This window comes from Gorilla gorilla, chromosome 7, assembly GCF_029281585.2.
Source record: "Gorilla gorilla gorilla isolate KB3781 chromosome 7, NHGRI_mGorGor1-v2.1_pri, whole genome shotgun sequence".
NCBI classification, from domain to species: Eukaryota; Metazoa; Chordata; class Mammalia; order Primates; family Hominidae; genus Gorilla; species Gorilla gorilla.
In genome coordinates this window covers 49,601,438-49,889,795 of record NC_073231.2, presented here as the reverse complement: position 1 = coordinate 49,889,795, position 288,358 = coordinate 49,601,438, and the positions used below count along the sequence as shown (strand labels likewise).

Sequence of the window (288,358 nt, the reverse complement as noted above, 5' to 3'; positions counted from 1 at the left end):
TGATGGAGTGGGAAGTTGATCCTCCCCTGAAGTTTGGCCATCCCACAGCCGATCTCCTCTCTGACCATCCCCAGACAAACTCCCCTCGACGTTCAGATGCTCCTCTTCTCTCCTTCTCTGCTGCTCTTCTGCTTATGGAGCCTGGGGTTTGGGATTTATATGGGTACAGGATAGGTGGGGGCATAGTGGGCCAAAAGGCAACATTGGGCATAAAACAAGAATGCCTGTTCCCATTTAAAGCCATGGGTTTCTAGGCTTGAGGATGGGGCCTTTGCCAGGGAACTGCCCTCTTCTATGCAGTATTTCCCTGCCTCCTGTCCATATCACTGGATATGAGACATGGAGCCAAAGGAGATCATCTTGGAACTTTAAGGTTTTGTAACTGCCCTATTGGATTTTGGACTTGCATGGGGCCTGTAGCCCCTGTGTTTTGGCCAGTTTTTCCCATTTTGAATATTTATCCAATGCCTGTACCCCTATTGTATCCAGGAACTAAATAACTTGCTTTCGATTTTACAGGCTCATAGGCAGAAGGGACTTGCCTTGTCTCAGATAAGACTTTGGACTTGGACTTTTGGGTTAATGCTGGAATGAGCTAAGACTTTGGGGGACTGTTGGAAAGGCTTGACTGGTTTTGAAATGTGAGGATATGAGATTTGGGAGGGGCCAGGGTGGAATGATATGGTTTGGCTCTGTGTCATTGAATCTCATCTTGAATTGTAATAATCCCCATATGTCAAGTGCAAGACCAGGGGGAGATAATTAAATCATGACTTGGGGGAGGTCCCCTATGCTGTTCTCATGATAGTGAGTTCTCATGACATGTGACGGTTTTATAAGGGGCTTCCCGCTTTGCTGGGCACTCATTCTCTCTCCTGCTGCCCTGTGAAGAGGTGCCTTCTGCCATGATGGTAAGTTTCCTGAGGCCTCCCCATCCATGTGGAACTGTGAGTCAATTAAACCAGTTTTCTTTATAAGTTACCCAGTCTTGGGTAGTTTTTTTCACAGTGGTGTGAGAATAAACTAATACAGTATATAACCTGAATTTCTTAGCATGTTTATACCACATTTAATATATATCAATATATTAACTTTTTGCACAAGTTTTGGTCTCTGAGAAGACAATGAAATGCCTACTCTTTTGATTGCACTGATTTTAGGATGTTGGATGAGTCCAGTTTGAAAAATACTTACTCATAATACCATCCTGGTGTTCAAAATTTCAAAATGTTATGTTAAAGTGAGTTGTAGGTCTCCTTTTTTTTCCCTCTTTTGAGTCAGGGTCTCACTCTGTTGCCCAGGCTGGAGCACAGTGGCATGATCTTGGCTTACTCCAACCTCTGTGGGATCAAGTGATCCTTCTGCCTGAGCCTCCTAAGTAGCTGCCCACAGGCACACACCACCATGCCCAGCTAATTTTTATGTTTTTCATAGAGACGGGGTTTCACCATGTTGCCCAGGCTGGTCTCAAACTCCTGAGTTCAAGCGATCCTCCCACCTTGGCCTTCCAAAGTGCTGAGATTACACTGTGCCCTCATTGATGAGTGCTTAATGGACAATAATATTCTTTATGTCAGTTGGATGACACAAAGGGGAAAATGAGACTTAGCTAATTTCTATTTGGCCTAAAATGTGGTGGTTTTAGTTCTTATATCTTAGAGACGTTTGAAGTCATAGATTAGTTCCTGATAAGGTGAGTGTCCACTTTAAAGAACGTGAGCTTCAACTAGTCGTCTCCTAGTTACCATAAGCCTCTGGATAAGGAAGGGCTGGGAGGGGAGAAAGGTGCCTAATTGTATCACAGATCCTAGTGTCAATGAAAAACAACTCTAAACTTTTGCCTCAGATCACTAGCAATCTTTGAAAGTCAAGAATCTTTTATTTCTCTCTTGAGAAATTCCAACCCCTGCCTAAAAGAGTTTTGCTTCTAGCTATCTATGCTTATAAGGAGGAACCAAGTTGTTTATTTACCAGATCTGAAGTTGTCCCAAGGCAATTCACTCATATGATTTTCAGAAACCTTGGATACAGAAATTTTTAAAACGTAAAGTGGAAATGTACAGACCAATTCTTTTTCGAGTATGTGCTGTCTAAGGTACAGAAATGAGCTTGTTCAGAATTCGCTAAGGATCCAGGAAGCTCTAACATGAGAGAATGTAAAAATCAAGATTCCAGGTTAACTTGCAATTCATGATTGCTCTTCTGCTTTTGCCTTGATTATTGAAAGGAATAAAGTTTTTGAATATTGTCCTAAGGACTTTGGTTTAGAAGAGTATTAATCAGCTTTTCCTTTCCACCATTTGTGTTAAGCTTCAACAGTAGAGTATATTTGGATGCTACCCTGAACTTTTCAACTTTTCTTTCTTTCTCTTCCCTTCTTCTTTCTTTTTCTTTTTCCCTCCCTCCCTTCCTTCCTTCCTCCCTCTTTATTTTTCTTTCTTTTTTCCTTCCCTCCTTCCTTCTTTCTTTTCTTTTCTTTCTTTTCTTCTCTTTTCTTTTCTTCATTTTAGAGACAGGGTCTCACTCTGTCACCCAGGCTCAAGTGCAGTGGTGTAGTCCTGGGCTCATGCCACCCTCCCATGTCATCCTCCTGAGTTGCAAGGACTACAGGTGCACACCACCGTGCTCAGATAATTTTTAATTATTTATTTTATTTTTCCTTTTATGTTTTGAGACAGAGTCTCACTCTGTTGCCCAGGCTAGAGTGTAGTTACGTGATCTTGGCTCACTGCAACCTCCACCTCCCAGGTTCAAGCGATTCTCCTGCCTCAGCCTCCCGAGTAGCTTGGATTACAAGCATGTACCACCATGCCTGGCTAATTTTTGTATTTTTAGTAGAGATGGGTTTTGCCATGTTGGCCAGGCTGGTTTTGAACTCCTGACCTCAAGTGATCGCCCTCCCAAAGTGCTGGGATTACAGGTATGAGCCACCACACTTGGCTCAACTTTTCGTTTTTTCTTTTATTTTTTTCCTTTTTATTTTTTACTGTTGATTTATTGCAAGTCCCCAGGGCTTTATCTTTATTTTTTTTCAATATCCTGTTCTTCAGCTTCCTTGGTTCTTTTTACCCATATGCAGAAGAGCTGGGCATTTGTGCAGGCCACGTGGAGACTAGCAAAGGCCTTGGAGTTCTTCCCTTCCTCAGTGATGCCTCGGGCTTCCTCCTTCTTATAGACATTCTGGACAGGCATAAGTAGTCCTGTCAGCTACTGGGGCAATTTCAGTTCTTCAGCAGAACTGTCTTCCTTCTTGGGGGCCAAGGGCTTCCTGGGGAAGAGGATGAGTTTGGAGCGGCACTCCATCAGCACTGCACATTGGCTTGCAGGGACTTGGTGGACTTGTTTTGCCTTCTCGGATCCACGGAGATGTCAGTGTTCTGTGCCACCTTCTTGTGAATACCAACCACCCTTAACTCCTCCATGCTGAAGCCCTGGCCAGCGTGTACTTTGGTGTGATACCTCACCATGCAGCACCTTACTATGGGCCGGATGGGTCCAGACGTGGTTGAACCATGTAGCCACACACCACTGCCAGTGCTTGTTGAAGTGGGACTTGAAGATCATGCCTTTCCTGCTGGGCTCCATGGCTGACTATGGCCCTCCTGTGCAAGAAAACAGCTGAGTGGAAAGGGCTCAACTTTTCTTAAATGACAAAGAAGAAAGAGAATTTAACTGCAGTTTGCTGTTTTTAGTAGCCTGGTATCCTGGCAATTTACACCAGCTATTTGAGGTTGAACCTTACTACTTACCAGTCAGAATTGTTGATTAAGAGGAAAGAAAATAAAGTAACACATAGAAAGTTCAATAAATACATGAGACTTAGGAACATTAGAAATTTGAAGATAGGCACTAACTGGGAATAAATTTGAAAAGGGATAATTACTTATAATACTCAGAGCAAGAAAGAGTAGAAATGACAATACGTTTTCCCAGTAATATCAACAATCAACACTATTTTTTATCATAGTAGTAAAAAAAAAGTTTAGTTTTTTTTTTAGACAGAGTCCTGCTCTGTTGCCCAGGCTGGAGTGCAGTGGCACAATCTTGGCTCACTGCAACCTCCACCTCCTGGGTTCAAATGATTCTCTTGCCTCAGCCTCCTGAGTAGCTGGGATTACAGGCACGTGCCACCACACCTGGCTAATTTTTGCATCTTTGGTAGAGACGGGGTTTCACCATGTTGGCCAGGCTGGTCTTGAACTCCTGACCTCAAGTGATCCATGCTCCTTGGCCTCCCAAAGTGCTGAGATTACAGGCATGAGCCACCATGCCCAGCTGAAAGTTCTGATCTTATGCTGTTAATTTTTTTTTATTATACTTTAAGTTTTAGGGTACATGTGCACAACGTGCAGGCTAGTTACATATGTATACATGTGTCATGTTGGTGTGCTGCACCCATTAACTTGTCATTTAACATTAGGTATATCTCCTAATGCTATCCCTCCCCCCTCCCCCCACCCCACAACAGGTCCCGGTGTGTGATGTTCCCCTTCCTGTGTCCATGTGTTCTCATTGTTCAATTCCCACCTATGAGGGAGAACATGTGGTGTTTGGTTTTTTGTTCTTGCGATAGTTTGCTGAGAATGATGGTTTCCAGCTTCATCCATGTCCCTACAGAGGACATGAACTCATCATTTTTTATGGCTGCATAGTATTCCATGGCATATATGTGCCACATTTTCTTAATCCAGTCTATCATTGTTGGACATTTGGGTTGGTTCCAAGTCTTTGCTATTGTGAATAGTGCCACAATAAACATACGTGTGCATGTGTCTTTATAGCAGCATGATTTATAATCCTTTGGGTATGTACCCAGCAATGGGATGGCTGGGTCAAATGGTATTTCTAGTTCTAGATCCCTGAGGAATCGCCACACTGACTTCCACAATGGCTGAACTAGTTTACAGTCCCACCAACAGTGTAAAAGTGTTCCTATTTCTCCACATCCTCTCCAGCACCTGTTGTTTCCTGACTTTTTAATGATTGCCATTCTAACTGGTGTGAGATGGTATCTCATTGTGCTTTTGATTTGCATTTCTCTGATGGCCAGTGATGATGAGCATTTTTTCATGTGTCTTTTGGCTGCATAAATGTCTTCTTTATTTTTTAAAAACATTCAAACCCACAGTAGCTTTTTATCTACCCCAGTGCTGACAATGAGCCCAGAAATGATCAACATCTCAGGAAGGTCCTGCAAGAATTGCTTGAAGAACAATTGATTCTATTCATATTCTTTTCTTTATTCCTGTTCATAAACTTACATGGACCTATGTAGCTACAAGTGAATTTTTGTTTTTTGAGACAGGGTCTCACTGTCACCTAGGCTGGAGTGCAGTGGCATGATCATGGCTCACTGCAGCCTTGACTTCCCGGGCTCCAGCAATCCTCTCACATTAGCCTCCTGAATAGCTGGGACCACAGGTGTGCACCACCACACCTGGCTAATTTTTGTATTTTTTGTGGAGATAAGGTTTCACCGTGTTGCCCAGACTGGTCTCAAACTTCTAAGCTCCCATGATTCACCTGCCTCAGCCTCCCACAGTGTTGGGATTATAAGCATGAGCCACGGTAGCCAGGCCCTATCTGTGAAATATTGATGGGCATTTGAGTTGTTTTGAGTTTTGAGCTATCATGAATAGTCCTATTATAAACACTTGTACATGACTTTTGGTGTACATATAAGCATCTCTTGGCTATACATAAAAAATAGAGGGTTTGGGTAAGTTCAACTTCAGTAGATATTATCAAACACTTTTCCAACATTGTTACAAATGTGCACTTCCCACAACAGTGTCTGAGAGTCCAAATTGCTTTGCATTCTTGCCTAAATTTGATATTGTGGTCTTATTATTAATGTTAGCTATTCTGGTGGGGTACAGTGATTCAAATTTGCATTTTGGTTTTAATTGGCATTGTCCTGGTGATTAATAAAGTCGAGCAGCCTGTCATATGATTGATGATTTTTTTTTTGAGTGTCCTCTTTTATGAAATGCCAATTTAAGTCTTTTGCCCATTTTTCTATTGGGTTGTCTGCTTCTTTTCTATTAATTTGTAGAAATGTTTCATATATGATAGTTATGATTCATTTGTTATATATAGGTATTACAAATATCTTTTTCTACTTGGTAGCTTTCTTTTTCACTTTTTTTTGGCATTGTAGCCTTTTCACTCTTGTTTTGTTTCTTAGTCTTGGAACTATTAATGCCTTTTGATGAACACTGGTTTTTATTTCAATGTAGTTCAATTTATCAATCTTTACCTTTATGGTTAGTGCTTCTTATGTCCTGTTTAAGAAATCACTGCCTGCCTCAAACTCACAAGAATATTTTTTATGTCTTCTTTCTAGATGTGTTATTGTTTTATATTTAGGGTTAAAATTCATCTAGTGTTAATTTTGTGTGTGGTGAGAGATAAGTTTCAAATTTTATTTTCATACAATATGGATATTGGTGAACCCAGCTTCATTTGAAAAGACCATTCTTTCCCTCATGGCACTATAGTGGTTCTATTTCTGAACTATATATTCTGTTCCATTGGTCTATTTGTCCATCTCTGTATTAATGACATGTCTCAATTATATTAGTTTTATAATAAGTCCTTCAACTTTGCTCTTCTTCACCATTGTCTTGACTATTCTTGGTCCGACTGAACTTCCAAATAAATTTTAGAATCAGCTAATCAGTTTCCCTCCCCTCCCCTCCCCTCCCCCCTCCCTCCCTCCCTCCCTCCTTCCATCCCTCCCTCCCTCCTTCCATCCCTCCCTCCCTCCTTCCCTCCCTCCCTCCCTTCCTTCCTTCCTTTTTTTGAAACAGGATCTTGCTCTGTCACCTAGGCTGGAGTGCAGTAGTGCAATCATGACTTACTACACCCTTAACCTCTGAGGTTCAAGTGATCCTTCCACCTCAGCCTCCCAAGTAGCTGGGACTATTGGTGCCCACCAACAGACCTGGCTAATTTTTTTTTGTATTTTTTGTAGATACAGGGTTTCACCATGTTGCCCAGGCTAGTCTGAAACTCCTGGGCTCAAGCAATCCTCCTGCCTGGCCTCTCAAAGTGCTGGGATTACAGGTGTGAATATCTGTGCCCTGCTAATCAGTTTTTTATTTTTTAAAAGAGCTTGCTGAGGTGTGTATTGGATTTACAGTAAATCTCTAGACTAATTTGGGAAGATTGACATTTTTACAATATCACATCATCTAATCTACAAACATTGCATTTTAGCTGTATTGAGGTTTTCTTTCAATACAGTTTTGTAGTTTTCTTTTTCTTTTTCTTTTTTTAGATAGTCTCACTCTGTCACCTAGGCTGGAGTACAGCGGTGAGATCATGGCTCACTGTAGCCTCGACTTCCCAGGCACAAACGATTCTCTCACCTCAGCCTACCAAGTAGCTGGCACTACAGGTTTATGCCACCATGCCTGACTAACTTTATTTGGTTTGGGAACCTCTGCCTAGATATCAGAACTCAGCACTTTGGGAGGTCGAGGTGGGAGGATCCCTTGATCCCAGGAGACCCAAGATCCCTTGATCCCAGGACTTATTATAAAGACCAGCCTGGGTAACATGGTGAAACCTCATCTCTCTCTCTTTTTTTTAATTTTAAAAATTAACAACAACAACGAAAACCCCATATTCTTCTATTCCTAGCTTGCTAAGCTTTTTTATCATGGGTTGGTATAGAGGGAAACTTTTATTCTATGTCCACCTTTCTTAGTCTGGGCTATGCCTAACTACTCTGCAGTTGAGATTAAATATTATTTTTAAGATCAAAAAACCCTTAAATTTTTATTTATTTATTTATTTTTTATTATTATACTTTAAGTTTTCGGGTACATGTGCACAACATGCAGATTTGTTACATATGTATACATGTGCCATGTTGGTGTGCTGCCCCCATTAACTTGTCATTTAACATTAGGTATATCTCCTAATGCTATCCCTCCCCCCTCCCCCCACCCCACAACAGGCCCCGGTGTGTGACGTTCCCCTTCCGGTGTCTATGTGTTCTCCTTGTTCAATTCCTACCTATGAGTGAGAACATGCGGTGTTTGGAAAAACCCTTAAATTTTTATAATGCATTCTCATGAGAGGTTTGAAGTATTCTATTATCTCCATTCAGTTTACTTATCTGTAAAATGATGATTATTGTATCCACCACAGTGCTGTTGGGAGATGAAATAACTTATTGACACGGTTTGGCTGTGTTGCCATTGAAATCTCAACTTGAATTATATCTCCCAGAATTCCCATGCGTTGTGGGAGGAACCTAGACGGAGGTAATTAAACCATGGGGGCTGGTCTTTCCCATGCCATTCTCGTGATAGTAAGTAAGTCTCACCAGATCTGATGGGTTTATCAGGGGTTTCCGCTTTTGCTTCTTCCTCATTTTCTCTTGCTGCCACCATGTAAGAACTGCCTTTCGCCTTCCGCCATGATTCTGAGGTCTCCTCAGCCATGTGGAACTGTAAGTCCGATTAAACCTCTTTTTGTTCCCAGTTTCAGGTATTCGTAATCAGCAGTGTGAAAACCAACTAATACAGTAAATTGGTACCAATAGAGTGGGGCATTGCTGAAAAGATACCCAAAAGTGTGGAAGCGACTTTGGAACTGGGTAACAGGCAGAAGTTAGAAGAGTCTGGAGGGCTCAGAAGAAGACAGGAAAATGTGGGAAAGTTTGGAACTTCCTAGATATTTGTTGATTGGCTTTGACCAAAATGCTGATAGTGACATGGACAATAAGGTCCAGACAGAGGTGGTCTCAGAGGGAGATGAGGAACTTATTGGGAACTGGAGCAAAGTGACTCTTGTTATGTTTTAGCAAAGAGACTGGAGGCATTTTGCCCTTGCCCTAGAAATTTGTAGAAATTTGAACTTGAGACAGATGATTTAGGGTATCTGGCAGAAGAAATTTCTAAGCAGCAAAGTATTCAAGAGGTGACTTGGGTTATTTTAAAGGCCTTCAGTTTTATAAGGGAAGCAGAGCATAAACGTTTGGAAAATTTGCAGCCTGACTATGCAATAGAAAAGAAAATCCCATTTTCTGGGGAGAAATTCAAGCCGGTTACAGAAATGTGCATAAGTAGCAAGGAGCCTAACGTTAATCCCCAAGACCATGGGGAAAATGTCTCCAGGCCATGTCAGAGACCTTCATGGCAGCCCCTCCCATCACAGGCCTGGAGGCCCAGGAGGAAAAAAAGTGGTATCGTGGGCTGGGCTCAGGGTCCCCATGCTATGTGCAGCCTAGGGACTTGGTGCCCTGTGTCCCAGCCACTCCAGCCATGGCTGAAAGGGGCCAATGTACAGTTCAGGCTGTGGCTTCAGAGGGTAGAAGCCCCAAGCCTGGGCAGCTTCCATGTAGTGTTGAGCCTGCATGTGCACAGAAGTCAAGAATTGAGGTTTGGGAACCTCTGCCTAGATTTCAGAAGATGTATGGAAATGCCCAGATGCCCAGGCAAAAGTTTTCTGCAGGGGTGGGGCCCTCATGGAGAACCTCTGCTAGGGCAGTGCAGAAGGGAAATGTGGGGTCAGAGCCTCCACACAGAGTCCCTACTGAGGCACTGCCTAGTGGAACTGTGAGACAAGGGCCACCGTCCTCCAGACCCCAGAATGGTAGATCTGCTGACAGCTTGCACCATGTGCCTGGAAAAGCTGCAGACACTCAATGCCAGCCCACAAAAGCAGCCAGGAGGGAGGCTGTACCCTGCAAAGCCACAGGGGCGGAGCTGCCCAAGACCATGGGAACCCACCTCTTGCATCAGCGTGACCTGGATATGAGACCTAGAGTCAAAGGAGATTATTTTGGAGTTTTAAGTTTGACTGCCCTGCCGGATTTTGGACTTCCATGGCACCTGTAACCCCTTTGCTTTGGCAAATTTCTCCCATTTGGAATGGCTGTATTTACCCAATACCTGTACTCCCATTGTATCTAGGAAGTAACGAGCTTGTTTTTGATTTTACAGGCTCATAGGTGGAAGGGACTGGCCTTGTCTCAGGTGAGACTTTGGACTGTGGACTTTTGGGTTAATACTGAAATTAGTTAAGGATTTGGGGGACTGTTGGGAAGGCATGATTGGTTTTGAAATGTTAGGACATGAGATTTGGAGGGGCCAGGGGTAGGATGATATGGTTTGGCTATGTCCCCATTTAAATTTCAACTTGAATTGTATCTCCCAGAATTCCCACGTGCTGTGGGAGGGACCCAGGGGGAGATAATTGAATCATGGGGGCCAGTCTTTCCCATGCTAGTCTCACGATAGTGAATAAGTCTCACGAGATCTGATAGGTTTATCAGGGGTTTCTGCTTTTGCTTCTTCCTCATTTTCTCTTGCTGCTGCCATGTAAGAAGTGCCTTTTGCCCTCCGCCATGATTCTGAGGCTTCCCCAGCCATGTGGAACTGTAAGTCCAATTAAACCTCTCTTTGTTCCCAGTTTCCAGTATATCTTTATCAGCAGCATGAAAACGAACTAATACACTTATATAAAATGTGTAAACAGTGTCTGACCACTAGTAAGCATTTTATTTTTTTTGTTTTTGTAGAGATGGGGTCTCCCTATGTTGCTTGCCCAGGCTGGTCTTGAAATGTACTCAAGCAATCCTCATGCCTCGGCCTCTCAGTGTGCTGAGATTACAGGCATCAGCCACCATGCCTGGACATAAGCATTTTATAAACATCAGTTATTATTAATATTTTTTTCAGGTGAAGAAAACAAAGTAGGAGAAGAGTGAGTGACAACTGCTGGTGGACTTCTTCCTGGAAACCCAGTCCCTTGACTCTCACTCTGCCTCTTTCCCTTTCATCATTTTGCCTAAAGAGAGGATTTAGTAGCCTCTTAACCATTCCATGTCAGTAAGTCTCTTCATCATAGTAAAAGTTTTTAAAAGATTAGAAAATAATGCTTACAAACTGTACTGACTGGAAAGGCCCTTCTGTAGATAATTCTGTGCAGTCAGTGTATTTAGTGTACGTGCTTCCTAAGCATGTCTCAGAATAACAAAATTATTTGAGAAAGAGTGTTTTTTTTCTTTTTTTGGTCAAGTTCTTTCTTATATGGATTCTTCTTACAAGTTAAGACAACCTCTTCTCTCATGGTTGCCATGCAAAGAATCTTGTCTTCAATCGCTCATTAAGGTAACTTTGTAAAGATAGTGTTTTTTAGAAGGGCACTTTGCCAGCTCCCTCAAACATAACTTTGCAAATGGACAGCAAGAAAAACATGGTAAATCACTTCCATATGGCTCAAGGCAATGAGAAACTTTTTTGATTAACAACATATTCACTACAATAAAATAACTTCCAAATTGGCTAGAGAGACACTAACTTATCTGCTACATCTATTCTCTTCTTTGATTTTTTCATTGTTTTGACTCTCCAAAAACCCTCTTAAACTCCCAACTGGTTCATTTGTAAACAATGGGCTCTTCCAAGACCATCACCTGTTCCTATTTGTCAGTTCTATTAAGCAAATAGCTACTCTTAAACTTATTTTAGAACCAGCTGCTTTACAATATATGCTTCAAACATTCAAGAGATGTTTTTTACAGACTCATCAGTTGATACAATCATTGACATGTCATCTGCATATGCAAGTACTAGTTTAAACATCTAAACTATTTTATTTCCTTTCACAGCTGTCTAAATAGTAAACCAAGCAGTTTAGTTCACACCATAAATTCCCATCAAAGGGCTTTTAATTAATATATAAACGACAAAATGGGCACCTAGGACTTAATGTTTTCATTATCTGGATCTCTTCATTCTTCCCAGGCAGAAACTAATCATTTCATTTTCGCACTCTTGACAAATTGGAAAAAATATGACACAGTCTATACAACTTTAAACAACTATCCTCACCCGTCAAGAGTCTCTCCCTCCCCTCTTTTCAAAGGAAATAGAATAAAAAGATGATTGCCTTTTAGTCTGTGTGTTTTACAGTTTCTCTTGGTATAAGGAAACCATCTGCCACCCCTGTCCCTTAACGCCTGGAATGAATCAAATCATCTTCCTTGCAAACATTGTTAATCTCACAGTAATCCCTACTAATCACTTTGTAATCAGCACTCAAAGGGGCTAAAGGTCCTTGATTCTTAATCACGATATTTTAATCATCATTCTTGTGAGATGGCATTTAGTAATCCCTGAATCTCGTTTATTTCTTTTCAACTTCCTAATTATTTTTTAGGACAGAGAACAGGAGCTCTCTAAATAGGAGAAACCAGATCTCTCTGGCCAAAACTGGTCTGGGAGAATAAGACTGTGCCTGGGTAGTTTCTGATGTCTAACTCTTACTTTCCATTTTAGATACTGAAGATAGCTTATTTCTGTTTTGTTTTACTTCCTTATTCTTTTCCTTAATCTCTTTTTCCTCTACTGTACTTTTTATTTAGCAAATTTTTGGATGAGTAGCAATTTCTTTTCCCCTCTGCATCCTTAAAAGGTTTGGTTTCTGGTTTGTTAATTTCCTTTTTCATTTTTTACCAAGTTGAGGAAATTCCCCTCTATTCTTAGTTTGCTGAGAGTCTTTAATCATAAATGGATGTTAGGTTTGGTCAAATGCTTTTTCTGCATCTATTAATATAATCATATGATTTTTCTTCTTTAGCCTGCTAATGTGATGAATTGCCTTTATTGATTTTTCATCCTTTTGTATTCTTTAGGTACAATATCCTCACTCTTCTTTATAAATTTATAACCTTTTTCTTCGTCAATTTTTTTTCCTGAAGGGAATGAAAGAGACTTCTTACACATTTTAGTGGCTTGCTGTCTTGTTGAATTATGAGTTTTCCTTTCTCCTCATTCTTTCCTTCTTCTCCTTCACCAGTTTAAGATTATGTGTTGTTTTTTCATCTCACAGTGCCTTTCTTGGTCATATTTATATAACGCATTATAAAGTTTATGTTTACTCTTAAAATTCATTCATTTAATTTATTTTGAAAAACACTGAGGACCTACTATGTGCCAGGCACAAAACAAAAACTCATTCACCATTTAGTCTGAGGCTCTACCTGAGCTTAACATGTCTTGCTCAGAACCTAAATTTAAATTTGTGACTTTTATGTAAACAATTGACAAGTATCTTTTGCCCTTGGTTACTTAAATAATAAAATGATCACTATAGAGTTAAGAGCTCCCTTTTATGACCCCCCTTTTTCCTAGCCCCATCCCATAGCTTATTTACCAATTTATCAAGCATGGATTTCATAACTGTGTTTTAATTATATTTAAAGGGAATGGGTGTGGAGATTGAAGGAAAAAAAGACCTGGTGATGAGATGCTTTCTCTCTAAGAGTCAAGATTAAAAACCTCCTAATTGGTCTTCATGCCTTCTGTTTCTTTGCATGCCAGTCAAAGAGATTCCCCTAAAGCATAGTATTGATTTTTTTTTAACAATTCAATTGTTTTTAGTATGTTCACAGAGTTGTGCAATCATCACCACAATCAATTTTAGAACATTTTCATCATGCGTACTCTTTAACCATGACCTCCCAATCTCCCCATTTCTCCACCCAGCCCTAGGCAACCACACATCTGCTTTTTGTCTCTCTAGATTTCCCTTTTCTGAACATTTCAGATAAATGGAATTATGTGCTATGTGGTCTTTTGTGACTGGCTTCTTTCCATTACCAAATGTTTTCAAGGGTCATCCAAGATATAGCATGTGTCTGTACTTCATTGTTTTTATGGCTAAATAAAATTTCATTCTATGATCACACCACATTTTGTGTACCCATTAATCAGTTGATGAACATTTGGCTTTTTCTACCTTTTGGCTATTATGAATACTGCTGCTATGATCATTCATTTGCTAGTTTTTGTGTGGACATATCTTTTCACGTGTTTATCGGGTATCTACTTTGTTCTCCTGAGTGTATACCTAGGAGTGGAATTGCCAGGTCATGTGGTAACTCTAACGTTTAACTTTTTGAGGAACTGTCAGACTGTTTTCCAAAATGGCTGCACCATTTTATATTCCTACCAGCGGTGCAGAAGGGTTCCAATTTTTCACATTCTTGGCAACACTTGTTATTGTCTGTCCTTTCTATTACAGCTGAACTAGTGGATGTAAAGTGGTATCTCTTTTGGTTTTGATTTACATTTCCCTGGTGACTATTGGTGTTGAGCATATTTTCATGTGCTATTGGTCATCTGTTTATCTTCTTTGGAGATATATCTATTTAGATTCCATGCCCATTTTTAAATCGGGTAATTTGTATTTTGCTATTGACTAGAATATTATGTATTCTAGATAAAAAGTCCCTTATTAGATATATGATTTGCAAATATTTTTTCTCATTCTGTTGTTTGTCCTTTCACTTTCTTGCTGGTGTCCTTTGAAGCATAGAAGTTTTTAATTCTGAGGAAATCCAATTTATCTATTTTTTTCTTTGATTGCTTGTGCTTTGTTGTTATAGCTAAGAAATCACTGCCAAATAAAGATTAGGAAGACTTACGCCTACATTTTCTTCTAAGAGTTTATAGTTTTAGCTCTTCCACTGAAATCTTTGCTCCATTAAGTTAGTTTTTGTGTATGGTATAAGATAGTGGTCGAACTTCATACTTTTGCATGTGGATATCCAGTTGTCTCAGCACCATTTGTTGAAAATATTGTTCTTTCCTCTATTGAATTGTTTTGGCAATGCTGTCAAAAAGCAATTTACTCTAAATGTGAGGGTTTATTTCTGGATTCTTAATTTTATTTCATTGATCTGTAGGTCTATCCTTATGCCAATACCATACTGTCTTGATTACTTGTAGCTTTATAGTAGGTCTTGAAATTGGGAAATATGAACCCTCCAACTTTGATCTTCTTTTTTTTTTTTTTTAGAGACAGGTCTCACTCTGTCACCCAGAACGGAGTGCAGTGTCATGATCATGGCTCACCGAAGCCTCAAACTCCTGGGCTCAAGTGACCCTCCTACCTCACCCTCCCTAGCAGCTAGAACTATAGGTGCATGCCACTTCACCTGGATAATTTTTTAAACATTTTTTAGAGATGGGGGTCTTACTATATTGCTGAGGCTAGTCTCCAACTCCTGTCCCCAATTAATCCTCCTACCTCAGCCTCCCCAAGTGCAAGGGTTACAGTGTTCTTCTTTTGGAAAATTGTTTTGGCTATTCTGGGTCCTTCGAATTTCCATGTGAATTTTAGAATCAGCTTGTCAATTTCTACAAAGAAGCCAGCTGGGATTTTGATAGGGATTGCATGGAATTCACAGGTCAATTTAGTGAGTATTGCCATTATAACAAAATTAAATCTTCTGATCCATGAACATGGAATGTGTTCCCATTTATTTAGATCTTTTTAACTTCTTTCAATGATATTTGTAGTTTCTAGGTAAAAGTTTTGCACTTCTTTTGTTAAATTTATTCCTGAAAATTTTATTCTTTTTGATGCTATCGTAAGTAGGATCACATTCTTAATTTCATATTTGGATTGTTCAGTGAAAGTGTATAGAAATACAATTGATTTTGCATATTAATCTTGTATTCAGCAACCTTGCTGAACTCATTTATTCATTCTAATGGTTTTTTTTGTATATGACATCATGTCATCTCCAAATAGTGATAGCTTTCCTTCTTCCTTTCCAATTGAGATTTCTTTTATTTCTTTCTTTTGCCTAATTGCTCTGGCTAGAACCCCCATACAATGTTGAATAGAGCTAGTTAGAATGGACATCCTTCTCTTTGTTTTTTAAGGACTAGAGTCTTTTTCTGTTGCCCAGGCTGGAGTGCAGGAGTGTGATCATAGCTCACTACATCCTCAAACTCCGGGATTCAATTGATCCTCTTGCCAGAGTCTCCCGAATAGCTAGGACTACAGGTGTGTGTGACCATACCCAGCTACTTTTAATTTTTTAATTTTTTATAGAAAGGAGTCTCACTGTGTTGCCCAGGTGGGTCTGAAACCCCTGGCTTTGAGCAATCCTTCCACCTCAGCCTCCCAAGGTTCTGGGATTACAGGTGTAATCCACTGTGCCCAGTCCTCCCTTTGTTGTTGATCTTGGGTGAAATCACTCAGTCTTTCACTATTAAGTGTGATAGTAGCTATGGGTTTTTCTAGATGGTTTTTATCAGGTTCAGGAAGTCCACTGTTCATAATTTTTTGAATTTTTTTTTTAATCATAAGAGAGAGTTGGGTTTTTTTTTGGTTTTTTGTTTTGTTTTGTTTGTCGTTGTTGTTTTTTGAGATAGAGTCTCACTCTGTCGCCCAGGCTGGAGTGCAGTGGAACAATCTTGGCTCATTGCAACCTCCACCTCCCAGGTACAAGCGATTCTCCTGCCTCAGCCTTCTGAGTAGCTGGGACTACTCAGCTAAAAAATTTAGCCACCATGCCTGGCTAATTTTTTTGTATTTTCAGTAGAGATGGGGTTTCACCATTTTAGCCAGGATGGTTTTGATCTCCTGACCTCATGATCTGCCTGCCTCGGCCTCCCAAAGTGCTGTGATTATAGGTGTGAGCCACCATGCCTGGCCAAGCGTTGGTTTTTTCAAATGCTCTTTCTGCATCTATTGAGATGATTATGTGGTTATTTTTTATTCTATTGATATGATAACATTATTTCATTTTTGAATGTTAAACCAACTTTGCATTCCTGGAATTAAATCCTAGTTGGTCATGGAGTATAATCCTTTTATAGGTTGCTGGATATGGTTTGCTAATTCTCTGTTGATGATTTTCATCTCTATATTCATAAGAAATACTGGTTTATAATTTCTTTTGAAGAATTCATGAGTAATTGGTGTTAATTCTTCTGTAAGTGTTTGGTAAAATTCACCCAGTGAAGCCAGCAATGACTTTTTCATCCTCCTCTTTGAAACCCTTCAATGGTTACCAATCACCTAATGAATTCGATATAACATCCTATGGTATGCATTCCCAGTAGTATGTCCTACTATTCCCAACTAATCTCCCACCTGCCACTTGTCCACAGCCTCTATCTCAACTCTTGCCTTGACCTATACTTCTCATACCCTTGTGTGTTTCACTAGGCAGACTGCTACTCCTCTCTTAAAAACATCTCAAGTCTACTTACACCTTAAAACCATTTCTTGACTTTCTTGTTGAATTAGTTTAGATTTTCTTGCAATATTCTAACCAGCTTCCCCTAATAACCATTTTTAAATCTCTCTATTGATCTTCACAGCATAGGATTTATAGAAAAGCCTTTATCATAGGCTTTGGGAACAAATGAATTGTAAAAAGCACCTTAATGGGAAAAGGCCCATTCTAGTTAAATTGGGACCTGTCAGTTATTTTGCTAATGACACATAACTATTAAATGCTATATGGAATCCACTGTGAAGAGTATTTCTCTGTGAGTTCTTTTTCCAATGTCAGAATAATTAAAAAGAATTTTTGCTTGAGGAACTCATTATGAATGACTTCTCTGTGTTTCACCATATTTCTGAGGAAAAATTGTCTTAAAAATTGGATTCAGGACTTGGGAGGTTCCGCATGCCTTTTTGCTGACTTTCCAAGTCTCAATGATCTTCACAGTAGAGAACATCAAAGATGCTAATGGCAGGGTCACAATAGTAGTTGTTCTCTACAAACGATTCCTTCTTCCAATATTTAAAATAAAATTTTTAAATATTTTAAGGCTGACGTTTAATTTTCTGTGAAGAAACTGTATTACCTTAGTAAACATAGCATTTAAAATATATAACATTGCTTTTCAAATATATATGAAGATTACATTTTCTTCAGAGAGTTTTGAAATGTTTATGAAGAAATGAGAATTATATAGAACATGCTCAAAACTCTTTTATGCATTAGAATTTGTAACAAAGTGACCGCTATACTAACATATCTAAGGGACATCTGTTTCCTAAATTTCATTAAGGTAAAATTTTTATTTTAGTGAGGGATGAATCAAGAATTCTTTAAGACAAAATTATCAAGAAACACATTTCATAGATCTATGCTATTATGCAAATGTTGTGACTGGAGCCCATTACTTCAGCTGACTTTAACAATATTGCCAGTTTTATCTCAACATTAGCTAGGGAGGTATGTTGGTATTGCTTTTATTATTATTATCAATAAAAAATAGTAATAACTGCATTCATTTATTGTCACTGTGCATTACGAATGATGCCAGGCACTTATCATCTAGCTTACAACAAGCCAGCAAAGAAATTTGCTAGCATACTTACTATATGTTAGCAAGGATTAGGTTCAATTGCAAGTAATAGAAACCTAAAATAATAATGTCTTTAAAAAGAATGAATTGTATTATCTTACATAAAAGTCCAGAGGTAGGCATTCTAGGCCTGGCTTTATAGTTCTGCTCCACAAAGTACTTAGGGACTGAAGCTCTTTCTCTATTATAAATGCTCACTGGCTGCAGTGCCAACAGCAAAGAAAGGGATAAGAGAAAGAGGGCAAAGGAAACACACTGCTTTGCTTAGTAAGGTTTCTACTACATGATATTTCATTTAGAGTCCATTGGCCAGAAGGCAGTCATATAAACATGTGTAGGTGGGTGGCCATGTGCCAACTACAACTTTGAGGATCTAAAACGGAGGAAAGAATGATTAACTCATTTACGTTACTTGCCCAAAGTCACCTGCTTGATAAAAGACAGAGGATTCAAAACTACATCTGTCTAGGTCTATCTTTGAGGGCAGAGCAAAGGGGATGGGAATAGTAATAATTTATTTTATAAACTTAGCACGTTGTCTTAAATATTGTTCCAGTTATTGCCATGTAACAAACCAAGCCCAATTTAAACAATAAACATTTATTTAGCTCAGCAAATCATTCCTGTGAATCTGGGCCAATCTTGGCAGATTTCTGCTTGGAGATTGGCAAGGGGTTGACTGGCCTAGGGCTTTGGCTGGGACAACTTGTCATTCCTCCACATGGTCTCTTGTCCTTCATTAGGCCAGCCTGGGTTTGTTTTTATCACATCATCCATTTGAGAGAGGTCCACGAGAGGGAACAGGAGCATGAAAGACTTCTTGAGGCATAGATTCATAAGTGGCTCAATGTCATTTCCACTGCACTACATTAGTCAAAATAAAAAACAAGACCAACCCAGATTCAAGGGCTGGGGAAATATACTCCATCGCTTGACAAATTACAATGTCATATTGCAAAGATCATGGGTAAGGAGAGACCACCAATTGGGGCTATGAATGTAATCAATTTACCATAATATTAATAAAAGTTGTTGATTGGAATTGAAAATAGTAAGGATCATCTTCAACAAAAAAACCTGAATGTATTGTCTTTATTTAGTTGTGTTTTTCTTTTACATTTTTTATTTTTCAAGACTGGGCCTTGCTCTGTTGCTCAGGCTGGAGTGCAGCTGCATGATCAAGGCTCACTGCAGGCTCAACTTCTGGGGCTCAGGCAATCTTCTTGTCTCAGCCTCCCAAGAAGCTGAGACCACAGGCACTTGCCACCATACCCAGCTAATTTTTTAAAAAATGTATTTATAGACATGGGGTCTCCCCATGTTGCTCAGGCAGGACTCTAACTCCTGGATTCTAGGAATCCTCCTCTCTTGGCCTCCCAAAGTGCCAGGATTACAGGCATGAGCCACCACACGCAGCCAAGTTTTTCTTCTTAGAGGAACTCAAGTTCTACAATAGTTCTTCTCAGTCATCATGGACACATTCAGGAAATGAAACATAAACAAAGGTCCTTGGGTCTTGGAAGATTTTTTCTGCTAAATTGAATCTGGATTAAGACTAGGAAGGGATGGATATAGGGCCAGAGGAGTCTGTGGGTGAAGATTTTTATTGTCCTGAGAAATTGTAATTTGTCTGAGATTGCATTTTTCTTCCTGTTAAAGCTTGATTTAAAATGTGTGGGGGCTGGGCGCAGTGGCTCATGCCTGTAATCCCAGCATTTTGGGAGGCTGAGGCAAGTAAATCACCTGAAGGCAGGAGTTTAAGACAATCCTGGCCAACATGGTGAAACCCTGTCTCTACTAAGACTACAAAAATTAGCCTGGCATGGTGGTATGTTCCTGTGGTCTCAACGACTCAAGAGGCTGAGGCATGAGAATCACTTGAACCTGGGAAGTGGAGGGTACAGTGAGCCAAGATTGTGCCACTGCACTCCAGCCTGGGTGAAAGAGTGAGACCCTGTCTGAAAAAAAAAAAAGTATGTGGGTATTCTCAGGTTCTTGAGAAAAGTAATGAAAAGAGAGTAAGTTTTATTTTCTTCATTGTTTGGGCTAGTTTGTTCATTCACTAAACAAAAATGCATTGAGTCCCTGTCATGTGCTAAGTACCATGCTGGGCACTGAGATATAATAATAAGCAAAAATAGACATAGTTCCTATCCTTAAGGAGTTTACCACTGTGGGTTGGAGAAATAAGACATTAATTAAATAATCCCACAAATAAATGCTCCATGATGGCAAAATGCAAAAAGTGATGTAAAGGTATATGGTGACATGAGACTCAGACTCTCCAAAACAAAGAGGTGGTCTGGTCTGTGGCATCAAAGAAGGCTTTCTTAAAGAAAAAATCTTCAAGCTAAACTCTGAAGGATAAGTCAGAATTAATGGGGTAGTGGTAGAGAATAGGGTTCTAGGCAAAGAAACAGTATCTGTAAAGGCACTTATGAAAGACTGCAAGGAAGCCATTTAGGACTGAAACACAGAGAGTGAGAGGAAGTGGTTTAGAGATGAGACCAGAGAGCTGATGACTGTCAGATTATATGGGGGTGCTAGGCCATAGAAGAAACTTTTGTCATTATCCTCAAAAAAGAACAGCCATAGCAAGTGACAGGAGCAGGTCTGTGAATTTAAAAGATCCCTTTGGGGTTAGGCCCGAGTTTGAATAACTAGAGACCAGTTAGGTGTCTACTGCAGTGTCCAGATAAAACCTGATAGCTTAGATGAGGGCGGTGATGAGGGAGAGGATGAAAAGCAGAACTATTCAGGAGATTTTTATGGTAAAATCAATAGACCTCTGTAACATGTCAGTTACAGGAAGTAAAGAAAAGGAAGATGTAGTATATTGAATCTCTTCACCCCTCCCTGCCTTCATATCACTGTCAAGGCCTTACTGTGGGTAGACTTTGGGCTTGACAATGTTGCCTGCTTCAGCCAATGACATAAATAGAAATGTCAGTATGCCATTCCAAGCTTAGGATTTAAGAGACCTTATGTGTTTGCACTTGTGCTCTTGAACCTCAGAAGCCATCATGAAAGAAACATTCCCAGACTGGCCTGCTAGTTCAAGAAGGATAAGTGACATGGGGCATAGAGTCACCCCTGAGATCTTCAGTGAGCAACAGAGCCACTCTGGCTGCTGCAGTCTACAATAGAGTTCCCAACTGAGCCCAGACTAGATCTGCCAAATTCTAACTAACTTCTGCATACATGAGTGATTGTAAATGAATGTGGTTTTGTTGTTGTTGTTGTTGTTGTTTAGGAACAGTGTCTCACTCAGTTGCCCAGGCTGGAGGGCAGTGGCATAATCACAGCTCACTGCAGCCTCAACCTCTCGGGCTCAAGACATCCTCCCACCTCAGCCTTGTGAGTAACTAGGACTACAGTTGCATGCCACCATGCCTGACTAATTTTTGTATTTTTTGTAGAGACAGGGTTTTGCTGTGTTGCCCAGGCTGGTCTTGAACTCCTGGGCTCAAGTGAGTCATCTGCCTTTGCCTTTCAAAGTGTCAGGATTACAGGCATGAGCCACCGTGCCTGGCCGAATATAGTTTTAAATATCAGAATTTGGAGTTGTTTGTTACTCAGCAATAACTGACACCCAGATGTGTGACCACTCAACAGGTTCATCCTGCCCACTGCCCAGATAGAGCTGATTCATCAAGACAGGGAAATTGCAATAGAGAAACAGTTTAATATACATAGAACCAGCTAAATGGCCAGACTAATAATAACAGATGGGTTGATTTTATTACTCAAATCAGATTCCCTGAAAATTTGGAGGCTGGAGTTTTTTCAAGATAGTTGGGTGGGCTGGGGGCTAGGGAATGGGTGCTGCTGATTGGTCAGGGATGCAATCATAGAGATGTAGAAAATGGTTCTTATGTGCTGAGTCCACTTCTGGGTGGGGGCTACAGGACCAGGTGAGTCTTAAGTCTTGGGTCTCAGTGGAGTCATCCAACCATCAGAAGTGCAGAAGTCTGAAAAGACATCTCAAAAGTCCAATCTTAGGCTCTACAATAGTGACATTATTCACAGGAGTCATAGGGGAAGTTACAAATCTTGTGATCTCCAGTACAATGGCTGGTAATTGTTTAACTAAACCTACTTCTTAGCAGAATTCAGGCCCTTCTCTTAATCCTAAATTTGTGGCCTTTTATTAGTTTTATAATAATTATTATAAAAGGGCTATTATTATTTAAACTATAAACTAAATTTCTCCCATAGTTAGTTTGGCCCATGCCTTTCCCTGTAGTCATTTTCTCACTGTGGTGATTTATTTGTTTTTTTTTAGAGGCAGTCTTCCTCTGTTGCCCAGGCAGAATTGCAGTGGCATGACCTCAGCTCATTGCAGCCTCAACCTTCCAGGCTTAAGCAATCCTCCCATGTCAACCTCCCAAGTAGCTGGGCCTACAGGCACATGCCACCATGCCTGGCTAATTTTTTAAAAAAAATTTTGAAGTGCCCAGGCTAGTCTCAAACTCCTTAGCTCAAGCCACCCTCCCATTTTGGTCTCCCAAAGTGCTGGGATTACAGGCATGAGCCACTGTGCCTGGCTTCACTGTTATAATTTTTTGCAAAAGTGGGCACAGGGGCTCATGCCTGTAATCCTAGCACTTTGAGAGACCAAGATGGGAGGATCACATAAGCCTAGTCGTTTGAGACCAGTCTGAGCAATAGAGTGAGACCCTTTCTCTACAAAAAATATAAAAGACTAGCCAGGCACAGTGGTGCGAGCCTGTAGTCCCAGCTACTTGGGAGGCTGAGGTGGGAGGATCACCTGAGCCCAGGAGGTTGAGGCTGCAGTGAGCTGTGATCAAGCCACTGTACTCCAGCCTGTGTGACAGAGTGAGACCCCATCTCAAAAAAAATTTTATATCAGTAACTATTGGAAAGTTTAAGTGTCAAGCCAAAAGAGCCATGATGAAGTTCTGATTTATTAAATTCCATTTGTGAAGTGTGTAAGTGTGTGTGTGTGTGTGTGTGTGTGTGTCTGTGTATGAGAGGGAAACAGAGGGAGATTGAGACACACAGGAGAGATGCAGAGAGCTGGTTGTGGTGGCTCATTCTTATAGCCCAACTGCTGGCTAGTTTGGTTTTCATTTAAAAGTTCTTCGACTGACATTTGACTATTGCCCCTTTAGAATACAGTCTTTTATAATTTTCTCCATTTCCCCTACATGACTTCTGTCCATCTTTGGAGAAGCAAAATTATTCCTAATGGGTTTCTGATTTGTTCTTTGGAGCCCCACTTTTTAGTAAGCACACAAAAAAACTATTCATCCACATTGCTACCTTATACTAAACGTTCTTTGTTAACTTAAATTCTACAGGCTGGGCAGCATAAACATTCAAGAAAAAAAAATTCATTGTGCCACCAGCTCTAAGCATCTGGCACCAAATATTTCTTTAATGTTTGTTTAAACAAGAAATGTTTTAAAAGAGAGACATTTTTCACAGTGATGATGGCCTTGACTACCGAGGGCACATATCTGAGCCCTGGCCTTTGCAGGGAGCATGAAGGAGCCTGTCGGTGAAGCTTTCCTCCAGGGAAAAGCCAACGGAAAGGTTTCTTCACTTTGGAAGTTCTGCGTCTTGGAATTTTTCTAAGGATAGTTTCAGCTTTTTCAAACTTAGTGCATGTCAGTACTTGAGAAGAAGCTCAGAGAAAAGCAGCAGAAAGTGAAAATAATTTGCTTTAAGAACGCAGGCAGTGCTTCTGTGAAATCATGCTATTCAGAGACTTTCAATCAAGTGGATCCTAATTTTCTAGTTGCTTGACTTGTACTTTGAGATTCCCTAAAACAACTTCAGTATTGAGAATTGCTCTGGGCAGAGTTGGGGCCTGAACATTATTTTCTCTGTGCACCCCCTGATTTTGACCAGTCTTTTTTTTTTTTTTTTTTTTTTTAAAGAAACAGGGGTCTCACTATGTTGTCCAGGCTGGTCTTGAACTCCTGGCCTCAAGCAATCCCCCCACCTCAGCCTCCCAAGTGCCGAGATTACATGTGCATGCTACCATGTCCTGCTAATTTTTTTTTTATTTTTTGTAGAGACAGGGTCTCACTATGTTGCCAGGGCTGGTCTTGAACTCCTGGGCTCAAGTAATCCTTCTGCCTCAGTCTCCCAGAGTTCTAGGATTACAGGCACCAGCCACTGCGCCTGACCCATTTTCCCCATCTTGATTCCCCATTCTCTGCTTCTTCCCCTCCTGCTCAGACCTCTATTTCATTCATACCTTGCTGCCAATCATTGCTCAGGTATTAATTTAATCTTGGAATTTAATATTATACTTCATATTTTGTACTGAAGCACAGATAGACTTTTTTTTTTTTGAGACAGAGTCTCACTGTGCTGCCCAGGCTGGAGTGCAGTGGTGTGATCTCAGCTTACTGCATCCTCTGCCTCTCAGGTTCAAGTGATTCTCCTGCCTCAGCCTACCAGTAGCTGGGATTACAGGCACCTGTCACCACACCCAGCTAATTTTTATATTTTTAGTAGTGACCGGTTTTCGCCATGTTGGCCAGGCTGGTCCCGAACTCCGGAGCTCAGGTGATCTGCTTGCCTCTGCCTCCCAAAGTGCTGGGATTATAGGCATGAGCCCCTGTGCTGGCCATGAAGCAAGATAAACTTATAGGATGTTTAGAGCTGACAGGGTCATTCATTCATTCATGTATTCTTCACATACTCATGCTTTGAGCCAAGCATTTCCCCAGGCTCCCAAGTAGCTTCCATTCCAGCAGAGAAGCCATGATAACCCAATCAAATAAATTCTGTGATGGAAGTGTAAGCACAGTCTAGCAGCAGCACAGGCAGGGAGTGTGTCCATCTGTATAGGCAGAGATGGTGAAGGCTTCCCAAAGCTGGCAGTGGGACATCCATATTCAGAAATGAAGCCTAGGAATAACGTTTCCATCAGAGCAAGCAACGTCTGCAAAGACAGGGAGAAGCTGGGGCACGACTAATGGCCGAGTATTGCTGTAGGGTGCATTGTGAGCAGGGAAGCTCCTGCCCATGGCCCTGTCATGCTGGGACAAGGACCTTGAATACCATGCAAGGGAATTTCGATTTTAAACTGGAGTCAACAGAAAGAACATTGAAGATTTTTAAGCAGATCTTTTATGTTAGAAAGGTCACTCTGGTGGGTGGGGCATGGTGGCTCACACCTGTAATCCCAGCACTTTGGGAGGCCGAGGCAGGTGGTTCACCCAAGGTCAGGAGTTCAAGACCAGCCTGGCCAACATGGTGAAACTCCATCTCTACTAAAAAATACAAAATTAGCCAGGCGTGGTGGTGCATGCCTGTAATCCCAGCTACTCAGGAGGCTGAGGCAGGAGAATTGCTTGAACCTGGAGGCAGAGGTTGCCGTGAGCTAAGATTCTGCCAATGCACTCCAGCCTGGGCAACAGAGCGATACTCCATCTTAAAAGAAAAATAAAAATAAAAAATAAAAGAAAAAAAAAGATCTTTGGGGAAATAAGGGGTATGGATGGAATGGGAGGAGGAATCAATGAGATTCAAGTCAGGGACATCTAGAGAGAGGCTGATACAATCAATAGTCCAGGCCACTGATGATGAAGGCCTGAGCTGGGGCAGTGGCTCTGGGCATAAACAGGAGGAATGTTTAGGGCTGAAAGACTAACTGGAGCCGGGCGCGGTGGCTCACGCCTGTAATCCCAGCACTTTGGGAGGCCAAAGTGAGCAGATCACTTGAGCTCAGGAGTTCGAGGCCAGCCTGGGCAACATGGTGAAACCCAGTCTCTACAAAAAATACAAAAATTAGCTGGTCGTGGTGAAACACATCTGTAGTTCCAGCTACTTGGGAGGCTGAGATTGGAGAATCACTTGAGCACAGGAGATGGAGGTCACAGTGAGTTAAGATACCACAGCTGCACTCCAGCCTGGGCAATAGAGCTAGAACTTGTCTTTTAAAGAAAAAAAAAAGACTAAATGGGTGGAAAGAGGAAAGACTAAAAGATGAATCCAGGTTTCTCGGGCTTCGCTGATGGGATTCATGGTTGCAGCAATCACCTGTAGGATGTCTGGATATTAACAGAGCCATTAACGGCTGAGTTCACTTTTGTGCTCCTTGTGTCTGGACTGAAGACAGAGCAGTCCAAGAGAAGGTCAAGGACAGAGTCATGGGGTGCCCCACATCATAAGGGCATCATAAGAGGTTATTTTCTAGAATAGATTCCAGGTCCCACCTGAGATGATTTAGAAGGCCTGGGTGAAGCCTAAGAATCCATGGTTATTGTTATTGTTTTTGTTATTTATATATTTATTTATTTGAGACAGAGTCTCACTCTGTCACCCAGGCTGAATGCAGTAGGGCGATCTCGACTCATTGCAACCTTTGACTCCTGGGCTCAGGTGATCCTCCCATCTCAGCCTCCCAAGTAGCTGGGACCACAGGTGCAGGCCACTACACTCAGCTAATTTTTCTATTTTCAGGAGAGACGGTGTTTTACCATGTTGCCCAGGCTGTTGACGAACTCCCGGGCTCAAGCGGTCCGTCCACTTCTGCCTCCCAAAGTGCTGGGATTACAGGCATGAGCCACCGTGCCTGGCTAGGAATCCATGTTTTAAAAAAATCTCCTCAGGGACTCTGAGCAGCAACCCGAGCTGGGAGTCACAGGTCAGTCCCACCCTCTTCCATGACAGAGCTAGACCTGATTTCCTGCAGGGTGGAGAGACTTTCCAAAGGTCACAGAGCTCCCTAGAAGCTGAGTGAAGCTCAGACTCCTAGGCCACTGTTGTTTCTTCTCTGTGGGGCTCATTTCTCCACCAGATTCCTTGGTCTTGTTTCGATTTTAAAGCCACTGATGAGGGTCTGCACTTCCCTCTTGTGTTTGTAACATGTGATCAGTTCTAACCCAAATTTGGCTGAGCAGTGGATTTGGTAGACTGAAAGAGATGTCCCTCACAAGCTCATGACACTGGTTTCTAAACAATTCCATATTGTACAGTGCTCTTAGTAAAGAGGAAATTTGTTCTCAGTGGCTCAGTCCTCATCATTCTGCCCAGCAGCTTTTGGCAGAATCTGGTCTTTGAACTAACATCTTCATATATAATCTGGACCATGGAATAGAAAAATGCCCCTACTTTTGTAAGAGATGCTGGGTGGGAGAAAAATTGGCTGAGAATCTATAAGTCTTCTTTGAGAATTTATGGTTGAATTTATGATGATGCAGAAATAAAAGACAAGATCACTGTGTTTAGGAAAATGGAATCTCATTGGTTCTGGGAGACAACTAGTGAATGCCAAGATTTCTCTCCAGTTCTTTCCTTGGGAGCACACATCCCCTCGGAATTAGTCACATCCATGTGACTTGCTTTAGCTAACAAAATGTTGGCATAACAATGGGTGTCACTTTAAAAAAATTTTTTTAGCTTTTTTTGTTGTTAACTTTAGCAACCCTATTAACTGAACAATGGGTATCACTTCTACTTGTATTAAATATGTATAAAACTTCTCCATTTTCCATGAACCCTGAAGCCTTCTGTTGATTTCACACAGTGGTAGAACTTTTGTCAACCTGGGCCACCTGGACTCTGATGATCAGAACCCCTCTGCCAATTAGTGTGGGAAATGTAGTGTGAATATGAAAAATAATGTGGCTGGGCATGGTGGGTCACATCTGTAATCCCAGCACTTTGGGAGGCCAAGTGGGGAGGATTGCTTCAGTCCAGGATTTCGAGGCCAGCCTTGGAAACATAGCAAGCCCCATCTCCAAAATACATATATAATTAAAAAATTAGCTGGATGTGGTGGTGCACGTATGTAGTCCCAGCTACTTGGGAGGCTGAGGTGGGAGGATGGCTTGAACCCAGGAGGTGGAGGCTGCAATGAGCTGAGATTGCACCGCTGCACTGCAGCCTGGGCAACAGAGTGAGACCCCTTCTCGAAAACAAAACAAAACAAAAAACTACCCCAGACTATTGTTCTAAGCCGCTGAGATTTGCTGATTTGTTTACTGCAGCATATTTTAGCTTAATCTGACTAATGCACTGGTCAATAAGAAATATGCATGGGAAACATAACGCAAACCCTGAAATATCATAAAACCGGAAGATCTCAGGGGGCTAGAGTCATCAGAGAAGGCAATCCTGGTCAACTGGAATAATGGGACATAAACTGGATGGGGTTCAGTAAACAAAAATTCAGGGTTATGCACTTGGAGTTGAAAAGTGAACATGTTCAAAGGCAAGGTGCCAACTACTCAAAGGCAGTTGGCTGGTAAATTGAAAGTATAGCTTTAGTGGACAGCCAGTTGACCGGGAAGAATTGTCACAATCCTGCAGCTCTGTTGATTGAAAAAAATGCAAGCAGAGAACTGTAGCAAATGAAAAGCATGTCTGTATCATGAGGTAATTGTTACATTGCTCTCTGTACTGTCCAGAGCTGTAACAGAGAGCTGGGGCTGGCTCCCGGCTCCATAGTTCAATGGGAATTGAGAGAATGTGGAGAGTTCAGAGCTAAAGCAGAATAGTCATCCTGTGACCAGCAAACAAGGGCTAAAGGACCTAGGATTATTTAGCCTAGAGAGGAGATGCATCAGAGGTGAATTAAGAAGTGCCAGCATTGGACTTAAACTTCAGAAGAGCCATTGCGTGGAGGATGATGACTGTTTTTTCCCTCTGTTGCCAAGGACACAAAAAGAATGGGCTCATTAAAGTTAAACAAAAGGAAGAATTTCCTGATGCCTAGGGTTGTTTGACACCAGATAGGGTTGGAGATTTTTCTTTGGAGGACTTTGCAGAATCAATGTTCTTTTAAATGCAGTAGATTGGCTCTTTCCCGAAGTAAAGGGAGGGAAGGCTGGCAGTCTCCTTTCTACCGTGACCAGGATGGCAGTGGATAATGTTCACTGTGGGACACACTCGATGTGCATGCTAAACTAACGTTTTGCACAACTCCCAGCATCCTACGGGCAGCTGTGTTCCTTTCCTTCTTCTCAAGAAAACATATTAGGAAACAAGAGCTACTTGTTGGTGATCAGGATAACCTCAACTCCTCTTTTTTAAAAAGGTAAATGTTTTGTAAATGTCAGTCTTTTAACTATTGCTTGTAAAAATAACGAAATAACTTGTGATATAATCAGTCAACATTTTTTTTTTGAGATGGAGTCTCACTCTGTTGCCCAGGCTGGAGTGCAGTGGCACAATCTCGGCTCACTGCAACCTCTGCCTCCCGGGTTCAAGCAGTTCTCCTGCCTCAACCTCCTGAGTAGCCAGGATTACAGACGTGCACCACCATGCCCGGCTAATTTTTGCATTTTTAGTAGAGACAGGGTTTCACCATGTTGCCCAGGCTGGTGTCGAACTCCTGAACTCAGGTGATCCTCCTACCTCAGCCTCCCAAAGTGCTGGGATTATAGGTGTGAGCCACCACACCCCACCCCCTTCAACATTTCTTTAACAGATAATTCTTGAGTGAGGGGTGTGTGTGTTTGTGTTGGGAGATGTGTAAGGCTGAACCAATTCCTAGTGATGAATGCTGTTATACGGGAAATGTGGCATGCCCTGAGACCCAAGAGAAGGGCTGATAAGCCTGTACCTAGAAGGCATGTGCAAGCTGAGACGCATAGGGTGAGTGGGAGAAAGTTGGCCAACAGGAGACACAGCAGGAAGGCAGGTGGAGCTATGTGTGTGAGGCTTGGAGGCTGGAGGCATATGGAGAAATCAAGAAGTGGAAAGATCTCTGAATATAGATGCTATCATCAGGGCAGAGTGGGAGTGGGTGACAGTAGGAGCCAGGGCTGCTATGTGGGAGGCAGAACACCTGGGGTCACATCGGTCATGTTAGGCTTGGATTTCATCCCAGGAGCATAGTGAGGCCATGGAAGTGTTGATGCAGGGGAAGGACCCTCTCAGGTTTATGTTTCAGAAAGATCATTCTGGCTGCATGTGGAAAATTGATTAGAGAGGCTTTGAAATTAATCTGGCCTAGGTTTAAATCTATGGTCCATGTTATTAATTTTAAGATTTTCAAAAAATTACTTAATCTCACACAATCTCAGTTTCCTCATCTGTAAAACAGGGATAATTATTAGTATGCCTTATCTGGCAGGGTAGTTGTGAGAATAAGTATAAATATTGCATGTAAAGGGCCTGCAGAGTGTCTAAGCCCCTGGTGTGGGTGCCCAACAAACACTGGCTCCCTTCTCTGCCAATTTATAGTAAATTTACAAGTGAGAAATGCACTTGCCACAGTACAGAATCGAATACTTTGTTTTTTCTTTTTCTTTTTTGAGATGGAGTCTCACTCTGTTGCTAGGCTGGAGTGCAGTGGCACGATCTCAGCTCACTGCAACCTCCGCCTCCCAGGTTCAAGCGATTCTTGTGCCTCAGCCTCCCGAGTAGCTGGGACTACAGGCGTGCATACTTTGTTTTTTCAATCGAGAGTGATGATTACATGGGTAGTTTCTACAGTCCTCTTAAAACTGTAGAGACCAGACTAGATTTTCCTTAAGTCCTTTAATCATCTTTGTGGTTTTTTGCAGAACCTTCTCCAATTTTTCAAAATTCCACTTCAATTGTGGAGACCACAGCTAGATTAGTCACCGTAGAGAACCCATTATAATTAGCTCAACACTGTGCAGTTGCTTGGGCGGCTGACTCGGCCATGAAAACCCAGTCGGCCAGTCCCCATCGACACATAGGTTGTGTTCCAGGAGTTCATTAGTAAGTCGGTTGTTTGGAACACAGAAAGCCTTTCCCCATAGAAACAGAATTATAGATGGTGGCTTGTTTCCCAGGTCAGTGCACAAAAATCTATTTAATGCACATGCAGCTGAACCAGGGCCAGTCCCTTAAGTCTTGGACTTGCCTGATCCCCAGTGGAGCCCCCAGTCTCATGGAGCCCTGAGAACCTCTGAGCCTCAAGCATCCAACCACAAGCCCTCTGAGAGAGGTGAGAATTGGGCTGACAATTTTAGAGTGAGAATCATTTGCAGCATGATTATGAAAAACACTTCTTTGGAGGACTTAACCTGCAATCGTGCTTACTGTTACATAAGAAAGCAATCAAGTTACCCAATGATAAATACACCGACTATTTGCTGGATATTGTACCTAAATCTACCTAAATTACCTTTAATTTTCACAGTACTCCTGTAAGAAAATGACTCTCTTTCTCAATATTCCCATTTTGCCTGTGTCTTAAGGAGACTGTGGCCCAAGGTCAGGCAGATAGAAGGTGGCAGAACTCATGTTGGAGATCTGACTTTCTGTCTCGTAAAGCTGAGGCCTTTTCACTGCACAACACTGCCTCCCGGTGGACTGTGCTTAACACTGAACCTCGCACGGCTGAACCAACCACGTATACTCTGCGGGTGCACTTAACAAGTTCTTCATTCATACATCCAACAAAGAATCTTTGAGTGCTTCCAATGAGCGAGGCCTCGGGAACACAAAATCAAATTAGACGTGGTGTTCTCATAGAGTGGTTGGGAAAGGGAATAAGTAAATCAACGATTGAAATCTATGAGATGAGAATGTAATTAAATTTTAAAAGAGAAAAGAAAAAGATAACATAGAAACCCAGCAGAGAGATGTATTGGTCAGACAGACGAGGATGGTGGTGGACCAGAAAGTCCCTGCGCTCCCCCAGCTTTCACCTCCTGTTCTCAGACTATACCATCCACTGTCTACCACACCTACTGATACCGTCGTCAGTTGAGCTGAGCCCCTCACGTCTCCATCATTTTAGCTTTTAGCTTGCTGTAAGTCTCTCCGAAACCACGTCAGCCTTTGTTCCTGGTGATTTTAATATCCACGCTGATGACTGCTTCAGTACCCAGGCCTCTCAGCACCTTTAACTCCCCTTGTCATCTCCCCACCTCAGTCACTTACCTCAGTGGTCATTCTCTAGACCTGGTCACTGCCAAGAACTGCAACTCCTCTACAATCTCAGTTTATCATCCCGTCCATGGCACACGAAAATGAGAGCGGCTGGAGGCTGCTAAATGCCCAGGAGGATGGGGCAGGTCCTCGGTGAAACCCCACCTTCCAGCCAAAAACACTGAACTGCTGGTCCCAGATGAAACCCGCGACCAAGGCTGAGTACTTCTGTTCCTTTTTGCCCCCGCTCTTTCCTGATTAATTATTTCTAAATTATGCGTTTTAACCGATCAAGCGTTGCCTTTTCCAATAATACCTATGACCGGCCCCTCCCCTATTCTAAGCCCATAAAAAGCTCGTGACCCAGCCACGAGGGGAGGAAAAAACCATCCGACTAAGGGGGTGGGCGACCACCCCCCAGAGTCCCTTCTCTGCTAATTGCTGTTCCCTTGCTCAATAAAATTCTTCTCCGCCCTCTTCACCCTTCAATGTCCAACGTATCCTCATTCTTCTCAGGCGTGGTACAATAGCTTGGGAACTGCCGAACACGGGTACAAGAGCTTGGGAACCACCCAACGCGGGTACAAGAGCTTGGGAACCGCCGAACGCGGATAGAAGCTATAGCACAGGCGAGCTGGGGCATGCCAGTGTGGCTGAGCAGGGCGCGGGTGGGGCATCGCTGGCCGGAGGTCCCGGTTTGCAAAGTGACCGAGAAGAAAAATCCTGCGTCAAAAGTTACAGTTGCTGCCGGGAGCTGTGGCTCATGCCTGTAATCCCAGCACTTTGGGAGTCTGAGGCGGGCAGATTATGAGGTCAGCAGTTCGAGACCAGACTGGCCAACATGATGAAACCCCATCTCTACTAAAAATACAAAAATTAGCTGGGCGTGGTGGCGAGTGCCTGTAATCTCAGCTACTTGGGAGGCTGAGGCAGGGGAATTGCTTGAACCTGAGAGGTGGAGGTTGCAGTGAGCTGAGATAGCACCACTGCACTCTAGTCTGGGTAACAGAGCAAGACTCCATCTGGGGAAAAAAAAAAGTTCCAGTTGCTAGCATCTTCTGCATTTGTGTTGCCAATCCTTTTAATTCTAGCCATTCTGGTGAGATTGTAATTGTAATAACATTGAAATGGTACGCATTTCTCTGATAAGGAAATCAAGTACTTATATATACATTTATTGGACATTGGAATATCATTTTCGTGATGTGTCTTGTTCATTTGCTATGGGGTTGTCTGTCTTTATTGATTAATACAAGTTCTTTATATGATAAATATATTGCAAATAATTTCCTTTATTCTGTCACTTGCCCTCTTATTCTTGTCATTTTGATGAAAAGAAGTTCGCAATTTTGATGAAATCCAATTTATCGATCTTTTCCTCTGTGGTTAACATTGTTGTTAAAATCTCACATTTATTTAAGAAATATATTTTAAAATATATTTTAAGAAAATATATTTAAATATAAATTTGTATGTTACAATATATGTTTTATATTTTATATAAATATATTACATTTTAAAGTATATTTCTATATATATTTAAGAAATCTTTTCGTACTTAGAGGTTATGAGGATATTCAAAATTATCTTCTAGGTTTATTTTGTGGACTTTCACATTTATACCTATAAATATTTTGGAATCTATTTTTCTTTTTGGTGTGACATACTAATCAAGTTTGTTAATTTTTTTTTGTATTTGGAAATTGCCCCAGCTCTATTTATTGAAGAGATCATCCTTTTCCCATTTCTCTGTGTGTCACCTTTGTCATAAATCAAGAGTTCTTTATTGTCTTTCTGTGCTTGATTTTATAAAATTTATTGTTATAAGAATTTGTCCATTTCATCCAAATTTTCAAATGCATTGGCATAAAATAGTCCATAATATCCTTCTCCTGTCTTTTCAATGTCTGAATGATCTGTAGTGATGTTCTCTTTCTCATTCTTAACACTGGTAATCTGTGCCTCCTCTCTCTTTCAAAAATTATTCTCACTAGGGAGATACAAGTATTTTCAGAGAACCAGTTTTTGGCTTTTTCCATCTTTTTACTTTATGTTTTTGTATTTTTATGTTGTAAACACAGAAAGTTGAGCATGTGCTTGTGTGCGTGTATCTATCTTTATCTAATAATGTAGCATCAAATTATACAGAGAAAAAAATATGCTTGTGTATCCAGTCTGACAATCTTTGCCTTTAAATATAGCATTTTGCCCATTTACATTTCATTAATTAGTGATATTTGGGGGTATAAATATACCTTCTTATTAAACACACTCTCTTTTTTCTGCCTGCTCCATGTTATATTCCTTTCTTGCCCTTTTTCAGATTGATAAGATTTTTTACTATTCCATTTCCCTCTGTCCATTAGCTTGGAAATTGTATGCCTTTTAATTATTCTTTTGGTAGTACCCTAGGTCTCTAGGTAATTACCCTAATGAGTATAGCCTACCTTTTTGACGTTACAAAGTCTAATAAGAATTGGTGTCTTTGCCTCTTTCCAGGGAGTGCAAGCACCTTAGAATATTTCTATTAATCTTCACCTAACCTTTATGCCATTGTTGTCAGGTATTTTCTCCCTGTATTTTAAATACCAACGTTACTATTGTTGTTTGCACAAATGCAGAAGATGCTAGCAACTGGAACTTTTTTTTTTTTTTCCCCATATGGAGTCTTGCTCTGTTACCCAGACTGGAGTGCAGTGGTGCTATCTCAGCTCACCGCAACCTCCACCTCCCAGGTTCAAGCAATTTTAAAAATGTCTTTGTTTCACCTTTATTCTTGAAGGATATTTTTGCTGGATATGAAATTCTAGGTTGAAATGGTTAGTTTGTTGATTGGTGTTTTTAGAATCTTAAAGATGTTATTCCAGTATATTTTGACTTCCATGACTTCTGCTAGAAATCAACTGTCAGTTTAATGTAGCTTCTTTGAATTTAAATTGTCTTTCTGGGGGGTTTATTTTAAGACAATCTCTCTTTTCTTCTAAGTTTTATTTATCTTGTTTTTCACTGTGATGTGCCTAAACATAGATCTCATTCTGTCTTTCTTCTTCCCTCCCTCCCTCCCTCCTTTCCTTCCTTCCTTCCTTCTTTTTCTTTTTTTCTATTCTGTTTGGAACTTTTAGAGGCCCTTAAATGTGTAATTCATGTGTATTAAATGATTTCTAACTAAATTATCTATAGAAATATTGTTTGTCTCCCTTCTCCCTATTCTCTCCTTTTGGGACTCTACACTTAAGCTAGTCCTTACTGAATTCTCTGTGTCTCTTACCTTCTCATCTGTGTTTTCCATCCTCTTGTCTCTTTGTACCTCATTCTAGAAATTTCTTGTAGTCTGTCTTCCAGGACACTAATTTCTCTTCAGTTGTTTTAATCTGCTGTTAAACTCAATCCATTGACTCCTTAATTTCAGTTATTGAGTTTTTCAGTTCTAAATTCCATTTTTTAAAATCTCTGCCAAAATTCTCAATCTTTTATCTCTCTGAAGAGAGTACACATGGTTATTTTAAAGTCTGTGTCTAGAAACTCTAATATTTAAAGACCTCATGTGTCTGTCTATATTTTTCTTTTTCTTTTTTTTTTTTTTGAGACAGAGTCTCACTCTGTCACTCAGGTTGGAGTGCAGTGGCACGATCTCACTGCAACCTCCACCTCCCAGGTTCAAGCAATTCTTGTGCCTCAGCCTTCTGAGTAGCTGGAATTATAGGTGTGTGCCACCACGCCTGGCTAATTTCTGGTTTGTTAGTAGAGATGGGGTTTCACCATGTTGGCCAGGCTGTTCTTGAACTCCTGACCTCAAGCCATCCACCCACCGTGGTCTCCGAAAGTGCTGGGATTACAGGCATGAGCTGCTGCACCTGGAGATGTTTGTATTTTCCTTTGTCTGTGCTGTGTTGTATTCCTATTGTCTTACCTCCTCATGTACATGGCTATTTTCTATTATGTGCCATACATACTTGCAAAATTGTTTTAGAAATAATTGAGAGAACTTGGGTAATAATTTCTTCCTTCTGAGAGGATTTACATTTGTAGTGCCTGGGGTCACATGCACCAAACTGAGGAGCTAAGATGATTAGAAATTAAACTGTAGTTCCCACCTATGCCCCATGTATTTCAGTTTATTAATTCTCCTTGAGTTCAGACACAATGGCTCACACTTGTAATCCTAGCACTAAAGGAGCCTGAGGTGGGAGGATCACTTGAGGACAGGAGTTCAAGTCTGCAGTGAGCTGCAGTGAGCTATGGTTGTGCCACTGAACTCCAGCCTAAACAACAGAGCAAGACCCTGTCTCTCTCTAAAAAAAATAAAAAAAAATAAAAATCCTTAGAAGCAGCTCTTTAGAATCTCAACCCAAAGTGAGAGGCTTTACTGGAGTTCCCTTCAGTGCACCTTAAATTCCTTTCCCTGTTTTCTCTGCCCCAAGAGACTGTGAAAGCACAGATCAGCCTCCTAGTCTCTCAGCAGCCCCTTTGGAATGACCAACACTATCCTGGTTTACTTCCCTGGGCCACTGTACTTCCCTGGTTCGTAGCCCAAGAATTCTTCACTTTCTTGTTAGCTGTCCTCTACCTTAGAGCAGAAGATCATTATATTTTGTTTAGTTTGTCTAGTTGCCTTCAGGAGAGTGTTTATCTGAAACACTTAGTCTGCATTATCCTCTCTTACCAGAAGTAGAAGTCTCTGATATGTTTAGTTGCTGGTTGTCTCTTTCCTCATTACTCCTAGTTTTCTAATTTTTAAAAAATAGTCTTCATTGTTTATACTTTAAGATCAATGTTTAGTTACTTTATCAATTTAAAAATTTTAATTAGCAATGTGACTAGACTTACATGAAATCCAGAAATTAACTTGAGACAAACTGATCATTTTACAGCTTTTACATTTAAAAGCATGATGCATCTCTCAGTGTATTCACATTTTTTAAACAATCCTATTAACTGAATATTCACATTTTTAATGTCCTCATATAATTTTATAATTCCTTTGTATTGTTCCTGCACATTTTTAAAGTATATATGGTTCTATTTTTATTGTTTTACTATTATAAATGGGATGTTTTCTCCATTTTACTTTTAACAGTTTAATAGTGATTTAAAGGAAAGTTATTGTTTACATCTTACTTATTTAAGTAGTGATTTTATTAGTTTATCTTCTCTTCTTGATCATAAAAGCATTTAAGGCCAGAAGTTCACCTCTAAGTATAGCTTTATGGAATTTTGTTTTTAGGATAAGAAAGGATTACTTTTTTTTCCAAATGTGAATTTTTATTAGTGTTTAATACAGTTTGGATTTGTGTCCCCGCCCAAGTGTCATGTCAAATTGTAACCACTAATGTTGGAGGATTGGATCATGGGGGCAGACTTCTCCCTTGCCGTTCTCATGATAGTGAGTGAGTTGTCATGAGGTCTGGTTATTTAAAAGTGTGTAGCACTTCCCCCTTCATTCTAGTCCTCCTTCTCTGACCACGTAAGATGTGCCTGCTTCCCCTTAGCCTTCTGCCATGATTGTAAGTTTCCTGAGGCCTCCCCAGCCATGCTTCCTGTACAGCTTATGGAACTGTGAGTCAGTTAAACCTCTTTGCTTTATAAATTACCCAGTCTTAGGTAGTTCTTTATAGCAATGTGAGAGATGACAGAAACAGAAAATTGGTATCGGGAAGTGGGGCATTGCTATAAAGATACCTGAAAATATGGAAGCAGCTTTGGAACTGGGTAATGGACAGAGGTTGAAAGGGTTTGGAGAGCTCAGAAGAATACAGGAAAATAAGGGAAAGTTTGGAACTTCTTAGAGACTTGTTACATTGTTGTGACCAAAATGCTGATAGTGATATAGACAGTGAAGTCCAGCCTGAGGAGGACTCAGATGGATTTGAGAAACTTATTGAGAACTGGAACCAAGCTCACTTTTGTTATGTGTGAACAAAGAGATCATCTGAAACTGAAACTTATATTTAAAAAGGAAGCACAGCATAACAGTTTGGAAAATTTGCAACCTGACCATGTGGTAGCAAAACAAAAATCCATTTTATGGGGAGGAATTCAAGCTGCCTGCAGAAATTTGCATAAGTAAAGAAGAGTGGAATGTTAGTAGCCAAGACATTGGGGAAAATGCCTTGAAGACACTTTAGAAACCTTCATGGCATCTCCTTTCCTCACAGGCCTGGAAGCCTAGGAGGGAAGAATGGTTTTGTAGGTCAGGCCCAGGGCCCTGCTGCCCTGCGCAACCTGAAGACACTGCTCCCTGTGTCCCAGCTGCTCCTGCTCCAGCTGTGGCTAACAGGGCTCCAGCTATGTCTCAGGAAGCTGCTCCAGAGGGTACAAGCCATAAGCCTTGGTGGCTTCCATGTGATGTTAAGCCTGAGCATGCACAGAGTGCAAGAGTTGAGGCTTGGGAGCCTCCGCCTAGATTTCAGAGGATGTATGGAGATAACCTGGATATCCAGGCAGAAATCTGCTGCAGGAGTGGAGCCCTCATGGAGACCCTCTACTAGGGCAGTTCAGAGGGGAAATGTGGGATTGGAGCCCCCACACAGAGTCCCCACTGAGGCACTGCCTAGTGGAGCTGTGAGAAGGGGGCAACCATCCTCCAGACCCCAGAATGGTAGATCCACCGACAGCTTGCACCGTGTGCTAGGAAAAGCTGCAGGCACTCAGTGCCAGCCTATGAAAGCAGGCAAGGGGGCTGTACGTTGCAGAGACACAGGGGTGGAGAAGCACAAGGTCTTGGGAGTCCACCCCTTGCATCAGTGTTGCCTCGATATGAGACATGGAGTCAAAGGAGATTATTTTGGAGCTTTAAGATTTAATGACTGCCCTGCTGGGTTTTGGACTTGCATGGGGCCTGTAGTCTCTTTGTTTTGGCTGATTTCTCCATTTTGGAATGGTCATATTTAGCCAGTGCCTGTATCCCCACTATATCTTGGAAGTAACTAACTGGTTTTGATTTTACGGGCTCATGGGTGGAAGAGGCATACCTTATCTCAGATGATACATTTCAGTTAATGCTGAGATGAGTTAAGACTTTGGGGGACTGTTGGGAAGGGATGATTGTATTTTGAAATGTGAGAAGGACATGAAATTTGGGAGGTCCCAGGGGTGAAATAATATGTTTTGGATATGTGTCCTCAGCCAAATCTCTTGTCAAATTGTAACCCCCAGTGTTGGAGAAGGGGCCTGGTGGGAGGTGATTGGATCATGGCGGCAGACTTTTCCCTTGCTGTTCGTGTGATAGTGAATGAGTTCTCATGAAGTCTGGTTGTTTAAAATGTGTAGCACTTCCCCCTTCACTCTAGTCCCCCTTCTCTGGCCATGTAAGATGTGCCTGCTTTTCCTTGGCCTTCTGCCACGATTGTAAGTTTCCTGAGGCCTCCCCAGCCATGCTTCCTGTACAGCCTATGGAACTGTGAGTCAAATAAACTTTTTTTTTTTAAATAAATTACCCACTCTCCAGTAGTGCTATATAGCAATGTGAGAATGAAAACAGGCTAAAACAGTTGTTGTAAATTAAATGTGTTTTATGAATTTTTAATTTTATTCTCTTTAATCAGATAATGTGACCTTTTCAATTATTGCTGTTTTGATTTATTTCTTTTAGATTTTCTTTGCTCTAATAACTGATTATTTTTCAAAAAGATGTTCTTTGGACACATGTAAAGAAAGTATATGGTTTAAATTTCCTTACCTTCCTTATTTTTGTCTAGTTGATTTTGTACAGAGCTTGTGAAGGGGCTGTTATTATGTTACATGTCAATTGCATTTCTACAAATCCTTATTTTTATCTCCAAAGTTATTGCTTTATGTATCTTTGTTACTGTATCATTTGATGAATAAATGCTTAATACTATTATGAATTCTCTATTGATTATATCTATTAGAAATATGAATAATTTGTACCTTATTGTATAAAGCAAATTATTGGAAAAGTAAACAAAATAATATAAGAAAAACACTTGGGGCTGGGTGTGGTGGCTCATGCCTATAATGCCAGCACTTTGGGAGGCTGAGGTGGGCAGAATGCTCGAGTCCAGGAGTTCGAGACCAGTCTGCACAGTGTGGTGAAGCCCCATCTCTAAAAAAAATACAAAAATTATCCAGGCATGGTCATGCACACCTGTTGTCTCAGCTGCTTGGGAAGCTGAGGTAGGAGGATCACCTGAACCCAGGAGGTCAAGGCTGCAGTGAGCCATGATTTTGCCACTGCACTCCAGCCTGAGTGAGACTCTGTCTCAAAAAATAAAAAAGCCAATCTATTTTCTAATTCTTTTACTTTTAGTTTTTTTTTCATTTTGTGCAAGTTGTGTTCTCTTGTACACAGAAAGTCACTGAATGTTGTTTTTAAAATGTATTTTTATTAAAATAATATACATCCAGGAAAGTACAGACCTAAGTGTACAGTTGAATGATTTTTCACAAAGTGAACAAAGCTGTGAGCCAGCATTTGAATCAAGAATATCCCGGAAACTCTTCTCTTACTTCCTTCTAGTCATTAGCCTTTACAAGGGTAGCCACTTGTAAGAGCACAGATTAATTTTAAATGATTTTTAATTTTAGATGAATGGATTCATTCTTGTACCTTAGTGTCTATGTTCTTTCATGCAACATTACTGTTGGGAGATTCATCCACATAGGTGGATGTAGCTGTAGTTTGCTCATTCTTATTGCTGAATAATATTCTACTTATTATTGATGCTCTTTTGGGTATTGTCTAATTTAGGGCTATCTCAAATGGGGCTGCCATGAACACTCATTGTGTGCATTTTGGCTAGCTTATATATGCATTTTTGTTCAGAACATACCTTGGGATGGAATTGTTAGGTCACAGAATATGCATATTTTTATAAAACAGTGTTAAACAACTTTACAAAGTGATTGTACCAATTTGCATTCCCATAAATCTTGCCTTTTAATAAGAGTTTTAAATTGTCATAATTGTTTTGACCACTGTCATGTGATTTTGTGGTTTTGTTTTGGTTCCTTTGCTGTTTTTAAAATTCAGTTCTCTTTTCAGTATAAACAGAACTTTGTTTTCACTTGCCTTTTGCAATAATTTGGAGGGTAGAAAATCTGGTTTTAGTTTTACTAATGGTTACTGTAAAGTAATCTGCAACCATTTTCATAAGTCTGTTTAATTATCAAAATCACAGTAAAAACAATTACTTTAACTCACTTTTCATGAAAGGCAAAGATTGTAGTACTTTTACTTTTGCGCCCTTCCCTGATTCCTGTCTTCATAAAATTAATGTTGTGTTATAAATCCATCACTCAAAATTTAGCCTATCAGAGAGGGGGTAACATGTAGGTGTTGATACTGACTCATATTAAATTGATTAAATGGAATGATGCCATTGACTTTAAATGTTATTGTAAGAAAAGCTAAATGAAATATTGGTTGTGATTACTATGAGGATCTTGTTCATTGCATTACCAAGTCCTCCCAATAAGACGTTGTTCTCAGATCTCAGAATTAGAAATCATGCTTTTCGTGAGCATGTGGTTTGTTTTTATCTCATGAGGATGGATCATTTCCCATTTTATCACATTAACTCCTAGGAAATTTACAATATATTTTTTTCTATGTTGTTAATATCTTTGAAAACAGTTTTAGGCCGGGCACAGTGGCTGACGCCTGTAATCCCAGCACTTTGGGAGGCCAAAGCGGGCAGATCACGAGGTCAGGAGATCAAGACCATCCTGGCTAACACAGAGATACCCGTCTCTACTAAAAATACAAAAAATTAGCCGGGCATGGTGGCGGGCACCTGTAGTCCCAGCTACTCAAGAGGCTGAGGCAGGAGAATGGCGTGAACCTGGGAGGCAGAGCTTGCAATGAGCCAAGATGGTGCCACTGCTCTCCTGCCTGGGTGGCAGAGCGAGATTCCATCTCAAAAAAAAAAAAAAAAGAAAGAAAAGGAAAAAAAACAGTCTTAAACCCTTTTGGAAAATAAGATAAAGTATGAATCCATGTGATAAGGCAAAAATGTCTTCCATACCAGTGGATGTTATCTCCTGGGAAAAAAGCGAAATAGACTAGGAGGAGTAAACAGTGAAAATAATTTTTACTGTTTACTCATCTGTGTTATTTGAATCATTTTAGTATAAACCTGTGCATTATTTTTATAATTTTAAAAACATATTGTGTATTTAAAAGAAAGAAAATAAAGAAGAGCATATTTAGGAGGCAAGATAGATCTTCCTAAGACACACATAAGACCTGGGAACTATAAGGAAATGATTTACAGATCTGACTCATAAATTTAAAACCTTTTCCTCAACAAAAGAAAAATGTACAAAACATATTTTGTACAAAGTACAAAAACCAGCAACAGACTGGGAGACATTATTTATTACAAATATTATAGACAAAAATGAATAACTCTGAAATATAACTAGCTCTAACAAATTAATAAGAAAAATACAATAAAAATGAGCAAGGGATATAAATGAACAATTCATTAAGAAGAAATTCAAGGAATTTGTCTTAGTTCAGTTTGCTATAACAAATTACCGTAGACTGGGAGGCTTAAACAACATTTATTTCTCACAGTTCTAGAGACTGGGAAGTCCAAGATTGAGGACCCAGCAAATCTGGTGTCTGGTGCAGGTCTACTGCTTGGTTTGCAGATGGCACCTTCTCATTACATCCTTACATGGCGGAGAGCAGAAAAAGAAATAGCAAGCTCGTTTGTGTCTTTTTATAAGGCCACTAATCCCATTCGTGAGGGCTCCACCCTCATTACCTAATTATCTTCCAAAGACCCCACCTCCAAATACCATCACATTGGGGTTTAGGATTTCAGTATATGAATTGGTGGTGGAGGTGGGAGGTGGGAGGAATACAAAATTCAGTTTGTAACAGATCTATAAACATATATTACTTAAGCTAGTAATTTAATAAATGCAAATGAAAAAGAGGTAAATTTTTCATCTGTTGGCATACATTCAAAAGATACATAATGTCTGACTGATGCAGGTGAGGGAGAAAAGGGTAAGTATTGGTTATTAAAATAATACAGCAATTTGGAAAGATAAATGCATACTATATGAACCAGCAGTCCCATTTCTTGGGCTCTCTTCAAATATGTAAAAATGTATGAATATATACATATATAGACACACATACGTATTGCAGCATTATTTGTAAGAATACAAATAATGGAAATGATTTAAATGATGATTTTGGTGGAATATCCATTAATGGAAAACCAAGCATCTAATAAGAAAAAATGGTAGCTCTCTCTATACTGACCTGAAAAAGTGTCCACAATTTATTATTAAGTGAAAAAAGCAAGTTGTAGATATGATCCAAGTTTTGGTAACAACCCCAACCCCCTGCGCACACCCCCACACTCCCCAGCAAAAAAAAATCTGCATATAGTATGGATGTGTCTCTACAAGCAGAGAATAGCTTTGGGAAGGAAGCAGAATGGGGAACAGTGGTTTTCCATGTGAGGGGGTTTTCCATGTGAGGGGTTTTCCATGTGAGTGGTTTTCCATGTGAGGGGCAGAGTGGGAATGTTCTCTTTTCATTCCTTTATCATTCCATATCATTTCTTTGTCAAATGTGAGCATCTGGTCAGCTGTCACTTTCTTTGATGTGTTTTTCAGTAACCCTCAACCCTCACTGGCCTCACAATCATTAAAGTAGACAGAGGATTACTTTTTAGTGTTAGCAACCTCTTCCATTCTGGATCTGCTTCCAAATCTCCAACTGTGAGTGAGGTGGAGCACAAGTCCTTGGCCAGGAAGATGTTAGAGAGCTGTGGCCTTTTCCTAGAAAGAAGACAGATGTTTGCTCCTGAAATTAAGGGCAAGGTTTAATGCTAGTGTGCAATCTAGATCAATCGTGGTCTATGTTATTGGGCACCCTTCATTCTCCACTTCTTGCTGCAAATGGTCAGATAGCTAAGAGGGTGGGGTTGTTCTGGGAGGTAAATTAAGAAAGTTTCTGAAAGACTTGGGAAAGCATCATGTATCTCACCTAGACATTCACTGCACCCTCACATACACCTATTAATGAGAAGCATGACATTGTGCAAGCAACTGGGCCCCACCTTAGCAGAAATTAGAGTTGGGTGTTCATTTTTTTCTAGCTCTCTTTCTCTTGGTCTTTCTATCACTTTCCGTTTCTTGATTTTAAAAAAAATCATAATCCTTTCTCTGATTACTAAGAGAAAATCCTATATAACCTATGTCATTCCACAGCAGGTAATTAAGTTCTGATTTCAAGACGAATTGTTGAATCAAATTCTGAGCACTAATGAAGGAAGTATTCTACAAGCTTCTGCTGATAGCAAATATACTATAATTGTACTACAAAACACATTTCTCAGAAAACCAAACAAAGGCAATAGGAAGGAATAGGCAAAGTTCATTTCTTCTTCGTTTTTTTTTTTTTTTTTTTCCCTATTGCCCAGTTCTCAGTTTTCGTAAGGCCATTTGAGAAAGGGCACAGTTCTGGAGATTTGTGCTCTGCTTATTTGGACTCTCTTTTATGGCTCCCTTCCCTCACTTTACCTTTTCTATTATGGCTTGTGCTGACTCATGATACGAACAGTAATGTTGCCAACCGGCATTGCGAGAGCATCACCGAATGTGTAAGTTATCCTTTCTGGAACAAGTTATAACAAGATTCTAAAACACAACTGTAATTCTCAAAGGATTTAGTCAGTGCAGGTATAATCTTACCAGGTGAGATGCTTTGGATATTTGTCCCTCCAAATCTCATGTGGAAATTTGATCCCCAGTGTTGAGGAGGGGCCTGGAGGGAGGTGTTTGGGTCATAGGGGAAAAATCCCTCATGAAAGCCTTGGTGCCTTTCTCGTGGGACTGAGTGAGTTCTCACTCTTAGTTTCCAAAAGGGCTGGTTGTTAAAAAGAACGTGGCACCTCCTCGTTTTTCTCTCTTGCACCCTCTCATGCCATGTGACACACCGGCTCCCCTTGCCTTCTGACAGGAGTAAAAGCTTCCGGAGGCCCTCACCAGAGGCTGAGCAGGTACTAGCACCATGCTTCCTGTACAGCCTGCAGAAGCGTGAGCCAAATATACCTCTTTTCTTTAAAAATTACCCCATCTCAGGTGTTTTTTTATGGCAACACAAAACACACTAATACACCTGGGAAGACTGAGGTGCTGCATTTGAAGAGTTCTGGGTCTTTCTCCAAGAACCTGTTGGACTCCACTTGCTAAGTTTGTAGGGATACTAACAGCGGCAATGGGGTAACACTGCTAAAAATGGGACCCTAAATTCAGAACCTAACCTAACAAACCCTCAATAGAACAATTTTCCTTCTTTTCTCTATGAGAAGGGAAGTGAGTTTGGCTGAGCAAAGATCGGGGTGGGATGGGTGGAGGCAGCAGAGAAGGAGACAAAGGGATGATGAGTGAATGGAATGAAATTTCTATGCCCTCAGAACTGCCAGGTCTCCACGAAATGGAGCTGTGTCTGCAGTGGTGGCTGCAGTTTGCTCCCACAGTTTGAGCTTTTCTCTCTTCCACTGTCTCTCCCTTGGCCTGGTCATGCCCCTCTTTTTCTCTCCAGATTCATAGCTGGGGAGAAGGGCTTGCCCATGAAATATTGTGGCTGAGTTTTGCTGCTACAAGAAAGAACACATTTAGTTTCCAACTGAGCCTTTCTGGATATTTTTCAAGAAATTCAAGAAAAAAAGGAAAGAAAGAAAAAAGAATGTAAAAGAACAAGTGCTTCAGGTCTTAGTTTCTTAATTCCCCATAAAGAAATCTAGTCAGCTGAGGCTTCCTCAAGTGGGTGAATAGTTTGGATTTTGCCTGAGCTAATTAGGTATTGACATGTATGTGCCAAGATCTATGGGTGGGCATAATACCAGAACACAGGAGATTCAAATTAACTATATTTTGTATTATTTTTCTGTGCTCTTTAATATCTAAAAGTTTAAATCAAATTCATGGATCCTTGAACAAAAGAGTAAATCAGCAAGTAAAATAAATGTACTTCTAAAGTGCAAAATAAAAAGGAACATGCTGTTTGCTTTACATCATTTTATTAATTTGAGTTAGTTAACATTTACTGAAAACCCACCAGGTACAGGATGTAATAGACGTGTAGAAAAGTAAGAAAAGATACAGGAAGTATTTTTTTCTGACTGCAAAAATCCAACTAATTTAGTCTAAGGAAGACACCAACTAAAGACATGAGAACAGCTGAGAATACAAATAATGGAAACATGACAATGTCCACTAAGGACGCTAAGGACACGTTAGTTTCTATTTATTTATTTATTTTGAGGTAGAGTCTTGCTCTATCGCCCAGGCTAGAGTGCGGTGGCGCTATCTCTGCTCACTGCAAACTCCGCCTCCTGGGTTCACGCCATTCTCCTGTCTCAGCCTCCCGAGTAGCTAGGACTACAGGCGACTGCCACTACGCCTGGCTAATTTTTTGTATTTTTAGTAGAGACGGAGTTTCACCGTGTTAGCTAGGATGGTCTCTATCTTCTGACCTCGGGACACGTTAGTTTCAATCACCTGTGAGTGTGGAAGGGAGGGCTCACTGAGTGTGCCCTTGGACCTTGGGAAGCCTTTGTGTTGCAATGAAGCATTCTACCTGGGGATGCTGTGGCATCTCTGGAAAAATCAGGCCAACAGCAGACCTCCCATCTCTTAGTCACTGTATGAGTATCCAAGCAGGTAAATGTGGTGACTTTGGAGGGTTGGTTCCTTACCAAAAAATACCTGCTTTTATTTTATTTTATTTTTGAAACAGGGTCTCACTCTGTTGCCAGGCTGGAGTGCAGTGGCATAATCACAGCTCATGGCAGCCTTGACCTCCCAGGCCCAAGTGATCCTCCTGCCTCAGCCTCTCGAGTAGCTGGGACTACAGGGGTGTCCCACTACGCCTGGCTAATTTTTAAATTTTTTTGTAGGATGAGGTCTCGCTGTATGCCCAGGCTTGTCTTAAACTCCTGGGCTCAAGCAGTCCTCCTGCCCTGGCCTCCCAAAATGCTGGGATTACAGGTGTGAGCCACTGCACCCACCCCTGATTTTATTTAATCAGAGATGGCCATTTGGGGATTTATGCCACATGATTTGTGTCTATGTAAGTTCAGGATTCTTTATCTCCCTTAAAGTTAGAAGAAGCAGGCATGGCACATGGCTATGAAGACATCATAGGTAGCACTCAGGCCATCTGTTTGGCCAGCTTACCACTTTGTGGATTTCATGTGAAAGCAAGTCTCCACTCTGGAACAAGGGTTTGTTGCCTGACTTTCCAGGGGAGTGTACTCTACTTTCCACAGCCTCCTTTTCTGTGCTTCCTGCTCACAGAAATTGAGAGCACTGCTCAAGAATCTGCTCAAGAACTCTGTGTCTCTGGCCAGGCGCAGTGGCTCACGCCTGTAATCCCAGCACTTTGGGAGACTGAGGCGGGCAGATCACTTGAGCTCACGAGTTCAAGACCATCCTGGGCAACATGGCAAAACCCCGTCTCTACCGGAAAAAAAAAAAAAATTAGCCAGGTGGGGTGGCATGTTCCTGTAGTCCCAGCTACTTGGGAGGCTGAGGTGGGAGGTTGGCTTGAGCCCAGGAGGCAAGGTTGCAGTGCCACTGCACTTCAGCCTGGGCGACAGAGACAGAGAACTCTGTGTTTTGCATGAGCAACACTGCTGGGTGGCACCAAGCTCCCTTTTGCCTTGTTGCGAGTATTCCTAGGCTCCTCAGGAAACTGTCGGGTTTACCCACTGTGCTTGTGAGTGATGTGCCTTCAAAGCCCACTTACGGCTCAGAACAGTGCGTCCCAGACCACCTGTGGGGAGGGACTATTTTGTCTTCAATACATCATGGGTCAATATTTTTTAAAATAGAATAAAATAAACTACTAAAAAATGAAATAAAAAATAATGGCATATAAATCACAAGCTCAATTCTTTTTACTAGATTCAAGAGACAAAAACTTACTCTGTCCAATTGCCATCAAAGTTGTAATTGCTTATTTTGTTCTGTACTTATCTCATGCAGAATTTCTACAGTTCGTAGAATCGAGCAGGAACTGGTCCCCTGACTATAGTTTAAGCACTGGCCTAAAAGATGATGGGCTTTGCGTTAGTTTCAAAGTGGAAGCCCATCACCCAGATTGTTGGAGGGTCGAGGAGCAGATCCCCTTTCGTTGATTCCATGTCGTCATTTGTTCTGACTCAAGTCAGAGCTAGAAAATTTGCAATCAGTATTTGTCCCTGGAAGCCAGTTGCCATTCCTCTTTGCCTCCCAGCTGAGATACAAGCTCCTCCTGCCCACTCCTATAGAACAATTTATGTATCCTCTTATCTCTTTTGCCAAGCTTCAAGGTCTCACTCAATACTGCTCAATACACGTGGGGAGGAGGAATGAAGGAACACTAGTTACATGTGCTGAAAAATAAGCAGACAATTTACCCACTAGACTTACAAGCATTGCTGGGAATGTCCGAAGGAATTTTGGTTTCACCATTGTCTTCCCAGGAGAAAGACCTGCTGAGAAAATAAGAGAGAGGAAAAGATAAATATACTTGTATTAGTTCGTTTTCACACTACTGATAAAGACATACCTGAGACTGGGTAATTTGTAAAGAAAAAGAGGTTTAATGGACTCACAGTTCCACGTGGCTGGGGAGGCCTCACTATCGTGGCAGAAGGCAAGGAGGAGAAATGGCACATCTTACATGGCAGCAGGTAAGAGGTGTGTGCAGGGAAACTGCCCTTTATAAAACCATCAGATCTCGTGAGACTTATTTACCACCATGAGAACAGTATGGGGGAAACTTCCCCCATGATTCAATTTTCTCCCACTTGGTCCCTCCCACAACATGTGGGAATTATGGGAGCTACAATTCAAGATGAGATTTGGGTGGGGACTCAGCCAAACCATATCAATACTTTTTCACTAGATCCAGCACAGTAAAGGCCTGTAGGGCATGCTCACGATGGAAAGAAACTGTGAGATGAGGAGGATATGGAGATGCCCTGCCATCAGGGAAAGGGCGCCAACTGGAGTCCCAGGCCTGGCTCTGAGCTTTGTCCTGGAGATCCGGTCTGCCTGCCTACCCTGCCTAAACACACTCTTATCATGGGTGGATGCCTCCCTTCTTCACCTGTCCAAGTTATGCTTACCCAGGCCTTCTCTGTTTACATGCCACTTTCCCAGAGTGGCCTGCCATCCTGTTCATCCTGCTCTCTCATAAGAGCTCTGCCTTTTCCTGCGATGGCACTTACAAGTTGTCATAATATTTTTATACATGATCACTTTTCTTTTATGCCATACTTTAAGCTCGTGAGAGCAGGGATTGTGCCTGTCTTATTCATTCCTATATATTCCATGCCTTGGCACAATGTCTGGAATAAAGGCATTACATAGCTGTATTGGTGACAGTACTTGCCGTCGTCTTTTGTTTTGCTTTTTTCTTCTAATTCTTGCTTGTAACCTTTGTATTGAGTGAATTGGGTTTGACAGGGTTGGATCAAAGCCACTTTAGTTTCATTGTCCCTCCCAACCTACTCTATGGGCTACATCTTTTCCTTCCTGAGGATATAATCTCAGGCAGGTCCTATAGCTTGCAAGGACAGTTGTAGGCCATAAAAAGTCACTTTCAATGGCAAGAACTGACTTATATTAGTAACTAAGGCATGACCAGTGAAATGATCAAAACTCCTGGGTCGGGGGCACAGGCTGTGGCAGTCTCCAGATGCAGCAGCTGCTGCACTCGGCATGGGTCCGCCCTGCCAGGCAGTAGGAGGAAAGGGCACCCTGTCTGGGGTCCTCTTTTCTCAGGTGCCCTGTTGTGGGCATTCCCAAGCTGTAGGCCTGTATGAGCACATCCAGCCATTGGGGATTCATCACCCCCTCTCCTGTGTGGCAGATTTGTGTGAAACTCTGTCCTCAAAACTCATGCCTGCAGCGATGCCTGAAAGGTCCTGGCTCAGCTCCCAGTGAGGAGGAAGCAGTCCCTTCCCATCCCAGTGAGGGAAGTGCTGGGCATGTCCCAGTACCCCAGCAACCCTCCCCACACTTTTCCCATCCAGGTCTTCTACAGGCCAGAGTTGGTGTTTGTCAGTGCCAGGAAAACACTCACAGTCTCTTCCCATGTGCTCGGAGGAGTCCAGCATCTGCTGCCCACGGGGGACCAGACCAGACAAAGATCCACCCCAACCCCCAATCCTCTTGACCTTAGGTGCATGAGAAAAATGCGTGAAAGTGAGGCAGAGGGAACCCCTTGGTGACACCTGTTGCTCTTTTTCACTGAGGGCACCCATGGCTTTCTAGGAAACAGATTTGATGAACTTTTTTTAGGCTTTGTATTTTTTCTTCTTTGCAACTTTTGGCACTGCCAACCATTCATTCCCTGAAGTCCTCTTGCTTAGTTTCTGTGACTTCTATTTTTTTTTTTTAATGATTTGAGACAGAGTCTCACTCTTGTTGCCCAGGCTGGAGTGCAGTGGTGTGGTCCCAGCTCACTAAAACCTCCACCTCCTGGGTTCAAGCATTTCTCCTGCCTCAGCCTCCTAAGTAGCTGAGATTACAGGCGCCTGCCACCACACCCGGCTAATTTTTGTAGTTTTAGTGGAGACAGGGTTTTGCCATGTTGGCCAGGCTGGTCTCAAACTCCTCATCTCAGGTTATCCATGTTGGGATTACAGGCGTGAGCCACCATGTTCGGCCTCTTTGTGCATCTTCTTTTTTTTTTTTTTGAGATGGAGTCTCGCTTTGTCACCTAGGCTGGAGTGCAGTGGCAAAATCTCAGCTCACTGCAAGTTCCACCGCCCAGGATCAAGTGATTCTCCTGTCTCAGCCTCCTGAGTAGCTGGGATTACAGGCACCCAATACCATGCCTGGCTAATTTTTGCATTTTTAGTAGAGACAGGGTTTCACCATGTTGGCCAGGCTGGTCTTGAACTCCTGACCTCAGGTGATCCACCCACTTTGGCCTCCTAAAATGCTGGGGTTATAGGCGTGAGCCGCCAGGCCTGGCTTTTTTTTTTTTTTTTTTTTTTGAGACAGAGTCTTCCTCTGTTGCCCAGGCTGGAGTGCAGTGGCACAATCTTGGCTCACTGCAACTTCTGCCTCCCGGGTTCAAGCAATTCTCCTGTGTCAGCCTCCTGAGTAGCTGGGATTCCAGGCACCCACTGCCACGCCTGGCTAATTTTTGTATTTTTAGTAGAGACAGGGTTTCACCATGTTGGCCAGGCTGGTCTTGAACTCGGAACTTAGTGATCCGCCTGCCTTGGCCTCCCAAAGTGCTGGGATTACAGGTGTGAGCCACCACGCCTGGCCTTTGTACATCTTCTAAGCAGCCTTGTCCTTGTTTTGCCAGACTGTGTGGTAGGACACAGTGAAGAACAGAGGCTCCACCACAGACATGTGCAAAACCTGGCTTTGCCACTTACTAAGTCACTTGACCCCTCTGAGATTCAATTTCTATAAAACAGTGTTAATAGAATGATCCCCAACTATTCAAGGTATCCTTGTGGAGTTTATAAATGATGGGGGTAAAGCACATAAAATACCAACTGGGACTTATCCATCGATAAATATTAGCAATTTATACTGAATTTCATGCAATCTAAGAATTCGTCAGTGTCTTAGTCTACTTTGTGAAGATATAACAGAATACCACAGGCTGGATAATTTATAATAGACAGAAATGTATTGGCTTATGGTTCTGGAGGCTGAAAAGTCCAAAATTGAAGGTCCAGCATCTGGCAGGGGCATTCTTGCTGTATAACTCCATGGCATAAAGGCATAGAGAGGGAGAGAGAGAGAGAGACAAAGAGAGAGAGGGAGAGAAAAATAGAGGTGTTTAACTTGTCTTTTTATTTATTTATTTGTTTGTTTATTTATTTATTTTGAGACAGGGTCTCACTCTGTCACCCAGGCTGGAGTGCAGTGGCACAACCATGGCTCACCGAAGCCTCAACTTCCTGGGCTCAAGTCATCCTCCTGCCTCAGTCTCCTGAGTAGCTGGGACCACAAGCATGTGCCACCATGCCCTACTAATGTTTTTAATCTGTTGTAGAGATGGGGTTTCACCATGTTGCCCAGGCTAGTCTTGAACTCTGGGGCTCAAGCAGTCCTCCCACCTTGGCCTCCCAAAGTGCTGGGATTACAGGCATGAGCCACCATGCCTGACCTAACTTGTCCTTTCATCAGAAACCCACTCCTATATTAACATTAATCTATTTATATGGGCAGAGTCTTCATGGCCTAATCACCTCTTAAAGATCCCACCTCTAAATACTATTACAAAGGAAATTAAATTCCAACATGAGTTTAGGAAGAGACAAACATTTAAACCCTAACAATCAGGTTAAAAAAAAAAAGTCTTTATGCTGTAGGCCACTAAGAGAAATTTGCTACTGAAAGACTCATTTTTATTTCAGAAATGCTAAAGTATGAAGAGAGCACATTTAGAAAAAAGAAAATACAGTATCCTTGTAGCAATGGTCTGAATGTTTATATCACCATGCCCCCCAAATATATATGTTGAAATCCTACCCCCACGAGGTGATGATGGTGTTAGGAGTGGGACCTTTGAGAGGTGATTAGGTCATGAAGGCTCTGATCTCATGATTGGGATTAGTGTTTTTATAAAAGAGGTCCAGAGAGCTGCCTTGTCCTTTCTGCCATGTCCTTGCTGTCACAGCAAGAATGCACCATTTATAGCCAGGCGTAGTGATGTGTGCCTGTAGGTCCAGCTCCTCAGGAGGCTGAGGTGGGAGGATTGCTTGAACCTGGGAGGTGGAGGTTGCAGTAAGCCTTGATCACACCACTGCACCCCTGCCTGGGGGACAGAGTGAAATCCTGCCTCAAAATAAATAAGATTGTGGAAGATAAAGACTGGGCTGTGGGAGGTTATTGTGGGGACTCTGAGGTAGGAGAGGTCCTGTGCTATATATAATACTAGGATGTATGAAAGGCAAGCATCCTTTCCCCATTTCGTTCATTTCAGAAGCAAGGTGCTGAACCCTGCTGCATGCAGGGGAAGATGAAGAGACACTGTAATTAATGTGAACCATCCTCTCAGGAACAGACATTTGCAGAGCTAAAGGGGAGTCAGAGCATTTCCGGGTAGGAACTCATTAAAACTAAGCTTCTCTGAAATGAGAATCACTAAGTACAAAACATCCCATGCAACTGATAACTTCAGTTTTTTTAGGCAATTAAAAATATCAAGAAGAAATTAATTTCTAATACTTTTCTTAATCCAATACTTTTAAGACCAAACTTGCATATAAATGAGCAAAGTTCTGGACCCACTTTTAACTTGTTCCCCCACTTTGGCCATTCTGTCAGAGCAAACCATAGCAGTGTGCGGGTCTCCTCTTTGGAACTGGAAATTGTGGTATGTAAGAACACAATTTTAGATGGAAGGGCAAATACTGCATAAGGATCAGCTGACATAAAGATCAGCTGAAGTAACCAACTGAAAAAAAAAAATCACAGGGCAAAAGTGTTTCTTTTAGTAGAGAACTGGGGACATTAGAAAAAAAAAAGGAACAAATAAGAGCAGCTGGGTTGGTGAGTATAGCGAATACAGCTGCTCTTACCTTTGGAGACTAAAGTGCTGACATGAATGGAGCGTGAGTGGAAAATTAGGCTGGTGATTGCAGTAGCCCCTACTGAGTATTTACTCCACAGCAATATATAATGGGGTATGATTGGCATTGCCTATTAAGAGATGCCGGACTGTAATCAGAATGTTGATACTCATCAAAATACAGTAAAACAAGGAGAGCAGTGATTACTTAAATCTGAAGTTACAAGATGGCATTGCTTTTTAAAGTTCTTTATTCTGGCCTGGCGCAGGGGCTCAAATCTGTAATCCCAGCACTTTGGGAGGCAGAGGCAGGAGGATCACTTGAGTCCAGAAGTTCGAGACTAGCCTGGGCAACATAGGGACATCTGCAAATTATTTGTAACTCTACAAATAGTTAAAAAATCAGCCAGGTGTGGTGGTGTGCACCTGTGGTCACAGCTACTTGGAAGGCTGAGGCAAGAGGATCACCTAAGCCCAGGAGGTTGAGACTGCAGTGAGCTGTGATCACACCACTGCACTCCAGCCTGGGAAACAGAGCGAGACCTGGTCTCGAAACAAACAAACAAACAAAAATTCCTTATTCTGTTTGATCCTTCATAAAAACAAATAAAAAAAACCCCACCACCACAGGTCATGCAAAATTAAGTTGCTATATAATAGCAGAATAAGCCTGAGCTTACTGTATAAAGGCCAATATTTAGAGATGTTTTGTAAATTTCCATGAAAATCACTGCAGAGTATTATCTCTTCAGAAAGAGATTTCTTTTTGCTAACACTTATCTGCCCTTCTCCATCTCATTCCTTCGAACCAGTATTTCTGCACTGAGACAGAGTTGACTCACCATATCAACAAAGAAATGACTTCTAGGTTTCAACTAGGGCTTTCTGTTCCTAGAGAATGATTGATGATTCTGCAGTTATAGAATTTCTCTTTGAAGATGAAGTTGAACCCAGCCTCACATCTCTTTTGAATTTTTCAAAGCTTCCTACATGTATTAGGGTGTAGGTAAGCCACTGATATAGTTTCGGTATTTGTCCCCTCCAAATCTTATGTTGAAATGTGATCTCCAATGTTGAAGGTGGGGCCTACTGGGAGGTGTTTGAGTCATGGGGGTGGATCCCTTGTGAATGACTTTGTGCCCTCCCCAAAGTAATGAGTTTGTGTGAGATGTGGTTGTTATAGAGACTGGAAATTTCCTCCTCTTTCTCTTGTTCCCCTTCTAACCATGTGACACATCTGCTTCCCCTTCACCTTCCACCAGGAGTAAAAGCTTCCTGAGGCCTTATGAGAAGCTGAGCAGATGATGATGCTATGTTTCTTGTACAGCCTGCAGAACCATTAGCCAATAAACCTGTTATCTTTATAAATCACCTAGCCCCAGGGGTTCCTTTATAGCAATGCAAAACAAATGGATACAACCACCAATCATTGTAACATATTCCTGGTAGTCTTCAAGGCCTTAATTCTACAGAATCGAATTTACTTTTTAAAAACCATACTTAATTTTTCATTTACTTAGTATATACAGTATAGATATTTTCCCTTCAGACCTAAGAGACAAATAACCGGTGTCACATTGTTTGTAAGTTGCCACTCCTTTGAAATGGAAAAGGACCACTATAGGTGATCCTGAGGTCACTAGTGACTTAGATGAGGTTGATTAAATTGCATTGATAATTAAATTATAGGCCAAGTGCTGTGACTCACACCTGTAATTCCAGCACTTTGGGAGGCTGAGGCAGGTGGATTGCTTGAGCGCAGGAGTTTGAGACCAGCCTGGGCAACGTGGTGAAACCCCCATCTTTATAAAAAATGCAAAAATTAGCCGGGCATAGTGGTGTGCACCTGTAGTCCCAGCTACTCTGGAGGCCGATGTGAAAGGGTTGCTTAAGCCCAGGAGGTGGTGGTTGCAGTGTGCTGAGATGGTGCCACTGCACTCCAGCCTGAGCGACAGAGCTAGGTAAATTACAATTGTTCTCATAAGTAACTTTACTGTGTTTTCTTTTTTTTGTTGTTGAGACGGAGTTTCGCTCTTGTTGCCCAGGCTGGAGTGCAATGGCACAATCTCGGCTCACCACAACATCTGCCTCCCGGATTCAAGCGATTCTCCTGCCTCAGTCTCCTGAGTAGCTGGGATTATAGGCATGCGCCACCACGCCCGGCTAATTTTGTATTTTTGGTAGATACGGGGTTTCTCCATGTTGGTCAGGCTGGTCTCAAACTCCCGACGCCTGGTGATCCACCTGCCTCGGCCTCCCAAAGTGCTGGGATTACAGGCATGAGCCACCGTGCCCGGCCGTATTTTCTTATATTTGATATAAGAAGAAAAACGGATTAGTTCAGAAGGCAATCAGCAAGGACACAACAGAGTATGGACCTTAGTCTTCAGATTTCACTGTGTTTCACACATGACCCACACTTACATGTAGATGCCCCATGTACTGTGACATCCAGCCCTTCCAGCCCACTTGGAGAAATGTGAATTCTAGGACATTTTATGATATCAGTTCAAACTTCATGATAAACATTGTGTTGTAATGTTCTCATTTACCTAATGAAGTTTGATTCTTTACACTGGAAGGTTAGGCCACTCCAAGCAGCCAAAAATTCTCTAGAAGTTATATACATCAGCTAAATGGAAATATGGCCCCATAAACCATAGATATCTGACTTTAAAAAGTCATTTCTTAGAAACCATACCTACAACTCGCTTTTATAATTATTATATCACAGTTATAAATGATTCAGCACAGACTTGGATGTTTGATTTATGAATGTTTGTGTTGGTGAAGCATGCCTGCACAGTCATCCAATGATTCAGTGTAACTTTGCTGTCTGTAATGTTGGCTTGAACATTTCTTGCAACTTTATTGGCCCATCTGCTCCAGAGTAGAGTCGTGGAACACTGTGCTTGCATTGCATGGCACGAATGCTGAACAGTGTTGTGAAACTTCAACATAAAACAGAAAAGTGGTAACAGCAGTGACAATTACTGCTGTGTTTGTCACAACCTTATGAGCTAGCAACTAGCATTTAATAAACATCAGGCATAGGGCTATGCACAGTTCATGTTCATATCTTGTGGAGTAGGTGTTATTACCACAGAAAACTGTGGTACAGTCATTTAATCACACAGAGCCGATCAGTGGAGGAGTCACGATTTGAACTCTGGTTAGCTAGTCTTACCACTGTGTAACTATTCGTAATAACTGAAATCAATAAGGCTATTTATCACTTGAGTTGATTGAAGTTTGGATCTTCAAAATATGACTGTTTTCTTCAGTAAACTTAAATTAGGTCAAAGTTAAGTTACTAATAGTCACAAAAGAGAGTATAACATGGACCTAAGCTTCTTAAATTTTTTATTTGCTTGTTTTCAGGATACCCAAAATGTTTGATTTCAGCCTTGAACAACTACATTAATAATCTTTTCACTAAAGATAATCTAGATTAATTGAATAAATCAGCTTGAATTAAAACTCATCAATGTGCAACATTTAGATACCTAGTACGATTTTTTTATAAAGCAAATCATGCTTAGATAAACACAGACCTGATTTGTCTTTGTAAATACTGGGTTCTCTGCTGTTGGCACAATATGAAACTGAGGCGTGGAGGTGTGTTGCCTGCTGTAAATGGCTAATAGTTTTTAAAAGTGTTCAGTAACCAGATTAACAAAGCACTGTTATTATGAGTTTGTCCTTTTGCCTCTCATTTTATTCTAGGGGATTGGGCTGTGCAACCAGGGCTTTTCTAAAGCACCTAGAAGTTACAACCACATTCATTCTCCCCAGACCCTGGGTTTCTAATCTTAATTATTCCTCCCAACACTTGCTGATACCTATGTTGAAATTTTCAAACCTGTCTTGTGTTGCGGTTTTATAATAAATAATTCTTAACTGAATCACCCTCAACATCTAGGATGATCTTTTGGGGAAAACATCTGTTTCGGCATGATCCCCTAAGATTTTCTCCAGGGTTACTTTTAGAGCCACTTGTTTAAAGATTCAAACATGTGATCAGTATCACTATTCATATTTGTTAAAAAGAACTTTTATTATTGTTCATATGTAGACAAATAGCAGAACCAATTTTCAATAAAAACATTTGTCAACACCATGGAGACACAGGATGTCACTGAACGATTTTGCTAAACATATCTATGCAAAAAATTTCTCTTTCCTATTTCCTCACCAACACAAGCTTGGCTTCAGGATTAGTTTCGAACTCAAGGACTTGGCAAGATTGCTTAAGCATAGAAGATTGTCATTAATACCTTTGCTTCAGAATAGTCCACCTAGAACCACTCACAATCATATTCTAAAATGCAAGCACCTTGGTAATGATAAAGCAAAAATCATTAGTAGAAATACAAAATGAAAATAGAAAAGGATTCAAAGCGTATGACTACAGAAAATGATCAAACCATGAAGGAAGACAGGATGAGAGGAAGAAAGAAATGAAGTATTTCCAAAACAACTAACAAAATGGCATGAGCAAGTATTTACCTATCAGTAAGTACCATGAATGTAAATTTAAATTCTCCAGTAAAAAGACACAGTGACTGAATGGATAAAACAAAATAGAAAAACAAAAACAAAACAAGACCCAACTATATCCTGCCTACAAGACACTAAATTTTAAGGAAACAAATAGACTGAAAGTGATGGAATGGGAAGAGATATTTCATGCAAAGGAAACCCAATGAGAGTAGGGATACTTGTTTCAGATAAAATAGACCTTAACTCAAAAACTATAAAAATAGACAAGGACATTATCCAATGATAAAAGGTCAATTCATCAAGAGGATATAACAATTGTAGATATATAAGCACCCAACATTAGAGCACCTAAACATATAATACAAATACTAAGGGACCTGAAAGGAGAGTAGATCACAGTATAATAATAATAGGGGACTTCCATACCTCATTTCACAATGGATAGAGCATCCAGATGGAAAGTTAATAAGGAAATACTGGACTTGAACAACACTTTAGACCAAATAGATCTAACAGACATAGGCAGAACATTCCATGTAACAGCAACAGATATACATTCTTCTTAAGTACAAGAAACATTCTTCAAGATAAATTGTATTAGGGCACAAATCAAACCTTAGCAAATTTTGAAAGACTGAAATTATATCAAGTATTTTTTCTATCCATAATGGTATGAAACTAGAAATCAATGCCAGGAGTAATTTCAGAAAATTCACAAATGCGTGGAAATTAAATAATGTGCTCCAAAATAATCATTAAGTCAATGAAGAAATTAAAAGGGAAATTAAAAAAAAATCTTGATCTTGAGACAATCAAAAATGGGAACAACGTACAGAAACTTCTGTGATACAGCAAAAGCAGGTCTAAGAGTAAAGTTTACAGCAATAAATGCCTACATCAAAAAAGAAGATGGCTGCACACAGTCACTCATGCCTATAATCCTAGCACTTTGAGATGTTGAGGAGGGAGGATCACTTGGGCCCGGGAGTTTGAGATCAGCATGGGCAACACAGGGAGACCCCATCTCTATAAAAATTTTTAAAAAGTTAGCTGAGTATGATGGCACACACCTGTGGTCCCGGCTACTCGGGAGGTTGAGGTGGGAGATTCACTTGAGCCCAGGAGGTAGAGGCTGCAGTGAGCCATGATTGCACCACTGTACTTCAGCCTGGGTGACAGAGCAAGACCCTGTCTCCTAACAACAATAACGAACGCAAACAACCTAACATTACACCTGAAGGAACTACCTAGAACAAGAAAAAACTGAACCCAAAGTTAGCAGAAGGAATGAAATAATAAAGAGCAGAAATAAATAAAATAGATACTAAAAAAATACAAAAGATCAATGAAACAGAGGTGGTTTATTGAAAGGATAAAATTCACAAACCTTTAGGTAGACTAAGAGAAAAGAGAGAATACCCAAATAAAGTCAGAAATGAAAGAGGAGACATTACAACTGATACCACAGAAATAAAAGATCATAGGAGACTATTATGAACAATTAGATACCAATAAGTTAGGTAACTTAAAAGAAATGGATAAATTACTAGACATGTACATCCTAAAAAGACTAAATCATTTAGAAATAGAAAATGTGGACAGACCAACAATCAGTATGGAGATTGAATCAGTAACAAAAAGTCTCCTACAAAGAAAAGGCCAGGACCTGATGCCTTCACTGCTAAATTCTACAAAACATTTGAAGAACTAATACTAACGCTTCTCAAAGTTTTCCAAAAAAAACAAAGAGAAGAAATTAAAAAAAAAATTTTTTTTGGACAGGGTCTCACTGTTGCCTAGGTTGGACTGCAGTGGCAGATCATGACTCACTGCAGCCTGAAACTTTTGGGTTCAAGCAATCCTGCCACCTCAGCCTCAATCAGCCTCCCAAGTAGCTGGGACTTCAGGTGCATGCCAACATGCCTGGCTAAGTTTTCACTGTTTTAGAGACTGGGGTCTTGCTTTGTTTCCCAGGCTGGTCTCCATTCCTTGGCCTCAAGTGATCCTTCAGCCTTGGCCTCCCAAAGTGCTGGGATTACAGGCATAAGCCACTGCATGCAGCTGAGGAAGGCTATTTCAAAACTATTTTTATGAGGCCAGAATTAACCTGATACCAAAGCCAGACAAGCACATTACAAGAGGGAATATTTCAAAACTATTTTTATGAGGCCAGAATTACTTTGGTACCAAAGCCAGACAAAGCACATTACAAAAAAAAAAAAAAAAAGAAAAGAAAAGAAAAGAAAATTGCAGGCCAATATCCTTGATGAACACAGAGTCAATAGCCCTAAACAAAATACTAGCAAAGCAAATTCAACAACACATTAAAAAGATCATCATCATGATCATGTGGAATTTATCTCTGGCATGAAAGCACGGTTCAAGGTATGCTAATCAATAAATGCGATACATCATATTAACAGAATGAAGAGCAAAAACCATACCATCACCTCATTACACACAGAAAAAGCATTTGCCAAAACTCAACATCTTTTCATAATAAAAACTGTCACCAAATTAGGTATAGAAGGAATGTGCCTCAACACAATAAAGGCCATATATGAGAAGCCTACAGCTAACATTATACTCAATGGTGAAAAAAATCAAAAGTCTCTCCTCTAAGATCTGGAACAAGACAAGAATGCCCATTCTCACCACTTCTATTCAATGTAGTATTGGAAGTCCTTGCCAGAACAATTAGGCAAGAGAAAGAAAGAAAAGGCAACCAAACAGGAAAGAAAGAAGTAGAATTGTCATTGTTTGTTGGCAACATGATCTTCAACAAACTATCCAAAAAGGAAATCAATAGAATAATCTTCTGATAGTTACAAAAAATAAAACATTTAGGACTAAATTTAATCAAGAAAGTGAAAAACCTGTACACTAAATGTTGTAAAACACTAATGGAAAAATATTGAAGAAGACAAATAAATGGAAAGATTTCCCATATTCTTGGATTAGAATATCGTTTTGTGTGTGTGTGTGTGTGTGTGTGTTTTTGAGATGGAGTCTCACTCTTGTCGCCCAGGCTAGAGTGCAGTGGAGCGATCTCGCCTCACTGCAAGCTCTGCCTCCCGGGTTCATGCCATTCTCCTACCTCAGCCTCCCGAGTAGCTGGGACTACAGGCGCCCGCCACCATGCCTGGCTAATTTTTTGTATTTTTAGTAGAGATGGGGTTTCACCGTGTTAGCCAGGATGGTCTTGATCTCCTGACCTCGTGATCTGCCTGCCTTGGCCTCCCAAAGTGCTGGAATTACAGGTGTCAGCCACCACGCCTGGCCAGATTAGAATATTGTTAAAATGTCCATACTGCTTGAAGTAATCTGCAGATTCAATGCAATCCCTATCAAACTTCCAATGTTGTTTTTCTTAGAAACATAAAAGACAATCCTCAAATACAAGTGGAAACACAAAACACCCTGAATAACCAGGGCAATTATGAGCAGAAAGAACAAAGCTGGAGGCATCACACTACCTGATTTCAAACTAGTATTTCGAACTATACTAAAAAGTGATGTAGAGTCTGAGGAACATGGCAGATAGGAGACAGAGCTAATGTGCAGCTACCACTTAAATGAACAGAATAGCGTGTGGTGACTCACGCCGTGAACTTTTGCTCCAAGAACCACGCCTGAAATGTACCAGGAAAACCAAAAGAAATCGTAGATCCTTTGAAAGAAGTGGCACACCACTGCAAATTCCACGAGAGAGGCAAAAAACTGTGAGTTCCCAAAGCATGAGAGGGAGAAAACCTGCCTCTGGACACACATCCCCCACTGGGGAATCTGAAAATCCAGATCATGGGAGAAGAATTTCACCTTATCTAGAGCTGATTTAGGGAGCCACGTGAAATGTAAAAGTAGAAGCAGCAGCGTGAAGAGTCTTGTAGGCACTCCCAGTCTCCAGCCGGAGCCCAGGGAAGCCATTCCTGACTATATCTCACAGGGACCCTCAGGGAAGGCAGCCAGCGGAATTACAGAGGGGTCACAGGGTGAAAGAAGCTTCCAACTGAAATTTGTAATAATTTTGACTGGACATGAATTTTCTTGAGCAGAATCCAAGGAGTGAACGGGAACTGCTACAGATACTAGTGAAGGAGCTGCCTCTGACATTGGGGCAGATGGGGAGGGGCAAGACCTGAAAGCTGCGCTTCCTTTCTCAGCAGGGAAGTTTACAGCATGGGACAAGGTCTGACAGGGGAAATGTGGGAGCGAGACTGGCCTAGCCAACTGCCTGGGAGTTAGGTGGGGCCTTTTGCTACCTGCTATCCCCCACTTTCCTGGTGAGCTATATGGCACAGCAGAGGCAGCCATAATCCCCTCTGGAACGTAACCCCATTGGCCTGAGAACCACTATCCATCCCCAACAGTGGCCATGGGAAGCCCCTCCCAAGGACAGTCTGAGCTCAGACTCACCTATCCTTGCCCCCATCTGATGGTATTTCTCTACCTGCCCTGGTAGCCAAACACAAAAGATATAAAGTCTTGGGAGCTTTTTATGGCCCCGCACATCACCTGAGAAACCAGAATACTTACCCAAGCCAACTTAAGGCAAGATTATATGTCCCTACTACTACTGAAGCTGGTGCTCTCTAGAAAGTGCCATGTACTGGCTGGAGCCAACCAACTCAGGCCATTACAGCAACTCATGACAGAATAACCCTGCTCCCAGGGAGAAGGGAGAAAACAACAGCTAATTGTACTGCCTGCAACATCCTGGCTAACCAGGTGTCCTGAGTCTGTCCATGTGACAACTTCACTGCTAGCATAACCAGCATTTGAGAAAGCCAGTATACTAAACATATCTATAACCAAAGACTCTCAGAGCCTACTTCACTCCCCTGCCACCTCTATCAGAGCAAGCGCTGGTATTCACAGCTGAAAGACCCAAAGATGGATCATATCACAGGATCTTTGCAGACATTCCCCAGCACCAGCCTGGAGCCTGGTAGCTCTGCTGGGTGGCTAGACCCAGAAAAGCAATAACAATTACTGCAGTCAGGCTCTCAGGAAGCCCCACTCCTAGGGGATGGGGGAGAGCATCACATCAAGGGGATAACCCTATTGGACAAAATAATCTGAAGTAGGCCTTGAGTTCCAGAGCTTTCCACTAAAATAGTCTACCCAAGTGAGAAGGAACCAGAAAAGTAATTCTGGTAATATGACAAAACAGGGTTCTATAACATCCCCAGAAGATCACACTAGCTCATCAGCAATGGATCCAAACCAGGAATAAATCTCAGAATTGCCAGATAAAGAATTCAGAAGATTGATTATTAAGCTACTCAAGGTGATACCAGAGAAAAGTGAAAACTAAAAGAAATATAAAAAACAATACAGAATATGGATGAAAAAGTCTCCAGAGAAATAGATTTCATAAAGAAAGTACAATCACAGCTTCAGGAAATGAAAGCCACATTTCATTATATGAGAAATATAAAATGCACTGGAAAGTTTCAACAATAGACTAGAACAAGTAGAAGAAAGAATTTCAGAGCTTGAAGACAAGGCTTTCAAATTAACTCAATCAGACAAAGAAAAAGAAAAAAAAAATTTAAAAAAATGAATCAAGTCTCCAAGATATTTCGGATTATGTTAAATGGCCAAACCTAAGAATAATTGGTGTTCCTGAGGAAGAAGAGAAATCTAAAAGTTTGGAAAGCTTATTTGAGGCAATAATTGTGGAAAACTTTCCTGACCTTGCTAGAGATCTAGACATCCAAATGCAAGAAGTTCAAAGAACACCTGAGAAGTTCATCAAAAAGTTCATCACCTAGGCACATAGTCATCAGGTTATCTAAAGCCAAGACGAAGGCAAAAATCTTAAAAGCTGTGAGACAAACATATCAGGTAATCTATAAAGTTAAAGGAAAACTTTAACAGCAGGTTTCTCAGCAGAAACCTTACAAGCTAGAAGGGATTGGGGTTCTATCTTTAGCCTCCTGAAACAGAATAATTGTCAGTCAAAAACTTTGTATCCAGCAAAACTAAGCTTCCTAAGTCAAGAAAAGAAAGTCTTTTTCAGACAAACAAATGCTGAGAGGACTCACTGCTACCAAGCCAGCGCTACAGGAAATGCTAAAAGGAGTTCTAAATCTTGAAACAAAACCTCGAAATACACCAAAATAGAACCTCATTAAAGCATAAATGCCAGAGGGCCTATAAAACAATAACACAATGAAAGAAAACCAAGATATTTAGGCAACAGAGTAGTACCTCACACCTCAATATTAACATTGAATGTAAATGGCCAAAATGCTCTAGTTAAAAGATACAGAATGGTGGAATGGATAAAAATTCACCAACCAAGTATCTGCTGTCTCCGAAAGACTCACCTAACACATAAGGACTCACATAAACTTAAGTAAAGGGGTGGAAAAAGATATTCCAGGCAAATGGAAACCAAAGGCAATCAGGAGTAGCTATTCTTAGACAAAAGACTTTAAAAGAACAACAGTTTAAAAGGACAAACAGGGACATTATATAATGATAAAAGGGTGAATCCAACAGAAAAATATCACAATCCTTAATATATATGTACCTAATACTGGAGCTCCCAAATTTATAAAACAATTACTACTAGACCTAAGAAATGAGATAGACAGCAACACAATAATAATGGGGGACTTCAGTACTCCACTGACAGCACTAGACAGGTCATCAAGATAGAAGTCAACAAAGAAACAATGAACTTAAAGTATACCTCAGAATGGACTTAACTGATATTTATAGAACATTCTATCCAATAATGCAGACTATACATACATTCATCAGCACGTTTTTTTATCAGCACATGGAACATTCTCCAAGATAGACCATATGATAGGCCACAAAACAAGTCCCAGTAAATTTAAGAAAATCAAAATTATACCAAGTATCTTTTCAGACTACAGTGGAATAAAACTCAAAATTAACTCCAAAAAGAGCACTCAAAACTAAACAAATACATGGAAATTAAATAATCTGCTCTTGAATGATCTTTGGGCCAACAATGAAATCAAGATGGAAATTTAAAAATTATTCGAACTGAAAAATATTAGTGCCACAACTTTATCAAAACCTCTAGGATACAGCAAAAACAATGCTATGAGGAAAGTTCATAGCCCTAAATGCCAACATCAAAAAGTCTGAATGAGCACAAATAGACAATTTAAGTCACACCTCAGGGAACTAGAGAAACAAGAACAAACCAAACCCAAGCCTAGCAGAAGAAAAGAAACACCAAAAATTGGAGCAGAAGTAAATAAAATTGAAACAACAACAAAAACAAACATAAATGCAACAAAAGCTATTTTTTTTGAAAAGATAAACATCGATAGACCATTAGTGAGATTAACCAACAAAATAAGATCCAAATAGGCTCAATTAGAAATGAAATAGGAGACATTACAACCGATATCACAGAAATACAAAAGATCATTCAAGGCTACTATTAACATCTTTATGCACACAAACTAGAACATCTAGAGGAGATGGATAAATTCCTGGAAATATACGACCCTCCTAGATTAAATCAGGAAGAAATAGAAACTCTGAACAGACCAATAACAAGTAGTGAGATTGGAACAGTAGTAAAATAAATTGCCAACAAAAAAAGTCCAGGAACAGACGGATTCACAGCTGAATTCTATCAGACATTCCAAGAAGAATTGGTACCAATCTTACTGAAACTATTATAAAAGATAGTGAAAGAGGGAATCCTCTCTAAATCACTCTATGAAGCCAGTATCACCCTAATACCAAAACTAGTAAAGGATGTAACAAAAAAAGAAAACTACAGATCAATATCTTTGATGAACACAGATGGAAAAATCCTCAACAAAATACTAGCTAACTGAATCCAACAGCATATCAAAAAGATAACACACCATGATCAAGTGGGTTTCATACCACGGATGCAGGGATGGTTTAACATACACAAATCAACAATTGTGATATATCACATAAACAATTAAAAACAAAAATCATATGATCATCTCAATAGATGCAGAAAAGCGTTTGACAAAATCCAGTATCCTTTTATGATTAAAACCCTCAGCAAGATTGACACAGAAGGGACATACCTCAAGGTAATAATGACAATCTATGACAGACCCACAGCCAACATTATACTGAATGGGGAAAAGTTGAAAGTATTTCCCCTGAGAACTAGAACAAGGTAAGAATGCCCACTTTCATCACTACTATTCAATACAGTACTGGAAGTCTAGCCAGAGCAATCTGACAAGAGAAAGAAATAAAGGGCATCCAACGCAGTAAAGAGGAATTCAAACTGTTGCTGTTTAACGATGATATGATCATGTACCTAGAAAACCCTAAAGACTCATCCAAAAAGCTCCTAGATCTGATAATGAATTCAGTAAAATCTCAGGATACAAAATCAATTGCACAAACCAGTAGTTCTGCTGTACACCAACAATGACCAAGCTGAGAATCAAATCAAGAACTGAATCCCTTTTATGACAGCTGCAAAACAAACAAACCCCCAAAACTTAGGAATATACCTAACCAAGGAGGTAAAAGATCTCTATGAGGAAAACTACAAAACATTGCTGAAAGAAATCATGGATGACACAAACAAATGGAAACACATTTCATGCTCACGGATGGGTAGAATCAATATTGGGAAAATGACCATACTGCCAAAAGCAATCTACAGATTCAATGCAATTCCCATCAAAATACCACCATCATTCTTCACAGAACTAGTAAAAACAATCCTAAAATTCATACGGATCCATAAAAAGAGCTCACATAGCCAATGCAACACTAAGGAAAAAGAACAAATCTGGAGGAATCACATTACCCAACTTCAAACTAGGCTATAGTTACCAAAACAGCAAGATCGTGGTAGAAAAATAGGCACACAGACCAGTGGAACAGAATAGAGAAACCCAGAAATAAAGCCAGATACTTACAGCCAACTGTTCTTAAACAAAGCAAACAAAAACATAAAGTAGGGAAAGGACACCCTATTCAACAAATGGTGCTGGGATGATTGGCAAGTCACACGTAGAAGAATGAGACTGGATCCCCATCTCTCACTTCATACAAAAATCAACTCAAGATGGATCAAAGACTTAAATCTAGGACCTGACACCATTAAAATTCTAGAAGATAACATCAGAAAAACTCTTCTAGACATCGGCTTAGGCAAAGAGTTCATGACCAAGAACCCAAAAGCGAATGTAACGAAGAAAAAATAAATAGATGGGACCTAATTAAACTAAAAACTTCTGCACAGCAAAAGAAATAATCAGAGTAAACAGACAACCCACAGAGTAGGAGAAAATATTCACAAACTATGTATCCAACAAAGGACTAATAACCAGATTTACAACAAATTCAAACAAATTAACAAGAAAAAAACAATTCCATCAAAAAGTGGGCAAAGGACATGAATAGAAAATTCTCAAAAGAAGATACACGAATAGCCAATAAACATGAAAAAATCCCCAACATCACTGATTGTCAGGGAAATACAAATTAAAACCACAATGAGATACCACCTCACTCCTGCAAGAATGGCCATAATTAAAAAAAAAATAGATGTTGATGTGGATGTTGTGAAAGGGAACTTTTACACTGCTGGTGTGAATGTAAACTAGTACAACTACTATGGAAAACAGTATGGAGATTCCTTAATAAACTAAAACTACCATTTGATCCAGCAGTCCTACTACCGGGTATCTGCCCAGAGGAAAAGAAGTCATTATATGAAAAAGACACTTGCACACGCATGTTTATAGCAACACAATTTGCAATTACAAAAATATGGAACCAGCCTAAATGCCCATCAACCAACATGTTGATAAGGAAAATGTGATATATTTATACCATGGAATACTACTCAGCCATAAAAAGGAATAAAATAATGGCATTTGCAACAAACTGGGTGCAGCTTGAGATCATTTTTGTAAGTGAAGTAACTCAGGAATGGAAAACCAAGTATCGTATGTCTTCACTTACAAGTGGGAACTAAGCTATAAGGATGCAAAGGCATAAGAATGACATAATGGATTTTGGGGACTCAGGGAAGGATAGGAGGGGAGTGAGGTATAAAAAACTACACATTGGGTACACTGTATACTGCTCACGTGGGAAGTGCACCAAAATTTCAGAAATCACCACCACATAACTTATCCATGTGACCCAAACCATCTGTTCCCTAAAAACTATTGAAAAAAAAGGTGTTAGTAATCACACTTGTAATCGCAGCACTTTGGGATACTGAGGCAGGAGCATCGCTCAAGGTGAGGAGTTTGACACCAGCTTGGGCAATATAGTAAGACCCCTGGCTCCCTGTGTATATATTTAAAAAAACAAAAGTAAGCATGGTACGTGCAAAACAAACAAACGAAAACACCAAGTACATATGAAACAGAACAGAGAGCCCATAAATGAACCCAGGTATACACATGGTCAATTGCTTTTCCACAAAGGTGCCAAGAATATACAATGGGAAAATAGTCTCTTCAATAAATGGTGCTAGGAAAACTAGATACCCACATGCAGAATGAAATTGGACCTTCATCTTACCTATATGCAAAAATCAACTAAAAATAGATTAAGGACTTAAATGTAAGACCAGAAACTGTAACACTACTAAAGTAAACATAATGGAGAAACTGCCAATTGAAACTACAATATGATGTCATCTTACACCTGTCACAATGGCTATCATAACAAAAACAAAAGATAACAAATGTTGGCAAGGATGTGGAGAAAAGGGAATCAGTATACACTGTTAAGAATGTAAATTAGTACAGCCATTAAGGAAAACCGAAGTTCTTCAAAAAACTAAAAATAGAATTACCATATGATCCAGCAATCCCACTTCTGGGAATTCAACCCAAAGATTTGAAATCAGTGTGTCAAAGAGATTTGAAATCAGTGTGTCGAAGAGATGTTTGCAGCCCTCTGTTCACTGTAGCACTAAATTTACAATAACCAAGTTATGGAATCAACCTAATGTCTATCAGCAGATGAATGGCTAAAGAAAATGTGGAAAATGGGGTATATATACACAATGGAATACTATTCAGCCTTTAAAAAAAGACATTCTGTCATTTGTGACAACATGGATGAAACTGAAGAACATTATGCTAAGTGAAGTAAATCAGATACACAAAGACAAATATGGCACATATATATGGAATCTAAAACAAACTCACAGAATCAGAGTGTAGAATGATGGTTACAAAGGCTCGGGGCTGAGAGGAATGGAGAGATGATGGTCAAAGGGTGTAAAATATGGCACAAAGAACTTTTTAGTTCTACTGCACAGCATGGTAAACATAGTTAATAACAGCATTACACGTTTCAAAACTAAATTTCCATGTTCTCATCACAAAAAATGTTAAGTGTTTGAGGTGATGGATGTTAACTAGCTTAATTATTCCATATTATACTCATAAATCATAACACCATTTTGTACCCCCACATACAATTATAAATTGTCAATTTACAGTTAAAAAAAATGCAGGAGGCATTTTGTGGAGGGAAAGACTAAACCCCAGAGTAGCAAAGCAACTAATTCATGGTCCCCCCCGGGTTTAAGACAGAGCCATGAGCCTTGTCCAGGTGTGGGTACCTACAGGATTCCCATCATGCTTTGAAGCTCGACTTGAGTCCAGGTGATAATGGCAGGCTCTGCAGGATCTGGAAGCCAGTACAGACTTTCCTCAGCACATTTGAGAGCAGGATGTAGGGCTCATAATTTATAATCATACTTGTGTGTATACGTGCTTCTGTGTATATATAAGACCTTGGTAACTACATGTCAAGGGCTTTTTTTTTTTCTTTGCCTAAACACAGTGTATGCTGTAGAAAACAAAGTGCTATAGTAATTTGATGAACAAAAAATTCTACAGGCAAATAAGGTGGGAAACACTGCATATTATATCCAACATTCTTGGTGCACCAGGAAACACGTTTGCATATTAAGGACCGAACGGTCCCATAATAAGGAGACACCTTTAGGTTAGTTTAATCCAGTGATTCCCAGATTTATTTGGTTATGACCATCTATCCCCCCAGTAGTCCTCACCAATATTCTGTGGAACAAATCTGTTTATTTGCAGAACACAATTCTGAAAAGGGTTATTCTGAATGTCTATGAAGTGTTTTAAATATGGTACATTTTAATGAGGTTATATACCAAAATAGCCTAAACACCAACAATGACAGAAACATCCAGGATACAACTTGTGAAAGTAAAAATTTTTATTTTGATTGATTTCTCAATGTATAGTTCAGTATAATGCCAGTTTTTAATGGCAAAAATTTGGTTCCACTGAAACTCCATAATGCTACAGAGAGCTACTACTTTTTCCAGGAAGTAGGTAAACAGCTGGAAAGAAAAAGGACAATTTCCTAGCAGCATGGCAACTTAAACTGCAGATCTAATAGGTCTGCAACTTTTACACTAAAAATGGCACAAACAGCTGGTGACACAAGTGAGAAATGGGGAACAAGATGTGAACACTGAAAAGAACAATATATATACTGTAAATATGATGAATAAACCAAATGTAGCTATAAGAATCTTAAAGGATGATTATAGAAAAGGGAACCAAATATTTTCCTCAAATGCTTTTTAGAGCCTTTCTGTAGAGATACAAATATATATATATATATATTTATCCAAAAATATGTTTTATACAGATAAATGTTTCTCAGTTAAAGATGGGACCAAAGCTATAGGTATAACATAAAGCACATTGTCTTTTGTAAGACTATTTATCCACCTGAATTTTCAATTTCTTTAAAGTTAGTGCATTAAATGTTTTCCAAATATAATTACCTGACAGTCTTTTTATAGATATAAATCAAGTAGGCATTATGTTTTAAAAGGGTTTGCAGGTTAAACTTTTCTAAGATGCTGTGCATATTAAACTTATTATGAGCCCCATTAAGAATCATTATTAATAAACATATCAAAAAGGGCTATATAAGTCAGATTTTCCTGTTCATAGTAAATATTTTCTGATTTCCAGTTTACAAGTATTGAAAATGCACAAGAAAGATTTTACTTCACAAGTACTTTTAAGAATATACTTTGATTTAATATGTATGTCAGTAAAACTCCACGTGTTGTAACCATTATTATGTTTTTGTTTTTAAAATGGGGATGTAATACTAATAACCACTACCTATAAATTAAAGCACACAATTGTTCCGGTGATTTTACAAATCTTTTTTTCCAGGTGTAAAGGCTACAAAAATTCCAAAAAATTAGAGAACACTGAAAACATATTAAAGTTTGACATCCAACTTTATAGTATTTCCATTTTACCCTGAAAGATAACTTAAAAAATATGGCCTTCTTAGAACAGGCCACTCTGCTATTATAAAAAATTGGTGACAGCAAGAAATTGTATCACTGATATGTGGAATTTTTGTAAATAGTTTTCTCTCCAAATCATTAGAAAAATGTTCAAAAATAAAAACAAAATAAAATATGGTGGTGGTCCCTAAACTATTTTGAAGGCAGGTAGCTTAGTCTAAGCTAAAATATTTTTTTCATTCATAGCAATAATCCTCCCCTCAAATGCCCTTTAAAAAAATGCATGAAACCATACAATAGCAAAAATCAAAGAGCACAGACTGTATTTTCAAGAACAGAAAAATCTCTAATGCTGAAAGATATAGTAGAAAGCAGATTTCTTTGGGGACATTAATCAATTAGTTTATAATTCATTATGAAGATTTCTCTTTTTTATTCCGGGGAGAGTCTGCTACATTTGAAGTTAATGTTCCATTCACACCATTTTCTGCAAAAAGAAAAGAATCCATGTTACTCTCTTTTATAAATAAATGCAAGTTATAATCTTTATATGTAAAGATACCTTCAGAAAAGAAAATGTAAAATCCAATTCACTCAGGTGAAATTTACTTACCAGTATTTAACCAATCACAAAACCTGGTAACATTTTTAACACAATGAACTGAAAGTAGCAAATTAAAAGAAAACTACTATTAAAAGCAGAAAAAAGTGACAGCACAGAAAACTATTTATAAAGTTACAAAAATTTAAAAATAGTATTCAAGAGAAATACCTTCTGTAGAAATAAAGAAACTTTTCACATTTGACAGTGAAGTCCTTGGGGATATTTGTTTACAATATAGTAAAGTTGGTGTTTAGGATAATTTCTATGTGGAGGCGTGTATTATGGCCTTCTTTTTATTTATTTATGTTACTGTTGTTTTTTGAGACAGGGTCTCACTCTGTCACCAAGGCTGTGTAGTGGCACGATCATGGCTCAATGCAGTCTTGAACTCCCGGGGACCAGTGATGCTCCCGGGGACCTCAGCCTCCCAAACAGCTGGGACTACAGGCATGTGCCACCACACCTGGCTAATGTAATGGCCTTCTTCAAGCTATGATGGAGTAACATATGTGTGACTGACTCTCTCTCCAAAAATATAAAAGTTGCATACAGAAATGGATGTTTGAGGCGGGGGCAATGGCTTGCACCTATAATCACAGCACAAGTGGAATCCCAGCACAGATATCATTGAACTGAATAATAATGAAAAAGACATATTGAAACCTGTGAAATACAGACTAAGCATGGTGGCTCACGCCTGTAATCCCAGCACTTTGGGAGGCTGAGGTGGGTGGATCACCTGAGGTCAGGAGTTCAAGACCAGCCTGGCCAACGTGGTGAAATGCCATGTCTACTAAAAATACAAAAATTAGCTGGTTGTGGTGGTGGGTGCCTGTAATCCTGGCTACCTGGGAGGCAGGAGAATCACTTGAGCCCGGGAGGCAAAGGTTGCAGTGAGCCGAGATTGCGCCACTGCACTCCAGCGTGGGCAACAGAGCTAGACTCCATCTTAAAAAAAAAAAACAAAAAAAAACCACACAAAAAAACCCCAAAACAAAACAAAAAATCCTTGTGAAATACAGTTAAAGCAGTGTTGAAAGGAAAAGTTTACCATTAACTGAATGCAATTCACAAGAGATACAAATCAATGCTCCAAAGATCCATCTCAAGAAGGTAAATCACAAACAAAACCGCAAATTAAACCCAATGAAAAGGAAAGAATAGAAATCAATGATCCAGAAGACAACTAGGAAAATCAACACAAAAAGACAAATGTTGGTTTTGACTGATGGAAGGAAAGATAAAAGGCTTACGTTACTAACACACGAAATGAAAAACAGGAATCACTCCTCATTTAGAGGCGTTAACAGGATAACGAAAGTCATATGAATAATTTTATGCCGATGTATTTGCAAATATATATGAACTAGACAAATTCCTTGAAAAACACTATTTACCAAAAGAGAAACAACTAAGAAACAGAAAATGTGAACAATAGTATTATCTTGTTTTTCTTCTGAGACAGGTTCTCACTCTGTTATCCCGGCTGGAGTCCAGCGACATGATCTCCACTCACTGCAGCCTCCACTTCTCAGTGATGGCAGTGGCAGCCCCTATGGAGTGGCTACTGCCATGACGTTGGCTGTAGTGTGAGAGGTGCAGCCAGGGCTGCGTGCTCCACATAGCTAGCAGGAGCCCCATCCCTTTCAAAGTTGGAGTGGTGGGAGCCCTGCACTCCTGGGCACAGCGGCAGCCACCCAGCTGTAGTTCTTGGGGGTCTGGGAAGCCCCACTACCTCTGCAGGCTTGGAAGTGCCTGCTCCCGCTGCCTGGCCACTCTGCTGCTCCTGGCATCTGCTAGTTTTGGAGTGAAGGTGAGACTGACCCTGGGATTAGAGCAGCACTGATATGCCTGCTCAGGGAGCCCCTAGATCTGGGGGCTTTTCTCTCTTTCTTGTCATCCACAACGTGGCGAGCAGGGGGGCATATTTCAGCCTTGTTTGTGCTATAGCCCTTTTAGTCCCGCCATTCGGCAGGTCCAAAGTTCCCAAGGCAGCTCCCTGCTCCCTTGGCCCTGTCAGGACTTTGGGTGCTGATGAGCACGAGAAGGAGGCCGAGGGGGGCTGAGGGCAGCTTGGTGTGGGCCTGTAGGCACCCCTTGGCATGACCAGCCTAGGCACCACGGATGGCAGGTTGATGGCAGCAGGAGGCAGACAGGTTCCTGGGCAGAAAGGGGTGGGCCCTGGTGAAGCCCCCCTCTTCAAGCCAGGGACAGCCTGAAACCTGGGGGCCAGGCCACCAGTTCCATGGACTGGAGTGAGAACTTATAGTGTTTTCTGGGCCCACCCATGGACCAATCAGCATGCACTTCCTCCCCCCTGAAGCTCATAAAAATCCTGGACTCAGCCAGACTTGGGCAGATGATGAGACTGTGGATAGGAGCTAACCACTTCAGGTCTCCTGAGAACTGTTCTGCCTCTCAATGAACCTCCTCTCTGCCTTGCTCACCCTCCAGTTGTCTGCATACCTCATTCCTCCTGGATGCAGGACAAGAACTTGGGACCTGCTGAATGGTGGGACTGAAAGGGCTATAGCACAAACAAGGCTGAAACATGCCCCTCTGCTCACCACGTTGTGGATGACAAGAAAGAGAGAAGAGCTGTGCTCCTCTGGGAAGCCCAGATCTAGGGGCTCCCTGAGCCAGGGCTGTGACACCCTCTTTGGGGTTTGGTGGTTCCCGCCATCTCCAAGCTCTGGAGATGCCACCACACTCCCCTTGTCCAGTCATGGGTCCCTGCAGCGGAAGCCGCATGCAGTACATCTGGTCTAGCTGCAGCCTCACACAGAGCCAGCACCTGCTGGTGCCTAGAGCTGCCTGCCCCATGGCAACAGCCTGTGTGTCTGGCTGTGCGCAGTGGCTAGACCTTGCATGTGCTCGCCCACACACCCCTGCTGCTCCACATCTGGCTCATGCTTGACAGGTGTAGGATCTGGGCCGGTAGCTTAAGCCAAGCACAGCCTGTCAGGCCAAGTGGGTGGAATGAGCCCAGCGGATGCAAGCAATACTCAGGCAGAAGGTGCCACCAGCCAAAAAGGTTTCCAGCTGGTGAAGTGACACTCCAAGGGTGACATCAGGATCAACGGATCCTCCCACCTCAGCCTCCCAAGTACTGGGACTACAGGCATGCACCACCATGCCTGGCTCATTTTTGTATTTTTTGTAAAGACAGAGTTTCGTCATGTTGCCCAGGCTGGTCTTGAACTCCTGGGCTCAAGTGATCCACCCATCTCAGCCTCCCGAAGTGCTGGGTGCCCAGCCAATTGGTTGAGACTGGTGGGCAGATCACTCGGGTAGAGGAGTTCAAGACTATCCTGGGTAACATGGTGAAATCCCATCTCTACAAAAAACACAAAAAGTAGTGGCATGGTGACATGTGCTTGTAGCCCCAGCTACTCAGGAGGCTGAGGTGGGAGGACTGCTTGAGCCCCCAAGGTTGAGGCTGCAGTGAGCCAAGATCGTGCCACTGCACTCCAGCCTGGGCGACAGAGCAAGACCCTGTTTTGAAAAAAAAGAAGACTCTAGGTCAGAGGGCTTAGTTGGTGAACACTTCCAAACACTTAAATAATAAATAATGCTGATATTACACAAAGGACAAATCTGCCCAACACTTTCTTTACAGCCAGCACAACCTTGAGGTCAAAATCTGACATATTACAAAAAAGGGCTAATACAGGCTGATCTATTATTACATGAACAAAGATGCAAAAATCCTAATGAAATACTGAAAAAGGGAATTCAGCGAAAGTGATGTACAATGGTCTCCCCTTATTTGCAGTGTTGCTTTCCACGGTTTCAGTTATCCACAGTCAACCGTGGTCTGAAAATAGATGAGTACTGTATAATATTTTGAGAGAGAAAAATACCACATTCAATTAACTTTTGCTACAATATGCTGTTTTATGTGACTAATTAATAAATAAAACTTTATCATAGCTAATTAGGAGAAAACATAGTATATACAGTCATGCATCACTTAACAGGCTGTGTTTTAAGAAATGTGTTAGGCGATTTCATCATTGTATGAACATCATAGAATGTACTTCCACAAATCTAGATGGTAGAGCCTACCACACACCCAGGCTATATGGTATAGCCTATTGCTCCTAGGCTAAAAATCTGCATGGCATGTTACTGTATGGAATACTGTAGGCAAATGTAATACAGTGGTAACTATTTATGTATCTAAACATATCTAAACATAGAAATGGTATTGGAGAAATACAGCATTATCTTATAGGACCAGTGTCATAAATGAGTCATGTATACACATATGTTGTACAGCTGTTGACTGAAATGTCATTATTTAGCACGTAACTATATAGTTTGAAACTACCCCTGGTTTCAGGCATCCATTGGGGGTTTTGGAATGTATTCCCCCAGGGAGACTACTGTATTATCACCAACTTGGATGCATGTCAGAAATGCAGAATTATTTTAACATTGATAGTCAATGTAGTCAATGCAATCCACAACATTAATAGAGTAAAGAAAAACTCTATGACTAACTAAATGTTGCAGAAAAAGCATTTCTTAACATTCCATAAGTCATGGACAAAAACTCTTAGTAAATGATGTACAGAAGAGAACTGAATAAAGGGCATCTACAAACCATTCTTAATAATGAAATACCGAAAGGTCTCCCTCTTATATGAGGAACAAGAGTATTCATTTCTTATATTCAATATTATGGTTTAGTCCTAGCTAGTGTAATACAGGAAGAAAATGAAAAGGTATAATATTTATAGATGGTGTAACTGTATATTTTAGTGTAAACTTTAGAATAAGTGAATTAGGAAGATTTTTTTCAGTACATGGATAGTATCTTAAAGAAAACAAATGGCATTACTACGTAACAAATAGTTAAAACTGTTTTTTAAAAAGAGCATGTACATGAGCTTAAAAAAGAAAATATCTGAGAATAAATTTAATGAAAAATGTATGAGATCCCTATACAGAAACCTATAAAATATCTCCTTCGACAACTCTTCCATTGCTTCTTGGCATTTTGGCTAAGATCAAGTGAAGAACTCTTCCAAAAAACAGAAAAGGAAAAAACACTCCCCAGTTCATTCTATGAAGCCAGTATTATCTTGATACTAAAACCAGACAACGATGTTGCAAGAAAAATATACTCCAATTATCCTTTATGAATACAGACACAAAAAAACCTCAACAAAATACTTGCATACCAAATCCATCAAGAGATAAAAAGGATCATACACCATAACCAAGTGAAATTTATCCCAGGAATGCAACGTTGGTTTAACATCTGAAAATCAATCTAATCTATAATACCAACAGAAAAAAATGACAAAACCCCACAAGGTTATCTCAATAGATGCAGGAAAAAAAGCAATTGACAAAATCTAACAGCCTTCCATGATAAAAACAAACTAGGAATCAGAGGGGAACTTCCTCAACCTGATAAAGGTCATTTGTGAAAAACCCATAGCTAACATCATACTTAATGGTAAAAGACTGGATGGATGCCTATCCCTAAGATCAAAAACAAGACAAGGATGTCTGCTCTCACCATTTCTATTCAACACCTGTTGTGGAGGTTCTGGGCAGGGCAATTTGGCAAGAAAATGCAATAGAAAGCATCCAGATTGCCCACCAAAAAAAAAAAACCTATTTGAATAAATAAATTCAGCAAGGTTGCAGGATACAAGATCAATATACAAAAGTGAGTTGTATTTCATGTACACTGGCAATGAAGAATCTGAAAATGGAATTAAGAAGATGGTTCTATTTTACAACAGCATCAAAAAGAATAAAATAGGATTAAATTTAACGAACTGCAAGATGTATACACTGATAAATATAATTGAAAGAGATTAAAGATTTAAACAAACAGACATTTATGTTCATACTCTGCAAAGCAACCTACAAATTGAAGATAATCCATACCAAAACCCCAGCTGGCTTTTTTGCAGAAACTGACAAACTCATTATAGAATTCATATTAAAATGGCTGGGCAAGGCAGCATGTGCCTGTAGTCCCAGCTACCTGGGAGGCTGAGATGGGAGAATCCCTTGAGCCTACAAGTTCAAGTCTAGCCTGGGCAACATAGCAAGATCCCGTCACTTAAATAAAAACTCATATGGAAATGTAAGAAACCCAGAATAACCAAAACATAAAATAGAACAACAATGGGGACTCACATTACCTGCTTTCAAAACTTACTACAAAGCTACAGTAATCAAGATCGTGTGGTTCTGGCATAAGAATCGACATACCAATAAATGCAATAGAATTCATGATCCAGAAATAAACTTTTCTTAAAAATGATTTTTGACAAGGGTATCAAGACAGTTCAAGTGAAGGAGTCTTTTTAACAAATGGCACAGGGACAACTGAGTATCAAGATGCTAAACTGAGTGTAAAATAGTATAACCACTTCAAAGAACAGTTTGGCGGTTCCCTCAAAATGTTAAACATAGTTACCGCATGACTCGGAAATCCCACTCCTATGTATGTACCCTAGAGAATGAAAACACATGTTTGAACAAAAACTTGCACCTAAATGTTCACAGCATCACGATTCATAATAGCCAAAAAGTAAAAGGCACTCAATATCCATCAAATGATGAATGGATAAACAAAATATGGTATATATCCATCCAAAAGGTTCCATACAATGGAATATTAATTGGCTGTAAAAATAAATGAAGTCTTTCTATATGCTATGACATGGATGAACCTCAAAGCATTATCCATTTGCAAAACCACATATCACATGGTTCTGTTTACATGAAATGTCCAGAAAAGGCCAATCCTTAGAGACAGAAAATAGATTAGAGGGTGCCGGAACAGAATGAAGGGGGAAAAGTGAAGTGATGCTAATGGGCATGGGGTTTCTTTTTGCAGTGATAGAAATATTCTGGAATTAGATAGTGGTTTGCACGATTTTGTGAACATACATTAAAAATGACTGAAATGTATACTTTAAAGGGTAAACTTTATGTGAATTACATCCCATTAAAGCTATTAAAAATATTACTTGGAGAAATTAAAGACAACCTAAATAAACAGAGGTATATATCATGTTAATGGGTTGAAACAGTCAATTATCCCTAAATCGATCTACAGATTTGATGTTATTTCAACTTAATATCCCAGCAATTTTTGTGGAAATTGACCAGGTTGTACAATTTTTTTTTTTTTTTCTAAAGAGGCATATGTCGCCCAGGTTGGAGTGTAGTAGGGCTTCACAGGCATGATCACTGTGCACTGCAACCTTGAACTCCTGGGTTCAAGTGATCCTCCTGCCTCAGCCTCCTGAATAGCTGGACTACAGGCAACCCCCACTGCACCCAGATCAAGTTGTACTCAAATGTATTAAGAAAATGCAAAGGGCCAAGCCTTGCTGGGACAAACTTGAAAAAAAAAAAAAAAAAAAAAAGCAGGGCTGGAGGATGTAAATTATCAGGTATTAATACTTACAAAGGAGTAAACCGGAGTGGACATATTCTAAAAACTTCCTGTGTTACAGTTCTAAGCCTAATACCACATACACACTGAAAAAATTAACTGTAATATCGATGCATTTTCAATTTTTGCAAAAACCATAAGGAAAAAAGAGGTTAAATGAAGGCTTTAAAGACAAAAAATCAAGCAATCAGAAGTTATAAAAAAAAGCTATTCCACTTGGGACAAATGGGCAGATGGGAAGAGGTTGTGAAGAGCTTTTTAAAATGTGAATAAGACGCTTGAAAACAAACTACCATCCTCTAGTTTAGTTATTCACTAAACCTGCCCATAAAGTTTGGTCTAAAGTAGCTCGAGGTAACCAAGCATGGAAAACTTGTTAAAGAGAAATTTGGTGGACAGCTTTTGAGGGGAGTAACTGAGTTTCCTCACCCAAGGGATCACCCAATTGTGGAATGCAGTAAGATTACTTTGCCTCTAATTTTGTTGAAAAGCAGAATAGTATTTTCTTTATAAGACCTTAAAACTAATAAATAAGATCCCACAACAAATTTTTTAAAAGTTTTCTACTTCCATGAGTTTTTCATTGCTTACTGAATACAAACCTGTTCCTTTTTTAGAAGATCTGCCTTTAGTTACTGTTGGTTTCTTCTTCACAGCTGGTGCCTGAAAAGCAGAATGTTCCCTCCACCTTCGAAGCTGAAAATTAATGAACTTCCACATCATGAATGCTTGAGTAACGCAAATGGATGCCAGAACAGCGATTCTAAGAAATATTAATAAATAAAAAGTTAGTGTATAAAAAACAATGCCACTGAAAACATTCTATCATCTTTCATAGTATTTAGTAATAATTCCCACTCAGTTGAGAAAATTGTATTAATAATCATTGCATTAATAATTTATCCTAAAAGTTAAATGCTTTAGTACTTCACTTTAGACATGTAAAATAGCAACGGGTATGAAATAAAATCAAATGAGTATTTTCCCCAACCTCATATTCATCCTTTTTTAGATGATTCAACGTAGAGAAACTGATAATATATATTATCTAGCTGTATAAAGTGAAAAAAATGTTAAATTGATCGTACCTAACAGCTAACACATTGAAGTTTCCAGTACTGAAATCCAGCTTCTGATTCTCTGCTCTTGCAAGGCCAAAACCAACAGTCAGTACTGAAAGAATTAAAGTCAGAAGTCGTCCCAAAACAAAAAGAACTGCCCACAGAGAAAATCTGCAAGAAAAAGGCCATAAGTCAAATTCCTGAAATCTCAAAAACAAGATTCTATTAGAAATTAGATTCCTAAGTTGGGCGTGGTGGCAGATGCCTATAATCCCAGCTACTTGGGAAGCTGAGGCAGGAGAATTGCTTGAAACCAGAAGATGGAGGTCACAGTGAGCAGAGATCGCGCCACTGCACTCCAGCATGGGCAACAAGAGCGAAACTCCATCTCAAAAAAAAAAAAAAATAAATAAATGAAGAAACTAGATTCCTATTAAGTAAAGGCATATTAAAATAGCATTTCCTATTCTGCAAAAAAGAATTTTGTGTCAAATATCTGGGAAAGGCTATATATCACACTCAGAGAGATATAACACATATTAGCTTATTTAAATTTCTAAAAAAATCCAGGAAATAAATGTTTAATTTTCTGTTTAGCTTATCTCTTTTCTTGTATAAGAACTATTAATATTCCTCAGAACTACTAGTATTCAGAATAATTTTGGAAAATGCTGGACAAAACAAACCAAAAAAGCTGTGTTATAAAGAACAGGATGCCCAATTCTCATTTAAGAGTCCCAGTTTTTGGCACAAGACAGGGATGCCCTCTCTCACCACTCCTATTCAACATAGCGTTGGAAGTTCTGGCCAGGGCAATTAGGCAGGAGAAGGAAATAGAAGGTATTCAATTAGGAAAAGAGGAAGTCAAATTGTCCCTGTTTGTCGATGACAAGATTGTATAACTAGAAAACCCCACTGTCTCAGCCCAAAATCTCCTTAAGCTGATAAGCAACTTCAGCAAAGTCTCAGGATACAAAATTGATGTACAAAAATCACAAGCATTCTTATACACCAATAACAGACAAACAGAGAGCCAAATCATGAGTGAACTCCCATTCATAATTGCTTCAAAGAGAATAAAATACCTAGGAATCCAACTTACAGGGATGTGAAGGACCTCTTCAAGGAGAACTACAAACCACTGCTCAATGAAATAAAAGAGGACACAAACAAATGGAAGAACATTCCATGCTCATGGGTAGGAAGAATCAATATTGTGAAAATGGTCATACTGCCCAAGGTAATTTACAGATTCAATGCCATCCCCATCAAGCTACCAATGACTTTCTTCACAGAATTGGAAAAAACTACTTTCAAGTTCATATGGAACCAAAAAAGAGCTCGCATCACCAAGTCAATCCTAAGCCAAAAGAACAAAGCTAGAGGCATCATGCTACCTGACTTCAAACTATACTACAAGGCTACAGTAACCAAAACAGCATGGTACTGGTACCAAAACAGAGATATAGATCAATGGAACAGAACAGAGCCCTCAGAAATAATGCTGCATATCTACAACCATCTGATCTTTGACAAACCTGACAAAAGCAATGGGGAAAGGATTCCCTATTTAATAAATGGTGCTGGGAAAACTGGCTAGCCATATGTAGAAAGCTGAAACTGGATCCCTTCCTTATACCTCATACAAAAATTAATTCAAGATGGATTAAAGACTTACATGTTAGACCTAAAAACATAAAAACCCTAGAAGAAAACCTAGGCAATACCATTCAGGACATAGGCATGGGCAAGGACTTCATGTCTAAAACACCAAAAGCAATGGCAACAAAAGCCAAAATTGACAAATGGGATCTAATTAAACTAAAGAGCTCTGCACAGCAAAAGAAACTCCCATCAGAGTGAACACGCAACCTACAAAATGGGAGAAAATTTTCGCAACCTACTCATCTGACAAAGGGCTAATATCCAGAATCTACAATGAACTCAAACAAATTTACAAGAAAAAAACAACCCCATCAAAAAGTGGGCAAAGGATATGAACAGACACTTCTCAAAAGAAGATATTTATGCAGCCAAAAAACACAAGAAAAAATGCTCATCATCACTGGCCATCAGAGAAATGCAAATCAAAACCACAATGAGATACCATCTCACACCAGTTAGAATGGTGATCATTAAAATGTCAGGAAACAACAGGTGCTGGAGAGGATGTGGAGAAATAGGAACACTTTTACACTGTTGCTGGGACTGTAAACTAGTTCAACCATTGTGGAAGTCAGTGTGGCAATTCCTCAGGGATCTAGAACTAGAAATACCATTTGACCCAGCAATCCCATTACTGGGTATATACCCAAAGGACTATAAATCATGCTGCTATAAAGACACATGCACACGTATGTTTATTGCAGCACTATTCACAATAGCAAAGACTTGGAACCAACCCAAATGTCCAACAACAATAGACTGGATTAAGAAAATGTGGCACATATACACCATGGAATACTATGCAGCCACAAAAAATGAAGAGTTCATGTCTTTTGTAGGGACATGGATGAAACTGGAAACCATCATTCTCAGCAAACTATCGCAAAGACAAAAAACCAAACACCGCATGTTCTCACTCATAGGTGGGAATTGAACAATGAGAACACATGGACACAGGAAGGGGAACATCACACTCCGGGGACTGTTGTGGGGTGGGGGGAGGGGGGAGGGATAGCATTAGGAGATATACCTAATGCTAAATGATGAGTTAATGGGTGCAGCACACCAACATGGCACTTGTATACATATGTAACAAACCTGCACATTGTGCACATGTACCCTAAAACTTAAAGTATAATAATAATAAAACTAAAAAAAAAAAAGAGTCCCAGTTTTACTTTTTTCAGACAACTTTGCACTCTTTACAAGTTACACCTCTCCAATTCTGTTTTCAGTTCAATTTCACCATCAATATATTTTAGTTATCTATAAGGCTAATTATCTATTGTTTCACTTTCTTCTGAGAGTTCACTTCTCTATCACTCCTCCAAAAGAAAAACCATGCAACAAACAAAGTAAAAGTTATAACAGAAAATTAAACCCAAGAAGCCTTCAAAATTGCAAGATACAATACAGTATCTCTCTAGCTGAGAAAGCCTCCATTTTAGAGAGTAAAATACAGTCTGAATTGCTAAATAATTTCGTTTTATTTAAAGCGGCTACTGATCGCTTAAAAAGTTCATATAATGGCCTAAAGCATGGATCTTGGCAATGTTAGGCACTGACTTCAAATACCTAGTACACGAGAAATAGAATGGCTAAACAACTTACCCTTTCTGATACTTTTCATTGCTAAAATAAAACAGGCGGGAAATGTGGAAAAGAAATTCAACAAAATAATGTAGCACCAGAAGAACAAGTCCTAGATGATTCAAGCTGTTGAAAGAGCAAATTAAAAATGGGAATATTAATTATCAATTAAGACAGATCAGCATACTATCTGCCCAGCCTACTTACACACCCATGAAATATCCCAACTCACTTCAAAAGGTAAGCTCCAGCAATGTGGAAGAGGTAAAGACCAATATAGACAAGCTGACGAGGAATATCTTCCTGTAAAAAAATACATTATAGATTAAAACATGCTAAAACATTTCCTTTCCTTTTTTTAAGAGGTGTGGTCTTGCTATGTTGCTTAGGTTGGTCTCAAACCCTTGGACTCAAGAGATCCCCCAACCTTGGCCTTCCAAAGGGTTAGGATTTCAGGCGTGACCCACTGTGCTTGGCTCATTTCTGTTCTTTAAGTGAAAAATGTAGAAGTAGGAGATCTGAAAGCTATTCTGCTCCCACCCCACCCCAATCTCTCATCAATTAGGTATATAGCATTAGCAAGTCACTTAACCTCTGCTGGCTTCAGTTATTTCATCCATAAAATGTGAATACTTAGATTTGCTTCAATCAGATAAACTCAAAATCCCTTTTAGAGCTAAGATCTATGGCTCTTTTTTCTAATGAATGTGTATTAAATGACACAATATTAATCATAGTTACATGCTGACAATTTGATGTTCCTCTAATATTAAAATTGTTATGTTTATAGTAGTAGAGACACTTCTGTTTAACTAAAATAGGATTCACATTTTCAGCTCATGCTTTAGTCCCTTGTCAGTCATTACAACAAGTTTAACATTTTGTATTCTCATTTATACTATTCCTTAATTGTATATTCTTTTTCCTCAATTACTTTGCAAGCCCAAGTACCTAGATTTTATTTTTACTTCTTTTTTTCTCCCACAGTTATCTAGTTGAGCTGGTTATCTCAGAAACAGTATTTTTAGAAAACACAAGTCAAGACCCACTAGTGGGGCCAGGTGTGATGGTTCATGCCTGTAATCCCAGCACTCTGGGAGGCCGAGATGGGAGGATCATTTGAGGCCAGGAGTTTGAGATCAACCTGGCCAACACAGCAAGACCCCGTCTCTACAAAAACTACAATTAGCTAGGCGTGGTGGTATGCAACTGTAGTCTCAGCTACTCAGGAGGCAGACACGGGAGGAGCATCACTTGAACACAAGAGTTCGAGGTTACAGTAAGCTATGATCATGACACCGTACTCCAGCTTGTGTGACAGAGCAAGACTCTGTCTTTTAAAAAAAAGACCTACTAGTGGATCATGAAATCAATTTAGGGGTCACACCAGCATCTTTTAAGACATGAAATAAAATAGAAAATGTGGCCAGGCACCATGACTCACACTTGTCATCCCAGCACTTTGGGAGGCTGAGACAGGAGGATTGCTTGAAGCCAGGCGTTTGAGTCTAGCCTGGGCAACAGAGAGAGTCCCCATCTCTACAAAAAAATGTTTTAAAAATTAGCCAGGCATGGTGGCATGTGCCTGTAGTCCTAGCTATTTGGGAAGCTGAGGCAGAAAGATTGCTTGAGCCCAGGAGTTCAAGGATGCAGTGAGCTAGGATTGTGACTGCACTCCAGTCTGGGCGGCAGAGCGAGACTGTCTCAAAAAGAAAAAAAATAGAAAAAATGCTAGAGTATATAGCACATTGTATTATGAAAATTGTATTCCACATTTTACACACACACAAACACACAATGAATTATGATGTAAAAAGTTTTTCATCTTTGGTTGCAGTAAAAATGTTTACAAAACACTGACAGTGATAAGCTCAACAGGCCAGCCTACTGACTGATGAAACACCTATACCTCATTTCTAATTTCCTTTGTTGTAGCAGTTTTCTTCGTATGTATATTTACAAGGATTATATTAGTCTAGTTAGTACTATTCATGTTCTACAGCTACTAATTAGAACGATGGAAATGGTGGGTTGCTGCTGGCAGGCTGAACTGTGTTCCTCTGCAGCCTCACTAAACTTATCTCTTGCATTTAGCACAGTTGAGTGCAGGTCTACTGGTCCTCCATTTCTCTGTGTTTCAGTACTGAGAGCTACTTCACCAAATCTTTTGAGTAGAGATTTTTTGAAGTCTAGTTTTGAAATGGAAAACTCTTCTCTAGTAAGCATGGCACAAAGATCAAGTTTTAGGTAGAACATAAGACAGTCTGAATATTACTATTTATAGTACTGTATTTTGGGACTCTTAGGAAAATTGATACCAAATTTACAGTCATTCTTCCAACGGAAGAGAGAAGTATCTCTGAAAATAGACAGTCTTAAGATCCTCTCTACATAATTTGTAAATTTCCAATGAAATATTTCAGCTTACAAAAGGAAGGAGAAAGGGTGTTGAGATAACATGCAACCACAAGGGAACCTCTCTTCTCCCGTTATAATAATCTCAGAAAAGCTCACTTAGTATTATCAATGCAATTTGATGTACAATGCATGTAGAAGTGCCACTATATATATATGCCAGTGTTTCCCAGTGTGGTGTGTACATTGGTACTGAACAAAATGATTGCAGACAGTACACAATGAAATACTTTTATTTAACTGTAACTAAAATTTTAAATAAAGTGGTGGATCACGCCTGTAATAATAGCCCTTTGGGAGGCTGATGCAGGTGGATTGCTTGAGCCCAGGAGTTCGAAACCAGCCTTGGCAACATGGCGAAACCCCATCTCTAAAAAAATACAAAAAATTAGCCAAGCATAGTGGTGCATGCCTGTACTTCCAGCCACTTGGGAGGCTGAAGTAGTAGGATTGCTTAAGCCTGGCAGGTTAAGGCTGCAGCTGCAGTGAGCCGTGATTGTGGCCACTGCACTCCAGCATGGGTGATAAAGCAAGACCTTGTCTCAAAACAAAACAAAACAAAACAAAAACCCAAAATATTTTGTTATTTAATATACCTTAATAATTAAAATGTCAAAAGTATGAATTAGTAGTATGTGAATATGGTAAAGCAGGAAGGTGGCACATAAATGACTAGGTATAAAAAATATTGCCATATTCTTTCATATGTGTTACTCAATGCTCCAAATTTCAGAGGAGAAAACAGACCAAGAAAACCCTTAAAACTTATGAGGGAAGCGTTTTAGTTTTTAACTGCTGATTGAACTCATTTCATTGCATAAAAACTTGGGTAAGGCAATGTAAAAAAAAAAAACTAATTTGCTGGAAAAACTATAATGTAATGTAACTACTTAGGAGGATTTTTTTTTTTAATTTAAAAGAAATACAAGTAAGTTTTTAAATTCACACTGGTCAATTAGCAGAGAACCTAAGCTGCCTACTCTTTTCTTCTCTGACAAGACTAAAAACACTCTTATAAATTACAAACAAACTACAATTCAAAAAGCCATTCCATTTCTGATCTTTTGTCTTTAAATTTCAACCCAATTAGGTGGAGCGCAGTTATGCTTGACATTAGCTAAGGAAAAATCCATAGAGTTTCTTTCCTAAGTTCAGATTCAACTTTGTATCTTAGCCCCATACCTCCTTTTTAAAAAATAGAAACATGGTCTCACTATGTTACTCAGGCTGGAGTGCAGTGGCTATTCACAGGTGCAATTATGGTGCACTGTAGCCTCCAACTCCAGGGCTCAAGTGATCCTGCTATCTCAGCCTCCTGAGTAACTGGGACTACAGGCATGCACCACTGTGCCCAGTAGCCTTTCCTTTTGGATAGTCAACCGAGTCAATAATAATAGAGGGTAAAATGACATCACTAGGTTCTATCTTCACAACCATCAAATGCCTATGCAAAAGTTTTAAAAATAGTTATCTATTGCTTTCAAAAAGGATTATCAAGAAACCTTTTTCTAAGTAATGGTCCATTCAGCTTTGCACAAATTGACTAGTGTATCTAAAGCAGTGTTTGTACACTCAAAGCTTACCACAGAAAAAGTAAATTAGTAAGAGAATGGGTAAATACTTGTGTCACTTACTAGCTTAGGGACCTTAGGCAAGCTAATTAATCTCTCTGTATAATGGGGATAACAACAACAATAATACAAAAAAAAAAAAAAGACAGCGATGAGTAGAATACCACAAGGGGTAGTAGGAATTGTGGCTAACTTAACAAACACCCTACATAAAGGTATTCCGAAATGATTACAAAAAATACATGGAAGTAGGGGTAGTGTACCATGAGTTTTATTTTATTTTTTAGAGATGAGTCTCATTACATTGCCCAGGCTGGTCTCAAACTCCTGGAATCAAGCCATCCCCTTGCCTCAGCCTCCCGAGTAGCCAGGACTACAGGTGTGTGCCACCATGCCTGGCTTACTATGATTTTTAAAATGATAAATTGTATCTAGAAAATGGCTACTTTTTAGTATTCCTGTGGTAGGCCAGCCTCCCTCAATGTTCTCCATTTCCTCTGGGGTTACAGCCCCGATGGCACGGTGTTCACATGTCTGAGGCCAACAACAAAGCCTTGCCTAGCACCAGCACAATGGTCTCTGGATGTACACATTTACATGGGTTGTGGGGGAAGGGAGAGAACAGAGAAGGCTGGGTGAAATCATAACAAATTCTAAAATCGTAAATAACTTCAAGTGCCATTTTCAGTTGTTGTTCCAACATCTGTTTATTAAAAAATATAACATACTTTAAAAAATTTATTTTTATAAAAAACACATTTCTTGACTACTCTATACAGAAAAATAATCAAAGCTAAATATCAAATATATGCCCCAAATATAAGGCAAAGATCTACCCCCAAACCCCAGATGGTACATCTTATAATTAAATCTTTACAAAGCTCTGCATTATAGAGCTCTGTATTAATTATCTTGAACAAATAAATGTTTGCGTAAGACACATACACCCGAAAACTTCAATCAATGTCATTTTTAAAGGTTTATAAGGTCTAATGAAGGAACCAGTGAGACAGAAGTAAAGATGACGTCATGATGTGGAAAAAATGTCATCAGATTTAAAAAAAGTGGTTCTAGTGATGATGAATGACAGATACTAACATCAAAGTTGCATATGAAAAGTGTAATGAAACTTTCATGAAGTAGGAAGGGGGAAAATACTATTTCTAATACTTTATATGATATGCAATTATAGGTATGTATAATTATATGTATGTATAATTAAACTAAAATTGAATATTAGAAATAAAACATCTGGCTATTTCATGACTTCCCTAAAAGCTCATATATTCAAGCTGTCTAAGAAATATTTTGAATCTTCTCATGGGCAAAATGGAGAACTGTTTATATACACAGTATATGTAATTTAAGTTTTCTCTTTGAAAGAAACTAAGTTATTTGTGACTAACACACCTCTTGAACTGCTACTAACAGCGTTCCTTTCTTTCCTATTTGTCTGTATGATTGGTTCAAAACAATCACTGTACTAGTTTCTTCCAGTAAAGAGTTCCAAAAATAATTTTCATAGAGTAAATTTTAAGAAACTGTTTAACACATATGCAGCTGCTACTTTCAAATTATGTTAATTACTTGAAACAGTTACTTTCAACTGTCATATGCAGGTGTTAAAAATAGTTTCAGTTAAGTTCTGAGTTATGCAAATTATTCCATAAAAATTAGATTGCATTTCTGGAGAAGTGCCATCTGGCAGGAACTGGTAAGAAAAGAGCTTCAGGAACTAAAATGAACAATTACTTTGAAATGTCCCTTCTTACTTACCATAGTCAATGAAGAAGATATACACATGGATTAATAATGAAATCCAGAGGTATTTGTTAATGAGTATACAAATACCTTAAGAAGGCTTTAAATATCTGAGCCATGCTACTAAGACATCAAGAAACTATGATACTCTCAGTAGCGCTGTCCAGTAGAACTTTCTGCAGTCATGGAAATGTTCCATATCTCCTCTGTTCAAAATGGTACATACTAGCCACAGTAGCTAATAAGCACTTGAAATGTGGCTACTGGGGCTAAAAAAGTCAATTTTGTTTTTGTTTTTGTTTTTTAAGTTCATGTAGATGTGACTAGTAGTTAGCATTTTGGACAGTACAGCTCCACAATATCTATGATTCACATTAGGAGCTTACTAAACATGGAAGGGCTACTGGAATCTGGGCCTAACAATTTTATCTGAAGACAGTTCTAAATCAAGGGTTTAAAAATAAAAGGTCTTCATCCTATTCCTTACAATCAATATAGCTGGAGAAACAATCTACTTTATAAAAGAAATCAGCATAAAAAGAACTTAAGTACCATAGCATATGGGCTTTAATTTGGTGCTGTTTTCTAATCCTAGCAGACAACACGAGTAACGACAGATACACAGAACACAGACACGAAACAGTAGGAAATCAAGTGCCTAGTCCATGAATTAACTATTTGTAGCACACATAAAAATAGTGTTTTATGGCTTTTGAGTAGGCAAAGATAAACTAGTCACCAGACTGGCTGTCACACTTTTACTCCAGGTTTCTCAAAGGGGATTTAAAAAAAAAAAAAGAAATTTTAAATGCGGAAAAATGTAAACATATACACAACAGACAGAAAAGATTCTGACATACCTGTAACTCAATCATTATTAATAAACGATCAAACTTGTTTCATCTATATCCCTCTTCACTTTCCTTCACCTGGTATTATTTTGAAGTAAAATCCCACATAGGATTTCATATATGAGAATTAAAAAAAAAAAATCTCCCAGAAAAAAGGGAAATGAAAGTACTTGATTAATTTATCCGAGGGAAGAGGTGTTCCAGGAAAAAGAAGTGATGTGCTGGGATTACAAAACTAGAGACTATCAGTGTGCATGAAGCATAAGGAGTAAGCAGAGAAAGAGGTCCCTGAGAAAAGATGGTGGCGATGGGAGAAACTCTCAGGGCACAGTTGAGCAGCATTACTCTAGTTTAAAGTAACAGGGAGCCAATACAGGTTTCAGAGGAGAAAGGGTAAAGAAAATGACTTTTGTGATAGCATGGAAGCCTGACTTCAGAAGCACTGAGGGTAAAACTAGGAAGGAGGATTTTGCAGTGCTCCAGCAGTTTACTTATTTGTTCAAATAAAACAAACAAATATCCTTTCCACATGCTAAAAAGGGAATGCTCTACCCATTTCAAGAGAGGCTTTGCTGGTGAATATTTAAATATATTTTACTTTTTTTTCCAATACTGAATTTTGCTTTAGGACTTACACACAGAACTGTTAGTTGTAATGTGACTAATCCTTTTTGGCTCACTTGTGAAATAATTTGCTAAGAATATCAGTAAGATAAAACAAATATTACATTTAAAAATTTGTTTAAATTTTAATTTACATTACCACTAACATAATTTTAAGACAAGCCATTAACATATCAAATGTAAAAAATCTAAGCTAAAATACTGACTGAAGGTTTTTTTTTTTTTTTTTCAAGAAATGCTTAAGGATTTTAGGCTTTGTGGAAAGGGGGTTGGTGGGAGAATGATGGGGTAAGAGTTGAGGTAAGAAGAATGGAGGAAGGGCAAACATGTAAGAAAATACTTAACTTTAGAAAAATTTTTCAAAAAAAAAACCGACAAGACATTTTTTAACACTACAAAATCCCAGCTTACTTTTTTGGTTTTCTGGAAGTAGAGTTCAGGAAAAGCATGAAGCCAGTAAGCCAGCTGTGATACGTAGAAAAACTTCATTTGAAATCTGTACAACACAAGAAAATGAAGAGTACCTTTTAAAGCATAATTTTTTAAAAAAACAGTAAACAAATACTGGAAATCAAGATATACTAAGTAACTACCTTTGTGTCATCATTCCATACAATATCTGTGCACCTTTAAACAACTCTTCAACAACCGCTTTCCCCATCTCCCTGTGACAGTCCCACCATTGGACAAGACCCCTGGATTAAACAGCAGGCAAAGATACTATCTGCAGAAAGCTATTGACATGTAAGCCAGTTGGGAGGAGTCAGAGACCCTATTAGTTCATTAATACTGACTAGTATGTCATGTTAGCTACTGAAAACATAACCCACATGTCTATACAGTTTCATCAAGAAGGGGAAAAAGACTGACACAAAAGCAAAGGCTCACAGATTAATAATCACCTGAAACTGGAATAATCCCAATTTCAAATATCCTCTTTTTTTTTTTTTTTTTCTTAGGCAAATATGGTAACTGTACCTGGTTGGAACATGGAGAAAGCCCCAAATAAATGGAGGCAGAGCTAGGATTAAAGACAGTCAGAATAAGGCACACGAGGGCTCTTCAGGAGCTATATCATAATCAGTCTAGAACCAATACTCTCCTCTTGACATTATATCCCTCTAGCCCTTCTGCTTCCTCTTTATTCTCCCTTCTCCTTCTCCTCCAGAAGTCTAAAATACAAAACACAAAGCCAACCTAATTTCTTGGTGGGGGGGGTGGAGGGAATACAGTCCCACATAAATATAATATTTACAAAGTTCGTTGAACTAATAAAACTTTAGAAATCAGAGTATGATTCAGTAGAGTGGGTATTACTGCTAGACTTAAAATACCCACAGTCAGGTTATTCCCTTCTTTCCTTCGTATCTTCTCCCTTCTCCAATTCTCACATCACAATGTATTTACTAAATACTGTGTAGGTGACAAGCACCTGCAATGTACCTGGCACAATGAAGGATATAAAATAGTTTTTACTGCTACCAAGGCACATATAGTCTTAGTGGGTATGGGCACAATACAAGACTTACAAAAATGAGACAATTATAGAACAATCAAAACAATATATAGACACCACATCAAATATCTACCAAAATGACAAATTTGGGGATACAAAAGACCAATACAGGCTAAAATAGCAAGGAAAATTAATATAGAATAGTTGTACTGAGCTGGGCTCGAATAATGAATTATTCAGACGTCTTTGTAACCACTGAGCACTTTAACCCGGCAGCACTGTACAGACTAGAGAAATAAAAAAGAAACAATTCCTAACCTCAAGAAGCTTATAATAAGAGAAAGAAAGGAAGATGTGAAAAGAGACAGGGGGTGGGGACAAAGAAAAGGAGCAAAAATATAGAGAAGATGGAGTCATAAAAAGGAGAAAGGATGAGTGAAAAGAAGGGAAAAGAAGCGAGTACCAAATTAAGTTATGTTAAAATCAGTTGTCTCAAGCTTACAAAGATGTTGAAAAGATTAGAATAGAAACATTAAAAAAAGGTACACAGCTTTTTTTTTTCTTACGGCAGTGGGACTGTCAAAGACATATTTTCATCTATTTTATGCATTTGCCTAAGGTCCTAAAGAGAATAACAAGAATGAATTCTGATTAATAGTGACATGACCATGGTCCTTAACAAAGAAAGGGCTGCTAAAAATGACTTACGTCATCAGGTTATGGGGATAAGCCCTCCATAAGATAGTTGGGTCTGAGATGTAGTTTTCCTAAGAAAGAAGATAGAAAAATTAACCTGTGAGCATAATGCAAACTTCTTGGAAAATAAGACATTACTTTCATTTCTCAAACATTTACAGGTCCCCATACCAGGTTGCAAAGAACCCACTAATGTCAAAATCCTTAGTTGTTTTAGTTATTTTCAAGCCAATTTGAGTTGGTTACTTGAGCAAAATGAAAATCAATGATAGAAATGAGATATGGAATCAAGTAAGACATAATTCCTGGCCCTAAAAAATCTTTCAATCCTATAGAATAAAAATACACGTACACAAACAAACATAAAACCACCAATAAGAGGCACAACAGTGACCAGGAGAGAAGAATTTTGTCTTAGGTATTCAGAAGATTTCAGGAAAAGTTTGTAGCATCTGACAGGAGACAAAGGATCAGGGTGCTACCGAGTTTTATGGAATTACGTCAATAAAATACTGCCCCAATTTTTTTCTTAGATAATCAGATCTACTCAGTGAGAATTACTGCATATGTAAAAAAAAAAAAAAAAAAAGATTAAAAAATAAATAAAATCTAAAGTGATTTTTGTAAGAGTATTTTCCCACAGAAGTATAACTTTTATGTTTTTTAAAAAAAAATTTATAATAGTTTTTAAACTAAAATTTACATATTACCTATAAAGTATTATTAAAGCAGCACAGTAAAACGGAATGAGCAATGGAAAAAAAGGCTGAGTTTTAGTCTACTTCCAACATGAAGTGCTTTACCCTGGAAAACTCACTGTTATTCATCTCTAATATAGTGATTAGAAAGAATTATGTGTCTGACAAACTCAAAAGTATGTAAACTATGGAACACCATATAAATTTAAGGGATTGTTATCACTAATATTAAAGCAAATACTGCCTTTCTTTTTCTCATTAGTTAGAGTGATACAACTAAAGGTTTTGATTGCCATAACTGAAAAGTTATACAACATTTAAGTAGCTTGGAAAACACTGGGGCTGTTTTTAAAGGAGGAAATGACTGTGAACATTACAACTCATGTAACCTACGCTTTTTGCTGATACAGAGGTATCTGTAAACCACTATAAGATATAAAAGTAAGGCCGGGCTTGGTGGCTGAAGCCTGTAATCCCAGCACTTTGAGAGGCCGAGGCGGGTGGATCACGAGGTCAGGAGTTTGAGACCATCCCGGCCAACATGGTGAAACCTTGTTTCTACTAAAAATACAAAAATTAGCTGGGCGTGGTGGCGTGCGTCTGTAGTCCCAGCTACTTGGGAAGCTGAGGCAGGAGAATCGCTTGAACCCGGGAAGCGGAGGTTGCAGTGAGCCGAGATCATGCCACTGCACTCCAGCCTGGAGACAGAGCGAGACTCTGTCTCAAAAAAAAAAAAAAAAAAAGATATAAAAGTAACATTCAGAGTGACTAAAAATGAATAAGCCTTTCTGAAACAGTAAACATAGTTTAGAATTTTTGCTGTATAAAAAAATACCTAAAACAGATTTATCACTGAAACTCTTAACTTAATACTATTTCATTAGCAGAGTTCCTAATCTTAGATAAGGAAGGAGAACAACAACCTAAGAGGACATACTTACAGAGATGAGAATGAATGTGCCCCAAACACAGGCAAAAAGGTAGAACGCACTAAGCTGACCAGATTCATTAAACTTGCTGTGTTTCGTTTTGGAGAAGTGCATTCGCCTGTTAATTTTCTAAAAATAAAAACAGCCATTAGTAATTAAGAACAAATTATAAATTATATTTAATATATGACTATCAGATTATGGAGAGCTAGTACTTTATAAAGTATAGATTTCTAAGACTGCATACTTACATCCAATATATACTCTTGAATTACGGCATGAATAATTATCGCCACTAGCATGTAGAAGAAAACAGTAGCCAAATCTTTGATGCCATAGTAATAAAGGGACGCTGATTCAGTAGCTTGTTCTTCTGAAGACCAAAAAGGACACAAATACACAAAAATATACACAAGGTTATAAAAACAGCATTAAGTACAACATAGTTATGGAAACAAAGAAGAATAACCTAATAAAAAAGTTCTATATTAACATCATAAATAACGTGGTCTTGGACATCTTGAGTCTTAGAGGGGCAATGAAAATCAAGACTATCTAGAAATCTAAAGCTTTAGAAATTACTTACAAAGACTTGACACATGTTAGTCACAGCCACCAAAGACCAAAAAACAGGGAAGAGGAGGCCACACTCAATAAACTGATATTATCCCAGGGGTATAAATTAGGTTGATAAAGTTATACTTAGCCTATTGACCTATTTTTTTCAAAGGGCTTTTGAAACTTTCTACTTCTACTTTCTAACTACACACTAAATTATGATTCTGATGAAAAAGCTGATTTGACCTGTATTTGATTTAGTTTTGACCTATAAGCAGCAGAGATAAAGGCAACTACTAAAGTTGTTTTTAATCCTTGAAATTGCTATAATTTTTCAAAACAAATCTTTATCATCAAATACTTGTGAACTGCTGACACTTATTCTCAAACTTTATGTTTATGGGGAACATATACATAAAAGAGCTTTATTCTTCTCTGGCATATTCAAATTTCAAAACAGTATTGTAGTTTTGAGTAACCTGATAACTAAATCACTAAATTAAATATTTACAAAACTATACATAACTGAACAAAAACCCAACTCAGGGGCTAGGTGCAGTGGCTCACCCCTGTAATCCCAACACTTAGGGAGGCAAGGATTGCTTGAGGCCCAAATTCAAGACTGACCTAGGTAGTATAGTGAGACTCCATCTCTACAGTAAATTGAAAAATTAGCTGGGCGTGGTGGTGTGCCCTTGTAGTCCCACCTACTTGGGAGGCTGACCTGGGAGGATCATTTGAGCCCAGAAGCTGGAGGCTGCAGTGAGCTATGATCACGCCACAGCACTCCTGCCTAGGTAACACATTTGGCAAGACCCTGTCATCTCTTAAAAACACACATATAAATAACAGCAACAACAACAAAAAACCCCAACTAAATGTGGTATACTACATTATCTTACATTCTAAATAAAAAACTGTGCAGGTTTACTGCCTCAACCAAAAAATACCCCATCCCTCACCCATGCTAGTTAATTTTATCACTGTATTAAATTACAATCAACTTCCAAGAAACACCTAATTTTTACATAGATTAAGAAATAAGATTTTTGAAATAAAACCTAATACTTTGGATGCTATTACCAGATAATTCCTAGAGCTTACTAACACATTTTCTGGAATCAAAATAATTGTTAAAAGTAGAGCACAGGAAAAAGTGAAAATAATCTTAGAAGGATTGATTGCTATTACAGGTCCAAAATGTAACTTACAGAAAAACTAAATCTGCCATTGTGCTTTTAGAAGTCTTGAATGAACAATGACATTTAAACAATTTTAAAAAGATCTTTTCTTATAATTTTCTTAGGAAAAAATCAGAAGGCAGAGAAAGCAAAACAAAATTATTTTATGGAATTTCAAGTCCATTCACAAAAATATATAGTAAACAGAAAACATATATAGGGTAAAGTCAATCAAAAACATCAGATCTTGTATTATAAAATCATCAAAATAACATTCAGTCACATCATGGATGAGATCTCCGACGATTAATTAACGCAGGACCTAGCATTCATGAAAATTTCCAAGTTTGTTCAACTGAACTTCTATTTACGTAGAAAATTCTTAGCGTAAATTACCTACCTGTTGCTGGGAGGGTGACATTGTACTGAAGAGTAACAAAAATGATAGAAGCTTTTGCCGTTATCTACAAAGAAGGAAAAACAAAGATCAAGTCAATTTGTGACCCTCTCCCAAATAACAGATCGGGGCAAAAACATTATAAAATCTGTCCCTAAATCGAAGCACCAAGGGCCTCCTTGTTCCTGTGGAATCCTGACAGACACAATGGAAATTACTGATTGCCAAGGAGCTAATGTAATTCACTAGAGCACTCTTCTGAGGTTTAGGTAAGATTGTGTAATTCATCCTTAATTTTAAGATTTCAAAAGACATTTTCTGCAGTTCCAGAAAACAGTTATTTGACAAATAATGATTCTCTACTCTAGCCCTATACAATGAATAAAAAGTTCCTGTTAAGACAAATTTCAAGTGTAAATTAATAAAATAAAGAGAAGCACAGTTAGCATGAGAAAAGCAGATCAAATATAGGGTCTGTGGTGTGGGTGTGTTAGTATCCCACACACCCAGCAGAGTTAAGTGGTCAATAACTGTTTAACTGACCTGACTACTGGTAAAAGTAAACTGGTCAGAGCAGAAAAATGGAATGCTTACCCAATCTTTACAGGCACCAGGCAAAGTGCTAGACAAAAAAGGACGAGATGAAGATGGATAAAATAATCCCTAATGACAAGGAGCTCCGTGGTGTGAAGAGTACAGGTAAATAAACTGTTATAATACTGTAGAATAAGTGCCAATAGCTTGCACTGTGGGTACTTGGGATAAACAATGAGCTTTGTTGGTTTTTTTCCTGGGGTAGAATGAAATGAAGGAGCTGTGTTTTGCTGGAAAATAGGTATTCCCTAGGTTCACAAAGGGGGATGAAGAGGACAGTACAGATAGAAGAAACAGAGCATGGCAAGATCAAGTAGCAGTGAACACAAGGCCAGGCACACAGGACGCACATCAGGAAGTGTTAGAAAAGACTAGAAACATTATTGAGTGCTAGAAAGGACCCTGTTTTTTGAGCTAAGTAGTTTAGATTTCACTTTCGCACAAGTGGAGAATTTTGAGGACGTGAAAGTTCATTTATGCCTTTTAGAAGGATTGCTCTCTGTGATCTGCTAAGTGGTATCCCAGGCCCCTTCAGATCCATTCTCCACATTGCAACTAGAATGATTTTCTCATCATGTTACCACATCCCCCTCCCTACCTGCTAAAAATCCTTCACTAGATTCCCATCTTTCTAGGAGAATGTGACCATAGGACTCTATGGTCTGACTCCTCTCTCTGCCTCTGCAGCACCTTCTACCACAGGGTCTCTGCACATGCTGTTCTATCTAAAATACGGTCGGAAAATATTTCCCATCAGATCTCAGTTGCATTACACCTTTTCAAGGAAGTCTCCCTGTCTTCCTAGGGTAGGTCATTTCCTTTGTTAGATTATCTCAGAGAACTGTGTTCCTTTCCTTCAAAGGCATACTCTGGTTGATTATATTAATAATTTCTGTCTCGCCCATTAGAAAGTAAGCTCCATTAGAACTGGGATTATGCCTGTTTCCACTCATCACTATATTTCAGAGCCCAGCATGGGGCCTGGTACATATTAGGTAATTAATCAATATCGCTGAATAAATATCAGTTAAAGTACAAACCGGAGTGAGCATGCAGCCAAGAATGAAACTTCTGCAAGAGACCACATGAAAGATAATGAGACCTGAACTAAGACAGTGACTGTGGGATAGAGGAGGCACTCATAAGGCAAAATAAGGTTTGGTAAGCTAGAAGAAAGAGTACAAGGTTATTTATTGATGCCTACAGCTGAGATTTCTGGGAGATGTGCAGTAAGGCAGCTAAAACCTAAGTCTAGAACTCAGTAGGGAGAACCTAGCTTAAATAAAGATTTGGGAGTCTCTTTCTACAGATAATAGCTGAAGCTGTGAAAATACATTAATCATATATGGAGAGTGCACAGTATTTGTAGAGAAGTAGGACAACATCAGACCCATGGAGAGAACAGGGAAAAAAGCAAAACTTCAAGTCACTGAAACTAAGAAAAAATGGTTAGAGAGACAGAGAAAGAAATAAAAAGAGCTTGTAGTCCCAAAAGCCAAAGGGGAAACATTTCTAAAAGGTGTGGTTAATAAAGTCAAAAGTTTCAAAAGAGATGTGGGAGGAAAGAGAACAATAGACTGGACAATTTAAGAAGTCATCAGTGGTCACAGCTTGAGTGATTCCAACTAAGTAGTGAGAGCAGGAGCTGCATCACAGTGGATTGAACAACACAGAGGCACAAAGTGGTATCCAGTAGATGCCAGGTCAAATTTTATGTTGTTTTTAGGATAGGAGAGATTGAGCTTGTGTGGGGGCAACAGTGAAGGCAACAGGGAAAAGGGAGAAGTTAAACACACAGGATAGAAAGAGAATAACGGATGGAGGCATATGATAGGGAACAAAATTGTAAGGACTGAGTATTGTACTCTTGAACAACTTTTCCTCTTAGATGGGAAGAAGGCAGTAATGGATGGGACACATAACTTCAAAAGACAGGAAAATGAGGAAATCCGTGCTTGATAAACTTTTATTTTCCCTGTGTGAGAAAAAAGCAATATCACGTATTAAGCATAATGGGGACATGAATGATGACTATTTATATAGTTCCCATAGGGAAAGGAGATGGCCAGGGAAAGTAAAAAGATACTGGATGCAAATGTCTGAGGTTAGAAACCTTTGATTTGCAATATTATCTACTAGCATGAGCATGACTTTCTCTGGGAATTGAGAGGCACCGAAAAGGCCAACAGTGGAGTAAAGATTGCAGGAAGAAAGGCAAAACAATGAGGGGGCTAATATACTGGAGAAAGGGAAAGGGGGCCATGGTACCACAAAAGCTTGGACTAGGTAGAGCACTGACTTATGAGTACTAGAAGGAGGGAGGTGAACAAAATGTAGGTTGTAGCTGAACTCTGTTATCCTAGAATTCAGGAAGTGGAAGAAGTCAGGCTTGCATGACAAACTGCAGGATACGGCCAGTAAAGTGAGTTGCCGAACTGGGTTAGATATGAAGGTCTCTTGAGTAGAAAAGGCTACTAAGGCTACTCTATTAAAATTTGGGTCATTAACAAGGACTCATTAGAGCAGAACGATGACGAGTCTCCAGGGCAACACTACTTTCATGTGATTATTTTTAGTAAAGTTGAGTGGTCACTACATTTCATTTAGTTTTGCTATCTTTGTTTAGATTTTTTATATATATATAGTCTAAACAATATATATCTATATATACACACTATATATATGTTTTATATATATATACACACACACACACACACACACACACACACTGTTTTACACACAAACACTCCACATCCCTGTTTCCAGTTTGTAATATGAAGTCACCACTGTCACACCTAAGAACACTTTGTTAAAGAGTCCTTTACAGGCCAGGTGTGATGGCTCACGCCTGTAATCCCAGCACTTTGGGAGGCCGAGGTGGCTGGCTCACTGGAGGTCAGGAGTTCAAGACCAGCCTGGCCAACATGGTGAAACCTCATCTCTATTAAAAATACAAAAATTAGCTGGGCATCGTGGCGGGAGCCTGTAATCCCAGCTACTCAGGATGCTGAGGCAGAAGAATCACTTGAACCCCGGAGGCGGAGGGTGCAGCGAGCTGAGATCGCGCCATTGCACTCTAGCCTGGGTGACAGAGTAAGGCTACATCTTAAAAAGAGTCCTTTACAAACAACAAATGAGATTCTTCAAAGATAAATTTAGCATCAAATTCTAAAAGCAGCAAAAATTAGATTATCCTTTTAGCCAGGCTTCCAAATAAAATTAAAATTTGACCTCCAGCTGGTTTAGCATGTGAGTTTAAGTAGAAGAAGAAGAGGAAAAATGTAAACTACACACTCCAAAAAGTTTCGAGTTTAAGCTCGCAGTCTTGCTCCTAGCCATTTCCAGGCCTCCTAAGCCTCACACCCTGCTAGCATTGCTGCAGTTAAACTCACACCACAATTAATTAGTAGTAAGATAAGTTAGTTTAGAATATAAATAGGCTACAGAAATATATAATGCACTCAAAAGTAAAAATACCTGAGTTTATGACAGTTTGAACATTTACAGCGCTGCTCTCCATTTACAAAAATGGAAAAATGAAAAAAAAAGAGACTTATTCAGATGCATCTTAAATAGGTTACCAGAAACTGTAATGAATTACCTAATTCTATGCTGTATGCAATGTCATAAATACAATAACATTTCTTTAATTAAGTGTCACTGGTTGGGGCTTGGTATCTTTCTTGTTATATAGAGATGTTAACTACTTTGCACTTGTTTTAGAGGAAGATGTGACCAGTCACTACATGGACTGGATCCTTGAAAAGTAAAGACAATTCTGAATATCAAATTCCACTTCCAGTGGGGCTCAGTGGCACGTGCCTGTAGTCCCAGTCACTCAGGTGGCGAGAGGGGAGGATCACTTGAGCCCAGGAGGTCAAGTTCCAGCCAAGGCAACATAGCGAGACCCTGTCTCAAAAAAAAAGAGAGACCCTTTTGTAGTTCACAAGTGTGATGACTGGGGTTTCACGCTTATATGTGAGATGTGTCTCTCCCTTAAACTTTGTTATGACCTGAGCACCTTACCTGTCATAAAAAGAAAGAAAAAAAGGAAAGAAAAAAAACCCCCAAACCTTGAAAACTGTTTCAAGATTGTTGAAATTGTAAATGTCCCCCAAATCTGTATGGCATAAAGAACTTGCAGATTTTGAATATCTTTCCTTTTGAATATCTTTCCTTTATACACTCCTTAAAAGAAATACTTCTCTTGTGAACCCCTAATTCTTCACCCCTCCTCCACATCCTCACTTTCAGAAAGCTTCCCAAGCATCCCTAACGTTTTTTGACCAATTTTTCCTAACTCAAATATGAAGCCATTCATTGTATACTATGATTTGAATTATGTGGACAGATATTTACTGTAATAAAACTATGATTCCAAAATTTACAAGCAATTTTTGATTAATGTGAAGTTCCCTGGAAATTAAACTGTTACATTACTGCCAAACAGACTACTTTGTTAGCCTTTTCAGTACGTATAATCTCTTTAGATGCTAACTAAAGAGATTCCAGGCCCTTCTCTCACATAAAAATGCTCTCTGTTTCCCAATTTTGGTGAGTTTTTAAAGAATAATAATAGCTACCACTTATTGCACACCTCTTGGAAGTCAAGTATTGAACTAGGTGTAATACATATTGGTTAATTTGTCAGAGTAACCCAATAAGCCCCATTTTACAGATGAGGAAACTTCAGTTCTGAGCTGCCCTAGGTCACCCAGTTAGCAAGCTGCAGAGCCCTAATTTGAACATGAATCCCTTCAGCTCCAGAATCCATGCTTTTACAGTGTATCTCCATTGCTTCTTCATTTTGGCTAGTAATACAGTATTTCTTTCTTTCTGAATTTCTTTGTCGATGTCACCATAAATCCTCTGACATTTCCTCAATGTATGTGCACAACAGGCTTACCAGTTCTGCAAAAAAAATCAATTTCTCTATTATTCTAGCACAAGTACTGTAATTCTATAATTATGTTAACTTTGAGATTCAGCAGCAATTGTTTTAAAAGTCGAATAGCAAAACTAACCTAGTCTACAAAGTCCTATATATAGATAACATGCTTTGAAATCCTAACACCTTAACATATGGTAAGAAAAAGGAAGAACTCGCACAAACTTCACTTTTGTGTTATCACTTTAACACTCACTTTTGAATTGACTTTAAAAACCTCTATTTAGTATTTTTGTCTATTTAGATTTTCAAATTTTATAAATTTATATAAAGGTGAAAATCCACTGTTTAAAAAAATCACTAACATGTGAGGCAAGGTATAGGTGGTGGACTTCCCTAGAAATATAGTAAGAGAATGTAAAATAGTTTATATAAAATCAAAGTTATACTATGTGTCAGAATTTCTGATTTATATTTCATTTCATTCAAAGCACTGCAAATATACCTTGCAGGTCACAGTACCCCTAAAATATGTTTTTAAAGTCAGGAATTCTTACCATGTGGAGATGGTTTATGACAAGTTACAGAAAATTGAATATACTACATATATTAAAGTACGACTTTAAGATCAAAGCAGAAAGTACATGCAAGTATCAAATTCAGAAAGTGAATACAAATGTTTAACATTGGGTTTTTTTTTTGAGACAGGGTCTTCTTGCTCTGTCCTTCAGGCTGGAGTGCAGTGGTGAAACCTTGGCTCACCGCAGCCTCCACCTCCTGGGCTCAAGTAATTATCCCACCTCAGCCTCCCAGCTCAGACCACAGGTGCGTGCTATCTATCACTCCTGGCTAATTTTTTTAAAAATCATTTGTAGAGACAGGGTCTCCCTATGTTGCCTAGGCTGGTCTCGAACTCCTGGGCTCCAGTGATTCTCCTGCCTTGGCCTCCCAAAGTGTTGGGATGTTTACAGGCGTAAGCCAGCGCACCAGGCCTAGCACTGTATTTACCTTCACACCATATTATCTGATACTTGCAAAAAATGGCTGTGAGGAGAATAGTACAGGTGATATTATTTCCTGATAAAGAGCAGAAAAATTGAGGCTCAGACTTGGGTCACCCAGTAGGTAGGTGGCACAGCCCAGACTTAACTTGAGAATGTTAGTTTCCTTCTACCTACCCTTTAACTATACCTGCTACCTCCTTAGCAGTGGTTTCAAACATGCATGACACAATCAGGAGTAAATAATATCTGTATCTAGATCCAGAAAAGCCCATTTGATGAGAGGCGAAAATAAGGTTAAAATATTATTTAATTTTAAAATTAAAAAAAAACAAATATGCTCCATTAAAAAGAAAATGTATTCACCTTTTGATCACTGGTAATATCATTCCATTAGGTTTTCTCAAGGATTCTTAACGTCGTTCATATTTTTTTAAGCACTCCTATGTCCCAGGCATTATCCTAGACTCTGGAAATACAGACTCGTAAAAATACTCCAAAATCTCTGCTCTCACTTGTTACATGCAGGAGAGAGGAGACAAAACAAGGCAGGAGCAAAATAATTTGTATATTTACTGAGACATAAAGGCTCCAGAGAAAAATTAAAAAGGGAAAAAAGCAAAGGAATGAGCGTGTGTATTGGGGAGCGAGGGGAAAAACGTAGGATGTTACTCGTTCACCTTGCAAAGTTTATCATCCACATTCAACAGCTGTTAAATAAGTCATCAAAATACTAGATACGTGGGAAGAGAATTTACACACTCCTGACATTCCCATCCTCTCCTACTTCAAGAAACAAAATTACTCGATTCCTTGGCACCGCTGTTCAGAACCTCGATTTATCCATCAGACCTTGTTTCTTTAAAGCGTCAGGGCAAAAAGTTCGTTAACTGGTAATAATATCAGTTTAAAAGACAAAAATTAAAACAATCTGGCGCGCCTCCACTGCGCCGGTGCCCGGCGGCCACCGCCCTTCAAGTCGAAAGCAGATGCCTGACTCCGGTTTCTCGCTCACCCCAATCTAGGAGCTACCGGGGGCCCCCCTGTCACTCGGGGCCTGTGGTCTCCAGGCCGGCACTCCTCAGACCCGGGGGCCGGGCTTCGGCCTTCCCCGGCCCTCGCGGGGCTGACGCTCACCGCGGCCGAGGCTGGCAGTCCCCCCAAGTCCGCCCACCCGCCCCGAGCCAGCTCGGCAGCGCAGGGGCCGCCCCCGCCCGCCGGCCCCTTGCCGGCTGCCACGTAACCCTTCGCGGGAACCAGGAACTGCGCCGCGCAGCCGGCGGGAGGGGGCGGCGGCGGGTCAGGAAGGGGGCGACGCGGCGGTCCCCACTCCCTGCGGGCCGCTATGAGGCCCACCGGGACTTTGCATCCCCGGGCCGGCCGCCGGGGAGCTGCCGCCGGCGTGGGGCAGGGCACGGCAGGCCTGCACCTCAGAGACTGGGGGTCTGCACCCACCCCGGGCCCGAGCCCCCGCGTCCTGGGCGGAGAAGCCGGGGCTGGCATCTGGAGCCCGGGCCCGGGCTGGGGGTGGCGGGGCAGGCGGTTGGGACTCGGGGCGGGCTCACCTCAAACATGAGCCCCAGCAGGAAGACCATCGCCACACAGGAGACGATGTCCGCGTGATTCTGCAGGACGAATTCGTGGCTCAGCACCGGGGGGCTCTTGGTGCTTTTCTTGCGAATCGCCATGGTGGGGCCGCCGCCCGCGCCTGCAGGTGCTCCGCCCCGGTTCTGCTCTTACCAGCTGCTCACCGACTCGCCGCCGCCTCCCGCTGGCTGCTCCTCACCGCCCCGCTACAGCCGCTCGCTGGGGCTTCACTTCCCATCCCACAGCCAGTACGCAGCCGCCGGGCCGCCCGGGGGAAAAAAAAAAAAAAACAAACAGCCAGCCCGCAGCGGGGGCGAGCATGCGCACCAGGGAGACGACGCTCTCTGGTGCCGCGGCCGCCTCCGCGAGCCCACAGCGCCACCTGGGGACCGGAGGCCGCTGGCCCGCGGCCGGGCGAGCGTGCAGGAATGTGAGTGGCGCTTCCCTGCTTAGCGCCGGGCCCGGGTTTGGGAGTCGTTTGAGGCGCGAGCTTCCTGCGCCTGCTCAGCAGCCTGAGGCCGCGGCCGGGTGCCCTCCTGCCCTCCTGCCCTCCTGCCCTCCTGGACATCCAGGGATTGGGTGTCAGTGGCCTGTTGCACACTGTCACTTCTGCAAGTGACTAACACCGTCAGGATAATCTAAAACTACGAATACTACCTGACTCCACAAGGGTACGGTGTATTCTCCAGTTTTAGCATCTGCCTTAAAAATTACCTCAGAGTTAAGCACTGCTAGGGACTTATTTCTACTCTTGGTAAGTTTGGACTAACTTAAAAAAAAAAAAGAGCTGACCCTATTCTGGTCTGCCTCTCCGTCCCCACCCCCATCCCCGTCCCCATCCCCACCCCTATCCCCCACTGGCCTCAGACTGAAGACGAAGGGATCAGTTTGGGTTTACTGGCTTCACATATATTTAAATTAACAACATGTTTTAGTAATCTAAGGGAAATAGTAAAAGAGTTAAAAAGGATCGTGGATTAAGACACGTCCTCCTCTTATCGTTTTGCCCAAACCTGGAGTCCTTTGTATTCTTTTTCCTGAAGAATTGCTCTCCTGTTTACCGATGAGCCAAATGTAGAAACCAAAGTCATGCTAGATTGAGCCCTTTCAGCGCCCTTCCACATCCAGTCATCACCAATTCGAGGCAGACCTATCACCCCGCTTCCCCACTACCGCAGTCCGAGGGTACTTGCCTCTTGCCTACAATATTACAACTCTGGTGTAACCACTTAGTGGTTTAAGAATGTGGGTTGTTAAATCACAATTCTGCCACTTATTACTTGTACGATCAAGGACAAGTTACTTAATCTCTATGGGACCCGATTTCCTCATTTTAAAAAATGTATTCATTTATGTACTTACTGAGGGTTGACTATGTCCTGGGCACTGGGGATACAGAACTGAAATACAAATTAAATTATTCCTAGGGACTTATCATTCTAGTGTGGGAGAGAATCTTTAAACAAGATTTCAAAAGCGAAACAGATGTTAAATTGAGTTGAGCAACCAGGAGAAAAATAAAGCAAGGGGAATAGGAAAGTGCGAGGCACTTATACTTGCCTGAAGACCTGCAGGAGGTGAGGGAGCAAGCCCTGTGGATATCATCTATAAAGTGGGGATAACTATTGCTCATTTTAGTAATTAAATGAGATGATTGAAGGAAACTGCTTAGCGGGGAGTAAGAGCTTTATAAATTTAGTCAGTGATTATTCTTTTCCTCCTTCTGGGCAATCACTAGTTTCATTTCCCTTTAGATCACCTTTCAACGTTTATACTAGAATGGTGCTTCTACTGGCAGAAAGTTTTTCAGCGGGTTCCCTTTCCCTTTATGGAAAGCTAGCATGATGAAATAGCCCTTTCTGATTTGGTCCTTGCCTACCCCAACAGACTGGAGCCCTGCATCTGCAGGCCATAATCTCTGTACCAGCATTATTGACTACACACACTATACAGTTGCCTCTCCATATTTGTGGGTGCCGCATACACTGTGGATTCAACCAACCTGGAGTAAAAAATATTCAAGAAAAAAACTGCATTTGTACTGAACATCTACAGACTACCCCCCCATGATTATTCCCTAAATAATATAGTATAGCCAACTATTTATTTAGCAGTTATGTTGTGTTAGTTATTATAAGTAATCTAGAAATGATTGGAGGTCTGTGGGAGGATTTAGGATATTCTTTACCAGAATATTGCATCATCTTATATAAGGCATCTGAGCGTGGGTGGATTTTGGTATCCGCGGGGGTCCTGGAACCAGTCCCCTGTGAAGACTGAGGGACGACTGTACATGCCATGGCATGCTCTCTTCCCATGCTCTCCCCTGCCTTTGTGTGTGCTGCTGTCTCTGTCTGGAATGTTTTCTCCTGTCCTCTCATAGACACAGCAGGCTCCTGCTGTTCCTTCATGTCTCATTTACACATGACCTCTTCGAAAGCTTCACTGAATTCTGTGACCTAAGCAATTTATCTTTTATGATTCAATTGCATTTTTGAAATAGTTTTATTGCAGTATAATTTATGTCATATAGTTCAGCTATTTGAGATATTCAATTCTGCGGTTTTTAGTATGTTTGCAAAGTTGTGCAACAATCACCATAATATAACTTTAGAACATTCTTGTAATCTCTAAAAGAAACCTTATACACATTACCAGTAACTCTCCATTTCCCCTCATAGTCTTGGCAGCCCTTGGCAACAACTGACCTATTTTCTACCTCTCTATATTTGCTTATTGTGGACATTTCTTTTTGTTCTTTCTTTGTTTCTTTTCTTTCTTTTTTTGAGATGGGGTCTTGCTCTGTTGCGTAGGCTGGTGTACAGTGGCATGATCATAGCTCACTGCAACCTTGGACTCCTGGCCTCAAGAAATTCTCCCACCTCCCAAAGTGCTGGGATTACAGGTGTGAACCACCATGGCCAGCTTGGGCATTACATGTAAATAGAATCATGATCTTTTGTGACTGACTTCTTTCACTGAAGATAATGTTTCCAAGGTTCATCCATGTTGTAACATGTATCAGTACTTCATTCCTTTTTATGGCCAAATAATATTCCATTGTATGGCTATAGCACATCTTATTCATCAGTGGATGAACATTTGTGTACAAGTTTTTGTTTGAACTCAATTCCTTTGGGTATATACCTAGCAGTGGAATTGCTGATCATAAGGCAACTTTATGTTTGACGTTTTGAGGAACTCTCACACTAATTTCCAAAGTGAATGCACTGTTTCCCATCCTATTAGCAATGTGTAGAGGTTCCAATTTCTTCCCATCCTTGCCAATACTTTTATTTTCTGTCTTTTAATCTTATCTATCCTAGTGGGTGTGAAGTAATATCTCATTGTGATTTTGCTTTGCATTTCCCTGAGCACTAATGATATTGACTACTAGCCTTATCAGGTGCTCAGAAGCCATCTGTATATCTTTTTTTGTAGAAATGTCTATTCAAATCCTTTATCATTTCTAAGTTGGATTAATTTTTTAAAGTTTATTGAGTTGTAAGGGTTTAAAAATATCTATTCTATATGTCCATGTTGTTCTGTAATTTATTTTAAAAAATAAAAGATAGATTCTAGATCTTAGCAGATATATGATTTGAAAATATTTTCTTTCAGTCTGTCTTTTTACTTTCTTGATGGTTTTCTTTGAAGCACAAAAGTTTTTAATTCAGCAAAGTCCAACTTACCTGTTTTCTCTTTAATCACTTGCTATTGTTGTCCTATATAAGAAATCAGTACCTAACCCAGGATTCCAAAGATTTACTCCTGTGTTTTCTTCTAAGAGTTTTATGGTTTTAACTCTTACACTTGGGTCTATGAGGACTCACTTGTATTTTGTACATAATTTCATTTTAGCAATAATCATACTATCTTCTATTGTTTGCAAGTCTGTCTTCCCACTAGACTGGTACTCCTCAGGAACTGGGAGTTGTTTCATTTTTCCAGCTCCTACTACCTGGTGCTATACTGTCAAATATTTAGTGGTCAATATTTATTGAGGGAATGAAAAGAAAAAATACCTCACATAAATGAGAATAAAACCTTAAGATAGTTTAACCAAGAAACAAACATAAAAATGATATATGGCTCTACAAAGTTACTCATTTTAAATATATTTAAAGAAGACTTGCAATGCACCAAGCAAGTCCTGAGTTGTAGGATATAATTATTAACAAGACAGATTTAGTCTTTGTTCTTGAAACTCATACCTGGAATAGAAAACAGACAGTAAACAATGACCAATGTAACGGATATTTACAAAGAGACAGTGCAAGGTGCAGTAGAAGTGTTCTAGGTCATTTGGAAATGAATTGGTCTACTAATGTCAGTTTTTAAACTGAAATTGGTCCTTTCAAACCTTAGAATCTGGTGATTTTTCACTCCTTTGTGAGAAGACCACATTGGTCTTCTTTCAGCTGCTTAAACATATCATACTCTGGCCAGCCATAGGACTTGAGATGACCATTGGGTTTTTGTTGTTGTTGTTGTTTGTTTGTTTGTTTTTGAGATGGAATCTCGCTCTGTTGCCCAGGCTGGAGTGCAGTGGCACGATCTCAGCTCACTGCAACCTCTGCCTCCCAGGTTCAAGTGATTCTCCTGCCTCAACCTCCTGAGTAGCTGGGATTACAGGCACGTGCCACCAGGCCTGGCTAATTTTTGTATTTTAGTAGAGACGGGGTTTCACCATGTTGGTCAGGCTGGTCTCGAACTCCTGACCTTGTGATCCACTCGCCTCAGCCTCCCAAAGTGCTGGGATTACAGGTGTGAGCCATTGCGCCTAGTGACCACTGGGTTTGGTAAGATGGAGGTTGTGTGGTTATGTTAGTTTGGGTTGTCCAGGAAATAGATGCCAAGAAGGAGTTAGAAGCATAAGAGACTTATTGGCAATAACATTCGTGAAAATTAAAGGGGAGGGGAGTTAACAGCGAAAACCTTCAGGCTGTAATGTAGATCTGATCCCTGTGAAAGGAAGGAAGAAGGATCAGGCAGGAAGAGCCTCAGACTGAGGTGCAGCTGAGAAAGTTTTGGCCAGCCTTGTGTGTAGAGCTCCAGCACAGAGACTTCCCATTGAGGATTTCCACATTGGATGGAGATTATGAGTCCTTGGACCGCGACAGTGCCCTGTCATGCACTGTGGGCTCCTACCCTGCACTCTTGCTATCTTCCGCAGAAGGTCCTGGCTTCTGTCAGGAGACCCTCTCTCCACAAATCTCTCTTGGGCTTTGGTAATTATCCTTCTTGCTCCTTCAGGGACCCTATTGTTTATAGCCTTGGGGTACTGCAGTATCATTTGTCGTTTCCTTACCCGAACCCACACGCTTGAAGAGAGTGCCTTTATACAAATTTCCCCAAATCATCCAATTTAAACATGCCATTTGCTTCTGCTAGGACCCTGACTCTTATGGAGTCACTAGTGACCTTTAAGAGAGTATTTTCTTTGGAGATGGTAGAAACAAATGGCTGACTGGAGTGGGTTCAAGAGAGAATGGGAAATGGCAAGATGGAGGCATGAGTATAAGCAGCTCATTTGAGGGGATTTCCCTGCAAGGGAAGGCGGAGTAATGGGCACGTGGTGAAGAGAGGTGTAGGGAAGGGTTTTGCTTTTCTTTTTGGATGAGCTATATTATGATGTATTTGCATGCAGATGAGAATGATCTATAAGAAAGATTTATTCTACAGGAGTTGCTTGCAGAAGCAAAGTCCTTGAGCAGCTCAGAGTTGATGGCATGTAGTGCACAGCTGACCACAGTGACAAGATAGGGTGCCCACAGCAACCAGATAGAGGGCAGAATTTAGGGGTAGGCTGATAATGGCAAGATGAAGTTGTCTGCTTCTGATTGTTTCTACTTTCTCAGTAAAATAGGAAACAAAATCATCAGGAGTGGAGATAGTGTGATGACATTTGAGAAAAGAATGGAGGAAAACTGTGGAGGGTGAGTAGATTAAAGGGATGTAATCAGACAGCAGGGCCCACTTGAGATTTGGGGCCATACATTTAAAGCGAGACTAGTAAGCAGAGCCACATAATTTTCTCCAGGCATATCTCCCTGTTTGGATACAGGTATGGAGAAGGCAGAATTGGGCTTTGCCAGGCCAGTTATGATGAAGGATGTGGAGGATGTGCAAGGGTGAGGGCAGGGGTGATGAAGTGAAGGCCATGAGGTGGTGGTCATGCTTGTTATACTGTCACCCTCTGCCCTGAGAGTCCACCCTTTTCTGCTGTGAAAGGCAAATGTCTGCAGACTGCAGTAGTGGGGCTCCCTCGCCCTTGACTTCCCATTGGAATGGGACTGGAAGTCTGTGGAAGACACTAGCCAAAAAACAGAGGGTTTGAGGATTTCTTTATACTCCCATCATCCCTCCTTGCCTTACTATGGTTCCAACAGTGACTATGTTTGTTCTCCTGTGGACACTGCCTGTGTCAGGTGGCTTTTCTGTTACTGTTTCAGCTCTAAGTGGGCTCCAGGGACATCATTCTCTCACCCGCCGCTTCAGGCTGTTGGTTGTAATAGCTTCTCATGCTCTTACTCCCCGCATACTTCACCATCCCTTGTTGGTTCATTCAACCTGCTACTCCTCTGTGAATAAGCCCTTCATTAAGTGCTCTCCAGCTAAATTCTTTTGAATGGGCCATCTATTCCTTGCCAGTTCTCTGACAGAGACAGAGGACAGAGAAATAGTGCTAGGGCCTCTGAATTGGAGGCACCTATGGGGCTGAAGAATTGTTGTGGAGGGTAGCTGGCTGAGGAGGAAGTGGTGAGAGAGTGGGATGCTGGAAATGATTTCAGAGGTTGTGCAGTCACTGGCAATGAGATGCACAGGGTAGAAAGGTGGGAGTGGGTAGCTGAGGTGAATGGAGGAGAAGAGTTTTGAGAGTGAGAAGTCAAGGCAGTAGGAGGCTAAGGTGCTCAGCACATGGATGCTAAATCACCAAGAATGACTGAAGGAGAAGAATGGAAAGGGAGCCAGTGAGGGAGCTGGGCACTAACATCTGCTGCAAATGAGGAAGAGCCTGAGAGGATGGCAGATGATTGCCACAGGAGGGTAGTGGGTGGTGTAGTTTCAGGGCATGGACTTCCAGAAAAGCTGGGGTTTTTGAGCAAGGGAGGAGAATTGTCTGTTAGCAGCAATGAGGACCATGAAAGACACCCACTCCACCCCTAGGCTCTGTGGTATGTGGTGCGTGGGAGGGAAGAAACAGCCACCTCTTGAGAAGGCTCCAGGGAAGCAGGTTTCAGTTTTCAGTTAGAGCTGCCTCCAGGTTTCTGAGCGAGAAGGTGAAGAAAACATTCAGAAAGAGGCAGAGGGTGTTGGGGATTTGGTAGATGGCACACCTGGAGCTTTGGGGGATACACTGCAAGAGTTTGGGGACTGCGAAGGGGCTTTTGGCTTAAGCAAAATAAAAGGATGAATAGAGCTTTGTGGGGAGGAGATTGTGGTGATGATGGATAACAATGGAGGTTTGACTCAGGAGGTGTCTAAGGTGGAAAGAGTTTTGAAGCATTACAGAATGATCCTGAGGTCTTTTAGGGGAATGTGGAGGTTTAATAATAATTTTAGCTTCTTTTTTAGGATTGGCCTCTTAAGTTTATAGTGAAAGGTGGCTGCCATTAAATTCTCCAAGGGTAGGTCATGGTGGTGGGGAAAGTGGTCCTACCAAGACACATGGGCTCTGGAGGCCTCCCTCAGCAGATTTTTTGTTTTGTTTTGTTTTAGAGATGGGGACCAGACTGGTCTCAAAATCCTGGCCTCAGGCAATCCTCTTGCCTTGGCATCCCAAAGTGCTGGGATTACAGGGGTGAGCTACCCCACCAGGGACCCCTCAGGCAGATTGATTTCTTATGTGTGTTCAGCTCTGGAGGCCACATTCCAAGTAAGTAAGACTTTGGCAAACATAGCCTGGATCCTAAAATTCTCAGGATTCTTTTAATGACTGTAGGACAGAAGGCAGCTTATTTGGGATTAGATCTATCCAGGAAAATTTGTGGTACAAGGTTGCTGTAATTATGAGAAATATAAAAGAACAGAAATATGATCTTTGCCCTCAATGAGGTTGTGTTTATTTGGCCTTACAAGACATGTATAAGAATGAAAAACCTGTTCTGAGATGATGTGAAAGTAGGTACAAGAAATTATCTAATAGAAATAAGTTAGAACTAAAATGGGACTGTTTGATTTCAACCTCTCCTTGGGGACAAATTGGTGAAAAGTAAGAAACGAATGTTTGTTACACGCTTATTAAATTCCAGGCATTTTGCTTTTACATATATCATTTGGTCTTCACATAAATCTTATAAAATAGGTGTTGTTGTCTTTATTTAAAGACAGAGAAGCTGAGGCTCAGAGATGTTAAGTAATTTGCCCAAGGTCATAGGTCCAGGTATCTGTGTGCCTGCCAAACCCATTCTTTTTGATGTTTTTTGAGACAGGGCCTCGCTATGTTGTCTAGGCTGGCCTTAAACTCTTGGGTTCAAGAGAACCTCCCAAGTAGCTGGAACTACAAGTGTGCATCGCTGTGCAGCAAAGAAACCCATTCTTGTCTCATGTAAACAGTCCTGCAGGGTCTGTACTTGCCAGGAAGACTCTGACTCTTCAGAGAGCAGTGATTCTCAATCTTATCTCATTGCTGATCTATTCAAGAGACCGGTTGCTGCCTATGTAGAAACACAAAGCCCATGAAAAAGACCCCAACAGATCATTTTTCTCTTTACATGCTATTGTTATATCATTTACAGTGAGTTTAAAAATATAAAATCGTACTCATCTGGTGAGAAGGAAATTGTATTTTCATGAGGAAGCAAAACCACTTCATTAATATTTGGAAATTATATGATTTCGTTGAGTATACACTTCGCTGCTATGGAAACGAGAAAACAAATTTATAATACAGTGTTGCTACTAGTATGTAAGACTGGCAGGAGATGGCATGTCACATTTAGAGGTAGATCTGGCAGTTCGGAGAGAGCTGGTTGGTAATGGCTATGAAGATTCTGTGACCCATCTGACCACTACTTAGGTGTCTCTCTAGGGGTAGAATGTAATCCTGTGACCTATAGAAGCTTAAGGAGCCCAAGCACAAGGTGGACTTTCTCACCCTATTTAACCAAGCCATCAGGGCCTGAGTACTACTTCTCTGATGAAAGAGAGCCCAGTTTCAGTAAGTGGTGAATGCAAAGTGAAAAATGGAAACAGGAAGTAGAATATTTTCAAGAAGTTTAACTTTGAAGGGGAGAAGAGAGCAGGGTGTGTAAATAAAGAGGAATAACGGAGTCAAGGTAGGTTTTGTTTTTGTTTTTTGAGTGATGTCACAGTTGAGCATGTTTATTAATAGATGGTAAGGAGGGGAGAGATGAACAGGCTGAAGACAGGGGGAAGAGGTGGGCAAAATGATGGACAGAGGTTTCTAAACTTTGGAATCCACTAGAACTTTACATAGGAAGGGACACTTCTTTTTACACTGAAAGGATGGAGGGAGGAGGAAAGGCTAGTAGAGACAGGGCAGTCACAGAATGACAGTGGATGTTCTTCCACGTGGATGGTGAACTCAGGAAGGGCACTGCAAGGAGAACTGTGAGCCAAGTTTCTGTTTTGAATTGTTAAAAATAAAAACTACAGGCAAAATACATTTAACAGAGTTTACTTGAACATTAAAGGTTTCAAGAAGTAGGCAGCACTCCAAACCAGAAGAGGTTCACAGAATTGTGTTTCAGCCATGTGAGCAGCAGGCTTTTATAGGCTGAACAAATAAAGAAATTACTTGGCTAGGCACAGTGGCTCACACCTGTAATCTCAGCACTCTGGGAGGCTGAGGTGGGCGGATCACCTGAGGTCAGGAGTTCGAGACCAGCCTGGCCAACATGGTGAAACCCCATCTCTATTAAAAATACAAAAATTAGCTGGGCGTGGTGGAGCACATCTGTAATCCCAGCTACTCAGGAGGCTGAGGCAGGAGAATCGCCTGAACCCAGGAGGCAGAGGTTGCAGTGAGCCAAGATTGTGTCACAGCACTCCAGCCTGGGTGACAGAGTAAGACTGTCTAAAAAAAAAAAAAAAAAAAAAGAATTACTTGATTGGGTCCAGCTAAACATTTCCCTTATTTGGGTACAATCTGTTGGAAGTCCTTAGAGGTAAGTTGGTGGTTTGTGATTGGTTAAGCTTAAGTGTCTGTCTACTGTTTCTATTGAATTGGGTTTTAGTTTGTTTGTGTAGGAGCCTAAGGTGTTCATTGGCCTTATGGCTGCCCAATTACTTATTTTTTTTTTAAATTTTATTTATTTATTTTTGAGACAGAGTCTTGCTCTGTTGCCCAGGCTGGAGAGCAATGGTATGATCTCGGCTTACTGCAACCTCCGCCTCCCAGGTTCAAGCAATTCTGCTGCCTCAGTCACCCGAGTGGTTGGGATTACAGGTTCCCATCACCATGCCCAGCTAATTTTTATATTTTTAGTAGAGACAGGTTTTGCCATGTTGGTCAGACTGGTCTCGAACTCCTGACCTCAGGTGATCCACCCACCTCGGTCTCCCAAAGTGCTGGGATCACAGGTGTGAGCCAGCGCACCCAGCCAATTACTTATTTTAACAGAATGAATGAGTGGAGAGTATCAGTAATAAGGGCCCAAGGAAATATGTCAGCAGGAACAGGGTTTTTTCAGGCATAGGGGGCAGTGAATGGTTTGGAGAGGGAGAAGGCTATTAGCCCCACCTCAAGACATACAAAGTTTGACAGAGGAAAGATGTTCATTTAAGAGGGCTGAAAGGGATTGGTGTTTTGAGGGGAGAGCCTGGTATATAGTTAAAGCAACTGGTGAGAGGGAATGTTTGGTGCAGTGGCAGAAGTTGTAGGAAGTTTATTTATAATGGAATGAATTATATTAGTTATAACTCTTTTAGTTGCAAGTGACTGAAATGGGAATATAGTGAACCAAAAGTTAAGAGAGTCAAAAGAAAAGCTTCAGGAGCCAGGGTGCATTGTGGATCTTAGGAAATAGAACGAGGCACTTGACTTCATTAGATTCTCTCTCTGCCTTTCTCTCTCTCTTTATTTTTCTTTTGTCTTCTGTTTCAGCTTGGCTTCACTTTTTCCTATTGTAAATGGACTTTATTTACATGGCAGAGAACATGGTCACTTGCTGGTTCTATCAGAACAATTCCAAGGAAAGACCTAAAGTAGGCTGGTTTAGGTTGCATGATCATTTCTGGGTCAATTATTGTGGCCCATCTTGGCCACATGCTTTTCCTTGTGGGTAGGGTTAGTTTAGTACCAGAAGGTGTGGAGGAACAAGTACTAGACAAGTAGGACCACCGTTGATGTCCTAGAGAACATGGTGTAAAGGATCTGGAGGTACAGGAACAGTGCGAGGTGGTTGGATCAGGGAACAAAAATCCAACAGTAATGTGAATGTTAGTGAATGAGAAGAATGGATGGAGTGACTTGTATTTGAGGCAATGGCCAAGGACTGTGGGCATATCTAGTAGGGTGATTTCTAAAATAATTTCAGCAATCACAGATAGAGGAAGGACTTCAGTTTGAATTTGTTGTACTTTCAAGAGGGTTCTAGTTCTTAGGAACAGACAGGAAAATGGTGACAGGTAATTGGTTCCTGGGAGGCTGGCACATTCTGGAGACAGCAGCAGTTTCTGGGGATGCTTCATAAGGTTATTATGCACTGACATCTGCCACGGACCACCAAGTAGAACATTTTCACGTGATGAGAATTAAACATTGACAACATCATTTTGTGCAAAATGCCTTCCCCAAATTAGAAGGACTTATGCCTCAGGGAATTTGTGACTGATGGAACTGAATAGATATCTTGTAGCCATCAAAAACTGGCATGTGGCTCAGTGCCTAGTAGAACCCAGGTCTTGGGGTGATGGCCAAGGATTCTTTGGAGCTCCTTCCTTGCTTGCATCAGTCCATGTGTTCCAAGACAAAGCTTATGGCACAAATTAAAACTACAACATATACAATTCTTTGCAGTTCCCAAAGCGCTTTTGATACATATTACTAATTTTAACTTTATATAAACCTAGAACATAATGTTATCCCTGTTTCAAATGAGGAGATAGAGGCTCAGAAAAATAACTTAAGGTTTTACAACTAAGTTTTAACTCCCAGGATGAAGAATGTGAATTTTAGCTTATAAAATTATGGTCAGATTATACTAAAGACTAAATATGGTACTTTGTGGCAATTAATTGGTATAAGTCAAAGTGAAATAATCATAAGGGAATATGTGAATGTACTGTTAACAACATCAAAATAAAATTAATATTTATTGGATGCCAAGCACTATGCCTAACACTACAAACTACTTATTTAATAGTGACAACAACTCATTGAGTCAGATCCTATTACCATTCCTTTTCTACAGATGAAGACTGATTAGACAAATATTACTAAACTGTTAATACCACCACCATGATAAATGGAAACAGGAATAGGCTGCATACAGGGAAATCAACTAATAGTAGTCGATTTTAATTAGGAAATGAGCACTAGGCTAGGGAAAGAAGAGAAAGGAATAAATCCTTGAGTCTGTCTAAGACAAATGATAGGTTTTCTCCCTGTGAAGCAAACCACTTTTATTTCTTAGGCCATTTATCCCTCCTTCTGAATATCACTTATACCAATCAGCATTTTCTTTGGTTTTCGATCTGCCTTCAAACTACATCCTCAAATTGTAGCATAAATATTTCCCAGTTAAGTGGAGTGGGGCTAAAAAGAAACAAAGGTGACAAAGGACTAATTCAGCTTGGGACATGGGAGAATGGTAATGCCATTTACCCACATGGTGTGTAGGGAAAGGGAGGTAATCAGGAAATTGTTCAGTAAGCTGAAAAGTTTGGTTTTAGATGCACTGAGTTTCTTCACATCCCTGTCTGGTCTTTGGGAGACAGCCAAATAAAGGATCCCTACAGACAGCAAAAGATTCAGGCCTGGGGCTTTGGTGAGTGATTCAAGCTAATCACACATTTGGAAATTATTCAGCATGGTGGTAATGTTAACACCACCAAAATGGATTAGCTCGTTGACATGGTGAATAAAAAGAAAGAACAATGCATTTAGTCTTGGGGGTGTCCATATGAAAGAGGCTTAAGGGGGATCAGGAATTTAATTACGTATCTGTCATTTTAATAGCAAATTTCAGAGTCCTTTTCAAATGGTAAGTTTCCCATAGTCTCCATAAAACTGAATGAGGAACTTTTTAAAAGTCCATAATATTCTTTTACTCTATAATCCTAGTAACTTATTTATTTTAGGCTTAAATGCTACTGCAAGGAATGTGCTGGTCTAAAAGACAGTACTATTAGGTTATTTCCTCCCATTTTGAAATGTATTAAAAACATACTAAATGAGCCAAGTAATATAATAGGGAAAGAAATGGAGAATAATTACATTAAATAACTGAATTCCAAGAATAATTGCTATAAGACTAGCTTCCAGGAAGCCAAGGCAAAAAGTGATCATGGAGAATTAACTAGATATTATCCCATGTAGAGTTTTGGAAACATGGCTAATTATCAGTATCACAAGGGCTGTCCCTCACCAGGAGAGTCCAGTGAATGGTCTTACAGCTGAGAAGCTGTGTTGTTTTAATTTAAAAGTTCCCCAGGAAATTCTGAGAATTAATCAAATTTGACAAGCACTACTCTAATAAAGGAAACATAGAAGTTCACAGGAGAGGCAAACTTTTTTTCTAGCTCTGAACTCAGAAAGAGATTTTGTTCCATTGACACTGAAGAACATTCGATAATAAAATAGACAATGTCCTCAATGGAATTTAAAAAAAACAGGTAAGATTTTATCTGTCTATTTTTTTTTATTTTTAATAGAGACAAGGTCTTGGTGTCACCTGGGCTGGAGTTCAGTGATGCTAGTTGTGGCTCACTGTAGCAAACTCCTGGGCTGAAGTGATCCTCCTGCCTCAGCCTCCCAAGTAGTTAGGACTACAGGTGTGCACCACCATGCCCAGCTAATTGTGCCTGGCTGATTTTTAACTTTTTTGTAGAGACCAGTATCGCAATGTTGTCCAAGCTAGTCTTGAATTCCTGGCCTCAAGCCAACCTCCTGCCTTTTGCCTCCTAAAGGTCTGGGATTGCAGGTGTGTACCATCACACTCGGACTTATATGTCTGTGTCTTTATACTGACTTTTGACAAAATAAAGGCCACCAACATAATATTAAATTACAATTCTGTTGCTGTAGTAAAAGAATCATCTGGGCCAGTTGTAAAAAACTGTACTCCTTTGGGGCCCAGAAATTTGCATTTGTAATAAGCCACCAATTGATAGTGATACAAATGGTCCAGGAACACATTTTTACACTGAGAGAATGGATGGTTAACAACAGTCCTTAGCATTTTAGGTTTAGATATCAAATGTTAAGGTATACCATTTGTAATAGACATTTTCACCATTTTTGAAAACTGAAGCAGGGTTAATCTACTTCTATAAGCTGGGAAGACTTCTGTGGTATAAAACCAGAACACTTCTGGTAAAACTTTTCTTCAACACTCAGGAAAATATTAAAAGCATGGGTTGCTTTATATGCCACTAGAGTAGATATTAGTCTCACTCTGAAAAGAAGAAATTCATACTCAATGGATTAAAACCTTTTAAAATCATGGGATAAAACATGGGAAAACGAATTTACTAGTCTTTTAGTAGAGATGCACTTTACTCAAAACATTAAAGAGCCAAAGACATCACTGTGTTAATACAACCATATATAATATAAGGTCATATATATATGGTCCTGAATTGCTGCAACCCAACATATTTGGAAACATCTGATTTGTAGCAACACGATTTTCAAGATTGGTCTTTATTTTCAAATACATCAGGAAAAAATATTCTTAAGGGGAGTGCTTCTTTGTGGTCATAGTCATCTCATACTTCTTAAAAACACTAGTAAAAATAAGTAGGGGAGTCTGCCATATAAATGTTGCATTCCTACAGATTTAGTAGTAACTTGACCACACACAGAGAAAATGTGGTGTTGGCTGAAGACTGAGGGATAGAGGCAGGGTCCTTTTTCTCTTTACTAGTTATCGAATCTAGTTACTAGTTACTGAATCCTAATTCAAGTCAACTCTCAGTGAGAGAAACTTGAACTATCATAGATTTTTTAATACTCTAATATATTGTGACTAAAAAACAAAGGTGGGATCTACCATAGACATACAAATAGCACCCTGCTGGATTCAGGTAACTTTGGATCTAGTTCTCTTTAGATGGTTTTCACACTGCAGTAAAGGTCATAGAAGTCTGACTCCAGTTCACCTTAATTCTCTAGGTCCTTTAGTCTAGATACTAAGTGCAGGATTTCTTTTTAGGGAAAACTTTGTACTTCAGAATAGTATCCATGAAATAATATGAATTTGAAAATTCCTATTTTTAAACCTAAGTGAGTAATAAATAAGCATGTACCTTTCGTTGTTTCCAATTCCTGATAGCTTTTGCAGGATAAAAATTCTAGGGCAAAAATGCTTATTCCACTGAACTAAAAAGTTGGAACCCATCCATTGCATACTATCAGTATTTTGACATTAAAAATTTAAATTTTTACCAAACTAATAAATAGACCTAATTTAAATATTAAATAGTAACAGCAGGAAAAACATTTCTCCATTCTCTCTCCTCCCAGTCCCACACTTCCCAAAGGCAATGACTAAACTCTTTTAGACATTTTTTTCTAGTATTAACCAATAAAACACTTCTACTACTTCTTGATTTGCCAATTTTAGGCTTTATTGACTTTCTATTATTATAGGTGATGATTTAGTATTCTTAACTTCCCACTTCCTATCTCCCGTTATCCTGTATCACCATTTTTTGGTCAGTGTTTACACTATTTCCTAAGAAAAAATGCAGAGGCAGAAAGTATTTCATGGTTATTTCCTTCCTTGCACTACTTTAGTTTTCTGGAATAAACAATTGTCTCATATTTTCTACCTGCGTAGTTTTCTATGAACTCATTATTTCAATTGTTCATCTAGAGCTGTTGTATGACCACCAGCAGTTTTTTTTTTACCCCCAGTGCTCAACTATATCAGATAATATATTGGTTCCATTTTTCCCCTGGAGATCTCTCTCTCTGAAGCTCCCCCTTCCTCCCGCTCCAATCTGGAGAAGGCTCTGGGCACACCTTTGTCTTGTAACTTCCTCTTGGCATTTTTCTGTGGTGGATTTACTATTTCAATTTTGTGCTTTCCTTTTTCCCCATTTTTCTAGAGTATTATCATCCTGCAGTTCTCTAAAGAGAGTTGCATGGCAGATACACTTTTTGAGTCCTTACATTCACACATAATTAATTGGTCGGTTATACATTTCTAGGATGCAAATAATTTCTCCCTCAGATTTTTAAAATTCATTAGTTATTTGAGATGGGGTCTTGCTATGTTGGCCAGGCTGGTCTCAAACTCCTGGCCTCAAGCAATCCTCCCATCTTGGCCTCCCAAAGTGCTGGGATTACAGGTGTGAGCCACTGCACCCAGCCTTCCCTCAGATTTTTGAAGGCCTTCTGTCCTAATACCCATTGAGCACTGAAAACGTCAGTGCCATTTTGATTTGTGTTCCCTTCTAAGTGATTACAAATCCCTAATCCTACCACCACACCTACAACCTACAATCTCTTAAGAGCTTCTCCTTATTTCTGATGTTCTGAAATTTCACAATGGTATGTCTTGGTTTGGATTGTTTTATCTTTTTTACGTTGTTGGATATTAAGTAGACCCTTTCAATTTAGACTCATCTTGCAGGTCTGGGAAAATTTCTTATATTTCTTCTTTGATAATTTCTGCCTATTTTCAGTTCTTTTTTTGGGGGGACTCATTACATTAATATTTTACTTCCAGCTTGCCTCCTAAATTCTTCTATCTTTTCTATTTTCCATTTTTGTTTTTTGTTGTTCTATTTCTAAAAAATTTCTCAACTTTGTTTTTCAAACTTCCATGTATTTTGGTTATATATGTTTTTATTTTCCAAAGCTTTTTCATAGAGCTATTTTTCTTTTCCTTTTATTTTTCCCTTTGAGACAAAGTTCCACTCTGTTGCCCAGGTAGGAGTGCAGTGGCATGATCACAGCTCGCTGTAGCCTCAACCTTCCAGGCTCAAGGGATCCTCCCACCTTAGCCCCCACAGTAGCCGGGATTACAAGAGCGCCATCATGCCCACCTAATTTTTTTTTTTTAATTTTAGTAGAGAGGAGGTCTCACTATGTTGCCCAGGCTTCTTGTGAACTTCTGAGCTCAAGTGATCCTCCTGCCTGGATCCTCCCAAAGTGCTGGAATTACAGGTGTGAGCTACCATGCCTAGCCTCTTTTACTATTATTTGAATATATACCTCTATATTTATTATTTTTTATTGGGTCTGGGAAAGGAGTAGCAATAATAATAAGCATTATTTCAAAGAATAATGCTTAATGTTTAAAAAAACTGTACATAATGTTAATGGCTTTTAATGTGGATTGTTGGGGATTCAGAATGTTTAAAATTTAGCATTATGAGTAATTTCTCTGGATAAAACTGGTAACAAGCACTTTGTTGATAATTTAATGTTATATCATCCAATAATGGACAAAATAAGCATAAGCAGCACATAAAATAGAGTCCTCATTTACTACTGTTGACCTTCCTTTTTCAGACACCTCTTTTGGCTGATAAACACTACTCCCCCAGTGATTGTCCTGTGCTTGATTCAATCTTTCTAATCTTCTTTGGCAGCTTCTTTTCCTATATACAGTAGTCCTCCCTTAACTGTTGGGGATACATTCCAAGATCCCCAGTGGATACCTGAAACTGCATACCAAATAGCATCAAACCTTATATATACATTGCTGTTTTTTTCCTATACATACATATATACATACCTATGATAAAGTTTAATTTATAAATTAGGCAGAGTAAGAGATTAACAATAATAAAGTAGAACAATTAAAACAGTATCCTGTAATAAAAGTTATGTGAATGTGGTCTCTCTCTCTCAAGATATCTTATTGTTCTGTACTTAGCTATTTTTGGACCCAGTTGACTGTGGGTAACTGAAATTGCAGAAAGTGAAACTGCAGATAATGGGGGACTACTGTATCCACCCCAAGGTTGTCTACACACACTCACCCATTGCTTCAATTGCAACCTCAGTGCTGATGACTTCCCAATCTCTATCTCTAACCCAGACCTCTATCATAAACTCCTCACTGTAGACTAGTTCTCACTAGTTCCCAGTGGTCATCTACTTCCCCATTAGATTCTATGAGACAGCTCAGGCCTTTAATTTTCATTAAAATGTTTTATTATTTATACTTTAAATAGGCAATATATTCAAATAATTCAATTCCTAAAGATATAAATGGGTATACTGTAAAATTTCCGGTCCTATCCTCCATCCCTTAGCCACTTAAAAGTTCTCCTCCTGGGAGGGAACCAATGTTATTGGTCTTTTAATATTTTTGATATCTTTCCAGAGATATATTCTGCATACACAAGTAAGTCCACTTTTATGTGCCCCCTCCCCCACTAGTCACTTTAATTCCAAATTTGTTTTAAAAGGCACCAATGCAGGTGGAACCAAGACTTTCACAACCAATATTTCTTTTTATTATTATTATTATACTTTAAGGTCTAGGGTCCATGAGCACAACATGCAGGTTTGATACATAGGTATACATGCGCCATGTTGGTTTGCTGCACCCATCAACTCGTCATTTACATTAGGTATATTTCCTAATGCTATCCCTCCCCCAGCCACCCACCCCACAACAGGCCCCAGTATGTGATGTTCCCCGCCCTGTGTCCAATTGTTCAGTTGAACAATTCCCACCTATGAATGAGAACATGTGGTGCTTGGTTTTCTGTCGTTGTGATAGTTTGCTGAGAATGATGGTTTCCAGCCTCATTCATGTCCCTGCAAAGGACATGAACTCATCCTTTTTTATGACTGCATAGTATTCCATGGTGTATATGTGCCACATTTTCTTAATCCAGTCTATCATTGATGGACATCTGGGTTGGTTCTAAGTCTTTGCTATTGTGAATAGTACTGCAATAAACATATGTGTGCATGTGTCTTTATAGTAGAATGATTTATAATCCTTTGGGTATATACCCAGTAATGGGATTGCTGGGTCAAATGGTAATTCTAATTCTAGATCCTTGAGGGATCGCCACACTGTCTCCCACAATGGTTGAACTAATTTACACTCCCACCTACAGTGTAAAAGCATTCCTATTTCCCCACATCCTCTCCAGCATCTGTTGTTTCCTGACTTTTTAATGATTGCCATTCTAACTGGCATGAGATGGTATCTCATTGTGGTTTTGATTTGCATTTCTCTGATGACCAGTGATGATGAGCATTTTTTCATTTGTCTGTTGGCTGCATAGATGTCTTCTTTTGAGAAGTGTCTATTCATATCCTTTGCCCACCTTTTGATGGGGTTGTTTGTTTTTTTCTTGTAAATTTGTTTGAGTTATTTGTGGATTCTGGATATTTGCCCTTTGTCAGATGGGTAGATTGCAAAAATTTTCTCCCATTCTGTAGGTTGTCTGGTCACTCTGATGGTAGTTTCTTTTGCTGTGCAGAAGCTCTTTATTTTAATTAGATCCCATTTGTCTATTTTGGCTTTTGTTGCCATTGCTTTTGGTGTTTTAGTCATGAAGTCCTTGCCCATGCCTATGTCCTGAATGGTATTGCCTAGGTTTTCTTCTAGGGTTTTTATGGTTTTAGGTCTAACATTTATGTCTTTAATACATTTTGAATTAATTTTTGTATAAGGTGTAAGGAAGGGATCGAGTTTCAGCTTTCTACATATGGCTAGCCAGTTTTCCCAGCACCATTTATTAAATAGGGAATCCTTTCCCCATTTCTTGTTTTTGTCAGGTTTGTCAAAGATCAGATGGTTGTAGATGTGTGGTGTTATTTCTGAGGCCTCTGTTCTGTTCCATTGGTCTATATATCTGTTTTGGTACCAGTACCATGCTGTTTTGGTTACTGTAGCCTTGTGGTATAGTTTGAAGTCAGGTAGTGTGATGCCTCCAGCTTTGTTCTTTTGGCTTAGGATTGTCTTGGCAATGCAGGCTCTTTTTTGGTTCCATATGAACTTTAGTTTTTTCCAATTCTGTGAAGAAAGTCATTGGTAGCTTGATGGGGATGGCATTGAATTATAAATTACCTTGGGCAGTATGGCCAATTGCACTATATTGATTCTTCCTATCCATGAGCATGGAATGTTCTTCCATTTGTTCATGTTCTCTTTTATTTTGTTGAGCAGTGGTTTGTAGTTCTCCTTGAAGAGGTCCTTCACATCCCTTGTAAGTTGGATTGCTAGGTATTTTATTCTCTTTGTAGTGATTGTGAACGGGAGTTCACTCATGATTTGGCTCTCTGTTTGTCTGTTACTCATGTATAGGAATGCTTGTGTTTTTTGCACATTAAATTTTGTATCCTGAAACTGCTTAAGTTGCTTATCAGCTTAAGGAGATTCTGGGCTGAGACGATGGGGTTTTCTAAACATACAATCATGTCATCTGCAAATAGGGACAATTTGACTTCCTCTTTTGCTAATTGAATACGCTTTATTTCTTTCTCTTGCCTGATTGCCTTGGCCAGAACTTCCAACACTATGTTGAATAGGAGTGGTGAGAGAGGGCATCCTTGTCTTGTGCTGGTTTTCAAAGGCAATGCTTCCAGTTTTTGCCCATTCAGTATGATATTGGCTGTGGGTTTGTCATAAATAGCTCTTATTATTTTGACATATGTTCCCTCAATACCTAGTTTATTGAGAGTTTTTAGCATGAAGGGCTGTTGAATTTTATCGAAGGCCTTTTCTGCATCTATTGAGACAATCATGTGGTTTTCGTTGTTGGTTCTGTTTATGTGATGGATTATGTTTATTGATTTGCATATGTTGAACTAGCCTTCCATCCCAGGGATGAAGCCGACCTGATCATGCTGGATAAGCTTTTTGATGTGCTGCTGGATTCAGTTTTCCAGTATTTTATTAAGGATTTTTGCATCGATGTTCATCAGGGATATTGGTCTAAAATTCTCTTTTTTTATTGTGTCTCTGCCAGGCTTTGGTATCAGGATGATGCTGGCCTCATAAAATGAGTTAGGGAGGATTCCCTCTTTTTCTATTGATTGGAATAGTTTCGGAAGGAATGGTACCAGCTCCTCTTTGTACCTCTGGTGGAATTTGGCTGTGAATCCATCTGGTCCTGGACTTTTTTTGGTTGGTAGGCTGTTAATTATTGCCTCAATTTCAGAGCCTGTTATTGATCTATTCAGAGATTCAACTTCTTCCTGGTTTTGTCTTGGGAGAGTGTATGTGTCCAGGAATTTATCCATTTCTTCTAGATTTTCTAGTTTATTTGTGTAGAGGTGTTTATAGTATTCTCTGATGGTAGTTTGTATTTCTGTGGGATTGGTGGTGATATCCCCTTTATCATTTTTTATTGTGTCTATTTGATTCTTCTCTCTTTTCTTCTTTATTAGTCTTGCTAGCGGTCTATCAATTTTGTTGATGTTTTCAAAAAACCAGCTCCTGGATTCATTGATTTTTTGAAGGTTTTTTTGTGTCACTGTCTCTTTCAGTTCTGCTCTGATCTTAGTTATTTCTTGCCTTCTGCTGGTTTTTGAATGTGTTTGCTCTTGCTTCTCTAATTCTTTTAATTGTGATGTTAGGGTGTCAATTTTAGATCTTTCCTGCTTTCTCTTGTGGGCATTTAGTGCTATAAATTTCCCTCTACACACTGCTTTAAATGTGTCCCAGAGATTCCAGTACATTGTGTCTTTGTTCTCATTGGTTTCAAAGAACATCTTTATTTCTGTCTTCATTTCGTTATTTACCCAGTAGTCATTCAGGAGCAAGTTGTTCAGTTTCCATGTAGTTGAGCGGTTTTGAGTGAGTTTCTTAATCTTGAGTTCTAATTTGATTGCACTGTCGTCTGAGAGACAGTTTGTTGTGATATCTGTTGTTTTACATTTGCTGAGGAGTGCTTTACTTCCAATTATGTGGTCAATTTTAGAATAAGTGTGATGTGGTGCTGAGAAGAATGTATATTCTGTTGATTTGGGGTGGAGAGTTCTGTAGATGTCTATTAGGTCTGCTTGGTGCAGAGCTGAGTTCAATTCCTGGATATCCTTGTTAATTTTCTGACTAATTGATCTAATATTGACAGTAGGGTGTTAAAGTCTCCCATTATTATTGTGTGGGAGTCTAAGTCTCTTTGTAGGTCTCTAAGAACTTGTTTTATGAATCTGGGTGCTCCTGTATTGGGTGCATATATATTTAGGATAGTTAGTTCTTCTTGTTGAATTGATCCCTTTACCATTATGTAATGGCCTTCTTTATTTCTTGGGGAAGTTCTCCTGGATAATATCCTGAAGACTGTTTTCCAACTTGGTTCCATTCTTCCCATCACTTTCAGGTACACCAATGAAACGTAGATTTGGTCTTTTCACATAGTCCTTTATTTCTTGGAGGCTTTGTTCATTTCTTTTTACTTTTTTCTCTAACCTTGTCTTCTCGCTTTATTTCATTAATTTGATCTTCAATCACTAATACTCTTTCTTCCATATGATCGAATTGACTATTGAAGCTTGTGCATGTGTCACGATGTTCTCTTGCCATGGTTTTCAGCTCCATCAGGTCATTTAAGGTCTTCTCTACACTGTTTATTCTAGTTAGGCATTCGTCTAACCTTTTTTCAAGGTTTATAACTTCCTTGCGATGGGTTCGAACATGTTCATTTAGCTCAGAGAAGTTTGTTATTACCGACCTTCTGAAGCCTACTTCTGTCAACTCGTCAAAGTCATTCTCTGCCCAGCTTTGTTCCATTGCTGGCAAGGAGCTGTGATCCTTTGGAGGAGAAGAGGTGCTCTGATTTTTAGAATTTTCAGCTTTTCTGCTCTGGTTTCTCCCCATCTTTGTGGTTTTATCTCCTTTTGGTCTTTGATGTTGGTGACCTGCAGATGGGGTTTTGGTGTAGATGTCTTTTTTGTTGATGTTGATGCTATTCCTGTTTTTTAGTTTTCCTTCTAACAGGTCCTTCAGCTATAGGTCTGTTGGAGTTTGCTGGAGGTCCACTCCAGATGCTGTTTGCCTGGGTATCAGCAGTGGAGGCTGCAGAACAGCAAATATTGCAGAACAGTAAATATCGCTGCCTGATCATTCCCTCTGGAAGCTTCGTCCCAGAAGGCCACCTGCCTATATGAGGTATCTGTCGGCCCCTACTGGGACGTGTCTCCCAGTTAGGCTACATGGGGGTCCGGGATCCACTTGAGGAGGCAGTCTGTCCATTCTCAGAGCTCACACGCTGTGTTGGGAGAACCACTGCTCTCTTCAGAGCTGTCAGAGCTGCAGACGTTTAAGTCTGCAGAAGTTGTTTGCTGCCTTTTGTTCAGCTAAGCCCTGCCCATAGAGGTGGAGTCTAGAGGCAGTAGGCCTTGCTGAGCTGCGGTGGGCTCTGCACAGTTCAAGCTTCCTGGCCGCTTTGTTTACCTACTGAAGCCTCAGCAATGGTGGATGCCCCTCCCCCAGCCAGGCTCCTGCCTCGCAGTTTGATCTCAGACTGCTGTGCAAGCAGTGAGCAAGGCTCTGTGGGCGTGGGACCCACCGAGCCAGGCACAGGAGAGAATCTCCTTGTCTGGTGGTTGCTAAGACCTTGGGAAAATTGCTGTATTTGGGTGGGAGTGTCCCATTTTTCCAGGTAAAGTCTGTCACGGCTTCCTTTGGCTAGGAAAGGGAAATTCTCCGACCCCTTGCACTTCCCGGGTGAGGCGACACCCCACCCTGCTTCAGCTTGCCCTCCATGGGAGGCACCCACTGTCCAACCAGTCCCAATGAGATGAACCAGGTACCTCAGTTGGAAATGCAGAAATCACCCGTCTTCTGCGTCGATCACACTGGGAGCTGCAGACCAGAGCTGTTCCTATTCGGCCATATTGGGACAGATCCCCCAATATTTCAAATACTGAACATATATCCCCTAACAAAACACAAGTATTGGCTGGGTGTGGTGGCTCGTGCCTATAATCCTAGTACTTTGGGAGGCTGATGCTGGTGGATAGCTTGAGTCTAGGAGTTCTAGAGCAGCCTGGGCAACATGGCAAACCCCATCTCTATTTTTTAAAATAAAAGTTAGAGCAAAAGTATCCTTCCAAGCACCCCCAAAAATAGAATAGGAGGGAAAGACTGATAATAATGAGAGTTTTCCTTCTCCAACATTCCCTGAAAATTGGCGGCAGGTCTCATTTTGATGTGTGTGTTTATAAGCACAGACTTTGGAGGGGGCACTGATAAACAGCACTGGCAGAAATAAGACTATCTGCCCTTGATTCTTTTCACATGTTCTCCAGGATTCTACCTTCCCTGCTACCAGCCACTTCACTAACTTTTTCTGGAGAGATGACTTCAAAATACTCAAAGTCGCAAGAGAAATACACAGAAACGATTAATGTTGCACAGAGTTGACCCAGTCATTCTGTAAATTGCTGCAGAAAAATTGGATTTATTTATTATATATTTTACACAAATTAGAAAGAAAGCAAAGTTATTTAGTAAGGTAACTATATTCGTCCGGAGTCTTCCTGTGACAGTCTTCTTCTGGGAACAGACTTTGCTCACTCCAGCCACAGGGGTAGCTGGGCTAAATGCAGTACCTAATGTTTCCTTGACCACAGGGACTGGTCTAAGGAATGGGTAATGAGCCAGTGTAAATCACTGAATTCTTCCCCTAGGGTTTTTCATCTCGAAGCTAGACAAACCAGCTTTTTCTGCTGGTTATAGAGTGGTGAGAATATGAGCCTAGAGGCCAGGTATGGTGGCTCATGACTGTAATCTCAGCACTGTGGGAGACTGAAGCAGGAGGATTGCTTGAGCTCAGTTCAAGACCAGCCTGGGCAACATGGCAAGACTTTATCTTTACAAAAAAAAATATAAATAAAAATTAGCCAGGCATGGTAGCCTGCACCTGTGGTCCCAGCTACTGGGAAAGTTAAGGCAGGAGGATCACTCAAGCCCGGGAGGCAGAGGTTGCAATGAGCCGTGTTTGTGGCACTGCACTCCAGCCTGGGTGATACAGCAAGATCCTGTCTCCAAAAAAAAAAAAAAAAAGTAACATGAGCCCAGAGCTCCCATAACCATGTCCATGTCCTTCATCATGTGAAGAACCCAGTTGACTGTGGGGTCTCTTACTTGCAAAGATAAATAGAGGTGAGAGGTTTGGGGTTGTATTGATGGGATGTAAACATCTGTTCTTGTTCACAGGCCTGGCTCTGCTCTACCCTTATTCTTCTCAGGTTGGTTACATGTGCCAACCAACTTCCCCTTTTGCTTAAGCTTGTTGAAATAAGTTTCTGTTACCTGTAACAAAATGTATCTTATCTGCTTAGCTCCAGTTCCATATATCTGAGTGCCTACTAGGTATCTCCCTTTGGGTGTTTCCTGGTACTTCAAACTTGTATCTGTAGTAAAATGCATCTTTCTTCTCTTCTGTACTCTACCTGTCCCATTTCCTCTATTCTCTCAATCTGGTTACCAACATCTACCCAGCTGCCCAAGCCAGAAATCTATAGCTCTTCTAGACTTCTCTCTTTCTGCCTGATCCCCCATCTCTCAATATCTAATAGGTTTCTAAGTGCTATTCCTCTTCTTAAATATTTATCCTATCTCTTATCCCCTATTCTAGTATCCTTGATACCTCTTCTGTTTTTTTCCTTCCCCCACTATACTGAAAAGACCAAATCTCAGAATGCTTATGCTCCCCACTGCCTCTGTTCAATGGGGTCCCTGTCCCCTTCTGATAAAACTTCTCGTCCCAGATGATTGGTCCAGAGCAGTCAGCATAAAGGCTGGTCAGTAACATATAAGAAAGTGTGGCAAGAAAATTCTCTCAAACAGAGAACAAACCCACCAATCAGATTGTTTTCTATGAGGAGATCAGTACCCGAGATACAAAGAGGGCTACTCAGTTGCCAAACAGAGGCTAAAGATATGCAGAGAGAAGGCAGAGGTGACGACGACAAGCAGGCTTCGGAAACTCTTGAATAAACAGAAAATGAGTCAGCCAAAACTTCCGGGTGTTCTGAACGGAAGGTAAAGTGATTGTCTGAAGTAATGGAAATGAATAGAGGAATGAAATCACCATAATAGAGGAGGGCCAACTCTTGCTGTGAGGATACAACAAAATAACACTAGAATTGCCCCAGAACCTGAACTGCTTTCCAATTCCTAAAGTATATATACTCCAATCTGTATGAAGCATGGCTGGATGACAATACGTTGCTTTCTGTGTGAATTCTGTGTTCCCATGAGATTCTTGTTATCCCTATGGCCTCAACACACAGTACCATAAATTCTAGTTGTATAAATTAGTTCCCCAACCAAATGATGCTCTGCCATATCTGTTTATATGCATACACGATTTCCTCCAATTAGAACAATTCCTCTCGTCTCCCATACAAATACCCCTAACTTCGTCTGCCTACCATGTACTCATCTTTTAAGACTGAGCTCAGGGTCCTCTAAGCAGCTTTCTATAACTCAGCCAGGTTAGCTCCTCTTCCTTTACTCTAGCACATGGTAATTGTATGTCTTCATAACTAAAATATGAGCTTCTTTTGTTTACCTTTGTATCCCCAGGGCCTGGCCCAGTACCCAGGACAAAGCAGACATTTAATGAATGCCATTGTTTTGGTTAAAGCTCTCAGTTGCTAGACTCTTTCCATAAACAATAAATGTACTAGCCTTCCATTATCACCCCTCTTCCAATATATCTAATTGCAGCCTGCAGTATCTGAAGTGGGCCACGGTACTATAAAAAGACAATAATTCCATGGCTTTTACGTAAGATTTCCTCAGCTCAGAATGCCCTTCTCACCCCTTTTCCCCAATTTCCTCCAAGAATAGAAGTAGGAAGCCCAGAATTGATTGCACTAGTTCAGGCAAGAGAGGACCATGGCCTGGACTAAGGAGTATTGGTGGGGTAAGAGGTAGTGATACATTCTGGAGGTGGAATAGGCATTACATACTTGGTGAAGATTTGGTTACAAGAGGAGGAAGAGAGGCGTATCAAGAATGAATCCTAGAGTTTCAGACCAGCCTAGCCAACATGGTGAAACTAAAAATATAGTTCTAATAAGAACCAGTTCAGTTTCTACTAAAAATACAAAAATTAGCTGGGGCTATAATCCCAGCAATTCGGGAGGCTGAGGCAGGAGAATCGCTTGAATCCAGGAGGCAGAGGTTGCTGTGAGCTGAAATCGCACCACCGCACTCTAGCCTGGGCAACACAGTGAGATTCTGTTGCAAAAAAAAAAAAAAAAAGAATAAACCCTTTGGCCTCAGCCTTGGCTGCACTGTCGGCTTCCCTGGTTTTGAGGCTTTTGGACTTGGACCGAGCCAGGCTACCGGCTTCTCTTTTTCCCCAGCTTGCAGATAGCCTATTGTGGGATTTTGTCTTGTAACTGTGTAAGCCAATTCTCCCTAATAACCTCCCTTTTATATATACATTTATATTATTGGTTCTGCCCCTCTGGAGAACCCTAACACAGTATCATTCAGTGACATCAAGTACATTGACAGTGTTTTGCAATCACCATTACCACCTATCCCCAGAACTCTTTTCATCTACCCAAACTGCAAAACTTCTTACGTGAAACACTATTTTCCCATTTCCCCTTCCTCCTATTCCCTGGTATCCACCATTCTTCTTTCTGTCTGTATGAATTTGACTACTCTATGCACCTCCTATAAGTACTATTGTATAGTATTTATCCTTTTGTGACAGGCTAATATCACTTAGCATAATGTCTTCAAGGTTCATCTATGTTGTAGCCCACGTCAGAATTTCCCTCCTTTTTAAGAAGAAATAATATTCTGCTGTATGTGTATACCACATTTTATTTATCCAGTCATCCTTCAATGGACATTTAGGTTGCTTCCATCTTTTGGCTATTGTGAATAAAGTTGCTGTGAACATGGATGTACAAATGTCTGTTTAAGTCCCTGCTTTTAATTTTTTGGGTATATAGTCAGAAGATAAATTGCTGATCATATGGTAATTCTAAAGGTTTTTTTGAGGAAGTATCATACTGTTTTCCATAGTGGCTACACTATTTTATGTTCCCGTCAGCAATGCACAAGGGTTCTAATTCCTCCACATTCTTGCCAACACTTGTTATTTTCTGTTTTTTTTTAAATTTTTAATTTTTAGTAACAGCTATCGTAATGGGCCTGAAGTGGTATCTCAGGGTTTTAACATTTATCTAATGATGAGTGATGATGAATATCTTTTCATGTGCTTATATAGGCCACTTGTATATCTTTTTTGGAGAAATGTCTACTCAAGTTCTTTGTCTATTTTTCAATCAGGTTGCTTTTGTTTTTGAGTTTATAAGTTATTTTGTAATAAGAACCAGTTCTAGGAATACGGGTCTAGGTCTTCAAAGCATGAGAATAAGTGTATTAGGATGGCATGAAAATGCTAGGGACCTTGGGAAAAGAGGCAGAAAGAGGTGAAGCTGCCAAAGGAAATTAAAAAAATTTTAAGTCTGGCTGGGTGTGGTAGCTCATGCCTATCATCCCAGCATGCTTGGAGGCTGAGGCAGGGGGACTGCTTGAGCCCAGGAGTTCAAGACCAGCCTAGGCAACATAGTGAGATTCTGTCTGTATAAAAAATAAAAACATTAGCCAGGTGTGGCGCTATGTGCCTGTAGTCCCACCTATTCAGGAGGCTGAGGTGGGAGGATTGCTTGAACCTGGGAGGTAGAGACTGCAGTGAGCGGAGATTGTGCAATTGCACTCCAGCCTGGGTGACAGAGAGAGAGACACTGTCTCAAAAGCAAACAAATAAAACAAAAAAAAATTTTTAAGTCTCACTCTTTAGGGAAGAGTAAACAAAATACACTCAGGATTCTGGGCTTATTTTAGTATTGTAGTTTGAGAACTGTATAAGTTAAGTAAGCATTGGTGGACTACCTTGTGAACCTAACCACTATATAAGAACACTACTTATATAAAAATATAAAAAATGCCCTATCTTATAATCCTTTAATTTAAATGTAAACTTTTGGTACCTAATTCATGTATAAGCTGATGACTATTTACATACTAAGATTTAAACTTGGAAAGTATGTTGGTTGCATTAATGGATTACAGAAATAATTATTTATCATATAATACTTTAAATTGGGAATTTAATATTTTTCAATCACCAAAAATTCATTTGCATGAATCATTTGTGGTATACCAGAATAAGAAAATACACATGATACAGAGTTATGGAACCAATAGATAGTCATGATATAGTTGATAGAAACATCAAGACAAAGCAATTATGTACAGATAGAGACAAGGGTTGAGGAAAGAGTAAAGGTGCATAGAAATCTGTGCTGTTAAATAAAGTAGCTATAGAAAACAGTATAACTGATCACTAGTAATAGATAACTAACGACCAAAAATAATATCAACTTTAAATTAGATAAATTTTATCATTTTTAAAGTAATCATTTTATTTAATCTATTGAAAACTGATAAACTATTAGATTATGAATTTTTGGTAAAATGTTAGAAGACAAGGTTAGAGAAATAACCTATCATATGGTTGTATAGTGTAATTTACATATTTTAGCATAAATATAGCATTATTTTAAAGTATATCTAGGGTTATTTTTAATGTTTTATACTTTTATATTCTCTATAAAATAATCTATAGTTAAGAAAACATACCATTCTCTCAAAGCAAAATAAAACAAAGCTTTCTTTAATCTGAAACTAAAGATGAGCTTTCCATTTCTTGTCAGGATCCGTGTTGCTAACTGTAGGAAGAAAATCAGAGAGTAAAAATTTAACAATAGATAAGTAAATGCACTGAATTTTAAGTTACCTTGTGGCTAGAAAAAGCATTCATTCTTAAAATAATTTTGTTGCTCAATATAAAGTTGGGTATTTTCGGTACATGTAAAAACATTGCTAAGGCTTCTACATCAAATTCAAGCTTAGAATTCTGGATTTTAAGGATTACATTTCTATAAAGATTATTAGTTTGACAAACTAACACTAGGAAATAATTACATAATTACTGCTTTGACATCTCTAAGTTTACTACCTTTACCACTGTTTAAAACCTTTGGCTGTTCCCAAATCTACCACATGTAAAATTCTTCGTGGTTTTTGGGTCCGGGAGAAGAGAAGTTATCTTCCTGCTACATGTCTTTGATTGCCATTCTGGTGGGTAAGGATTGGAATTCCAACTGAGATTCTAATTCCCCTGGGAGCTTTTGGTTCCAACTTGTGGTCCACTGGCCCTGTGCTACTGACCTTCCTAGCACCTGTCTCTCCAACTTAAAGTGATATTCACGGGAGAACTCTGATGGGTATTATTTTTCCTCGAAGGAAACTAAGGCATCTGTAAAAATATTTTAAATGCTGGTAATAGAAGAAAATTTGGAAGCATACTCACATATTTTTCCTTCTTTTTCCAGTTTTTTCAAATGAAGTAAGAGATTATGTTTAGCCATTTCATGTAAATTCTCAGGAGTATTCTAAAAGAAAAATGAAGGTGAAAAAAATTCCTTTTTTTTAAAAAAAAGAACACAGTTAATTTTTTTGAAAGCTTTGAAGAAAAGCAAAATGTAGCAAAAGTTTATCTTAAACACATTTTTTTTTTTGAGACAGAGTCTCGCTCTGTCGCCAGGCTGGAATGCAGTGGTGCATCTCGGCTCACTGCAACCTCCGCCTCCCAGGTTCAAGCAATTCTCCTGCCTCAGCCTCCCAAGTAGCTGGGACTACAGGTGAGCACCACCACGCCCAGCTAATTTTTGTACTTTTAGTAGAGACGGGGTTTCACCATGTTGGCCAGAATGGTCTCGATCTCTTGACCTTGTGATCCACCCGCCTCGGCCTCCCAAAGTGCTGGGATTACAGGCGTGAGCCACTGCGCCCGGCCTATCTTAAACACATTTTTAACTTGTTTAACATTCTTAACAATTTCACTTTGTATACATCTTGTTTTATATTCTATATATACTCCTATAGATAGAATAGGTTGTAAGCTCCATAAAGACAGTAGCAGTATCTTTTTTTTTGAGACAGAGTTTCACTCTTGTCACCTAGGCTGGAGTGCAATGGCGCGATCTCGGCTCACTGCAACCTCCACCTCCCAGGTTCAAACTATTCTCGTGCCTCAGCCTCCCGAGTAGCTAGGATTACAGGTGTGTGCCACCATGCCTCGCTAATTTTTGTATTTTTAGTAGAGATGGGGTTTCACCATGTTGGCCAGACTAGTCTCGAACTTCTGACCTCGGGTGATCCGCCCGCCTCGGCCTCCCCAAGTGCTGGGATTACAGGCGTGAGCCACCATGCCCGGCCCGGCAGCAGTATCTGTTTTGTTCATTACTGAATATTCAGTGTTTAGCATAATAATACATAGCAGAAACACATTAATATTTTATGAATGAATAAATGTAAAATTATTCTTAGAAAGTTTTCATGATGCTACAGACAGTTGGCCCTGTAATTTATTTATTAGGTTACAGGGTAATATCTTTGTATATTTTAATTTAAATTTAATTTTTTTAAAAAAGTTTTTGGGCCGGGCGCAGTGACTCATGCCTGTAATCCCAGCACTTTGGGAGGCTGAGGCGGGTGGATCACCTGAGGTCGGGAGTTGGAGACCAGTCTGACCAACATTGAGAAACACCATCTCTACTAAAAATACAAAATTAGCTGGGTATGGTGGCACATGCCTGTAATCCCAGCTACTCGGGAGGCTGAGGCAGGAGAATCGCGTGAACCCAGGAGGCAGAGGTTGTGGTGAGCCAAGATGGCGCCACTGCACTCCAGCCTGGGCAACAAGAGCGAAACTCCGTCTCAAAAAAAAAGTTTTTGAGATACGGTCTTGCACTGTCACCTAGGCTGGTGTGCAACGGTGCGATGTAGGCTCACTGCAGCCTTGACTTCCCAGGCTCATGTGATCCTCCCATCTCAACCACCCGAGCAGCTGGGATCACAGGCATGTTCCATGACACCTGGCTCGTTTAAAAAATTTTTTGTAGAGATGAGGTCTCACTATGTTGCCCAAGCTTGTCTCGGACTCCTGGGCTGAAGCAAACCTCCCACTTAGCCTCCCAAAATACTGGGATTACAGGGGTGAGCCACCATGCCTGGCCACAAAAGCTTACATTTTTAACCTCTAAGCTATGCTGCCTACACAGCAGACATCTAATAAACATTGGCTGAAAAACTGAATTATACTGACTGCTATATAGTGCTGTCAATACAGTGATATTCTCAGAGGCCAGTGAGGTGTAAGGCTCTTTCCCTACATACTATTTTACTCATGTTCTTTGATTTTTTTTTTCTTTTTCTCCATTGTTTGGCATTGCTACTACTTCTCACTGCTTTGCTACTACTTCTCACTGTTAACATTCCAATATTTGTGTCTAGCAGGTCACCCCTCCTCTCTCGGTGCAGGCTAGGACACAAGATAATCAAGATGGCTAGAATAATGCAAAAATTATTACAAAATGTAATCATCAGGCTGTTGGTAGTTTCTCCTACATAGTTAGGCAGTTTCTCCTACATAGTTAAGTATATAAAGTTCAATGATGGCTCGAAATGGCTATCTTTGTTCTCTAAGGCCAGTTTTTGTTTAATTTTAGCACTGTAGAAAGTTTAGGCTGCTGGTCTCAAATCTAGAAAAGTGGCATAACTTCTGATCTGGGATATAAGTTTATCATTTCTATAGTCTACTAAATAGATAATTCTAATAAATTTGTGGCTACATACAAATAAGAAAACTGAAAATTACCTTGTAAATAATTTTTACAAGCTCCATTACTGTAAATGATTTCTCAAAGTTCTCACGAAATAATGTAAGAATTTGCTGCTCTCGAATATTTCTGTGAGAAATGTATTGTTGAATTTTAGCTTCAGCATTATGAATTACTGGGCCGTGTCCTGAATTAAAATAATTATAAGAGTTACTTCAGCCAGATAAAAAAATACTAAGTACAACAGAAGCTAACTCACTCTATTTAAAAATAATTCATATGACATATCGAAAAAGCATACTAAATGTCAAATATGAAATATTTGGAAAGCTATACAGGTGAAAGACGTTTAAAAATTATATACAATACCCCCCAATTAGAAAATTATAGCAAATACAATCTATAGAAAATATTGTGTACATTAAAAATATGGAATAAAAATTTAACAATAAAACACAGCAATACAAATAGCAACTACAATAATAACAATAGGTAATGTTTATGGAGTGCTCACTATGTGCTAGGCACTGCCCTAAATGCTTAACATACATTATTCTTACAAGAATCCCATGAAGTAGGTACAATTATTACACATTTCTTATGGTAGAAAGTGAGACATACGGAGGGTAAATAATCCGTCCACAGTTATATAGCTAAGAAGGGGTGGAGTTAGGATTCTGACAGGATCTCTTAACCACTCTGTGCTCTTGACCATTAGGCTAAGCTTATAAAATACTGCAAAAGGACAATGTAAAAAGCAGTTTCATGTATATGACCAAGCTCTATTAAAAATTCACAAGACCCACAGTAAAACTTTAAGAATCCTATGTATAGGCTTCTGTATGTCAGAAATTTTGACAACCCAGATTGTTATACTATAATTTACTTCCCCTTTAAGACAGTACACATTAATATTATATATTATATAAGTCTGCAAGAATGATGTTCTTAAATATTTGAGAACAAAATATCCAGAAGCAGGCTAACCTATTACGGGATCTGGTTAGACACAGACCTATCATTTATTTGCTGTGTGGCTAATAAATGAGGAAGTATCAGAATCTCTCTAAGCTGTTTCTTCTGCTGTGTGGTGAGGAAACCACTACCTACTTTACATGGGTTTTGGTGAGGATGACAACTGTAAAGGCCCCTGCACAAAACCTGATGGCTAGAAGACTTTAATATATGGTAGCTATGGCTACAGAGCATAATTTACATATAAACAACTGCTGTGCTAGTAAGCCAGTTCACTGGATTCACTAAAGCACTCTAGAATCTTTACCTAGTAGCCTCTCATTAGCTTAGCTTGAATGTGAATTCACTGAACGTCTGCCCTCTTCGCTTTAAAAATAGCTGTCTTTAGCAAAAATAAAGCAAAACAAACAAACCCCCCCAAAGCTATCAGCCCACAATCCTTTAATGTCATCATATTAATCTAAATGCCCAGCTCTACTGCATGTTTTCTATTCCCCCAGCAGTAGGAACTCATCGCAGAGTGTAAATGTGTTGAAGATACTGGATGGACGGATCTTTCAATGGCTTGGTTAGGAGCAAGTTAGAAGAACTTAGAAAATTAAGTGACCTAGTCCCTTTTTCCTTTTGGGCCTTTTTGTTGGGTCCTGTGTCTTTCTTAGCTTTATTTTTTTTTTTGAGAAGGAGTCTCACTCTGTTTCATGATCTCTGCTCACTACAACCTCTGCCTCCCAGGTTCAAGTGATTTTCCTGCCTCAGCCTCTTGAGAAGCTGGGATTACAGGTGCCCACCAAGACGCTTGGCTAATTTTTGTATTTTTAGTAGGGATGGGGTTTCGCCATGTTGGCCAGGCTGGTCTTGAAGTCCTGACCTCAGGTGATCTGCCTGCCTTGGTCTCCCAAAGAGCTGGGATTACAGGCGTGAGCCACTGCGCCTGGCCATTTCTTAGCTCTTCAGATGAAGGAGAGATTGATATTGTAGAACAGTCTAGTGAGATCTGAGACACTAACATGTTTCTTTTTCTGGAGAATGGAAATAAAGATACCATTTTATAGTTGATATAGAAGCTACTGGTATTTCAATATTGTAAATTAAAAAAACTAAAGCTCAGAGGTCAAACATTACCCAAAGTTACACAGCTAAAATGTGGTCCAAATAAAAATCAAGTTAACAAAAATAACGGTGGTTTATGGAATGAAAACATTTTCCCATTTCAATGTAAGTTTATGTCTTTTTAACAGTTCTATTAATAACTGTATGTTGAAAAATAACCCTCATATCTTTATCAAAAGTTATTAATATGGCTCTTGGCCTTCTCTTTAAGTTTAACTGCACAGCTAGACAGGACTTAGGGGTGTATTTTCTTTTTTTTTTTGAGACAGAGTTTCGCTCTGTTGCCCAGGCTGGAGTGCAATGGCGGATCTTGGCTCATTGCAACCTCCACCTCTCAGGTTCAAGCAACTCTCCTGCCTCAGCCTCCCGCGTAGCTGGGATTATAGGTACCTGCCACCATGCCTGGGTAATTTTTGTATTATTAGTAGAGACAGGGTTTCACCATGTTGGCCAGGCTGATCTCGAACTCCTGACCTCAGGTGATCTGCCCACCTAGGCCTCTCAAAGAGGGGTATATTTTAAAGAAGTAGTTAATATGTTTTTTTTTTCCCCCAGACAGAGTCTTGCTTCTGTCACCCAGGCTGGCATGCAGTGGTGCAATCTCGGCTGACTGCAACTTCCACCTCCCAGGTTCAAGCGATTCTCCTATCTCGGCCTCCCAAGTAGCTGGGATTACAAGTGTGCGCCACCACACTCAGCTAATTTTTTTATTTTTAGTAGAGATGGGGTTTCACCATGTTGGCCAGGCTGGTCTTGAACTCCTGACCTCATGATCTGCCCACCTTGGCATCCCAAAGTGCTGGGATTACAGGTGTGAGCCACTGAGCCTGGCCTTATATGTTATCTCTTCAAGGCCAAATACATACAGAGACAAGCCAAAATGAACTTTCCTCATCATTTGACACAAATGGTTTGCTAGGTTTGAAAAACTACCCACTTTGGCATGCCTGTATACCCAGCGCTTTGGGAGGTTGAGGTGGGAGGACTGCTTGAGGTCAGGAGTTTGAGAACAGCCTGGAAAACATAGCAAGACCTTGTCTCTATTTAAAAATATAAAAATATAAAAAAATTTAAAAATTACCCACCTGGATATATAATATCAGCTTTGATTTTCAATAACTCTTTTAAAGAGTTCATATAATCATAGAGGTCTTCAAATACCGTTGTTCCTTCCCCTAGGATGCAATCTCCAGAAAAGATAGCATTTTCCTCTTCTAAGAGTAGAGCCATGTGATCATCAGTGTGGCCAGGGGTATATAGAACTCTGGTTGAAAGAAGAAATAAGGAATAATAACAATTATGAACTCAAGCTTAGAAGAAATTTTGAGAAGTAAATTATTCTGTATCCTTATCTTTAGATACAAATAAACAGATGAGTTAAAAAGCTGCTTTTTCTTTTCTTGAACCCACTGAAAATTATCATTAGAAAATTCTCTCCTTTAACTAAACCAAGATTCTCACTCTGAAGTAAAATTTAATACTTTTCCCACCCTTTTTCTTTTCTTTTTTTGAGACAGGGTCTCACTCTGTTGCCCAGGCTGCAGTGCAGAGGCAGGATCACAGGTCACTGCATGCTCAATCTTCCAGGCCCAAGTGACCCTCCTACCTCAGCCTCCTGAGTAGCTGGAACCACAGGTGTGGGCCACCAAGCCTGGCTAATTTATTTTTATTTTTATTTTTTGTAGAGACAGGATCTCACAATATTGACCAGGCTGGTCTTGAACTCTTAGACTCAAGCAATCCTACCACCTCGGCCTCCCAAAGTGCTGGGATTACAGGCATGAGCCACCTCATCTGGCCTCCTACCATTTTTCTTATTTTATAAATAATAAGCACTGATTATAACAAATATGGAAAATAGAAAAGTAAAGTGTTTAAAAGAAATGAACATCAACAATCATTTCTATTCCTCAGAGGGAGTGCTTTTATTATTACAGAATATATACTTTTTGATTTTCTATGCATATTTATATATTTTAAAAACAAAACTGATATTGTTTTAATACCTGATTTTTGAATTCTTAACTTACTATATTGTATTTTCCTACATCATTACATGTTTACATCATTTTATATATATATACATACACACACACATATACACATATATACATATACGTTTATTTATTTTTGAGATATATCAAGGTCTTGTTATGTTTTCCAAGCTGTTCTCACCCAGGCTGAAGCATGGTGGCATGTTCCTGGCTCACTGCAGCCTCAACCTCCTGGGCTCAAGCAATTCTCCGACTTCAGCCTCCCGACTAGTTGGGAGCACAGGTATGTGCCACCATGCTTGGCTAATTTATTTTTATTTTTTTGTAAAGACAAGGTCTCTTTATGTTGCCTAGGCTGGCATCAGTATATACTTTTCAAAGACAAGTATTTAAGTGCTTAGTAGCATAGTAGATGGCACAAAGTTGCATGCTTAATAAATGGTAAAAAATTTATTTTAGTAGTTATTATCTAAAAACTTAAAAGAAACTTTCTTAACATGCAGAAGGTGGTCAGAAAAAGACTCTTTTTTTTTTTTTAAATTATACTTTAAGTTTTAGGGTACATGTGCACAACGTGCAGGTTAGTTACGTATCTATACATGCGCCATGTTGGTGTGCTGCACCCAGTAACTCGTCATTTAACATTAGGTATATCTCCAAATGCTATCCCTCCCCCCTCCCCCCACCCCACAATAGGCCCTGGTGTGTGATGTTCCCCTTCCTGTGTCCATGTGTTCTCACTGTTCAATTCCCACCTATGAGTGAGAACATGTGGTGTTTGGTTTTTTGTCCTTGTGATAGTTTGCTGAGAATGATGGTTTCCAGCTTCATCCATGTCCCTACAAAGGACATGAACTCATCATTTTTTATGGGTGCATAGTATTCCATGGTGTATATGTGCCACATTTTCTTAATCCAGTCTATCATTGTTGGACATTTGGGTTGGTTCCATGTCTTTGCTATTGTGAATAGTGCCGTGATAAACATACATGTGCATGTGTCTTTATAGCAGCATGATTTATAATCCTTTGAGTATATACCCAGTAATGGGATTGCTGGGTCAAATGGTATTTCTAGTTCTAGATCCCTGAGGAATCGCCACGCTGACTTCCACAATGGTTGAACTAGTTTACAGTCCCAGCAACAGTGTAAAAGTGTTCCTATTTCTCCACATCCTCTCCAGCACCTGTTGTTTCCTGACTTTTTAATGATTGCCATTCTAACTGGTGTGAGATGGTATCTCATTGTGGTTAAGAGCTTCTGCACAGCAAAAGAAACTACCATCAGAGTGAACAGGCAACCTACAGAATGGGAGAAAATTTTTGCAATCTACTCATCTGACAAAGGGCTAATATCCAGAATCTACAATGAACTCCAACAAATTTACAAGAAAAAAACAACCCCATCAAAAAGTGGGTGAAGGATATGAACAGACACTCTCAAAAGAAGACATTTATGCAGCCAAAAGACACATGAAAAAATGCTCATCATCACTGGCCATCAGAGAAACGCAAATCAGAAAAAGACTCTTTAATCTATTTTTTTCTCTCTAGTTAAACATTTTAAGACAGAGCCGTTTTTTGTAAATTCTACCGTATATAAGAAACTTAACATGCTTTTATTTCCTTTTTCCTTTCCTCCAATTTTCAGTTTTTGTTGACAAAACTGATTATAATACTTTTAAAGTATGACAGGTATTTTATTTCAAAAATTCTTATTTACATTTATATTGTTTTGTAACTATGCCAACAATAAACCAGATAAACAAAAAGCTGAGTTCAAATAATCTTGTCTGCAAAGCACCCCGACTTCTCAGCAATATACAGACTTAATTCTCTGTACTGGTCACTGTTGCCTCTATATTCTTCTTCTACTTTGAATTATACGTTATTCTGTAGGCTTCACATTGTTTTGTTTACTATTCTACCTCACAAGGTTATGAGTTCCAGAAAGGCAGGACTCTCATCTCATTTTCATTTTTATACACTCAGTACTTGGCACTTAGTAGTAGTTAATTTTAGTAATAGATTGCTTTCCATGTACCAGGCAGTGTCTTCAGGGATTTACACATATTACATTTAATCCTTACACTACTTTGGGTTGGGCATTATTAGCCTCTCCATTTTACATTTTACATAAATAAATCACAGCAAATAGCAATACATGTCTGAAGGAATATGGTTTAAATTATATTTTATTTAGTTTAAGAGGATAATTACCTGCTATTCTAGTCAGTATTGAGTTTTTATGTGCTTGGAATATATATATCTCTATCTATATATATAATTTTTTTTTTTTTTGAGACAGGGTCTCGCTCTGTCACCCAGGCTGGAGTGCAGTGGTGCAATCTTGGCTCACTGCAACCTCTGCCTCCCAGGTTCAAGCAATTCTCCTGCCTCAGCCTCCTGAGTAGCTGGGACTACAGGTGCCCGCCACCACACCTGGCTAATTTTTGTATTTTTAGTAGAGATGGGGTTTCACCATGTTGGCCAGGGTGGTCTCAAACTCCTGACCTCAAGTGATCTGCCTGCCTTGGCCTCGCAAAGTGCTGGGATTACAGGCAGGAGCCGCTGTACCCAGCCATGTTTGGGATATACTTAATAAATCTTCCCAATAATGGAATATTTTGTGGGAATAGGGTAAATGTGATGACATATAGATGAGTGATAAGTGACTTATCAGAGAGGAGAAAATGGAAGCCTAAATAAGCAGCAGGGAAAGCTGAGAACCAATCAGATTTGCACTGCAGAATTCCTCAAAGTCTAAGGATTTAGGAAATCTGGAAGTGGAGGGTGAAGTGGAAGGAAGGTGGCTGAAATAAGAAGTCTGTTGAAAGTCTTTTTAACAAACATTCAGATCCTCAGAGTCTCTTCCCACTTTGAGTTGAGAAGTGCCCCAATCTCACTAAGGGAAACGCTGGAGGTTTAATCTTTGAAGAGGGTAAAACAGAGGCATAGATGGAGGAAGTGACAATATACTAAAAAAAAGTAAGATTACAAGAATATATGTAGATTCCTATGCCTTCTTTCCACACTCAGCTTCTATAATTCTGGCAGCCAGGCCTTTACGCTACATGAAGATTAGAAGAGTCTTTTTCTAAGTTATTTTACCATCTCAGGAAGAAAGACTCTACGATACCAATGTTGGAAAGTTCCCAACTGAAGAGCTCATCCAGATTATCATACAGTGAGGCCTAAAGCCTACGGAAGACTCCCCCTCACATTCTCAGAGCTCCCAAACAGCTCTGTAGTTTCCATCAGAACACAAAAATTAGTAAACATCAGAAGATAATCAGGATTACTAGGCATCTAAGGAAAGTTATGTTGAAGACAGTGCATAAAAACGAACAAACAAACAAAGGGGGTTATGAAGAAAATTTCCAAAACAACCAAACCCCACAGAATATAATATCCTCAGCAAAAAAAGAAGAAATTGCAACTATGAAACAAGAATAGCTTAGTATAAAAGGAACATTTTGGGAACAAAAAGTTTCTGAAAATTACAAATCTGAGAACAAAAATAAAAACATATAGTAAGATTAGGTGATAAAGTTAATAAAAATCTCCCAGATAGTAAAAAGGCAAAAAGATGAAAAATGAGAGAGAAAAAAATAAAGTTAGAGTAGTACAGGAGTTCTAACAAAATAATAGGAATTTTAGTAAATGAAACAGCACAAAAGAGATGAGAGAAAATAAGCGCCTCAAGAAAAATTTTTGGAACTTAAGGACATGTTTCAAAACGGAAAAAGCCTATCATGGATTGACAAAGACTCGCTTTGACTAAAACTATAGTCAACTCCTCTGAGTTTTTTCCGATGATGGGACTCAGAACATACTGCTGCCAAAATATGGCACCTTTGCATGCTGAGGTAGGATCCTTTGATGAGGCAGTGATTCCTTTGATGAAGGAAACACTGTGAAATTTCAGGATACAGTGGAAAAGAAGGAAAAAAGCAAAAGCCAGGGACCAAAGAAGTTCAGCAATCAGAAGGGCTTTAGATTTCTCTATTGCAATACTGAAACCAGAAGGAAATGAAACCTTGCGGATAATACTGAGAAGGAAAAATACTTTCAACTTAGAATCTATACTCATAAATACCTTAAATAAAGTTAGATGAAAAAAAGGATACTTTCAGCTATCTAAGGTCTCAAAAATTCACCATTTCTCAGGAAGCTACTGGAGATGGGTTCCCCTAAAACAGAGGGGGTTTTAAGAAACTTATGGGGCACTGGAGAAAGGAGATCCAACACTGGAGAGAAGCAAAGGGAAGCCCCAGGTGAGAGTGCAGGGAATTCTGAGATGACACCAGCATCAGGCCCGGAGGAAAACAAGCCGACAGGAGCAAGTTATTAGCTGGAAGGCTTAAAGGGTAGGTTCTTTCAGAAGATTAAATTGAGAGAATCCATGATGCATTTAAACACCCTAAGGGAAGATTTATATACTCAGAGTTAAATTAGTGATAAATACACAGAAAACTATCCAAAATAACAAAGCAAAAACAATGACTAACTGCAGGAAAGCACGAAAAGTAAGGATGGTTTACTACACGGTTCGGCTGTAAATAGTGTCTACAGTCATAACAACATCACCGAATGCTGATCTAACCAGCATTATGACATTGAGAGGTTAGAGGACAGGAATGGTGCTCAAAAGTGGGAGAAGAGGAAAACCCAATTCTAATTTTTCCTTAGTGGAAAGTTAATATCTCAAATTGAAAAATAAGATGTAGGAAAGAATCAAATAGTCCGCTAAGATTTGTAACTGTTACTGCCCCACTGTTTCATTTCTTTCTCCCTAGACGCAACCACTTTCACCTGTTAGCTAATCATTTGTGTCATTTGTCTGTTTGTTCCTGTACAACAAAACTGTACCATTAAAGGTAATTATGTGTGTCTCTCTTCCTTGAGACCTTGATGAGCCTAGCCATAATATGTAAATGTTTTCAAGTTTGGATTTTAGATTCTAGAAGCCACAGTAATAAGTAAACCTTTTGAAAAATGTTTTTAAAAATTTTATTATTATTTTTAAGAGATGAGGGCTTACCCTGACACCTAGTCTGGAGTGCACTGGAGTGATCATGGCTCACTGCAGCCTTGAACTCCTGGCATCAAGGGATCCTCCCACCTTGGTCTCCCAAAGAGCTGGGATTACAAGTGTGAGCCACCATGCCCAGCCTAAGTAAACCTGTCTTTTTACAAGATGATCTGATTATAGTTTAATTTAGAATACAAAACTCGTTTAGGCCAACCTTATATTAAAAAATAATCTATAAAAAGTAGTATACAGAAATAAGCATAAAGTTATTTGTGTTAAGCTTAACTCACAGGACCACATTATTAATAAGCAACAGTGAAGCTCTAGTAAAAAGATGTGTGACTGTCACTAGAAACTAAAGGTTCAGTATTTTCACAGGATAATTCTACCAAACATTTAAAGGTCAGATAATTTCACTACTATGTACTTAAACTCTCCTGGAGCACAGAAAAAGGCCAGGTGCGGTAGCTCATGCCTGTAATCCCAGCACTTTGGGAGGCCGAGGCCTGAGGTCAGGAGTTCGAGATCAGCCTGGCCAACATGGCGAAACCCTGTCTCTACTAAAAATACAAAAATTAGCTGGGCATGGTGGCGGATGCCTGTAATCTCAGCTACTCAGGAGTCTAAGGCAAGAGAATTGCTGGAACCCAGGAGGCGGAGGTTGCAGTTGCAGTGAGCCAACATTGCGCCACTGCACTCCAGCCTGGGCGACAGAGTGAGACTCCATCTCAAAAAAAAAAAAAAAAAAAAAGAAAAAGAAAAAAAAAAGAAACAGATAAAGCCCCAAACTGACAAAGGTACAAAAAGAAAAATACTACCCAATTTTATTACTATTCTAAAAATAATAACCAAAATATTAACAAAGAGAATCCAAAAGCACATTGAAAGATCATGACCAAATAAGGTTTATTAAAAAATGCAAGAATGCTCCAATATTATAAGATCCCTGAAAATCATAGTAAAGATATGGAGGAAACTAGTAAGTTCATCTCCCTAGACAGTGAAAAGACATTTGATAAAATTCAACTCTTAAATAAAAGTATTTAAGAGAACTGAAATGACTATAACTTAGGGAAGTTTCTCCTTTGCCATAAATATAAAAATCAACCAAATCCTTAATATTAAATATTGAAACTGTAAAGACTTTAAAAAGTCTAATAATATAATAGATATAAGGTATAAGACATGAGATACTAATGGAAGCAATTTTTTTGAAAGGCCAATGTCTGACATTAAGAACTATTATGCTTTTATAGTTTCCAAGTATATATTTCATATATTGCAAACAATTACTATATTATAGTTGATCCAATGGCAAGGTATTAAAGAGCTGTTAGAAATCATCTCTTTTGTCTGGTTAAACTTGCCGCAAGCTGTTAACAGAAGTATTCAATGTTATATGAAAATAATTCCAAGGGGTGTATTTCCAGCCAACTATATAAATATGTGTCTTTGTGTGGCGATGTGTCATATCTTGTGGACAATCTTATGAATACATAGAATGCATTAACAAACAGAACCCCAATCTTTCTCTTTTTAATCTACAAAAACTCACTTGTAGAACCACTCTTCATCTGAAAACTGTTTTGCTTGCAATGCCTCCTTCATTATCAGCCCTCCCTGACCCCCTACCATACCAGAACTCAGTAACTGTTTTCTGTGATATAAACACAGGAAACAATTTGTTTTTCTGGATATAAACACAGAAAACAAGTAGCAGGGTTTCTTAAATTGGGGAATCAGTAATCTCAATTCTCCAGTCACCTGGGTGGCTGCTGTAATTTGCATAAAACTGTTAAAATTCACTTCACACAGGCAGGAGGAGAAAAGGAAATGACATCAGAGGTGCTTTGCTAAAGATCACAGGAACTGCAGCTGTGGCCTTCCTATTTAGCAGGTAGAAAATTTATCTAGTTCTGTTACTTCTGTGATAGAGTGGACTTTGTAAGGATGACTCTCTTAGAGAATTCAAGACAGTGATCAAAAACTGTCAGATTGACTTTTCTTCAAGAAATTTAACTTAGCTTGCTAGTTTACATCCAGAATCAAATTCTTACTGAAAAACCTTTCTAGTTTTCTACTTTTTACTGCAAGGGTTCTTGGTGGATATTATCTCTGTCCCTACTGCATTTTATGTTATTTTTTTCAAAGTTGGCAAGTAGGCAAGATCAACTGGCCAATGAATACATGAGGACTGAGGCAGATTTTAACCTTCTATTTATGCAACTTTCGCTGAACAAAACTCTTAAGTGCTGTTATTTATATAGAGTTGAACTCTGTCAAATGTCTTTTCACTAGCTAGCTTAACAAACGTTTTGCTTAAAATATTACATGTTAATATTGAAAACAATTGGGCTTTTCTGACTTCATAAAAGTGGAAACTGAAAACCACGTTCATCAGGAAATTAAATGTTTTATCCAGGCTTTAGCTTAATGAGCATTTATATTTTAAGAAAAGATTATTTACTACTAGTCATTTTTAAAATGTGTCTGTTTTTGATTCTTTTTGTCAGTTTTCCCCTTAAATCTTTACACAGGTTCCCATCAGAGTACAGTAAAACAAAAATTAAATAGAATTCATATATTTGAAATCCTTGGCATCAATTCACTCCAGGAATCCAAGACAGTACTCAACTGAAGGGGAAGCAAGCACAAGGGAGATTTCTGGGACACTGATACTGTTCCGTTTCTTCATCTGAATGCTGCTTATGGGCCTTGTTCAATTTGTGAAAATTCATGACTTTGTACATTTATGGTATGTGATCTTTCCTGTTTATATATTATACTTTGATAAGAAGTTTTAAAAAAATGTCCTGTTCCACCTGGATGGCAGTTAACATCCAACAGCTGCATATCTTTAATCTGGTAAATTAGGTATAGCTCTAATGATTACCCATGATTCTATGATAACTGTGATAAACCAGTACTGTGATTCCCAAATCTTCGAGACAGAAGATTCAATAAACCATCTCTACCCCTTTCATTAACTTGGTCTAGGGCTGGTGTGCTATGGAGGAAATTTCAGTATTGTCAAGAATACTTTTTGAGCAAGTAGTAATATAACATTTGTTTTCCTTTGGTGTCATGGGCGAATTATATAACATGCTATTATATTTTCTTGCTCTTTCTTGCAGAGTCTTGCTCTGTCACCAGGCTGGAGTGTAGTGTGGCACTATCCCAGTTCACTGCAACCTCTGCCCTCACAGGCTCAAACAATCCTCTCACCTCAGCCTCCCAAGTAGCTGGGACCATAGGCACTCACCACCATGCCTGGCTATTTTTTTTGTATTTTTGGTAGAGATGGGGTTTCACCATGTTACCCAGGCTAGTCTCAAACTGCCTGCCTTGGCCTCCCAAAGTACTGGGATTACAGGTGTGAGCCACCGCACCTGGCTATATTTTCAACAAAAGCATTATAAGGAAACTGCCTAGAAACTACATTTTGAAAATCACAGCACAGTAGAAAAAAGGGGGCACCAGTTTAAAAGAGGACATAGACATCTACTACTTCATTTTCTCTTACTCATCTGTTCGTCTATTTGCCTCTTTAAAGATATTAACTATATGTAAGATAAATATTCAGTGCCTTCTGTGTGCTAGAGGTGAGGATGTGAGGATGAATCTGGTATCTGCCTGTATCAGAGAATGGCTATCTAGTTACTAAACCCATTTCCTCTATTTTGCTGGGCATACAGTTAATTTCCCAGATACCCTACAGTTAGGGGTGACTTATGACTGAATTGACAGCCAATGCAACAGAAGACTTGGTCCATGAAAACCTCCCATGCAATATCCCTTCCATGCTCTTTTCTACCTGCTGGATTGATCGAGCTGAGCATGCAATCTTGAAAAAAAAAGCCTTGAGGAGGGTAGAGGCACAAGATGGAAGGAGCATACATAATTACTTGCAGAGGGCCACTGGCTAACTGGGAACCTTTTTGGGACTGTATGGGACCAAGAAATAAATTTATTTCCTATTTGAGCCGTTAAACATTTCTGAGTTGTTTTGCTATGGCAACTGGCATTAACTAATATTGTGAACTTAAGGAGCTGACTGCTTTTTAAGGAGACACCTACCCCCCTCCACAAAACCACAATACAACTTAGTGCTATTATAGAATAAAATTTATACAAAAGCTGGAGAAGAGCAGTTAATTTTGCCCAGAAAGCGTTCTTGATATAAGTAACATGTGAACTGGGCTTTGAAGAATAAATAGATAAGAATTTACCAGGGAGACAAGTAGTGGAAAGGGGTGATATAAACAAAGACACAAACAGGCATAATATGCCCAGGAGTATTTGTATATGGCTAAGTGTTTTTGTGAGGGGAGTGGGAACTAGGACCAGAAAAGTGGCCTGGGGTCAGACTGTGGTATGGTAAAGAGAATAAACATTATCTTGTATGCAGCGAGAGTCATTAAAGATTTCAAGTAGCACAATGAAGGATGGTAGGCTAAAGGGGAGAGCTGGAGACAGTAAGATAAAGGAGGAAGTACTGGTAGTGGATGTGAAGAAGGGATAGCACTGACAAATATGTGTGTGTGTGTTTGTGTTTATTTACCTATTTTTTTTTTAGAGATGGGTTTCTACTTTGTGGCCCAGGCTGGAGTGCAGTGGCTATTTACAGGCTCCATCCCAGTACTGATCAGCATGGGAGTTCTGACCTGCTCTGTTTCCGATCTGGGCCAGTTCACCTCTCCTTAGGCAACCTGGTGGTCCCCAGCTCCTAAGGTCTGAGCGGTCACCATATTGACACTGAATTTAACATGGACATGCAATTGGCATAGTACACTACAGATAAGAACTCCTGGGCTTAAGTGATCCTCCTGCCTCAGCCTCTTGTGTGGCTGGGACTACAGGTATGTGCCACTGTGCTCAGCTGACAAATATATTTTTTCCAAAAGTTATTGGGGTACAGGTGGTATCTGGTTACATAAGTCCTTTAGTGGTGATTTGCGAGATTTTGGTGCACTCGTCGCCCGAGCAATATACACTGTACCCTATTTGTAGTCTTTTATCCCTCATCTCCCTCCCACCCTTCCCCCCAAGTCCCCAAAGTCCATTGTATTGTTCTTATGCCTTTGCGTCCTCATAGCTTAGGTTCCACATTATCAGTGAGAACAATGTTTGGTTTTCCATTCCTGAGTTACTTCACTTAGAATAATAGTCTCCAATCTCAACCAGGTCACTACAAATGCCGTTAATTAATTCCTATTTTTTTTTTTTTTTTTTGAGAGGGAGTTTCACTCTTGTTGCCCAGGCTGGAGTGCAGTGGCACAATTTCGGCTCACTGCAACCTCTGCCTCCCAGATTCAAGCAATTCTCCTACCTCAGCCTCCCAAGTAGCTGGGATTACAGGCATGCACTACCATGCCCAGCTAATTTTTGTATTTTTTTTTAGTAGAGACAGGGTTTCATCATGTTGGCCAGGCTGGTCTCAAACTCCTGACCTCAGGTGATCCACCTGCCTTGGCCTCCCAAAGTGCTGGGATTACAGGTGTGAGCCACCATGCCTGGCCCCGTAATTCATTCCTTTTTATGGCTGAGTAGTATTCCATCATATATATATACCACAGTTTCTTTATCCACTCGTTGATGGATGGGCATTTGAGTTGGTTCCATGATTTTGCAATTGCAAACTGTGCTGCTATGAACATGTGTATGCAAATATCTTTTTTGTATAATCACTTCTTTTCCTCTGGGTAGATACCCAGTAGCGGGATTGCTGGATCAAATGGTAGTTCTACTTTTAGTTCTTTAAGGAATCTCCACACTGTTTTCCATAGTGGTTGAACTAATTTACATTCCCACCAGCAGTGTAGAAAGTGTCCCCTGTTCACCACATCCACACCAACATTTACTGTTTTTTGATTTTTTGATTATGGCCATTCTTGCAGGAGTAAGGTGGTATTGCATTGCGGTTTTGATTTGTATTTCCCTGATCATTAGTGATGTTATTTTTTCATGTTTGTTGGCCATTTGCATATCTTCTTTTGAGAACTGTGTCCTTAGCCTACTTTTTGATGGGCTTGTTTTTTTCTTACAGATTTGTGTTCATTGTAGATTCTGGATATTAGTCCTTTGTCAGATGTGTAGATTATGAAGATTTTCTCCCACTCTGTGGATTTTCTGTTTACTCTGCTGTTTGTTCCTTTTGCCATGCAAAAGCTCTTTAGTTTAATTAAGTCCCAACTGTTTATCTTTGTTTTTAATACATTTGCTTTCAGGTTCTTGGTCATGAAATCTTGCCTAAGCCAAAGTCTAGACGGGTTTTGCCAATGTTATCTTCTGTAATTTTTATAGTTTCAGGTCTTAGGTTTAAGTCCTTAATCCATCTTGAGTTGATTTTTGTATAAGGTGAGAGATGAGGATCCAGTTTCATTCTCTATATGTGGCTAGCCAATTATTCCGCCACGATTTATTGAAAAGGGTGTCCTTTCCCCACTTTATGGTTTTGTTTGCTTTGTCAAAGATCAGTTAGCTGTAAGTATTTAGGTTTATTTCTGGGTTCTCTGTTCTGTTCCATTGGTGTATGTGACTATTTTATATTGGTACCATGCTGTTTTGGTGACTATGGCCTTACAGTATAGTTTAAAATCAGGTAGTGTGATGCCTCCAGATTTGTTCTTTTTGCTTAGTCTTGCTTTGGCTATGCGGGCTCTTTTTGGTTCCATATGAATTTTAGAATTGTTTTTTCTAATTCTGTGAAGAATGATGGTGGTATTTTGATGGGGATTGTGTTGAATCTGTAGATTGCTTTTGGCAGTATGGTCATTTTCACAATACTGATCCTACCCAAAGATGAACTTGGGATGTGTTTCCATTTACTTGTGTCAGCTGACAAATATTTTTGATGTAAAAACTAACCTGATTAGTGTGGTGGGCAAGGGAAGGGGGATGGTAAAGGTGAAGAGCAGTGCAAGGTAATCCTGAAGCCTCTGTCTTAGAAGAATGAGTAAAGTCTTACATACTGAGAAAAGTGGGTGTTCTGAGATCAGAAAACAGGTGCAGCTTGTGGGGGAGAGAGGAGTTCAGTTTTAAAATAACTGAGTTTGAAATACCATTTTGAAACCCTCAGATAGGTCATGAGGTATGATCGGTCAGGCCTAAAACTTATTTAATTTAGGTATGGGTCATCTTTGGGAAGTGAGAATATGGGAAAGCCCTGAATTGAATTGATAGGTAGATCCCTAAGCCTCCTTGGGAGACAACGCTTATTTTTTAAAGTGTAAATTTTATTTTTTAAAACAATGGTAATCATATGATTCAAATAAACAATTTAATAAAGAGTGAAGTCTTTCTTTTCTCATTTCTCAAGCAAATCATTTTCTCCTCCCAGAGTAAGCAATGTTATTGGATTTCTTTTGTATCCTTCCTGATGTACTCTTTACACATACCAGCACATATGCACAGATCTTCTATTTTTTTTTTTTTTTTTGAGACAGGGTTTCACTCGGTTGCACAGGCTGGAATGCAGTGGTACAATCTTGACTCACTGCAGCCTCTGCTTCCCAGGTTCAAGCGATCATCTCATCTCAGCCTCCTGAATAGCAGGATTATAGGCATGTGCCACCATGCTCAGCTAATTAAATTTTTTTTTGGTATTGCCCAGGCTGGTCTTGAACTCCTGGGCTCAAACGATCTTCCCATCTCAGCCTCCCAAAATCCTGGGATCCTTCCATCCTTTTCTATAACACACATACACAGACTCTTCACCTTCCCTGGCTAAGGGACATTTACTTACCTTAGAGTGGCTCCCTCAGTCTTAATCACATCTCCATCTTTCAGATAAACATATTGTTGCTCTCCATTTCCTATAATTTCTTCTCTTTGAGGATTCCGTGGGAGTTTTTTAATGCAATAGATAGTGTCTAGTCATAAAACATATAAAATATATTAATTCACACTTTATAATTAAGCCTTTTAAGAGATCAACTTTCATAGAGCTAACACTTATGAATGACTGCATAAAATATTAACATTAAGAGACAACAGAAAATGGGATGAATTACAGCAGGTTATCTCTGGGATGTAAATATTTCATATCTTTCAACCAAACAGCTCTTCATTCTTTCATGCCCCTCTAGGTCTACATGAAAGCCTCTATTTTTCGAGTCACTCCTAGTTTATACAAAAAACTTAAAAGTAGCTAGCTTCGGCATCCCGACAAGTGTTGAAGAGGCAGTAATACAGAACCTGGAAACTCTTCTCTATCCAGGTGCCTAACATGTAGCAAAGGTGTCATGACAGTAATTAATAACAAAAGGAAAAACATTAATTAATAATGAAAGCATGAGGTCCTTGCTATGAGTACTGAAATGAAGCCCCAAACCAGTGGTAAGATATTAAACCTTTAAAATAAGCTAAATCTATACCACCCTTCACTGACACAAAGAAAATAAATTAATTAACCAATTAACAATTGAGTGCCAATTAACTAACCAGTATACTAGGTATACTGAATACAACCACTGTGATATCAAAGTTCTTAAAAGCTGTCCTGATTGGGAAACTAAAACTTACAAACATGAAACAAAGAACTATACTTGGTACCATATAATATTCATTAAATGGACAATTTAATGGACTTGGTACCATTTAATATTCATTAAATGGACAATTCGGCTAATAAAGGCAGCAGGAGTTCAGAGAGAGTTAGGAAAGGATTTATAAATGTGATAGAACTTGAGGTGTGACTTACAGAATGAGCAGGATGGGTAAAGGTACAGAGAAGGACTTGTAGGTAAGGGGAACAGCATTAGAAAAGGCATTAAGTCCAGGTGCGGTGGCTCACACCTGTAATCCCAGCACTTTGGGAGGCCAAGGTGGGAGGATCACGAGGTCAGGAGTTCGAGACCAGTCTGGCCAACATAGTGAAACCCCATCTCTACTAAACATACAAAAAAAATTAGCCAGGTGTGGTGGTGTGCACCTAACATCCCAGATACTAGGGAGGCTGAGGCAGGAGAATCGAATGAGCCCAGGAGGCGGAGGTTGCAGTGAGCCAAGATCACGCCATTGCATTCCAGGCCGAGCGACAGTGCGAGACTCTGTCTCAAAAAAATAAAGCATTAAAATGAGAATGAGCATGACACATGTGTGACAACATAATGCTACCAACTTTCTACTGCAAAATACTGGCTAGGAAGAGTGGAGATAAAGTTGGATAGGTAAGATGAGCTCAGATCAGAAAGGGTCTCAAATTGCCTTTTGGAGAATTTAAACTTTACCATGTGTAATCACTGCACACTCTTTAGTAAGATAATGAAATAGTGTTAACTGATGATCAATATGGCGGCTGTGGGTAGGGAGACCAAAAGGAGATCAGAGAGCCCAGGAGGGGAATGACTGCAATTTCCTAGCTAGAAGGTAATGAATATTAGGGTTAAGACGGTAGCACTGGAAATACGAAGGGAGAAAGAGATATTTCAAAGAAAAATGGACAAGGCATAGAAATTTGCTAGTTTGAGGATAAAGGAGACAGAAACACTGAAATAAAAAGAAACAACAACAAATACCACCTCCCCTTCCAACCCCAAACTCTATTATTTTGTATCTAAGAGGCCGAAGGAAAACAATGATATGCTTTTCTGGGAATTGACATTATGTAACAAGATTGAGATATTGAGGTTTTTTTGTTTGTTTTGTTTATAAGCTGTATAATTTTATCTTTCAGTAAAGAAATGGAGGCATTACATTTCTGCTTATGAGACCTTTAGTAGACAATTAAAAAATCACAATTATATCAAAATTACAAAATAAATGTCATACTATAACTTTGTATCTGTCTTCAAAATTATGTGCAAATATAAATGAAAACACATATCCTATTTGAGTGGTTGTTGGAGGCTGGGGATGGGGGAAATCACTGCAAAGCAGCATGAGGGGACCTCTTTTTGGAATGGAGGAAGTGTTCCGTATCCTGACTGGAATGGTCACATAGGTATTGATGTTTGTTAAAACTCACTAAACTGTTCACTTAAAATGGGCACATTTTATGTATGTTAATTAAAGCTCAATAAAATTGATTTATGAAGGAAAAAAGTGGGCCATAAACATTTTAATTTTTCAAACTGAAAAATCTGAAGAGTTGGCTGAGGTGACAAAGCTAATTAAGAAATCACAGAGTAGTTTTTTTTTTTTTCTTTTTTTTTCCCGCAAGCAGGGTTTCACTTTGTAGCTCAGGCTGGTCTTGAACTGCTGGGCTCAAACTATCGTCCTGCCTCAGTCTCCTGAGTGGTTGGGATTATAAGCACACACCACCGTCCCTGCTATAAAATAGTTTTTTAATTCACAAGATTTAATAGGTAGATTAAAAGAAGAGGTAAGACAAAATTAAAAGAGGTAAGACAAGAGAGGGAAAAGTCAGACTGACAGATTATAAGTTCCTATGGTACACAGTCCCCTTGGATTGGAAGAAAGGAGCTAAGCGGGTAAGGAAGCTTGGTTGCCAGTTTTTTATAACTGGCAGCCTGGTGATATTGGGTGTGGTAGCTGAGATGCCCCAATTGTAGTCACAAGGCCTAAAAAAGCAGATCTTTACAAATGTTTAAAAATACTAGCTCAATGTAAATAAGCATGAATGTTCTTGACCTCCTTACTGTGCCCTGAATGTGCCAACCACACTCTCATTCCAGCATCTGTGCTCCTGCAATGCTGTTTGCCTGCAGGCCTTCCTGCCAGGAGCTTGCTCCTTCTCTCTGTCCACTCTGGGTATAACAGCCCTTGCCCTTCTCCACTTTACGCTCTCTTCCCTTTCTCTTCTTGTACCTTTATTTTCCTGCATAGCACCCATGATTATCTGATCTATTTTTTCCCTTTTTTTTTTTTCACTCTGGTGCCCAGGCTGGAGTGCAGTGGCACAATATTGGCTTACTGCAGCCTCAGCTTCGCTGGCTCAAGCCATCTGCCCACCTTAGCCTCCCGAGTAGCTGGGACTGCAGGTGCACGCCACCATACCCAGGAAATTTTTGTACTTTTTTTGTAGAGACAGGGTCTTGCTATGTTGCCCAAGCTGGTCTCCACCCACCTTGACCTCTCAAAGTGCTGGGATTACAGGCATGAGCCACTGCACCCAGCCTGATCTATTATTTATTTACCAGTACCTTCCCTACTGGAATGAAAGCTCCATGAGAACAGAGTCTGTTTTGTTCACTGCTATACCCCTTGTGACAAGAACACTGTCTGACATATAACAGTAACTAGAATATTTGTTTAATGAATGAATGAATGAATCTAGGTATATGATGGTGGGATGAGGAAATAAAGAGATAGAAAATGTCAGTACTGTATAGGTTTCAGGGACAATGAATTATCAATACAATGATATCTTGCCTGAATTTCAGCATATCTTAGTAACTGCCTTAAAGTTACAGAAGGACTGAGATAATCTGTTAGAATGTGAACAATAAGAGCACCTACCTCACAGTATCCACATAAATTGTTTAGTGCAGTGCCTGGCACAGAGTAAATGCTCAACAGTTGTTAGTTATGATTAAGTCTGAATAGTAACTCACACACTAAAGTAAAATTGAGGATTTGAAACAGAAATCAGGATTTCCGTTCCTCCTTTGTTAAAACTAGGCACAGTATTCAACAGTCTAATCAATTTCTAAAAGTACCATTTAAAACTGAGGTATTTAGTAAATGGTTTATAGACTACTTAGCTCTGTAACTGAAATAAATTATTCTCCAAACACAGCTTTCCTCAATGAGCTTAATGAATGTTTTCTGTTTACCATTATTGATGCTTTTACAAATATCTCCTATGCCTCCAGAATGATCTCGGTGCCAGTGAGTCACTACAATTTCCTGGATTGCTGTGTTAAATTCAGTTAGAGCCTGCTTTAAACAGCTGATGTATTCTGGAATTGCTGGTTCTCCAGTGTCAATGAGGATTCTCCTGAAAATTAAATGGAAGATAATCACACAATTGGAACACTGCGTTGACATTAGCATTATTTTGCACACAGATAATTTACATTAAAGAAACTGCAAAAATTATTTTACTTTTAACATGCTCAAAAACCAGCTACATCACTTCAGCTTAACTACAGTAATCTCACCCTAAGAAAGTTTTCTGAGAAAAATTAGAGCTAAATATAAGTCTGAACGAGGAATAATAGCAGTCACCTTGAACATTTACATAGCAATTAAAATAAACATGGCACCATTCCAAGGACTTTACATATTTTACCAATTACATTCCTCGTAACAACTGTTTAAGGTAGATATTTTATCATTATATTTAGAAGTAACTTGCCCAGGTTACTCTACAGATAAATGGCAGAAACAGCTTTCAAACCCAGGTATTCTGATGCCAGAATATGTGCTCTTATCTATCTGCCTTTGAGATCTCATATCTCAGTATATTTCAAAAGTTTTATAGATATGAAAGATTTTGATTCAATGGCACCCCTAAAGAAACTAGTCTTTGGCACTAGATATAGAACTTATCACTGAAGTTTTACATTAGCACCCTGACACATGAAAATGAAGGCTTTAGTGAAGCACGGGAAAAACGTCTGAGCTATTTTCTTTCTTTACTTAGACAACCCCATTAGCTGTATTTTTTGCTTGTGGTTCTGAATCTTCCTTATATTTTGTTTGTCCTTCCTCACGATTTTATGAGGTGGCCTTTCTCTGTGAAGTTTTGCTGAACTAAAGACATGGGGGTGACATGTTCCTCAAGATCCAATTCTTTTTTTTTTGAGACAGGGTCTTGCTCTGTCACCCAGGCTGGAGTGCAGTGTTGCGATCTCAGCTCATTGCAGCCTTGACCTCCTGGGCACAAGCGATTCTCCCACATCCACTTCCTGAGTAGCTGGGAGTACAGGTACGTGCCACCATGCCCGGCTCATTTTTGTATTTTTTGTAGAGATGGTGTTTCGTCATATTGCCCAGGCTGGTCTCTTAACTCCTGGGGTCAAGCAGTCCTCCCACCTCAGCCTCCCAAAGTGCTGGGATTACAGGCGTTGAGCCACCATGCCCAGCTCAAGATCCAATTCACAAACTTCTTCACTCACACTGTTTCACAGTAACACCTCAATAATTCAGGCTGGCTGACAGATTAGCCTTGATGAAAAGTCTCAGTTATTCATTAATTGATCAATAACTGTTTATGGATTACCTAATATGTGCTACAAACTTGTTTCTTGCAGTAAGCAGGACACAACAACCCTGCTTACATTCAACTGTTGGTGAGAAGGGGAACTGCATATGACTGGAAATAAACAATAAAAGTAACATACCATAGAAAGCATTTTGCAAAGCATTAAAATTAAACAGTGAGTAACTGGATGGTTATTTTTTATTGGTTGGTTTGTTTCCCTAACCCTACTCCCTGAGACCCAGAGCCAACAAAAACAAACTGGCCTCTCATAAGGGAGGAGGGCAATGGCCTCATAGCCCATTGGCTTCTATCTGCACCCTATGTTCTGTAGCACAGTAGATGTCCTTCAGAAACACAGTGTTGAACTGTCCTATCTGGAGACAGGAGACCAGATGGTTACACTGGACCAAGAGGGCATTTATTATAGGGTTCTGTTGGTAGTGGAAATGTAAGGAAGAGATGGCTTTAAGAACATTTAGAAGGTACAATCAACCAACCAACAGGATATTTGTTGAACAACAAGATGTGGAAGGAGGGAAACAGTTGGCGACTCTGAGGTTTCTAGGTGGGAGGATTGGTGTGCCATTAATCAAGAAGGTAAACCCTGGAGGGAGCAAATTTGAGATGAGTTTGACTCAGGTCAGAGTGAGTTCTGATGCTATTCCTAGCCATCTTACCTTGCTTTTTTTCCATAGCAATTATTACCATGTAATATATTATGTATTTACATATTTATTTGTTTATTGCCTATTTCCACACCCAACACCACCCTACAAATTTGAGTCCCTTCAGGGCAGAAAGCTTGTCTGTTTGGTTCAAGGAATTTATGGATTTATTTCTATATCCATAATACATTGTACTGCACTTAGCATTGTGCATATTTAGTTATGCTAAATTAAAAATACACAAGACTATAATACTATGATACCTCCAATAATACTCTCTAGCCCACCCATCCTAGATTTTGGCTGCCTCCATGCATTTGCGGTTATTTACCACAAATTCTCACTGCCCCTAACGTAGAGTCACTGGGACTATTTTTGTGGGTCTTCTGGTCCTCACAAAAAGAATACTTCCATGCTTCAGGTAAGGCTCAGATTTTTTCAATCCATCAAGGCCCCACCACTTTTAAAATTATTTCTTAATCCTTGCCTTCCCGTCCTCCCAAGAAACTCTGTTTTGAAATATCTCCTAATCTAAAAATGAATATAAATTTCTATAATTTAATGACCAGATCACATCACACTGATCAAAAGTCATGACAAAATTAACAGGGTTGATACATGAATTTGATAAAATCTAGTAGCAAAGAAAACAGATCTTTTAGAATGCCTGTGCTGGTTGTTTGCAGGTGAAAGTGTGAGTGACCATACGACTGTGGTACTGGAGAACATGTTTCTGGGGCTCCAGTTTTAGGTCTCTTAATGGTCCTGTCTTGGTTTAACAAAATTGGAATTGATAAAAGAAGGGCTCTCAAAAGAAAGAAAACAGAAAAAAGTTCTGGAATTAATACAATCTATTCAGAACAAAGGAGGGGTGTCTAGATACTATAAAACCTAAAACATGAGTTTGCACCAAGCTTTGAGGGAAAAAAAAAGTCACACTGATAACATATGACATTGACATAGCAATTTAAACCATTTGGAGCTTTCATATTTACTATTTCTTTTGATCCTCATATCAACTCTAGGGAGGTATTATTACTTTATTAATTATTTATTTTATAGAAAACTTATCTTCAGAAAGGCTAAGTGATTTGCTCCAGGTCATATAACCAGCAAGAGGCAGTGCTAGGAAGCACTAGATGTTCAGATACAAGGTCCAGTGACTTCTCCATTCAAAACACTGCCTCTCTAGCAGAAGGGGATTGCTTAGGTTAAGTGCTTAGAATCATTATGTGACAAAAATAAAACTTCAGCTATACATTTGAAAAAACTGTTATCAGTTTTGAAATTGAAAAAAATGTTATCAGTTTCTCCCTTAGCAAACCGTTACTCTATCAATGATGTCTGTAAATAGTAAATAGTTATAATAGATGATTGGATAGTATCATCTCTACATGGGCTAGTTGACTTTGTTCTTCTTGGCCACAGATAATAATATTCCTATCTCAGGAGGTCATTTTGCAAATGCAAATTATGCTAATGAAGGGCTCAAGGGAAGAGTATAGATGAATCTGTATAGGTCTATGAACGATTTATTCACTAGAGCAAAGTGCCTGGCACATAGTAGGCACACAATAACTTTGCTACATGAATGGAGAAAAAAATTTTTAATTGATGGAAAATTAGTAGAATCAAATTCCTTGTTATAGGTATTTCATGTCAATATTAAGATAGCTATTAACTGGTCTCTATTTGCTGTCACTCTTACAAAATCATTAGATATTTTCTGAACACCTACTATGAGCAGTGTTATCTAGATGTTATGAGGAAAGCAGAAGTGATAAAAATAATGGCTAACATGGTATGTTTTCCACGTGCTAGAACTTGTTAAGTGCTTTTCATATATGTTTTTTCATTTAAATTTCACTGAGTCCTTATCAAATCCAATGAGGTAGGTACTATACAACCTTCATTGGGTTGTATCAGGAATCTGAAGCTTAGAACTGTCTTGTCCAAAGTCATATGGCTAGTAAATGGCACCAGGATTCTAATCGAGGTAACCAGAGTCCAGAGTTTTAATTCTATTCCACTTGACTACCTTTTTCTATTATCAGCCACACTGTCTGCCCACAAAGTATGTACAATTTTGATAGGAAAGGTTAAAATTGCAGTTTTTAAAGGTTCTTGAGCAGAGGAGGAAAGTAAAAACACCGGACAATTTGGCTGTCATTTATTGATTCAAATGCTTATTGAGTACCTATGTACTAAGCATCACAGTTAGGTCTAGCAGTGTTTTAGTGAAATTCATTTGGCTTCCATGGGCTGATCAGATGAGGAAGGAAGACCAGCTAAAACTGTAGTTATCCAGCAGTTCTGGAGTCATAATAGTGAAAATTAAGAGAAAATGTACAGAATGCTCATTCATTCAGCAACTGTTTACTGTTCTACCTGAACTGTGTACAAGGCTGTGTGCTAGGTGCTGGGCATATAGCCATGAATATGCTTTCACTGAACTGATGTTATAGTGGGGTATGAAGGTGTGGAAAGACACTAAGCTTCTTGCACAAAAAAATCATTTATCATTGAGATAAGGACCATGAAAAGTATGGAGTGTCCCTAATACAGTCTGATGGGTCAGGGAAGACTTCCATGAGGAAATGGTATTTAAACTGTGCTCTAAAGGATGAATGAGATTAGCTGGGTAAAGAAGGGAGGAATGAGTGGAAGAAAGAGGAAAGCATGCGTGAAGGCCCTGAGACAGGGAATCACAAACCTCATCTGGGACACTAGAAGGCCAGCATGGCTGGAGTGGGAGAGGTTTGAGAGAAGCCTGATAAGACTGCTGGAGGCCAGAATACACAAGGCCTTCCAGTTTTAATTCCTAAAATACCACTCAGGCTACAAAGGGAAGATTGGATTGAAGAGAGACAGAGGTAGTCATACAGAAGCCAATTAGGAGGCTATTACAGTAGGCTAAGCAAGAGTTGTGCTGGCTTGGACTGAGTGACAGCAGGGGACATGAACAGATCTTCATAATGGCTTGGATATGCAGTAGGAAGCAAATAAATGTCAGGAAGGGTATTTAGGCATTTCCTTTGATGGCTTTGTTTATCAAGATATGAACAACTGGAGGAGGACCTGGCAGTTTTCTGGAAAGGTTATGAGTTCAGTATGGAAAACACTGAGTTCCAGGCAGCAGTGAGTCATGCAAATAGATTTAAAAGTTGGCTACTTGAGTCTGAAGATCAAGTTTGGAATTTGAACTTGAGCTATATATTTGGTAGTTAATAATAAACAGATAATAAAGGCAAAGCCAAATAAGTAGATGAGATCACCTAGGTAGAGAATACAGTAGAAGAACATGAGAGATGAGGATTATATACTGAGTAACTAAAATAATTAAAGATTTGATAAAGAAGGTGACTCTATCAAGGTGAAAGAGAAAGAGCAGCTCGAGAGGTAATAGGAAACCTGAAGACTGTGGTCTTGGCAAATTAAGGAGGGAGTCGTCAATGGTGTCAAAGCACTGAAGTTCAAGGAAGATGATAACAGAAAAATACCATTGGGGTTAGTGATACAAAAGCCGCTTGTGATCTTAGAACTGTTTTGTGAAGCGGAACAGGTGGATACCAATCTCAGAACATCTGACAAGGGGCCAATTAATATTAACTTCTAGCCACCTTTTACTTTATACCTTTTACTTTATACAGTAGCATTATCTACACTTATTTCTAGCTCAACTATACGGACTCTCTAGTTCAACTATATGGAGAAATAATTTACATAGTGCAAGTAATTCCACTGGCCATTCCACTCCATTAATTTATGTGAGCAACAGTGTTAAGTAATTTAAGACGAGAGACTATAAATCTGCTTTTCCCTCAGTTAGTCTTTAAGTCTCTCTTAGCACTAGCACTTTGCTATGTTGAGTGTGATTCTAGTGTTTAAAGATACAGTATGTATTTTTCATACAATATAGCCCCTAAACACAAGCCAATTTCTTCACCTGGTTTTCAAACAGAATCAGCCATCTGTTTCAACGCTGGAAAAAAGGCAGGTTGTGCTGAACTTACTGAGACAATACACTGATCTCCAACATGGTGTTCTTCTAAGAGACTTTCCAGGGTAATTCTGATAATATGCATCTTTTGTCTGAGGTATTGACTAGTTTAAGATGACACACTGTAGAGAGACCGCCTATGGATTTACTTGGTTGAGGGACTTCCAGCCAAGACAGACTGTACCCGAGAGATCTCGCATTTTTCCTGCTTAATTCTCTATCCTCCTAGATTCTGGTGGCAGCCTAAACCTTTGGTAACTACCTGACCCTGCCTTATTTACTCTGAACTTAATCTTTTACCTGCCCACTTTGCAGGTCTGCTGCTTCTAAAATTCTTATTTACTGGAAAAACGCCAAACAGTAGACACTTCCAAGGAAAACTCAATTAACTGTACTTACTAAATCGTTTTTAGTAATCAATTATATTTTAAAAATAATTTATGTCTTGACTGCACGATTAAATTCTATGCTCAAGAGAAACTACATTATCTGGGTTCATCCAGTAAAGACTACAAAAGTTGCTAAATGCCTAAGACTTACTATGCAGTAAACCAAATCTCCCATTCCTGCATAATTCCACTAAAACAGAATACAGCTAAACAAGAGCAAAAGTATCTTCTTAGAAATACAGGTGTGTTACTGTGTCTGCAAATTAAACTCAAACAAGGTCACACACAATTGTAACAAAAAACTTTCCCAAATTACTTATGTCAGCTCGTTTTATGATCCCACAGGCTGCAGAGAACCAATTTGGAAGCCAGGAGAATCCTGCCCTCTGCTGCTGAGTTGAGGAAATCGTCTCAACATAATTAATCGCTTTTGAGAAGGGAAGTTACACTCTGGGCAAAACACCAGTGAAAGTCAAGTGAGCAAAGTAAACGCTTTCTTGGACTCTTGACATCCGAATTTTCTCAACAGTTTAAACACGCACACCCTGGCATTCAAACATCAAGCACAGTAAATCGGGTTTCAAAACAGAAGTTTTTTTTTTTTTTTTTTCCATTTCTCCCTAAATTAGAGAGCTATCACCTGGGGTGGTCGTATTTTAGCTAGCTTCGAGATCCGAGTGTCTGCGTGCAGTCCCGACGGGGCTGCTAGGCGCGGGGCTGCCCAGCTAGGGACAGGACGCGGCGCTCTCCACTGCCCGCGCAGCCGCGATCAGTCAAAGCCCGGGCTCCGGGGCCGGCTGTGAACGTTGGTTGGGGAGGTTGGAGAGGGACGTTTACCTGGGGCCGGTCCCCACTAGGTAGGTGTTGGTGCCTTGGAGGGTCATGGGACCCGGGTTACAGCCCAACACACGCACGACTCGATTGGACAGCCGCTCGACACGCTGCAGTACAGCAGCCATTCCCGCCTCAGCCGCCCGCCGGCGTGTCGCCTATCTGGATACTCCAGCGCGGAAGAAGCCAACAGGCTGGGGATAGCGAGTAGCGTCCACGTGATGCCTCGCAACCTGGGAGGGAGGGGATTGGCCAGCGGCTGGTCCAGGTGTCATGTGACACCGCGGGCGAGCCGGGGCGGGGATCCGGCAGCTCGGCCGGGGGGGGCGGGGCGGAACCAGAGGGCACGTGACGCCGCGCGGGCTGCGCGGGCAGTGGTGGGAAGGCTGGCGCGAGGCGTGAGGTGGCGTGAGGCGAAGCTGGAATCTGGCTCTGTCACGGGGGCTGGTGCCTCACGGGTTTGTATCCTAGACAGGCGAGTGGATCCAAGTGGGCGAGAGACATTTTAATCTGGAAGAGTCTTGTGATTTGGGAGACAGGTTTGGTAACCGTTCGTTATTCAGTAATAAATCTCAGGAAGGATTGCCAGATTTTTAGGCAGTGGCTCTGTGTGTGTGTGCGTGCGTATGTGTGTGTGTGTGTGTGTGTGTGTATAGTAGTAGCCTGTTCATCTTTTTTTTTTTTTTTTTTTTTTTGAGACGAAGTCTCGGTCTGTCGCCCAGGCTGGAGTGCAGTGGCGCGATCTCGGCTCACTGCAAGCTCCGCCTCCCGGGTTCACGCCATCCTCCTGCCTCGGCCTCCCGAGTAGCTGGGACTATAGGCGCCCGCCACCAGGCCCGGCTAATTTTTTGTATTTTTAGTAGAGACGGGGTTTCATTGTGTTAGCCAGGAAGGTCTTGATCTCCTGACCTCGTGATCCGCCCGCCTCGGCCTCCCAAAGTGCTGGGATTACAGGCGTGCGCCACCGCGCTGGGCCAGCCTGTTCATCTTTTATAATAAATAGTGGTAAGACATATTTACTTAGTACTTCCTACTATGCCTAAGTGCTTTCTACAAACATCCGACTTAACTCCCTTAGTCCTCAGAACATTTTTAAGAGGTGGACACTATTTTTGTTACAAATGAAAAACGGGGATTGGGCGGCTGCCCAGATGACAGGGTCTGTGTGTGCGGCCTTGCTCCTACCTGCCTCGCACTAACACTTGTCCCCCTCAGTAAGATTCAAGGAGCATGCCTCTGCCTGCCAGTGTTACCCGCCTGCCCAGAGAGCTAGGCTGGTCTTTTGGAGCCATTTTATGCCCAAGATGGAAGGGAGTCATTTTCTCTGTAACAAGTCGGTTTCTAATCAGCCAAGTATTAACTATCCAGTGTTAACTACAGCTTCCCATAAAAAAAGTTGAGTTATAAATTACTTAAAAGAAAATACACAGATCCTGTAGACAGTTCCATTGAGTTATGACAATTGTATGTAATCACTGCCCCAAAGAGATGTAGAACATATCCACTGTAGCAGCCCACTCTATTTTTTTTTTTTAAAAAGGTGAGAAATTGACACATACAGTGCTTGGTGGCTTTTTTTTTTCCAGATATTTCTGATGAAGAAAACGATCTGCTCTTACCTATTTTATGAATCAGCAGCATAGTGTATCAGAGTGGCTAATGACATCTGCTTTGTGTGTGAGAAATGTCTTTGCCTTGTTTCACACAGTTGTACTTTTAATGGAAAAATATTCAAAAAACCATCGCTGAAATAATCATATAAGTTATATCCCCTGTTGCAATGGGAAGTTAAACAGTATACCCTTCAAAAAAAAATACTTAAAGTAACCAAATCTCCTACATCAGGCATTTCAATCTGTCAATATGTATTTATCATAGCCATCAATTAATAGCTATTCAGGCGGGAAGCTATGCACATCTTCCCTTTTTAAGAACTCTGCTGGAAAGTCAGTGAACCCTGGAGAAGAGGATGGAACAGTAATTTCTGCACCAGATTCCTGAGAATCTGGGCACTCCCCTTCTTTTATTCTTTAGCTTAATTAATTTCCTTACTTAACTTACTTATTTACTTACAGGGTCTGGCTTTCACCCAGGCTGCAGTGCAGTGGTACTATCATAGCTCACTGTAACCTTGAACTCTTGAACTCAAGCGATTCAGGTGATCCTCCTGCTTTGGTCTCCCAAAGTGCTAGGATTACAGGCTTGAGCCACCATGCCTGGCTGAGATAAACTTTTTAGCTCCCACATATGAATGAGAATATGTGATATTTGTCTTTCTATGTGTGGATTATTTCACTTAGCATAATCTCTAGTTCCATCCATGTTGCTGAAAATGACATGATCTCATTTTTTTTATGGCCAAATAGTATTTTATTGTGTGTATATATCACATTTTCTTTATCCATTTGTTTGTTGATGGACTTTTAGGTTGATTTCATATCTTTCCTATTGTGAATAATGTTGTGATAAACATGCAGGTGCAGTTGTCCCTTTGATATACAAATAGTAGTGGGATTGCTAAATCATATGGTAGTTCTCTCTCTCTGTGTGTGTGTGTGTGTGTGTGTGTGTGTATTTTATACATCTCTGTACTGTTTTCCATAGCGGTTGTACTAATTTACATTCCCACCAACTGTGTATGAGAGTTCCTTTTTCTCTACATCCTCTCCAGCATCTGTTATTGTCTTTTTAATAACAGCTATTCTAACTGGGGTAAGATGATATCTCATTATGGTTTTGATCTGCATTTGCCTGATGATTAGTGATGTTGAGCATTTTTTCATATGTTTGTTGGCCATTTGTATATCTTCTTTTGAGAATCATCTATTCATGTTCTGTACCCTCTTTTTGGTGGGATTATTTGTGTTTTCTCTTGTTGAGTTTGAGTTCCTTGTATGTTCTGGATATTAGTCCCTTGTCAGATGAATAGTTTGCAAATATTTTCTTCTGTTCAGCAGATGTCTCTGCACCCTGTTTGTTTCCTTTGCTGTGCAGAAGCTTTTTCATTTAATATAGTCAAATTTGTCTGTTTTTATTTTAGTCGTATGTGCTTTTGAGGTCTTAGCTACAAAATCTTTGCCTAAACCAATGTCCTTATGTATTTTACCTATATTTTCTTCTAGTAGTTTTATAGTTTAAGGTCTTACGTTTAATCCTTCTTGAGTTGGCTTTTGCATATGATGAGAGACAAGGTCCAGCTTCATTAGCTTTTTTTAAAAATTAAACTTTCACTTGCACTTTCCTTCTGGATTCCATTTAATCAATTGCCAAGCTCCTCATTTGGCAGATGAAGGAATAGGCCAAATGATTTAAAAGTAAGGCAACTTGCATAGGGCCATACAAGGAGATACTAGAAGAAGAGTACAAATAGAAGGTAGATAGTGACTATGTTTTAGATGAGATAAAATTGAGGTAATTGTGGTATATCCAGGTAAAGAAACCTATGGACAGTTAGATATATTTTTTGGTCGGGTGTGGTGGCTAACGCCTGTAATCCCAGCACTTTGGGAGACTAGCCTGACCAACATGGCGAAACCCTGTCTCTACTAAAAATACAAAAATTAGGTGGGCATGGTGGCGGGTGCCTGTAATCCCAGCTACTTGGGAGGCCGAGGCAGGAGAATCACTTGAACCCAGGAGGTGGAGGTTGCAGTGAGCTGAGATCGCGGCACTGCACTCCAGCCTGAGTGACAGAGTGAGACTCCATGTCAAAAAAAAAAAAAGATACAAAATTAAGTCTTTGTGAATATGTTTAGAAATGTGACTTGAAGTTTAAGTTCCTCTCCAAGAAATCAGATCAAATATTTTTCACGTTCTGTTCAGTTACACTTACAATAGTTTATTATCTACTTACAACATGCAAAGTAATGTTGTAGACATACTGAGGGCATGTTAAAAATGAATAAGATAATCTTTGCTTTCTAGAGGGTCGTAACCATGAAGGAGATACTTTTAAAGTATATATGGGTTCAGGTATGGTGGCATGAGCCTGTAATCCTAGCACTGTTGGGAGGCTGAGTCTGGAGGAGTGCTGGAGCCCAGGAGTTCGAGGTTATAGTGAGCTATGATTGTGCCACTGCACTCCAGCCTGAGTGATGGAGCAAGACCTTGTCTCTTAAAAAAAAGCATATGTGGGTAAATACTAGAAGAGAAGTACAGCTGAGGTGATGAGATTGCAAGGAGAAAGGGGAGAAACATATTGGGATGATCTGGGAAAGCCTAAAGATGGTGGGTTTTGAGCTGATTCTTAAAGGATTGACAGAATTTCATCAGATAGATGGCAGTTATTCTAGACAGCAGTAAATAACCTTGAGCAAAGGCTTGGAAATGGAAGAAAAGTAGTGCTTATTTTGGGAATACAGACCAACAATCATATGCTCTTGGGGCATAAGATTTGAGAAGGTATAAGGTTGAAAAGTAGGTAGGGCTGAGTTTATGATACTTTGTTAGAGTACTTCAAATTTAAGAACCTCCTTTTCAAACATGACATGTTATCCCTTTGGATATGTTGTGAGACAAATTGTATTTTCTTGACTTATTTGACAAATACAGTGAAAGCTTGGAACCTAGTCAGCCTATGAAAGGACCTATGCTATTTCTTCCTCTCAATGAGATAGTTATAAAAGGGTGTACTGTATTCACAATGACACAGACTCTTATCACTAAATTAGAAAATGCCACATATGACTAACAGGTGATTTCAGTTTCATTTTAGTATTCGATCTTAAAGGTTTACACATCCTTTAATTATACTTGTTTTTAGTGAAGAAGTAAAATATTCACAAGATGAAGATTTTTCCAGAAGGGACTTTGAGTCAAAGATGGCTTTTTATATTTGACAAGTAAGTCTATATTTTATATGTGTTATATTTGGTTGACAAGGGAAAGTTTCCTAGTCTTAATTTCTTTAAATATCTGCTTTATCTCAGATAGTTGTACAGTGGGCAAAAGTTACGTATTTCGGCTCGCAGCCAGGTAGCTACATAGCTAGGTTGGTATTTGGAATTGGATTGAAACCGTTTGTGTTAAGCCATTCTTGCATTGCTGTAAAGAAATATTTGAGACTAGGTAATTTATAAGAAACGAGGACCAGGCGCAGTTGCCTATTCTTGTAATCCCAGCACTTTGGGAGGCCGAGGTGGGTGGGTCACTTGAGGTCAGGATTCGAAATCAGCCTGCCCAATATGGCGAAACCCCGTCTCTACTAAAAATACAAAAATTAGCTCGGTTTGGTGGTGTGCGCCTGTAGTCCCAGCTACTTGGAGAGGCTGAGGCAGGAGAATCACTTGAACCCACTGTCTTTGATATTAGCACTTGGATCCCTTTTAGTTTTGCAAATATCTTTAGCAAGTGGTTGCTGTACAGCCTGCTTAAAGTCCTCTTCTGAAGAAGCTTTTTCTTTCTCTCTCACCTGGCCAGGCTGCACATTTTTCAAACTTTTATGCTCTGCTTCCTGTTTAAATATAAATTCAAATTTTCAGTCATTTTCTTGCTTCCACATCTGGTCATAGGTTGTTAGAAGCAGCCAGTCCATGTCTTGAATGCTTTGCTACTTAGAAATTTCTTCTGCCAGGTACCCTAAATCATCACTCTGAAGTTCAAACTTCCATAGATCTCTAGGGCACAAATACAGTCCAGCCAAGCTTTTTGCTGAGGCATAACATGGGTGATCTTTGCTCCACTTCTGAATAAGTTACTCATTTCCATCTGAGACATCAGCAGCCTGGACTTCATTGTCCGTATCATTATCGGCATTTGGGTCACAACCTTTAAGAAGCTCCAAACTTTCCCTCATCTTCCTTTCTTCTCTGAGTCTTACAAACTCTTCTAGCCTCTGCCTGTTACTCAGTTCTAACACTGTTTTCATGTTTTCAGGTATCTTTATAGCAAAACTTTACTACTGGTGCCAATTTTCTGTGTTAGGCCATTCTTGCATTGCTAGAAATAAATACCTGAGACTGGGTAATTTATAAGAAAATAAGTTTAATAGGCTCATGGTTCTTCAGGCTGTACAGGAAGCAAAGTGCCAGAATCTGCTTTTGGGGAGGCCTCAGGAAGCTTACAATCATGGCAGAAGGTGAAGAGGAAGCAGGTGTCTCACATGGAGAGAGCAGGAGCAAAAAAGAGAGTAGTGGGGGAGATGCAATGCTTTACAACAACCAGATCTCTCTCACTATCGTGAGGACAGCACCAAACCATGAGAGATACACCCCTATGACCCAAAACCTCCAACCGGGCCCCACCTCCAACATGGGGGATTACAATTCAACATGAGATTTGGTAGGGACATATATTCAGACTATATCATTGTCCTATTAAGTCAGTAAGTGTAAGAAGTCCCCTATGAAGCCAAACTTTGTAGGTGGCATTATTTTACCTAAGGTGGTACTGGAATAGTGATCAACCATAGAGATAGAGATGAACTATTCTTAATACAAGTTATACAACTATGTGGTTATTGAAAGACCTGCAGGCTCTCTTTATCAGATCCACCATATGTATTAGCTTGCTATGTAGGTTTCCTTCTACTTGGTGTTATGTTCTGCCTGACTAAATTAGGAATATGGATATTACCATATTAGATTAATCTATTGCATCTAATGTTCTGCCAGTAACAGTTTCTGTTTCTTGGAAATTATTCTTTCCATCTTGTAAAAGTTGACTCAAAACTGCTAGTGTTGGCCAGGTATGGTACCTGTGCTGATAGTCCCAGCTACTCAGGAGGCTAAGGTGGGAGGATCACTTGAGCACAGGAATTCAAGACCAGCCTGGGTAATATAGAGAGACCCTGTCTCTTAAACAAACAAACAAACAAACAACCCAAACCTGCTACTACTATTTTTATTACTCTTGCCAGGTAAAGGAAGCTCTTTTTATGGGTAGAGAGATTAAGAAATGCACATATGGAATACTGAAGTATATAGTCTGTAATTTTAAGGAAATTATCTATATTTAAAATTATTTAAAGCAAAATTTTAGCTTAACTATTGTGTTTTAGTCAAGTTTTATTCTTTTGAACATGTTCTCAGACTATAAAGTTTTCCTGAGAAAAAGCAGTGGAAAATAAGTTAAAGATTAAAAAAAAATAAAAAAAATCTTTTTTTGTTTTGTTTTGTGACAGGGTCTCACTTTGTTGCCCAGGCTGGAGTGCAGTGATGCCATATCAGTTCACTGCAACCCCCACTTCCTGGGCTTAAATGATCCTCCCACCTCAGCCTCCCAAGTAGCTGACACTACAGGAGCACACTACCATGCCTGGCTAATTTTTGTATTTTTTTTGTAGAGGTGGGGTTTCACCATGTTGCCCAGGCTGGTCTTGAACTCCTGGACTCAAGTGATCTGCCTGGCTCAGCCTCCCAAAGTGCTGAGATTACAGGCGTGAGCTACTGCACCTGGCTAAGATTTTTGTTTAGAAAGGTTTAGATCACATCATTTGCAATTCTAACTATATTCCCCTCTCCCTTTAATTTCACTACAGAAAAGAATAATATACAATAATAATGTGTATTCTATCTCAAATCTATAGACTGCTGTGCCTAAGTGTTATACTCACGCAGCTATAAATGTTTTCTGTTTCTCTTCAGATACTGTGTAAGTATATTGTGGGTAGGACCTAAGCACTGGAGGCAAACAGATTTTACTCATTAGAGAAAACTCACCTAAATACCCAATACCTCTATGCCTCAGTTTTCTGGTCTACAAAATGGAGTCAATAATACTGTTTTCACAGGGATTTGTGAGGATTAAATGAAATAATTTATGCCAAAAAACTTCACTTTTAGTAAACACCTAGAAGTAGTAGCTACTATTACTACCATCTATTCTCCTATATAAGCAATTTTTTTCTTAGTAAAGCTTAAGAAATTATATTTTTAAGAATGATATTAGAACAGGATTTGTATACACATTAAACATATCCAATAGAACCATGCTAAGGAATTTCTGACAATATTTTTTGAAACTTTTGTTTTTGAAGGATTCAAAATCTAGTGCATTAGACTTTTGAACTAGCTGTTCCTTCAAGCTGGAAAGCTTTTCCATCTCATATGCACATGGCCAATTTCACTACTCAAATGCCACCTTCTCAGTGAGTCCTGCCCTGACTAATCTAATTAATGTTGCAGCCCATGATATGCCCATCTCTACTGTAATCGCTGATCTTCCTTACTATGCTTTATTTTTTCCATAGCACTTACCACCTTCTCATATATTTGATTTATTAATTATTTTTTATTGTTAATTGACTATATTTTGAATTTTATATTTAAGAATGATACATAATAGATGTACATATTTTTGAGGTGCATGTGATAATACATTCATATAATTTATAAAGATCAAATCATTGTAATTGAGATACCCCTTGATTATCTTTCTGTGCTGGGATATAAGTTCCACAGGGGCAGGAATATTTGTCTCTCATCACTTGATATATCCAGGAAAGCCTAAAACAGCACATGGTAGTTTCTAAGTAAATATTTAATTAGTTCAGTTGAGCAGAACCTCCCGATTAATCTCATCCTCCTAAACCCCATGTGTATGTTGGCTTGAGGTCTTTCATGTTAGCATAAGAAACCTGCTGCAGGGAAATTCATGTCCCACTAGATTGTAAAAACTCAGTTTTTAAACTGTTTTTTTCTGTCCTGTTGGCCACAACATTCTTGACAGGAGAAGCAGTGATCATAACTGTTGCTTTATTCCGTGAGAAGAATGAAATACCTTTTAATATTATTCTGAAGACTTTTTAGCAAAATACTTATAAGTGATAAAATGATAAGAACACAGTAAGTATTGGTTTGTGTGTGTGTTTTTAGTAAACATTCACCTTGGTGTGTTTAATAAATTTTTTTATAGAAACATAGTGTGTTAACTGGTCTGGCTGCCATAGCAGAATACCACAGACTTGTTAGCTTAAACAATAGAAATTTATTTTTTGACAGTTCTGGACACTGGAAGTCCAAGATCATTGTGCCAGCAGGGTTGGTTTCTGGTGAGGTTCTCTCTCCTTGGGTTACAGATGGCTGCCTTCTTGTGTCCTCACATGGCTTTTTCTCTGGTGTTGCTTCCTCTTCTTGTAAGAACTCCAGTCCTGTTGCATCAGGGCTCCAGAGCTCATTTATTCCTCCTTACCTTCAAGATCATACCACAGTACTTTTTCACTTAACATTATATGAAGTCAAGTCAGACATTGCAAACTCATATGCTTACAGAGGCCAGGCAAGCAGTTAGCAAGGTAATAATGATAACTAACATTTACTGGGCCCTAACTGTGTGCCAAGTACTTTTCTAGGGGTTTATATGTATTACATGTATTATCTTTCTTGACCTTCACAACAACCCTGTAAGGTATATACCATTATTCTCTCCACATTTTAGATGAAGAAAATAAAGTATAAGGCTGAAAAGAATACATTTAGGGACACACAGCTAGTAGGTAGCTGCATTAACATTGAGACCCAGCTGTTGAAATGCCTGAAATGGGCCAGATGACTACTGTGATGAACAGGAGAGAGCATGCCCCACCTAAAGAGGCAGCCACTGCTCATGAAGGACTAATCTAGTATAGAAGATCTTTCTGTTTTTTGTTAGCAGTCAAACATTTGCGTTTTTTGTGAAATGTTGGCAATTAATTAGGAAAACAAACCAAAAAACCACCACTGAGTCAGACAAATCTTGTATACAGATTGTGTTCATTCAGACTATGTTTATAAAATAGTAATAATAATAGTAGAATCTACATTTTAAGTGATAGAAGAATTAAATTGGGGCGTTTTATATACAACATTTTGCTCAGTGCTTGGCACATAGTGGTAAGTAAATGTTAGCTTTCATTAGTAGCATAAACATTTTCTCCAGTCATCGAGATTCTGCATGAGTATCATTTACTATTTTTATTTTAAAAAATTATATACCTAACAACATCAGTACAGGTCTGTTGTAAAAAAAAAAAACCTCAAAAAAATGTAGCAGTATAGAGAGAAAAGAACTGAAGTTGCATTTGCTTCCTACTCTCAACCGCCTTCCTCTCTCCATGTATAATTAAAAACCATAAATAGTATACAGTATTTATCTTTCTGGGATTTGCTTTTTTCACTTAAAACATCTTGAAGATCTTCTGAAGTGAGTTCATACAAAACTGCTTTAATCTTTTTAAAGGCTGCATGGTGTATCCTTTAGTATGGATGTACCATAATCTATTGAACTAGGCCTCTCAATTGTCATTTAGGTAGTTTTCAATATTTCGCTCTTATAAAAAAGGCTCTGCAAAGATTATCTTTTTGTACATTTTTGAATATTTCCCTAGGATAGAATCCTAGATGGAATTGCTGGGCCAAAAGCATATTAAGAATTTTTACAACTATTGCACCTTTGTTACTTATATTTTAGTAGTTTTGTAATATTCCATTTTATGGATCTACCTTTATTTACTTTACCATTTCCTTATGTTGAAATATTTAGGTTGTTTCCAATTTGCCACTATAAATAGTCATGTGATAAATTTCTTTGTGGGTAGGTCATATTTTTAAAAGATAAATAGTCTGAGAGGAAGTTATCAACTATCAAGTATATTTCTGAGACTTTCCCAAAGCTATTATAAGAACTGTATTTAGTGGCAATATATTATTTTTAGGAAAAGTAGAGCTTTGATAAAATCATTGCCAAGGGTTTTTAATATTATACTTAAGATATTTTGGAACTTAAATATCTGTTTTATTTTAGGTCTTGTCATCTGTAATGAAGATCGTTGTGAAACAGAAGATTGATTAAAGCCTTGTAACATTGGACCTAGATTAGAGATTTAGAAAAGAAAGTCAAAATTAGTCACTTTAGTGTTAGTGTTCCCATTTCATAATATTTATTCTTTCTTCTAAATAGATTTAGGGAGTAGAAATTAAAATTCAATGCTATACCAAAGGGTATACTAATATTTGTTCGGCTTTTTTTCCCTTTTTGTGAGGGAGAAAAAAGTAGATAACAAAAAGCTATAGTCATTCATAATGAAATATACTAAACAGAATTTTATGATGTCAGTTCTTGGCATTATAATCTATGTAACTGATTTAATTGTGGACATATGGGTATCTGTCAGATTTTTCCATGAAGGACAGTATGTTTTTAGTGCTTTAGCATTAAGCTTTATGCTTTTTGGAACACTTGTGGCTCAGTGTTTTAGTTATTCTTGGTTCAAGGCTGATTTAAAGAAAGCAGGCCAAGAAAGTCAGCATTGTTTTCTTCTACTTCATTGCTTGCAAGGAGGAGTTTTTACAAGGTGAGCATACATGTGTAATCATTACCACTGTTTTTCTTTTTCCAAACAGAAGCTACCATTTTGTATCTTATCTGGGTAGTCAAATGTACAAAGATCCCTTATTTGCATGAAGCACAAAGGTTACTTGCTCCTCACTATTGTGCTAATATAAGTCATTGCCATACCGTCAGAATTTTCCAGGTTCATTAATAAAAATGTTTAAATTTATCTAATTAGGTTTTTTCTGATATCAACTCAGTTTTCATGAGAAGGAAAAAGACATTTCTATGTCTTACAGAACTTTTATCTTCTGTGTATATTCTAAGTCTGATTGTGTAAATATGGCATTTCACTTGTAACTGAGAGAGTACTCACTTTTTTGATACTTATCATTGATTTAACTAAATGAAATTTTTGCTGCAATAATGCAGTAGCTATGTGGTTAGCTAGGTACAGAGTCATAGAACTAAAGCAACTTTAAGAATCATGTTGTTATAGGTAGAGAAACGAGACTCTAAATAGGCCCTCAGAATTCCATGATTCTCTGTATATTTAATTTTTTATGACTTCTCCATTATTACTTTAAGTGATTCTGCTTTTGATTCTGTCCTGTTAAAAAGCAATTCATGATCCTTGGTTGAATGTATTAAAAAAATTCCAGGCTTTTCTTATATTAATTAATGGGAATAACGCCATTGTATTTATGTGGAGACTTATAGTTTTCAAAGTATTTTCACATATTTTGCCTTTTTGAAGCTATAGTTATTATGTTTTTAATATGTAAAAGAAACAGAATGTGCAGTGAGAAAGAAGTTTATAGGTTTTAGGAAAAGCTGGAAAAAAAGTGCTTTAGTTGTTGGTATTAGAAGTCAACTTTCAAACTGCACATTCTCCATAAGACGAAAATGTTTAAAGAAATACAGTAAAAGTGCTGATGAACAAATACATATGTAATAGGTAAGATTAAATGAGTACTCTGTATGAGCAATATTGAGAATTATGTAGTTGTAATATTGAAGAAAGATAAAAGTTGCTTTTGCAAGGAATTTAGAAATATGGTAAATTCTCTGTTACTTGCCATTCTAATAATGGAAAATTTGCACATCTACAGAACTATTTTCATCAGCATTGAAATGAGGACCTTAAGGTACATTGTGTTATAAGTTATAAATTGTATTATAAAAGAAAGGCCAAATTGCCTTGATTTTCAGTGTCTCTTGATACACCTAGTAATTTTTGATTGAATATTACACATTGTATACAAAAGATGATAGAAGTTTCAAATGCTACTGTTTTGCTTTTTCTCTAGTAGGCATTTAGACTAAGGTTCAATCTGCTTTGGTTTGTAGTCTCTAGGGAACTGAGAGTTTGGTGTGGTCATCTCACCTCCACAAGTCCTGAACACTAATTTTTATCTGGGCACCACAAGACTACCAGAAAGCCTGTTTTGCTTTTTCAAGACTTTCTGCTTAGCTTTTAGCCTCTATGGTGTAGTTTCAAAATTTGGCACATACGTTGTTGGAAAAATTGATTGAGTTGAGGCCCCTCAGTCAACAGACCTCTAAAACCTAGCTTAAACATCTTGAAGATCTTCTGAAGTGAGTTCATACAAAACTGCTTTGCTCTTTTTAAAGGCTGCATGGTGTATCCTTTAGTATGGATGTACTATAATCTATTGAACTAGGCCTCTCTTCTTGCCTAACAACAGCCCTTTGCTTGGGCAGAATCCAGGTTTTCAACCTCTTGTTCTGAGTAGTAGAATCAGCAAATATTTCCAAGCAACAAGCATTTGTAGATATATCAGCCCAGTTTGTACTTTCTCTAATTGCTTTGCCGGGAGCATTGGTCTGTTCCAATATGCTGGATCCTACCTAGAAGTATAGTGCATAATGTGCGGTCTTAAATTGTTCCAAGTATAAAGTAAAACAAAACCTTTGCTGTTAACATTGATAATTTAAAGACCTCAAAACAATATAATTCGATTTGCTATGCTCCCAACTAATATATTTATATTGTTGTCATTTTAATGCCTGTTTTTAATCCCACTAGATATTATTATGTATTTTTCTATTTTATGTAGTTAAATTCTACTAAATTTTGTTTATGTTTACCCATATATTTACTACTCTCTTTATTTTTTATTTCTTCTTGAATCTCAGGACTTCTACCTAGAATTACTTTTCTTTTTTTTTTTTTTTTGAGACAGGGCCTTGCTCTGTCACCCAGGCTGGCCTGCAGTGGTGCCTTCCCAGCTCATTGCAGCCTCCACCTCCTTGGTTCAAGAGATTCTCCTGCATCAGCTTCCTGAGTAGCTGGGATTACAGGCATGTGCCATGACACTCGGTTAATTTTTGTATTTTTAGTAGAAATGGGGTTTAGTCATGTTGGCCAGGCTGGTCTCGAACTCCTGACCTCAAGTGATCCACCCACCTTGGCCTCCCAAAGTGTTGGGATTATAGGTGTGAGCCACCATGTTCGGCCCTAGAATTACTTTACTTCTGCCTTCCTGAGGTCTGCCTTTTAGAATTTCATCTATTGACGGGCTGTTGGTGACATCACCTCTCAATTTTTGGTTGTTTGAAAATGTCTTTATTTCATTATCTTTCTTGAGAGATATTTTAGTGGCTATAGAATTCTAGATGAGTAGTTATTTTCTCTCTGCATATTATATTTGATTGTTTTTTGGTTTCTATTGTTGCTCTGGAGGAGTTAGATTTTAGTCTCATTGCCGCTCTTTTGAAAGTGTTTTGTCTTTTCCTCCTCTGGCTGCTCTTAAGATTTTTCTCTTTATCTGTGGGTTTCTACAGTTTAATTATATGTTTAGATGTAGATTTTATTTCTCTTGCTTAGGATTTGTTGGTCCTCTTGATTCTGTGGATTATTATCTTCTATATAATTGTCAGCCATTAACTTTTTTAACATTTTCTTTACTGTATTTTGTGTTTCTTTCCCTTCTGGGATGCCAATCAAATGTAAGTTACACGTTCTCACTGTGTTTAACGTAACTATTAAGTGTTAGATTTTAAAAATTCTTATTTTTGAACTCTTTGTGATACATTCTGTGGAATGTTATAATCCAGATTCCTCCCTCTCATTCCTTGTATCATTGCTATCATTCATTTCACTTGTACTGAGTATACATAAGCATACAAATATATACACATAAGCATACATAATCAAATATATTGTCCTATTATTTTGAACTGTTATCTTGAGCAATTAAAATTAAGATCAATTAACTGTAATAATTATATTTAATTGGTCTTAATTTTAATTGATCTGACAAAGGGCTAATATCCAGAATCTACAATGAACTCAAACAAATTTACAAGAAAAAAACAAACAACCCCATCAAAAAGTGGGCAAAGGACATGAACAGACACTTCTCAAAAGAAGACATTTATGCAGCCAAAAAACACATGAAAAAATGCTCATCATCACTGGCCATCAGAGAAATGCAAATCAAAACCACAATGAGATACCATCTCACACCAGTTAGAATGGCAATCATTAAAAAGTCAGGAAACAACAGGTGCTGGAGAGGATGTGGAGAAATAGGAACACTTTTACACTGTTGGTGGGACTGTAAACTAGTTCAACCATTGTGGAAGTCAGTGTGGTGATTCCTCAGGGATCTAGAACTAGAAATACCATTTGACCCAGCCATCCCATTACTGGGTATATACCCAAAGAACTATAAATCATGCTGCTATAAAGACACATGCACACATATGTTTATTGCAGCACTATTCACAATAGCAAAGACTTGGAACCAACCCAAATGTCCAACAACGATAGACTGGATTAAGAAAATGTGGCACATATACACCATGGAATACTATGCAGCCATAAAAAATGATGAGTTCATGTCCTTTGTAGGGACATGGATGAAATTGGAAATCATCATTCTCAGTAAACTATCGCAAGAACAAAAAACCAAACACTGCATATTCTCACTCATAGGTGGGAATTGAACAGTGAGAACACATGGACACATGAAGGGGAACATCACACCCTGGGGACTGTTGTGGGGTGGGGGGAGGGGGGAGGGATAGCATTAGGAGATATACCTAATGCTGAATGACGAGTTAATGGGTGCAGCACACCAGCATGGCACATGTATACATATGTAACTAACCTGCACATTGCACACATGTACCGTAAAACTTAAAGTATAATAATAATAATAAAAAAGAAAATGTGGCACATATACACCATGGAATACTATGCAGCCATAAAAAATGATGAGTTCATGTCCTTTGCAGGGACATGGATGAAATTGGAAGTCATCATTCTCAGTAAACTGTCGCAAGGATAAAAAACCAAACACCTCATGTTCTCACTCGTAGGTGGGAATTGAACAATGAGAACACATGGACACAGGAAGGGGAACATCACACTCTGGGGACTGTTGTGGGGTGGGGGGAGGGGGGAGGGATAGCATTAGGAGATATACCTAATGCTAAATGATGAGTTAATGGGTGCAGCACACCAGCATGGCACATGTATACATATGTAACTAACCTGCACATTGTGCACATGTACTCTAAAACTTAAAGTATAATAATAATAAAATAAAATAAATTATATTTAATTAATTTAAATAAAATTAAATCAATTAAAAATAAGAAAAATAAGTTTTTATCTTCAATTATTCCTTTTTCAGTGCTCTTCCTTTCTTTATATATTTTAATTGATCCAAGTTTCTGACCTGTAACATTTTCCTTTTCTTTGAAGAATCTATTTTAACGTTTCTTGCAAGGCAAGTCTATTGGCAACAAGTTTCCCCAGTGTTTGTGGAAATCTTTATTCTCCTTCACTTTTGAAGCATAATTTCACAGGGTACAGAATTCAGAGTGGTGTTTTCTTTCTTTCTTCTCTTTTTTTTACTCTCAACACTTTAAATATTTCACTCCATTCTTTTTTTTTTTTTGAGACAGAATCTCACTCTGTTGCTCAGGCTGGAGTGCTGCAGTGGTGCAGTCACAGGTAACTGCAACCTCTAACTCCCTGGGCTCAGGTGATCCTCCCACTTCAGCCCCACAAGTAGCTGGGACTACAGGTGTGTGCCACCACACCGAGCTAGCTAATATATATATATGTATATTTGGTAGAGACAGAGTTCTTTTTTCTTTTTAGATGGATTCTTGCTCTGTTGCCCAGGCTGGAGTGCAGTGGCCCGATCTTGGCTCACTGCAACCTCCGTCTCCCAGGTTCAAGCAATTCTCCTTCCTTAGCCTCCTGAGTAGCTGGGACTACAGGCATGTGCCACCACGCCTGGCTAATTTTTGTATTTTTCATAGAGACAGGGTTTGACCATGTTGCCCAGGCTGGTTTTGAACTTTTAGGCTCAAGTGATCCGTCTCCTTCGGCCTCTCAAATCCATTCTCTTCTTGCTTGAATGGTTTCTGAGGAGAAAGTGAATGTAATTTTTACCTTTACTCCTTCAGGTGTTTTTTCCTCTTTGGCTTCTTTTAAAAATTTTTTTCAGTTTTAATTATTATGGGTACATAATAGGTGTATATATTTATGGAGTACATGTAATGTTTTGATAGACATACATAATGTATGATAATCACATAAGGGTAATTGGGATATTTATCACCTCAAGTATTTATTTTTTCTTTGTGTTAGGAACGTTCCAATTTCACTCTTAGTTATTCAAAAATACACAGTAAATTATCGTTGACTTTAATCACCCTGTTATGTTATCAAATGCTAGAGCCTATTCATTTTAAATACATTTGTGCACCCATTAACCATCCCCACTTCTGCCTTACTCCCTGCTACCCTTCCCAGGCTCTGGTAACTATTATTCTACTCTCTATCTCCATGAGTTTGTTTCAATTTTTAGCTCCAATGTGTGAGTGAGAACATGTGAAATTTGTCTTTCTGTGCCTGGCCTGGCTTTTTTCACTTAACATAATGTTCTTCAGTTTCATCCACGTTGTTGCAAATGAAAATGACAGGATTTCTTTCTCTCCTCCCTCTTTCTTTCTTTCTTTCTTTCTTTCTTTCTTTCTTTCTTTCTTTCTTTCTTTCTCTCTTTCCTTTCTTTCTCTTTCTCTTTCTTTCTTTTTCCTTTCTTTCTCTTTCTCTTTCTCTCTCTCTTTCTCTCTCTCTCTCTCTCTCTCTCTCCTTTCTAAATAGAGACAGGCTCATCATAGCTCATTATAACCTCGAACTCCTGGGCTCAGGTGATCTTCCCATCTCAGCCACCTGAGTTGCTAGCATTACAGGCATGTGCCATCAGGTCTGGCTAATTTTTTATTTTTTTGTACAGATGAGGCCTCAGTATGTTGCCCAGGCTGGTCTCGAACTCCTGGCCTCAAGTGATCCTCCTGCCTTGGCCTCCCAAAGTGCTGGGATTACAAGCATGAGCCACTGTGCCCAGTCCAGTTCAAAATATTTTTTAGCTTCCTTGTGATTTTGTCTTTTACTAAAGGATTAGACTGTTAAGTGTTTTTTCAAATATTTGGGTCTTTTGTAGTTATTTTAATGTTGATTTTTAATTTAATTCTTTTGTGTTCAGATAACATACTCTTATGATTTCAGTCTTTTGAAATTTATTCAGACTTGTTTTATTGTCTAACATATGGTCCATCTTTATGAATGTTTCACGTACACTTGAAATGTATGTGTTTCTGCAGTTGTTCTGGTATTCTATAAATGAAATTTAGTGTAGTTGATAGTGCCATTCAGATATTGTACAGTTTTACTGATTTTATGCTTAGTTGTTTTAAGTGTTGGGGAAACTGGGTAGCCATTTAGAAAGAAACAAAATATATAAATTTTAATTGGCAATAATAGGTTTCACACAAAGGTCAGTCTTAGGCTATGTCCTACCATGGCACATGATCTAGAAAAGAGGTCTCTTCTGTGGAGATGAAATCTTCATTCTGTGGAAGTGGTGGTCAAATCTTCAGAAGTATATTAGTAGAAACAGAGGTAGACCCTGGGAGAAATGTGAAATGTTGTGTTTGTCTTTGGTCGTGTCACAGTTTTTGATGTGACAAAATATGGGTTCTAATTCTTCCAAGCCAGGAGAAAGTTTGGAAGGATATTCCGCAAGAGTTCTCCCCGTCACCCATACAAACCACAAGGGCGATAAACGAGTTTTTCTCTGTATGGCATATGAATACACAGATCACATTTTTTTTTTTTTTTTTTTGAGATGGAGTCTTGCTCTGTTCCCAGGCTGGAGTGCAGTGGTGCGATCTCAGCTCACTGCAAGCTCCGCCTCCCAGGTTCATGCCATTCTTCTGCCTCAGCCTTCCAAGTAGCTGGGACTATGGGTGCCCGCCACCACGCCCGGCTAATTTTTTGTATTTTTAGTAGAGACGGGGTTTCACCATGTTAGCCAGGATGGTCTTGATCTCCTGACCTCGTGAGCCGCCCGCCTCGGCCTCCCAAAGTGCTGGGATTACAGGCATTAGCCACTGCGCCTGTCCTTTTTTTTTTTTTTTGAAATTGATTGGAAAAAAAAGGAAGCAATAGCCAGTATACGCAGCATGAAAACAGTAAAAACTTTGTTAACTTATAAAGTTGGGATACTTTAAGATAGCGTGTTATACTTCTAGGTAGGATACCAGATAGCAGGATAAATTTCTAATGAATCAAATATTTAATGTAAAATACTATAAAAGAAAACATCGGAGAATTCCTTTATAACTTTGAAATGGGGAAAGCCTTTTAACCATGACTCCAAATCCAGAAGCTATAACAATTGTAGATTTGACTATAAAAATGCATGCTAATAAACAGAAGCAAAAATCCCAACACACACAACAAAAGCATAACAAAGAAAAACAACATTAACAGGGAAAAAGAATTGTAAACTTATAACAGAAAAAGGGCTAGTCCTCTGATATTTAAACAGCTTCTGGAAATCAAAAAGTAAAAGACCATCTACCCAGTAGAAAAATGGGAAGAGAATAAGGATAGTTCGTAGAAAAGGAAATACAAATAGGCCTTAAGTTGTATAAAAGATGCTAAGCCTCATTCATGAAAAATTCCAATTAAAACTACATTGAGATATTATTCCTCATTTACTAGATTAACAAAAATCTGAATGACTATATACTCTCTTGGTAAAGTGTGAGAAAACAGATACTTTCATACCTCGTTCATCAGAGTATGGATTGGTATAATTTCTGTGGAAAGTAGCTTGACCATATTGCAAATATATATATATATGTATTTTATGTATATATATGTATTTTTTATATATGTGTATTTTATATATATGTATATTAGCCCCAGAGCTTCCTCTTCTAGAAATTTATCATACTTGCATACATGTAAAGTGACATATGCACACAATTTTTAAGTGTAGCATTGTTTGTAATAGAAAAATATTGAAAACAATTTTAGTGTCTTTTGATAGAGTTTGTAATATACTGTGCAATGGCATAGTACATAGCTATCATAAAGAATGATAAAGTACTTTCTATGCTGAAATGAAAAGATATCCAGGACTTATTTTGGGTGAAAAGACAAGGTGCAGACAGGAGGTATAGTATGCCACAATCTGTGTAATAAAAGATGGTGAAAACTAATATATATTTATGTTTGCTTGTATCTGCATGAAGAAACTCTAGATGGGTACACATGAAACTAATAACTGAATTCCTGTGGCCATGGGGGAGGGTAAAAGCTGGATAGTGGGTTATAGGAGTAGGGTAGAGTTTTCTTACTGATAACTTTCTAATTTTTTGAATTATTTAAATATTTTGCCTATTTAAAAAAGAAGAAAAAGAAAATTGAATTAGGTTGGGCATTAGTGGAAGATGCCAGATAAACAAACACTTTACTCTTTTTTTGTTTTTCTTTCTTTTTAAGAATTTTTGTTTTAGGTTTAGGGGTACATGTGAAGGTTTGTTACATAGATAAACACGTGTCATGGGGGTTTGTTATTACATATTATTACATCACTCAGGTATTAAGTTCAGTACCAAATAGTTATCTTTTCTGTTCCTCTCCCTCCTTCCACCCTCCCCCTCAAGTAGATGCCTGTCAGTGTCTGTTGTTTCCTTCTTTGTGTTCATAAGTTCTTACAATTTAGCTCCCACTTGTTTTTTGGAGATAGAGTCTCACTCTGTTGCCAGGCTGGAGTGCAATGGTGCGATCTTGGATCACTGCAACCTCCGCCTCCCAGGTTCGAGCAATTCTTTCTCCTGCCTCAGTCTCCCGAGTAGCTGGGACTACAGGCACATGCTGCTATGCCCAGCTAGTTTTTTTTTTTTTTTGTATTTAGTAGAGATGGGGGTGGGGGGTCTCACCATGTTGCCCAGGCTGGTTTCGAACCCCTGAGCTCAGGCAATCAGCCCACCTCAGCCTCCCAAAGTGTTGGGATTACAGGCGTGAGCCACCGTGCCTGGCCAGCTCCCACTTGTAAATGAGAACATGCGGTATTTGGTTTTCTATTCCTACGTTAGTTTGCTAAGAATGATAGCCTCCAGCTCCTTCCGTGTTCTGGCAAAAGACATGATCTTGTTTTTTTTATGGCTGCATAATATTCCATGGTGTATATATACCACATTTTCTTTATCCAGTCTGTCATTGATTGGTATTTAGGTGATTCTGTGTCTTTGCTATTGTGAACAGTGCTGCAATGAACACTTGTGTGCATGTGTCTTTATGGTAGAATGCTCTGGATATATACCCAGTAATGGAATTGCTGGGTCGAATGGTAGTTCTTTTAACTCTTTGAGGAATTGTTATACAGTTCCTCAATGGTTGAACTAATTTACACTCACACCAACAGTGTATAAGGGTTCCATTTTCTCCGCAACCTCGCCAGCATCTGTTATTTTTTGACTTTTTAGTAATAGCCATTCTGACTGGCGTGAGATGGTATTTCATTGTGGTTTTCATTTGCATTTCTCTAATGATCGGTGGTATTGAGCTTTTGCCATAAGCTTGTTTGCCACATGTATGTCTTCTTTTGAGAAGGGTCTGTTCATGTCCTTTGCCCACTTTTTAATGGGGTTGCTTGTTTTTCTCTTGTAAAGTTGTTTAAGTTCCTCATAGATACTGGGTATTAGACCTTTGTCACATGCATAGTTTGCAAATTCTTTGTCCCATTTTGTAGGTTGTTTGTTTACTCTGTTGATAGTTTCTTTCGCTGTACAGAAGCTTTTAAGTTTAGTTAGATCCCATTTGTCAGTTTTTGCTTTTGTTGCAATTGCTTTTGGTGTCTTCATCATGAAATCTTTGCCTGTTCCTAGATCCAGGATGGTATTGCCTAGGTTGTCTTTCAGAGTATTTTACAGCTTTGGGTTTTACATTTAAGTCTTTAATCTGTATTCAGTTGATTTTTGTATATGGTGTAAGGAAGAGGTCCAACTTCAATCTTCTGTATATGGCTAGTCATTTATTCTAGCTCTATTTATTGAATAGGGATTTTTTTCCCCATTGCTTGTTTTTGTCAGCTTTGTCAACGATCAGATAGTCAAAGATATGTGGCCTTATTTTGGGCTCGTTATTCTGTTCCATTGGTCTGTGTGTCTGTTTTTGTACTGGTACCATATTGTTTTTGTCACTATAGCCCTGTAGTATAGTTTGGAGTCGAATAACATGATGTTTCCAGCTTTGTTCTTTTTGCTTAGGATTGCCTTGACTATTTGGGCTCTTTTTTGGTTCCATGTAAATTTTAAATAATTTTTTCTAGTTTTGTGAGGAATGTCATTGGTAGTTTAACAGGTATAGCGTTGAATATGTAAATTGTTTTGGGCAGTATAGCCATTTTAATGATATTGATTCTTCCTATTTATGATGATGGGATTTTTTTCATTTGCTTGTGTCTTCTTTGATTTCTTTGAGCAGTGTTTTTTACATCCCTGGTTAGCTGTATTCCTAGGTGTTTTATTTTTTATTTTTTTGGTGGCAACTGTGAATGGTATTGCCTTTCTTATTTGGCTCTCAGTTTGGTTGTTGTTGGTGCACAGGAATGCTAGTGAGTTTTGTACATTGATTTTATATCCTGCACCTTTGCTGAAGTTGTTTATCAGCTGAAGGAGCTTTTGGGCCAAGACACTGGGGTTTTCTAGATATAGAATCATGTCATCTGCAAACAGAGATAGTTTGACTCCTGCTCTTACTATTTGGATGCCCTTTATTTTTTTTTCTCTTGACTCATGGCTCTGGCTAGGACTTCCAATACTATGTTGAATAGAAGTGGAGAGAGAGGGCATCCTCGTCTTGTACGAGTTTTCAAGGGGAATGCTTCCAGCTTTTGCCCATTCGGTATGATGTTGGCTGTGCATTTGTCATAGATGGCTCTTATTATTATTATTCTTATTTTTTGAGACAGAGTTTCGCTCTTGTTGCCCAGGCTGGAGTGCAATGGTGCGATCTTGGCTCACTGCAACCTCCACCTCCCAGGTTCAAGTGATTCTCCTGCTTCAGCCTCCCGAGTAGCTTGGATTACAGGTGCCCACCGCCACATCCAGCTAATTTTTTGTATTTTCAGTAGAGACGTGGTTTCACCATGTTGGCCAGGGTGGTCTCAAACTCCCGACCTCAGGTGATCTGCCCTCCATAGCCTCCCAAAGTGCTCGGATTACAAGTGTGAGCCACCATGCCTGGCCATGGCTCTTATTATTTTGAGGTATGTTCTTTCAATACCTAGGTTATTGAGAGTTTTTAACATGAAAGAATGTTCAGTTTTATCAAAAGCCTTTTCCACATCTGTTGAGAAGATTGTGTGGTTTTTGTCTTTAGTCTGTTGATGTGATGAATCACATTTATTGGTTTTCATATGTTGAATCAACCTTGCATCCCCGGGTGAAACCTACTTGATCACGGTAGATTAGCTTTTTGATGACACTTGGCATTTGAGTTACTAAAGTTCTTGTATTGGCTGTTTCTCATCTCTGCATGTGGGTATTTCTTTAACTGCAGTGCAGATTGAGTGTAGTCAATAGACTTCTTTTCTGGATGTTTTCACTTGGCTGAGGCTTTGTGTAGGGTCTTTATTTGAAGCTGACTTCTTGTCTCTGGTTTCAGTGGGGGTATATTAGTGAGATATTTTTGCTGTTGAAGCTTTGGGGGTATGATCCAGCAGATGACATTTAGGCTTATCAGTCAGTTGGTATACTCTTGCTTGGTTGTGTGGCTTCCCTATGTTTTCTCACAGTTGCAGCTGTGTTCCCTGTCAGTGCTCTGAAAGTGTAGGTTCCTCTCTCCCTTGAGTACTGGCTGTAGTTCACAACTTGTCATTCCTGGGCTGCCCACTGCAGCTCTGGGACAGTCTTAGTGTTTATTTCCCTTCTCCAGGTTAGAGGCAGCAGAGGAAAAGATCATAGTAGTGGTTGTGGCCAAGGGTCATTTGCTTGACTCCGGGGGGCTCCACCCCAGAGAGATGCAGGTCAGCAACTCCTCAGTGCAGTCAGCCCAAGATGGAAGGTTTGTGCTGTGGGTCCAAGCCAGGGGTTTTCTGTCTGGTGACAAGCTATGTAGGGTATGGGGGACTTGTGGGAAATTGGTTGGCCTCTTCTCCTTAGGTTGACTGCAGCTCACTGGAGGTGTGGATAAGGCACTTGGGATCTTTGCTCCTTTGTTAGTCCGAAGGTGGCAAGGCATGTTCCATTGCAGAGGCAGTGGCAACGAGGCTTTCAGTTGCCCCCAGAGGCTCTGTCTATGGAGTTACTGAGTTGGTACTGGCTCGGTAGCTCTGGCAGGGGGTGGTTGGAGGCCCAGGGCTGGAGGACCTGCCCAGTGAGGAGATATGGGAATGGGTACCCATGTAACAGTCTGGGCACTTTTCTGTAGGGCTGCTGTGGTATGCTTGGGGCCCGGTCCAGTCCTAGTCACCTCAGATTTTCCAAAACCTGGAGGTGTTACCAGTGAAGGCTGTGAAACAGCAAAGCTGTTGCCAGCTTAAAGGCACCTGTAGAGAGTGGCTGGAGACCGTGGTTGCGAGGTCCCACCCAGTGAGCAGGAACAGGATTGGCACCCACTTAAAACAGTCTGGCCACATTTTAGTAGAGCAGCTGTGTTGTGTCCACTTCAGCCCCTGGTTGCCTCAGACACTCTGAAGCCCAAAGACTGGAATGGCTAAGTTGCCCAAACAACAAAGATGGTGGCCTGCCCCTCCCTCTAGGAGTGCCATCCCAGGGGGAATTCAGATCTGTGTCAGCTGGAAGGCTTTGTTGGGGGTGGCTGGAGGCCCTGGTTGGGAGGTCCTGCCCAGCGAAAAAGAATGGGATCAGGTACCTGCTTAAAGCAGCAGTCTGGCCATGTTTTGATAGAGCGGCTGTGCTGTGCTGTGGGAATCCCTTCTGCCTTGGGTGGACTCAGACTCTCCAAAGCCTGAAGGCTAGAATGGCTAAGGTGCCTGAATAGCAAAGATGGCAGCCCGCACCTCCTCCCAGGAGTGCCTTCTTAGGGAGGTGCAATGCCGCTATTGGTAGCTGGCTAGAATTCCAAGTAAGTGGGTCTTAACTTGTGAGGTGCTGTGGAAATGGGGCCTGTGGGCTGTTGCTGTTCAGCCCCATAGATTCAGCCTCTTTTCTAGGGGTATGTACAGGAGTCTAACATCCTACTTTGCCATAGCTGCAGCTACTTTTGCTGGAAAGCCCTAGTATCTAAGCCTCCAGGGTCTCCATGCATGCCTGAGTGGCTGCTCTGCTGAAACTCTACATAGCTCTGTCTGTCAGACTGAAGACTGAAGGCCCTGCTGGAGTGGGTTCACAAGATCTGACCTGAGGGTCGCAAAGAGCTGTGGGAGAAGCATGATTTCCCCGGGTTGCTCTTTGACTTACCACTTCACTAGGTTGGGGAGAATCCCCTGGCTCTGTGTTGTTCCCAGGTGGCCGTTGTCCTGCCTTGTTTTTCTTTTCTTTTTTTTTTTTTTCTCATTGATTTGTTTTTAAAAAAATTTTTACTTTATTTTATTATTATTATACTTTAAGTTTTAGGGTACATGTGCACAATGTGCAGGTTAGTTACATATGTATACACATGCAATGCTGGTGTGCTGCACCCATTAACTCGTCATTTAGCATTAGGTATATCTCCTAATGCTATCCCTCCCCCCTCCCCCCACCCCACAACAGTCCCCAGGGTGTGATGTTCCCCTTCCTGTGTCCATGTGTTCTCACTGTTCAGTTCCCACCTATGAGTGAGAACATGCAGTGTTTGGTTTTTTGTCCTTGTGATAGTTTACTGAGAATGACGGTTTCCAGCTTCATCCATGTTCCTACAAAGGACATGAACTCATCATTTTTTATGGCTGCATAGTATTCCATGGTGTATATGTGCCACATTTTCTTAATCCAGTCTATCATTGTTGGACATTTGGGTTGGTTCCAAGTCTTTGCTATTGTGAATAGTGCTGCAATAAACATATGTGTGCATGTGTCTTTATAGCAGCATGATTTATAGTCCTTTGGGTATATACCCAGTAATGGGATGGCTGGGTCAAATGGTATTTCTAGTTCTAGATCCCTGAGGAATCGCCACACTGACTTCCACAATGGTTGAACTAGTTTACAGTCCCAGCAACAGTGTAAAAGTGTTCCTATTTCTCCACATCCTCTCCAGCACCTGTTGTTTCCTGACTTTTTAATGATTGCCATTCTAACTGGTGTGAGATGGTATCTCACTGTGGCTTTGATTTGCATTTCTCTGATGGCCAGTGATGGTGAGCATTTTTTCGTGTGTTTTTTGGCTGCATAAATAAATGTCTTCTTTTGAGAAGTGTCTGTTCATGTCCTTTACCCACTTTTTGATGGGGTTGTTTGTTTTTTTTCTTGTAAACTTGTTTGAGTTCATTGTAGATTCTGGATATTAGCCCTTTGTCAGATGAGTAGGTTGCGAAAATTTTCTCCCATTTCGTAGGTTGCCTGTTCACTCTGATGGTAATTTCTTTTGCTGTGCAGAAGCTCTTTAGTTTAATTAGATCTCATTTGTCAATTTTGGCTTTTGTTGCCATTGCTTTTGGTGTTTTAGACATGAAGTCCTTGCCCATGCCTATGTCCTGAATGGTAATGCCTAGGTTTTCTTCTAGGGATTTTATGGTTTTAGGTCTAACATTTAAGTCTTTAATCCATCTGGAATTAATTTTTGTATAAGGTGTAAGGAAGGGATCCAATTTCAGCTTTCTACATATGGCTAGCCAGTTTTCCCAGCACCATTTATTAAATAGGGAATCCTTTCCCCATTGCTTGTTTTTGTCAAGTTTGTCAAAGATCAGATAGTTGTAGATATGCGGCATTATTTCTGAGTGCTCTGTTCTGTTCCATTGATCTATATCTCTGTTTTGGTACCAGTACCATGCTGTTTTGGTTACTGTAGCCTTGTAGTATAGTTTGAAGTCAGGTAGCGTGATGCCTCCAGCTTTGTTCTTTTGGCTTAGGATTGACTCGGCGATGCAGGCTCTTTTTTGGTTCCATATGAACTTTAAAGTAGTTTTTTCCAGTTCTGTGAAGAAAGTCATTGGTAGCTTGATGGGGATGGCATTGAATCTATAAATTACCTTGGGCAGTATGGCCATTTTCACGATATTGATTCTTCCTATCCATGAGCATGGAATGTTCTTCCATTTGTTTGTGTCCTCTTTTATTTCATTGAGCAGTGGTTTCTAATTCTCCTTGAAGAGGTCTTTCACATCCCTTTTAGGTTGGATTCCTAAGTATTTTATTCTCTTTGAAGCATTTGTGAATGGAAGTTCACTCATGATTTGGCTCTCTGTTTGTCTGTTATTGGTGTCTAAGAATGCCTGTGATTTTTGTACATTGATTTTGTATCCTGAGACTTTGCCGAAGTTGCTTATCAGCTTAAGGAGATTTTGGGCTGAGACAATGGGGTTTTCTAGATATACAATCATGTCATCTGCAAACAGGGACAATTTGACTTCCTCTTTTCCTAATTGAATACCCTTTATTTCCTTCTCCTGCCTAATTGCCCTGGCCAGAATTTCCAACACTATGTTGAATAGGAGTGGTGAGAGAGGGCATCCCTGTCTTGTGCCAGTTTTCAAAGGGAATGCTTCCAGTTTTTGCCCATTCAGTATGATATTTGCTGTGGGTGTGTCATAGATAGCTCTTATTATTTTGAGATACGTCCCATCAATACCTAATTTATTGAGAGTTTTTAGCATGAAGTGTTGTTGAATTTTGTCAAAGGCCTTTTCTGCATCTATTGAGATAATCATGTGGTTTTTGTCTTTGGTTCTGTTTATATGCTGGATTACATTTCTTGATTTGCGTATATTGAACCAGCCTTGCATCCCAGGGATGAAGCCCACCTGATCATGGTGGATAAGCTTTTTGATGTGCTGCTGGATTTGGTTTGCCAGTATTTTATTGAGGATTTTTGCATCAATGTTCATCAAGGATATTGGTCTAAAATTCTCTTTTTCGGTTGTGTCTCTGCCACGCTTTGGTATCCGGATGATGCTGGCCTCATAAAATGAGTTAGGGAGGATTCCCTCTTTTTCTATTGATTGGAATAGTTTCAGAAGGAATGGTACCAGTTCCTTCTTGTACCTCTGATAGAATTCGGCTGTGAATCCATCTGGTCCTGGACTCTTTCTGGTTGGTAAGCTATTGACTATTGCCACAATTTCAGCTCCTGTTATTGGTCTATTCAGAGATTCAGCTTCTTCCTGGTTTAGTGTTGGGAGGGTGTATGTGTCGAGGAATTTATCCATTTCTTCTAGATTTTCTAGTTTATTTGCATAGAGGTGTTTGTAGTATTCTCTGATGGTAGTTTGTATTTCTGTGGGATCAGTGGTGATGTCCCCTTTTTCATTTTTTATTGTGTCTATTTGATTCTTCTCTCTTTTCTTCTTTATTAGTCTTGCTAGCGGTCTATCAATTTTGTTGATCCTTTCAAAAAACCAGCTCCTGGGTTCATTAATTTTTTAAAGGGTTTTTTGTGTCTGTATTTCCTTCAATTCTGCTCTGATTTTAGTTATTTCTTGCCTTCTGCTAGCTTTTGAATGTGTTTGTTCTTGCTTTTCTAGTTCTTTTAATTGTGATGTTAGGGTGTCAATTTTGGATCTTTCCTGGTTTCTCTTGTGGACATTTAGTGCTATAAATTTCCCTCTACACACTGCTTTGAATGTGTCCCAGAGATTCTGGTATGTTGTGTCTTTGTTCTAGTTGGTTTCAAAGAACATCTTTATTTCTGCCTTCATTTCGTTATGTACCCAGTAGTTATTCAGGAGCAGGTTGTTCAGTTTCCATGTAGTTGAGTGGTTTTGAGTGAGTTTCTTAATCCTGAGTTCTAGTTTGATTGCACTGTGGTCTGAGAGACAGTTTGTTTTAATTTCTGTTCTTTTACATTTGCTGAGGAGAGCTTTACTTCCAAGTACGTGGTCAATTTTGGAATAGGTGTGGTGTGGTGCTGAAAAAGATGTATATTCTGTTGATTTGGGGTGGAGAGTTCTGTAGATGTCTATTAGGTCCGCTTGGTGCAGAGCTGAGTTCAATTCCTGGGTATCCTTGTTAACTTTCTGTCTTGTTGATCTGTCTAATGTTGACAGTGGGGTGTTAAAGTCTCCCATTATTATTGTGTGGGAATCTAAGTCTCTTTGTAGGTCACTCAGGACTTGCTTTATGAATCTGGGTGCTCCTGTATTGGGTGCATATATATTTAGGATAGTTAGCTCTTCTTGTTGAATTGATCCCTTTACCATTAAGTAATGGCCTTCTTTGTCTCTTTTGATCTTTGTTGGTTTAACGTCTGTTTTATCAGAGACTAGGATTGCAACCCCTGCCTTTTTTTGTTTTCCATTTGCTTGGTAGATCTTCCTCCATCCTTTTATTTTGAGCCTGTGTGTGTCTCTGCACGTGAGATGGGTTTCCTGAATACAGCACACTGATGGGTCTTGACTCTTTATCCAATTTGCCAGTCTGTGTCTTTTAACTGGAGCATTTAGTCCATTTACATTTAAAGTTAATATTGTTATGTGTGAATTTGATCCTGTCATTATGATGTTAGCTGGTTATTTTGCTCATTAGTTGATGCAGTTTCTTCCTAGCCTCGATGGTCTTTACAATTTGGCATGATTTTGCAGTGGCTGGTACCAGTTGTTCCTTTCCATGTTTAGTGCTTCCTTCAGGAGCTCTTGTAGGGCAGGCCTGGTGGTGACAAAATCTCTCAGCATTTGCTTGTCTGTAAAATATTTTATTTCTCCTTCACTTATGAAGCTTAGTTTGGCTCGATATGAAATTCTGGGTTGAAAATTCTTTTTAAGAATGTTGAATATTGGCCCCCACTCTCTTCTGGCTTGTAGTGTTTCTGCCGAGAGATCCGCTGTTAGTCTGATGGGCTTCCCTTTGTGGGTAACCCGACCTTTCTCTCTGGCTGCCCTTAACATTTTTTCCTTCATTTCAACTTCGGTGAATCTGACAATTATGTGTCTTGGAGTTGCTCTTCTCGAGGAGTATCTTCGTGGCGTTCTCTGTATTTCCTGAATCTGAACGTTGGCCTGCCTTGCTAGATTGGGGAAGTTCTCCTGGATAATATCCTGCAGAGTGTTTTCCAACTTGGTTCCATTCTCCCCGTCACTTTCAGGAACACCAATCAGATGTAGATTTGGTCTTTTCACATAGTCCCATATTTCTTGGAGGGTTTGTTCATTCTTTGTATTCTTTTTTCTCTAAACTTCCCTTCTCGCTTCATTTCATTCATTTCATCTTCCATCACTGATACCCTTTCTTCCAGTTGATCGCATCAGCTCCTGAGTCTTCTGCATTCTTCACGTAGTTCTCGAGCCTTGGCTTTCAGCTCCATCAGCTCCTTTAAGCACTTCTCTGTATTGGTTATTCTAGTTATACATTTGTCTAAATTTTTTTCAAAGTTTTTAACTTCTTTGCCTTTGATTTGAATTTCCTCCTGTAGGTCGGAGTAGTTTGATCATCTGAAGCCTTCTTCTCTCAACTCGTCAAAGTCATTCTCCATCCAGCTTTGTTCCATTGCTGGTGAGGAACTGCGTTCCTTTGGAGGAGGAGAGGCGCTCTGCTTTTTAGAGTTTCCAGTTTTTCTGCTCTGTTTTTTCCCCATCTTTGTGGTTTTATCTACTTTTGGTCTTTGATGATGGCGATGTACAGATGGGTTTTTGGTGTGGATGTCCTTTCTGTTCGTTAGTTTTCCTTCTAACAGACAGGACCCTGATCTGCAGGTCTGTTGGAGTTTGCTAGAGGTCCACTCCAGAACCTCTTTGCCTGGGTATCAGCAGCGGTGGCTGCAGAGCAGCGGATTTTCGTGAACCGCAAATGCTGCTGTCTGATCGTTTCTCTGGAAGTTTTGTCTCAGAGGAGTACCTGGCCGTGTGAGGTGTCAGTCTGCCCCTACTGGAGGTTGCCTCCCAGTTAGGCTGCTCGGGGGTCAGGGGTCAGGGACCCACTTGAGGAGGCAGTCTGCCCGTTCTCAGATCTCCAGCTGCGTGCTGGGAGAACCACTGCTCTCTTCAAAGCTATCAGACAGGGACATTGAAGTCTGTAGAGGTTACTGCTGTCTTTTTGTTTGTCTGTGCCCTGCCCCCAAAGGTGGAGCCTACAGAGGCAGGCAGGCCTCCTGGAGCTGTGGTGGGCTCCATGCAGTTGGAGCTTCCCGGCTGCTTTGTTTACCTAAGCAAGTCTGGGCAATGATGGGCACCCCTCCCCCAGCCTTGCTGCCTCCTTGCAGTTTGATCTCAGACTGCTGTGCTAGCAATCAGCGAGACTGCGTGGGCGTAGGACCCTCCGAACCAGGTGTGGGATATAATCTCCTGGTGCGCCGTTTTTTAAGCCCCTCGGAAAAGCTCAGTATTAGGGTGGGAGTGACCCGATTTTCCAGGTGCCGTCTGTCACCCCTTTCTTTGACTAGGAAAGGGAACTCCCTGACCCCTTGGGCTTCCCGAGTGAGGCAATGCCTCGCCCTGCTTTGGCTCGTGCACAGTGCGCTGCACTCACTGTCCTGCGCCCACTCTCTGGCACTCCCTAGTGAGATGAACCCAGTACCTCAGATGGAAATGCAGAAATCACCCGTCTTCTGCGTCGCTCACACTGGGAGCTGTAGACTGGAGCTGTTCCTATTCATCCATCTTGGCTGCCACCTCTCTGTCCTGCCTTGTTTTTCTTTGCTTTCTGTAGGTCAGGTTGTTTCCTTGATTAATTCCAATGTGAGTACCTGGATGTTTCGTTCGAAGATGTTGTATTTACTTGCCCCTTCTGTTTCTCTCTTACAGCCAGGCACACTAACTGCTTCTAGTCAGCCATCTTGGCCACTTCACATTACCACCCTTTTCCTTTCTCTTTGTATATTTTTAGTTCAGGAAGTGGCAGAATACTGAGATAGATAGTGAGAAATGAGCAAAAATTAGAACAGTTCATAAAAATGGGCCAAATTATCCAAAGGTTTGTCCAGGCTAAGTATTGCAGTACCTGAGATTTGCTGAATTGTGGATTTGTTTCCCTAAGGAATAGAAAAATTGAATTCATGTTGGTAGATGAAAGACAAGGAATATCAATATGAATTATTTATTAGGTATGTGTGCCTCTTGCTACTATGTATGCCATTACTGTTCAGGGGTCTGTGGAGTAGGATGTTTCATTTTCCAGAATATAAATTAAATGACAGTTTTGGATTTCTATTTGATGTGTGATTTGTGATAAAAACCTCTCTCTGCCAAAGGAGAGTTTTCTTTTGATGGATATATGAAAGGCATTTTAATTATTTAAAATGTGGAAATGGCTTTTGCTCTTTTTAGTACATATAAAAAATTTAAATTCTATAAAAATGAATATAATGGGAGTTGAATCTCCCTCCTCCCACAGATTCTTAGGCCCTTGTATGGAGTTAAATGGGCATTAAATAGTTGAACTCTCCTTCTTACCTATTTTTCAATTTAAAACGCCTTAGAGAGAGGTCATGTAGTCATGTTCAAATTTATTAGGGTTCAATATTTATAAACCTTTAGGATAAATTTTACCTCAGTCTCCAAATCTTTGGGGATTTAAAAAATATGTTGGTTATTGATTTCTCACTTAAATTTATTATAATAACATACTTCATAGGATTACAGTCTTTTTGCATTTATTAAGACTTGTTTTTATAGCCCAGCATGTAGTCTAACTTGGTGAATATTCCATGTGCATTTGAAAAGAATTTCTAATTTTCAGTTATTGAACATAATGTTATATAAATGTCAATTAGGTCAATTAGGCAGATAATGTTAAATTATCAATGTCCTTACTGATATTTTTAAGGTCTCCTTTTCCTTTCAATTACTGAGAGGTGATAAAATCCTCAACTGAGAATGCGGATTTATCTTTTTCTCACTTTACCTTTGACAATTTTTGCTTTGTGTACCTTAAAGCTCCATTAGGTGCATACAGATTTTAAAATATTATGTATTCATGATGAATTTATTCTTATATTATGATATGTTGATCCTCTTTATCTCTGGTAGTATTCCTTGATTTGAAGTCTGTTTTGTCTGGGATAGTAATATAGCCATATGAAGTTTTTTATTTGGTGATTTCCTTTCAAACTATCTGAGTCTTTATGTTTAAAGAGAGTCCCTTCCAAAACACATGAATTTGTATCTTGCTTTTTAAAAATCCAGTTTGATAATCTCTTTTAATTGGAGTGTTTAATCCATTTACATTTAGTGTAATTATTGATATGGTTGTTTTCTGGCTTTTGTTGTTTCTGGTGAGAAGTCAGCCAACACTCTCATTGTTTCCCTGTGAGGAATATGTCTTTTTTCTCTGTCTATTTTTCAGGCTTTCTTTTTACATTCGATTTTCAGCAATTTGAGTAAGATGTACCTGTGTATGGTGTTTGGTTATTTATTTTGCTTGGGTTCATTGAGCTTTTTGAGTCTGTATGTTACTGGTTTTGATCAAATGTAGCAAATGTTTTGGGTTAATATTTTTCCAAGTGGTTTTTTTTTTGCCCCTCTCTCTTTTCTTCTAGGACGTCAATTTTACCTGTTATTGTTATTTTGTTCATTTTTTTTCTCCTAAATTTTTCCCCTTTGTGCTTTAGTTTGGGTGATTTCTCTTGACCCTTAGTCTTAGTCTAGTGAGGTCTTAAGTCTTTTGAGTGTTAGTCTAATGAGGTGGCTATAAAACAAAATACAGGTTTTAAACAACAAAAATTTATTTCTCAGTTCTGGTGGCTGGGAAATCCAAGAGCAAGGTGCTGGAAGATTTGGTGTCATAGATGGTGCCTTCTTGTGGTGTTCTCACATGGTGGATGGGCAAGACAGCTCTCTAGGGCCTCTTTTATAAGCGCACTAATGCCATTCATTTTATCATCTACGAAAGGCTCTCCACCTCAAATATCATCACATTGGGGAATAGGTTTCAACGTATGAATTTTGAGGTAACACAGACATTTAATCTATTGCACCTATCTTCATGTTCACCAGTCCTACTTTTGTTGCTCTTGTCTGCCTTGTTTTCTTTTATATTTTGTCTGGAATTTATATTTGTAATCAGTAGGGGAGTCAGCCTGATATGATGTAATTCACCATTACTGGAAGCTGGTGGCTTTTTGTTTCAAATAAAAGAAAATATAGGGATAAAAATATGGGAAATACACTATGTTTTTCCTTTTTTTGGCCTATTCATCATTTGTTTCATAAAAGTGAAACAGGCTGGGCATGGTGGCTCACGCCTGCAATCCCAGCACTTTGGGAGCCTGAGGCGGGTGGATCACGAGGTCAGGAGATCGAGACCATCCTGGCTAACACAGTGAAACCCCGCCTCTACTAAAAATACAAAAAATTAGCCGGGCATGGTGGCAGGCACCTGTAGTGCCAGCTACTCGGGAGGCTGAGGCAGGAGAATGGTGTGAACCCGGGAGGTGGAGCTTGCAGTGAGCAGAGATTGTACCACTGCACTCCAGCCTGGGCGACAGAGGGAGACTCCATCTCAAATAAAATAAAATAAAATAAACAATAAAATAAATAAATAAATAAGTGAAACTGTGTCCTATTGATTAAAAATTATATTCATATTCCTTTTTCCATGAAATTACCCTCAGATAAGCAGAACTTTGTATATATTTGCCATTAATTGTTTCAGAATTAGAAAATATTTCTACCTAAAGACACTGGACATTAAAATGTGTACATTTGTAGGCAGCACTATCTGTTTTGTTTTTAACAGACACTTAACATGTGCCAGGTCCTGGTCTAAGCATTTTACATATATTAACTCATTTAATTGTCACATCAACCCAATGAGGGAGGTATGATGATTGGCCCTATTTTCCGGATGAGGAAACCAAAGCACAGAGAGATTAAACCAGGAAGTAGTGGAGCCAGAATTTGAACCACGGCATTCTGGCATTATTAGAGTCTGCATTCTTAACTACTTTGCTCTGCTACCTCTCTCAATTTCTGCTGTGTGTAATAATTATGCTCTGGGTATGTTTATACTTGTGAATTTCTCAAGTTTTTCAATAGTATCTACCCTATTGGATTATAAACCACTTCAAGAACAGGAATCACATACTCTCTACTATGTCAGATACCCAGAAAAGGCTAAAACACAACTTTTCTTAGAAATCTTGCTTATAAATCCTGGGCAGTATTAATCATTTTTTTTCTTCTGTACTTACAGCTCAACATTTGCCTTTCTAATGAATGACTATTTTTTTTCTGCCTTATACTGCAGCTAGTAGTTTATAGGCTTGGCCCTCCCATTAGGTTGTGAGGTCATTGTGGGTAGAGACCGTGCTTTCATCATGGAATGTTATTCCAGAAGTGTGATGGTAAAAATATGCTCCTTTTTGCCAGACAAAGAATCTTTGCCTATCCATATATTTATCTTACTTACAATGGGAATACTTTATATTTGTGTTTTACTTTCAGCTTTCCAAAGCCCTTTCATATCTACCATCTATTTATCTTTATGGAAAAAAATGTCATGAGCTTTCATTTATTACTTCAGTAAATATTTCTCGAGCACCTATTATGTGCCGATTCTTAGTTGTTTAGGATATAGCAATGAACAAAACAAAGTCTGTCCTTTCATGTAGATTACACTCTTGTGAGAAGGTAAAGATAATAAACCAAAATAAATAATGTGCTAGGTGGTGATAAGTACTTCGAAGAAAAATAATATGGGGTAAAGAGATAGAATATGGTAGAGAGTACTACTTTAGGTGGTATGATCTGGTAGGCATCTATAAGTAAGTAATATTTGAGTAGAGACCTGCATGAAGTTAAGGAGCAAACTGAAAATATATGGAGTTTAGAAGAGTTCCAGACAGAGGAATCAGCAAAGACAAAGGCCCTTACGTTGAGAAAAACAGCAAGGAGGCCGTACTGGAAGTGGGAGAGAAATGAGATGGAAAGGTAGTTGTGGTGGTAGCATGTGTGGGAAGTAGATCATGGAGGGCCTTGTAACATATGGTAAGGACGTCATATTTCATTCTAAGTTTGATGGAAATCATTGGAACATTTTCTACCCCAATGAGGAGTGACATCTGAATTATGTTTAAAAAGTTTAATCTGAATGCTGTGTAGGGAATAGCTTATATGGGGAGCAAGAGTAGAATCAGAGAGACCAATTATGAGGTTGTTGAAAGAATCCAGGCCAGAGAGTTGGCTGCTTAAACAAGGGTGGTAGTAGTGGAAGTGGTAAGAAGTGTTTAGATTCTGGATATATTTGAAGTTAGAACCAAGAACCAAGCGAACTTGCTGAGGAATTTTTATAGCGCATGAAAGAAGAGGAGTTGGAATTATTCCCACATTTTTGGTCTGAGCAATATAGTGAATGTTATTACTATTTACTGAAATGGGAAACGTTGGCAGAAGGAACAGGTTGAAACAGGGCATATATCACTGCCTTTATTTTATATGTGAGGAAACTGAGACATAGATAAAGACTTTTCATAAGCTTTGGGGGTAGAATTCTGGTTGCCTTACTGCTAGCCTCAGATTTCTTCTAAATAAAGGTTTCAATTTTTTTTGTTATTGATTTTATCTATGGGATGGTAACTTGTGTTCACTTTAAAATTCTTTCAGAAGAAGAGCCTGAGCAGGGATATTTCAAGAGTCTTTGAAGTTTTATATATTTTCTGGGATAGTAATGGTCAAAGAGCCTAGCACCTTGTAGGTATTGAGTAATTGTTTTCTAGATTACATTAAAGGAAGATTCAATCTCATCTTCAACCTTGATATTCTCATAAGGGAAATTATCTGTGTTGTAGTTCAGATCAATTGCATGAATGAAAAATTGCAGTTTGTCTTTCGGAAAGTAGTGGTTAAGACTAGAAATAATAAGATCTGGGTTTGGACCCTGTGTCTACCCCTTACTATCTCTGTAACTTTCAGCACATCACTCTATCTTTCTCAGCTTTAGTTTTTCCATCTGTGAAATGGAATAATGTCTCCTTTTCTCACATAATTATTGTAAAGATGAAATGGGATTATCTATACTTAATAGAACTAGCACACAACTGGCACATCAAACATACAATAAAGGTTTACAGGGTCTGAATCTCAATAAAGCCACTATGAGATGTTCACAAAAAATCTGTAGTAGAGAGAGTTTGTGGCAAAATTGTGTACTTAAAACACATATTCCTTTTTCCAAATTATTATGTGTATTAACAGACATGTTACAAAGAATAAAACTAAAGAGAAATGTTTATGTTTACTTTATAGGTATTGGTTTGCCTTAAAAAGGGGTTACCATGCAGCTTTTAAATATGACAGCAATACTAGTAACTTCGTGGAAGAACAAATTGATCTACATAAAGAAGTTATAGATAGAGTGACTGATTTGAGCATGCTCAGACTATTTGAGACCTACCTGGAAGGCTGCCCACAACTTATTCTTCAACTCTACATTCTTCTGGAGCATGGACAAGCGAATTTCAGTCAGTGTAAGTTTTTCTTAACTCCTTGTGTTAAATGGATGCCACTGAGACCTTACGTCAACTATATAAATCTTTGGCTGACTTTAGAAATTTTTAATACTTTAAAAATTATTTATTCTTTTGAAAAGTAAGTACAGTAACATGGTTGAAATATTAAAAAGTATATAGATATATACTGTATGCATCTGCCCAGAAAGAAAACTGCTATTGTTAGTTATTTGATGATTCCTTCAGAGAAGTTTTTAAAAGCGTATGTCCTTTTTTTTCTTTTTTCTTTAACACAAATGGTAACATAAAATAAAAACTCTCTTTGTTTTTTGTGCCTCATAGTATATCTTGGAGATCTGTTCATATTAGTACAGAAAAATTTCCCACATTCATTTTTATTATCTGCATAGTATTGCAAATTATGAATGTGCCATAATTTATTTAACAAGCTCCCTATTTATGTTAATTTAGGTTGTTTCTTATATTTAACCATTGAAAAAATGCTGCAACGAGTAATCTTATGCATAAATCACTTGCATGTAAAAAGTATATCCATTGGGTAAATTCCCAGAAGTGGAATTACTGGGTAAAAGTGTAAATGCTAAAAAACTAATGAATGTTTTGCAAGTTGGCCAATGTGTTTGCTGTTTTACAGTAGATTTGTTTGTTAAGGTAAAAATGTTCATTTTTTAAAGAAAAGTTTATTTCCATCTTCCTTTTTGAAAAATCCTTTTATAGGTAATTAACTTGAGATGTTAAAAAATGATTTATTTGCTAAATAATAATCCCAAATTGCATTAATGACTAGGGTTCCATTTAGTTTCGGATTTATTTCAGGGGATAAGATTGTTATCTTTCCTGGAGTTCTTGCTGTCCTAGACTCACATGTGATATCAGTTAAACAGTGTCTCTGTTCCCATTTGCCTATAAACCTCTAGAACATGGTCCCTTCTAATATTTTACCTTTACTTTGATTGTTAGTAAGACACAAAATGATTGTGTGTATGAGATCTCTATTGTGTATGAGATCTCTTTTTTGTGATGCACAAAATTCATGGATTGGGTTCTATATGATACAGAACCCTTAACAGTTCTGTATTACATAGTTCTGAACCTAGGGGTACAAAATTTAGATCTTACAGCCTGTATTGTGGGAGATCTTATGATAATTCCAAGGGATACATAGCATCTGGACTACCTATGAGATCCAGTGATAACTATCTTTATATTCAGTCTTCATCTATATAGTTTCTTCTTGAAGTAGGAAATTGAGGTAAGTTATTTAAAAATAGCATAAAATGAGATATAATTCAATTGTCTAACAATAGAGGAATTGGTAAATAAATTATTGTAGGTTGTTAGTATGGAACATTATGTAGCCACTAGAGTGTTTATAAAGAACTTTTAATGACACAAGAAAGCAATTATAATGTAGAATGTAGGTAAAACACAGTTTATAGAATTTTCTGTCGGCACATTTTTAAGGTTACAAAGAGACTATTATATAGAAAAATATCTGGAAGAAAATATGCAAAATGTTAAGTGTGTCTGCTTCTGGGTGGAGGAATTATGAATGATTGTTTTCATTTAAAAAATATTCTTCCGGATTTCCAAATTTTCTATAGTAACTATGTATAAAATTATGTTATATGAGTTCTGAAATTAAATCAGTAACAAAAAATCTACCAACCAGAAAAAACCTTAGACCAGATGGATTCATAGCTGAATACTATCAGATGTATAAAAAAGGGCTGGTATCAATTCTACAGAAACTATTCCAAAAAATTGAGGCAGGAATCTTCCCTAATTTATTCTCTGAGGTCAGCATCATTTTGATGCCAAAATCTGGCAGTGACACAAGAAAAAAAGAAAACTCCAGGCCAATATCCTTCATGAACATAGGCACAAAAATCCTCAACAAAATACTATCAAATGAAATCCAGCAGCACATCAAGAGGCTGATCTAACACGATCAAGTAGGCTTTATTCCTAGGATGCAAGGTTTATTCAACATACATAAATCAATAAATGTGATTCATAAATACAACTAAAAATAAAAACCACATGATCATCTCAATAGACACAGAAAAGGCTTTTGATAAAATTCAGCATCCCTTTATGTTACAAACCCTCAACAAACTAGGCATCAAAGGATGCCCGGGAATATACCTAAAATAATGGAGCCATCTATGACAAACCCACAGTCAACATCATACTGAGAATGGGCAAAAGCTGGAAGCATTCCTTTTGAGAACTGGAACAAGACAAGGATGCCCATTCTCACCACTCCTGCTCCACATAGTGCTAGAAGTACTAGCCAGAGCAATTGGGTAAGTGAAAGAAATAAAAGGCATTCGAATAGGAAGAGATGAAGTAAAACTATCCCTGTTTGCAAACAATATGATTCTATACCTAGAACACCCCCATGGTCTCTACCCAAAGGCCCCTAGAACTGATAAACAACTTCAGTAAAATTGGTATACAAGATCGATGTACAAAACAGTAGCATTTTTTTACACCAGCCATGTCCAAGCTGAGAGCCAAATCAAGAATGCAATCCCTTTTACAACAGCCACAAAATTTTAAGAATAAAATAGCAAGGAATATAGCCAGCCAGGGAGGTGAAAGATCTGTACAATGAGAATTACAAAACACTGTTAAAAGAAATCAGTGGTGACACAAACAAATGGAAAAACATTCAATGCTCATGGACAGGAAGAATCACTATTGTTAAAATGGCCATGCTGTCCAAAGCAATGTACAGATTCAGTGCTGTTCCTATCAAATTATCATTTTATACAGAATGAAAAAAAGATTCTCAAATTCATATGAAACCAAAAGACCCCAAATAGCCAAAGCAATCCTAAGCAAGAAGAAAAAAGCTGGAGGCATCACACTATCTGACTTCAAACTATACTACATGGCTACAGTAACCAAAACAGCATGATAGTGGTTTAAAAACAGACACGTAGACCAATGGAACAGGTTAGAAAACTCAGAAATAAAGCCTCATACCTACAACCATCTGATCTTCGACAGAGTCGACAATAACAAGCAACAGGGAAAGGACTGTCTATTCAATAAATGGTACTGGGATAACAGGCTAGCCATGTTTAGAAGATTGAAACTGGACTCCTTCCTTTTACCATGTACAAAAATCAACTCAAGATGGATTAAAGACTTAAACATAAAATGTAAAATTATAAAAACTCTAGAAGAAAATCTAGGAAATACCATTCTGGACATAGGCCTTGGCAAAGATCTCATGACAAAGACTACAAAAATGATTGCAGACTGGGCACTGTGGCTCACGCCTGTAATCACAGCACTTTGGGAGGCTAAGGCAGGTAGATCACTTGAGGTCAGGAGTTCGAGATCAGCCTGGCCAACGTGGTGAAACCCCATCTCTAGTAAACATACAGAACAATTGGCTGGGTGTGGTGGCATGTGCTTGTAATCCTAGCTATTCAGGAGGCTGAGGCAGGAGAATCGCTTGAACCCAGGAAGGCGGAGGTTGCAGTGAGCCAAGATCGCACCACTGTACTCCAACCTGGGTGACAGAGCGAGACTCCATCTCAAACAACAACAAAAACAAAAACAAATAAACAAAAACCAAAAGCAATTGCAACAAAAGAAAAGTTGACAGGTGTGACTTAATTAAACTAAAGAGCTTCTGCATAGCAAAAGAAACTATCAGCAGAGTAAACAACCTACAGAATGGGAGAAAATATTTGCAAACTATGCATCCAGCAGAGGTCAGAATATAGAATCTATAAGGAACTGAAACAAATCAAGCAAAGAACAAACAACCCCGTTAAAAAATGGACAAAGGACATGAACAGACATTTCTCAGAAGAAGATATACCTGCAGACAAGCATATGAAAAGCTCTATTTCACTAATAATTAGAGAAATGCAAATCAAAACCACAATGAGATACCCTTGCACATCAATCAGAATGACTGTTACTAAAAAGTCAAAAAATAGCAGATGTAGGTGAGGTTGCAGAGAAAGGGGGACTGTTATACAAACTGTTGGTGGGAATGTAAATTAGTTCAGCCATCGTGGAAAGCAGTTTAGAGATTTCTTAAAGAGCTTAAAACAGAATTACCATTCAACACAGCAATCCTATCACTGGGTATATATGCAAAGGAATATAATTGTTATACCATGAAGATGCATGCATGCAGATGTTCATTGCAGCACTTTTCACAATAGCAAAGACATGGAATCAACCTAGATGTCAATCAATTGTGAATTGAATAAAGAAAATGTGGTACATATATACCATGGAATACTACACAGCCATAAAAAAGAGTGAAATCATGTCCTTTGCAGCAACATGGATGCAGATGGAGGCCATTCTCCTAAGTGAATTAATGCAGGAACAGAAAACCAAATACCACAGTGTTCTCCCTTATAAGAGGGAGCTAAACATTGAGTACACATAAACACAAAGAGGGGAACAATAGACATCAGGGCTTACTTGAGGATGCAGGGTGGGAAGAGGGTGAGGATCAAAAAACTATGTATTGGGTACTAGGCTCACTACCTGGGTGAGGAAATTATTTGTATACCTAACCCCAGGATACACAATTTACCCATGTAAAAAACCTGCACACGTACCCCTTGAAACTTAAAAGTTGGAAGGAAAAAAAAGTCAGGTTGTGTATAGTAGTACTTCAGAAGACTGAACATATTCTTTTATTTCTGCTCCTTCTGAAATCGTGCTTTTATTTCTGTTCCTTCTGAAATCACGGTAAAAGAGTAAAAACAATATAAGCACATAAGGACAGAGAGTGCAGAGTAGAATAGCAGATTAGAAATATCAATAAATGTTTAGAAGATGGAAAGCAGATGGAAAACCTGGGTTATTTAAATCAACCCTTCCACTGAGAGGCTAAGTTATTCAACTCTTCCCCTGAAAATATCTAAAAATATTGGATAAAATATCTTTAAAAATCTTCCTAAAACATAACATATCTGATAAAACAGGCCAAAATATGTATGACAGTGGGAAAGCAGCATAGTTAAGTAGGACCCTGAAGGCAATTATACTCTGAGGGTTTTACTGAACCTTATAAACAATTTCAAGTTTGATGACTTTTCAGGGCGCAGAAGATAAAACTCAGGGTCCTCACAACCTTGGTGAGGAACCTCTCTCCCCTAGTAAATTATAATCCATAAAACTGGGACTCCAAAAGTTACCCTTCTCAGGGTAAGAGTAAAGTTACCTACCTGACTCCTGACTTCAAAGAGTTTGCAAGTAATAGTGTGTTGATGCTGAGTAGAGCAGAGAAAAACGTCCTTGAGAAGGTGTACATTTTTGCAACCAAAATTTACAACTGTTGGCTAGTCCAAAAAACAAACAAAATAACTCCCCCTGCAAAACAAAGAAACAAAAACTCTAACAAAAGACAAGCCATGAATATAGTTTAGAGTGATTCTAGACTGATAGTACCCCTATGTGTCTGGCAGAAATAAGAATAAATCCTCCCTGGAAGAATTCACCTTCTCTTAGGCCTCAAATAATTTTTACAAAAGTTTTCAATGGAAAACAAAAGTTTGACAGTAGTTTATAGCACCAAAACAACTAAGATATCATGAATAAGAAGTAGAGGAAATAGGAAAAAAAATCAGTGAGACTTGAACTTTTGGAAATTACCAGATGCAAAGTATAAAACAAGTATCCTATTATGTTTAAAGAACTAAAAGATGAATTTGAAAATATGGAACAGAAAACTATTAAAAATGAGTTTATATTTGAAAAAGAAATTAGTAGAACTTACTGAAATAGAAAATTCAGGAATTGAAAGGAACAACTTAGCAGATTAGACAGAATTAAATAGACAATGAATGAGTTACTGCTAGGTCAGAAGAAATTATTTAGATTGTAGTTTAGAAAGACAAAGAGAAAATATGAGAGAGATATTAAGAGACATGAGAGATAGGGTGAGAACATCTAATATACATCTGAACAGAGTCCCCAAAGGAGAAAGAGAAAGAATGGAGTGGAGGCAATATTTGAAAAGTTAGTCACTCAAAAAATTTCAGAACTGATGAGAGACACCTACCCACAGATTCAAGAAGCCCATCATCTTACAAGCGTACTCAGCAGAAAGAAATTCATACCATAGCGTATCACCACCAGAGGAAATTCCAAAGAGAGTGTATTTCAGACAAAACAGAAATGTTCTGAGGCACAAGAAGAAGTAAAGAGCAAAGGAAGTAGTAAGTATATGGGTGATTCTAAATGAATAAATGAATACTGAATATTCTAAATGAATATTGGCATTTTGTTTTATAACAAAATGCTATGTGGTTAAGAAGAAGAATGAAAATACAGGACAATGATAACATGTAAATCAGATGGAGAATAAGTGGAGTTAAAACCTATATAGTATAGGAGAAAGGTAAAGCAAAGTTGGATGTGGGGTTTTTGAAGTGTAAAGCAAAAACATTTAGAGAGACCCTATTTAAGAAAAATAACAATATTATGAAAAAAATTAGGTATTGTGTGTGTTTGCTTGGGCGACCATACAGAATACTACAGACTGAGTAGCTTAAACAGTAGAACTTTATTTTCTCACAGTTCTAGAGACTAGATGTCCAAGATCAAGGTGCCAATAGGGTTGGTTTCTGGTGAAGCCTCTCTTCTTGGGTTGCAAACAGCTGTTTCCTTGCTGCATGCTTACGTGGCCTTTCCTCTGTGCACACATAATGGTGGGTGGGGATGAGTAAGGAGGAGGGAGAGGAAGAGGACGGGAGAGAGATTTCTAATGTCTCTCTTTTTACAGTGACACTAGTCCTAATGGATTAGGGCCTCACCATTATAAACTTATTTATTTAACTTTACCTCCTTATAGGCTGTATCTCAAAATATAGTCACATTGGGAGTTAGGGCTTCAATGTATGAATTTTGGGGATATGCAATACAGTCCATAAAAGATATTAATGTAAATATTTATTTAAAACAAGAAAATAAATTACAGCAAATTACAGACATAAGAAAGCTAACACCTACAAATTTCACAAAAGAAAGAATAATATATTTTTATTATTTTAATACTCTTTTCTCTAAATTTGTGGCTTTGTACTCTGGCTCTAGATTTGATGATTTTATAATATAATTTTCATAGAATAGAAAAAATAATTCAATCTTTTCTCTAGAGTGGTTGATTGAAATTTGGTTTTTATTTAAATTTAAAAAAGTTTTTGTCAGCATCATAACTTATTGATAAAATATGCATTTTTCAATTATTGTCAAATTTTGGAAAACGTCTATCAATTTCTTTAATAATGTGCCATAGGATTTTTTGGTATTTGAAGATTTTTTTTAGGTAAAGTGACTAATTTTAACTAGAGTTTGAATTGACATCACTAGTTTATTGTTGATGTCTTATTTAGTGAACATGGATGGGAGTTCTCTATTTTCTTCACTGATGTCAGTACTTAATGCCAAATCAGAAATAAATTAATGAAAATCTCTGAATTAATAAGTAAAGAATTAATAAGAATAATGTGATTGGACAAGGTCATTTTAGACTGAGGAAAAGGCATAACAAAGGCATAGTTTGACAATGGCACAAAATTTAGTTTGAATAGAGTGTAATGTACAGGTTAGGGCAGCAATATGATAGAAAAAAATATGTTAGAAGCAGATAGGAAAGTGGGAAATTGGCAAAAATGTCAAATAATAGTGTCAACTAGATGAGAATCGACTATCGTGCCCTCACATTGGGAATAAAAGGGCTGTTGACATCTGAAAGACAATTTAGTGAAATGTTAAGATCAGGTAAACTGCCTTGGAATCCTAGCTCCACCACTTACTAATCTTACTTATTGAAGCAAATCATGTAAACATGTCCCCTATGCTTAAACTAAATGTAGTCTCAACTTAGTTTCCCTTAGCCACATCCCCAAAATGCCCACAGCCACTTGAACATACTAGGGGAATATGTGAGAGAAAGTAACCAAGAATAGAAAGAGACAGGGAGTTTAATCAACTGCAATTAAAATGTCTTATTTTTGCAAATTTTATAAAAATATGTGACAAGGTGAACAGATAGGGCTTTGCTACGCTTGGAAGGAGACTGGGCAAGTGAGAGTCCCTGAAATTTAAGCTTCACTATCTTATTGATATATTCATCTTTGAGGTAACAATATTGATTAGCCTTAAACTTTGATATGCTTAATATTCATGTTATGATTTCTAGAGAAATCACCAAATAATAAAAACAGGGCATATAATTAAATGATATGGGTTATTAGATTGAAAAAGTGAATAAAAATAGCTCACATCAAGCACATCATTATATCGTTCCAGAGAAGCAAAGAAAGATGATTATAGAAGATTTGAGAGGAAAAAAAGTAATGTACTAAAGATAGAAAAACTGAATGACATGAAATTTTTAACCGTAACAGTGAAATTAAAACAGAACAGTAAGTTTAAGGTTTCAATGGAAAACATTTTTTTTATTTTGAATTCTATTTCTAGCAAAACTGTATCAAGTATGAGGGTAGAATTAGGATGTTTTGAGATATATAAGGTCTCAAAAAATTTTGCTTCTGAGAAGTTTTTTTCAGGAAGGCCTGGCAAAAGTTTAATCAAAACATGAGAGTAAACCAAGAAAGATGATAGGAGAACCAGGAAACAGGAAAGTAATATAGAAGAGAGGTGAAGGGAAGTTGTGGGAAGACTGGAAGCAAGACTTAAGAGCAACTGGCTTAGAGTGGGAGAATGGTGTTCTAAAAAACCAGAAAAAAAAAGAACTAGTAGATGTATATAGAGGAGTTTTATTAATTAATTTGAAGATTTTGCTAAGAAATAATTAGAGGGTTATGAAAACTAACCAAGTGAGGAAACAAGGCAATTGTCAACTCCAGGAATAATGAAACATTTTAAAAGAAAGGAAATACAGAGTGTTTTTTTGAAAAGTAAGCAATAAAAACACTGCACTTATGTAGTTATAATAAGGTGTATTAGTCCATTCTCATGCTGCTATGAAGAACTGCCCGAGACTGGGTAATTTATAAAGAAAATAGGTTTAATTGACTCACAGTTCTGCAGGGCTGCGGCGGGGGGCCTTAGAAAACTTACTAACATGGCAGAAGGGGAAGCAAACACATCCTTCTTCACATGGTGATGGGAAGAATGAGAGCTGAATGAAGGGGGAAGCCCCTTATAAAACCATCAGATCTTGTGAGAACCTACTATCACAAGAACAGCGTGGGGGAAACTACCCCTATGATTCAGTTACCTCTACCGTGTCCCTTCCATGACACGTGGGGCTTATAGGATTACAATTCAAGATGAGATTTGGGTGGGGACACAAAGCCAAACCATATCATTCCTCTCCTGGCCCCTCCCAAATCTCATGTCCTCACATTTCAAAACACAATCATGCCCTTTCCAGCAGTCCCTCAAAATGTTAGCTCATCCCAGCTTTAACCTAAAAGTCCAAGTCTGAAGTCTCATCTGAGACGAGGCAAGTCGCTTCCACCTATGATCCTGTAAAATCAACAGCAAGTTAGTTACTTCCTAGATACAATGTGGGTACAGGCATTGAGTAAATACACCCATTCCAAATGGGAGAATTTGGCCAAAACAAAGGGGCAACAGGCCCCATGCAAGTCTGAAATGCGGTGGAGCAGTCAAATCTTCAAGCTCTGAAATGATCCCCTTTGACTTCATGTCTCACATTCAGGTAATGCTGATGTAAGAGGTGGACTCCTATGGCCTTGGACAGCTCTGCCCCTGTGGCTTTGCAAGGTACAGCCCCACTCCAGGCTGCTTTCCTGGCCTGGCATTGAGTGTCTGTGGCTTTCCCAGGTGCACTGTGCAAGCTGTTAGTGGAGATGCCATTTTGAGGTCTGGAGGATGGTGGCTCTCTTCCCACAGCTCCACTAGGCAGTGCCTCAGTGGGGACTCTGTGTGTGAGCTCCAACCCCTCATTTCCCTTCTGCACTGCCCTAGCAGAGGTTCTCAATTAGGGATCCACCCCTGCAGCAAAATCCTGCCTGGAAACCCAGGCATTTCCACACATCCTCTAAAATCTAGGTGGAGGTTCCCAAATCTCACTTCTTGACTTCTGTGCTTCTGCAGGCCCAGTACCACTTGTAAGGTGCCAAGGCCTGGGACTTGCACCCTCTGAAGCAATGGCCTAAGCTTTACATTGGCCCCTTTTAGCCATAGCTAGAGCTGAAACAACTGGGATGCAGGGAACCATGTCCTGAGGCTGCATAGAGCAGGGGGGTCCTGGGTCCAGCCTACAAAACCATTTTTTCATCTTAGGCCTCCAGGTCTATGATAGAAGGGGCTGCAGTAAAGGTCTCTGGAATGCCCTGGAGACATTTTTCCCATTGTCTTGGTGATTAACATTCGACTGCCTAATACTTATGCAAATTCTGCAGTGGGCTTGAATGTCTGCTCAGAAAATGGATTTTTCTTTTTTTACAGCATTGTCAGGCTGCAAATTTTCCAAACTTTTATGCTCTGTCACCTCTTGAATGCTTTGCTGCTTAGAAATTTCTTCCACCAGATACCCTAAATCGTCTCTCTCAAGTTCAAAGTCCCACAGATCTCTAGGACAGGGGCAAAATGCTGCCAGTCTCTTTGCATAGCAAGAGTAACCTTTATTCCAGTTCCCTCCAAATTCCTCATCTCCATCTGAGACCACCTCATCCTGGACTTTATTGTTCATATCACTATCAGCATTTTGGTCAAAGGCATTCAACAAGTCTCTAGGAAGTTCCAAACTTTCCCACATCTTCCAGTTTTCTGAGCCCTTCAATTCTCCAGGAAGTTCCAAACTATCCCACATTTTCCTATCTTCTTCTGAGCCCTCCAGACTGTTCCAACCTCAGCCTGTTACCCAGTTCCAAAGTCGCTTCCACATTTTTGGGTATCTTCGTTTATTTTATTAATCTATTTATTTATTTTTATTATTTATTTATTTATTTTTGTTTTACTTTAAGTTCTGGGGTACATGTGCAGAACGTACAGGTTTGTTACATAGGTATACATGTGCCATGTTGGTTTGCTGCACGTATTATCCCATCATTTAGGTTTTAAGCCCCACATGCATTAGCTGTTTGTCCTAATGCTCTTGTCCCCTTGCCCCTGACGCCCCAACAGGCCCCAGAGTGTGATGATCCCCTCCCTGTGTCCATGTGTTCTCATTGTTCAACTCCCATTTATGAGTGAGAACATGCAGTGTTTGGATTTCTCTTCCTGTGTTAGTTTGCTGAGAATGATGGTTTCCAGCTTCATCCATGTCCCTGCAAAGAACATGAACTCATTCTTTTTTATGGCTGCATAGTATTCCATGGCATATATGGGCCACATTTTCTTTATCCAGTCTATCATTGATGAGCATTTGGGTTGTTTCCAAGTGTTTGCTATAGGAAATAGTGCTGCAATAAACATACATGTGCATGTCTTTATAGTAGAATGATTTATAATCGTGTGGGTATATACCCAGTAATGGGATTGCTGGGTCAAATGATATTTCTAGTTCTAGATCCTTGAGGAATCACCACACTGTCCACAATAGTTGAACTAATTTACACTCCCACCAGCAGTGTAAAAGCGTTCCTATTTCTCCAGATCCTCTCCAGCATCTGTTGTTTCTTGACTTTTTAATGGTCACCATTCTAATTGGTGTGAGTTGGTATCTCATTTTGGTTTTGATTTGCATTTGTCTAATGACCAGTTATGATGAGTTTTTTTTCATATGTTTGTTGGCCACATAAATGTCTTCTTTTGAGAAGTGTCTGTTCATATCCTTTACTGACTTTTTGATGGGATTTTTTTTCTTGTAAATTTAAGTTTCTTGTAGATTCTGGATATTAGCCCTTTGTCAGATGGACAGACTGCAAAAATTTTCTCTCATTCTGTAGGTTGCCTATTCACTCTGATGATAGTTTCTTTTGCTGTGCAGAGCCTCTTTAGTTTAATTAGATCCCATTTGTCAATTTTGGCTTTTGCAGCAATTGCTTTTGGTGTTTTAGTCATGAAGACTTTGCCCGTGCCTATGTCCTGAATGGTATTGCCTAGGTTTTCTTCTAGGGTTTTTATGGTTTTAGGTTTTAGGTTTAAGTCTTTAATCCATCTTGAGTTAATTTTTGTATAACGTTTAAGGAAGGGATCAAGTTTTAGTTTTCTGCATAAGGCTAGCCAGTTTTCCAACACCATTTATTAAATAGGGAATCCTTTCCTCTTTGCTTGTTTTTGTCAAAGATCAGATGGTTGTAGACCTGTGGTGTTATTTCTGAGGCCTCTGTTCTGATCCATTGTTCTATATATCTGTTTTGGTACCAGTCATGTTGTTTTGGTTACTGTAGCCTTGTAGTATAGTTTGAAGCCAGGTAGCATGATGTCTCCAGCTTTGATCTTTTTGCTTAGGATTGTCTTGGCTATATGGGCTTTTTTAAATTCCATATGAAATTTCAAGTAGTTTTTTGTAATTCTGTGAAGACAGTCAGTGGTACCTTGATGGTTATTCAAATAACATTGAATCTATAAATTACTTTGGGCAGCATGGCCATTTTCACGATACTGAATCTTCCTATCCATGAGCATGGAGTGATTTTTCCATTTGTTTGTGTCCTCTTTTATTTCCTTGAACAGTGGTTTGTAGTTCTTTTTGAAGAGGTCCTTTGCATGCCTTGTAAATTGTATTCCTAGGCATTTTATTCTCTTTGTAGCAATTGTGAATGGTAGTTCATTCATGATTGGGCTCTCTGTCTATTATTGGTGTATAGGAATGCGTGTGATTTTTGCACATTGATTTTGTATCCTGAGACTTTGCTGAAGTTGCTTTTCAGCTTAACGAGTTTTTGGGCTGAGACAAGGGGTATTCTAAATATACAATCATGTCACCTGCAAACAGAGACAATTTGACTTCCTGTCTTCCCATTTGAATACCCTTTATTTCTTTCTCTTGCCTGATTGCTCTGGCCAGAACTTCCAATACTGTGTTGAATAGGAGTGGTGAGAGAGGGCATCCTTGTCTTGTGCTGGTTTTCAAAGGGAATGCTTCCAGCTTTTGCCCATTCAGTATGATATTGGCTATGGATATGCCATAAATAGCTCTTATTATTTTGAGATATGTTTCATCAGTACCTAGTTTATTGAGTGTTTTTAGCATGAAGGGGTGTCAAATTGTATTGAAGGCCTTTTCTGCATCTGTTGAGATAATCATATGGTTTTTGTCATTGGTTCTGTTTATGTGACTAATTATGTTTATTGATTTGCCTATGTTGAACCAGCTGTTTATCCCAGAGATGAAGCTGACTTGATCGTGGTAGATAAGCTTTTTGATGTGCTGCTGGATACAGTTTGCCAGTATTTTATTGAGGATTTCTGCATCGATGTTCATCAGGGATATTGGCCTGAAATTTTCTTTTCTTTTTGTTGTGTCTCTGCCATGTTTTGGTGACAGGATGATGCTGGCCTATAAAATGAGTTAGGGAGGAGTCCCTCTTTTCTATTGTTTGGAATAGTTCCCCAAGGAATGGTACCAGCTCCTCTTTGTACCTCTGGTAGAATTCAACTGTGAATCCCTCTTGTCCTGGGCTTTGTTTGGTTGGTAGGCTCTTAATTACTGCCTCAATTTCAAAACTTGTTATTGGTCTATTCAGGGATTTGACTTCTTCCCAGTTTAGTCTTGGGAGGGTATGTGTGTCCAGGAATTTATCCATTTCTTCAATATTTTCTAGTTTATTTGCATAGAGGTGTTTATAGTATTCTCTGAGGGAAGTTTGTATTTCTGTGTGATCAGTGGTGATATCCCCTTTATCATTTTTTATTGTGTCTATTTGATTCTTCTCTCTTTTCTTCTTTATCAGTCTTGCTAGTGGTGTATCTATTTTGTTAATCTTTTCAAAAAACCACCTTCTGGATTCATTGATTTTTTTGAAGGGTTTTTCGTTTCTCTATCTCCTTCAGTTCTGCTCTGAGCTTAGTTATTTCTTGTCTTCTGCTAGCTTTTGAATTTGTTTGCTCTTGCTTTTCTAGTTCTTTTAATTGTGATGTTAGGGTGTTGATTTTAGATTTTTCTCAGTTTCTGATGTGAGCATGTAGTGCTATAAATTTCCCTCCAAACACTGCTTTAGCTGTGTCCCAGAGATTCTGGTATGTTGTGTCTTTGTTCTCATTGGTTTCAAATAACTTATTTATTTCTGTCTTTATTTTGTTATTTACCCAGTAGTCATTCAGGAGCAGGTTGTTCAGTTTCCATGTAGTTTTGCAGTTTTGAGTGAGTTTCTTAATCCTGAGTTCTAATTTGATTACACTGTGGTCTGAGAGACTGTTTGTTATGATTTCCATTCTTTTGCATTTCCTGAGGAGGGTTTCGCTTCCAATTATGTGGTCGATTTTAGAATAAGTGCTGTGTGGTGCTGAGAAGAATGTATATTCTGTTGATTTGGGGTGGAGAATTGTGTAGATGTCTATTAGGTCCTCTTGGTCCAGAGGTGAGTTCAAGTCCTGAATATCCTTGTTAATTTTCTGTCTCATTGATCTAATATTGACAGTGGGGTATAAAGTCTCCCACTGTTATTGTGTGGGAGTCTAAGTCTCTTTGTACATCTCTAAGAACTTGCTTTATGAATCTGGATGCTCCTGAATTGGGTGCATATATATTTAGGATAGTTAGGTCTTCTTGTTGCATTGATCCCTTTACCAATATGTAATGCCCTTCTTTGTCTTTTTTGATATTTGTTGGTTTAAAGTCTGTTTTATCAGAGACTAGCATTGCAACCCCTGATTTTTTTTTGCTTTCCATTTGCTTAGTAAATATTCCTCCATCCCTTTATTTTGAGCCTATGTGTGCACATGAGGCTGGGTCTCCTGAATATGGCACATGGATGGGTCTTGACTTTTTATCCAACTTGCCAGTTTGTGTCTTTTAATTGGAGCATTTAGCCCATTTACATTTAAGGTTAATACTATTATGTGTGAATTTGATCCTGTCATCATGATGCTAGCTGGTTATTTTGCACATTAGTTGATGCAGTTTCTTCATAGTGTCATAGGTCTTTATAATTTCGTGTGTTTTTGCAGTGGCTAGTACCAGTTTTTCCTTTCCATATTTAGTGCTTCCTTCAGGAGCTCTTGTAAGGTATGCCTGGTGGTGACAAAATCCCTCAGCATTTGCTTGTCTGTAAAGAATTTTATTTCTCCTTTACTTATGAAACTTAGTTTGGCTGGGTATGAAATTCTGAGTTAAAAATTCTTTTATTTAAAATGTTGAATATTGGCACCCACTGTGTTCTGGCTTGTAGGGTTTCTGCAGAGAGATCTGTTGTTAGTCTGATGGGCTTCTGTTTGTAGATGACCTGGCCTTTTTATCTGGCTGCCCTTAACATTTTTTTCTTCATTTCAACCGTGGAGAATCTGATGGTTATGTGTCTTGTGGTTGCTCTTCTTGAGGATATCTTAGGGGTATACTCTGTATTTCCCGAATTTGAATGTTGGCCTGTCTTGCTAGGTTGGGGAAGTTCTCCTGGATAATATCCTGAAATTTTTTTTTTACTTTGCTTCCATTCTCTTCATCATTTTCAGATACACCAGTGAATCGTAGCTTTGGTCTTTTCACAGAGTCCCATATTTCTTGGAGGCTTTGTTCATTCCTTTTCATTCTGTTTTCTCTAATCTTGTCTTCATGCCTTATTTCTTTAAGTTGATCTTCAAACTCTGATATTCTTCCTTCTGCTTGATTGATTTGGCTATTGATACTTGTGTATGCTGCATGAAGTTCTTGTGCTGTGTTTTTCAGCTCCATCAGTTCATTTATGTTCTTCTCTAAACTGATTATTCTAGTTAGCAGTTCCTGTAATCTGTTATCAAGGTTCTTAGCTTCCTTGCATTGCATTAAAACATGCTCCTTTAGCTCAGAGGAGTTTGTTGTTACCCACCTTCTGAAGCCTACTTCTGTCAATTCCTCAAACTCATTCTCATTCTCTATCCTGTTTTGTGCCCTTGCTGGAGATGAGCCACTATCCTTTGTAAGAGAAGAGATATTTTGGCTTTTGGAATTTTCAGCATTTTTGTGCTGGTTATTCCTCATCTTTGTGGATTTATCTACCTTTGCTCTTTGATGCTGATGACCTTTGGATGTGGTTTTTGGTTGGGTGTCCTTTTTGTTGATGTTGATGTTGATTTTATTGCTTTCTGTTTGCTAGTTTTTTCTTTTAACAGTCAGGCCCCTCTTCTTCAGATCTGCTGGAGTTTTCTGGAGGTCCAGTCCAGACCCTGTTTTCCTGGGTATCACCAGCGGAGGCTGCAGAACAGCAAAGATTGCTGCCTGCTCCTTCCTCCAGAAGCTTTGTCCCAGAGGAGCACCAGCTTTATGTCAGCTGGAGCTCTACTGTATGAGGTGTCTGTCAACCCCCGCTGGGATGCGCCTCCCAGTCAGGAGGCACAGGAGTCAGGGACCCACTTGAGGAGGCAGTCTGTCCCTTATCAGAGCTTAAACGATGTGCTGGGAGATCCACTGCTCTCTTCAGAGCCAGTAGGTGGGAACGTTTTTAAGTCCGCTGAAGCTGCACCCACAACCGTCCCTTCCCCCAGGTGTTCTGTCCCAGGGAGATGGGAATTTTATCCGTAAGCCCCTGACTGGGGCTGCTGCCTTTTCTTCAGAGATGCCCTGCCCAGTGAGAAGGAATCTAGAGAGGCACTCTGACCACAGCCATTTTGCTGTGCTGTGGTGAGTTCTGCCCAATCTGAACTTCTGGGCTTCCTCAACACTGTCAGGGGAAAACCGCCTACTCAAGCCTCAGTAATGGCGCACGCCTCTCCCTGCACCAAGCTTGATCATTCAGGTCGACTTCAGACTGCTATGCTGGCAGCGAGAATTTCAAGTCAGTGGTTCTTAGCTTGCTGGGCTCCCTGGGTGTAGGACCCACTGAGTGAGACCACTTGGCTCCCTGGCTTCAGTTCCCTTTCCAGGGGAGTGAACAGTTCTGTCTTGCTGGTGTTCCAAGTGCCACTGGGGTAGGAAAAAAAAAAAAAAAACTCCTGCAGCTAGCTTGGTGTCTGCCCAAATAGCTGCCCAGTTTTGTGCTTGAAACCCCAGGGCCCTGGTGGTGTAGGCACATGAAGGTTCTCCTGGTCTACGGGTTGCAAAAACCGTGGGAAAAAGCATGGTATCTGGGCCTGATAGCACAGTCCCTCACGGCTTCCCTTGGCTAGGGGAGGGAGGTCCCTGGCCCCTTGCACTTCATGGGTGAGGTGACAACCCGCCCTGCTTCTGCTCGCTCTCCATGGTCTGCACCCACTCTCTAACCAGTCCCAATGAGATGAACTGGTACCTCAGTTGGAAATGCAGAAATCACCCACCTTCTGCATTGGTCTTGTTGGGAGCTGCAGACTGGAGCTTTTCATATTTGGCCATCTTAGTCTGGGTTCTCTTTTTTTGGGTATCTTTATAGCAGCACCCCACTTTTGTTACCAATTTACTGTATTAGTATGTTCTCATGCTGCTATAAAGAGCTGGCTGAGATTGGGTAATTTATAAAGAAGTTTAATCGACTCACAGTTCTGCAATGCTGGTAGGGGCCTCAGAAAACTTACAATCATGGCAGACGGGGAAGCAAACACATCCTTCTTTACGTGGCACCAGGAAGAAGAATGAGAGCAAAGTGAAGGCAGAGGCCCTTTATGAAACCATCAGATCTCATGAGAACTTACTATCATGAGAATAGCATGGGGGAAACTTCCCCTGTGATTCAATTACCTCCCTCCGGGTCCCTCCCATGACATGTGGGAATTATGGGATTACAATTCAAGATGAGATTTGGGTGGGGACGCAAAGCCAAACCATATCATAAGGCAAACACCAAATATTTATTTACCAAAAATTGTGATGTTGCTCTTTTGGGTGGATGGGGGAGGGAAAGGAAAATGGAAGAAGTGTGTGTATATATGTGTATATGTGTTAACATTTCCTCTTTCCAAATAGGAAATCAATAAACAGTGTACAAAATAAATTCAGCACAATATGTATTTTATTTATAAATATGACAATAGATGTCAGGAGAAAAGCTAGAAGAGTTGATAGTGATTTCTTCTGGGGGTTACAATTGAGGGGTGAGGAGATGTAGAGCAAGGTACTGCCATTTTTCTTATATACTCTGTAGAACTTTTTGTCTTTAAAAAAAAAACGATGTATGAGAGGACTTAAAAAAGTTCGTGAGGCTGGGTGTGGTGGCTCATGGCTGTAATCCCAGCACTTTGGGAGGCTGAGGCGAGCAGATCACTTGAGGTCAGGAGTTCAAGACCAGTCTGGCCAACATTGTGAAACCCTGTCTCTACTAAAAATACAAAAATTAGCTGGGCATGGTAGTGGTCGCCTGTAATACCAGCTACTCAGGAGGCTGAGGCAGGAGAGTCAATTGAACCCAGGAGGCGGAGGTTGCAGTGAGCCTAGATTGCATCACTGTACTCCAGCCTGGATGACACAGTGAGACTCCATCTCAACAACAACAAAACAACAACAAAAACAACAACAAAAAGTTCATGGAAAATGCATATTATGAAAAAAACTACGAATGGATTTTACATTTTCTTTCTACCCAGATAAACTCAATCTAACTTGTTATAATGTGTCTGAGCAGAATCCAATTTGAGGCACTAAGAAGGACAAGGTAGCAGTTTGAAAAGTACCCCATCACAGCAATATGAATTCTGTTAATATTAAAAATGAAGCAAGAACACACATCAAATTTATGGTTAAGCTTGGTTGGAAGAATGGTGAAATCATTGATACTTTGTAAATACATTTTGGGGACAATGCCCCAAAGAAATCAGCAGCTTACAAATAGCTCATTTTAAGAATGGATGAAACAATGTTGAATACCTTAGTGGCAGATCATCCGTGTCAATTCATGAAGAAAAAATTAATTTTGTTCGTGCCTGAATTGCAGAGGACTGACAATTAACAGCAGAAACATTTATAGCCCACACTGTAGACCTCTTACTTGGTTCAGCACACAGAGTTTGGAATGAAAAATTACAGTTTAGCGAACTTTTCACTCAATGGGTGCCCAAACTCTTGCACCCAGATTAGCTGCAGGTAAGAATAGAGCATTCAATGAAAATTTTAAACAAATGGTATTAAGATCCTGAAGCATTTCTTTGAAGAACTGTAACAGGAGATGAAACATGGCTTTACCAGTATGATTCTGAGGACAAATTACAATCAAAGCAATGGCTACCAAGAGGTGGAAGTGGTCCAGTCAAAGCAAGAGTGGATTGGTCAAGAGCAAAGGTACCAAAGAGTTTTTTGGGATGCTCAGGACATTTAGCTCGTTGACTTTCTGGAGGGCCAAAGAACAATAACATTTGCTTATGGTGAGTATTTTGAGAAAGTTAGCTAAAGCTTTAGCAGAAAAAAGCCCAAGGAAGCTTCAGCAGAGAGTCCATCTCCATCATGGCAATGCTCCTATTCCTCCTCTCAACAAAGGCAATTTTGTGAGAGTTTTGATGGGAAATCATTAGACATCCACCTTACAGTCCTGATTTGGATTTTTCTGACTTCTTTTTGTTTCCTTAAAAAAATCTGTTAAAAGGCACCCATTATTCTTAAGTTAATAATATAAAAAAGACTGCATTGACATGGTTAAATTTCCAGGACCCTCGATTCTTTTGGGATGGACTATATGGCTGGTATTATGGTTTATAGAATTGTCTTGATCTTGATGGAGCTTATGTTAAAAAATTAAGTTTATATTTTTTGTTTTTATCTTTTAGTTACATTTTCCATGAACTTCTGGAAGTCCCTTTGTTTATGTGTTAATTGGATAAAAATTAAAACATTATAAAAAAGATATCATGGGGCAATTTAGGGGAAAATTATATTTTAACTAAAATATTTTTGAATTAAAGAAGACAAGTTTTTTTTTTTTCAGGACCTCAGAGTTTTATTATTACTTAAGTCAGTCTCCCCCAGCATTTGGGGATCAGAGTTTTTTTGTTTGTTTTGAGACAGAGTCTCGCTCTGTTACCCAGGCTGGAGTGCAGTGGCGCGATCTTGGCTCACTGCAACCTCCGCCTCCTGGATTCAGTCGATTCTTCTTCCTCAGCCTCCTGAGTGGCTGAGACTATAGGCACACACCACCACGCCTGGCTAATTTTATATTTTTAGTTGAGATGGGGTTTCACCATATTGGCCAGGCTGGTCTTGAACTCCTTACCTCATGATCTGCCCGCCTTGGCCTCCCAAAGTGCTGGGATTACAGGCATGAGCCACCGCGCCTGGCCTGCGGATCAGGGTTTTTAAGGACAACTTAGTGGGTAGGGGAAGCCCGTGAGCTGGGAGTGCCTATTGGTCCGGTCAGTGATGAAATCATGGGGAGGAGAAACTGTCTTCTTGTGCTGAATCAGTTCTTGGGTGGGGGCTACAAGATCAGATGAGTCAGTTTATCGATCTGGGTAGTGCCACCTGATCCATTAAGTGCAGGTCTGCAAAATATCTCAAGCACTGATCTTAGGAGCAGTTCAGGTAGGGTCAGAATCTTGTAGCTTTCAGCTGCATGACTCCTAAACTATAATTTCTAATCTCGTGGCTAATTTGTTAGTCCTACAAAGGCAGTCTAATCTCCAGGCAAGAAAGAGGCTTGTTTTGGGAAAGGCCTGTTATCTTTTTTTAAACTAGAAACTAGAAACTATGTTCCTCCCAAAGTCAGATCAACCTTTGCCCAGGAATGAACAAGGAGAGCTTGGAGGTTAGAAGCAAGATGGAATTGGTTAGGTCAGGTCTCTTTCACTGTCTAAGGTGTAATTTTGCAATGGTGGTTTCAATCCCTCTCTTTAGGTTTTATAACTCTTAATCTTAAGGTGTTGGCTAATGAAGATGGAAAAAGGGCGAAGACTTCTCTAACTTCTTCCTGCTGATCAAGGGCATAGTGGGGGCAGGTGTTGACCCCAAGGTGAGAGGAGTGGAACCACTTTGCAACTGTCTGATCATACTCACACAGGGCAGGCTGGGCTTCCAAGGCTTGCATGTTAAAGGCGTTAGTATTGTCATTTATAGTTTTAGTACAGCATTTAAGGGAATAGCATACTATAAGGTAAATGATGATTGTAGGATAAGGAGTGCAGTTCCCAGTTTTAAAAGTAAAAAATCTGAGAGCATTAGTTTGGGAACTTGTAGCCCACAAAGAATTTAGGATTTTGTCCAAACTGCAGAAAAAAACTCAAGAACAGCTAACAACAGGTGTACTATAGTTTTTTCTTTTGAAGCATAATTTTTCTCTCTCCAGTCCCCATTTTTATTAAAAACAAATCATGATAGAACTAATTTGTTTACAAAATGAACTTTAGTCTTCTTGTAATTGGCCTGATTATTGCATACAGTGCAGTAAGATTATTTTTCACATAGGCTTTTTAAAATTGGCTTTGGTGAACTCTGTTCCGTAAGGAATCTCGGATAAGATATTTTAAAGCCGAGCCCAGCCATGGGCTTGTACCTCAAATACCTATGAGTTGGGAAAATTCCTCTCCTCTTGAGGTCCCAGGATAACTTGGGCTAGGCCTGTTAGAAAGTGACATTCTTTACTTACCACAGGTCAGGAACCTCGTACAGGGACTGTGTGGACAGGGTATGAGGCCAGATTTCCCAAGGGGCTGTTATTGGCTCTATAAGTCAACCTCGATTATTTAAAGAAAGTATGCCATTCCAGTCAAAGCCTTGGTAAAATAACCAGTTTCTCCAATTGTGTCCTGTTACAAAAGAAAACAGATTCTTATGGCACTTATGCAAATAACTATACTGCCGTAAGTTGAGAATACTCACAAATAGTTTCCAAGGTAGAGAGACAAATATGCTCCAAATTTTGTTCATAGGAATGTATTTTACTAAATTGTTAAAAGCTATAAATAGCTCAAAAGAAAAGTTTTCTTGGCTCTGGAAAACAAAAAGGATCAGCAATGTTTTATGCAAAAAAGTCAGAAAAAGATTACTTTAGTCTTCTAATAGTTCAGTTAACTCCTGTTCTGCTTGATATTCATGAACATTTCAACTCTCTGCGGGAGTCTTGGAAGTTTTTTCTCTTTATTCTAATGTCATAAATTCCAAAGTTATAAGAAATTTGCATTCAAGAGCACCTGTCAAAGTTTTGTAGCTGATTAGGAAACCACCATTTAAAGAGGATCAAAATAGGCAACAATTGCCTATGGATGACAAAAAATCTTAGGGCAGCCATAGTTAAAGACACAATTGACAAGAAAATCTGTTACCTCTGTGGTACACAATAATTTAACATAATTATAATTATTAATGACATCATATACTAAGTCATATCAGAATTATAGGAGTTTCACATAATTTTGGAGCATATACCTATAACACATTTACACAAATACAGCCCAAGGAAAGCCAAACACCATTTTAAATTTGATAGTGCTTCCTGTATGATTTTTATACCAGATAAGCCAACACGTCATTTTTGGACTTCAGGGGACCTAATGTCTAAAGGATTAATTAGGTCAGAAAGTGACATACTTTATAATTTGATTTTGGAAAGTTTGTCAAATATCAAAGGCTTAAAACACTGGATATCACAAAACAGGATCACAGTTTATTTACTTATCCGAGGTGGTAACTCGAAAAAAATATGTTTTTAAAGGCAAAACCCTTTACTCTGAAGAGTTTTAGTTTTCCAAACAAGACCCAATGGAGATAGCATGAGGCCAACTGATAACCTTGTCCTTCCTCCCCCTTTTTCCCTGCCATTTACCCAAAGGGGCAAAAAAAAACCCTTTCATTATCTTTTAATATTACATAAAAATCTTTTTCAAATGAGAAAACCAAATTTCATGTTTGCGTTAGTGCATCTTCAATGTTAAAGCTAGTTTTTAAAATAAAATATTATAAATCTATGTAGTTTAAATTAGTTTGACCATAAGGTAATATTTTTATAAACCTTTTTAGAACCCTTTACAGTTTTCTCCATAGAGCTCTTTTTTTCTAAAGAAAAATTCTTTTAAATTTCTTATTACCAGACTCTAGCCAGAACAGCCAATAATTCTGGCTTTTGAATTCTACCACAGGTAATTTTCCACATGAAATTAATAATTTTTAACTAAGGTTATAACTTAACCATGGATGCATAAAGTGTTTTAAAGAGATGGTAAGCATTTTTTTTTAAAATAAGATTTATAATCTCCCCAAGGGTAGTTCAGAGAAAGGAAAATTCAAGACAGGAACTCAGAAGCGATCATTGAGGGGAAGAAAACCTTAATATGTGGCAAAGTTACACAAATAATAAATGAGAGAGAAATTATTCCGGAAGCCAAGAATTGAATCTGGACTACCATTGTCAAAAGACAAAGCCTTAGCTACTGAGCTACACAGCATTGAGCAGTTTCTATTGCTCTTCCCAGAAGAAGTCTAAAGCAGCCAATTTCAAGCTTGCCGAGGCTCTTAACTGCTCAAGATAATTTTAGGGCTATGATATGAACCATAAAATTACCGTCCTCTGGATGGCAGAAACCAAGGGAAAGTATCCCCACATGGTCACAAGGTTAAGCTCTTAAGGACACAACACAAGATAGAGAAATTTCATCCAGTATTGGTGTCAGGGTCCCACAGCAAAGTTTGTAACTGACCAGCCTGCTGGGCTGGCTTGAAAAGCAGCCTTATAGGGGCCCTAAACCCTCATTGTATCCTGTGATACCTATTACAGAATGACACAGAAAGACAAATTCTTAGCACAAAGCACACCAGATTTGCTACAGCCTAAGACTAGTTTCACAAATCCTTTTTTCTATCAATCAGACTCATGCAGAGGAGACAAATAGTGATGTCTACCATTTACATACACACACAGAGAAAGACAGAGAGAGAAAGAGACCAGAAACTCGGCTGGTAAGAATTTCATATGCTTTTTTTTTTTTTGCTGGCATACCAGGTTTCCAGGTTCCTTTTCTCTGCAGCTTCCAGAAGAATGGAGCAACTTTTGATGACCCTGCTTGATGTGCCATAGCTGTGGGGTTCAAGCCACTTTACAAAAGCCACCTTTTCTGTTTTATGGAACCATAGACAAAAGATTGTCAATTTTGCAAGATGTTGCCTAATGGGCTGCATGGGAAACTGAATTAACATTTTCCGTCTAGCAAAATACATGTAACAAAACAGACACCAGTCACCTCATTCAGCACCCAATATCAACCTGGCAAGCTCACATTTTCTCCTCTTGGTCCCCTGTTGTCTTTGATCTCCTCCAGGTGGGGAAGGATGACCTCTGAATGGTAATTCACAATGGGTGATCTCTGGGCAAGGTGAAGAGCGGATAGTCACCCTGAGACAGGTCTGTTGAGCATTTTTTCGGGCTCATGGAATGTAATCAGACAAGGAAAGTTCTCTGAGTTAGGACTGTGGGACTTCCATCGACAATTCCTTCTGAGATCCCCTCCACATATACGAACATACACTAAGACAAGATGGACAGAAGGCCTTCCAAATCAGATTCCTAATCAAGACTCCAAGAGCATCTCTTCTAAACTATCCTCCTATTCTTAGTCTGAGAAATCTCCCTGAAATCTTCCTGATTAAGGAGAAGTCTCCTGAACCAAGATTTCCTACTAGTTAGGGAGAGCCAACCACGACTCCCAGGAGCTGAACCGAGACAGACACCCCACAATGGGGCTATAGACAAACCAAGACCCCTGAAGGAGCTGAACTGAGATAGACACCCCGTGGTGGAGCTACAAACAGATACCCCACAATGGGGCTGTGGACAGACACCCCATCATCGGGCTACCGAACCATTTGGGAGAAAGAAGGAGGCATTGGCAACGCCTAGGATACTCACCAAACCAGACACCTTGTAATGGAGTTACAGCTACAGACACTCTGCCATGGAGCTACAGATACCCTGTGAGGGGGCTACACTTACGGGATGTCTCACCAGGACTATTTCCGTATTACAATTAAATCCATGCACATTGGGTGGGCAGCACCCTGCCAAGAGTAGCAGAGTCAACCCCCAGTCCAAGAGAACTAGGCAGCCACTTGGGCTGGCCTCTGGATCCATTGCCAGAGTGGGGCTACTGAACCATGGGCTGGTAGTCACAAGGGCATTCCTGGACGAGCCCCCAGATTTGTAACCACCCAGTGGGTTCACCTTGCCGCTGCATGGACAGAATCAATTTATCATGATGGGAATTACAATAGAGAAAGACTAATTTATGCAGAGCCTTCTGTGCAGGAGACTGGAGTTTTTTTTATTACTGAAATCAGTCTCCAATAGAGTTTGACTAATGAGGTACAGCGGTGTATGCTAAAACCAAGAGAGCATGCAAATGTATTTATAAAGGTCTTGTCCTCATTATCTTCATCAATAGATAAATTTTTGTAAGTCTGCCTTTCAATCATATTATATAGAAGTGGTAGGCCAGGTGCAGTGGCTCACGCCTGTAATCCTAGCCCTTTGGGAGGCTGAGCTGGGTGGATCAATTGAGGTCAGGAGTTTGAGACCAGCCTGGCCAACATGGTGAAACTCCGTCTGTACTAAAAATACAGAAATTAGCTTGGTGTGGTGGTGTGGGCCTGTAGCCCAGCTACTCAGGAGGCTGAGGCAGGTGAATTGCTTGAACCTGGGAGGTGGAGGTCAACATTGCACCACTGCACTCCAGCCGTGGTGACAGAGTGAGACTCCATCTCAAAAAGAAGGAAAGAAAGAAAGAGAGTGGTAATTAACTTACTTTTCTGTTATTTGCTGAGAAAAAAATGGGGTATAGATATCAATCCTACAGAAAGTTGTAAGTTTTAGAACATACTCATTCACTTGTTTCAATATCTTCAGGATATGGGAAGTTGGGCTTGTTTAATATCTCATATTAAATTTTCTGTTTAACCCTCTGTCTCTCTCTCTACCCCTCCTCCTCTCCTTCCCTTACCCCTGCTTGAAGCTAATATCTCTTAATGAATTGGGTGTATACCTAAAATCACAGTCAAAACATCTAGAAAAACTAGGATTATAACTGTAGTCTCTTAACTCACAGAGTATGCTTTTTTCAGTATATCAGTTGCTCAATAAAATTTGTCCCATGAATTTTTAAAAAATCATAATAAAGCAATCTAATATAGTGGATAAATCTATCCACTTTGGAATCAGGTTCAAATCTCAGTTCTGCAACTTACTAGCTTTGCAACTTGGGTCAAGCAGTGTATCTCTCCAAGCCTCAGTTCCCTCATACATAATAATATGACATATTAATATCTACTTCAAAAGATTAGATGAGAAGAGTAAAGTATGTGACGTGTTTGTGGGTGTGTGTATATAGATATAGCATGTATGGGATATAGTAATTTAATATTTCTATTATTCCTATAACAATATATTTTTTATTTTTTTGTTTTGTAGATGCGGCCATCATGGTCTCTTGCTGTGCTATTTCTTGGTCAACTGTTGATTATCAAGTAGCTTTAAGAAAATCCTTGCCTGACAAAAAGCTTCTTAATGGATTATGTCCCAAAATCACATATCTCTTTTACAAGTTGTTTACATTATTATCGTGGATGCTGAGTGTTGTACTTCTACTATTCTTAAATGTTAAGATTGCTTTATTTCTGTTGTTATTTCTTTGGTTGTTAGGTATAATATGGGCATTTAAAAACAACACCCAGTTTTGTACTTGTATAAGTATGGAATTCTTATATAGGATTGTTGTTGGATTCATTCTTATCTTTACATTTTTTAATATTAAGGGACAGAATACCAAGTGTCCAATGTCTTGTTATTATATTGTTAGGGTACTGGGCACTTTGGGGATATTGACTGTATTCTGGGTTTGCCCCCTCACTATTTTTAATCCAGACTATTTTATACCTATCAGTATAACTATAGTTCTTACTCTTCTTCTTGGAATTCTTTTTCTTATTGTTTATTATGGGACTTTTCACCCAAACAGAAGTGCAGAAACAAAATGTGATGAAATTGATGGAAAACCAGTTCTAAGAGAATGTAGAATGAGATATTTCCTAATGGAATAAGCTATTCATTTATGATATATATTTTCTTATATTTTGTTTCATTGGTTAGTAAAGAAAATGTGTGTTATGTGGGTGTGTTGTCTCTTATTTTTGCCACCTTTAATTTGAAATTAGTTCAGTGAAATAGGAGATACATAATAGTATTTTATTTTAAAAATTAATTTGTCATTTGGTTTTGAAGATCTTGAGTACTCAGATATCTTTCTACTGCCTGGTAGAGCTGCCATCTTGAGCCTGAAATATAAGAAATGGTCTGGTTTTCATAATGAGAAGGCTGGAATTGAGCTTCCCTCACATTTTCCTTGTTCCTGAACTAATACTACTGTACCTGTTATGGAGGACTGCAAAGGGAAGAGAAAAGCAGAACACTTTATTATTTTTTCCTTTATTGTCTTCAGTGCATATATTTGCAGTTGGGGACAGGTTGAGTAGAGGAAAAGGGAAAGAAGGGAAAGAAGAAAACAAATTTTTAGCATCTGCTGTGCTTTCATCCATGAAATCTCCAATTCAGTAAGTACAAAAGAGAATTGGTGTGCATTTGAGAGGTCTGACATTTCATTATTTACTTATTTCCTAGCTTTTCTGAATTAATGCACTCTTAACATATCATTATATTAATCCTATTTGTGCTAGAATAGTTGTATCTAAATCATATTTTTAAACTATTTTTATTTTTAAAAAATTATGGTAAAAACATATAAAATTTACCATCTTAATCAGTTTGAGTGTACAGTTCACCAGTGTTAACTGTATTCACCTTGTGAAACAGATCTCAAGGACTTTTTCATCTTGTAAAACTAAGATTCTCTATTTATTGAACAAATCCCCATTTCCTCCTTCCCCAAGTCTTTCGCAACCGAAATTATAATTTTTTGTTTCTATGAGTTTGAATACTTTAGATACCTTGTTGCTATGGTTTGAATGTGCTCCCCAGATTTCATGTGTTTGAAACTTAATCTCCAAATTTGTATGTTGATGGCATTTGGAAGTGGTGGGGACTTTTTTTTAAAATTATTTTATTTTATTTTATTATTATTATTATACTTTAAGTTTTAGGGTACATGTGCACAATGTGCAGGTTAGTTACATATGTATACATGTGCCATGCTGGTGTGCTGCACCCATTAACTCGTCATTTATCATTAGGTATATCTCCTAAAGCTATCCCTCCCCCCTCCCCGAACCCCACAACCATCCCCAGAGTGTGATGATCCCCTTCCTGTGTCCATGTGTTCTCACTGTTCAATTCCCACCTATGAGTGAGAATATGCAGTGTTTGGTTTTTTGTTCTTGCGATAGTTTACTGAGAATGATGATTTCCAGCTTCATCCATGTCCCTACAAAGGACATGAGCTCATCATTTTTTATGGCTGCATAGTATTCCATGGTGTATATGTGCCACATTTTCTTAATCCAGTCTATCATTGTTGGACATTTGGGTTGGTTCCAAGTCTTTGCTATTGTGAATAGTGCTGCAATAGACATACGTGTGCATGTGTCTTTATAGCAGCATGATTTATAGTCCTTTGGGTATATACCCAGTAATGGGATGGCTGGGTCAAATGGTATTTCTAGTTCTAGATCCCTGAGGAATCACCACACTGACTTCCACAATGGTTGAACTAGTTTACAGTCCCAGCAACAGTGTAAAAGTGTTCCTATTTCTCCACATCCTCTCCAGCACCTGTTGTTTCCTGACTTTTTAATGATTGCCATTCTAACTGGTGTGAGATGGTATCTCATTGTGGTTTTGATTTGCATTTCTCTGATGGCCAGTGATGATGAGCATTTTTTCATGTGTTTTTTGGCTGCATAAATGTCTTCTTTTGAGAAGTGTCTGTTCATGTCCTTCGCCCACTTTTTGATGGGGTTGTTTGTTTTTTTCTTGTAAATTTGTTTGAGTTCATTGTAGATTCTGGATATTAGCCCTTTGTCAGATGAGTAGGTTGCGAAAATTTTCTCCCATTTTGTAGGTTGCGTGTTCACTCTGATGGTAATTTCTTTTGCTGTGCAGAAGCTCTTTAGTTTAATTAGATCTCATTTGTCAATTTTGGCTTTTGTTGCCATTGCTTTTGGTGTTTTAGACATGAAGTCCTTGCCCATGCCTATGTCCTGAATGGTAATGCCTAGGTTTTCTTCTAGGGATTTTATGCTTTTAGGTCTAACATGTAAGTCCTTAATCCATCTTGAATTAACTTTTGTATAAGGTGTAAGGAAGGGATCCAGTTTCAGCTTTCTACATATGGCTAGCCAGTTTTCCCAGCACCATTTATTAAATAGGGAATCCTTTCCCCATTGCTTGTTTTTGTTAGGTTTGTCAAAGATCAGATAGTTGTAGATATGCGGCGTTATTTCTGAGGGCTCTGTTCTGTTCCATTGATCTATATCTCTGTTTTGGTACCAGTACCATGCTGGTTTAGTTACTGTAGCCTTGTAGTATAGTTTGAAGTCAGGTAGCGTGATGCCTCCAGCTTTGTTCTTTTGGCTTAGGATTGACTTGGCGATGCAGGCTCTTTTTTGGTTCCATATGAACTTTAAAGTAGTTTTTTACAATTCTGTGAAGAAAGTCATTGGTAGCTTGATGGGGATGGCATTGAATCTATAAATTACCTTGGGCAGTATGGGCATTTTCACGATATTGATTCTTCCTACCCATGAGCATGGAATGTTCTTCCATTTGTTTGTATCCTCTTTTATTTCATTGAGCAGTGGTTTGTAGTTCTCCTTGAAGAGATCCTTCATGTCCCTTGTAAGTTGGATTCCTAAGTATTTTATTCTCTTTGAAGCAATTGTGAATGGAAGTTCACTCATGATTTGGCTCTCTGTTTGTCTGTTATTGGTGTCTAAGAATGCTTGTGAGTTTTGTACATTGATTTTGTATCCTGAGACATTGCTGAAGTTGCTTATCAGCTTAAGGAGATTTTGGGCTGAGACAATGGGGTTTTCTAGATATACAATCATGTCATCTGCAAACAGGGACAATTTGACTTCCTCTTTTCCTAATTGAATACCCTTTATTTCCTTCTCCTGCCTAATTGCCCTGGCCAGAACTTCCAACACTGTGTTGAATAGGAGTGGTGAGAAAGGGCATCCCTGTCTTGTGCCAGTTTTCAAAGGGAATGCTTCCAGTTTTTGCCCATTCAGTATGATATTGGCTGTGGGTGTGTCATAGATAGCTCTTATTATTTTGAGATATGTCCCATCAATACCTAATTTATTGAGAGTTTTTAGCATGAAGGTTGTTGAATTTTGTCGAAGGCCTTTTCTGCATCTATTGAGATAATCATGTGGTTTTTGTCTTTGGTTCTGTTTATATGCTGGATTACATTTCTTGATTTGCGTATATTGAACCAGCCTTGCATCCCAGGGATGAAGCCCACCTGATCATGGTGGATAAGCTTTTTGATGTGCTGCTGGATTTGGTTTGCCAGTATTTTATTGAGGATTTTTGCATCAATGTTCATCAAGGATATTGGTCTGAAATTCTGTTTTTGGTTGTGTCTCTGCCCGGCTTTGGTATCCAGATGATGCTGGCCTCATAAAATGAGTTAGGGAGGATTCCCTCTTTTTCTATTGATTGGAATAGTTTCAGAAGGAATGGTACCAGTTCCTCCTTGTACCTCTGGTAGAATTCGGCTGTGAATCCATTTGGTCCTGGACTCTTTCTGGTTGGTAAGCTGTGGATTATTACCACAATTTCAGCTCCTGTTATTGGTCTATTCGGAGATTCAACTTCTTCCTGGTTTAGTGTTGGGAGGGTGTATGTGTCGAGGAATTTATCCATTTCTTCTGGATTTTCTAGTTTATTTGTGTAGAGGTGTTTGTAGTATTCTCTGATGGTAGTTTGTATTTCTGTGGGATTGGTGGTGATGTCCCCTTTATCATTTTTTATTGTGTCTATTTGATTCTTCTCTCTTTTCTTCTTTATTAGTCTTGCTAGCGGTCTATCAATTTTGTTGATCTTTTCAAAAAACCAGCTCCTGGATTCATTAATTTTTTGAATGGTTTTTTGTGTCTCTATTTCCTTCAGTTCTGCTCTGATTTTAGTTATTTCTTGCCTTCTGCTAGCTTTTCAATGTGTTTGCCCTTGCTTTTCTAGTTCTTTTAATTGTGATGTTAGGGTGTCAATTTTGGATCTTTCCTGGTTTCTCTTGTGGGCATTTAGTGCTATAAATTTCCCTCTACACACTGCTTTGAATGTGTCCCAGAGATTCTGGTATGTTGTGTCTTTGTTCTCGTTGGTTTCAAAGAACATCTTTATTTCTGCCTTCATTTTGTTATGTACCCAGTAGTCATTCAGGAGCAGGTTGTTCAGTTTCCATGTAGTTGAGTGGTTTTGAGTGAGTTTCTTAATCCTGAGTTCCAGTTTGATTGCACTGTGGTCTGAGAGACAGTTTGTTATAATTTCTGATCTTTTACATTTGCTGACGACAGCTTTACTTCCAGGTATGTGGTTAATTTTGGAATAGGTGTGGTGTGGTACTGAAAGAAATGTATATTCTGTTGATTTGGGGTGGAGTGTTCTGTAGATGTCTATTAAGTCCACTTGGTGCAGAGCTGAATTCAATTCCTGGGTATCCTTGTTAACTTTCTGTCTTGTTGATCTGTCTAATGTTGACAATGAGGTGTTAAAGTCTCCCATTATTATTGTGTGGGAATCTAAGTCTCTTTGTAGGTCACTCAGGACTTGCTTTATGAATCTGGGTGCTCCTGTATTGGGTGCATATATATTTAGGATAGTTAGCTCTTCTTGTTGAATTGATCCCTTTACCATTATGTAATGACCTTCTTTGTCTCTTTTGATCTTTGTTGGTTTAAAGTCTGTTTCATGAGAGACTAGGATTGCAACCCCTGCCTTTTTTGTTTTCCATGTGCTTGGCGGATCTTCCTCCATCCTTTTATTTTGAGCCTATATGTGTCTCTGCACGTGAGATGGGTTTTCTGAATAGAGCACACTGATGGGTCTTGACTCTTTATCCAATTTGCCAGTCTGTGTCTTTTAACTGGAGCATTTAGTCCATTTACATTTAAAGTTAATATTGTTATGTGTGAATTTGATCCTGTCATTATGATGTTAGGTGGTTATTTTGCTCATTAGTTGATGCAGTTTCTTCCTAGCCTCAATGGTCTTTATAATTTGGCGTGATTTTGCAGTGGCTGGTACCGGTTGTTCCTTTCCATGTTTAGTGCTTCCTTCAGGAGCTCTTTTAGGGCAGGCTTGGTGGTGAGAAAATCTCTCAGCATTTGCTTGTCTGTAAAGGATTTTATTTCTCCTTCACTTATGAAGCTTAGTTTGGCTCGATATGTAATTCTGGGTTGAAAATTATTTTCTTTAAGAATGTTGAATATTGGCCCCCACTCTCTTCTGGCTTGTAGAGTTTCTGCCGAGAGATCCGCTGTTGGTCTGATGGGCTTCCCTTTGTGGGTAACCCGACCTTTCTCTCTGGCTGCCCTTAACATTTTTTCCTTCATTTCAACTTTGGTGAATCTGACAATTATGTGTCTTGGAGTTGCTCTTCTCGAGGAGTATCTTTGTGGCGTTCTCTATATTTCCTGAATCTGAATGTTGGCCTGCCTTGCTAGATTGGGGAAGTTCTCCTGGATAATATCCTGCAGAGTGTTTTCCAACTTGGTTGCATTCTCCCCGTCACTTTCAGGTACACCAGTCAGATGTAGATTTGGTCTTTTCACATAGTCCCATATTTCTTGGAGGGTTTGTTCATTTCTTTGTATTCTTTTTTCTCTAAGCTTCCCTTCTCGCTTCATTTCATTCATTTCATCTTCCATCACTGATACCCTTTCTTCCAGTTGATCGCATCAGCTCCTGAGTCTTCTGCATTCTTCACGTAGTTCTCGAGCCTTGGCTTTCAGCTCCATCAGCTCCTTTAAGCACTTCTCTGTATTGGTTATTCTAGTTATACATTTGTCTAAATTTTTTTCAAAGTTTTTAACTTCTTTGCCTTTGATTTGAATTTCCTCCTGTAGGTCGGAGTAGTTTGATCATCTGAAGCCTTCTTCTCTCAACTCATCAAAGTCATTCTCTGTCCAGCTTTGTTCCGTTGCTGGTGAGGGACTGCATTCCTTTGGAGGAGGAGAAGCGCTGTGCTTTTTAGAGTTTCCAGTTTTTCTGCTCTGTTTTTTCCCCATCTTTGTGGTTTTATCTACTTTTGGTCTTTGATGATGGTGATGTACAGATGGGTTTTTGGTGTGGATGTCCTTTCTGTTTGTTAGTTTTCCTTCTAACAGACAGGACCCTCAGCTGCAGGTCTGTTGGAGTTTGCTAGAGGTCCACTCCAGAACCTCTTTGCCTGTGTTCCAGCAGCGGTGGCTGCAGAACAGCGGATTTTCGTGAACCGGGAATGCTGCTGTCTGATCGTTTCTCTGGAAGTTTTGTCTCAGAGGAGTACCTGGCCGTGTGAGGTGTCAGTCTGCCCCTACTGGAGGTTGCCTCCCAGTTAGGCTGCTCGGGGGTCAGGGGTCAGGGACCCACTTGAGGAGGCAGTCTGCCCGTTCTCAGATCTCCAGCTGCGTGCTGGGAGAACCACTGCTCTCTTCAAAGCTATCAGACAGGGACATTGAAGTCTGCAGAGGTTACTGGTGTCTTTTTGTCTGTGCCCTGCCCCCAAAGGTGGAGCCTACAGAGGCAGGCAGGCCTCCTGGAGCTGTGGTGGGCTCCACCCAGTTCGAGCATCCGTGCTGCTTTGTTTACCTAAGCAAGCCTGGGCAATGGTGGGCACCGGTGGTGGGGACTTTGGGCAGTATTTAAGATTAGTTTAGATAAGGTTATCAGGGTGGGTTCTCCATGATGGGACTGGTGATTTTATGAGAAGAGGAAGAGAGACCTGAGCTAGCACACTGTTGCTGTCACTATTTGATGCCCTCTGCCATGTTATGATAGAGCAGAGAGGCCCTCACCAGATGCCAGTGCCATGCTCTTGGCCTTCCCAGGCTCTAAAACCATGAGTGAAGTAAACTTTTCTTTATAAATTACCCAGTCCCTTGTATTCAGCAGAAAACAGACTAAGACACATGTAAGTGTATTCGTATTGTATTTGTCTTTTGTTACTGGCTTATTTCGTTGAGCATAATGTCTTTAAGCTTCATATTTTAGCATGTGACAAGATTCACTTCTTTTTTTAAGGCTGAATAGTATTCCATTGTATATGTATGCCACATTTTCTTTATCTATTCATTGATTGATGAATGGATTGATGAATGGATATTTGGGTTGCTTCCACCTCTTGGCTATTGTGAATAGTGCAACAGTGAACATGGGTTTACAAATACTTCTTTGAGATTCTGCTTTCAGTTCTTTTGGATATATACTCAGAAGTGGGATTACTTGATCACAGGGTAATTCTGTTTTAAATCCTATTCAGAAGTAGGATTTCTTGATCATATGGTAGTTGTTTTGAGGAAGCTTCATACTGTTTCCATAATGGCTGCACTATTTTACAATCCCACCAACATTGCATAAATGCCCCAGTTTCTCTATATCCTCACCAACACATGTTGTATTCTGTTTTTTTTTCTTTTGATAATGGTCACCCTAATGAATATGAGATGATATTTCTTTGTAGTTTTGATTTGGATTTCTTTAATGATTAGTGATGCTAATCATCTTTTTATGTGCCTATTGGCCATTCATGTATCTTCTTTGGAGAACTGTCTATATTTAATTAAGGGTTAATATCCAGAGTATATAAATAACTTCTGTAACTGAACAACAACAAAAAAGCCTAAATAACCAGATTAAAACTGGGCAAAAACTCAGTAATATGTCCCCTATGCTACTCTTTGAGAAAGTTAAGCAGTGTGAACCATTTACTCTTGTAGGAAGTAGGAAATCTTCGGTTTTTTACCTTGGGCACATGATTGTTGTATAATTACATAGCTCCCTGTTTCTGCATGTTTGGTGTATATGTTTGCATGTATGTTTGTGGGGTGAAGGTGAGAAAAGAAGTTAAGCTGCTTGGCAGCACTTGATTCAGAATCTTTGAGTAATAAAGGGCCTAAAGACTTTGAATCATAAAGTGAAAGTGTTCTTCATTTTTTTCTGAAGATTTAAGTGTCTATGTGTTATTATTTCCCTTCAGCCTCGATAATTTATTATAGTTCTTTTCTATAGTTTAGGTTTGTTAGTGATGATTTCTTTATTTTTTTAAATCTGAACATATCTTTATTTATCTTTCATTCTTGTAGGATATTTTTGTTGGATATAGAGTTCTGAGTTGACAGGTTTTTTCCTTCCTTTAAGTGTTTTAAAAATATCACTCCACTATTGTCTGGTCTCTATTGTTTCTGATAAAAAGTTAGTGATCATTTACATCATTATTCCCCTGTGTGTAATTTGTTGTTTTTCTCTAGCTATTCTTGAGATTTTTACCTTTAGCTGTTGGTTTGCAGTTGTATGACTACTGTGTTCATGTGTATATTTTTTTTTCTAGTTTTTTCTTTGTATTTCTCCTACATAGATTCTCCAAGTTTCTTGAACCTGTAAATTTTTGTCTTCTATTATATTTAGGAAGTTTCTGGCCATTATTATTCTCATGCTTTTTCTGCTTCTTTATCTTCTTGGACTCCACTTCCAAATGTGTTAGACCTATTGATATTCTCCCACATATTCCTGAGGCTCTGTTCATTTTTTTCCAATTTGTTTCTCTGTTCTTTAGATTGGAGTTTTCTTCAGGTTGACATTTCTCGTATCTTCAATCTACTGTTAAGTTCATATAATGAATTTTGAACATTTTTCAGATACTGCATTTTTATGTTCTTGAAATTTCCTTGGGTTCTTTTTATGGTTTCTATTTCTTTGCTAAAATTTTATGTATTTTTATTTATCATAAGCATATTTTTCTTTATATCCTTGATCATATTTAAAATAGCTGCTTTAAAATCTGTCCACTAATTCCAATACCTGGGTCATTTTGTGATTGGTCTCCATTCATTGCCTTTTCTCTTGAGTATGGATTACATTTTCACGTTTGCTCATATGGCTACTAATTTTGAATTGTGTCCTGGATGGTATGAATGATACATTTTAGATCCTCTTGATTATTTTTGTTCTTCAGAGAAACATTTTTTTTTCTTTTCAGCAGGCAGCAACTTGAACTTTAAACTCTGAACTCTAAACAATCTTTATTTAACCTTCAGTGAGCTGCATAGAGTCTTCCCCTTATATGCATAGTTCAAGGTCAGCCTAAAATTGGGCAGAATTAATATATGAAGTGAGACTTCCTTTCTGTTGGTTCTATTTTTCTCCTAGATTTTCCACCTCATTTTTCAGCAGTTGTGATCACCACATACTCTGTTCTCTGGGCCTTAACACCACTAAAACTGTAGGTTTTTAAATTTGGATTTTGTGTAGTTGGTATGCTGAGTGGGGTCTGCTCTCACTCAGTGCCATTCCTTCTTCCAGATGTCGACCTCTCTCCAGTGTCTGCTTGCTTTTTTTTGCTGTCTAGTGCTTTGAGGTAATTCTCAGTGTTTTGTCCAGAGTTCATAGTGGTTATTTGTGAGACGATCTGTGTAGTAAGAGATATACCCACCTTCTTATTAATCTATAACATTTTCAGTAATCTTTCTGTAATGTTTGCCAGTCTTTCTGCCAGCACTTTGGGAGGCTGAGGCAGGTGGATTACCTGACGTCAGGAGTTCAAGACCACTCTGGTCAACATGGTGAAACCCCAACTCTACTAAAAATACAAAAATTAGCTAGGTGTGGTAGCAGGCACCTCTAATCCCAGCTACTTCGGAGGCTGAGGAAGGAGAATCACTCGAACTGGGGAGGAAGAACCTGCAGCGAGCCGAGATCATGCCATTGCACTGCAGCCTGGGTGGACAGAGTGAGACTTCGCCTCAAAAAAAAAATCTTTCTGTAATATTTACTTAGACAAGATGTGTAAAGCTTTTTAAGTTTAACATTTAGTTCTCTCTCATCCCTACTTATGACCCTGATAAAAACTGCAATATAGATATTATTATCATCACTACCCTTTAACTGGGAGAACCAAGGTTCATAGAGTTTAAGTAATTTGCCAAAGTCCACACAGATCAAATCTCAGGCTTTTTCACCTCAAATCCAGTTTATTTTTTGTGAAACCATGCTATCTTTATCTGATGAATAGGTTACCTACAGCTATGCTAAGTTATGCATGATTTAAAAATTATTATTTTTGTGATAGAGTCTTTCTTGCTCTGTCACCCAGGCTGGAGTGCAGTGGTGTGACCGTGGCTCACCACAACCTCCACCTCCTGGGTTCGCGTGATTCTTGTGCCTCAGCCACTCAGGTAGCTGGGACTACAGGTGTGCACCACCACGTCTGGCTAATTTTTGTATTTTTGGTAGAGACTGGGTTTTTCCATGTTGGCCAGGCTGGTCTTAAACTCTTGGCCTTAAGTGATCTACCTGCCTCGGCCTCCCAAAGTGCTGGGATTACAGGCATGAGTTACCATGCCAGCCTAAATGATTTATTTGCCTATGATATAGTTTTTAAAAAAGTCTAGCCTAAATGTTTTTCAGCTTTAGCTCAAGGTAGAGCTGGACTTGTGTCACTGTTAGCTTGAATAATCCAATTAACAATATATGTAATGGGAAAAAGGGTAGGAAATAATATATTATACATCTACTAAGGAGCTTGAATGCTAAGTGTCCCACACAAACATAGATTAAGTATTCATTCCATCCAACAAACATTTTCTTATTGGTTTTATAGCCAAGAAATGAATGGGAAGATCCTGGTCAGATGTTTTGGCTAAATAGTAAGCTTTTAAAATGAACTTTTAATATAGAATGAAGTTAATTTTATCCTCATGTTCTATATGGTTCCGTCATGGCTTTATAAGACTTTTAAATTTCCGCAACTAAATTTTGGGCTTTTTCTAGATTATTATGTGTATATAAAAGGCCTTTTGAAATTTAAAAAAGAAAAATAATTATGAGCAATACTTTCATAAAAGAACACTCATATGCACCTATTATATACATTCACATCTTCAAATATGAATACTCTCCTCATAGACTAGTGGTTCTCAACCTTTAGTATGCATCAGAATCACCTGGAGTGCTTATTGAAACACATTGCTGGCCCCTATCCCGAGTTTCTTTTTGGTAGGCATTAGGTAGGGCTTGAAATTTTGCGTGTTTAAAAAAGTTCCCGGATGTTGCTGATGCTGCTGTTCTCCCTTCCCTTCTTTGAGAATCCCCGTTGACTTTTGAAGGCTGTCAGTTAATAACTAGTTTCAAAACAGCCACTAGAGGGCAATGGAACCACAGAGAAATTGGACGTGCTGCCTAATTTGTTCCCTGGTTTATGGGATCAACTATGTATTGCTACAAGCCAGGAGAACACCAAAGCCAAACATTAATTTCTTGCACAATATCTTGATGCTCATTTCCAGTTGTAAATCTTGTCCTTGTGATTGTGGGGGTCAGAGATATATAATGCATCTCTAACTCTGGCTGATGCCCCACTTAATGATTACAATAAATTCAAAGTTGGACTTTTCTAGGTGAGCATTTGCACATATACATGTCTTTGGGGTTAACATGAACCATTTGTGGTTTCCCAAAGAGGCTATATTTTGATATTAGATCTAGTTTGTTACAGAGATGATTATGTAGTTAAATGGTATCCTTCATTTTAAGATTTGTGCCTTTTATTTTGTGAAAGAGGGACTTAAGTACTTTTTAAAAATGTTAAACAGTATATAATAAATATATAATTATATGTTATATACAGTAAAATAAACAGCATATAGTATATAATTATATTCCTTAAAGAATACGATTATACATTCATATCTTCAAATATGAATACTATGCTTCTCATAGACTAGTGGTTCTCATCCTTTAGTGTGCATCAGAATCACCTGAAGTGCTTATTGAAACAGAATAAAGAATATAGAATATAAAGAATATAATTATATATAATATAAAATATAATTATGTACAAAACAAATAAAGTAAAATATATTGTAAATATATGATATATACAAATATATAATGTATAAAATATATAAAATATAATTGTATATTATAATTATATTCTTCATGGAATATAAAGATCACAGAGTATAGGGAATTTGCAGTTTCTTTCTTTCAGATATATTGCTTTGATGGTAGGAAAGGACTAGAGGAAAATGAAAAGATGTAGTTTGCAGGAATGTTATATTTTCTTTTTGCCTAGACTGGTACAGAACTTGAAAATTTCTTTGCTGCTGTTGCTGCACTTTAAAAATTCTGTCTTGATAGTGCTATGGTTTGAATGTTTGTCTTCTCCAAAGCTCATGCTTAAACTTAATCCCCAATATGGCAGTATTGAGAGGTGGGGCCTTTTTTTTTTTCAGATTCAGGAGTATATGTGCAGATTTGTTACATTGGTATATTGTGTGATGCTGAGGTTTTAGCGTCTATTGATCCCATTGTCCAAGTAGTAAACATAGTACATGATGGGTAAATTTTCAACCCTTGCCCTCCTCCCTGTCTTCTCCCTTTTGGAATCCCCAGTGTTTATTGTTCCCATCTCTGTGTCCATGTGTACCCATTGTTTAGCTCCCACTTATAAGTGAGAACATGTGGTTTTCTGTTTCTGTGTTAATTCACTTACGATAATGGCCTCCAGCTATCCATGGTTCTGCAGAGGACATGATTTTGTTCTTATTTACGGCTGTGTAGTATTCTGTGGTGTATATTTACCACATTTTCTTTATTCAGTCCACCATTGATAAACACCTGGGTTGATGCCGTGTCTTTGTTATTGTGAATAGTGCTGAGATAAACATAAGTGCAGGTGAGTTTTTGGTAGAATGGTTTATTTTCCTTTGGATATATACCCAGTAATGGTATTGCTGGGTTGAATGGTAATTCTGCTTTTAGTTCTTTGAGAAATCTCCAAACTGCTTTCCACAGGGGATTGGGTCATGAATGCATTGCCTCATAAATGAATTTATCCATTCATAGTTTAGTGGATTAGTAGGTTAATACATTAATGGGTTATAATGGGAGTGGTACTGGTGGCTTTTTAAGAAGTAGAAGAGAGACCTGAGCTAGCATAGTCAGCCCCCTTGCTATGGGATGCCCTGTGTGGCCTTGAGACGCTGCAGAGAGTTCCCACCAGCAAAAAGGGCCTCACCAGATGTGATCCCTTGACCTTGGACTTCCCAGCCTCCTGAACTGTAAGAAACACATTTGTTTCTTTATAAATTATCCAGTTTCAGGTATTCTGTTACAATCAACAGAAAACAGATTAAGATAGATAGGTAGAGTCTTAGATACCTTTCTGAGTAGCCTTAATTCTTGGCTTGAGGCAACAATTACTTTTAATTGCAATGTAGAAATTTTTATTTAAAGTCCAAAGACTGGAGTTTGATTCCTAGACTTGACATTATTTTTTGGATGACATTGATGAGTCATTTAAGACCCAGTTTCTGCATATGTAAAATAAGAATTACATATTTAATAATAATAATGTCTTCATGGACTATTGTGAAAAATCAGTGAGATGCTATATGTGATGGTGTTTTGTAGACTGTGACTATCCCTGAAATTTTCTGTTTTTGATGTTCTTTCACCAAGATAGTATTTTTTGAACTTGATTTTGATGTTGTTATTATATCTTTGTAAAATTACTTCCACATGTACGAGATAGCAACAATCATATAAAAAAGTTTAGAATTATATTAATGACAGGGGCGGCCCATCTGGAGTGGCCACTGTGAAGAAGTGGGTTGCAGCGGGGGAGGTGTGGCTGGGTCTGCCCTGTTCTGCAGAGCCAGCAGGAGCAGGTGGGAGCCCTGCCCCCTACTGAGTCAGTGGGAGACCTGTGCTCCTGGGCGCAGCTGTAGCTGCCCAGCTGCAGCTCTAGACCTGGGCATCCCTGCACTCACAGGGGCCCAGGAAGCCCCCTTCCCCTCACAGGCTTGGAAGTGTCTGCTCCTGCTTTCTAGTCTCTCCCCGCTCCTGGCACCTTCTCTGGTGTGGAGCAAAGTTGTAGCCAAGCCTGGGTGCTATTGTGACCTGGCTGGGTGTGTGTGCATTCAGAGAGGCACTAACATGCCAGCCCCCTGCAACCTTGGCTCCCTCTAGACTTTGGGTACTGACAAGCTTGGGAGGGAGGCTGGTGGGGGCTGAGGGTGGCTCTGTGCAGGTCTGCAGGTGCCCCTTGGCACGAGGAGCCTGGGCACTGTGGACGGCATGTTGATGGTGGCAGGAGGCAGACAGGTTCCTGGTGGAAAAGGGCAGGTTCCCAGTGAAGCCCCGCCTTCTAGCCAGGGACAGCCTGAAGCCTGGAGGCCAGGCTGTCAGTTCTGGGTAGAATCCACTGCCCAGATGATAATTTATGGTGCTTTTTCCAGGCTTGCCTATGGCTGCCCATGGACCAATCAGCATGCACTTCCTCCCTTCTGAGCCCACAAAAACCCCAGACTCAGCCAGACTCACACAGACACTGGGACTACAAGCTCTGGGGAGGAGCTACCTACTTCAGGTCTCCTTAACTCTTCAGGATGACCTGCCTGCATAAAGGAGCTACCCACCATAGGTCTCCTCTCTGCTGAGAGCTGGACACTTACCTGGACAACCTGCCTGTGGAAAGGAGCTACCCACCATGGGTCTTCTCTCTGCTGAGAGCTGGACATTCATCGGGATGACCTGCCTACAGAAAGTAGCTACCCAAAGGAGTGACCCACTTCAGGTCTCCTGAGAGTTGTTCTGTCGCTCAATGAAGATCTTCTCTGCATTGCTCACCCTCCAGTTGTTTGTGTACCTCACTCTTCCTGGATGTGGGACAAGAACTTGGGGCCTGCTGAATGGTCGGACTGAAAGAGCTGTACTACAAACGGGGCTGAAACATGCTCCATGCCTGCCACATTGTGGGTGACGAGAAGGAGAGAAGAGCTGCGGCCCTTCTGGGAGTCTAGACCTCAGGGCTCCCCAAGCCAGGGCTGTGAACACACTGTAACACCCTCTTTGGAGTTCTGTGGTTACCTGTGCCTCCAAGCTTTCAGATGCCACCAAATTCCCTTTGTCTAGATGTTGCTGCCTGCAGCAGGAGCTACTTGTGGTACATTTGGTCCAGCCACAGCCTCACAAGGAGCCGACATCTGTGCCAGTGCCTGGAGCTGCCCCCCTGCCGCACCTGGCACGCCTGGCTGTGCATAGTGGCTGGACCCATGCTTGCTCACTCACACACTTCTCACCACTCTGTGCCTGGCTCACCCTTGGCAGGCATGGGATCCAGGCCAGTAGTGCGAGTTGAGCGCAGCCTGCCAGGCTGTTTGGGTGGAACGAACCCAGCAGGTGCAAGCAAACCCCAAGCAGAGGCATGGCTGGCCACAGAGGTTTCTGGCTGGTGACAGACCAGCCACCCTAGGGTATCACTGTGACTATAAGACAAATAGGTTTAATCCTTTTGCATATAACATCTTAGTTTTTCATTAGACTGTTGCGTGTTGTGTTTATTCCTGATATTTAGAAAATATAATCTACTGAGACTGTTAAATACAAGTAGTGATTAGATCAGGAATAAGGCTTAAATTGCAAATTATTTTCTGGGATTTGGAAGTACGTATAAATGCGTGTGTGTGTGTGGTGTGTGTATGCATGAATGCACTTATGTGCATGGTAGGATTTCATCAAATATTTATTGATAAATATTATTTCTCTTATTTTTTTCTGGACTATAGAGCCCCTTTAGTTATGATTGCTTTAAGGTTAAACAATGGTTTTATTTATAGTTTTGTTTTGTGTCTGGTAGTGTGTCTTGCTAACTAGAAATATGAGGTCATATAGATTAGGGATTGCATTTCTATGTTGCTCTGTGAACTTTGCATAGAATTTCTAGGGGTTTCTATTAGCAGCAGAATACCGTTACTTTTTCTGAGCTCCTAGAGAAGTGAATGGAGTATATTTTTTTTCCCTAGGAAAATCATCTGATTCCACTTTGGGAGCAATAAATCAATCCATCAGCATGTGCTTTGGAGGGCTGTCTATGTATTCAGTAATGTTCTGGGATAAGTCTTAATAAATATCTGTTAAATAACTGATTGGTTACCACTCCAGAGGAGTGATTTAGGTTTTCTTGGTGTCTGTAGATGTACAGCTTTTTTAAAAATTGCAGGTAAAATAACTTTTTTTCATTCTCCAAGGATATGAAGATTGCCACTGGAGTCTGCTCTTCCTTTTAGAAAACAGCTTTCTTGATATATAATTCATACAATTCAACTGTTTAAAGTATAAAATTCAATGGTTTTTAGCCTAGTCATTAAAATGGACTAAAACCATTAAACTTTTCTAATCTTTAACTATCACCACAATTAACTTTAGAACATTTTCATCACCTACAAAAATAAACTGTTACTTTTATCCTTTCTGTGATGGTTAATTTTATGTGTCAATTTGGCTGGGCCATGATGCCCAGATAAGTGGTCAAAAATGTTGTACTGGATATTTCTGTGTAGATGTTTTTGGATGAGATTAATATTTAAACGAATGGACTTGGAGCAAAACATATTGCTCTCCGTAGTGTGGTTGGGCCTCATCTACTCAGTTGAACATGTGAATAGAACAGATGACTTATCTACCTCAAGCAAGAGAGAATTCTGGCCTTCAGACTTGAACTGCAGTATTGGCTCATGCTATGTATAGCTTGCTGGCCCACCCTGCTGATTTTGGGTTTGCCAGCCTCCATAATTGTGACAGTTATTATTATTTTTGAGATGGAGTCTCACTCTGTCGCCCAGGCTGGAGTGCAGTGGCGTGATTCGGCTCACTGCAGCCTCCGCCTCCTGGGGATTTAAGGGATTCTCCTGCCTCAGCCTCCCAAGTAGCTGAGATTACAGGCACCTGCTACCATGGCTGGCTAATTTTTGTATTTTTAGTAGAGATGGGGTTTCACCATGTTGGCCAGGCTGTCTTGAACTCCTGACCTCAAGTGATCTACCCGACTCAGCCTCCCAAATTTCTGGGATTACAGGTGTGAGCCACCGTGCCCAGCCTGTGATAGTTAATTTTAGGTGTCAACTTGACTGGGTAAAGGGATACCCAGATACCTGGTAAAGCATTATTTCTGGGTGTGGTTGTGAGGCTACTTCTTGAAGAGATTGACATTTGAATCAGTGGACTAAGTAAGGAAGATGTACCCTCATCCAATATGGGTAGGTACCATACGATCATTTGAGGGCCTGGATGGAACAAAAAGGCAGAGGAAAGGTGATTTGCCGTTTCTTCTGGAGCTGAGACATCTATCTCCTCCTGGCCTTGGACACCAGAACTTCAAGTTCTCTGGACTTTGGACTCTGAGAGTTGTAACAAAACCTCCACACCTGCTCTGTCACCCCATATTCTGAGGTCTTTGGGCTCGAAGTAAAAGTTATACCATCAGTTTCCCTTGTTCTCACACCTTTGAACTTGGACTGAGCCATGCCACCAGCTTCCTTGGTTTTCCAGTTTGCAGACATAATATTGTGGGACTTCTCAGCTTCCATAATCACATGAACCAATTCCCATAATAAAGCCCGTCTCATGTATCTCTCTTTATATCCTATTGGTTCTGTTTCTTTGGAGAACCCTGACTAATACAATTGTGTAAGCCAATTCCTTAAAGCAAATCTATATATTCATCCAATTGATTTTTTTGTCTTTGGAGACATGATTAATACAACTCTCGCTCCTCCACCCCATTTTCCCTCTCACTGATTCTGGTCCTAAGCAACCACAATCTGCCTTCTGTTTATAGATTTCCCTATTCTGGACTTTCATATGAATGGAATCATATAGGATGTGGTCTTTTGTGACTGGCTTCTTTAAAACACAACATTTAAAAATTTTGATGAAGTCTGTTTTAATCTGTTTTCTGTTGTTATACCTGAATACCCGAGTCTTGGTAATTTGTAAAGGAAAGAGGTTTATTTATCTTACGATTTTAGAGGCTGGGTGGTTCAAGATTGAGTGGCCACATCTGGTTGGCTTCTGGTGAGGGCCTCATGATGCATCATAACATGGCAGATAAGTGGAAGGGGAAGTAGGCATGTGCAGAGACCAAACACGAGAGGCAGCCTCATTTCACAATCCACTCTTATGATAACTAATTCAGTCCTGTGAGAGTGAGAATTTACCCCTAAAAGGCATTAACCCCCTTAATGACCTAATCACCTCTTAAAGGCACAAGCTCCCAACATAGCTACAATGAGGACCATGCCTCCACATGAGTTTTGGTGGGGACAAACCATAGCAAAGTCCAATTTATAAGTTTTTTTCTTGTGGTGCTCAAGATTTTGGTTTCATCCAACGGGAACAAAGACACAACATACCAGAATCTCTGGGACACATTTAAAGCAGTGTGTAGAGGGAAATTTGTAGCACTAAATGCCCACAAGAGAAAGCAGGATAGATCCAAAATTGACACCCTAACATCACAATTAAAAGAACTAGAAAAGCAAGAACAAACACATTCAAAAGCTAGCAGAAGGCAAGAAATAACTAAAATCAGAGCAGAACTGAAGGAAATAGAGACACAAAAAACCATTCAAAAAATTAATGAATCCAGGAGCTGGTTTTTTGAAAGGATCAACAAAATTGATAGACCACTAGCAAGACTAATAAAGAAGAAAAGAGAGAAGAATCAAATAGACACAATAAAAAATGATAAAGGGGACATCACCACCGATCCCACAGAAATACAAACTACCATCAGAGAATACTACAAACACCTCTACACAAATAAACTAGAAAATCTAGAAGAAATGGATAAATTCCTCGACACATACACCCTCCCAACACTAAACCAGGAAGAAGTTGAATCTTTGAATAGACCAATAGCAGACTCTGAAATTGTGGCAATAATCCATAGCTTACCAACCAGAAAGAGTCCAGGACCAGATGGATTCACAGCCGAATTCTACCAGAGGTACAAGGAGGAACTGGTACCATTCCTTCTGAAACTATTCCAATCAATAGAAAAAGAGGGAATCCTCCCTAACTCATTTTATGAGGCCAGCATCATCTGGATACCAAAGCCGGGCAGAGACACAACCAAAAAAGAGAATTTTAGACCAATATCCTTGATGAACATTGATGCAAAAATCCTCAATAAAAAACTGGCAAACCAAATCCAGCAGCACATGAAAAAGCTTATCCACCATGATCAAGTGGGCTTCATCCCTGGGATGCAAGGCTGGTTCAATATATGCAAATCAAGAAATGTAATCCAGCATATAAACAGAACCAAAGACAAAAACCACATGATTATCTCAATAGATGCAGAAAAGGCCTTTGAGAAAATTCAACAACGCTTCATGCTAAAAACTCTCAATAAATTAGGTATTGATGGGACATATCTCAAAATAATAAGAGCTATCTATGACACACCCACAGCCAATATCATACTGAATGGGCAAAAACTGGAAGCATTCCCTTTGAAAACTGGCACAAGACAGGGATGCCCTTTCTCACCACTCCTATTCAACATAGTGTTGGAAGTTCTGGCCAGGGCAATTAGGCAGGAGAAGGAAATAAAGGGTATTCAATTAGGAAAAGAGGAAGTCAAATTGTCCCTGTTTGCAGATGACATGATTGTATATCTAGAAAACCCCATTGTCTCAGCCCAAAATCTCCTTAAGCTGATAAGCAACTTCGGCAAAGTCTCAGGATACAAAATCAATGTACAAAACTCACAAGCATTCTTAGACACCAATAACAGACAAACAGAGAGCCAAATCATGAGTGAACTTCCATTCGCAATTGCTTCAAAGAGAATAAAATACTTAGGAATCCAACTTACAAGGGACATGAAGGATCTCTTCAAGGAGAACTACAGACCACTGCTCAATGAAATAAAAGAGGATACAAACAAATGGAAGAACATTCCATGCTCACGGGTAGGAAGAATCAATATCGTGAAAATGCCCATACTGCCCAAGGTAATTTATAGATTCAATGCCATCCCCATCAAGCTACCAATGACTTTCTTCACAGAATTGGAAAAAACTACTTTAAAGTTCATATGGAACCAAGAAAGAGCCCGCATCGCCAAGTCAATCCTAAGCCAAAAGAACAAAGCTGGAGGCATCATGCTACCTGACTTCAAACTATACTACAAGGCTACAGTAACTAAACCAGCATGGTACTGGTACCAAAACAGAGATATAGATCAATGGAACAGAACAGAGCCCTCAGAAATAACGCCACATATCTACAACTATCTGATCTTTGACAAACCTGACAAAAACAAGCAATGGGGAAAGGATTCCCTATTTAATAAATGGTGCTGGGAAAACTGGCTAGCCATATGTAGAAAGCTGAAACTGGATCCCTTCCTTACACCTTATACAAAAATTAATTCAAGATGGATTAAAGACTTACATGTTAGACCTAAAAGCATAAAATCCCTAGAAGAAAACCTAGGCATTACCATTCAGGACATAGGCATGGGCAAGGACTTCATGTCTAAAACACCAAAAGCAATGGCAACAAAAGCCAGAATTGACAAGTGGGATCTAATTAAACTGAAGGGCTTCTGCACAGCGAAAGAAACTGCCATCAGAGTGAACAGGCAACCTACAAAATGGGAGAAAATTTTTGCAACCTACTCATCTGACAAAGGGCTAATATCCAGAATCTACAATGAACTCAAACAAATTTACAAGAAAAAAACAAACAACCCCATCAAAAAGTGGGCGAAGGATATGAACAGACACTTCTCAAAAGAAGACATTTATGCAGCCAAAAGACACATGAAAAAATGCTCGTCATCACTGGCCATCAGAGAAATGCAAATAAAAGCCACAATGAGATACCATCTCACACCAGTTAGAATGGCAATCATTAAAAAGTCAGGAAACAACAGGTGCTGGAGAGGATGTGGAGAAACAGGAACACTTTTACACTGTTGCTGGGACTGTAAACTAGTCCAACCATTGTGGAAGTCAGTGTGGTGATTCCTCAGGGATCTAGAACTAGAAATACCATTTGATCCAGCCATCCCATTACTGGGCATATACCCAAAGGACTATAAATCATGCTGTTATAAAGACACATGCACACGTACGTTTATCGCGGCATTATTCACAATAGCAAAGACTTGGAACCAACCCAAATGTCCAACAATGATAGACTGGATTAAGAAAATGTGGCACATATACACCATGGAATACTATGCAGCCATAAAAAATGATGAGTTCATGTCCTTTGTAGGGACATGGATGAAACTGGAAATCATCATTCTCAGTAAACTATCAGAAGGACAAAAAAACCAAACACCGCATGTTCTCACTCATAGATGGGAATTGAATAATGAGAACACATGGACACAGGAAGGGGATCATCACACTCTGGGGACTGTGGTGGGGTGGGGGGAGGGGGGAGGGTTAGCATTAGGAGATATACCTAATGCTAAATGACGAGTTAATGGGTGCAGCACACCAGCATGACACATGTATACATATGTAACAAACCTGCACATTGTGCACATGTACCCTAAAACTTAAAGTATAATAATAATAATTAAAAAAAGATTTTGGTTTCATATTCAAAAAGGTCATAAAGATTTGCTCCTATGTTTTCTTCTGAGATTTTATAATATATGCATTAGATTTACATTTAGGTCTTTGATCTATTTGGAGTTGATTTGAGTGTGAGATAAGTGTTTGTTCTTTTGCCTATGGCTATCCAGTTACTCCCGTAGCATTTGTTGAAAAGATATTCTTTATTCATTGACTAGTCTTGGCACCCTTATTGAAAGTAAGTTGACCTTAGATACATGGGTGTATTTCTGGCCTCTCAATTCTGTTCGACTAGTCTATATATCTGTACTTTTGTCAGTACTACACTGTTTTGATTACTGTTGCTTTATAGTAAGTTTTGAAATTTGGAAGTGTGATTCCTCAGTTTATTATTCATTTTCAGCATTATTTTAATTGTCCCGACTCCCTTGCAATTTCATATGAATTTTAGAATCAGCTTGTCACTTTCTACAGAGAAATTAGCTGGGATTCTGATAGGGCTTGCATTGAATCTATGGATGAGTTTGGGGAATATTGCCATTTAAGCAGCGTTGAATATTTTGGTCCATGAACATGAGATGTTTTTCCATTTATTTGGATGTTTTGTTTCTTTCAACAATGTTTTTATAGATTTCAGAGTATAAGTTTTGTACTTCTGTTAAATTTATTACTAAGTGTTATATCCTTTTTGATGCTACTGTGAATAGAATTGTTTTCTTAATTTCATTTTTGGATTGCTCATTACAAATGTATAGACATACTATTGATTTTTGTATATTAATCTTGAAGTCTTGCTGAACTTATTCACTAGCTCCAATAGTTTTTTGGGCTACTTTAAGATTTCTACATATGAGATCATGTCATCTGCAAATAGAGATCATTTGCCTCCTCTTCCAATTTGGATACCTTTTATTTCTTTTTCTTGTTTAATGCCATGGCTAGAACCTCAGTATAATGTCGAATAGAAGTGGTGAGGGTGGACATCTCTGTCTTGTGGCTTATCTTAAGGGGAAGCATCCAATCTTGCACCACTAAGTATGATGTTAACTGTGGATATTTATAGATGCTCTTTATTAGGTTGAGAAAATTTCCTGCTATTCCTGTTTATTGAATGTTTTTATTATGAAAGGGTAATGGATTTTTTTTCAAATTCTTTTTCTGTGTCTATTGAGATAATCATGTGATTTTTGTGTTTTAGCTTACTTATATGACCTATTACATTATTTGAGTTTTGGATGTTTAGCTTTGAATTCTTGGTGAAATCTCATTTGGTTATGAATTTTCTCATTTCTCGTCTCCTTCTGATACTCCCTTTATGTGCATGTTGGTGCATTTAATGGTGTCCCATATTTCTGTGAGGGTCTGTTTATTTTTTCCTCATCATTTTTTTTTCTCTCTGTTCCTTTGCATGCATAATCTCTGTCAATTTATCTTCCAGTTTGCAAGTTCTTTTTTCTTTCAGTTCAAACATCCTGTTGAGACCTTCTAGCAAATAAATCATTTCAGTTATTACACTTTGCAACTCCAGAATTTTGATTTGGTTCCTTTTTAAAAAATTTCTATTTATTGGTATTCTCTATATGGTATAATATTGTCAATATATGTTTCTTTACTTCTTTCATCATGTATGTGTGTATGTATGCATGCATTTATTTATTTATGACAGAGTCTTGCTCTGTCGCCCAGGCTGGCATGTGGTGCCGCAATCTCGGCTCACTGCAACCTCTGCCTCTGGGTTCAAGTGATTCTCCTGCCTTAGCCTCCCCAAGTAGCTGGGACTATAGGCGCATGCCACCATGCCTGGCTAATTTTTGTATTTTTAGTAGAGACAGGATTTCACCATGTTGGTCAGGCTGGTCTCGAACTCCTTACCTCAGGTGATCCACCCACCTCAGCCTGCCAAAGTGCTGGGATTACAGGCGTGAGCCACTGTGCCCGGCTGCTTTCCTTTATTTCTATAATGGCTACTTTGAACTATTTTTCTGTTAAATCTGACATCTGGTTGTTTTGACAGGAAATTTATGTTGTCTGCTCTCCCACTTGCCAGAGAATGGATCCTACTTTCCTGTTTCTTTGCTTGCCTCATAATTTTTTGTTGGTAACTATTTTTGATAATATGACTACTCTGGGCACTACTCTGGGACTGGTTATTGTTCGTTTCTTATTTATTTGTTTAGTGATTGGCTGGATTATTATAGTAAAGTCTCTCCCTTGTTCTCTCTGCTATATGACCCCCGCCCCTACGTTGTTAAGCCTCTGATGTCGTTCCTTAGGGAGGCACAGCTTTGAATATACCCACAGTTAGCTTGGGATGATGGCAGCACCAGTAGGTCTCTCTCTCTCACTCTTTCCCTGACCACACTTAGCTGTTTAACTCCAATAATTGCCAGACTATTGCTCTATTGTTTATAATAACACCCTGGAATATAAATTTTTCTCTACACTACTCCCATCAAATTGTGGTTCTTTGGACAGAAAAGTTTCTGAGGTCAATGTATAATATTTGTTTTGATGTTGACAGGGCTCCTTCCAGCTGTCTTATTCCCCAGTTCTTTCTTGCAAACTAGCTGTCTTTATAGTTTAGGCACCCATTTAATAATAACTTTTTTAAAAATATGGGATTACCCAGATAATGTGGAATCAGAGATGCTCTGGAAGACCCAGGTCCCAGTTCAGTTCTTTCTAAACATTGTCCTATGATACAATGGCAACATTTTTGTCATTCACAAATAACACCTGTATTTAGACATTGCTCTTTTAAGTCAGTCTTGATGACATAATTTCTTTGATTTAAGATTAGAGTAGTTCAATAGCTAGCATTTTAAATTATCACTCACTGTTTATATTATCATCAACAGTGAAGCAGCAGGCATGGGCAGTGAAGTTACAGAGTAATAGCAAAGCTCTCCTTATATGGCCTTACCATACTGGCCCTTTACGTGGAGCTGCCGGGTTGGTTTAGAGGCAGTCTCTAATGTGCTGGCCTGTGTTACTTGTGACCGTTTAGGATGAATTATGCAGAGGTCTACCTATTGTTCTGACGGGGAGGGATCCTTCAACAAAATTTCCCACTCTAAGCTATATTATGCAAATGACTATTTTAATTAAAAGCCTTGTTCCCCTTCTTTTTCATGGCTGGTAGTGCCCGGGACTATACAGGGACTTTCAAAAGTCTTCAGAGTAAAAAGTCTTTCCAGTTTTTCATCAAAAATGGGTTTGGTGTTTTGCTAGAATTCTCTTGCCAAATGTTTTCTATTTGGTAGGAAAGAATGCAAGCTTTTAATCATGGAATTTTTTAAAACAGCTCAGGCCCATGCAATATGCAACTGGATGTGCATTGGGCCAGGTACATTAGGTATTATTAATAGGACTCACTTTTCAGGAAATAATAGCTATTTTAAAAAGGGGGTGGAGAGAAAGGAAGGGAAGAAAAGGAAGAAAAAAAGAGGAATAATTTTTCTAAGGATATAGTTTAGTTACTGCATGCAGATGATTTTCCTCCTTTTTATTGTGAGATAGGTTTGGAAATAATCTGTCTGACAGATCATGCATCATGTTTGACCTTGTCATTTTAATACAACAGTAAATGGAAAACAAATGTTTTTTTTTCTTTGAAGGTATGGTTATGACATCTTGCAGAAGTATTTTCAGTAGGTTAAATTAAAGATAATAAGCTATTTCTTCTTGTTTTGACTATTGTCATTGTGTAGGAGAGGGACTGCATTCCATGGACTTGTTTTAATTACCGTATTGGTATTTGCTGTGACATCTGGTGGCATTGGTGAGCTCACCTGATGGACCACAAAGAACTCTGATTTATGAACCCATAACTGGGGTTCCAATAAACATTTGTCAAAATAATGTATTAGTTCAAACCAAAGCCTTTTTTATTTATTCATATAAAAGAGCACTTAACTTTCAACAAAGAATTGCCTATCATCAAAAACACTCTATAAATGAATCAAATTTATGAAGACATGGTTCTAGAGGGTGATTGCTTAAAGACTACAGCTTATTTTAACCCTTTGAAGGATTTAGTGTTCTAACTTGTCTGTTTTGACCATACTCTTTATATTTTTGTTTTCAAATAATGTATATTTTAATATTCACATGTGAAGTTACTTGTTACAGAATGAATCTAATGACCTTTAAAAATATTTATTCAGTTATCAAATTAGCATATCTTCAGCAGTCATCATTCTATAGCTATTTCAAATTCTGTTAGGACAGCATATTTTTTTACCCATTCTTATTCAGTTTACTTGTAAGTAAGAATAAAACACACAGTGTTCTCAAACTACTTTGTAAAGTACTAAGGCTACTGATAAGGGAATTGTAGTCCATCTTTATTTTTAATATTCAGCTATTTTACCTATTTGCTCATTAACTGATTAGCATTGGTTTCTTTTGGGGTTAAATAAGATAGGTAATTTATGCAGTATGTACACCTTAGAGTCGTCACACTGGTAGAGTGAATTATTACACAGCAGTTTGTGAGGCATTATTTTAATATTTAGTAGTCATTATGCCTTTTTTATTGGGGTAAAATATATGCAACATAAAACTTACTATTTTAACAATTTTTGAAGAGTTTTGCTATGTTTCCCAGGCTAGCGTCAAGTGATCCTCCTGCCACACAACCTTCCCCATAGAAGGGAGTACAGGCAGGTGCCACTATGCCTGGCCCATTTTAGCCATTTTTATGTGTATAATTCAAGTACATTCACAATTATACAACCGTCACCACTATCATTTCCTGAGCTTTTAAAAAAATTTATTTTAAGTTCAGGGGTACATGTGCAGGATGTGCAGGTTTGTTACATAGGTAAGTGTGTCACGGGGGCTTGTTGTACAGATTATTTAATCACCCAGGTATTAAGCCTAGTATCCATTCATTATTTTTCCTGATCCTGTTCTTCCTCCCACCCTCTGCCTTCTGGTAGTTCCAGTGTGCATTGTTCCCCCTATGTGTCCATGTGTTCTCATCATTTAGCTCCCACTTACATGTGAGAACATGCAGTATTTGGTTTTCTGTTGCTGTGTTACTTTGCTAAGGATAATGGCCTCCAGCTCTATCCATGTTTCCGCAAAAGACATGATCTTATTCTTTTCTATGGCTGCATAATATTCCACAGTGCTTATGTACCACATTTTCTTCATCCAGTCGACCATTGATGGGCATTTAGGTTGATTCCATGTCTTTGCTATTGTAAATAGTGCTGCAATGAACATACACATGCATGTGTCTTTATAGTAGAACAATTATGTTAATTTGGGTATATACCCAGTAATGGGATTGCCTGGTTGAATGGTATTTCTGTTTCTAGGTGTTTGAGGAATCACCACACTGTCTTCCACAATGGTTGAACTAATTTACACTCCCACCAACAGTGTAAAAGTGTTCTTTTTTCACCACAGCCTCACCAGCATTTTTTTTTGACTTTTTAATAAAAGCCACTCTGACTGGTGTGAGATGGTATATCATTGTGATTTCAATTTGCATTTCTTTAATGATCAGTGACACTGAGCTTTTTTTCACGATTGTTGGTCACACGTGTCTTCTTTTGAGAAGTGTCTGTTCACCCCACCTTTTAATGAGGCTGTTTGTTTTTTTCTTGTAAATTTGTTTAAGTTCCTTATAGATGCTGGATATTAGACCTTTGTCAGATGCAGTTCGCAAACATTTTCTTTCATTCTGTAAGCTGTCTGTTAACTCTGTTGATGTTTTTTTCTGTGCAGAAGCTCTTTAGTTTAATTAGATCTCATTTTTCAATTTTTGCTTTTGTTGCAATTACTTTTGGCATCTTTGTCATGAAATCTTTGCCCATGCCTATATCCTGAATGGTGTTGCCTAGGTTTTCTTCTAGAGTTTTTAGAGTTTTGGGTTTTACATGTAAGTCTTTAATCCATCTTGAGTTGGTTTTTGTATATGTCAGGAAGGGGTCCAGTTTCAATTTTTTTTGCATATGGCTAGCCAGTTCTCCCAGCACCATTTATTAAATAGGGAATCCTTTCCCCTTTGCTTGTTTTTGTCAGGTTTGTTGAAGATCAGATAGTTGTAGGCGTGTGGTCTTATTTCTTGGTTCTCTATTCTGTTCCATTGGTGTATGTGTCTGTTCTTGTACCAGTACCATGCTGTTTTGGTTACTGTAGCCCTGTAGTATAGTTTGAAGTTGGGTAGTGTGATGCCTCCAGCTTTGTTATTTTTGATTAGGATTGCCTTGGGTATTTGGGCTTTTTTTTGGTTCCATTTGAATTTTAAAATAGTTTTCTCTAGATTTGAACATTTTTAATCATCCCAAACAAAAACTATATAATCATTTAACAATCACTTTACATTCCCTCTTTTTCCAGCCCCTGGTAACTTCTGTTCCAGGAGTCACCAACCCCTGGGCAACGGACTGCCAGTTTGTGGCATATTAGCAACTGGGCTGCACAGTAGGATGTGAGCAGAGGGCAAGTGAGCATTACCACCTGAGCTCCACCTTCTGTCCCATAAGCCACAGCATTAGATTCTCATAGGAGCATGAACCGTATTGTGAACAGATCCAAGTTGTCTGCTCCTTATGAGAATCTAATGCCAGATGATCTAAGGTGGAACAATTTTATCCTGAAACCATTCCCTCACCTCACCTGCATCCATGGAATTTATTAAAAGTGTCATTCTTTCTGTTCAGTAATGCAGTCATCTTAAGTTATGGTATTTTTGAAAATAATAATATATAAAGATGTTAGTTTCAGCTGTTCATGTCAACAAATATTTAAAGAGAACTAATTGTGTTCTAGGTGCAGTGCTAGCCACTGATGTCCTAAAGATAAATAAGGTATCCCTAAATTTAAGGGACCCTTGTAGTTCCCAATCTTAATAATTCAGCTACTAGTAATGTTTTCAAGTCTGCTGTAAAACTCAATGAGCTTTATTTATTTGTGTTACAAAGCAGAAATAGGTTTTTCATACTTTTGTTATTCCTCCAACAAAATATATAGAGACACTGTTGAAATCATGAATTGTATGTGGTGGATTTTTTGGTAAAGGAAGGTTGATCTAATAGCCTTGTGACCAGATCCTGAATAATTTTGTGACTAGAGGATATAAAAAATGATTTAATTATATAGTAATTCCTACCATTTATATGATCTAAACAAAAAGGAATCTCAGGCTGTAGTCTGTGAGAAAGGGATGAAAAGAGGGAAAACTGTGGACTATAAAATGGATTAAGGGGTCTTTGATAGTATAGTCTCTGCCTAGAATTTGAGTCAGAGCTCAATACATCTGTGGGTAGAATGTGATTCACTCTACTCCAGAAGCATGATGGTTAATTTTGAAAAAATATCCTGAGGCAGTGGCCTTGCTTACTTAGTCCACATGTTTGTGGACTCTTTTGGCCTTTGTAGAATACAGCAGGGATCATCCAGCTAACTCCTTTCAGATAACTCTAAGGTGTCTGTGAGTTGATGTTCTGCTGCTTTTTAGCATTCCTAGAGATCTGGGTGTGAGGTAAGAATCCCCCTGTGGACTTCAGCTGAAATAGAATTTGAGAATTCATGGTTGGCTGCTTTGGCCTTTGGCAGTTCTCATTAATGTAATTCTTCTATTTATAATACATCATTTCCATAAACAATGTATATATTCAGTTTATACGTGTTTGAACTTCTTGGCTTAAAAGGAAATTTCAAATTAAAAAGCAGATCTAAAACTAATTTCTGAAAAAGTTATTTTTTTCCCTTTCATATTATAGTAGATATAAGGGCAGTGAATTGTGTCCCTCCCCTATTTGAAGCAGAAATGCAAACAGTGGTGTTGCTCCTCTTCAAATTATTATTCAAATGTACTGGTGGAGGGGAACTTATACCCTGGCCTTGTTGCTGGTCCTTGGGTATACAATTACTGATAACTGTTGAGCTGGATTAGTAGACTGTATTCCTAGGCAATGTATTGGCATCCGCCTCTGGAGTCTGCAAATGATATAATTCCTGACAGAACTTTAGATTCAGATTTTTCAGGCCCTGGTAGTCCAACCTGTGTGACATAGATTTACCTTGACTCTCACTGATGCTGCGTCTGTCTCAAGTTTTTAGCCACATACTGCAGATAGTTTTGAGTTTATAGCCTTATTGATGAGCTCTCCTTGCTTCCCATTATGAGATAACCTATGTCATGACTGCTGTCTTGGAATCTTCTCATTCTTTTCATAGGGATATGTGGAAAACTTTAGGTTTACTCCACCAAATGAGAGATAATAATGACAATTAGGCCTTTTCTGCTCAACTTTCCTTCTCTGCCCTCTTTACTCTGCTGGGACTGTACCATATTAGTACAGGTTTGTCTTGCACAGCAGTTTTGCTCGAGTCCCAAAGGGCCAAAAACCTCTTTTACTCTCAACATTCCTTTCATCTTATATAAAAGTTTCTCCTCTCTGGAACTTCAGCTTGGAGAGGGTAGGTCATAAAATGTACTTGTTTCTTTTGCTGCTTTCTCTCTCTCTGTTTTCCTTCTCTTCCCAAAGTGCACTGGCAAAGAAAAGAATAAGCTTTCACATTTCTTTCTGTCTTGTTTGGACTTCTTCTACATGAAAGTCTATGATTAAGATGACCAGATCTGCCTCTTCATTTGTTAAAGAGGGGGATAAAAAATTTAGAAAATTATTTTGTTTTATTATACTTTAAATTCTGGGGTACATGTGCAGAATGTGTAGGTTTGTTACATAGGTATACATGTGCCATGGTGGTTTGCTGCACCCATCAACCCGTCATCTACATTACATATTTCTCCTAATGCTATCCCTCCCCTTGCCTCCCACCCCCTGACAAGCCCTGGTGTGTGATGTTCCTCTCCGTGTGTCCATGTGTTCTTGTTGTTCAACTCCACTTATGAGTGAGAACATGCGGTGTTTGGTTTTCTGTTCCTGTGTTAGTTTGCTGAGAATGATAGTTTCCAGCTTCATCCATGTCCCTGCAAAAGACATGAACTCATTCTTTTTCTATGGCTGAATAGTATTCCATGGTGTATAAATGTCACATTTTCTTTATCCTGTCTATCATTGTTGGGCATGTGGGTTGGTTCCAAGTCTTTGCTGTTGTGAATAGTGCTGCAATAAACATACATGTGCATGTGACTTTATAGTAGAATGATTTATAATCCTTTGGGAATATACCCAGTAATGGGATTGCTGGGTCAAATGATATTTCTGGTTCTAGATCCTTGAAGAATCACCACATTGTCTTCCACAATGGTTGAACTAATTTACACTCCCACCAACAATGTAAAAGCGTACCTATTTCTCCACATCCTCTTCAGCATCTGCTGTTTCCTGAATTTTTAATGATCACTATTCTAACTGGCGTGAGATGGTATCTCATTGTGGTTTTGATTTGCATTTCTCTAATGACCAGTGATGATGAGCTTTTTATCATGTTTGTTGGCTGCAAAAATGTCTTCTTTTGAGAAGTGTCTGTTCATATCTTTGTCCACTTTTTAATGGTTTTTGTTTTTGTAAATTTAAGTGCCTCATAAATTCTGGATATTATCCCTTTGTCAGATGGATATATTGCAAAAATTTTCTCCCATTCTGTAGGTTGCCTGTTTACTATGATGATGTTCACTTTCCTGTTCTGTAGGTTGCCTGCTCACTCTGCTTTCTTTTGCTGTGTGGAAGCTCTTTAATTACATACCATTTGTCAATTTTGGCTTTCGTTGCAGTTGCTTTTGATGTTTTAGTCATGAAGTCGTTGCCTGTGCCTATGTCCTGAATGGTACTGCCTAGGTTTTCTTCTAGGGTTTTTATGGCTTTAAGTCTTACATTTAAGTCTTGAATCCATCTTGAGTTAATCTTTGCATTAGGTGTAAGGAAGGGGTCCAGTTTCAGTTTTCTGCATATGGCTAGCCAGTTTTCCCAGCACCATTTATTAAATAGGGAATTCTTTCCCCTATTGCTTGTTTTTGTCAGGTTTGTTAAACATCAGATGGTTGTAGACGTGTGGTGTTATTTCTGAGACCTCTGTTCTCTTCCATTGTTCTATATGTCTGTTTCAGTAACAGTCTTCTTGTTTTGGTTACTATAGCCTTGTAGTATAGTTTGAGTCAGGTAGTGTGATGCCTCCAGATTTGTTCTTTTTGCTTAGGATTGTCTTGGCTTATATGGGCTCTTTTTTGGTTCCATATGAGACTTAAAGTAGTTTTCTCTAATTCTGTGAAGAAATTCAATGGTAGCTTGATGGGAATAGCATTGAATCTATATATTACTTTGGGCAGTATGGCCATTTTCATGGTATTGATTCTTTCTACCCATGAATATGGAATGTTTTTCCACTTGTTTGTGTCCTCTCTTATTTCCTTGAGCAGTGGTTTGTGGTTCTCCTTGAAGAGGTCCTTTACATCCTTTGTAAGTTGTATTCCTAGGCATTTTATTCTCTTGGTAGCAACTGTGAATGGGAGTTCACTCATGATTTGACTCTGTCTATTATTGTGTATAGGAACGCTTGTAATTTTTGCACACTGATTTTGTATCCTGAGACTGCTGAAGTTGCTTATTAGCTTAAGGAGTTTTGGGACTGAGATGATGGGGTTTTCTAAATATACAATCATATAATCTGCAAACACAGACAATTTGACTTCCTGTCTTCCTATTTGAATACCGTTTATTTCTTTCTCTTGCCTGATTGCCCTGGCCAGAACTTCCAATACTATGTTTAACTGGAGTGGTGAGAGAGGGCATCCTTGTCTTGTGCCAGCATTCAAAGGGAATGCTTCCAGCTTTTGCCCATTCAGTATGATATTGGCTGTGGGTTTGTCGTAGATAGCTCTTATTATTTTGAGATATGTTCCATCAATACCTAGTTTCATGAGTGTTTTTAGCATGAAGGGGTGTTGAAGTTTATTGAAGGGCTTTTCTACATCAATTGAGATAATCATGTGGTTTTTGTCATTGGTTCTGTTTATGTGACAAATTATGTTTATTGATTTGTGTATGTTGAACTAACCATGCATCCCACGGATGAAACTGACTTGATTGTGGTGGATAAGCTTTTTGATGTGCTGCTGGATTCGGTTTGCCACTATTTTATTGAGGATTTTTCACATCAATGTTCATCAGGGATATTGTCCTGAAATTTTCTTTTTTTTGTTGTGTCTTTGCCAGGTTTTGGTATCAGGATGATGCTGGCCTCTTAAAATGAGTTAGGGAGGAGTCCCTCTTTTTCTATTGTTTGGAATAGTTTCAGAAGGAGTGGTACCAGCTCCTCTTTGTACCTCTGGTAGAATTCCGCTGTGAATCCGTCTGGACCTGGGATTTTTTTGGTTGGTAGGCTATTAATTATTGCCTCAATTTCAGAACTTGTTATTGGTTTATTCAGGGATTTGACTTCTTCCTGGCTTAGTCTTGGGAGGGTGTATGTGTCTAGGGATTTATCCATGTCTTCTAGATTTTGTAATTTATTTGCGTAGAGGTGTTTATAGTATTCTATGATGGTAGTTTGTATTTCTGTGAGATCAGTGGTGATACCCCCTTTATCATTTTTATTCTGTCTATTTGATTCTTCTCTCTTTTCTTTCTTTCTTTTTTTTTTTTTTTTGAGATGGAGTCTCGCTCTATCGCCCAGACTGGAGTGCAGTGGTATGATCTTGGTTCTGCAAGCTCTGCCTCCTGGGTTCACGTCATTCTCCTGCCTCAGCCTCCCAAGTAGCTGGGACTACAGGTGCCCGCCACCATGACTGGCTAATTTTTGTTTTTGTAATTTTAATAGAGATGGGGTTTCGCTGTGTTAGCCAGGATGGTCTTGATCTCCTGACCTCGTTTTCTGCCTGTCTCAGCCTCCCAAAGTGCTGGGATTACAGGTATGTGCCACCACACCCAGCCTGATTCTTTTGTCTTTTCTTTTTTATTAGTCAGGCTAGTGGGCTATCTATTTTGTTAATCTTTTCAAAAATCCAGCTCTTGGATTCATTAATTTTTTGAAGGGTTTTTCATGTCTCTCTCTCCTCAGTTCTGCTCTGATCTTAGTTATTTCTTGTCTTCTGCTAGCTTTTGAATTTGTTTGCTCTTGCTTCTCTAGTTCTTTAATTGCAATGTTAGGATGTTGATTTTAGATCTTTCCTGCTTTTTGATATGAGCATTGTGCTATAAATTTCCCACTAAACACTGCTTTAGCTGTGTCCCAGAGATTCTGGTATATTGTGTCTTTGTTCTCATTGGTTTCAAAGAACTTATTTATTTTTACCTTAATTTTGTTATTTACCTAGTAGTGATTCGGGAGCAGGTTGTTCAGTTTCCATGTAGTCGTGTGGTTTTGAGTGAGTTTCTTAATCCTGAGTTCTAATTTGATTGTACTGTGGTCTGAGAGACTGTTTGTTATGATTTCCATTTTTTTACATTTGCTGAGAAGTGTTTTACTTCCAATTATGTGGTCAATTTTAGAATAAGTGCTACGTGGTGGTGAGAAGAATATATATTCTGTTGATTTGGGGTGGAGAGTTCTGTAGATGTCTATTAGGTCCTCTTGGTCCAGAGCTGAGTTCAAGGCCTGAATATCCTTGTTAATTTTCTGTCTCATTGATCTGTCTAATATTGACAGTGGAGTGTAAAGTCTCCCACTATTATTGTGTGGGAGTCTAAGTCTATTATTGTCTAGTATGTCTCTAAAAACTTCCTTTTAAATCTGGATATTCCTGTGTTGGGCACATATATAATTAGGATGGTTAGCTCTTCTTGTTGCATTGATCCCTTTACCATTAAGTAATGCCCTTCTTTGTCTTTTCTGATCTTTGTTGGTTTAAAGTCTGTTTTATCAGAGACAGGATTGAAACCCCTGCTTTTTTTTTATTTAGATTTGCTTGGTAAATATTCTTCCATCTCTTTATTTTGAGCCTATATGTGTCTTTGCACATGAGATGGGTCTCCTGAATACAGCACACCGATGGGTCTTGACTCTATCCATTATGCCAGTCTGTGTCTTTTAATTGGGGCATTTAGCCCATTTACATTTAAGGTTAATATTGTTATGTGTGAATTTGATGCTGTCATCATGATGCTAACTGGTTATTTTGCACATTAGTTGATGCAGTTTCTTCATAGTGTCGTTGGTCTATATATTTTGGTATGTTTTTATAGTGGCTGGTACCTGTTTTTTCTTTCCATATTTAGTGCTTCCTTTAGGAGCTCTTGTAAGGCAGGCCTGGTAGTGACAAAATCCCTTAGCATTTGCTTGACTGTAAAGGATTTTTTTTTTCTTCACTTCTGAAGCTTATTTTGGCTGGAAATGAAATTCTGGGTTGAAAAATCTTTTTTTTTTTTTTTTTTAAGAATGTTGAATATTGGCCCCCACTGTCTTCTGGCTTGTAGGGTTTCTGCAGAGAAATCTGCTGTTAGTCTGATGGGCTTCCCTTTGTGGGTAATCTGACCTTTCTCTCTGGCTGCCCTTAACATTTTTTTCTTTGTTTCAGCCTTGGTGAATCTGACAATTATGTGTCTTGTGGGTGCTCTTCTTGAGGAGTATCTTAATGATGTTCCCTGTATTTCCTGAATTTGAATGTTGGCCTGGCTTGCTAGATTGGGGAAGTTCTCCTGGATAATATCCTGAAGTGTGTTTTCCAACTTGGTTCCATTCTCCCCATCAGTTTCAGGTACACCAATGAATTGTACGTTTGTTTTTTTCACGTAGTCCCGTATTTCTTGGAGGCTTCATTCGTTCCTTTTCATTCTTTTTTCTCTAATCTTGTCTTCATCCTTTATTTCATTAATTTGATTTTCAATCTTGGATATCCTTTCTTCTGCTTGATCGATTTGACTCTTGATACTTGTGTATGCTTCACAAAGTTCTCATGCTGTGTTTTTCAGCTTCATCAGGTCATTTATGTTCTTCTCTAAACTGATTATTCTAGTTAGCATTTCCTGTAACCTTTTATCAGGGTTCTTAGCTTCCTTGCATTGGGTTAGAACATGCTTCTTTAGCTTGGAAGAGTTTGGTATTACCCACCTTCTGAAGCCTACTTCTGTCAATTCGTCAAACTCATTCTCGATCCAGTTGTGTTCCCTTGCTGGCGAGGAATTGTGATCCTTTGGAGGAGAAGATGCATTCTGGTTTTTGGAATTTTCAGCCTTTTGGTGCTGTTTTTTCCTCATCATCATGGATTTATCTACTGTTGCTCTTTAATGCAGAGGACCTTTGGATTGAGTTTTTGCATGTGTGTCCTTTTTGTTGATGTTGATGTTATTGCTTTCTGTTTGCTAGTTTTTCTCCTAACAATCAGTCCCCTCTTCTCCAGATCAGCTGGAGTTTGCTGGAGGTCCACTCCAGACCCTGTTTTCCTGGGCATCACCAGTGGAGGCTGCAGAACAGCAAAGATTGCTGCCTTCTCCTTCCTCTGGAATCTTCATCCCAGAGGAGCACCTGCCAGATGCCAGTCGGAGCTCTTCTGTATGAGGTGTCTGTCGATCCCTGCTCGGAGGTCTCTTTCAGTCAGGAGGCAGTCTGTCTGTAGCAGAGCTTGAGCGCTGTGCTGGGAGATATGCTGCTCTCTTCAGAGCTGGCAGGCAGGAACGTTTAAGTCTGCTGAAGCTGCACCCACAGCCGCGTCTTCCTCCAGGTGCTCTGTCCCAAGGAGATGGGACTTTTATCTGTAAGCCCCTGACTGGGGCTGCTGTCTTCCTTTCAGAGAGGCCCTGCCCAGAGAGGAGGAATCTAGAGAGGCAATCTGGCTACAGGAGCTTTGCTGCACCGAGGTGGGCTCTGCCCAGTCTGACCTTCCCAGTGGCTTTGTTTACACTGTGAGGGGAAAACTGCCTACTCAAGCCTCAGTAATGGTAGACACCCCTCCCCCCACCAACCTGGAGTGTCCCAGGTGGACTTCAGACTGCGTGCTGGCAGTGAGAATTTCCAGCCTGTGATCTTAACTTGTTGGGATCTGTGTGGGTGGGACCTGTTTAGCAACACCACTTGGCTCCCTGGCCTTAGCCGCCTTTCAGGGTAGTGAATGCTTCTTGTCTTGCTGGGGTTCCAGGCACCACTGGGGTACAGAAATAAAACTCCTGCAGCTAGCTTGGTGTCTGCTCAAATGACAGCCCAGTTTTGTGCTTGAAACCCAGGGCCCTGGTGGTGTAGGCACCTGAGGGAATCTCCTGTTCTGTGGGTTGCAAAAACCATGGGAAAAGCATAGTATCTGGGCTGGATAGCACTGTCCCTCATGGCATAGTCCCTCAAAGCTTCCCTTGGCTAGGGGACGGAGTTCCCTGACCCCTTGTGCTTCCCTAGTGAGGCAACACCCCACCCTGCTTCAGCTTACCCTCTGTGAGCTACACCCACTGCTTAACCAGTCCCAATGAGATGAACCTGGTACCTCAGTTAGAAATGCAGAAATCACCTGCCTTCTGCATTGGTCTCTGGGAGCTGCAGACTGGAGCTGTTCCTATTCGGCCATCTAGAAAGTTATTTTTACAAAGCCTGACTTTCAAGACTGTTTTTTATCCTTATTGACTTGAAATTTTTATTTTGTGGTCCAAGTGATTACTAAATTTTTTTCTCTTTATATTAATGGGGCAACAACACTGATCTATTCACCTCACTTTCCAAGGAAGATGGATACCTTAGTATGTCTGTAAGGAATGTAAAAGGGACAGGCCTGTTAATATACTTCAAAAAATATTATGCTTTTTTCCCCAGGGATCAAGTGACTGTTTTAGTCATTCTAGCTTGCATATGACATTAATTGAAGATTGGGTTGGTCTAGATCAAAAGAAAATGTGGCCTATATTCTTTGGTAGGGTGGTAATAGCTGAAATGTTCCTTAACTCTGTCCACTAATGATATCTTGTAGCTTGACCTCTTGAGAACCCAGTCTCACTTGTCAAGCTGTTTCTTGAGGTTTGGGTGAAGCAGATGATCCAATCCTGTTGTAGCATGAATCTTTTAGAGTATGGCAATAAGAGAGTTGTAGATATTGACAAAATTTCTGGAAGGATTACTTTTGAAAAATTAAAATTGGTTTATTAAAAATCCCAGGAAAATTTTCTACATGAGATATGGATAAACAAAATAAAACATAGAAAAGAAAGATGTTTTTCCTGCCATGTGTAATACACTTTTGAATACTTTTATAGTTAAATTTTATTTGAGATGGTCCATCCAAGTACCAGACTTGCATTATACCTGATAAATTAATACCATTAACACCTTGAGAATGTATTATCTTTGCATAATTAAAATGCATTTTCTTTACTAGAATATAAACAACTTGAGATCAGGATTGTATCTTATTCACTTCTGTGTCAGGAGTCTAGCGTGATAACTAGAACACTGTAAATGTTTAACACATGTTTGCCGTCTGTCTGGATATTTGCTGATCTCTGAACAGAAGATTTGTGAAAGAGAACACACAGGAAAAGATACACCTCTCTTTTTAGTGATATATGTTTGGGACAATATTCCATGACAAAGGAGCCTAAAGATTTGAATTTCCATTTGTGTTGACCCTACAGTGATTTTGAACAGCCCGATTTAATAATAGACAGGAGCAGTTGGAGGAGAAGTAGATTTCTTGGCAATCCAATCTAGTTTAAAACACCATGAAATGCCTTGGTTATTATATCTTTCACTAGCTAACAAGCCAGGAATCTTATAACATTTGTGACATTGACAGGAGTTTAGAAATGAATACTGTGTAAGGTTTCATTTTGATGCATTGTAGTTCTCTTTATTGTGGTATCTTGTGCTCATACCATCATCGTGAAATACCATGGCAACTTTTAAAAATTATTATATTTATGTAGAAATGTTAAAAAAATTAAAAGACCTTTTGAAAAGATGAACAGAAAAATTAGCTTCTTGATTTCTAATTCATGTGTTGCAAGTCTTTGCTTTTTAGGACTTGCCAAATGTTTGTCTTCCCAATTTTCTAGTTAGGTGTAAAGTAAAGGGGAGCGTTTGGTATAAAAGTTTATAGAGTTTTAATGGCAAGGATAAAGCATTGTTGGTTTCAGTCGAAAAGTGTTTTGAACATTATCTTTAAAATGCTATGTCCATTGGCTTGTTGGGAAATCAATAGGTCATGAAAATATTAAATTAGAAGTTTATTTATACATGTAATGTAGATGTATATTTGTGATAAACATATTATATAATCGTACTGTAGCACAAGTCTTGTCACTTTGTAAAAGGCTCCAATATTTTGATTACTGAGTGTTCAGGAAAGCCAGTGCATTCTTTCAGTGGTTATAAAAAGATCTGGCAGATATGGCAAGGTAAGCAGTTTACAAGTGTCTTTGAGGGATTTTTAGTTCAGGTTGCCCAACCAAAAGAGGATTATTATTTGGCATGTTTACAGATACGGATATGCAGGGAAGCAGGCCTATGGCTTAATTAAGTCAGAGAATATGCGTTAACAAATTGGTTCTGTCAATGATGGATTATGCCTGCAAGAAGTTAACTTGAATACAATCTACTGGCCATGGTCATAGAGCATAGAGCAACACAACTTTTTTACTTCCCTTCAGGCTGTCTTTTCTCTTGGCTAAGCTTTTAACAAGCTCCACATGCAAAATTGGATGATCTTGGTTGTTGTAAAGTGGCCTCAACATGTACATTTTGGGAAAGGGGAGAAACACTTGGATTAACTTTTGTGTGTTAATCTTTTATGATGTGTGTGGATCAGACTTTGGGAAGGAAACTGATAGCTTCATGGTGAAATGTTGGCATACCATTTCTAACTTCCATTTGCCAATTAAAAGGGGGAAGTGTTCAGGGTCAAAAACACTGATTTATTTGCTTCCTATGAAGGCAATGAATCAACAAAATGAGTGTGTCATTGTAATATTTGGAATCAAAGTCCAGGGTGAATTAGGGCCATTTAACTTGTTCTTAAGCCAGTTGGTTGGAATGGACTCTTCATTTCTTTCTAATCTTTGTTAAGTTTAGTAAGGAGGCATGGATTGGCTGTTAGAATAGGGTCATCTTCATGTAGATTAAAAGTATGGAGATTTAAAATCTAGAGCAATGTTCACTGGAAACAGTTTCACAGCAATCTGTTGGCATCATTTTTTAATACTTTTCAATTTTTCTTTGTACAAATCACCTTTAACAGAACATCCATCCCTTCCTTGAGGTCATACTTCAGAACAAAGAATGCCCAAATCTCATGATGTAACACAATAAATACTTAATTCTCACCCATGCTACATGTCCAGAAATTATTGGCAGTGTCTGTCATATACACTTAGGGATACAGGTTGACAGAGATTCTACTTCAACCGATACTTTCATGATTGCATAGAAAAAATAAAACAGTAAATTATGTGCTATCTCTTAAAGCTTCCACCCTGAAGTGATATAATTCATTCAAATTTAATTTAATTTTTAAAAAATTTAATATTTTTCAGAGATGGGGTCGTGTTATGTTGCTTAGGCTGGTCTTGGACTCCTGGGCTCAAGCAATCCTCCCATCCACTCACCTCAGCCTCTAGAGACACTGGAATTACAGGGACTAGCCACTGCACCTCGCTTCATTCGTGTTTTATTGGCCAAACCAAGTCAATATTTGCCTACCCTTTAGTCTTAAAGATTTTCTCCTTTGTTTTCTTCTGGAAGCTCTATATATTCAACATTTATATCTATAGGCCATTTGGGGTGTTCTTTTTGTGTGTGTAGTATGAGATAAGTGTTTAGTTTCACTTTTTCCCATATGGATTTCCAGTTGTTCCAGCATAGTTTGTTGAAAAGACTGTCCTCTCCCCATCGAATTATTGGTATCTTTGTAAAAAATAAATTGACCCTATATGCAATGGTCCATTACTGGGCTGTCTATTTTATTTGTCTATCCTTAGGCTAATGCACACTGTTCTGAAAAATATAACTATAAATATTCAAATAAATATTGCAAGCCCTGCAACTTTGTTCTTTTTCAAAATTGTTTTTACTGTTATATGTCTCTTTTATTTCCATATAAATATTATAATCAAGTTTTTACCTTTTAGAAAAAACCTGATAGAATTTTGATTAGGACTGTATTGAATCTTTGGATCAATTTTATTGAGTTTCCCAATATCTTTCATCTACACAGGTCTTTAATTGTTCTCAGCCATGTTTTATAATTTTCAGTGTATATATTTTATTAAATTTATCCCTAAATATCTCATTTTTATGTTACTGTAAATAGTATTATTTTCTAAATCTCATCTTCTAATTGTTTATGCTGGGATATATCAACATAACTGAGTCTTGCATATTGATTTTGTATCCTGCAAATTTGCTAAGTTTGGTTCTTAATTCTAGTCACTTTTTGGGTAAATTTTTTGGTATTTTTTATGTACAGTCATGTCTTTCAAATTAAGACAATTTTGGCTCTTTTTTTCCAAGTAGTATGACTTTTATTTCTTTTCTTGCATGGTTTCTTGAGTACAACCTCAAACACAACGTGAAACAGAAGTTACAGCAGACATCTTTGCCTTGTCTTCACTACTACTGAAATAGTGTAATATCATACTATTAAGCATGATGTTAGCTGTAGATATTTAGTAGATACTCTTTCTCAGGCTTTCTTCTAGTCCCAGTTTTCTGAGATTTTAAAATTATTAATGAGTGTTGAATTTTGTCAAATGCTTTGTCTGCATTTATTGAGATGCTCTGATATCTTTTTAATTTGGTTAGTATGGTGAATTATATTATTTTCAAATATTATACCAACCTTGTATTCTTGAGAAAACCACACTTGGACATGATGTATTGTACCTTTTATGTATTAATGGATTTAATTGGCTTGCACTTTATTAAAGATTTTTGCCTCTGTGTACATGGGGAATATTGGTCATTTTTTTTTTTTTGAGACAAGGTCTAAGTCTTGCTCTGTTGCCCAGACTACAGTGGCGCAATCATGGCTCACTGCAGCTTCGACTTTTTGGGTTCAAGTGATCCTCTCACCGTAGCCTCCTGAGTAGCTGGGACCACAAGTGTGTGCCACTATGTTCGGTTAAGTTTTAAATTTTTTTGTGGAGATGGGGTCTTGCCATCTTGCCCTGGCTGATCTCAAACTCCTGTACTTAAACAATCCTCCCATCTCAGCCTCCCAAATTGCTGGGGTTACAGGCATAAGCCACTGCCCCCAACCTGGTCTTTTCTTTTCTTGTAATGTTTTTGCCTCATATTGGTATTGGGAAAGCCCTGTTTCACAAAATCAGTTGAGAAATGGTTTCTCTTCCTCTATTTTCTAAAAGAGTTCTTTTTAAAACTCTTTGAAAGTGAAGTCATCTGAGTTTTGAATTTTATTTATAGGAAGGGCTTAATTCTAATACAGTTTCTTTAATTGACAAGGGAGTTATTCAGATTTTCTGCTCTTCTAGAATCAGTTTTGGTAACTCATTCTTTCAAGGAATATGTCAGTTTCAACTAAGCAATCAACATTTTTTCACTTAAAAATTTAAATAATAGTACCTTTTTTTAAGTGTCTGTAGGATCTTAGTGATATTTCTTCTGTTTTTTGGTATAAGCCATTTTCTCTTCTGAAAGAATTAAAGCTAATCTTTCATGAGCTGTCTGGTCGGATTCTTATTTCTAATACAGATGCTATCAGGGTCTTAGATGTGATAAACTCCCTGGGGTTTCTATAAGACTCTGAATGCTGTCTGGAGTTAAATGCCTGTTCTCCTCTGAGCTCCTGCAACTCCCTCCAGATCAGTGAGTGGCAGACACTTGGCTGCAGGGAAAAGCCAGGTTCTCCTTGTAGGCTGGAGGAATGGAGATAGGACAGCCTCTGTACCACCTGTTCTCTCTCTTCATGGCTGTCTCTCCTTAGTCCTCAGATCTCAGCATAAATGTCACCTCGTCAGAAGGGCCTTCTCCTGCCACCTTAAATTAAGAAGTCCTTATAATTTTACTGATGCCTTTGATTACTGGGAGCTGCCTGAGGGCAGGAATCGTCTGTCTGGCCTGCCATTACATTCTTCTTATCAACACAGTACCTTGCATTTAGCAGGTTTTCTCTCTCTCTCTCTCTCTCTCTCTCTCTCTCTCTCTCTCTATATATATATATATATATATAATACTTTAAGTTCTGAGGTACATAGGTAGAATGTGTGGGTTTGTTACATAGGTATACACGTGCCATGTTGGTTTGCTGTACCCATCAACTTGTTATTTACATTAGGTATTTCTCCTAATGCTATCCCTCTCCCAGACCCCACCCCATGACTAGCCCTCTTGTGTGATGTTCCCCTCCCTATGTCCATGTGTTCTCATTGTTCAACTCCCATTTATGAGTGAGAACATGTGGTGTTTGTTTTTCTGTCCTTGTGATAGTTTGCTGAGAATGATGGTTTCCAGCTTCACCCATGTCCCTGCAAAAGACATGAACTCATCCTTTTTTATGGCTGCGTAGTATTCCATGGTGTATACGTGTCACATTTTCTTTATCCAGTCTATTACTGATGGACATTTGGGTTGGTTCCAAGACTTTGCTATTGTGAATTGTGCTGCAATAAACATACGTGTGCATGTGTCTTTATAGTAGCATGATTTATAATCCTTTGGGTATATACCCAGTAATGGGATTGCTGGGTCAAATGGTATTTCTAGTTCTAGATCCCTGAGGAATCGCCACACTGTCTTCCACAATGATTGAACTAATTTACACTCCCACCAACAGTGTTAAAGCATTCCTATTTCTCCACCTCCTCTCCAGCATCTGTCATTTCCTGACTTTTTAATGATTGCTATTCTAACTGGCATGAGATGGTATCTCATTGTGGTTTTGATTTGCATTTCTCTAATGACCAGTGATGATGAGCATTTTTTTCATATGTCTCTTGGCTGCATAAATATCTTCTTTTGAGAAGTGTCTGTTCATATCCTTTGCCCAATTTTTGATGAGGTTTTTTTTTCTTGTAAATTTGTTGAAATTCTTTGTAGATTCTGGATAATAGCCCTTTGTCAGATAGATAGATGGCAAACATGGTCTTCCATTCTGTAGGTTGCCTGTTCATTCTGATGATAGTTTCTTTTGCTGTGCAGAAGCTCTTTAGTTAAATTAGATCCCATTTGTCAATGTTGGCTTTTGTTGCCATTGCTTTTGGTGTTTAAGTCATGAAGTCCTTGCCCATGCCTATGTCGTGAGTGGTATTGCCTAGGTTTCCTTCTAAGGTTTTTATGGTTTTAGGTCTTACATTTAAGTCTTTTATCTATCTTGAGTTAATTTTTGTATAAGGTGTAAGGAAGGGATACAGTTTCAGCTTTCTACATATGGCTACCCAGTTTTCCATTTATTAAATAGGGAATCCTTTCCCCATTTCTTGTTTTTGTCAGGTTTGTCAAAGATCAGATGGTTGTAGATGTGTGGTGTTATTTCTGAGGCCTCTGTTCTGTGCCATCGGTCTATATATCTGTTTTGGTACAAGTACCATGCTGTTTTGGTTACTGTAACCTTGTATTATAGTTTGAAGTCAGGTAGCCTGATGCTTCCAGCTTTGTTCTTTTTGCTTAGGATTGTCTTGTCTATGTGAACTCTTTTTTGGTTCCATATGAACTTTGAAATAGTTTTTTTCCAATTCTGTGAAGAAAGTCAGTGGTAGCTTGATGGCAATAGCATTGAATCTATAAATTACTTTGGGCAGTATGACCATTTTCACGATATTGATTCTTCCTATCCATGAGCATGGAATGTTCTTCCATTTGTTTGTGTCCTCTTTTATTTTGCTGAGTAGTGGTTTGTAGTTCTCCTTGAAGAGGTCCTTCACATCCCTTGTAAGTTGGATTCCTAGGTATTTCATTCTCTTTGTAGTAATTGTGAATGGGAGTTCACTCATGATTTGGGTCTCTGTTTGTCTGTTATTGGTGTATAGGAATGCTTGTGATTTTTGCACATTGATTTTGTATCCTGAGACTTTGCTGACGTTGCTTATCAGCTTAAGGAGATTTTGGGCTGAGACGATGGGGTTTTCTAAATATACAGTTATGTCATCTGCAAACAGAGACAATTTGACTTCCTTTTTTCCTAATGGAACACCCTTTATTTCTTTCTCTTGCCTGACTGCCCTGGCCAGAACTTCCAACACTATGTTGAATAGGAGTGGTGAGAGAAGGTGTCCTTGTCTTGCACTGGTTTTCAAAGGGAATGTTTCCCGTTTTTGCCCATTCAGTATGATATTGGCTGTGGGTTTGTCATAAATAGCTCTTATTATTTTGAGATATGTTCCATCAATACCTAGTTTACTGAGAGTTTTTGGCATGAATGACTGTTGAATTTTGTCAAAGGCCTTTTCTTACCTATTTCTCAATAGATAATCACGTGGTTTTTTGTCGTTCTGTTTATGTGATGGATTATGTTTATTGCTTTGTGTATGTTGAACCAGCCTTGCATATCAGGGATGAAGCCAACTTGTTCGTGGTGGATAAGCTGTTTGATATGCTGCTGGATTCAGTTTGCCACTATTTTATTGAAGATTTTCGCATCAATGTTCATCAGGGATATTGGCCTAACATTCTCTTTTTTTGTTGTTGTGTGTCTGCCAGGCTTTGGTATCAAGATGATGCTGGCCTCATAAAATGAGGTAGGGAGGATTCCCTCTTTTTCTATTGTTTGGAATAGTTTCGGAAGGAATGGTACCAGCTCCTCTTTGTACCTCTGGTAGAATTCGGCTGTGAATCCGTGTGGACCTGGGCTTTTTTTGGTTGGTAGGCTATTAATTATTGCCTCAATTTCAGAACCTGTTGTTGGTCTATTCAGAGATTTGACTTCTTCCTGGCTTAGTCTTGGGAGGGTGTGTGTGTCCAGGAATTTATCCATTTCTTCTGGATTTTGTAATTTATTTGCGTAGAGGTGTTTATAGTATTCTCTGATGGTAGTTTGTATTTCTGTGGGATTGGTGGTGATATCTCCTTAATCACTTTTATTGTGTCTATTTGATTCTTCTCTCTTTTCTTCTTTATTAGTCTTGCTAGCAGTGTATCTGTTTTGTTGATCTTTTCAAAAAATTAGCTCTTGGATTCATTGATTTTTTGAAGGTTTTTTTTGTGTCTCTATCTCCTTCAGTTCTGCTCTGATCTTAGTTATTTCTTGTCTTCTGCTAGCTTTTGAATTTGTTTGCTCTTGGTTCTCTAGTTCTTTTAATTGTGATGTTAGGGTGTGGATTTTAGATTTTTCCTATTTCTCTTGTGGGCATTTACTGTTATAGAGATATTTCTTCTTTTAATCTCAATATTAGTAATTGTCTTTTCTCTCTTTTTTATCTAAAGGTTTTTCAATTTTATTGTACTTTTTCATGAACTGGCTTATATTTAATTTATTTTTCTCTTTTCCATTTTATTGTTTTTCACTTAAATTTTTATTATTTCTTACTTTGGGTTTAATTTGCCCTTCTTTTCCTAGCTCTTTAAGCTGGATGTTTAGATAATTTATTTTTGAACATTTATTCTTTTCCAATATAACCTTTTAAAGCTATAAATTTTCTTCAAAACCTTGTTTTAGGTGGTCCCACAAATTTTGGCATGTTGTGTTCTCATTATTCTTTAGTTCAAAGTATTTTCTAAGTTCCTTGTGATTTTTTGGACTTATGTACTATATAGAAACATAATGTTCAATCTTCACATATTTTGGAAGTTTTCCAGCTACAAGCCAGGAAAGCGAAGGATTTCCAAAAACCCCTAGAAGCTTGAAGAGGCAAGGAAAAATTCTTCCCTAGAGCCTTCAGAGGAAGCATGACTGCCAACAGCATGATTTTGGGCTTCTAGCCTCCAGAACTATGAGAGACTAAGTTTCTGTTGTTTAGAGCCATCTAATTTTTGGCAATTTATTATGGAAGTCCCAGAAAACTAATATACTTGGTGATATTAGAATTTTATGTTTGTCTTTTTAAGGAACTATCAAATTAATTCACTGGTGCCTGCATCATATTATAGTCCTATCAGCAATGAGGTTTCTCCTCCTCACCAACAATTGGTTTCAAAACCAACAATTCTCTTCCTTTTTTTTTCTTTTTTTTTTTTAAAGACAGTCAAATTTAGCAGTGGAGAGTTGTATACCAACTTCAGTGATGCTGATGTTAATAAGTTCTGATAACCCACCATCATCAGGCCAGTGATTCTCTTCCTTACTATCCTCGGACCAGCGATTCTCTTCCTTTCTTTTCCTCACCAATAATTCTTTTCATTTTCTTTTTAAAAAAATTATAACCATCCTAGTGGGTATAAAGTGGTATTGCTTGCAGTTTTGATTTGCATTTCTTTAGCAACTAACAATATTCAGCATATTCAGCATCTTTTCATGTGCTTATTTGCCACTTGTGTATCTTTTTTGGAAAAATATCTATTAAAATCTGTTATCCATTTTAAATTGGGTTATTTGTCTCTTTATCGTTGAATTGTAAGGATTCTTTAAACATTCTGGTTACTAGACCCTCATCAAATATATGATTTGCAATATTTTCTCTGATTTTTTGTGTTGTCTTTTTACTTTCTTTTTTTCCTTTTATTTTTAGTTGACATGTAATAATTGTGTATATTTATGGGATACAGGGTGATATTCCGATACATGTATGCAATGTGTGATGGTCAAATCACGGTAATCAGCATATCCATTAACTCAAACTTTTATTATTTTTCTATGAGTGAGACCCCATCTCCGAAAAAAAAAAAAAAAAAAGAGTTCCCTTTTCTTTCAATCCTTGCCAGCATTTGTTATTTTTTGTCTTTTTGATAATAGCCATTCTAACTGGGGTGAGATGAGATCTCATTGTGGTTTTGATGTGCATTTCCCTGATAATTACTGATGTTGAGCATTTTTTTAATATACCTGTTGGCACTTTGTATGTCTTCTTTTGAGAGTTGTCTATTCAGCTCATTTACCCAAAGAGTATACTCTTGATAGACATTTAGAACAACCTTTCTCAAAAAGTGTGTTCTGAAAAAATAAAAGAAAGATTAGTTCCATAAAATATTTATGCGGATTACTGGGGGAAAAATTGTTCATTGAATTACTTATAGCACTTGTGTTCTATGATTTACACTATGGATTTAGGAAAACAAAGAAAAGCCCTTGGTATGTGGTTAGAACTTTACAAGACACACTTACATACACAACTATGATTGTAAATTATAAGCTCCAGACCTCTACTCCCAAATGTCCTGAGTAAAGTCTTTCTTTACTGGCTTCCAAGTCCTGCAGAGGCTGTCACTATCACCTGGACTTAGGTTGAACTTCAAAGTCTGATGGAAACATGTAGGAATGTGAAGCAGCACAGCTGCTATCTTAGACTCTTTGAAAGACTTTAAATTAGTTGCTTTGCTATTCTCGGGTTTAGTCTTTGCCTCTGCAGTATGCTTTCTTGTGTGCATTTTATTTTTATTTTTTATTGTAAATTGACAATTTAATCATATACATTTATGGGATAAAAAGTGATATTACGTTTTATGAATATGATGTTAAATAATTAAATAGAGCTAGTTAACATATCCATCACTTCAAATACTTAGCATATTTGTGATGAGAATATTTGAAATGTACCCTTAGTTTAGAAATGTACATTACTCTAAAACTGTATGCACTACGCTGCATACAGTTGTAAAAAAAAATTCCTTCTGTCTGAGATTTTTTACCCTTTGACCATAATCTTATTCCTTCTGCTTGAGATTTTGTACCTTTTGATCATAATCTTCCCATCTCTCCCAACCCCTAACCTCTGTAACCACCATTCTACTCTTTGCTTCTATAAGTTTGATTGTTTTAGATTTCACATATAAATGAGTACATGCAGGATTTGTCTTTCTTTGCCTGGCTTATTTCACTTAGGATAATGTTCTCCAATTCCATCCATGTTTTCAGAAATGATAAAATTTTCTTCTTTTTAAAAGACTGAATAGTATCCTACTGCGTATGTAGACCACATTTTATTAATTTGTTCATCTGTTGATGGACATTTTACTTGATTCCATAACTTGGCTATTGTGAATAGTGCTGCAATAAATGTAGGACTGCCAACACCTCTTCTACCAACTGATTTGACCTTGTTTGGGTAAATACTCAGAAGTGGGATTGCTGGATCATGGTAAATCTATTTTTAGTTTTTTGAGAAACCATACAGTTTTCCTTAATAGCTGTCCTAATTTACATTCCTAGCAATAATAGAAGGTTGAACCACCAAGGGTTCCCTTTTTGTCACATTCTTGCCAATACTTATCTTTCGTCATTTTTATAATAGTCATTCTAACAGGTGTGAAATGCTACCTTCTTGTGGTTTTACCTTGCATTTCCCTAATGGTTAGCAATATTAATCATTTAAAAAATATGTCTGTTGGCCATTTGTATGTCTTTTTTTTTTCTTTTTAAGACGGAGTCTGACTCTCGCCCAGGCTGGAGTGCAGTGGCATGATCTTGGCTCACTGCAAGCTCTGCCTCCTGGGTTCACGCCATTCTCCTGCCTCAGCCTCCCAAGTAGCTGGGACTACAGGCACCTGCCATCACACCCAGCTAATTTTTTGTATTTTTAGTAGAGATGGGGTTTCACCGTGTTAGCCAGAAGGGTCTCGATCTCCTGACCTCGTGATCTGCCTGCCTCGGCCCAAAGTGTGTATGTCTTCTTTTGAGAAAGTCTATTTAGGCCCCATGCCCATTTTTTAAATGAGTTTTTTGTTTTTTTGCTGAGTTTTAACTGAGTTGTTTGAGCTCCTTGTATATTTTGGATATTAACCAATTACTGGATATATGGATTGCAAATATTTTCTCCCAATTTGTGGATTTTCTCTCACACTGTTAATTGTTTTCTTTGCTGTGCAGAAGCTTTTTAGTTTGATGTAATCCAGTTTCACAATTTTTGCTTTACTTGGCTGTGCATTTGAGGTCAAATACATTGATCATTTCTCAGATCAATGTTTTATAGTTTTTCTCCTATGTTTTCTTCTAGTAATTTTACACTTTCTAGTCTTATATGTAAGTCTTTAATCCATTTTGAGTTGATTTTTGTATATGATTTGAGATAAGGGTTCAATTTAGTCTGCATGTGGATATTCAATTTTCCCGACACCATTTATTGAAGAGACTGTCTTTTTCCAATGCGTGTCCTTAGCACCTTCGTGGGAGATCAATTGACCATATATACATGAGTTTATTTCTGGGATCTCTCTTCTGTTCTGCTGTTCTATATGTCTACTTTAATGCCAGTACTATGCTGTTTTGATTACTATGGCTTTGTAGTGGATTTTGAAGTCAGGTAGTGTGATGCCTCCAGCTTTGTTCCTTTTGCTCAAGATTGCTTTGCCTAGTCAGTGTCTTTTGTGGTTCTATACAGATTTTAGGATTATTTTTTCCATTTCTATGTAAAAATGACCCTGGAATTTTGATAGAGATTGCATAGACTCTATAGATCACTTTGTGTAATATGGACATTTTCACACTATTAGTTCTTTCAATCCATGAATGTGGAATATCTTTTAATTTATTAGTGTCTTCTTTGATTTCTTTCATGATTTTTTATAGTTTTTAGTGTACAGATTTTTTTACCTCTTTAGTTAAATTTATTCCTTTTTTTGTACCTATTGTAAGTGGGATTGTTCTCTTTAATTCTTTCTGGTTAGTTTGTTGTTAGTGTGTAGAAATGCTACTGATTTTTGTGCGTTGATTTTGTGCCTTGCAACTTTACTGTATTTATTAGTTCTGGCAGATTTTTTTTTTTTTTTGGTGGAGTATGTAGGGTTTTCTATATATAAGATCATGGCATCAACAAACAGTGACAGGTTTACTTCTTTCTTTTCTATTTGGATGCCTTTTATTTCTTTCTCTTGCTTAATTTCACTGGCAACGACTTGCAATACTATGTTGAATAGAAATGGTAAGAATAGGCATCCTTGTCTTGTTCCAGATCTTAGAGGAAATGCTTTCAATTTTTCATCACTGAGTATGTTAGCTGTAGGATTCTCATATATGGACTTCATTGTGTTGTGATACATTTCTTCTATACCTAATTTGGTGAGTTTTTTTTTTTTAATCGTGAAAGGATGTCGAATTTAATCAAATGCTTTTTCTACACCTACCAGGTGATCATATGATTTTTCTTCTTCATTCTGTTAATGTGATGTGTCACATTTATTGATAATGCTGGCCTCATAAAGAGTTTGGAAGTGTTACTTCTTTTTTGATTTTTTTGGAAGACTTTGAGAAGGGTTGGTATTAGTTCTTTAAATGTTTTGTGGAATTCAGCAGTGAAGTCATCAGGTCCTAGGCTTTTCTTTGATGGGAGACTTTTTATTACTGATTGTATCTCCTTACTAATTATTGGTCTCTTCAGATTTTCTATTTCTTCATTATTCACTTTTGGTAGATTTTATGAGTCTAGGAATTTATCAGTTTCTTCTAGGTTATCCAATTTATTCATGTATAATTATTCATAGTAGTCTCCTGTGATGGTTTTTATTTCTGTGATATCAGTTGTAATGTCTCCTCTTTCATTTCTGATTTTATTTATTTGAATCTTCTATTTTTAATCAGTCTAACTGAAAGTTTGCCAATTTTGTTTATCTTTTTAAAAAATCAACTCATTTTCATTGATTAACAATTAATTAAACAATTAAATTGTTTTTCTAGTCTCCATTTTATTTATTTCTCCTCTGATCTTTATTATCTCTTTCCTTCTGCTTGCTTTGGGTTTAGTTTCTTCTTCTTTTTTTATAGCTCTTTGAGGTAGAATGTTAAGTTGTTTATTTGAGATCTTTCTTCTTTTATAACATAGGAATTTATTAGTATAAATTTTCCTCTTAGAACTGCTTATGCTGTATCCCATAAGTTTTGGTGTGTTGTATTTACTTTTTTTTGCTCTCTCTCTCTCTCTATATATATATATGTGTATATATGTATATATATATGTATGTATATATACTTACATACAACATACCTAAATTTATATTTATCTATATTTTTATATTTTCTATGTCATTTGTCTCCCAGGCTGGGCTGTAGTGGCATGATCATATCTCACTACAACTTTGAACTACTGGGCTCAAGGAGTCCTTCCACCTCAGCCTCCAAAAGTGCTGGGATTACAGGTGTGAGCCACCATACCTGGACTTCCAAGATAGTTTTAAATTTCCCTTTTAATTTCTTCGGTGACCCATTGGTTGTTCAGGACCATGTTGTTTGATTTCCATGTATTTGTTAATTTTCTGAAATTTTCTTGGTATTGATTTCTATTTTTATAACATTGTGGTTGGAAAAACTACTTGATATAATTTCAGTCTTCTTAAATTTGCTGAGGCTTGTTTTGTGCTCTAGCATGTGATCTATCCTGGAGAATATTTTGTGTGCACTTCAACACAATGTGTATTCTGCTGCTGTTGGATGGAATATTCTATGTATGTCTGTTAGATCCATTTAGTCTAAAATATTTTTCAAGTTTAATGTTTCCTTATTAACTTTCTGTCTGGATGATCTATTTATTGTTTTAAGTGGGGTACTGAAATCTTCTATAATTATTGAATTGTGATTTCTTTCTCCCTTCAGACCCTTTAATATTTGTTTTATATATTTAGATGCTCTGATGTTGGGTACATGTATACCTACAGTTGTATTTTCTTGATAAATTGACCCATTTATCATTACATAATGTCCTTTTTTTTGCTTCTTTTTACAGTTTTTGACAAAGTCAGTTTTATTGGATATAAGTATAGCTAACACTACTCTTTTGGTTTCCACCTGCATGGAATGTCTTCTTACATTTCTTCACTTTCAGTGTATTTGCGTGTGCCATTATTCTTTTGTATGCAGCGTATAGTTGGGTCTTGTTTTTTCAGTCCATTCAGTGACTTTGTGTCTTTTTATGGGAGAATTTAATCCATTTACATTCAGGGAAATTATCATTAGGTAAGGACCTACTACTGCCATTTTGTTAGTTACTTTCTTGTTGTTTTGGATATACATTTGTTCTTTCCTCCTGTCTTACTGTCTTCCTTCGTGGTTGATGGTTTTTCTGTAGTAGTATGCTTTGAATCTTTTCTATTTTTGTTTTGTGTTTCTATTAAGTATTTTTGCTTTGTGGTTACCAAAATGTGTTTTCGAATATGGCTGTGAGTAGCTCAGGTAGACTCTTGGAACGAGATATTAACTACATTCTTCCAAAATTAGGCAGTCTTGCAAAGTCTTTAAGTTTAGAACTAATCCTGGAGCAAAGCTTGTGTAGTTCAGAGAATGGAAGAGAGAAATTTATTATTGCACAGATATGATTAGCAAAATTGTTCAATAACATCCTGTATCTCCATGTTGTAGCCAAATGCTTTCACTGAAAACAAATTCTGCTGCTTGTTTACATACAGACAAGAATTTTTTTAAAGAAGTAAGAATAATGATACTGATCACCTGTTTGAATTTTTAAATATGTTTCTCTAAAAGTAACCCTGGAGAAAATTTTAGGGGATAATGCTGAAACAGTTGTTTTTCTCAAAAGACCACCCTAGTGGGTGACTCAGTTAAGAATTATTTGCTGTAAATCTTCAATGCAAAATAGGCTTGGAAATATCATCATGGATAATGGCAAATGTTGGGAGAAGAAATTAAGTCTAGAAACCCAGGACCTGAGGAGAGTGAATGGGGTTGCAGTGTTTAGGTGCTTTAGCATAGTCCTGAGTATACAGTGCATTCCACCAGAATAAAATGAGAAGCAAGAAGATAAACTTACGTAACAGTGCTTTGTTAATCTGGTTACTGAGCGTATTTAAAACGCTACTGAAGAGAATACACCTCCATGGCTGTGGTCCATTTTATGCAGCTAGCAGAAAATACAGTCTTTACACAGACAAACCAAGTCTGTGTTTATTTAAGTACAGTTTGCTTTACAAAATGTTGCACTAGGTATCTACATGATACATTTTGACCAGCATTATTCAATACTATTTGGAGAAAGTCTAAGGCAATTTTTCTGGATTAATGATTTTTAGTGAAAGGATTATTAATGTATTTGGTCAAGGCTGAAATAAAACATTTTGAGTGTCTTGAAAATAAGCAAATAAAAAAAATTAAGAGGAATAGGTCCATGACATAGTATCATTTGTGACTAATGGTAAGTTAACTTTGACCTTAAGTTAACTGAAGAAAAAAGTCTAATATTTTGAATATCCAAACTTCAACCAATTCAATGATAAATAACTTAATGAATTTCAGTTATCATTAATAGTTACACAGTGGTAAGACCAGCTGACCAGAGTTCAAACCTTGACTCCTCCACTGATCAGTTCTGTGTGATTATGTCTGTTGCACAGTTTCCTGTGGTAAATAATAGCACCAACCCTACAACGTAGTTCTGAGAATGGGGTTAGTGTACATGAATTGTGCATAGCTCCATGTCTGATGTTATTAAGTGTTAGTTGTTAGCTCATAAGGTTGTAACAGACACAGAAATAGTTGTCAGTTGTTGCAACTTTTTCTGTTTTCTGTTGATGTTTTACAACATCGTGGAGCATTCTTGCTATGCAATACAAGTATGTCATACAAGTATGGTTGCTACCGTTGGGCAGGTGGGCCAGCAAAGTTGTATGAAATGTTCAAGCAACATTACATTGAATAATTTTTACACTGAATCATTGAAAGACTTTGCAGGCAAGCTTAACCAGCGCAGATGTTCATAAATTAAATATCCAAGTCTGTACTGAATTATTTACACTTATGTAACATGGTAATTATAAAAGCAATAGCATATATAGTTTCAAACAGTGATTAAAAAGTTAGATATGTATGATTTATGAAGCCATACTTCAATTTAGCTTATGTATATAACTTCTAGAAAGTATAGCTTTTTGGAGTTGCCTAACCTGCTAGTGGGAAGAATTAAACTCCATCAGGTAAAAGCAAATGTTACAAGATAATGTTTAACAAAAATTTGACCTGATCTATAAAATGTACTAAAAATTACATTTCTGCAAGTGCGTTGGAAGGCCTGGATGTGAGAGTGTGTTGGGGCTATACATATAAATGTGGGTCATATGTGAAACAGACTAAAATCTGAAAATTTTAGGTCCATATCATGTTGTATGCTTGCTGATTGACTACTGGACTAATCCATGTTTCATCTATCAAATATGAGAAAATATAGTGAAGTTGCTTATGAGGACCATTATAATTTAGTTTTTCAAAAATGCTATTTAATCAAACTAATTTACATCACCAGTGATCTCATGACTAACTAGAATGGTCCTTTTCTATTTCTTGCCAATTTCATTTACAACAAACAACAAAACACAGTTTAGGTGTAACTTAGGTCTGAAGGGAAAATATCTATACTGTGTATAGTAAGTATAAGAAAAAGAAAAAATTAAGTGTAATTTTTAAAAATTTAATTCAATTCTTTAGAATTAAGGCCTAGGAGACCACGAATAATATGTTAGAAATGTTAGAATGATTGTGGTTTACCTAAATCTTCATACATATAGGAAGCATTGAAAAATTCAAAACAAAATATGCAAGGCTGGATTCGACTTCATCTACAGAGAGAACTTTGATAACTGCACAATCATCAATCATTCTCAGAGAACAGAAAGCTCCAGTTCAAGCCTGTAAGTCATTTCTTTGTTGATATTATGGTATGGTGGTCAGCTCTGTCTCAATGCAGACACAGTGGTACAAAAGAATGAAGTAGAGATGAGGAGGTAACTATTAGCAAAAGGAAATCTGTTTTTGAGAAAGACAAACACTCTGCAGTGATTTTCATTGAAATTTACACTTTTCTAAATATTGGTCATTATATAGAAATCTCAGACTCATCTCATCTTTCTACTCTATGGGATCTTAATTTTTCATGACCTATAGTTTTTTTTTTGTTAATAAATGCTAAAACAGAATAAATAATTTAAAAAGCAAAGTCATCTTGTGGAATGTAGGTTCAGGTTTAAGTAATTACTGTTCTTGTTTTACTGCATTTTGATGAGCACCAACATTCTAATTATAGTCCAGCATCTCTTGTTTGGCAGGCAATGCCAATGCCAATCATACTCCATTATATATTGCTATGGAGTAACCATTAGCAACAATTGCATTCACCACCCCAATTTTTGACTAATGCTCCATCCACATGAGTGCTCTAGTCTCCAGAGATAAGAACAGCTATACTCACTGTGCTCATTGTCCCAGTCACCTTTGACAATTGTTTCTTTTTTTTTTTTTTTGGCCTCATGTCACAGATTATCTACTAAAGGACACATCTTAGCCCTGTGATTAAAACGAATTGATTACTTCGGCTGTTTCTTATAGCAAGATCTTTACTTTCATCTAAAATAGTGCTCTTATATTTCACACTGAGTTTCAAAATTCCAAAGAGGAGACCTGTACACTACTGTGATTTGATGTGATAGAATGCCAAAGTGGGGGAACAAGTTGAAAGTAGGTCCAAAACTTCACTAATTTATATGAAAATGTGCCTTTAAAAGTATTGAATATATAAAAGTATTAGAAGTCAGTTTCTTTTTCATATTTTTAATTGTCTAAAAAACAAGTTATCAGTTGCATGAGATATTTTGTACTTAGTCATTCTCATTTCAGAGAAGCTTAGTTTTAATGAGTTCATACCTTGAAATGCTCTGACTCCCCTTTAGTTCCGTAAATGTCTGTTCATGAGAGGATGGTTCACATTAATTACAGTGTCTTTTCATCTTCCTTTGCATGCAGCAGGGTTCCAATGTCCAGCACCTTGCATCTGAAATGAAAGAAATGGGGAGAGGATGTTTGCCTTTTTATATCCTAGTATATATTATATGATAGGACTAACTTCTCCTATCTCAGAGTCCCCAAAATAACCTCTTACAGTCTAGTCTTTATCCTCTGCAATTTTGTTTTTTCCTGTAAGGCATAATTGTCTTAGTACTTTTGGATTCCTATATCAAAATACCATAAATTGGGTGGCTTATTAGCAACGGAAATTTATTGCTCACAGTTCTGGAACTGGAAAATCAAAGATCAAGGTGCTGGCAGATTTGGTATCTGATGAGGGCCTGCTTCCTTATAAATGGTGCCTTCTTGCTGTGTCCTTACATGGTGGAAGGGGCAAACAGCTCACTCAGGCCTCTGCTATGAGGGCACTAATCCCATTCATGTGATCAGAGTCCTCATGACCTAATTACCTCCCAAAGATCCTACTTCCTAACACCATCACCTTGGGAATTGGGGGAGGATTTAAACATAAATTTCAGGAGTGAGATATAAACATTCAGGCCATAGCAACAGCAGTAAGGGATTTTATTGATTCTGTAATCTATTCCATGAATACTTCAGCACTTCTGAAATAAGAATGGGTCTTTTGGCCAGGCATGGTGGCTTTGTAATCCCAGCACTTTGGAAAGCTGAGGTAGGGGGAGGATTGCTTGAGCCTAGGAGTTCAAGACCAACCTGAACAACAGAGTGAGCCCTCATCTCACTTAAAAAAAAAAAGAATGGGTCTTTCAATCAATGGCATATTTTTCTTAGCAGTACACAAAGTATGGATTAAAAAATGATTAATATGATTTGAATGTTTATCTTTTTCCAAACCCATGTTCAAATTTAATTGTCATTGTAATAATATTAAGAAGTAGGACTTTTAAGAGGTGATTAGGCCACGAGGGCTTTGCCCTTATGAATGGATTAATGTTATTGTGGGAGGGGGTTCCTTCCTTATAAAAGGATGAGTTAAATACTTCTTTCTTGTTCTTTCCATCCCTCTTTCTTTCTCTTTCCCCCACCACTCTCTTTTACTCTCTTTACCCTGATGCCATGGAGTTATGCAGCAAGAAAGCACTCACCAGATGCTAGCCCCTCAATTTTGTACTTCCCAGCCTCCAGAACTGTGAGCAAATAAATTTCTGTCTGAGTTACTCAGTCTGTGGTATTCTGTTATAGCTTCACAGAACTGACTAAGACACTGATGAATTTTTGGATTGTATAAAATTCAGCAACAATTCCTAAAATTTATTAGGGTTTACTAAGTCTCAGTATTTTAAGTGATTTACCCCCTTCATTTATAAACTCTACAAGAATTTCTATAGAAACTGAATTTCAGAGGGGCCAAATGACTTAGTAAGTAAGTAAGCCAGGCTTTGGGCACGTGTCTGTTTGAGGGAGTCCCTGTTTTCACTGTTTCCTACCACACACTTCTCCTCTGTCCAAGCCTGTCCTTAAGAAAGGATCAGTTATTTGATCTTCAGTGTTCTTTCTTCCAAGTGTTTTTTGCAATTTAGAGATAAAGGATATCTCTCTAATTTTGGAACACTAATCATGCAGAGTACAATAGCTTACAAAATATTTTAATTTATTCAATTAACACTAATAGACTCTTTTTCTTTTTCTGGGCATTATGGGGAAACAAAAATTACTAGAAAATCATTCCTGTCTCCAAGGGCTCAGAGTCTAGTGGCGGAATCTCAGACAATCATTACAACAGTGGGGAAAGTTTTAGAGCAGGGATAAGTACCAAGATCCTCAGGCGTGAGTTGCCTCAAAGTTGAACTGAGCTGGGCTATATCTGTAGTAGTTAAGAGAAGTCTTCCCTGAGGAAATGACCTTGAAGCTGAGTTTTGAGTCACAAGAATTTGCTTCAGGGTGTCATGTACTGTGCCAGATGATGAATAAATGAGGAAATCAATCAGTCAACAAAAGAAAGAAATGAACTATGGAGTGAAAAACACTGAGCCCACAACTCTGGAACACTGACATAAGAAGCAGTTAGTGCTAGACAGGGCTTTAAGGAGCCTGACAAGGCTATTCTCTAGAAGAGTGGAAAGAGATGGGTGTGGGGGCAGTGCAGAAATGATAGAAGGTTTCTGAGAAGCAAGAAGGCTTCAAGGAGGGAATGGCCAACATTGCCAAAAGTTGCAAAGAAGAAAAATTATAATCACTGAAACAAGCTTATCAAATTTGTCTCCTTATAAAAGACACCCCAGAAAGCTCTCTCAGCCTTTCTACCATGTGAGAACACAGTGAGAAGAAAGCTATCTATGTACCAGAAAAGAAGTCCTCATTGTAGACTGAATCTACTTGATCTTGGACTTTCCAGCTTCAAGAACTATTAGAAATAAATGTTTGTTATTTCAGGCCACCTAATCTTTAGAATTTTTGTTTTAACG

At 39.0% G+C, this 288,358-nt stretch overlaps 3 protein-coding genes, 1 long non-coding RNA gene, 1 other non-coding gene and 1 pseudogene across 14 annotated transcripts; 3 read left to right on the top strand and 3 right to left on the bottom strand.

The window, feature by feature from the left end:
• Positions 1-3,021: 3,021 nt before the first annotated feature.
• LOC101146766 (large ribosomal subunit protein eL13-like) lies at positions 3,022-3,585 on the bottom strand (annotated as a pseudogene).
• Positions 3,586-70,218: 66,633 nt separating this feature from the next.
• Positions 70,219-105,623, bottom strand: TRAM1 (translocation associated membrane protein 1). 2 transcript variants are annotated; one of them, XM_031013731.3, is made up of 11 exons: positions 104,840-105,623; positions 96,795-96,858; positions 94,907-95,028; positions 94,668-94,784; positions 93,041-93,099; positions 91,288-91,372; positions 83,887-83,957; positions 83,676-83,780; positions 80,427-80,570; positions 79,941-80,101; positions 70,219-71,786 (listed from the first exon to the last, which is right to left on the bottom strand). In XM_031013731.3, the coding sequence occupies exons 1-11, from the start codon at positions 104,960-104,962 to the stop codon at positions 71,713-71,715; spliced, it is 1,125 nt and encodes a 374-aa protein (XP_030869591.1). In that variant the 5' UTR covers positions 104,963-105,623; the 3' UTR covers positions 70,219-71,712. The 2 variants fall into 2 exon arrangements, with proteins under 2 accessions (XP_030869591.1, XP_063565288.1); XM_063709218.1 differs by lacking the exon at positions 104,840-105,623 and adding an exon at positions 103,641-103,783.
• Positions 101,316-101,421, top strand: LOC115935720 (small nucleolar RNA U13). The gene has a single exon (XR_004071337.2). It is a non-coding gene; the product is annotated as a small nucleolar RNA U13 (small nucleolar RNA).
• Positions 105,343-160,040, top strand: LOC134759081 (uncharacterized). Its single transcript, XR_010134970.1, has 4 exons — positions 105,343-105,615; positions 148,572-148,653; positions 149,270-149,511; positions 156,922-160,040. It is a non-coding gene; the product is annotated as an uncharacterized lncRNA (long non-coding RNA).
• On the bottom strand, positions 134,051-166,030 carry LACTB2 (lactamase beta 2). The gene is made up of 7 exons (XM_004047136.5): positions 165,759-166,030; positions 158,495-158,658; positions 154,501-154,627; positions 140,814-140,992; positions 137,682-137,830; positions 135,333-135,414; positions 134,051-134,688 (listed from the first exon to the last, which is right to left on the bottom strand). Exons 1-7 carry the CDS (start codon positions 165,878-165,880, stop codon positions 134,645-134,647), a joined length of 867 nt encoding a protein of 288 aa, XP_004047184.2. The 5' UTR covers positions 165,881-166,030; the 3' UTR covers positions 134,051-134,644.
• Positions 166,031-166,039: 9 nt separating this feature from the next.
• On the top strand, positions 166,040-246,456 carry XKR9 (XK related 9). 9 transcript variants are annotated; one of them, XM_055349611.2, is made up of 5 exons: positions 166,040-166,210; positions 170,515-170,593; positions 176,472-177,021; positions 202,622-202,842; positions 244,181-246,456. In XM_055349611.2, the coding sequence occupies exons 3-5, from the start codon at positions 176,750-176,752 to the stop codon at positions 244,345-244,347; spliced, it is 660 nt and encodes a 219-aa protein (XP_055205586.2). In that variant the 5' UTR covers positions 166,040-166,210; positions 170,515-170,593; positions 176,472-176,749; the 3' UTR covers positions 244,348-246,456. The 9 variants fall into 9 exon arrangements, with proteins under 9 accessions (XP_055205586.2, XP_055205588.1, XP_055205587.2 ...); XM_055349613.2 differs by lacking the exon at positions 244,181-246,456 and adding an exon at positions 223,643-223,928; XM_019032945.4 differs by lacking the exon at positions 244,181-246,456 and adding an exon at positions 208,904-209,244 and having other exon boundaries at positions 166,043-166,210.
• Positions 246,457-288,358: the final 41,902 nt, after the last annotated feature.

What these genes read in the sequence shown, in the direction of transcription:
- TRAM1 (XM_031013731.3), bottom strand. Translation starts at nt 104,962, where the DNA reads ATGGCGATTCGCAAGAAAAGCACCAAGAGCCCCCCGGTGCTGAGCCAC. An exon ending in TGTCACCCTCCCAGCAACAG is followed by an intron (nt 95,029 to 96,794) that starts GTAGGTAATTTA and finishes TTTGGTCTTCAG; the next exon opens with AAGAACAAGCTACTGAATCA. An exon ending in ACTTCCAGAAAACCAAAAAA is followed by an intron (nt 83,958 to 91,287) that starts GTAAGCTGGGAT and finishes ATTTTTTTACAG; the next exon opens with GAAGATATTCCTCGTCAGCT.
- LACTB2 (XM_004047136.5), bottom strand. Translation starts at nt 165,880, where the DNA reads ATGGCTGCTGTACTGCAGCGTGTCGAGCGGCTGTCCAATCGAGTCGTG. An exon ending in ACTGAGGGAGCCACTCTAAG is followed by an intron (nt 140,993 to 154,500) that starts GTAAGTAAATGT and finishes TCTTTCAACCAG; the next exon opens with AGTTCTATATACCCCTGGCC. An exon ending in GGAAAAAGAAGGAAAAATAT is followed by an intron (nt 134,689 to 135,332) that starts GTGAGTATGCTT and finishes TTCTTCCTACAG; the next exon opens with TTAGCAACACGGATCCTGAC.
- XKR9 (XM_055349608.2), top strand. Translation starts at nt 176,750, where the DNA reads ATGAAATATACTAAACAGAATTTTATGATGTCAGTTCTTGGCATTATA. An exon ending in CAAGGAGGAGTTTTTACAAG is followed by an intron (nt 177,022 to 202,621) that starts GTGAGCATACAT and finishes TTTACTTTATAG; the next exon opens with GTATTGGTTTGCCTTAAAAA. An exon ending in ACAAGCGAATTTCAGTCAGT is followed by an intron (nt 202,843 to 229,196) that starts GTAAGTTTTTCT and finishes TTTGTTTTGTAG; the next exon opens with ATGCGGCCATCATGGTCTCT.